General features: G+C 41.3%; 4 protein-coding genes and 2 pseudogenes across 11 annotated transcripts; 3 read left to right on the top strand and 3 right to left on the bottom strand.

The window, feature by feature from the left end:
* Positions 1–13,416: 13,416 nt before the first annotated feature.
* Positions 13,417–108,736, bottom strand: LOC118972704 (uncharacterized). Its single transcript, XM_073221481.1, has 9 exons — positions 108,716–108,736; positions 107,613–108,040; positions 44,992–45,153; positions 42,871–43,021; positions 42,260–42,366; positions 41,704–41,837; positions 40,490–40,671; positions 35,012–35,095; positions 13,417–13,774 (listed from the first exon to the last, which is right to left on the bottom strand). The coding sequence occupies exons 1-9, from the start codon at positions 108,734–108,736 to the stop codon at positions 13,766–13,768; spliced, it is 1,278 nt and encodes a 425-aa protein (XP_073077582.1). The 3' UTR covers positions 13,417–13,765.
* TICAM2 (TIR domain containing adaptor molecule 2) lies at positions 51,059–64,482 on the top strand. Of its 3 annotated transcripts, none has more exons than XM_017677598.3 (3): positions 51,059–51,174; positions 52,018–52,227; positions 61,894–64,482. In XM_017677598.3, exon 3 carries the CDS (start codon positions 61,954–61,956, stop codon positions 62,665–62,667), a length of 714 nt encoding a protein of 237 aa, XP_017533087.1. In that variant the 5' UTR covers positions 51,059–51,174; positions 52,018–52,227; positions 61,894–61,953; the 3' UTR covers positions 62,668–64,482. The 3 variants fall into 3 exon arrangements, with proteins under 3 accessions (XP_017533087.1, XP_017533086.1, XP_017533085.1); XM_017677597.3 differs by lacking the exon at positions 51,059–51,174 and adding an exon at positions 51,682–51,839; XM_017677596.3 differs by lacking the exons at positions 51,059–51,174; positions 52,018–52,227 and adding an exon at positions 51,683–51,839.
* Positions 107,477–211,459, top strand: FEM1C (fem-1 homolog C). 6 transcript variants are annotated; one of them, XR_012125289.1, is made up of 6 exons: positions 107,702–107,853; positions 108,667–109,398; positions 126,189–127,295; positions 155,842–156,087; positions 210,255–210,387; positions 211,232–211,459. XR_012125289.1 is itself a non-coding variant. In XM_073222062.1 (4 exons), exons 2-4 carry the CDS (start codon positions 108,855–108,857, stop codon positions 132,372–132,374), a joined length of 1,704 nt encoding a protein of 567 aa, XP_073078163.1. In that variant the 5' UTR covers positions 107,702–107,853; positions 108,667–108,854; the 3' UTR covers positions 132,375–132,913. The 6 variants fall into 6 exon arrangements, 4 of the variants coding, with proteins under 4 accessions (XP_036875949.1, XP_073078163.1, XP_036875948.1 ...); XR_012125290.1 differs by lacking the exons at positions 210,255–210,387; positions 211,232–211,459 and adding an exon at positions 166,617–167,642; XM_073222062.1 differs by lacking the exons at positions 155,842–156,087; positions 210,255–210,387; positions 211,232–211,459 and adding an exon at positions 132,322–132,913.
* Positions 211,460–223,494: 12,035 nt separating this feature from the next.
* Positions 223,495–226,071, bottom strand: LOC108400889 (GTP:AMP phosphotransferase AK3, mitochondrial pseudogene; annotated as a pseudogene).
* Positions 226,072–230,353: 4,282 nt separating this feature from the next.
* Positions 230,354–236,588, bottom strand: LOC140846214 (protein FAM170A-like). Its single transcript, XM_073221870.1, has 3 exons — positions 236,329–236,588; positions 232,430–232,579; positions 230,354–231,409 (listed from the first exon to the last, which is right to left on the bottom strand). Exons 1-3 carry the CDS (start codon positions 236,396–236,398, stop codon positions 230,697–230,699), a joined length of 933 nt encoding a protein of 310 aa, XP_073077971.1. The 5' UTR covers positions 236,399–236,588; the 3' UTR covers positions 230,354–230,696.
* An 11,825-nt stretch (positions 236,589–248,413) lies between these two features.
* LOC108400888 (probable ribosome biogenesis protein RLP24 pseudogene) lies at positions 248,414–261,234 on the top strand (annotated as a pseudogene).
* The last annotated feature ends 2,192 nt before the right edge of the window (positions 261,235–263,426 follow it).

A 263,426-nucleotide genomic window follows, 5' to 3' on the forward strand; every position in this document is an offset into this window, starting at 1 on the left:
ACTGGAAGTGCTAAATAAATGGTGCAACAAGAGCTTATAAAAGGGGTAAATGAAAGTCAAGAAAGGTTTCCCTGAAAAAATGAAAAGTAAAGTAGAAGTATGAAATGTAATAATGAGAGGAAAAAGCTTCAGGTAAAAGGAACACCATGTGCAAAGGATCTATAGGGTGCTGTGCTAGATGGTGGAGGAAGGCCAGCGCAGCTGAAGCACAGAGACTGAGGAGGATGTGGTATAACAGAAGGGGAGAGACTGGCCTTATTTACACTGCTCTTCACCAAAACCAACAGTTACCAACTAGGTCTCAAGAAAGGGGTGCGGAGGTCACATGATTAGATTTCTGTTTGGAAGACAGCACGCCAGCTGCACTACAGAGATCAGATTAGAGGGAGTGAAGAGCCAAGCAAAATAGCTGGGAGTCTAGTACAGCAGTTCTGGTGGGAGATATAACCTGGACTAGGATAAGGGTGGTGATTAACAGTAATGCAGAGATCTGACAGGTAATAGTGAATTTGAACTCTTTTTCACATATCTTTTCCCCTTGAAATTACTTCTTTTGCCAATTTTCTATGATACATTCTCTTAATTTTCAAGAGCTATTTTATAGTAATGTCATTAGCTGTTTATGTCATATTTGCTGTATTTCTTTTTTATAAGTGGTTGTTCTATTATTTTCCTTTGGCATGGTCTTCAAGTTTTCTGTAGATGTATCCATATTTTTTTCCCTTTCGAGTTTTTCTTTCATTCGTTTTCAATTTCAACACCTTCCCTCCTCTCCACTTTTTTCTGCCTTTTTCCCCCAACCTTCATACTAGAACATGTAAAATTTACGTCAGTGTAGGATGTGTATAGTTCCTAATACATAAGTTCATTCAGACATCCAGCAAACATTTACAGAGCACCCACGTTGTAGGGAAGAGACATACACACAAAACAGAGAAACAGGTACAAGTGTTTCCAAAGTAGAAAGTACTTTGGTTGCACAAAGAACAGACACCTAGCCTGGACTGAGAATTAGTCAGGACTCCCTGAAGGTCAAGGTCAAATTTTAACTATTCTGAAGGCGGGGCCTGGAAACTAAGTGGAAGAAAAAAGAGCCTTAAATGAATAGTAGTAAATGACTAACATTACTACTCTCGGAGTAATTTCAGAATTGAACAGGAAGCTCACTAGTATTTTCCATGAATTCCCAAGGATATCATTCCAGGTAAGGTCTCAGACTACCTCAGAGGTAATCTAATGATAAGAGGCCACCAAATGTTTTCTGGAACTAGTACAAGCTTAATGTATGCTTAGAAATATATACTAAATGCCCTCACAGTTTCCTTTTTCAATATATTTAAAATGAAATCTAGGCTTAAAATCTACCAGCAAGCAATAACATATTTCATGTTTATCTCCTACTTCATCCAACAAGTTCCCATCAATGGGAGGTTATCTATCCCTACACCTTCCAAGAGGCTTCCTACTGCCACCTCTTCCCTGCTTATTGCAGTCCCTCTGCCTGGAATGCCCTCTTCCCCTTCCCTAATCACCAACTGCGATTCCTGTGTAAGATCCTTAAAAACCAAAAACAAGTATCACTCACCTCATTTTGCTCTGGGCATTATTCTATATCATAGGTGGATGTTTCCTACCCTTTCCTAGCTGAGTGTGGCTTGCCTGACTACTGAAACTGTGTCATACACAACTACAGAAAGTATGAACAGTGGCTTACTCACGGGCAGACACTTTCATACCCACTGAATAAAGATAACAAAAAACTTCCTTGGCTGTAGCTGTTAAGATTCTCATTTGATCCTTGCTTTCCCAGATTACTTTAGGTCTTCAGATAACTTATGACTTCCTTGAATAGAAGCGGAAACTGGAAAGACCATAGGCGCAGAAAGGGTAGCCTACTGATATTGACACGTTATGCTGGAGGTGATGAGAGCAAATGCCTGATTTAAGGCTCGATTTACGAGTAAGGGAGAGAACTGGATATAGCATGCATAAGCAGCTTTTTCTTAAAATTTCGCTGTAAATGGAAAGAAGGTATGTGGTAATGAACACACATCGTTAAAAACAATATGGTCTCATTCAAGATCAGCCATGTATTAGGAATAACCTACAGGTCTCAATCCCACCCTTCACTCCCGGCAGTCAATCAAAGGCAGGCAATGCGGAATGAGAGTTTATTAATTGTTCGGCACTGTGCACTTTACATACTCCAGTTAACACTTCTCACAACCTTCGGAGGAAAGTATCACGAGCTTCGTTTACAAACAAGGGAACTGAATATAGAGACTAAATCACCTTCCCAAAGCCCCACACATAAAAAGTCATGGGGCCTCGGGGCCAGAGACACGTCGAATGCTCCAGGGGCCTACAGGGGCCTACAGACCGAGAAGGGGAGGTCCTGCTGCCATCACGTGGGCTCGGGAAACCCGCCCGAGCCCTTCCAGAGGCTCCTGCAGCCGCGCTCCCACCCTCGCTCCGCGCCAGACCACGCGCCCGACGGAGGGACGCAGAGGAGCCGTTCTGAGGCCCGAAAAGGAGCCCCACCGGCTCCCAGACCGCGGCACTTACCTCGTTACTGACATTCGGAGTCCCGGCCGAGCAGCGAGAGGTCTAGAAGGACCGCCACCCCGCCGCCGCTGCCCCCACGTGCGTGAACTGCACCCACCCGACGGCGGTTGCGTGACCACGCCCCCATACGGCAGGCCCTTCCGTCCAAAACTCATCGGCAGTCGGCTTCGGCCCACGCCTGAGGAACAGCGAGACCAGCTCTGACACGAGGAACGGTACTGAGCGTGACAACTTCCGGAGCAGAGCGCTTCGCGCCGGATCTGCGCGCTCCTGGGGAAACTGGGCTCCGGCCGGCGCCCCAGAGGGGCAGTTCCTGCGTTCTGAACGTTTCAGCATGCTCATTTTATCATATTCGTTTGTAGACGTGATCTGGTTTTGTAAGGACATTGGCTTTGTGTCCCAATATGGTTGAAAGATCTTTGATAAAAGGATTGAGTAACCAATTTCTTTTTGTTGTTATCATTAATCTACAATTACATGAAGAACATTATGTTTACTAGGCTCTCCCCTACTGCAAGTCCCCCCACCCCACAAACCCCATTACAGTCACTGTCCATCAGCATAGTGTTGTAGAATCACTACTTGTCTTCTCTGTGTTGCACAGCCCTCCCCATGCACCCCCCACATTATACATGCTAATCATTATACCCCCTTTCTTCTTCCCCGCCCTTATCCCTCCCTACCCTCGCATTCTCCCCAGTCTCTTACCCTTTGGTAACTGTTAGTCCCTTCTTGGGTTCTGTGATTCTGCTGCTGTTTTGTTCCTTCAGTTTTTCCTTTGTTCTTATACTCCACAGATGAGTGAAATCATTTGGTATTTGTCTTTCTACACTTGGCTTATTTCACTGAGCATAATACCCTCTAGCTCCATCCATGTTGTTCCAAATGGTAGGATTTGTTTTCTTCTTATGTCTGAATAATATTCCGTTGTGTATATGCACCACATCTTCTTTATCCTTTCATCTACTGATGGACACTTCCACTTCTTGGCTATTGTAAACAGTGCTGCAATAGACATAGGGGTGCATCTCTCTTTTTCAAACTGGAGTGCTGCATTCTTAGGGTAAATTCCTAGAAGTGGAATTCCTGGGGCAAATGGCATTTCTATTTTGAGCTTTTTGAGGAACCTCCATACTGCTTTCCACAATGCTTGAACTAATTTACGTTCCCACCAGCAGTGTAGGAGGGCTCTCCTTTCTCCACAACCCCTCCAACATTTGTTGTTGTTTGTCTTTTGGATGGTAGCCATCCTTACTGGTGTGAGGTGATACCTCATTGTGGTTTTAATTTGCATTTCTCTGATAATTAGCGATGTGGAGCATCTTTTCATGTGTCTTTTGGCCATCTGAATTTCTTCTTTGGTGAACTGTCTGTTCAGCTCCTCTGCCCATTTTTTAATTGGATTATTTGATTTTAGTTTGTTGAGGTGTGTGAGCTCTTTATATATTTTGGATGTCAAGCCTTTATTGTATCTGTCATTTACGAATATATTCTCCCATACTGTAGGGTACCTTTTTGTTCTATTGATGGTGTCCTTTGCTGTACAGAAGCTTTTCAGCTTGATAAAGTCCCATTTGTTCATTTTTGCTTTTCTTTCCCTTGCCCGGGGAGATATGTTCATGAAGAAGTCACTAATGTTTATGTCCAAGAGATTTTTGCCTATGTTTTTTTCTGGGAGTATTATGGTTTCATGACTTACATTCAGGTCTTTGATCCATTTTGAATTTACTTTTGTGTATGGTAACTGACCAATTTTTGTACAGAGTTTTTATCTAGTGTTTGTGATGATTCCTGCACTTCCAACAACCAGGCCTTATTGTCCAGGCTTACATTATAGTTCAGCCTCGGACATATTCTTCTGCACACTGTAAGATTTAAATTTAGATAGTAAATGCTTAAACCAAAACCGGGATGCACATTTACTGCTGCCTGTGGAAATGTCTGTTTTGAAGTATCACCTGTGGGAGAGGGTGCATAAGGAAGTGAATCTGTATTAGAAAATATATTAATAGTTACCATCTGGTTTAAGTGAGCATTGAAATAGGTTGAGCACAGGGGCAATCACTTTGCATGAATTATCTCCAAAATATTCATGGAAATCCAGTGAGATAGGAACTATTATTATGATTTTACAGATGTGGAAATGGACTTCGTAGGAGCCAAGTATTTTTTTTAGCCAGAGTTGCTCAGCTGGGGCCCATCACTGCTGCAGGAATCCAGGGCTGGTTACATAGTCGGTGAGGCCTAGTGCAAAATGAAAATACAGGAACCCTCATTCAAAAAGTAGGAAAATGTCTTCATTTTTCCGTGGTGTCTTGATGTGCCATGTGTTTTTATTTGGCATTTCATATGGCACTCCTCAAGCACAGGAATACTAATGGGGCCCGTGTAGACCTTCACATGTGCCTGGGACTCCTGCCACAGGACTTAGAGAGGCACGTTTCCTGGAACAAGAGGACAGTAGTTTCTGGGCAAAGACCTGGAAGTGGGAAGCCCAAGAACCCAACTGGGAGGATGTGGGAGACAGGACACCATATGACCTAAAACTAAGACCTTGACACATTTTCCAATTGCCCCCTGGATGTCACCTACAAAACTCAAAATTCAGATAAAATTATTTAAAGTTTCAAGACTGTGGTGAAAGAACATTTACTCCAGTCCCTCTTATGACACTCTAAAGAAGAGAGCCCTGTGCGGAGCCCATGTTCTTCATTTGTGATTCTGTTTTTGAATTATAATAATTCAGACTTTAATTTGGATTGGTATTCTTTTAGTTTAATGTGTGATTTGGATACAAATAGCTTAATGACTTCTTCCTGTTTGACTAGTGTCTCATAAAGGTAGTTTTTGCTATTAATAAATCATGCACTGAATTATAATGGTCTTCTTATTCATCTACTTCCCATCATTAAATCGGAGCTCTTGGAGTTTAGGGGGCTTTGAACCAAGGTGGGTCGTAGGCACAAAGTACAAAGATACATAGGAAAAGACATCTTCAAGACAAATGTAGATCTTTATGGAAAATGCTTCTATTTGAGATAAAAGATGTTAAAAAATTGATTCCATATTGTTTCATGTACTCTTCATTTTTTGTCTACAGATGTCAAAGGCTCTGTAGGGTTTTCTCTTGACCACCCCTCTTGTTCTCCAACACCGCATGCTTCTAGCCGCCACAGTCTCCTCGAGTTCACCACATTTGTTTTCTACCTTTTCACAGCCCAAGCTCTGTCTTTGGCCTGTGATGCCGCCCACCAAATCTGGGTTCTCAAGGGCTACTTTTCAAGACCAGGTCAAATTCCATCCATCTGTTTTAAGAATCTTATTCATAGTCCCAAAACAAGTTAATTTTTCTCATCAGCAGTTCATTCTTATATTATTTACAATAGTCTAATTTGAAATTTCTTTTGTACTATTTTTTTTACATTATAAGCTTTCAACAGCTTTAGATAGTCATTTTTAAAACAACTAATAGTTTTTCACTGTCTCTTGTGTATTATTTCCAGGCCAGTCTATTTCCTCCTTTTGGTGCTACAATCTCAAAAATTATTTTCATTCCTTACAGAGATGATTCTATTAGTCTGCTCTCATTAAGTGATGCACATGTCCTCTCTACTAATAATAATGTATTTATTAATCAGGTTAAGTTTCTCTAGAAAGAGACACATCAAAGCACACCCCTACATTTTATTCCTGATGGATCAGTTAAATGCTGTCAGATATATGATACAATGAAAGTATTGCCATTAAAAGCATCTAGTGTGAGACTGTTTCTCCTCTTTATCACAGTGCTCCAATAAGTGGAAGTAAGGATCCACCAGCACGTTCAATGTGTGTGTGTGTGGGGGGGGGGCTCAAGTTTTTTAATTTCAATTTTCTCAAGAGTTTTTCAAATCTCACTGAATGTGTCTGCTTGGTTGCTGTAACAAAATATCACAGATTGGGTAGCTCAAACAACAGAAATGAATTTTCTTACAGTTCTGGAGGCTAGAAGTCCAAGGCCAAGGTGCTGTCAGGGTGGTTTCTGGTGACAGCTCTCTTCCTGGCTTACGGAGGCCGCCTTCTTGCTTTATCCTCACGTGGCCTTTCCAACGTGAGGGTAGAGACTCTAAGATGGAGCCTGAGGTGCAGACTCCTCTGGGGACTCTTCCCCTTCCTATAAGGATACTCATCCCATTGGATTAGGGCTTCACCTTTCCGAATTCATCCCACTTCCCTACCTCTCTAAAGACTTTGCCTCCAAAAACTATCACAACAAGAGTTAGAGCTTCAATGTGAATTTGGGGGGAACACATTTCAGCCCATAGCACCCACTTTCTTTAGGAAAAGAGAATTACCTCAAAAGTAATCTTTTCCTGACAACTTTTGTTGCACTATCATTGCACTTTCAAAAATTAAAGCCATACATTTTTGGATTGCAGTTAAACTCATGGGTGTTTAGCAATCAGAATGAAATTGAGGAGTAGACCCACACATATAGTGACAACTGATTTTCAACAAAGTTGCAAAGACATTTCGGCGGGTGAAGGTGGTTTTTCAAAAATTGTGATAGAGCAATTGGACATCCACATGAAAAAAATTTGACATTGACTCATATCTCACACAAATACAGAAACAACTTAAAAAGGATCATACCCCTAAATGTAAAAGTTAAACCTATAATACTTTTAGGGGACAACATAGGACAAAAACACTGTGACCTAGGGCTAGGCAAAGATTTATTGGATATCAGAACAAATTTTACAGAATACATGTAAAAATATACTAATAAATTAGACTGAATCAACATTAAACTTCTACTCTTCAAAATACACTCTAAAGAGAGTAAAAAAAGCCACCCATCGAGAGAAAAATTTTGCAAATAAATGTTTTATAAAGGACTCTTATCTACAATATGTAAAGAACTCTCCAATCTCAATAAGTAAACAAACAACTCAATAAAAATTAGGCAAAATATCTGAACAGATGCCTCACCAATAAAGATACGTAGATAGCAAACAAATTCACGGAAATATATTCAACTTCATCATTAGGGAAGTGCAAATTAAAATCACAATATGATATCATTACACACCCAATAGAATAGTTAAAAAGCCTGATCATATCAAGTGCTGGTGAGGATCTGGAGCAACTGAAACTCTCAGGCATTATTTGTGCACATGGAAAATGGAACAATCACTTTAGAAAGAGTTCAGGAGTTTCTTAAAGTATACATTCAACACCCATATGATCTAGGCTTTCTCCTCTGTGAGCAATAAAGAAATGAAACCATAAGTCCATATAAAGACTTCTACATGAATGTTCAGAGGAGCTTCTTTTCTAATATCCAAAATATGGAAAAAACTCTTTTCCATTTAATAGAAAAAGGAATAATCTGTGGTGTACGCACAGACCTACATACACACAACAAACCAACAATCAGAACTAAGAAAGCATAATATACACTACAATATGGATATATTTCAAAATAATTATACCAAGATAATCCAGACAAAAGGAGTACATGCTATATTATTTCATTTATGTACAATTCTAGAAAATGCAAACTAATGTACAGTGACAACAAATAGATCAGTGGTTGCCTGAGGACACGGGGAGGAAGGATAGAATGACTGGAGAAATTACTAAAGTTCATCAGGAATCTTTGGGTGTGATACTATTATCTTGATTTCAAGGATGATATAACATTATATACATATATCAAAATATACCAAGTTGTGTACTTTAATTTTTGCAGTTTATTCTTTCAGTTATACCTCAATCAAGCTATTAAATAAATACACTTAACATTGAACTAGCAATTCTACTTCTAAAAAAATATGTAACAATTATATTGGTTCAAATTAATGATTAATATATATAAGGATATTCATTACATAAATATTTGTAATAACAAAAGATTGGAGGCAACCTGTCCATCAAAACATCATTGATTAGTGGATACATTAAGAATAATAATCAGCTATTTATTTACTGGAATGGAAGGCTCTTCATAATAAATTGTTTAATGAATTCAAGTGGCATTACACTATAATATACTATTTTTTTAGTGTGTTTGGACATAAGATATGTACATACAAATACCATATTTACTTGTTGGTATAGCATCTTATACTCTGGAGGGCAAGTCAGTGGCTGGGAAACATGCATTAAATCTTTCCACTAATGTGCCCTTTTGTATCTTTGAAATTTTGCACCATGTATTAGTATAAACTTTTAAAATAGTTTTTGTTGCAACTGTGAATGGTACATTTTCTCTCATTTCTGCCTATATTAGCTGGCCAGTGTAGATACAAGCTATGATTTTGGGGGGGGGTATTTATTATGCCATTGCTTACACAAATTTTTTTTTGGAGAGAGGATTATTTCCTATGTATACAATCAAATTATCAAAGAACTACATCTATTTTTTCAGTTTTTATGCTAATTATTTCATTTCTTGTTTTAAATGTCCTAGAACTTTTAAAACAATGATAAGTAACAACACTAATAGCATTCATAGCTTGTTTCTGATTTTCTTCTAATTTTCTTAAGAAATAAATGACATACATCACTATATAAGTTTAAGGTATACAGCATGATGCTTTGCTCTACATATATTGTGGAATGATTACTACAATAGGCTCAGCTAACATACATCTTCTCAAGTAGGTAAAATAAAAAGAAAAGAAAAAGGAGGAAGGAATTTTCCTATGGTAAGAACTCTTCGAATTTGCTCTATGTTAACAACTTTCCTTTATATCATACAGCAGTACTAGCTATAGCCATCATCTTGTACATTACATCCCTAGTACATCTCTCAATTCCCCAAATACACTCTCAGGTCAGAAAGAACCACAGCTACCTTCTGCCTTGTCCATAATTTGATACCCTTGTGTGCATAACTCAGGAACCATCCACACCAAGTACTTGCTTTTCACTGGGGGCATTCAGGTCTGCTCACCTGCCTTTCAGCTCAAGCTCCACTGAACTACAGTGTTTCAGGACTTTGTCAACAGCCCTTTTGGTCAGATAGGGCTGGAAGACACACTCCACTGTGGAAGGGACTGTGATTCAGTTACTTGCCTGGGTATGAGTAAGCCAGATGTTAGGGCCAGCAACACTGCTTGAGGATCCACGTCAGGCAGGTCTGTGCCCCACTGAGTTCCATGGTCAGAATACACCCACAACTTGATTCTGCTGATGAGAAAAGCTGCTGGTTGGAATTACTCCCTGAGCCTGCAGGTATCAACTTGGTCTGCCAAGATCCCTTTGCTGATTATTGCAAGTCCCTCCGCTATTTTCCATTGTAGTCAGATTCCAGTAATTTGCCCCACAAAATCCTCTGTAACAAAAATGCCCCAAAAGGCTAGAAGCTTAACAACATGCTCCTAAATAGCCAATGAATCAATGACCAAATAAAAACAGAGATCAAGCAATATATGGAGACAGATGAAAACAACAACACAACACATCAAAAGTGTGGGATGCAGCAATGGCCACTCTAAGAGGATAGTATATTGCACTACAGGCCTACCTCAAGAAAGAAGAACAATCCCATATGAACAGTCTAAACTCACAATTAATGAAACTAGAGAAAGAAGAAAAAATGAGGCCCAAAGTCACTAGGAGGGACACATTAAAGATCAGAGCAGAAATAAATAAATTTGAGAACAAAACAATAGGAAGAATCAATGAAAGCAAGAGCTGGTTCTTCCAGAAAATAAACAAAATAGATAAACTCTTAGCCAGATATATCAAGAAAAAAAGAGAATCTATACACATAAACAGAATCCAAAATGAGAAAGGAAAAATCACTATGGACACCACAGAAATATAAAGAATTAATAGAGAATACTATGAAAAATTATATACTAATGAATTGGATAACCTAGAAGGAATGGACAACTTTCTAAAAAAATACAACCTTCCAAGACTGATCCCAGAAGAAGCATAAACCAGAGCAAATCAATTGCCAGCAGTGAAATTCAATTGCTAATCAAAAAACTACCTAAGAACAAAAATTCTGGACTAAATGGCTTCAAGGCTGAATTTTATCAAACTTTTAAGGAAGAGCTAATACCCATCCTCCTTAAGGTTTTCCAAAAAGTAGGAGAGGAGGAAACACTTCCAAACTCATTCTATGAGGTCAGCATCACTCTAATTCCAAAACCAGACAAAGACACCACAAAAAAAGAAAATTACAGACCAATATCCTGGATGAACATACGTGCAAAAATCCTCAACAAAATATTAGCAATCTGAATGCAAAAATACATTAAAAAAATCATCCATCACGGCTATGTGGGATTTATTCCAGGGATGCAAGGATGGTACAATATTCAAAAATCCATCAATGTCATATATCACATCAACAAAAAGAAGGACAAAAATCACGTGGTCGTCTTGACAGATGCTGAAAAGCATTTGATAAAATTCAACATCCATTCATGATAAAAACTCTCAACAAAATGGGTACAGAGGGCAATTACCTCAATGTAATAAAGGCCATATGCGACAAACCCACAGACAACATCATACTTAAAAGCAAAAATCTGAAATCTGTGTCCGTGTGTTCAGAAGAAGACAAGGATTCCCACTCTCCCCACTTTTTTTGAGCACAGTACTGGAGGTCTTAGCCACGGCAATCAGACAACACTAAGTAGAAGGCATTCTAACTGATAAGGAAGAAGTTAAACTGTCACTGTTTGCAGATGACATGATATTGTACATAGAAAACCCTGAAGAATCCACCCCAAAACTACTAGAACTAATAACTGAATTCAGCAAAGTTGCAGAATACAAAATTAATACACCAAAATTTGTTGCATTCCTACATACTAATAATGAATGAGCAGAAAGAGATGGGGACATATTCTGACCACACCAATATTCTGTCCCTCACCGCACACCTAACCACCAGACTTTACATCAGCTGATGATTCTCATCTGTGTTGACTATCCTTGTGATGGTTTCCAAATGATGATTGTCTGTTGCATCATTTCTTCTATAGTTATGACTTGGTGTTCTACGCTGAGGAAGTGTTTTCCTTCCTTATCTTTTTATCTAAGTATGGAGTGGTGGATTTTTATTTTATTCATGGAATTGTAATCTAATACCCTTATTTTTATTTGATCCTCAAGTTGTTACAGATGGTGAGTAGGAGCCCCTTCAAACTTGCTTCTATGAGTTTTTAACATGTGTCCACTATCCCAGAAACATTTACTTATTTTCTGGCACAATTTACTACATACTAATCTTAAGGTTCATGTTATATGCTCACCTGCCCCAGATCTATAGTCCAAGGAGCTTTGGTTCCTCTTAGTGGAAGTTTGTTTCTAGAAATTGAATCTGAGTGCTTGGTGTGCACATTACTACTGGTCTGTCATTGCACATAGTCCCTTTCAGAAAACAGGGCCAGGATATATATCCATATAGCTATATGTGCATATACTTACTTTATATATAATCCCCTTTCCCTCACCTACTTGGTAATATCCTACATTTATTTAAGCCCCAAGCGCCACCTCATCTGAGCTCCATCTTGGATGAGACAAGAACTCCTCCTGTAGATTTTCACCATTCCCTATTCATACCTCCCCATTTACTGTGTTGTTTTGTGACTGTTCCTTTGAGATTGCCTTAGGAAGAGAACTAATCTTTTACTTCTGTATTCTCGGCTTTGTGCACTACACACAGCACATAGCATGTACACAGTACATTTTTCTTGAATTCATTAATGAAGTGGAATGTGAACCTCGTCTGCTCTATTATATGTGCTTTTTTCTCTTGTTGAGCTGTGCTTAACACATGGTATGGTTATCATTTTTCCTTAAGCACATAGATATTACCTCCTAAACCTAATCAACTATAAATGTACGAAGGAGGGAATTAATTTTTCTACCTCATTGGAAACAAACTACTGGCAAACTGAATATTATTGACTGCTTGGACCTACAAAATTCCACATGAGAGAAAAAGGCTTTGTATAGGGATTCTTACATGAGAACAATGAATATGCACTGGTTTAGGTGTCTTCTAATTATTAAAATATCCTCTATAATAAAAATCCACTAATTAAGAGATTATTTTTAATCCCAAGAAGCAATGACATTGTCATTTCACAGGTGTCTTATTGCATCTTCTTTTCCCCACAATAAGCTTTGAACTTCATTATCAAATTTCCAAAGTTTATTTCCCCAGATTATTTTATATACCCCTTTCCATTAATATATGACAAACTTGTTTTTTTTAATTCCTTAGAATATATAAAAATATGTTTAAGTCCCCCATTCTCATTTTAAGTTGAAACCAGAAGTACCTCAAAGACATTTGAGATCAAGAAGGAGATAGAATTGTCTGTGTTTATGGATATCAAAGCCCTCAGGGTCATCCTGTTTAGCTCACTTTTCTGTCTCCAGGGAAACTAAATTTTTTCCTCCATTTCTAGAAAATGCATCATGGGGAACACTTACTGTGTTTCCTTGGAGTTCTGGAAGCTCATATTAATCCTTTGAGTAATAGCCAAACATGTGAGTTCCCTCTCTTTTAAAAGGTAAGTGAGCATCTGTGAATTTTACAGAAATATCAAATCATTGGGAGCCTAAAAATGAAAAATAATGAACAGATAAGACATTTAAAGATGGGATTGTATACTAGAAAAAGTTCACCCTCAGTGCAATATTAACACACACATACATTCAGCCAAAAATCAGAGTCTACCTAAAAGTCATCTGGTTTAAAAAAACAAACACACAGACCATCAAGCTGATAGGCCTTGAAAAAATAGATGCAGTCACATCACTGATACCCTAGTGTGGGCTAAAATGACTGTGCTGACCAGGGAAGGCAGGCGAGGATCAGGCTCAAGTCCTTTATGATTGGACAAAGCTAACTGTGAATGTTCTACAGGTGTGCCTGCGCTACTGGCAGACTAGTGTCCGAGGGAATCAGAATGAAGGTAATAGGATTCCTCTGCTGCATGCATTCATTGCGTATGTGTTCCAAATTTCCCAACACAGGTCCTGAGATTTTTTTTTTTATTAATTTTATTTTGGTATCATTAATCTACAATTACATGAAGGACATTATGTTTACTAGGCTCTCCTCTTCACCAAGTCCCCCCGACACAGGTCCTGAGATTTTTGACTGGAAAAGCTCAGGGCGTCGTCTAGAAGCATGGCTGAATTGGCCTCTCTGGAATCACATGGACACCTGGTGCAGTCAGGGATGCTGGAAGGTAGGAAAGAAGCAGTGAGTGGATAATGGGAAAATAACCGACTGGCGTCCTCTCCACTCCCAAAGGTAAGCATTCTTCTCTCTAGGTTTCCAAAGCACCCTGTGCTGATGTCTATATTGCGGAAAACAGGTTGTATTGTAATGATTTGCTTACTTCTTCCTCCAGCAAACTGTGAATTCCTTGCTGGGAGCGACTTTTATCTTCGTGTCTGTGGCAGACACAGAGTGAAGGGGGCATACATATGTATTGCTACTGAATCATACATTTTTAGAATTAGAAATATCTTTGGAATTTAGTTAGCTTTTGCTTTTTGTAGGTGTGGGTATGGAGACATTAGATTTAAAATTTTGAACCTGATGCCATAGTCAGTTGCAGAGGGGAATTTAGACACAAATCATATTATTCCTAATTTTGTATTCATTCAACATTACCCCCTTAAATACTTACTAACATTTCTCATTTTCTCAAGTGAATGAATTGTACAAAGTCTGGCCACTGGGATTCACATACATTCCAGCATAATGGTGGCCCGGTGGTCTAGGCAATTTAAAAATGCATTTACATGCAGAGACTTCTGGATGAGAACTCATCCTAAAGAAAGAGAGAATGTGGCCAACTGAACCCAGTCATAAAGTTGACTTACTGAGATGTCCATCACTTGGATTTGCTACTCTCCTGTCCGCTCATGTATGTCTGCCTTAGTTCTAGATGAAGCATTGAGGAAACTTGAGATAACTGTTTTGTTTTTTCACATTTTGGAGAATATTAACATAATAAATTGCACGTATTTACAGTCTACATTACCGAAGTTGTAACACATGAGCAACTGGGATACCATCACTACAACCAAGATAATGAAACTATCCATCATCCCCCAAACTTCTTCTATGTCCTGTTATAATCATCCCTAGTGCCTCCTTCCCATTTGCCCCATGGTAACACTGGTACGCACACTCTATCAACTAGTCAGCATTTTCTAGAATTTTCCTTGTTTGCAGGTTTAGAATTTCATACCAGTGGAGACAAACAGTATTGACATTCTTTTCTGGCTCTTTCCTCTCAACTAAATTATGTTTAGATCCATTCATGTTGTTTCCTGTTTCAATAGCTCCCTCTTTTACTGCTCAGTCATACTCCACACAATGTTTTGTATCCATTCACAAGTTGATGAACAGTTAGGTTATTTCCAAGTTTTGGCAATTCAAATAAAACTGCTCTGGAAATTTGTGTGCAAGCCTTGGTAGAGACTTATGCTATCTGTTCTTTTACTTTAATACCTAAATGGGAAATGACTACATCATATTAGAACTGTACGGTCTTTCAAAGACATTGCAAAACTGTTTTCCAGAGTGATCACAGTATTTTACATTCACACCATCAATGTAAAAGAGTTCCAATTCCTCCACATTCTTGCTAACACTATGATCAGTCTTTTTTATTTTGAGGCATTTTAGTAGATATGAAATGGTATCTCTTTTTTTTTTTTTTTGGTCTGTCTTGAAGCTGATGCTTGGTGCACACATATTTAGAATTGCTACACCTTCTTGGAAAATAGACCACTTTATCATAATATAATGCCCCTCATTATCTCTGATAATGTTCCTCGTTCTGAAAGTTGCATTGTCTAATATAAATGCAGCTCTCCTGGCCTTTTCATGTATGTTTGCATGGTATATCTTTTTTCATCCTTATACTTGTAAATTATATATGTCTCTATATTTACTATAAAGTAGGTTTCCTGGAGACAACATAGAACTGATCCATACTTTTTTAAAATCCAATTTGACAATCTCTCTTTAAATTGATGTGTTTAGATCCTGTGTATTTCATATGAATATTTATATGGTTTGATTAAACTTTGACATCTTCCCAGCTGTTAACTCTATTTTCTCCTTTTTCTCTGCCTTCTTTTGAGTTAACTGAGCATTTTAAAGATTCGATCTTGTTTCCTCTATTGACTTTATTTATACCAAATTAAATTTTTTGTTTGGTCTTCCTCCCAGGATTTACAATATACATCTTTGAGTCTCCTTTCAAATAATATTATTTTGCTTCATATATAGTGTAAAGACTCACCAAAACATATTGCCAATTTCTCCTTCTCACACTTTGTATTATTGTTATATATCTTGTATTTACATATGTAACAGAGAACACACTGCTAATATTTTTCTTCAAAGAGTCAGTAAACTTTTCAACCCGTCAATAAGCATCTCACCTCTTTTCAGATGTGAAAAGAACCCAACATGGCTTTGTATTACTGAGTGTTCATCAGACTGTTAGAGAATTGATCTCCCAATACACAGTAGGCACACAGGTAAATACTTGAGGAATATTTTAGTGTTCTCTTTCCTAAAAAATATTTTTATAGTTTGTACAGAACTAAGTACATCCAGGCAATCATTGATAAGGCTATCTATCCATTACTTCAATTATACAAACATCCACTCTAAAAAGGAAGTATGCTTCCTCAAACTCCAGAAAGGGTGAGGGAGAGAGATGAGATGGAGATGGGCTATTTCGACTATTATCAATGATACACTTTACATCTAAGTAGGAGCTCACTATTCAAATAAGCCTGATTAACAGAAAAGGCTTATTTTCAATTTTATGTGCTTACTGTTTTCCCTGAAAAACTTAATTTTTAATTCTTCTGGAGGAAGGCTACTGAACAAGGAAAAGAAATACAATAATCTTGTTCTCTAGGTCTTTTACTACTCAGGTTGGATTTTAAGATTAATATAACACTAATTATTATTGTATATTGTTATTTCTACCAAATATATTTTAAGTGCTTATAAGGTTTCAGTTAGCACAAAATATTGCTAAATACTTTGTAAATATTACATCATGTGTCTCTTAGTTGACAACACTGCTTCTCATATTGAAAAGCATTTCATATAATTGATAACACTTTTGAAATTCATTGTTTTATTTGATCCTTTCAACAATCCTGTGAAATAAGTATTATCATTTTCATTTTATGGATTTGTATATCTGAGGCTCAGGGATAGATATTACTGGGTAGGTGATACACTTCATCGATGAATGAGAACACCAAGTCCAAGTCTGCTCTCTGCACCCCGCTGTATCCAGGATATATATTATCCAACATTCCTGCTGTCTCATGCTCTGTTGCATTTACCTCGTCCTACTCCAGCATCTCTCTTGTAGCCAACCAAATCCAACTAAGTTTTGACATAAAATGACAGCAGGCTGTCTCCATATATTCACAGATCTCATTTAGGTCTATCTGACCTACTTTATACTGATACCCTCCTTCATCTTTTAATTCACAAGAATTAAAAACTTCCTAGAGAAGTTCATCTGTCATGTTCTGGGTACAATTGCATAGCTATGATTCATTAGTTTTTAGACCACATTATTACCTGCTTAGGGATTCTAAGCAAACTGTGTGCAAATGCAATGAATGTTTCATTTAATGAAGTGATTGCAACATCAAACATTAAACTGAGGACTATTTTGTCACATATTCACTGAGCATATGATCTAAAGCATGAAAATTATTACAGATAACCCATTTCAGTAGCTCAGTAGCATTTCTAATGAAGATACTCTTTCTTTTTAGAAAATAAAGCTTGTGAATGACCTTGAATGACACCCATAGTAGATGATTCAAAAGCATTTGAGTAGCCAGAAATTTTATATTTTGATAGAGGAAAAGAGACTTACAGTTCAAAATTTGTATAATACTGTCCTTAACTACATTTGATTGATAATAAATCATGCCAAGTTTAGAATTGTTTTTCGTGGTGCTGAAATCATTTAGGAGACAGAAGAAACTGTCACTTCTAGAGCAGGATGAACTAGGTTTGCATGACTACATCGAGATTGTTTCTCAAAGACTCTCAAAAGCTCTCCCCATAAACTTCTATTCTACTGATGACCCTTACCAAATTATTTAGTATTTAAAAATAAATATTTGACTTTTCTTCGTTTGTATATTTATAAAGAAAAATGTAAACCAAGTCTCTGATAGGACATCTCAGAATATTAGAGTGCAAATACACTCTTTGTCAGTTCCCAAAAGCTCTCAGTGGCTTTGAAAATGGGATAATGAGAACTTCTTCTACTTCAATGTCTAAACTATCCTGAAACTATTTTCAAAAATGCCAAAGTGAGTCGATATCATTCAGAAAGAAACAGCAACACTCGTGCCCGATGAGTAAAATAGCTCATCCAACAAGAGATCGGTCACAGAAAGCGACTGAGACAAAATGAGTCTTCAGTGGACGTAGGACACTTAAAAACCGGCCATGATACTTACTTTTTTAAAGCTCAAAAGTATTTGCAATGTTTTTATTCTTCATGAGTGACAAAGCCCACACTGCCCATTGTACAAGGCATGGGATTGCTTTGCCTGAAGTGGCTGCGCAAATGAGAATGGGGTGGATAAAACAGAAGAGTACAAGGGAAAGGACAATTCATAAACAGAGGAAGGGAAGGGGGAAAAAGAAAGGTGGAGAAGAGCCAAATGAGGGAAAACCTGAAGAACTTCTTAGGCTCTGGAAGTTATTTGAGATGCCCCGCCTCCACCACAGTATCAAACCTCCAAATGGACTCACACCCTCGCTACCTACTGCTGCTTCTATGCAGCCATCTTAAAGAGGAGTGTATTGCAACCAACCAGATGACATTGCTATGTTTTCTGTATCTTTAATTTAATCCATTTTAAATGTACAATTTTCCTTCCATATTTTGAAGCCAATGTTCAATTGAGTAGGAAGTTCTTCAGGCCTCCAATATTTTAATGGGATCTTGAAAAGCTACTAGGCCCAGGGAATTGTGTCTCTACACGCCAATGGATAAAGCAGCCCTACTAGGGTATAACTTAGCTCTCAGCCACGAAGCCAGCTATCTTTACATTACTCATCTCAAGAAAATGTCCAATATTTTCTACTAGTCATCTTTAAAAGTCTTCAATGGCATGGAACGCACATCTTGGACCATTGATAAGGTAGTAAACATTTCTTAGTATCTGATTTAGGATACCATATGATTTTGATTTTAATTTTGATATTTTATTCAATTATTTATAAGACAATAAAGAGGTCTGCATTAATCATAGCTGCCTAATGAGTCTGTTGTTGGTTGGCCATCTTAATTTCTTCTTTGGAGAATTGTCTCTTCATATCCTCCACCCATTTTTTAATCAGGTTATTTGCTTTTCGGGTGTTGAGGCATGTGAGTTCTTTATATATTTTGGATGTTAACCTCTTGTCGGATATGTCATTTATAAACATATTCTCCCATACTGTAGGATGTCTTTTTGTTCTGTTGATGGTCTTCTCTGCTGTACAGAAGCTTTTTAGTTTGATGTACTCCCATGTGTTCATTTTTGCTTTTGTTTCTCTTGCTGGAGGAGATGTGTTCAGGAAGAAGTTGCTCATGTTTATATTCAGGATATTTTTGCCTATGTTATCTTCTAAGAGTTTTATGGTTTCATGACTTACATTCAGGTCTTTGATTCATACTGAGTTTACTTTTGTGAATGGGGTTATACAATAATCCAGCATCATTCTCTTGCATGTAGCTGTCCAGTTTTGCCAACAGCAGTTGTTGAAGAGGCTGTCATTTCCCTACTGTATGTCCACAGCTTCTTTATCATATACTAATTGAGCATATATGGTTGGGTTTATATATGGGCTTTCTAGTCTGTTCCATTGGTCTACTGTTCTGTTCTTGTGCCAATACCAAATAGTTTTGATTACTGTGGCTTTGCAGTAAAGTAAAGTTTGAAGTTGGGGAATGTAAGAAATATTAGGTTTGGGAGATCAGATTAATTCTGGTGATGCTATTATATTACTTTCATATTGGAACATTAGTATACTTCACTCATTTTCTATTTTTACAATCTTTATTAAGGGTTTTTTCCTTTGAGTTTTTCTTTTTTGTTATTAAGAGTTTTTTTTTCAAGCAGTTTAAGGCTCACAGCAAAATTGAGGGGGAGGTACACAGATTTCCCATATCTCCCCTGCCTCAACATGTGTATAGCCTCCCCCGTTATCAACATCCCCAACATTTGTTGCAATGATGAACCTACAGTGACACATAAAATCACCCAAAACCCATAGTTTACATTACAGTTCACTCTTGGTGGTGCACCTTCTATGAGTTTGGGACAAATGCATAATGATATATATATTCATTGTTATCATATCAGAAAGTTTTTCATTGCCCTAAAAATCTTCTGGGCTCTAGCTAGTCATCTCATACCCACCACCACCCACCAAACTATGGCAACAACTGATCTTTTTACTGTCTCCATAGTTTTTCCTTTTCCAGAATGTCATATAGTTGGAATCATATAGTATGTAGCCTTTGCAGATTGGCTTCTTTCACTTAGTAATATGCATTACAGTTTCTCCATGTCTTTTGATGGGTACATAGCTTATTTCTTTTTAGTTCTCAATCCTATTCCATTGCCAGGATGTATCAGGGTTTATTTATCCATTTGCTACTCCTGAAATCCATCTTACCAAGTTTTGGCAATTATGAATAAAAGTGCTATTAACATCTATGTGCAAGTTTTTGGGTGCATGTGAGTTTTCAACTCCTTTCAGTAAATACCAAGGAACAAGATTGCTGGATCTCATGATGAGTAGTATATTTGGTTTTATAAGAACCTGTCAACTGCTTTCTGAAGTGGCTAGGCCATTATGCATTCCTCCCAGCAATGTCTGAGAGTTCCTCTTTCTCCATGCCCTCACCAACATTTGGTGGTGTCCCTGTTCCAGATTTTAGCCAATCTAAAAGATACATAATGGTATCTCATTATCATTTAATTTGCATTTCTCTGGTGCTGTAGGATGTGGAACATCTTTTGCTTATTTGTCATCTGTATATTTTCTTTGGTGAGATGTCTGTTAAAGTATTTGTCTTATTTTTTAATTGGATATTGGTTTTCTTCTTGTTGAGTTTTAAGAATTCTTTGTATATTTTGATTAACAGTCCTTCATGTGTCTTTTGTAAACCATTTCTAACAGTCTGTATCTTGTCTTCTTGTTCTCTTAAAATTTCTTTACAGAGCAGAAGTTTTTTGTTTTAATTAAGTTCAGCTTATAAATTATTTCATGGATCATGTCTTTCATGATAAATCTAAAAAGGCATCACTACATCTATGGTCAGCTAGGTTTTCTCCTATGTTATCTTCTAGGAGTTAATAGTTTTGCATAAGTTTTTGATATGTTTTGTTTTTGCAAAGGATGTAAGGTCTGTGTCCAGATTCATTTCTTTGTGTTCTAGATTTCTAGGTGTTCCATCAACATCTGTTGAAAAGACCATCTTTGCTCCACTATATTGCCTTTCCTTTGTAAAAGATCAGTTGATCATATATTACGTGGGTCTATTTCTGGGCTCTCTGTTTTGCTTTATTGATCTATTTGTCTGTTCTTTTACCAATACCACACTGTCTTTATTACTGTAGCATTACAATAAGTCTTTAAGTAAGGTAGTGTGTCTTCCGATTTTGTTTTTCTTTAATATTGTATTGACAATTCTAGGCCTTTTGTTTCTCCATATAAACTTTCTAACCAGTTTGTTGATATCCATAAACAACTTGCAGGGATATCAATTGGGATTGCATTAAATCTCTACATCAAGATGGGAAGAAATGACATCATGACAATATTGAGGCTTCCTGCCCAAAAGCATGGAACACTGTTCTATTAATTTAGTTCTTCCTTCATTCTAAATTTCACTCATCAGGGTTCTGTAGTTTTCCCGCATATGGATCTTATACTAATTTTGTTAGATTTATACACATTTCATTTTGGAGGATGCTAATGTAAATGACATTGAATTTTTAATGTCAAATTTCACTTGTTCATTGCTGGTATACAGGAAAGCAATTGGCTATTGTATTTTAACTTTGTATCCTACAACTTGGCTATCATCACTTATTAGTTCCTGGAGTGTTTTGTTGATTCTTTTGGATCTTCTATATAGATGATCATGTCATCTGTGAACAAACATAATTGACTCTGTCTCGCCAATTTGTACACCTTTCATTTCCTTTTCACGTCTTACTGCATTAGAACTCCCATTATGATGTTGAAAAGCAGAGGCAAGAGGGCACATCCTTGCCCTGTACCGATCTTAGTGGGAAAGCTTCAAGCTGCTCACCATTTAGTATACTTTTTAATGTATTCAATTAAATATCTTTAATTTTTATATTCATTTATATTCTTTCAGAAAGTCCCAATTCTGGTTTATAAACTAAAGAAAAAGATGAAGGGCATCAAAAAAATTATTTCAGGCATAAATGATTTTATTATGTGACAGCAAAAAATGCCTTTGGATAATGGAAACCAAGGAAAACACAACTTAGTTCAAAGCTTATGTTGCACTTACTGCTTTTTTTATGCAAGTAGAGCATGGTAAAAATCTTAGTAATGAAGATTCAGGACCACAATATCATAATGACCAAGGGAAACAAACTTTCCAACAGTTTTTACTTGCCTGGACTGTTGGTCTAACTATTCACACAAAAGGGTCCGGTGGTCTGATGACTACCCAGAAAGCTGAAAATAAGGAGCTCAAAGCAGAGAGTGAGGCTTTCTACTCCCACAACAGAGGTTATGCCCCAATAGGCCGAGATACATTTAAAACTCTCAGTGTCGTCATTTCATCTCTTAAACACACACACACAGGCGTCACTTGTAATATCAAAAGGAAGATGAACTATGAGTTATTAGGACTAAAACTGAATGCCTCTTGCAAGCTTTTAAATTACATTATTATTTTCATCCAAATCAGTTACATTTAAGGAACAACAGTACATAGGAGTATATCATCAAAGGAAAATGAACAGGAGAAAAATATTTATTAATACACTAATAATACATACTTCCACTTATGACCATAATTGGGTAACTGGTGTTGAAAAAGTTCTCCTGCCATAAATAACTAAAACTGGGGAAAATATGTGATAAATTGCTTCAAAGACTGTGTAACAGGCAGCACAGAACTAAGATTCTCAAGAGACCCTTGAGCTCCATGACTGCTCTGGCTTTCAGCCTAGGGAATCTTTCTGGATGTGGCACAGGAAGAAAAAGCCTAAGCAGAACACAGCAGTCCTACCACACTGAGGAGACAGAGATTGGGTTTGAGGCTAATGAGATGGCTGACATGAGTGACGCAGGTTGCCTGAAAAAAGGGAATTATGCAGTGCAAGATCTCCATACATCTGCAGAGAGAATCTGCTTGATATTTTGGTTGAATATAAAGCTGCACTTCTGCAGAGCAAGTGTAAATGGCCAAGCAAAGAACAAGTGCTGAAGAACGAATTATTACCAGAGCATGCAAAGCATGAATACAGAGGGCTAGGAGAGACCCTGATTTTAAGAGGACCCTGTAAGCAGCTCACCTTATATAAATCTATTATAGCCCCTAATTTAAGGCTACCTTAGATCCTCCATACAGAAACTTTAAAGCAACCCTTAAAAGGAACAACTGACATGCAGCAAATTAAGTGCTAGCAGAAACAACCCCCAAAATACCTTAATAAGAGAAAATTACAAAACCTAGATGCTCAACAACATTGAGAAAAATGATTTCTTTAATAGAAGATAAATTCATCAATAGAAATAGACCTAGAAATCACAGGCTCATGAACTCTACTGTTAGCACTTCCTTTGAATTAATTTAGTTATTATCTATAGTTTTAGCTGTTATTTATATTTTTAATTCTAATATTTACTGTATATCTTTTTGGTTCTCTGGAAAAATTGTTAACTTATCTTCAATTCCTTATATATTTTAATCATAATTTTAACATTTCATCTGATGATTGTCTAGAATTCCTATGGATCTATTTCTATTGTCACTTTTTCCTCTTGATTTTTGATTATTTCAATTCTCAGCACCTAATTATTTTTGAAATGAGTTTCTGCTAGCTTTCAGCTATCAAAAGGATAGTGCCTATAAATTTTATAGGTTCATTTCTGTACTGGAAGATGTTCTTGACTCCAGAAATTTACATTGTTTTCTGCTATGCAAGATATAGACAGGTAACATTACACCAATCAAGAATTATATTTGCAGTGGGGCTTCAGTTTTGGGCTCCATTGGTATAATTTCTGATTGTGCTTAATCCTCAGGGATAGCGTTACGGAAGCTGTGGCACGGACCAGCAGAAATTTTCCGTGGATCTGTCTAAATTCAAATATTTGTCTTCTAACCTCCCTGGAGCTGCTAAAGCTCCGGTCATCCAGGCCTCTCATCTACTGATAATTACAGAACAGGCCATTTATTGCTTTAAAGCAGGAATCAGCAAACTTTGTCCATAAAGAGCCAGACAGTAAACATTTTAGACTTGGCCGACCAGGAGAAATCCCTAACCTGTCCTGATCTGTGCTCAGGGGAAGGTCAGCACACTTGCGCCCAGTTGCTGTATGGAAGAGATATTCTCTAGATGAAGAGTGACGAGCTCTAGCAGAGAAGCCTGGTGGGTCAGGCAGGCAGGAATAACAGGGAGAAGGGGCCCTACAGTCCATTTTATGATCTGTGTCATTGAAATTATGATCTCTGTGTACCCTTTTTTCCCCTTTGAGAGCCCAGCCATCTCCACCTGAGTAGCTGGCCAGCGTGGAGCCAACTCATCGAGCTACCGATTCCCAGACTGAGATTCTAGGTACCAGCTGTTGCCAAGAACTGAGTCCTTAACTGCTGGGTGCAGATCCACGTGAGCCATGGGCAGCTGGAACCAACCACCATCTTTTGGGGAGGCAGGGCTGAGAGTGGAGGGGAAAAGAGGTGGCAGTGGTTGTCCCAGCTTGGTCTCCACAGCTCACTATGCCAGTCTGCCCAAGGGTGCATGTGGGCCATAAAATCCTGGCAGCAGCTGCATTTGGCCTATGGGCTATAGTCGGCTAATTCTAGCTTTAAAATTAACAGTGACTCCCGATGCTAGGCTATCCACTTTATCTCCCTTTTCAAGAGACTGATCTGACAAACTCTTACTGACTAGATAACTTTTTGTTTTTTTAAAGTCAGTTTTAAAATGTTTGTGCAGTTTTTTTCTCACTGGGAGGTCTAGTCTAAGACAGGTTCTCAAAGTCATCACTGTTGACATTTTGGGCCAAATAATTCTGTTTGGGGGGACTGTCTTATGCACTGTAGGATGTGTGCCACCTTGCCTGATCTTTATCCATTGATGCCAGTATCACTTCCCCAATGTGACAACCAAAAATGTCCCCAGACATTGCCAAATATTCCATGGGGGGCAAAATGGCCCCAGTTGTGAAGTACTGGTAGAAAGTACTATTTCATCTTTACCAGAAGAAACTGAACACATATTAAAATTCCTTGAATTGTGGTTCTTTTTCTGCAAAAATTAATAATATATAGCATCATAAGAATTACATAACATAAAAGTACTCAGCTTAGTGTTTTGTACATCAGAAACTACTTAGAAGAGCTAGACATGTGCCTAAGACTACCTGAAGATATAAAAAACCCTAATAATATATTCAGGGTATGTCCATAAATGATAACGTTATTAAAGTTTGCACATAGATTTTCCATGCTTGCTAATAATTTTAAATTATGATGTTTGTGAGTTACAGGCATTTTTCTAAACTTGTTACTTTTATCACCATATTTCATTCTCAGAATGCCCTGAGGAGATAGGTGAATGATTGTCCTCATCTTAAGTATACAGAAAATGAGGTGCAGAGAGGTTAAGTGGCTTGACTAGTAGTGACAGCAGGTAAGTCATGGAGCCAGGATTCAAAAGGAAGCAGTCCATCTGTGGAATCTGAGCTTCCTGGTTGCAAGGATTTCTAAGTGTGATAGATTTTACTGGATTAGTCAAAATGTGTCTCTTCAGAGTTCTTTTAATGCTTGTTAATATCTCTTTTAGAAAGGATGAAGACAGTGTTCAGTTTAAGATCATTTTGTTCAGTACTTAAATAAGCTGAATAACATTCACAATAATGAGATTTGGGATTATATGTGCATGTACTTAAAATGTCTCAGGAGGAATTTAGCACAGAATTCATAAAATATTTCCTCACAGTAATGGTTCTGAACTACCACTGTTGCCAAAAAGTAGAATTTTCAAAACTGGGAAAATAATGAAAAGAAAAACAATATGTCTGCTATAATTTAGCACCATAACTTCCTAATGGGATTTAGGTCATAAACATAATTTCCAAGTGAAAAGTAACTATTAAAAGTTGTTGAAAAAGGAGGAAAAATTACTAGATGTTATAAAGTAGACACAAATGAAGGAGAAGAGCAGGCTTTTTTAAGTAATAGCATCTGCCCTAACTATCAACTGTGTTATAAGTTGTAAATTAATATATACAGCAGTATAAGGTATATGTTTTTGCATCAAAATTTAGAGTTCAAAATTTCAAATTTTGTACTTGAGTTGTGGCATGAAGTTATAATGCAAAAATTAAAAGCACTTCCCTGGGGGGAGGTCAAGGACATTGGCATAGTTAAATTTGATAAACAGAGTCAGAAATCTGTATTAGTGTTTATACAATTGGAAATATTGAAACACTCAACCCTGCTCAGGTGCATATGCACTCATATTTACATATGTATTCATACCTTTTCTGTCTGCCCTACTTTATCACCTTTGTTTGTTATAAACTACAGATCTATTGATCAGGCTCAGAAAAATTAGTCCTTCTAAATATAGTCATATAGCTATGCTCTTAGCATAATTTAATATACCAAATTACATACTGACACTTTTAGTTTAATAGAGATAGAATTTATCCAGGGCCCAAATGTAGGTCATTCATGCTCAACTTGGAAAGGCCTTATGTCTTATGCAAATAGAACATGAAATGCTGTTAGATGCTTTTCTCATTATCAAATTATTGTTTTGTTTCCTATCTGTAGAACATACAGAGGAAATTAAGGGGAGGAACCTGAATTACAAGAGACAGTTACTTAGTGTTTTCCCAAAGCTTTGTAGTCTATGTGGGATTACTAAAAATATACTGAAAATATAATTTTACATTGGTCCTACACATGGAGATGTGACTAGTATCAGCCTAACCCATCAAAAATAAAATACTAAACTATTGTTTTATAGTTTGATTTTTTGAGGCTACTATTTGTACACACTGGACCAAGGGGACCCAAGAGAGCAATCCTTGAAAGTCTGGGAACACATGAAGTCCCACAACAGCCCTGGCTTTCCTCCTGGAGGCACTTTCTTCAACACAGGAAAGCAGTGGACAAGCAGAGCACAGCAGTCTTGCTAAATTGGGGAAATACAGTTTGTAGATAAGAGCTACTAAACCGGCTGGAGGTTGTGCATTAGGATACCAGTCAGGAGGGAGCTGAATAGTAAGGAGCCCCAGAAATCGACATGGAGATACCCTTACTCTGTTGATCAAATACTAAGTTGTATGTATTGTGATTAAGACTCTCTGAGGCATGGAAGAGAACAGCTAGTGGGAGTTGTGGGCTAAATGGAAATTTCAACATCTGTGCAATGCTAAGAGACATGGAAATCCAGCAAGAATGAAATGTCTTTGCTGAACACTCTTGATACTCAGCTAACACCCAGAAAGTCCCTTACTAGTCCTAGAATGGCAAATAAAGACTCACCCTAACAAAGTTTTTAAAGAGCCTCAAAAAGATCAAGGTTATTCACCAGTAAATCAATGCCTGCAAACATAAAACTCAACACTCCTCAAAGAAAGGCAACAAAAAGTGACCACAAGGAGGCCTAGATGTTGGAATAAGTAGATAACATGAATATGCAGTCATATATACTCAGAGACTTAAATAAATATATGGTCATAAAAAACGAACAGATGGACATAAAAAGGTCAATGAATTCATTAAACATAGCTTGAAAACAAAAGAAGAGAAAGGATTATCCAGTCTACAAAGAACAGAAAAAAAAATCATACATAGACAGAGGCTCAAACTTCTGTTAGACAAAATTTAATGATAAAATGCAACATAAATATAAATGGTGTCTCAGATGTAGAGAAAGAGAGATCTTGGAATAGAAAAGGTATTTGAAGAAATGTTGGCGCAAAATTGCCAAAATTTGGATTCTGGGAAGATGGCGGCGTGAATAGGGCAGCAGAACTCTCTTCCCAAAACCATATCTATTTTTTAAAATACAACAATAAAACTACACCTAAAAGAGAGACCAGAGGATACAGTACAACAGCCAGGCTACAAGTACACCTGTGAGAACCCAGCACCTCATGAAGAGGGTAAGATACAAGCCACGGCCTGGTGGGTCCCGAGTGCTCCCCCTGTCCCAGCCCCCCAGTGGGAGGAGAGGAGTCGGAACCGGGAGGGAGTGGGAGCCCAGGACTGCTAAACACCCAGCCCTAGTGATCCACACCAGGAGCGCAGACACACAGTGCGTGGTGTGCTGGATACTAGGGAAATGGAACAGTAAACCTTGCGAGCAGGTTCCCACAGCCGATGCCCCTGGGACAAAAGAAAAGCGAGGACTTTTAGAAAGTCTTAAAGGGACAGGGGCCTCACAGCTGGATGGAATCATCCTGGCACATTCAGCACAGCAGCTGGGAATACCAAGGAACCTCAGGCACCCTAACCCCCTGGGTGGCAATGCAGCTCTGAAGCCCCTCACGGCAATCAACAGCCTGCCATTCATTCCCCCTCTGGCGTGGCCCTGCCACAGCAGCCGCCCAGAGTCTCCTTCCGGCACGCAGAGGAAGCCGGGACAGGGCGCAGAGGGGTGCAGTTCTTGCAGGAGAGCACACCAGGCATGCCTGTCTCCCCCTGCAGGAATCTGGGCTACCCCGAGGGCTGCTCCCGGTGTGCAGGAATCAACACAGGCAGTGGAGAGGGGCAGGGCTACCAGCAAGCAGGAAGGGACCTTGTTCTCCCAGCTGACACACACACTACCTGTCTACGACTACCTCTATTGCCATCAAAAGGCAGAAGAATTTGGTCCAGACCAGAATCACCCAGACAACCCCTGAAAGGGGGCCTGGGGAGATAGATTTAACCAATGTTCCTGAAAAAGAATTCAAAAAAGAGGTCATAACCATGCTGATGGACCTGAAGAGAAATATGGAAGAGCTAAAGGATCAAGTTGGGAGGGAGAATACAGAAATAAAACAATCTCTGGAAGGACTTAAGAGCAGACTGGATGAGTCACAAGAGGCCGTTAATGGAATAGAAATCAGAGAACAGGAACACAGAGAAGCTGTGGCAGAGAGAGAAAAAAGGATCTCCAGGAATGAAAGAATATTAGCAGAATTGTGTGACCAATCAAAATGGAACAATATTTGCATTATAGGGGTACCAGAAGAAGAACAGAGAAAAAGGGATAGAAAGGGTCTTTGAAGAAATAATTGCTGAAAACTTCCCCAACTGGGGAAGAAAGCAGTCTCTCAGACAATGGAAGCCCGCAGATCTCCCAACACAAGGGACTTAAAGAGGACAACACCAAGACATATAATAATTAAAATGGCAAAGAACAAAGACAAAGACAGAGTATTAAAGGCAGCCAGAGAGAGAAAAAAGGTCACCTACGAAGGAAAAGTCATCAGGCTATCATCAGACTTCTCAACAGAAATCTTACAGGCCAGAAGAGAATGGCATGGTATATTTAATGCAATGGAACAGAAGGGCCTTGAACCAAGAATACTGTATCCAGCATGATTATCATTTAAATATGAAAGAGGGATTAAACAATTCCCAGACAAGCAAAAGTTGAGGGAATTTGCCTCCCACAAACCACCTCCAGAGGATATTTTAGAGGGACTGCTCTAGATGGAAGCACTCCTAAGGCTAAATAGATGTCACCAGAGAAAATAAAATCACACGAAAGAAAGCAGACCAACCAAATACTAACTAAAGGCAAAAAATAAAATCAACTACCCACAAAAAGCAGTTAAAGGAAACATGAAAGAGCACAGAATAAAACAACCAACATATAAAGAATGGAGGAGGAGGAATAAGAAGGGAGAGAAATAAAGAATTGTCAGACTGTGTGCATAATAGCTTAATAAGTGGGTTAAGTTAGATGGTTAGATAATAAAGAAGCTACCCTTGAACCTATGGTAACCATGAATCTAAAGCCTGCAATGACAATCAGTACATATCTTTCAATAATCACCCTAAATGTAAATGGACTGAATGCACCAATCAAAAGACAGAGTAACAGAATGGATAAAAAAGCAAGACCCACCTATATGCTGCTTACAAGAGACTCACCTCAAACCCAAAGACATGCACAGACTAAAAGTCAAGGGATGGAAAAAGATATTTCCTGCAAACAATAGGGAGAACAAAGCAGGTGTTGCAGTACTTGTATCAGACAAAATAGGCTTCAAAACAAAGAAAGTAACAAGAGATAAAGAAGGACATTACATAATGATAAAGGGCTCAGTCCAACAAGAGGATATAACCATTATAAATATATATGTACCAAATACAGGACCACTGACACATGTGAAAGAAATACTAACAGAATGAAAGGAGGAAAGAGAATGCAATGCATTCATTTTAGGAGACTTCAACACACCACTCACTCCAAATGACAGATCCACCAGACAGAAAATAAGAAAAGACACAGAGGCACTGAACAGCACACTAGAACAGATCGACCTAAGAGACATCTATAGAACGCTACACCCAAAAGCAGCAGCATACACATTCTTCTCAAGTGCACATGGAACATTCTCCAGTATAGACCACATACTAGGCCACAAAAAGAGCCTCAGTAAATTCAAAATGATTGAAATCCTACCAACCAACTTTTCAGACCACAAAGGTATAAAACTAGAAATAAATTGTACAAAGAAAGCAAAAAGGCTCACAAACACATGGAGGCTTAACAACATGCTCCTAACTAATCAATGGATCAATGACCAAATTAAAATAGAGATCAAGGAATATATGGAAACAAATGACAACAACACAAAGCCCCAACTTCTGTGGGACACAGCAAAAGCAGTCTTAAGAGGAAAGTATATAGCAGCAATCCAGGCATATTTAAAGAAGGATGAACAATCCCAAATGAATAGTCTAATGTCACAATTATCAAAATTGGAAAAAGAAGAACAAATGAGTCCTAAAGTCAGCAGAAGGAGGGACATACTAAAGATCAGAGAATAAATTAAAAGAATTGAGAGGAATAAAACAATAGAAAAAAATCAATGAAACCAAGAGCTGGTTCTTTGAGAAAATAAACAAAATACATAAGCCTCTAGCCAGACTTATTAAGACAAAAAGAGAATCACATGAACAGAATAAGAAATGAGAAAGGAAACATCATGACGGACCCCATAGAAATACAAAGAATTATTAGAGACTACTATGAAAACCTATATACTAATAAGCTGGAAAACCTAGAAAAAATGGACAACTTCTTAGAAAAATACAACCTTCCAAGACTGACCAAGGAAGAAACACAAAATCTAAACCAATTACCAGCAAAGAAACTGAAGCAGTGATCAAAAAACTACCCAGGAACAAAACCCCTGGACCAGATGGATTTACCACAGAATTTTATCAGACATACAGAGAAGACATAATACCCATTCTCCTTAAAGTTTTCCGAAAAATAGAAGAGGAGGGAATACTCCCAAACTCATTCTATGAAGCCAACATTACCCTAATACCAAAACCAGGCAAAGACCCCACCAAAAAAGAAAACTACAGACCAATATCCCTGATGAACGTAGATGCAGAAATACTCAACAAAATATTAGCAAACCAAATTCAAAAATACATCAAAAGGATCGTACACCATGACCGAGTGGGATTCATCCCAGGGATGCAAGGATGGTACAACATTCGAAAATCCATCAACATCATCCACCACATCAACAAAAAGAAGGACAAAAACCACTGATCATCTCCATAGATGCTGAAAAAGCATTTGACAAAATTCAACATCCATTCATGATAAAAACTCTCAACAAAGTAGGCATAGAGGGCAAGTACCTCAACATAATAAAGGCCATATATGATCAACCCACAGCTAACATCATACTGAACAGCGAGAAGCTGAAAGCTTTTCCTCTGAAATCGGGAACAAGACAGGGATGCCCACTATCCCCACTGTTATTCAACATAGTAGTGGAAGTCCTAGCCACGGCAATTAGACAAAACAAAGAAATACAAGGAATCCAGATTGGTAAAGAAGTCAAACTGTCACTATTTGCAGATGACATGATATTGTATATAAAAAACCCTAAAGACTCCAGTCTAAAACTACTAGAACTAATATCAGAATTCAGCAAAGTTGCAGGATACAAAATTAACACACAGAAATCTGTGGCTTTCCTATACACTAACAATGAACTAATAGAAAGAGAAATCAGGAAAACAATTCCATTCACAATAGCATCAAAAAGAATAAAATATATAGGAATAAAACTAACCAAGAAAGTGAAAGACCTATACCCTGAAAACTACAAGACACTCTCAAGAGAAATTAAAGAGGACACTAACAAATGGAAACTCATCCCATGCTCCTGGCTAGGAAGAATTAATATCGTCAAAGTGGCCATCCTGCCCAAGCAATGTACAGATTCGATGCAATCCCTATCAAATTACCAACAACATTCTTCAATGAACTGGAACAAATAGTTCAAAAATTCATATGGAACCAGCAAAGACCCCGAACAGCCAAAGCAATCCTGAGAAGGAAGAATAAAGTGGGGGGGATCTTGCTCCCCAACTTCAAGCTCTACTACAAAGCCCCAGTAATCAAGACAATTTGGTACTGGCATAAGAACAGAGCCACAGAGCAGTGGAACAGAATAGAGACTCCAAACATTAACCCAAACATATATGGCCAATTAATATTCGATAAAGGAGCCATGGACATACAATGAGGAAATGACAGTCTCTTCAACAGATGGTGCTGGCAGAATTGGACAGCTACATGTAAGAGAATGAAACTGGATCACTGTCTAACCCCATACACAAAAGTAAATTCAAAATGGATCAAAGACCTGAACGTAAGTCATGAAACCATAAAACTCTTAGAAAAAAACATAGGCAAAAATCTCATGGACATAAACATGAGTGACTTCTTCATGAACTTATCTCCCCGGGCAAGGGAAACAAAAGCAAAAATGAACAAGTGGGACTATATCAAGCTAAAAAGCTTCTGAACAGCAAAGGACACCATCAATAGAACAAAAAGGTATCCTACAGTATGGGAGAATATATTCATAAATGACAGATTCGATGAGGGATTGACATCCAAAATATACAAAGAGCTCACACACCTCAACAAACAAAAAGCAAATAATCCAATTAAAAAATGGGCAGAGGAGCTGAATAGACAGTTCTCTAAAGAAGAAATTCAGATGACCAACAGACACATGAAAAGATGCTGCACATCACTAGAGAAATGCAAATTAAAACCACATGAGATATCACCTCACACCAGTAAGGATCACCATCATCGAAAAGATAAACAACAACAAATGTTGGTGAGGTTGTGGAGAAAGGGGAACCTTCCTACACTGCTGGTGGGAATGTAAATTAGTTCAACCATTGTGGAAAGCAGTATGGAGGTTCCTCAGAATGCTCAAAATAGAAATACCATTTGACCCAGGAATTCCACTCCTAGGAATTTACCCTAAGAATGCAGCACTCCAGTTTGAAAAAGACAGATGCTCCCCTATGTTTATTGCTGCACTATTTACAATAGCCAAGATATGGAAGCAACCTAAATGTCTGTCAGTAGATGAATGGATAAAGAAGATGTGGTACATATACACAATGGAATATTACTCAGCCATAAGAAAAAAACAGATCCTACCATTTGGAACAACATGGATGGAGCTAGAGGGTATTATGCTCAGTGAAATAAGCCAGGCAGAGAAAGACAAGTACCAAATGATTTCACTCATATGTGGAGTATAAGAACAAAGGAAAACTGAAGGAACAAAACAGCAGCAGACTCACAGAACCCAAGAATGGACTAATAGTTACTAAAGGGAAAGGGACTGGGGAGTATGGGTGGGAAGGGAGGGATAAGGGCAGGGAAAAAGAAAGGGGACATTACGATTAGCATGTATAGTGTGGGGGGGGGGGTCACGGGGAGGGCTGTGCAACACAGAGAAGACAAGTAGTGATTTTACAGCATCTTACTATGTTGATGAACAGTGACTGTGAAGGGGTATGTGAGGGGGACTTGGTGAAGGGGGGAGCCTAGTAAACATAATGTTCTTCATGTAATTGTAGATTAATGATACCAAAATAAAATAAAATAAAATAAAATAAAACATCAAATCAAATCAAATCAAATATAAAATAAAATAAAATAAAAAAACAAAATAACTCCTGTGGGGTCTCTGTACATGCCTGGAGTTGTGCTGAAATATATGTATCATTTCATTTCCCTTAGAAACAGTACTGTAAAAGTCCCCAGTTTCTGAGCCACCTCACGGAGGAAGTCTCAGTAACAAACATTTCCCACAGCTCCACAGCATATGGGGAGGGTGGGGCAGCAGGGGGATGACATCCCCTCTCTCCTCCCCAACCTTACACAAACACAGAGAATAAGTGCTTCTCTCTCCCATTAATGCACCCACCGCAACTAAAAACATGAATGTTTTTCCACCTGGAAAAGGACTGTAAGTAGACCTTTCCTTTCTTCTGTCCATTATTTTCTTGTTTACAATTATTTTCACAGCTAAAGGAAAATAATTAACATTTGTTGATGGACACATGAAATAACTCACAGATTTATGTTACCTAAAAGCTATGCCTATTTTTTTAAATGCCTCAATCAGTGACAAATTTAAACAAGAATACTTAAATACCCAAAATGCAAATAGCAGGTTGTAAAGGATTCAAAATGTTATATATTCATTTATATAAATGGTTAGGATAAATAAATTATTCACACTATTTTAAAAAATACTTATTATTTAAAACATCTTTTGGCAAAAAGACAAGTTTCAGAGAATTGACAAAATTCGGAAAGATGATGTTTCGTTGCTTTCCAGTAAAGAACAAATTACAGATAGAAAGGCTATTAGTAACAGCAATTCAGAAACCAGCATGAACCAGTCACCAGCCAAGTAAAACTAGAGTTTAAATGGTTTCTTCCCAGGTATCAACTAGAGTTGAAAGATCCTCTTGCTAAACACACCTTGCTTTAAAATTATTCAATAGATGGAGAATTCCTAATATAGCCACATTCTAAGGCCTGGTATCCCAACCACACCCATACAGGAAGCACTGCAGATCATACATATCTCAACCACAACTTATACCTCCATCTCCTCGGACTCTGCCTTATTTTCTGGTGTCTGCTGCTGCTCTTCAGCATGTGGTTCCTCTTGGTCCACTTGCATCTTCTGAAAAACAGGTCACATCAAAACCTGAAACTAGGAAATACTAGTGAAAGACTAAGCAATCTACATGACATGTTGGCAAAAATCACATGGTATGGAATTCCTGCTCAACTACCAGAAATCAAAAGACCTAGACTCAAATCCCAATTATGATGCATATGTCACCACAACACCAAATTTCTCCTCTGGACCGCTGTGTAATGGAGGAACACATGCCCTGTCCTGCTCTTACACAAGCAAGCAGCTGCGGAACTCCTTGGCAGGCCACAGCAGTATTCACAGCACACCATGCGGCCATATTCAACACAGTATAACCTGAAGAGAAAACACATTTCTCCAAACTTCCTCATGAACAAATTTCTCTCCTATGTCTTAAATTTTTCAAGCAGTTTTTAAATCAGCCTTTTCAGGGAACCCTTATACACTGTTCATAGGAATGTAAACTGGTGCAGCCACTATGGAAAGCAGTATTGTAAGTTCTCAAAATACTAAAAATAGGAATGCCATACAACCCAACAATTCCACTTGTGGGAATTTACCTGGAGACAACAAAACCACTAATTTGAGAAAGTATATACACCACTATGTTTATTGCATTATTTACAGTAGGGAAGATATGGAAGCAACCTGGGTCCGCTGACAGATGAATGGTGAAGAAGACGTGGTACAAATACAATGGAATATTACTTAGCCCTGAAAAAGAATGAAATCTTGCCATTTACAACATGGATGCACCTATAGGGTATTATGCTAAGTGAAATAAATCAGATACAGTATGATTTTTACTTATATGTAAAATCTAAACAAAACAAACAGAAATAGACTCAAACACAGAACACACTGTTGGTTACCACAGGGGAGGGATGGATGGGGATGGATGAAACAGGTAAAGGACACAGAGGTAAAACTTCAAATTATAAATAAATTAGTCACAGCAATGCAAGTACAGTATAGGGAATATAGCTAGTATTATAATATCCTTATATGGTAACATGGCAACTACCTTCATTATGGTGAGCATTTAGTAATACATATAATCACTATGTTATACATTATTATATTGGTTTCAGATGTACATCAACTATATTTCAATAAAACAACTCTTTAAATCAGCCCTTTCAACCTCTAAAGTACAACCACTGACTGCATGCATTAGGGGAGATGAGCACGTTGAGAACTCTGTTAAAAGAAAACTGGATTTTGGGAAAAAGAAGGCAAGGCAGAAACCTCTCAAAATCACATAGAACATGAAAATACAGCAAATAAAACTAAACCTGAAAATGACCTGAAGACTGCAGAACGGATTACCTCCATCTGAGGAAGAAGACAAGACCTCACAGAGAAGGGTCACGTGGCAAAGCCATGATCCAGAAGGACCCAAGCCCTCCCCCACCCAGCCCACACGTGGGAGGAAGAGGAATGGAACAGGCAGGGAGTAGTGGCCCAGGACTGCTGAACCCCACCCCTGGAGACCTGCTCCAGGAACGCGAACCCATGTTACATGGTGCTGGACAACAAAGACAGAACACTCAGTGGGGCAGAGATTCCAGCCACTTACAGAGAACAGGTAAACACTACCGGCCACTGAGACAAAAGGAAAGTGGGCAATTTGAAAGACTTCCCAGCAGTGAGAGGGGCACCGGGGGGACAAGAGTTACACACTGCTCTGGTCACAGATAGCCAGGGAACTGCCTACAGAAGGCAGCCCCGGGAACTCCTTCCTCCCAGCAGGCACCTGTCCTGCTCGCCTGCTGCTCCCACCATTGCTGCAAGCCGGGTGCTTCCAGCCACAGCAGCTCCAGTGGCACAGCACTGAGTCTCCTCCCTGTGCACATGGCCCACCTGGCCCAGCAGTGGACACAGGCGTGGCAGCCATAAAGGCACAGGAAGACCCTCCCAGCTTTCTTGGCCCTGTTTCAGCCAAGCAGGGGAAGTACTGCAGGCGCCAGCGTTGGGAGCTCATTCCTCCCAGCAGGCTCCAGTCCTGCTTGCCTTGCTCACCTGCAGTCCCCACCATTGCTGCTGGCTGGGAGGAGGGTGGCTCTGCACACAGCAACTCCAGCAGCAGCCATGAGTATCCTCCCTGTGCAGGCCATCAGCTGACAGCCCACACAGCCAACATGAAATCAAATCACTACAGCCAGACAGAAAGGTGCCCCACCCACTGCACACCAACAGCTGGGGATCCCACCAAGGGAACTGAGCTTCTGGGTCCTAGAGGGCCCATCCTCCATAAACCTGGTGTTCCACAGGAAACACTAGAAAAGAATGAAGAGGCAGAGGAATTGGTTCCAAACAAAACTACAAGACAAAACATGACAAAGAGGGCAGAGGGCTGAGTGAAACTGAAATCACCAACTTTCTTGGTAAAGACTTCAAAAGAAAAGTTATGAACATGCTGACAGATTTACAGAAAAGTATTCAAAATCTCAGGGAGGACCTCAAAACACAGACAACCTCCAAAGGAGTCACTCAGAGCTGAAGAACACAGTAACTGAAATGAAAAATACAATGGAGAGATATAACAGCACGCTTTCACAGGCTGAAGAAGTTGTCAATCATCTGGAAATTAGGGAGCAAGAAAACAATGAAGCCAAAAAACCAAGAGAAAAAGGATCTCTAGGAACAAGAGTAATAGAAGAGCTCTGTGACCAATCCAAACGAAACAATATTTGCATAACAGGGATACCAGAAGAAGAGAGAGAAAAAGGGATAGAAAGCCTTTTTGAGGAAGTAATCATTGAAAACATCCCCAAACTGGGAAAGGAAACAGACACTCAGGTCATGGAAGTTCAGAGTCCCTAACAAAGGAAACCCTAGGAAGACGCCACCAAGACATATAATAATTAAAATGGCAAAGATCAAGGACAAAGAGAGAGTATTCAAAGCAACCAGAGAGAGAAAAAAGATTATTTATAAAGGAAAGCCCATCAGGCTATCAGCAGACTTCTCAGCAGACACCTTAAAGGCCAGAGGGAGTGCCATGATATATTTAATATAATGAAACAGAAGGACCTCTGACCAAGAATCATCTGCCTGGCAAGATTATCATTTAAATTTGAAGCAGTGGTCAAACAATTTTTTATAAAAGTTGAAGGAATTCACCACCGCTAAGTCAGCCCTACAGAATATGTTAAAGGGACCCATCTAGATGGAAATGTTCCTAAGGCTAAATAGCTGTCACCAGAGAAAATAAACTCACAGTAAAAGCAGAAGACCAATTAATTATGAAGCAAGTATGAAATTAAATCATCTACTCACAAAATCAGTCAAGGGATACACCAAAAGTGCCCAATAAGACACCTAATATATAAAGTGTGGAGGAGGAGGAAGAAGGGGGTTAAGAAAAAAAAAGTACCTTTAGATTGTGTTTCAAATAGAATAATCAGAGATTTAAGATAGACTGTTAGATATTAAGCCTTCAACCTTTGGTAACTACAAATCCATAGCTACAATGACAACAAGTACATATCTGTCAATAATGACCTTGAATGTAAATGGACTGAATGCACCAATCAAAACACAGAGTGACAGAATGGATAAAAAAGAAAAAACAAGACACTGCTATATGCTGCCTACAAGAGACTCATCTCAGACCCAAGGACCTACACAGACTAAAAGTGAAGGGATGGAAAAGGATAGTTTGTGTAAGTAATAGGGGGAGAAAGGCAGGAGAAGCAGTACTTGTATCAGATAAAATAGATTTCAAAACAAACTAACAAGAGATAAAGGACATTTCATAATGATAAAGGGGTCAGTCCAACAAAAGGATACAACCATTATAAATACCTATGAACCCAATATAGGAGCACCTAAATATGTAAAACAAAGACTAACAGAATTAAAGGGGGAAATAGACTGCAACACACTCATTGTATGAGACTTTAACACACCACTCACATCAATAGACAGATCAACCAGACAGAAATAATAATAATAAGGAAACAGGGGTACTGAACAATACTTTAGATCAAATGGACCTAACAGACATCTACAGAATATTCCACCCAAAGGCAGCAGGATACACATTCTTCTGAAGTGTACATGGAATGCTTTCCAGAACAGATCACATACTAGGCCACAAAAAGAGCCTCAATCAATTCAAAAGATTAAAATTGTATCAAGCAGCCTCTCTGACCACAATGGTATGAAACGAGAAATGCTACAAACACATGGAGGGTAACAACATGCTTCTAAACAGTTGATGCACCAATGACAAAATTACAACAGATACCAAGCAATATATGGAGACAAATGGAAAAAACAACTCAACAGCCCAAAACCTGTGAGATGTAGCAAAGGACGTTCTAAGAGGAAAGTACATAAGCAAACACAGGCTTGCCTCAAGAAAGAACAATAATCCCAGATAAAGAGTCTAAACTCACAATTAAAGAAACTACAAAAAGAACAAATGAAGCCCAAAGTCAGTAGAAGGAGGAACATAAAAAGACATCAGAGCAGAAATAAATAAAATAGAGTAGAATAAAATAGAAAGAATTAATAAGGAAAAAAATGTTAACATGGATTAAAGATGGTGGCGTGAGAGGTGAGACAGAAGTCACCACCTAAAACCACAAATGATACGAAAATATAATTTAATACAACTAATCCTGAAAGAGCAATAGGAAAGACTGCGCCACACTGCATACACCTAGAGAAAAGAACAGACCTCCCGGAACAGGGTAATGTACCAAAGCCGTGACCTGGTGGGGCCCAAGCCTTTCCCACAATGGGGAGGGTGAGGACTTGGTAACATGGGTTTACATTGAACCACTGTGTTGTGCACTTGAAACCCCGTAAGATTGTGTATAAATGATACTTTAATTAAAAAACAAAGACCAAAGGTAGACAGCAGTGATAGCGACGTCTGTAGAGACCCTGAATCAGTGAGCAGTTTGTGGAGACCTAAATCACTGGTTTTTGATGCCTTCAGCACATCAGAATGACCTTGGAGATTTTTTTAACTACTGATATGTGGACCCTAGCCCAGTCCAACTCAAAACATCTGTGAGATTGAGACTCAAACATCTGTAGTTTCTTAAAGCCTCGATCTTGATGCACAAGGACAAGACTCAGTCAGTGCATGTGTCCCACAAATGAGTGTAAATCTATGAAAATTATCAACTGAGACTCAGGCATTCTTCAGTCATCAGAAAGAATAATAACTCAAGTTGAGAAGTATGTGGTCTGAAGGAGGAAGCCAACTATGTTCCATTTCTATATAAATTCTGTGTCGAGACTTTCTGCTAGTTGGCCCATGCTGGGGACACATGCAAACCCACTCAGCAGCTTTATCATGATATTCCTTCCTTGTTACCCAGTCTGTTTGCTAAAATTTCTAGACAAGTCATCTCAGTCATCACAAATGGTCTAAAAGGTGTCAGGTGTCCAGATTACCTCTTCCTCCTTTGCATTCTTGTCTGTTTCCATCGGCTCCTCATTTTCCTCAAACTTGTGCACTTCCACTAGAGAGGCACTGGACACACTGAAGATGCCGTGGACATTTACTTGGACCTTGACTTTCACTTTTGAACTGGAGCCATCAGACTGAGGAGTGACTTTCTGAACTAAAAACTGAGCTACAGGCGTATGATAGACAAAGAAAAAATGTAACCTCAGAGGATGAATTCTAACAAAAATATATGCCCATACTGGCAGACTATGTCAATTTCCCAGCGACAGGTCAGTAAGATGACAGTTCAAATAAGTGAAGTGAGTACTCTTAGACTCTTACTACATCATCAGGTTTCCCTTTCCTCATTTACCATATAGTCGAATTCTTATGATCTTGTCCCAGTGAAGGACCCAACCATCTCCCAAACCTCCAACCAGTTCCTTCCCTCCAGTCCCTTATTCCAATTCATCTTTATGTGCTTTGCCAGTTAAATTCCTAAAACAGATATGTCACCTCCTCCTTTCCTGAAAACCGCCCCCCCAATGATTCCATACTGCTTCTGTCACTCACCAAGAATTCATCCTTTCTAGATTCAGTTACTATTATCAGGGTTTTCCTTGTTTTTTAATACATAAAATTCTGCAAAGTATTAGTAAGAATTATTATCCTCATTCCTGTTTTACAAATGAGGGAAGCAGAGTAAGCTAACTTTCCACAACTTCTAAGTGCCTTTCAGAATATTCCTAATACTTTACCCATGTACGTATTCCGGTAATTACCATGTAACTCTAGTTTCACTCTCCTCAACGGGCATGATTCCCAGATTATGAGTTTCTCAAAGTCTATGAAGACTCTAGCCAGCACGGCTCCATAACCTATGACACTGACACCACTTTTCCTAATGATTTTCTGTGAACATCTATCTTGTATGTTAGGTTCAGAATTGCATTTTTCTTTAACTCCTTTCAGTATTTAGCACATTGTGCAGAAGGTATACCACACCCACAATGTGCATTAACCAAGAAATACTGACCACACAATAGGATATCTAATTAAATAATGACCATCCTGCTGGTTCTGAACTGGTAACAGGACTGGAAGAAGGGGATTTTTTCTGATCTATAATACCCACATTTTGGGATATTGTACTTGCTCTGCTATTCCAGTTCTCCCAAGTACACATAACTTCCTTTTTGTAATTCCCAACTCTACTTACCTATTGCGGGGTCTGGATAGGGCACATCCTGAGGAGAGCTATAATATGCCTCAAGAGTGAAAGGTTCCTTTCTATAAAATGTGAGTTCTTTAGAGAAAGGAGCAGCATGATTTTTCGAAAAGACTTCACAGTCACTGAGTGGAGGAAAAAGACAACACACACAAATTTAGAATATCCTAATACTTTTCCATATATCCTAGGTTTGTAATTGTTGTATAGCTCTAGTTACTCTTCTCAACCAGCATCATTTCCAGATTATGAGAGTTCTGCAAAGCAGGGGCAATATATACGTATATAAAGTCGGTTTTTTAGAAAGGGAATACAGTTCAATCAGCACATAAAAGACACCAATTCTTTCAGAAGGATCAAGTATAGGATACTATGTAAGAACATAAATTTATTCTGATGACTAATCACTTTGCTTCATGCACTGTAACAAAATGTTATAGATTTCTACAAACTTATATAAAATATACAGGTTGAAATAGAAGAAAATATTTTACTCAAACTTAAAAGAGTTAACTTTAAGTATAAAATGATTAATAAGCATTGCTACCTTGAGCCTTCTTCAGCTGGAGAATTCCATCTCAGAGATATGGGATATGGTAACACATCAGTGATTGAAAATTCTCTGACTTTGAAAGCAGGTGATAAGATTGCACACTAGAATAATAATTTAAAATTCCTTTTGAAAAAAGCACAGACATTATGAATGATATCACAAGACCTACAAATAATGTTTTCATATGACCATCACCAATGGCTTTAAATATTTATATTAAAAATTTAATGCTCTCTGTATAAGCGGTTTCAGCTTCTACCATTTGTCAAATTACCTATATAATCTAGCTCTTCTTTGTCATTTTTCCATTTAACCCCAACATTTATTTAATTATGTACAACACCATATGTAAATAATAGATAATATGCCAAATTCAAGTAGCATTTCAGGCTTACCTATGTTTCTAGTAAATTAATTCATTTTATTGCACATTATAGAGTACATTCCATCTATGAATGCCAACCTCTGATATCTATTTTATAACAAAACTTTCAACTTCATACCTTGAGATCAACTTGAACTAATCTCAGATTATTAGTGGAATACATAAAGTCACTGCGATCTTGTTACAATGACCAGATGGCTACCTGTGAAAAAATACTCACCTGCAATGCACAGCCTCGAGTGACAGCTTCATCAGCATTTAATGTTGTACTAAGTTCTTTACCAAAAATTTGCTGATCTTCTCTTTCACTGCAGGGATTCGTATTGCACCACCAACTATCTCCATTGCATAAATATCTTCTTTCTTTAACTCTTAAATGATTAGAAAAGGCAATTAGGTTAAAAGAATCCTTAAATCAGTATTTTACAATGAAATAAGAGCAATTGAACATCTTATCACAACAAAATAACTCAGATGCTAACAAAACCCTACCATTCCTTTAGCCCCTTCACAACATGCATGTACACGCACACTTGTGCACAGGTATGCCGCATCTGGAAAAATGTGTATCTTGCTGCTCTAAATAATGGGAGCAGCCAAGAATACCCAAGGTCCTGCAGCATATAGGCCCTCCACAAAGAACTGTTAAAACTTCAGTAGTTAAGCCAGCCATAAAGCAAAATAAGAGGGCCTCAAACTCCTGGGTTACCCCAACAGGGTATGAAAGAAAAAGGGATATTCAGAAGCACACCTAGCCACTGCAGCACTCCAACCAGTCCAGATTCGAATGCAGGTTTAGTCTCCTCCTATCGTAAGGAAGAAGGTACACCCAAGGCTCTGCTGTCACTCATAAAGTACTTCTTAATACCACCTGGTTTCCAGGTCGTGTTTTATGCAATAAACCCAACAATCTGTTGAGGGCTGTTTAAAAAATGGGCTCTCCCAGTATGGAAAGAACATGTTCATTCTTTATGCCATAATCACTCTGATTTACAAGCTGAGCCTGAGTTAAGATGACAATAAATCCCAAGACTCTGAAAGAACACCCAACACAACAGTGGTCTCCAAGTAAATGCTAGTTGAAGGTTTTGGGAAAATTAGTAATATATTCCTAAATCAAACTTCTACCCACAAAAAGCTCAATCATACTACAAATTGGTTACTGGGATGGTAGTACACCATGGAGAATATAGCCAATGGTTCTGTAACATCTTTCTAGGTTGACAGATAGTAACTGCACTAATGGGGTAAGGACTTAATAATGTGGATAACTGCTGAACCACTGTGTTGCATACTTGAAACCAATACAATACTGTGAATCAACTATACTTCAAGTAAAAAATTACAAATTAAAAAAACATTCCACCATTTATATAGCCTTAGATAAAATTAAAGCATCCCATTCAACTATGTGGTATCATATCCACCCTCTGCTGTATTTCTCATTCTGCAAAGGATTCACTGACAGAAAAGCCTGCAAGACTACTACACAGCATAACAAAAGACAATTTATAACCACCATGAAATTACATGTTTATATCCATCTCTGAGTCTGAATTAGGTTTCTTGGGAAAATTATTAGATTTCACTGGATTTTATTATCAAAAGATTACTGGGGCAAAGGTAGAGGGAAGATACAGATAAAAAGAAGATTAATATGGCACTGAAGTAGTTCATACAATGAAAATTTGTGTAACTACATAAATAATATTTTCCAAGGAGTCTAATACACAAGTCAATCACAAAAATTCTTACTGGCTTGTTCCAAAACACTACAAAGTGGTGGTTCCACTCTAGCTAAGAGATCATCGCACATCTCCAGAAATGTGCCTCTATGAGAAGAAAATAACTAGTTAAATCACATTTCATTTTTATGTGGAATAAATGGCTATAATCGAAAAGACAAAATAGCAAGTATTGGCAAGGATACAGAAAAATTAAATTCCTCACACATTTCTGGTCAGCATGTAAAACATGGCCACTTTGAAAAGTTCAGGTACTCTTCAAAACGTTAAAAAATGTTTTTATGAGTCAATTCTACTCCAGGTATATATCCAAGAGAACTGAAAACATATAATCACAATAAACTTGCCCATGAATGGTCACAGCAGCATTATTCTTAAGCAAAAGTGTGGAAAAACCCTAATGACCATCAAGTACATTCAGCAACAAAAAGGAATGAATGCAATAAAAGGGACTGACACATGTTAGAACATGGATTAACTCTGATAATAAAGTTATCACAATAAAACATTATGCTAGATTTTAAAAAAGCCAATCCAAAAAGAACACATATTATAGACGTTATCAGAATAGGTAAAATCCAAAGAGACCCGAGTACATTAATGGCTGCCAGGCTTGGGAGGAGGAAGAAGAGATATTGAAAGATAGCTGAATGGCGCCTTGCAGGATTCCTGCCTTCTTGGTAAGCGATGGGGCTGCAGTTCTCAGAACACCTCTGTGAGCAGCATATGAGAGATTCCCAGCGAACGGGCCCAGGTACCTGCAATCACAGGAAAATAAAGAGCCAGTAAATTATTCCATTTAACATTTTCATTATTTAAGAGCTCTCTCCTTTTTTCCAGGGCAGCCTAGGGGTTGAGAAGGTGGGATTTCTCTGTTGACGGAGAGGCCGGCTGTCTCTGAGCAGAGGATGTTTCGGTTCTAGGAACCTCCCTCGGCAGCCCTAACGCAGTCCCTGCAAGCCTTTGCTCTGCCACCACGGGCTGACAATACGCAGCAGGGTCAAGGGTCAGGCCTGACAGAGCAGGAGGGAGGGCTTTGGGTATTCACTTCTGTCCCACCACGACCCCGCCCGGGGAGGATGGGTCCCCCACCCATGACCTTCCCAGGCAGCTCCCAGTTTGTTCCTGCCCCTCCCCAGGACTGAAGCTCGTCTGTCATCTCTCCTCAGCAGCCCCCTACTTGGATGGGCCCTCACAAGGATTCCCTCTGTGTGCTGCAGGTGATCACAGAAGCCAGCACTGGCCAGGGCCATCACCTTATCCACACCCCCTTCACGGGAGTGGACGATTTCTTCATTCCCCCAACCAACCTCATCATCAGCCACGTCAGGTGAGAGGCCACGTACCCTGGGACTCCACTGAGCAGCTCCACCCAGGCTGGGGCCTGGTCCTGTCTCCCCCACTCATCCTGGGCTGGCTTTTGGACATTCATTATTTTTCTGTTGACTTTATTATTAAATCGGACAACTCTTGTAGGGTTTCTTCACCTTTTAAAAACCTCATTTCTCTCTTCTACCGGTATCATTTCTAAGTCCCTGGCTTCCAAATGACTTTTTCTCTTTTCTATCCAATCTGCTCTATGTCCAGTGCTTTCTAATATCCTTCATCTAATCTGTTGAGTTCTTGAGCTCCAGAATTTCCACATTCTTTTTTAGAATTTCAGTATCTTTGGCAAAGTACTTTTGTTCATTGATTTTTATTTCTGAGTTCATTGAACTGCCTTTTTCAGTTTTCTTTCTCAGACACAATGGAGATAAAGCAGAAGGTGAAAGATAAAATGTCAGAGGTTCTGACATATCAACAACCATTCTAACTGTGGCTATTTTGAATTCTTTATCTGTTAGCTTGCAATATTCCGTATCTTTGAGTTCTGTTGCAGGAGAATTGTCATTTTCTTTTTGTGATACTCTATCACCATAAGTTTTTCATAACGTTTGATGGAATGTTCCTGTGCTGCCACATTGGAAGTAGCAAATAGCTTTCTTACTTACGAAAGTCTTGTTTACTTTGATTCTAAGAGCTCAACAGGTGCGCAACTAGAAACCTCTTTTTTGTTTTCCAGAAGGTGGCAGTAAAGCACTTTAAAAAAAATTTCTCTCACCTGAGCTGTCTTGACTTTAAGGCTGGGAATCCACGCATAAAAAAGCTTCTATTGAAAAACGGAGGTGGCAGCAGAGTGGGGGAAGGTGTGCGCTCGGCACATGGGGCTTCGAGTGTGCCAGGGGCCCACTCGGGGTACCTTGGCCTGGGGGAGACCCAGAATCCATGGGCAGACCTCTTGCTAAAATCCCAGGGAAGAGCAGGAAACAGCTTCCTTTGTTCACTCGCTTCATTTCCCTTCTTTTCTGTCCCCTAAGTTCTGGAGGTTGCGCCTCAGAAATCCAGGTGCTGCTAAAGAGCAACGGGACCCTCCAGCTGCAGCCACAGGGCCAGGTGACTGTCACTCACCACTTGCATTTTCTTCCTCCTCTGCTAGGATCCCCTGTGCTGCAGTTATCATGGTTACCGGGGCAGCCACAGAGCCACTGCCATTTCCACTGTGGCTGTCACTGTCCCAAGGTCCAGACCCCCTCCCTACTTTTGGATACACGAATGATCTTGGGTGTCCCGGTCTGCTGTGAAGAGCAACTTTTGCAGAGAAGTCCTATTTCTTCTTAGGATTTCTGTGTCTCTGCTTATATTTCCCATCTGCATGCCATCTGCTAGATCCTTTAGAAAATAATCCATAACTTAAATTCCTGTTAATTCCAACAATCTGGTGTGGTGCTTCCTCTGTCTCTTCAGCTTGCATTTGTGAACTTTCTACTATGCAGTAGATGTTTGACTAAACATCTACTGTGTGCTACACAATGGGAATACAAAAGTACATATGATAGTTTCTGCCCTTAAGGCATGTGGACACAGGCCCCAAACAGAAAATTATATTTACATGAACCTAGTAGTTCTCAATCACTGATGGTATAAGAACCCCCTAGTGTACCTGTAAAACTGATCTTTCTCAGGTTAATTCTCCCGACCCTGAAGCTGATTCAGTAGGTCCAGAGTGAATCTTGGAATCCCCCCAAATAATTCTGATGCAGGTATTATACCACATTTCAAGAAATAATAATAGTAAACACTTTTGCAATACTATGTGCCTGCTGTGTACTGTGTTCTAAATTCATGCTATATAATTGATTTACTCTTTTCAACAATGTTTTTCTCCTATTTTACAGATTTAGGGACTGAAGTACCTAAACATTAAATTAATTTGCCCCAGGTCACACAATTAGTGTTAGCACCAGGATTCAAACACAAGTATCGACAGGGGCAGGCTTGTGTCTCCTTCCTGTAATAGGTAGCCTCCCAGTCAAGCAGAAATGTGTGAAGAGCTTATCTTGACCCTCAATGGCTCATTTCCAGGCTCTCCCTGTTAAATTTTTAGCTAGTCCACTGGTCATCTCACCTCATGTGAGACCACAACTTCAGCCTAACAGAGCTGCGGGCTTTCCCCATTTATTTCCTGCCAAGTTTGTGATTATTGACAACACCACTAGGTATGGACTTTTTGCTGTCCACTCCGCGGCAGGGTGGCCCCTCCAGCAGTGGGGCTCCTGGCTCACACTGTGGCCTCATCTCGGTAGTACTGTTGCACCAGCTGAGATATGTGGGTTTGGAAGATGAGAGCAGCTTCTGGAAAGAATGCCACAGACTCCCTCTACTGCTACCCAAAGTTCAGCAGGGTTTTAAAAATCAGTAAATAATCTCTAAATTTCTTGTTTGTCATTGGTCAGTTTCCAGAGCCCTCAAGTGATTATTTTTGATGATTTTGTCCAGTCTGTATTTGTTCAGGGGGAAGAAAATTTGATGATATCTTCAGTCCACCATCACTAGAAGTCCCACCTATCCATTCAGTGAGGTCTGATATTTGATTTTACCCCACTTATCATCTAATAAATTAGTCTGCCACTGTTAGTCTTGATGGAGGCTGACAGAAGACACAAAACTCCTGGATCAGAAACAAAGGACTTCGCTCTACAAGCAGCACTACCACCAATGTTTTTGCATTGGTTCCTCTTGCTCCCAAGACCCATGGGGGTGACATGAAGAAGCCCAGGTAGGTGCTGCACATGCAGTGAGTTTGTGTCACATCTGAGGAACACTGACCTTGAATCCACCACTTTTATAGCCAGCAATAAGCAAGCCTGTTCTTTGTCCTTGAGGGAGGCATTACCTCTTATCTCAAGGCTGCTCACTAGGAACATTGCCCAGGGAAATGGCTTAGGTGAAGACTAGTAAGGGTCTCGCATTTTTGGCACATTCAGCAAAACATAGGAACACAAGAGAACACATGCACTAGTCTCTCCCAGCTCTCTCATCTAAATAATTTATTGGGATGAAGTTGTTAATAATATCTTTTGTCTCTTAAATGTCTTAGGATCTGTAACAATGTTCGCTTTTTTATTTCTGGTGCTCTTTGTGTCTTCTCTCTATTTTTTTTTTAGTAGTTTCACCAGTAGTTTATTCATTTTATTAATCTTTCCAAAGAGTCATTTTGCTCTTATTGATCCTGTTACTGTTTTCTAGTTCTTTAGTTTCAGGTCTTATTTTTGTTATTTCCATCTTTCTGTTATTGGGATTTCATTTTTTGTTTTTTTTTCCTAATTTTTCAATGTGAATGTATAGGTAGTGGATTCTCTGGCTTTGTTTCCTGATATGTACTTTTAAGACAAAATTCCTGTAAAATTATACATTACCTATGTCCCACAAGTTTTGATATGTAGCATTTTTAGTCACATTCAGTGTTGCAGTCAGGGACCGCAAAAATGAGAAACCGAGTCAGAATGACGTTTTAAGCAGAGGGCTTAGACTTTAAGCAGAGACTAAGCCCCAAGTCAGCATTCCCCTGCGCTTTTATTAAGTTACAGCAAGTAAAAAGACACGCATCGATTAATGATTACAGGATGAGTTTTTTCATCAAGCTAAATTATTGCAAACTAATCACTTCTTAAAGTTTCTCTTACGTCTCATCAAGTCATCCGGCCACGTGAGCCTCACGGTGTGATCCTCATCTGGGATTGCCTCGGAAAGGTTCACGAGAACTGTTTGCAGTACTCATCACACCGCTCATGACTTGCACCAGATTCCAACACGCAGCACCTATTGTTCTTCTCTCTTAGATTAGTTTCAGCTGTATACTAAGCTTAAGCAGGAACTAAATTACAGCAAGGTTAACTGCTGGGGTATCTACACTGGGGTATCTACAATTCAGATCAAAATTTCTTATGATTTCTGTTGTGGTTTAATTTTTACCCATGGTTATTTGAAATGTGACCTTTCATTTCCGAACGTACAGGGACCCTTCTAGTTATCTTTTTGTTTTTGTTTTTCAGATTAATACCCAAATGGTCAGAGAGCATATTCTGTATATCATTCTTTTGATTTGTTTTGATTTTGCTTTTTTGAGACTTACTCTATGGTCAAAATTATGGTCTAATTTTTTGATGTCTGATTTAATGTTCCATGTATACTTTGCAAAATATGTATTCTGAAGCTGCACTGGGTGCCAATCTATATTTGTCTATATGTATCAATCTGTTTATGTTTATAGACAGATATCTATATTATGCACACATACATGTCAGGCCAACTTCATTAGTCATATTCAAATCATTCATATCCTTATTGATTATTTGTGAGTATGCTGGTATATGTAAACTATCCAGAGAGGTAGCAGGGTTAAATAAGAGAATCAAGATCTTGAAAATGGCAGCATTTAATGCCAAGTGTTTTCAGGAAAAACATATTACATGTCAGAGAAGCCATCACTTCTCTGATTTAATTGCCACTGCTCCCCAGTTTACTCTGCTTTCATTCCTTCACTCATTATCAGTGAATGGACCTGAAATTGTCTGGCTGTTTCTATGTCCATGGTCTGTCTCCTGGCCTAGACTGCAGATTCTCCACGGGAACTTGAAACCACGTCTATACCACTGTATCCCTGGTGCCTTGCACATAGAAGACACTAAATGTTTGTGGGACAAGTGTTTGGTGCATTTTCTTGAAACATATACTTGATTATTTGGGAAGACAATTTAATTAAACTCATAAGCAATTTAAAATATTTCCGTAGTACAACACACGAATAATTATGAAGAACTTTGCAAAATCTGGAGCAATTTAAAATATAGAATGGAAAAATTCAAGTAGATTTGTCCTTGACATTTGTGTTTTGATATTCATTTGTGCATCTGAAGTGGGTGGTGTATGGGGAAATAAACGTTTATTGCATTTGTCATTAGTGGTATTTCAGTGACAAAATTTGAAAAGTACCAGGGTTGTCAGAGGAAAAAGGACAGACAGGAGAACTTGAAGAATTTAACAAGTTTGATGAGCATAAAGGCCATGTGGTGGAGTCATTAGTATCAAAGGAACAGAGTGTTTGGAGGAAATAGCAGCCAACTTTGTCACCGGCCAAAGAGAGAGTCCCAGGGGAAATGAAGGCAACAGAAGCATCAGATTTAGTAGGAGGGCCACTGTTCGTGGGAAACTTTGAAATATAATTGTTGGGAGGTGGAGTGGGGAGGAGAAACCAGCCGTCAGTGAATAATGAATTGTGTTGACCTGGTGCTTAACAAGGCATTTCTCCATGTGGTTGTCATGGGTCAATGCCTACCCTCAGTGGCCCGTCCCGTTGCTAGGTGTGGGTCGGCTCTTCCCGCAGGAAGCCTCTGAGGCCCAAGTGTGGACCTGCAGCCCCAATTTACTATATTTACTATCCAGTATCTCCTTTAAATGTGGTAAGCGGGTTACCCTGTTTGGGAAGGAAGTAGGGGATTGCCTGAGAGTGAAAGAGATGGTGGGGGTGCTTCTGAACTGGGTTTTCAGAGTGTAGCTAGGAGTGGAAGCCTGGCCTATGACGCGGAGGGCTGTGTTCGGCTATCAAAAGCTCATGCTTCTTTTACTTGACTCCTTTTTTGTTCTCCCTCAATATTCAGTGAAGTTCCAGTCTGTGGGTGGTTCCCGAATCTTCCTCAGGGTGGCTTATTTTGGGGTGGGGGCGAAAGGGTGTGATGCGTCGCCCGGGCATGTGCCTGGCTGGCTGCAGCAACCAGCAGTGAGACGGCCCCAGAGGCAAAGGAGAGGCCAAGAAGGGCCGGGAGAGCGGCTGGCGCTTGACAGGGCCTAGGGCTGGGGGACGTAATCCTGGCTGCCTCCCTCCTTCAGAGGTTAGGGGCTGGGGGGCGGAGCTCTGTGGTGCGCTGGGTGTTGGGGGCGGGGCCGGGGGCCGAGAGGGGGCGGGGCGACCGCCTACCCGTGGGGCCGCCGCGCCACTCTGCGTCCCTTAAGTTTCGCTTTGCCGGGAAGACCTGTTTCGTGAAAGAACTCGGAACCAGAAGCCGAGAGCCCAGCGTCTCCAGCGGGTTAAAGGCTCAGCCTCCGGCCCACCGAGGCGACGCGGCAGGTTTGGGTTTTGGTTTTCTTAATCGCTTCTTGTCCAAAAGATAATTTGGATAAAAATGCTTGGGCTGGCAGCTGCGGGCTAGTTTTCAGGATTATAGTACGTAGGACTTCTCAGGTGTTTCTTGGCAGAAAACTTAGAAGGTAAAATGTTTCGAACTATGATAATGTTACCGCTTCAGGTGGCGTGTTGGTTTATCAATGGAGCTAAGCAACTGCGTGTTGTACATTTAAACTCGGCGGTAGAGGAGCAGATGGAATAACGCCTGCCTCCTTCTGAAGCAAAGGAACTGGGACTCCTACGTTCTCTGTATGGAGCTTGAAGTACAAACCACGTCTATACCGTCCGGCCATTTGCTTCACTTCATCTGATGAGTCACTTGTTCCTCGTGGTATTTAAAAAAAATTTTAAACAAATATTTGCTGATAAATTTCGTTTTTAAAAATTCTCTCTTTGAACTCTTTGAACGACTTGTCTGCAAGTTTCTATTTCCGCGCCTCCGATTTCCTCCTCCCGCGTCTCCTCTTAGGCTTTTTGTCTCCATCATCACGGTGTCGTTTGCGGGGTGCAGTGTCGGTGCAAGCTCTCTCCTCATAGGACGGTACCTCCTCCGTATTCTGCCCTCATTTGGCTTCCCGGGCACCGCCTTCCGCATTTCCTCCCACCTCACCGGTCACTCCTGTGTCCCTCTCCTCCTTTCCTCAGCCGCCCAGGGTTAGATTGCCCCGGGGCGCAGTTCTCTCTTTCTAGCCATACTTCCTTGCCAAGGCAATTTCTATCCTAAACCATCTTCCACGGCCATAAATAACATCTATAAACGATGACTTCCAGCTTTCTGTCTCTAGCTTTACTTTTGTCCTGTATTCAGCTGTTAACTCAACATCCCCACTTAGAAGTTCCCTGGGCATTTAAATTTACTGTGTCCAACAATTCCCGACTCCACGCCCACTCTCTGCTTCCCCTCAGTTACCTTATTACAGGAAATGTTACTGCCATTCAACTAAGCTGAACCTCTGGGAAGCAATCTTGACACCTCTCTATAGCTCACACTCCACATTCAGGCGTTCAGTGAATTCTGTTGACTCCACCCTGGAAAGATATCTCTAATCTGACCACATGTCACTCCCTCTCTAACAAAAACCACACATCTCCCTTAATGGTTTGACTGGAAAGTTTCAAATTTGGTCTTCCTGCTTCTGCCCCTGCTCCTCTAAAGTCTAGCTCCAAGCAGCTGCCATTTTTAAAAATGTGTAATCATCACTTTCACTTCCCTTCAGAACATTCTGGTGGCTTCTCATCAAAATCATAAAAAACCAAACTCTTAGGATAGCTTCAAAGCCCTACATAATCTAACCCCTAATTCTCTGATCTCATCTCCTCTTTCCCATTTGCTTACTCCACTGTGGTGACACTGATCTTGCTGCTGTTCTCTGCCTGCTTTGGGGCTCTGCCAGACCATCCCAGGTGTACACCTTCCCATCCCTCGCTCCCCTGCAGGTGCTGTCTCAGGGTTTACCACCGTGGTCATGTGGGAACATCCCTGTGCTACTGACCCTCAGGGAGGGCTGCTGTTAGAGACCGAAGGGTATTCTCCAGTATCCCATGAAGCTCATGGCACCTTCCAGTCATTGTTGGTTGCTGAGGTTCTCTAATACTAAAATTGCACAGCTTCCTCCATTTTGATAAGATATACAGTTTGCCCTCATATTTTGTATTTTTATAAATGTTTTTCCTGATTTAAAGAAGATTTGCCCTTTAAGGCCAGTTCTCCTTTCTAAATACAGAAAGTGAAAGAACAATATTTAGTTTACTGAAAAGAATATGCAATGATTTTTTCTTGGCAATCCCTTTGCAACATAAGAAGCAATAGTAACTGATACGGAGACATTTTGAATGGCACCAGTAATAGGTAGTTTTATTGGGAAGAAGAAAATGAAGGAGCTTGGTCAGAGAATATCATATAAGTTTTTAAATTGTGTAGTAGTAATTAAGTTAATACCAGAATATCAAGATTTTATAGGTTTATAAAACCATCTGGAATGTACAGATATGGTACATAAGGAATGTACTATCTGGGCATCAGGTTACATGATCTCTCTTAAAAATACACCTAGAAACTATTGTACTATTTTTTTTTAATTTACTAAAAAGCCATTTTTTTTCAGATAGCATTATCATTGCAGAAAAAAGATGTGTGTGTATGTGTGTGTGTGTGTGTGTATACACACACACACACACACACATACACAGTTGCCCCTTGAACAATGCAGGGGTTCAGGGGCTCCCACACTCTACGCAGTCATAAATCCACATACAACTTTTGACTCCTCAACAACTTAACTGCTATGGCCTCTTGTTGACCAGAAGCCTTACTATTAACATAAATAGTCAACATATATTTTATATGTCATATATATACAATATACTATATTCTTGCAATAAGGTAAGCTAGGGAAAAGAAAATGTTTTTTCAAATTGTCACAAATATCCAAAAATTTTTCTAGCATATTTATTGAAAAAATCTGCATATGAGTGGACACATGCAGTTCAAACCTGTGTTGTTCAAGGGTCAGCTGTATATACATACACGTATAGATGTATGTATATTTACACATCTACCATTCACAGATAATCAATGTTACCTTTTTGGTATACTTCTTTCTAATCTATTTTCTCTACAGCTTGTTTCACAAAACTGAGATCATACTGTATATACTATGTTATTGTCTGCTTTTTTCACTTATTATAACATTTTCTCATGTCACTAAAGTGATTCATAACATAAACATTTTTAATGACTTAATAAAATTTAATCATATGAACAATATGACATAGTTCATGTTGCCATTCCCCAATTTTTAGACATTTTGATTGTTTACCTCTAGCTATAATATTATGTACAAGTTCTTTAATAATAAAACATCTTACCATATAACTCATATTTCAAAATTGCAATAAAATGTTTCCAGAGACAGGAGAAAGCTGAGCAAATTTGAGAAACTGAAAAAAAGATCCATATGTGCGGAGCTGGAGGAATAAAGAGGAGAGAGGCATGAAGTGAGGTCAGGGTGGGAGGAGTCAGATCACACAGGGTGTCATTTGCCACATTAAGAAGTTTTGTGGATGGTGACTAGACTTTGTAGCATATACAGATGTTGAATTATAATGTCATCCACCTGAAACTTACATAATAAAAAAAAAGGAATTTTGATTCTAAGAGAAGTAGGAAACCACTGCAGGGTAATAAGTGGGAATAATTTGATCAGATGTATGCATTTAAAAAGATTGTTGTGGCTGCTGAGTGGAGAATGGGTGAGTAGATTGGCCAAGAGTGGACCTGGGAGATCAGTTAGGAAGCAGTGGAGTCGACTGGGGAGAGATGTTGATTGAGGGTGAAAATGTGGCGGAGAGGGAAAGTAAAAAAGCTTGAGGTGGATTTTGGAGGTTTCCTAGGCAGGACTTGGTGACGGCTTAGATGTGAAAGTGTAAGAGAGAAAGGGAAAGTGTCAGTGAGCCTCAGGTTTCTGGCCATCATAACTGGGCACATGGGGGCAGGGGCATTTACCATGATGCAGTCAAGGAAAGCGAAGTGGCAGCCATCTCCCAGGCTGGCAAGGAAGACCGGAGTGATGTGTGATGCATGTTAGAAAGGAGATGTGAACAGGGTACTCTGGGCGTCCAGAGGAGGAGTTAGAAGGAAATGCTTCCTGCCAAATACGATCCTTGAGCTGTGTCTTGAAACGAATGTACCGTATTTATATTCACATGATTTTTAAAAATATAACATAATTGCTCATTAAAAAAAGTCTTAACAAGATATGTTTGGATTGGCTACTCTCTATTCTGATCGAGTCAACAATAGGTAATATATATGAAATACAATAATGTGTATAGTAGGGATGAGAAAGAGCTGTTTGGCTGTTTGAGTTTCTAGGAACCTCACAGTACCTAACACTATAAACCTAATATTAGTCTTGTATTTAGAATTGTCTCATTCATTCATTCATTCAAAAGGTATTCTTCAATACTAACTATGTGTGAGATTCTGAGGTACAGCAGTGAACAAGATAGAATTTACAGTCTAGTGGGAATGGTGAGAATCTAAGCTGATAATCATACACATACTGAATTAATTAGTTGTGATTAGTGCCATGAAGGAATATACAGGGAGCTAGGCTCCTACAGACCCCATACCCTTAACTTTTTAAATATAAGGTCTGGAGCCTAAAATAGAGGCACTGGTTTACTGGGACTGTAAATAAGAAGCAATGGACAGTGTTTGATAATTAATCCTTTTTACACTGGGCATTTGCTATCCTTATGTATTCTTGGCAACCCCCAAAAGAAGAAGAAAAATAAATGACAGCTGATTCTCAGTAATATCATTTCAGTGTAAGATCAGGTAGATTCAAATTCTGCCCATCCTATTCCTGAAAGTATTGATCACCACAGTTGGGATTTTAAAAATATTTCCAGTGTGAAAAAATCAAAGGAAGTCTACATATTTCCTCATCTGGCTGGCACAGGTCTGTTTGTTGTGTCCTGGCAGCCTGGCAGTGCTTGGCACTCCTGTGCTGTAGTCAGGGATTGGCAACCTTACTTCTGGAAAGGGCCAACAGGGAATATTTTAGGCTTTATGGGCCATATAGTTGCTGCTGCGATTATTCGACTCTTCTCTGTAATATGAAATTAGCCATAGACCCTACATAGATAAATGGGCATGGCTATCTTAAAATAAAACTTGATTTACAAAAATAAATGGCAGGCCATGCTTTGCTGCTGAGCCCCGCTGTGGTTCCCTGCCCTGAATTTGGGTGTATCAGTCACATTGAGTTGCAGACAACAGAATTTGCTCTAGCCAGCTGAAGCAGAGTATTACATGGTGCACAGCATCACTGGGAAGGGTGAAGAGCTACACCCCAGGTTGAGTTTCTAGGAATCTCACAGTATCTCCTAGCAGAACTGGTCTCAGGGAGCTGGGGCATTTGCCACACCTGTGAAACCTGCCAGATCAGCATGCTGACAGCTTGTGACTCACACCAACTCTGCCAGAGTCTTCATCAGCACAATAGTTGCCTCCCTTCATGTTTAACTCAGGTAAATGCACCTGATTGGCAGAATTTAAATTACATCTGGAATCATAGCTGCAAGGGAGTGTAGGAAATACAGCTTTTGGTACCTGGAGTACATAGAAAGCACTAGAAGAAGGTACACTAAGAAGAAGTTGGAATAAATTTTGGATGAGCGTATCTGCAGTGTCTGTTACAGAATGTAACACATGTATCCCTTCCCCCCTTCTTTTCATATCTACACTTCTAGACAACAATAGTGATAACAGTAGGCACTCTCCTGATAAAATGCATCTATCCCTCATAAAAACAAAAGTGCACTCACCTTTTCCCTGGCTGGTAAAACCTGAAGTCCTCAGGTCACTGCATCATCTTTGGCGTTCATCACACTCTCCAGAGACCTGGCACACTAAAGAGCTATGTGGCCTCTCTCTTATCCTAGGCAGTGGGGTGGGGGGTGCTTGGAGGTGGATGGAGCTGCCCAATGACCAAGAGGGTAACAGCTCAGCTCTAAGAAGTTCCCACCCATATTTTCCATCCTTTCTCTCCCTGTTAGCACATCCCCCCTCCATTTCTAAGCATTCTAAGTTTCTCCTGATGAGCCACCCTCCTGACTTTGTGTTCCTTTGTAGCTGTTGGTACTCCTTTCCTTCTTAGCTAAGCGCTCCCCTCTCCTCCCGCCACCACTTCTGGCAGATGCTTGAGTACCATGCACACACCATTCCTCTGTATCTGCTGCAGTGAACTGCAAGGTGCCACAGACATTGGACACTGACCACTCTTGAAGAGCTCTCCTCCCTCAGTTTGCAGATGCCATTCCGTGTCTGATTTTCCTGACGCTCCTTAGCCACTCCTCAGTGTGGCCCTCCTCCTCCGGAATCCCTCGGGCACTGGTTCTGTCTTCAGCTCTCTTTCCTTTCTGCCTATTCTTGGTTACTTACAAATTTGAGCTAGCCTCAAATTTTATCCCCTTTCAAGATGCTCTCCTAAGCCCTGGACCTACACGGCCTACTAGGCAGCTCCTTTTCTCAGTATCAGGTACCCCAAGGTCCCTGTGTCCCAAACTGGGCTAACTGGTCACATACCTGGCCCCCACCACGCTCATCTTCTGGAATGGCAGGACCACCCCCCAAGTCACTCAAGTCACAGACTATGGAGGCATACCAGTTCGGCTTTCTGTCTCCCCTGGTACCCCCTAGCTGTCTTTGTCTCCACTCTCATTTCCTTAGTGCAGGGCCCTGCTTTCTCACCTGGGTTTGTGCACTAGCCCCTTAGCAGATTGTTCCCCTGATTTGGGGCCTACAGTCCTCCAGCCACTTCTCCTTACTACAGCTACTCTGACCTAAAACAGGTCGGATCATGTCACTCCCTGCCTGACACCTACCAGGGGCTCTGTCTGCCAGCATGATCCAATTCAAAGTCCCCAACAGAAAATAGTAGGTCCCTTGAATTCTGTTTCTCCATTCTTACTGCTCACCAGTACCCTCTCCCTTCCCACCCCCACATAGTGGACTTGAGCTATATAAACACCTAGTGTGAAATGTTGCTAACATACTTTGCTCCCTGGTGCCCCAGTGTTTTTGCAACTGCTGCCCCTGCCTGGAAAAGGTGCCCTCTTGGTCTTACTAATTAAGTCTTCCCTGCTGCAGGTGTCCTGCCTGAGTGCTTTTGTGGCACGTGTTGTGCCGAATGAAGCAGCGGTGCAGTGAGTCCTAATTACCTGCTGATCCTGGCTTCATATCCCTGAAACCAAGCGGGTCTTGGTGCAGTTAGTTTTCAACAACTAGTAATAGCAAAACTTACTTACAGAACAAGAAACCATTGATTTTACGTGTACTCGCCACAAGGTAGTGCTGTCCAGATAGGAAAGAAAACTTAAGCTCTCCAAGGCAGAAGGATTCCAGTACTAGATGCCTTTAATTTTAAATGTGTTAAATTTCAGAGGCAGTGATTTAAACACCTCAGCTTTTCTCCGTGGTAAACGCATGGACACACCGAAAACTGTATATGTGTATGTCTTTTATTAACCAAATTATTACGGATCATTATTTTACTACTGCTGGGGAGCCTCTCTTCCCAAGTGGTCATAATGTTTCAAAAATGAAGGCATTAACTCTTAATTCTAGGGCAGAGCACTTAAGAGAGGATTGTATTAGGGCTCTCCAGAGAAATAGGACAGAGAGAGAGAGAGAGAGAGAGAGAGAGGAAAGGAGGGAGATTTGTTTTAAGGAATTGACTCTCACCATTGTGGACTGTCAAGTCTGAAGTCTGCAGTCTGGAACAGATGCAATGGTTGAGGTTGTAGTCTTATTTCCAAAGGCTGGAAACTCAGGCACATTTGTGTGTTGCCCTCCAGAGGCCAAATTACTCCTCCTGGGAACCTCAGTACAAATCCTTCTGAAATTAGGATGGGATTACATCTCCATAAACTCACCATAATCGGAAATATTGTACAATACAATGAATACATCCAACCTATGGAACATCTTCGCTCAGCCTAGCCTATCTTAAATGTTAGCTTTCAGTTGGGTGCAATCATCTAACACAAAGCCCATTTTATAATAAAGTACTGACAGTCTCCTGTAATTTATTGGAAACCATCCTGAAGGTGAAAAACAGGATGGTTGTGTGGGTGCAGAATGATCGTGTGTCAGTCATTACCTGTGTGATCATGGGCCTGACGGTGCTGGGCTTGCTGCTGGTGGCCAGCATCCCAGGAGAGTATTGTGCACATATTGTTAGCCCAATAAGAGATCAAAATTCACAATTCAGAGTACAGTTTCTACTGAATGTGTATTGCTCTCACACCATTGTAAAGTTGTACAATCCTAAGTGGAATCATAAGTCAGATCATCTGTATTGCTCTTAAGGGCTTCACTGAAGGTCCACCCACATTGTGGCGCATTCTCAGCTTTACTCCAGATATACTGCTTTAAATGCTGATCACCTCTAACATATACCTTCTGCTCAAATACGCCTGGACTCGTATTTGAGCAAACATCTGGGTACCACAGCCTTAGCCACACTGACACATTAAATGAACTCTTACAAAGGTCAAGATGGTGAAAGGAAACTTCACACTGAAGAGAAGCCCACATTGAAGCTTCCGTTTTTAGCCAAGGACAGGGAAGAGGGGGCTGTGGGCCCCTGGAGATGTATGCAGGAAGGGAGGCATCCTGGGAGCATCCCCTGAGCCCTCCCCCAACCCAGATGCCCTCTGCCAGGAAGTGAGTCAACACGGGGCTGAGAAAGAGTAATAACCTTGCACACACGGTGATTTTATCCCACGATGCCATCCTGTATTATTTATGATTCAAAATGAGGCTGAGGTTTGGGGTAGTCCTCAGGGGAGGGGGTGTGTTTGCTTCCTGTTTTACCCAGAATACTGAAGCTATCAAAGAGAACTTCCCCAAGTGTTCACTGCCACATCCACCCACCCACCTGCGCCCGTACTCTGTTGTTCTGCCTTCTCTTATTTGTACTACAGAAAGCTGTCCTCTTCCTGCAGAGGCAGACCCCCATCTGCGTTAGATCCCATTCCCTTTTGCCTACGCAGGAAATCAACAAAGTCCCTTCTCCCCCACACTGCTGGATCGTCCATCTCCACCAGCCCTTCCCCATTAACAAGCACACATCTTTACAGTGGGTCCTATCTAGGCCCCACTTGCCCCTCCAGTTCTTAACCCATTTTTCTCCTTTCCTGCATGACAAAACTTCTCAAAATAGCTTTCCACGCTCAGTCTCCAATTTCTTTTTTTCTTTTGAACCCTACCAGTCAGGCTTTTATCAGGTACAGCCCTACCAAGTCTGCTCTTATCTGAGTCAGTCCTGTTCCCCATGTTTACGCATCCATTGGTCCTTTCTCAGCCTTCATCCCACTTGACCAATCATAAGCATTTGACGACACTTTGATGCTCCCTTTCCCTTGAACCACTGTCCTCCCTTTGCATCTGGGCTCCACACTCCTGGTTTCCCTCTGACCTTCCTACTTAGTCATTTTCTGTCTTCTTTGCCGGTTCTTTCTGTTCTTGATCTTATACCGGTGGAGTGCCCTAGGGCTCAGCCCTTGGACCACTTCCTTTTTCTGTCCCTACTCACATCCTTAATGAGCTCCTACAGGTTTTGGGTTTTAAATACAGTCTATACACCAATAAATGCCAAATATACATCTCCTGGGTGGACCTCTTCCCCAAACTCCAGAGTCTTGTTGTGCACCCTGGTCCAAGCCGTCATCATTTTCCTGTGGGGTTTCTGCAGCAGCCTCCTAACTGGTGCTCCTGCTTTTCCATTGCTTTCCTTCTTTCCCTCCCCCAGTGCAACACATAGAGGGACCCTGTGAAAACTCGGGTCCATCATGCCATCCCCCTGCTCAGAACCTTCCGCCAGCTTCCTCTGTCCATTATCTTGTCCTCTACCCCTTGCTTCCTGGGCTTCCTCTACACCCCCCCCCCCTCCTGCTGCTCCTCAGACATCAGGTCCATTCGCATCTCAGGTCCTGTGTGCTTGCTGGGCTTGGCCCTTTTCCTAGATGTGTGCACAATTACCTCTGCCCTAGTCGATAGCTTTATTTCAGTTTCATCCCTTATTCCCTGACAAGCTTATTTAAAAACAAACGAAGCTTCCCTCCAGCGGTCCATATTAACCTTTTCTCCCTTTTTCCCATAACACTTAAACCTTCTTATACACTATAGGTGTGCATGTATATATATTATACACCCTATTATATAATGTATAAGATAGGTATCTCCTTTTTTATTGTCATCTCCCCCTCCCTCGGCTTCCCTTAGCCTTGACTACCTGTGGTAGTCCTTGTAACATTCACAAAAGACATGATTTCTTTTCCCAATGATCTGTATAGCATTTCTTTCTTAGGGCCTAGATGTTAATCATTTTTTTGAGGTCTTTTCAGGTTGTTAAATGAAAGTTGTCATTTTTAATGTTTCAATGAAATTGACAATATTCTTCTGCTTTGTTATTTTTTGTTTCAGAATGGCAAGAAATGGCTGAGAAATAAATAAAGCTTTCCCCTTCTGACCTGAGTATTTATAATGGGTGTCGGGAAGTCTAAAACAGATCCATGCCCTCTTACTCTCTCTTGGGGTAAAAGCCCCAGTGTGGAGACAAGTCAAAGACCTCCTGAGTCAGATGCCAGGAAACCGGAAGAGCTCTCCCTGTGCGGTGTTGCTGAGCATAGCAACCCTGCAGAGCCACCAGCAGGAGAACGGGAGAGAGCCGGGGCCGAGGCAGTCGAGGATTTGCCTGAGGAGGAAGCGGAAGAGGATGTGTTCCTCAAGTTTGTGATACTACACGCGGAAGACGACATCAACGAAGCCCTCCGAGTCCAAGATCTGCTACAAAACGACTTTGGCATCAAACCTGGAATAATCTTTGCAGAGATGCCATGTGGCAGACAGCATCTACAGAACTTAGATGATGCCGTCAATGGGTCTGCCTGGACCATCTTATTATTGACTGAAAACTTTTTAAGAGATACCTGGTGTAAGTTCCAGTTCTATACGTCCCTAATGAACTCCGTCAACAGGCAGCACAAATACAACTCGGTCATACCCATGCGGCCCCTGAACAAGCCTCTGCCCCGGGAGAGGACTCCCTTTGCTCTGCGGACCATCAATGCCCTAGAGGAAGAAAGTCGCGGCTTTCCTACACAAGTAGAACGAATATTCCAGGAGTCTGTTTATAAGATTCAACAGGCTATATGGAAAGAGACAAGAAATATGGTGCAAAGGCAATTTGCTGCCTGAGATGGAAAATGCAACACATGGCTGGCTCTCTCTTTGTAAAACAAATATTGATCTTTACTGGAGAAAGCAAATTTCTAGGGAAAGTTTCAGTAAAAGAGAACCACTCTTACAGAAACCTATGGAGCACAAGAAAGATAAATTTCTGCAGGGCAGTCTACAGAATCAGGTTACTTTTTGATGTTTTGATAAACTGGAGATTGTCAGTTTCAAGAACTTTCATGGTTTTCCTAACTAATGAGTATGACAAAGGATATTCTTAATTCCCGTTCTTTGTATTGAACCTTAACCAAACACTTAGAAGACAGACCTTTTAGAAATGTTGTTAACACTGCTGTTCTCAGAGACCATGCAGAAGAAAATGGCCCCCCGAGAGACGTGCCATCCAACCTCGTGAATGTTGCAATAAAGCCTTCCCGATATATTGTCACCCAAAAACAGGGATAGTCAGATGGAACACTCAGAATATTGAGTGCTGATAAATATGAAATAAAAAATAGATGTGAGAATGGTAGGGCTTTGTAAAAGAATCCGATCGAATGTATCTTCCATTCTGCTGGAATTTGCATATTTGGGGGCAATTCCCACAGTGCTTAGCAGCCTGTTGGTCAGGGTGGTGTTCTGGTTCGGGGCTCCACAGAGTGGTGCTGAGATGTCCCCTCGAGCGCGGGGCTCTCTGTGTTAGTCATCACCTGCAACCAGGTTTGTGTGCAGAGCTTCTGAAGGTATGTCCTGGCCAGATGTTCTCCTTTAAATTCAGTAACCTCTCCTATGGCAGCCTGTACAGTTGCGTCTCACACACATGCTCTATCCAGGAAATATTTCTTAAGTAGGTGGTCTGAGTAGCATGACTGTGTGTGTGTGTGTGTGTGTAGATTATTTTTAGACCTGGGATAAAAGTCGGAGATGTGTTTTATCATGTCTTCTTCTAATGTCCTAAGTCATATAGCAAGCCAGAGAAGCCCTCACTGCCCTTCTGCCCCTGTTGAGGTTGAGGGAGAGCCGTTCAGACAGGGGACAGAGTGGATCGTGGATCATGTCATGCAATGAGAAAAGCACCTGATGCAGGATCAGGAGAGCTGGTTCTGGTCCAGCTGCCATTGAGGATGAATGCCACCATGGGCAAGCTGCTTACCCTTCTTTATCCATGAAACAAGGATTTAGATGGAACTCTAAAGGCCTTTGTCTTCAACCAGAGTGTGAACAACTAGCAACCAGAAAAGGGAATAAGCCAAAAAATAGAATTTTGTAATGTGATGTGTAATATCATAGCTGCAGGAGGGTTTGTGTATGTTTACAATGAAAGGATACTCTTACACGTTTGGTGTAATTGATTTCTAATGCTGTCCATTAGTCACAGAAAGAACTATAATGTTCCTTGAAAATATACTTCTTATAGGGACCTGGAGCAAAGATAGTGTGCCTGATTACACTTTCTCCACATCCCTACTGCCCGTCCCCTCTACTAGCGCTGGGGTCTGCTCATGTCTTTCTGCGGTCTACCGCTTCATAGTCTTGAGCCCAAGTGGGGGGGGGACTTCTGTAATCCTGCAAGTAAATTTGATCTACTGGTACTTACTGAAGAGGAGGATGTTTTCACTGTATGTGACATTTTTTTTTCAAGTCCCTGTCTATCATAGAAGCTTACTACTCATGTTACTTGTCCAGTTTTAGTAATCACTCATTTTTTTCCATACTGTTTCCTGTATCTCAAATTTCATGTGCTCATAAAACTTTAACCGCCCACCCTTCATTCCTTACAAAGTTGGAGCAATCCATACCGAATGGTGTTTCTTAAATAAATGTTTTTTTTCTTAACTCTTGACTGACCTTGATTATTTTGAACTCCAGTGAAGAGCATGGAAACATATTTTGAAGAGGCCTCAATCTGTCCTCCTCCATAGAGCCCCAGGCCCAATGTCTCCCTCGATTGGGAGTTACTTTTTTATGATGAAGAAAAATGTTAACTACTGAATAACCGCATATATTGAAATTAGCAGTTGTGACAAGTAATTATCAAAATAGCTAAATGGAGGATGAAAAGAGGTAAAAGGCCTGACCTTAGTCTAGTGTTTGTGTGTGACTATGTCCATATGCATAGATTTAGGTTTGCACACACATATGGGGAAATTGTGTAAATTTTGCTGCATGCTGGACAGCTTCCTTTCTGAGTGCTCTGTGGGGCTCACTATCCACCCTGGGCCTTCACAGAAGAACCTGAGCATGCCTTGTGTGCCAGTTAGGATCTTTCAGCTGTAAACACAGAAAACCCAATGCAACATGACCCACCCCATAAGGTAAACATCATCTAAAGAGGTCCCCTAAGGTGTGGTGCCTAACAGGTGTGATTAAAACCCCAGGTTTATATATGATGGAATATGGTTCCATTTTAAAAAATAAAATTCTGATGCGTACTACAATGTCGATGAAGCTTGAAAACATTATGCTAAGTGAAAAAAGCCAGACGCAAAAGGACAAATATTAACTGATTCCATTTATGTGAGTTACTGAGGATAGGCAAATTCATAGAGACAGGAGGAGCAGAGGTGATCAGGGGCCTGGGGAGAGGAGTAGAGAGTCACGTTTAACGGGGCAGAGATTCTGTTGGGGATGGTGAAAACGTTCTGGAAATAGGTAGTGGTGATGTTTGTACTGTTGAAAGGACTACTGCCACTGCATCATGGTATGTTTAAAATGGTAACTTTTACATAGATTTTACCAAAATATAATAATCATGAAAAAACCCAGGTTCTTTCCATCTTTTTGCTCTGCCATCCTCAGTGCTCCAGGAGAGCCCCTGTCCAGTGGCCCTGGCTGCCCCAGCGTCGGACACTGTCTACAGACAATGGAGTACCCGCCCAGCCTCCCAAGAGGCCATTTGCCCTCAAATGGGGCAAAATATTTCTTCACTGTGTTATTGAAAATTGCTTCTACACGGTGATACTAAAAACCCATCTGACTTCTCGTTGGTTTCACTTTTTAAAATTCTCTCCACTTGCTCTGGGGGGGAGACATGCCCTGCACCCCCTGAAGCCCCACTGCTGTGGAGTGACTGCCTGGGTTTTGAGTCCCACCCATCCTCTATAAATTGTGATTTTAAGTTAGACCCTACCTAGCCTTTCTGGGTCTCAGTGTCCTCATCCAAAAATGAAGATGATACCATAAATATATATAAGTAATTTATATAATATATAACTATATGATCTATATTATATATTATGTATTGTATGTAATTATGTAAGCATAATTTATTTTATAATTATGTAACTTTATGTACTTTTATATATTATATATAATAATAACCCTGGTAGGGTGATCTTGAGGACTAAATAAAATAATGCATGTGAAGCCCTCCAATAGAACCTCCTAGCTCCATGCTGCTGGAACTACTATTGTTGCCTCCATATACATCTAGGCTGTAACAATGGGATGGAGGAGAGGGCAAATATAATTCCCCACAACCTGATTCTTGGAACCCTTATTGCTTGTAGGGGATCAATTTTAAACAAGGAGAGAGATGCCGGGCCTTGTTTCCATGTCCAGGGCTGTTCCCAAACAGGCCCTGGAAATCATGAACCTGCGAGGGCCCCTGACAGGCAAGGGCTGTGCAAGCTGTTGGGGTAGGTGTGAGAGTGGAGGGAGTGGGGGCAGGGAGGATGTGAGCACAGGGCCCCCTGGCTGAACGAGTTTGGGAAGACGGGCCCTGAACTAGAGAAGCAGGAATGCTGAAGCTGGGAGTGCCGGCTGGGAAGTCGGGTCAGGGGCTGGCCCAGGCAGGGCCACTTTCAGCTGTGTGTCGTTGGTCCTGACACTCAGAAGAGGTAGATTGATTTTGTACATGTTTGAATGCACAGTGGGCCTCTTCTGGAGCGCAGGAACTCCCAGATGATCTGCCCTGGGGGTACAGGCCAGATGGAGCTGAGTTAGACTGTTCTCCTCCCGGGGGTGGCAGGGCCACTGAGAGCAGCACCCAGTTGCTCTGCTCCCTCCTGTCCTGACCAACCAGTTTCCTGAGTTCGAGGTCCTTCATTGGGCCTAATCCCTTCCAGCACCTCAGCACTGTTCTCCAGTGCAGCCCCATGTTCTTCTCTTTTGCAGATCCTCAGTATTAGTTGATCCTCAGCATGGACCCAACACCTCCTGGAAGGGCCTAGACCTGGGTGCGTCAGGACAGACACACTGGTTACAGAAGTAACGTCCTTGGGTCCCTCTTCAGTTTCAGCTCATTGCTCACCCCCAGGCCTGGTTGCTGATTGTGAGCATTGTTCCAAAGCCTGACGGTCCAGTCACCTCATCTCCAAGTAGTAAATACTACATCCACATGTGGGTGAGGTCTTGCCCAGCCATCTCCCTGCAAGAAGAGGTCAAAGTGACTTTCACAGAGGCACTGTGGGGAATTCTGTGTTGCAACCCTCGTGCCAAGGATATAGGGTGGCTCGGCATGAAGATCCAGTTCAAGAGAATCATCTGTGCAGTAAAGAGACCACGTGTCACACGTCACTGTGGAGGCAGGCTATTTCTGACTTCAGGTGAGGTCTGTGGATCTGTGACTGAGGTGGGACCAGCCCAGGGCCTGAGAGAAGCTATTGTCACAGCTGCTGTACTCTTCAGGTGAGATGGCATTTTCTGTGGGCCATCTGAGTGCCTTTCTTCATCACTGTCTTATTACCCGGTCTGGGCTGACCCAGAACAGGACTGTTCCCTCTGTACTTGTGGGAAGGATTGAAGGGCAAGGAGGAAATTTCAGAAAGCTGCCAAGCACTTGATGAAATGTAACCCCTGGCATCTGAAAAGTGACCTCTTTAGCCAATGATTAAAAGGAAAAACCTAATACAAGAGAACAGATTTTGTCCATGAACCTGATGCTACTTAGGAGACAGCAAGTAGAAAATCGTATTAGGTTTCGGACACTTAGTAGCTGGAGAAGAACAATATTCTTATATACATTTTTATTCTAAGTTATATTTGGAAATCTGCATTGTCCCTTAACACATTAAGTTTGAATTGGAGTAAATAGGACTTGGTAGTGCCATTATTCATTAACAAGAACTTGAAAATTATTTGATCAAAGCTCAGCAAGTGAACCTGGGGGGAAAAATAGAAGAGGGTTGCTTTCTCTTCTCCTTTGCCAGTGCACTGGTGCTCACCGCTGTTCACTCCAGCATCTATACCTGTTCACACCTCTCTCCCTTTCTGGCATTAGCTACAAGTGTTCCAGGAAAAATAACTCCTTTATTTGGTATAGCACTCTTCTTGTTATCTTCAAAAGAGTCAGCTCTGAGTCATTCTACTCTGAGGTGGATAAATAGGAAGGCTTTTCTTTAGCAAATAACAGGGACCCGCATTTAAGCAGTTTCATAATCTAATTAGGAATGTTCATCCCAGCTACCTACTCAACAGGTTTAAGACAAGGACATTTCTACAAAGTAGCTCATCCTAGGCAATTTCCGTGGATACCCTGGGCAGGACACATCAGCAGTGCTGCAGATTTCTTTAGCATATTTATTAATAAAAAACACTTACATGAATGTACAATGATGTGATGGTTGCACAATTCTGTAAATACACTAAAAACTGTTGAATGGTACACTTCAGATGGGTACATCTTTCGGTATGTAAAATATTTCTCAATAAAGAATGACCAAGCAAGCCAAAAATGCACAAACTACAATACAATGCTACAGTGACTTGGGACACAATTTGGCCATAGTTAGTAATTGTTGAAAATGGGCCTGTCTTGTGAACCCAACAGTCCTTTCTCTGGATTTGTACACTAGGGACACTGTCCCCCAAGTACCCCAAGAGGCACCTGTAGGGAGGATGTCTATTGTCATATCCTTTGTTACAGTGAAATTGGAAACTAAATGTCTGTCAGGAGGAGAATTTAGAAATGCATTATAGTCAGTTCCTCCAGTGAATACTATAGAGCATTTAAAATAATAAAGCTACATACATCAACATGGGTAAATGTCAAAACATAGTGCTAGAGAGGGTGGACCAAGTTATATTATGAACAATCTGATGTCATTTATATAAAGTTTTAGGATATAAAGGACGGCATTATTTCTTAATGGATACACATAGGTGATGGTATATTATTTTCCATGCTTCCTTGTTTGTTTGAAGTAGTCAGTCATACCTGAACTTAGCACACCCTTCTAATTGTGTTAAGTGCTGTAGAATTTCCTTTTGCATGCGGTGATTTGAGGAATTAAGAAAAAAAGGAGAACTCAATAGACACATACTTTAGAGAAATATGTATATATGCTGGTAATAATTTTTTGTCACCTACTGTGTCAGGCACTGACATTATCTCCAACATTTCCCAGTTTCTAGATGGTTAGTCTGATTATGTCCAATATGGAGTCCCAAGAAACTGAAGCTTGATGCATACATTATAAGCACAGCCCCACAGGCTGCTAGATGATGGAGTCATTAGAATATCAGGTGATCTGGATCCAAAACCAGGCTCTACAATGCTGCTTTCCAATGCATCCCTGTGTTTTCTCATGGTGGGGAATCTTAGGAGAGGTCAGTGGTATAAAGAGGAAACCATAACAATTTCTAAGGAAAAACAAGAATGGCATGATGAGATTGCCCTATTTTAGTCTTCCTTGCCTAGTATGAATAACTCATGACCGGGAGTCTGGAGATATGTGTCCTAACTCCACGATGTTGCTGCCCAGCTAATGTTTCCAGCCTTCAGTTTTCAGGACTGGAATCTTGTCCTGAGTTTTACTTAGTCCTCAGAAAATTTGAAGCCAGACCACTGGATATTCTACTGACCTGACAATCTAGCAGCCAGTGACCTTGGGCATGTAACTTACATATCGAGCTTCAGTCCTGTGTCATTTTTCTTTGGTTTTATTTGCTTTCTTTGCTCACACGAGATGTTATATATATTAAATGAAACACTGCTTTGATTTAGAGGGAGGAAGAAAAATGAGAGGGACAGGATAAATGGGAATCATATTTATTTTAGGAAAATTAGTGTTGCACAGCTCCTGGATACATACAACTGTGGGGTTTTTCGTGCCTTCAGAACAAAAAGGTTGATCAGCAATGTATGAAATATCGACTAGGAAACAAATAGAGACTGTCACATACACTGTGCTCTATGAATTTCAGGAGGGGCTAGTTCTAACAAAAATTATTGTTTTTCATGCTTAGATGACACTAGGTCAAATTACTATGGCATAGAATGCCATCTGTGTTGATGAGCCTGCAGCTATGAAAGTACAGTATTTGGGTTCAATCCTAGTCCTGCCATTTACTCCTCAAGTGACTTTGAGCAAATTAAACTTTCTATGTTTCAGTTGCCTCATTTGTAACTTGGAAATCATAGTAATGACTACCTTTTAGAGTTGTGAAAAGTAAATGAGTTCGCTGGGTAAAGTGCTTATCACAGGGGAATAAGACATTCTGGGCAGTCCCTCTCATCTGACCTTGCCCGTTATTCGTGGCTGGCTGTTAAGCAATTAGATCCAGATCTTGATAGTTGCCCTATTTTTTTCCCTTCCAGACCATATGGGTTCACTTCCCTCTGATAAGTTTTCCTAAAGCCAAGGAACAATCCATCTGCCACTTAAACAAGAACAGATTTGTTGCTTTTAACTTAAAAAAAAAAGATGTCTGTAAAGATGAGCCCCACTTTAAGGGTTCATCCACAGTGCATGCTTTGAGCTGTACCTGGGTGGCTAAAGCCATCCACCATCCGGTCACTGGAGCAGAGCTCAGGAAGGACAGAACTCAAGAGGCTGTGTTCTAAAGGGGAGGTGACGTAAGAATCAGTAGTCCCTGACCCCAGTGACTTCAATACTTTGTTTCATTGGGTTTTACATCACTAAAGAACTGTATGGCTCCCAGCCATTCATCACTGGTCACTGGAAGTATGCTCTAGCAGCTTCCTCATGGCCAGCAAGCAAGAAGGGGAAGATGATAGCTGCTCTGGGCCTGGTTTCAGCTGCTGGGGAAATGCTGGCACTGGTCAGTGCCCTGCCCCGCAGTTGCCATGGGGAATAGAAAACTCCAGACTACCCAGCAATGGAGGCTTAGGGGAATAGGCCCTGATTATTATCCTTTTGTTGAGATAGTTCTTTTATTCTTCTTTGGAGTGCCTCATTAGAACCCAAGCTATTTTCTGTGGTTACAAAAGCCAACTCAACTTAAAAATTTAGTTCTCTCTAATTTTTAAAACATAATACATTCAACTGCCTTAAAATTCAGAGCACAAGGGAATGAGGCCAAGATGGCGGCGTGAGTAGAGCAGTGGAAATCTCCTCCCAAAAACACATAGAGCTATGAAAATATAACAAAGAAAAATCTTCCTAAAATAGAGACCACAGGACACAGGACAACATCCAGACCACATCCACACCTGCAAGAACCCAGCGCCTTGTGAAGGGGGTAAGATACAAGCCCCGGCCCGGCGGGACCCGAGCGCCCCTCCCCCCGGCTCCCGGCGGGTGGAGAGAAACCGGAGCAGTTTTTTTTTTGGCGAGCGCTTTTTGGAAGCCTTAGAGGGACGGGCCCCCGTTGCTGGGGAGGCAGGGTGGCGGGACCGCTGAGGAGGTGCCTGGGAACGGCGCCGGAGGACAAACAATATCCCGCGTTTCTCCCTGCGAGACCTGGGGGCGGGTGCCTGAGACCGGTCCCTGAGGACGGAGGAGGTCGCGCGTTTTTCCCCTTTTTTTTTTTTTTTTCCTCTTTTGGGCGAGCGCTTTTTGGAAGCCTTGAAGGGACGGGGACCCCAGTGCTAGGGAGGCACGGTGGCGGGACTGGTGAGCGGGTGGCTGGGACCGGCGCCTGAGGACAAAGATTATCCCCCGTTTTTCCCTGCGGGACCGGTGGGCGGGTGCCTGAGACCGGCACTTGAGGACAGAGGAAATCGCGCGTTTTTCCCCCTTTTTTTTTTCTCTTTTCTGCGAGTGCTTTTTGGAAGCCTAAAAGGGACAGGGACCCCGGTGCTAGGGAGGCAGGGCGGCGGGACTGGTGAGCGGGTGCCTGGGACCGGCACCTGAGGACAAAGAATATCCCGCATTTTTCCCTGTGGGACCGGTGGGTGGGTGCCTGAGACCAGCACCTGAGGACGGAAGAAATCGCGCGTTTTTCCCCTTTTTTTTCTCTCTTTTTGCCGAGTGCTTTTTGGAAGCCTTGAAGGGACAGGGACCCCAGTGCTAGGGAGGCAGGGCGGCGGGACTGGTGAGCGGGTGCGTGGGACCAGTGCCTGAGGACAAAGAATATTGAGCGTTCCTTCCCTGCCGGACCGGTGGGTGGGTGCTTTTTGGAAGCCTTGAAAGGACAGGGACCCTGGTGCTAGGGAGACAGGGCAGCAGGACCAGTGAGCGGGTGCCTGGGACCGGCACCTGAGGACAAAAAAAAAAAAAAAAAAAAAAAAAAAATCGCTTGTTTGTTCCTTTTTTTTCCTTTTTTTTTTCTCTTTCTTTCTGTTCCCTCTCTCATTGTTGCTGTTGTTGTTTTGGTTTGGAGAGTGCTTTTTGGAAATCTTAAAGGGGCAGGACAGGTCACTTAGACCAGAAGCAGGGAATCTGGGGATCTCTGGGCACTCTAACCCCCTGGGCAGCAGGGAGCACAGAGGCCCCTTACGGAGATAAATAGTCTCCTGGCTGCTCCCCCTCCAACGGGGCTCCACCATTTTGGAGGAACAGCCCCAGCCAGGCCAAGCCCACAGCAACAGCGGAGATAAACCCCAAAGCAACTGGGCAGGAAGCAGAAGCCCTGTCTTCACACAGCTGCCCAGCACAAGCCACTAGAGGTCGCTATTCTCCCAGGAAAAGGCTACAAACCAACAAGAAGGGAAGCTCTTCCAGCGGTCACTTGTACCAGCTCTGCAAACTATCTCTATCACCATGAAAAGGCAAAACTACAGGCAGACAAAGATCACAGAGACAACACCTGAGAAGGAGACAGACCTAACTAGTCCTCCTGAAAAAGAATTCAAAATAAAAATCATGAACATGCTGACAGAGATGCAGAAAAAAATGCAAGAGCAATGGGATGAGATGCAGAGAAAAATGCAAGAGCAGTGGGATGAGATGCAGAGAAAAATGCAAGAGCAGTGGGATGAAGTCCGGAAGGAGATCACAGATGTCAGGAAAGAGATCACAGAAGTGAAACAATCCCTGGAAGGATTTATAAGCAGAATGGATAAGATGCAAGAGGCCATTGAAGGAATAGAAGCCAGAGAACAGGAACGTATAGAAGCTGACAGAGAGAGAGATAAAAGGATCTCCAGGAATGAAACAACACTAAGAGAAATATGTGACCAATACAAAAGGAAAAACATTCGTATTATAGGGATACCAGAAGAGGAAGAAAGAGGAAAAGGGATAGAAAGTGTCTTTGAAGAAATAATTGCTGAAAACTTCCCCAAACTGGGGGAGGAAATAATCGAACAGACCATGGAATTATACAGAACCCCCAACAGAAAGGATCCAAGGAGGACAACACCAAGACACATAATAATTAAAATGGCAAGGATCAAGGACAAGGAAAGAGTTTTAAAGGCAGCTAGAGAGAAAAAGGTCACCTATAAAGGAAAACCAATCAGGCTAACATCAGACTTCTCAACAGAAACCCTACAGGCCAGAAGAGAATGGCATGATATACTTAATGCAATGAAACAGAAGGGCCTTGAACCAAGGATACTGTATCCAGCACGACTATCATTTAAATATGATGGTGGGATCAAACAATTCCCAGACAAGCAAAAGCTGAGGGAATTTGCTTCCCACAAACCACCTCTACAGGGCATCCTACAGGGACTGCTCTAGATGGGAGCACCCCTAAAAAGAGCACAGAACAAAACACACAACATATGAAGAATGGAGGAGGAGGAATAAGAAGGGAGAGAAGAAAAGACTCTCCAGACAGTGTATATAACAGCTCAATAAGTGAGCTAAGTTAGGCAGTAAGATACTAAAGAAGCTAACCTTGAACCTTTGGTAACCACGAATCTAAAGCCTGCAATGGCAATAAATACATATCTTTCAATAGTCACCCTAAATGTAAATGGACTTAATGCACCAATCAAAAGACATAGAGTAATAGAATGGATAAAAAAGCAAGACCCATCTATATGCTGCTTACAAGAAACTCACCTTAAACCCAAAGATAAGCATAGACTAAAAGTCAAGGGATGGAAAAACATATTTCAGGCAAACAACAGTGAGAAGAAAGCAGGGGTTGCAGTACTAATATCAGACAAAATAGACTTCAAAACAAAGAAAGTAACAAGAGATAAAGAAGGCCACTACATAATGATAAAGGGCTTAGTCCAACAAGAGGATATAACCATTCTAAATATATATGCACCCAATACAGGAGCACCAGCATATGTGAAGCAAATACTAACAGAACTAAAGAGGGAAATAGACTGCAATGCATTCATTGTAGGAGACTTCAACACACCACTCACCCCAAAGGATAGATCCACCGGGCAGAAAATAAGTAAAGACACACAGGCACTGAACAACACACTAGAACAGATGGACCTAATAGACATCTATAGAACTTTACATCCAAAAGCAACAGGATATACATTCTTCTCAAGTGCACATGGAACATTCTCCAGAATAGACCACATACTAGCTCACAAAAAGAGCCTCAGTAAATTCCACAATATTGAAATTCTACCAACCAATTTTTCAGACCACAAAGGTATGAAAGTAGAAATAAATTCTACAAAGAAAACAAAAAGGCTCACAAACACATGGAGGCTTAACAACATGCTACTAAATAATCAATGGATCAATGAACAAATCAAAATAGAGATCAAGGAATATATAGAAACAAATGACAACAACAACACTAAGCCCCAACTTCTGTGGGATGCAGCGAAAGCAGTCTTAAGAGGAAAGTATATAGCAATCCAGGCACACTTGAAGAAGGAAGAACAATCCCAAATGAATAGTCTAACATCACAATTATTAAAACTGGAAAAAGAAGAACAAATGAGGCCTAAAGTCAGCAGAAGGAGGGACATAATAAAGATCAGAGAAGAAATAAACAAAATTGAGAAGAATAAAACAATAGCAAAAATCAACGAAACCAAGAGCTGGTTCTTTGAGAAAATAAACAAAATAGATAAGCCTCTAGCCCAACTTATTAAGAGAAAAAGAGAGTCAACACAAATCAACATAATCAGAAATGAGAATGGAAAAATCACGACAGACTCCACAGAAATACAAAGAATTATTAAAGACTACTATGAAAACCTATATGCCAACAAGCTGGAAAACCTAGAAGAAATGGACAACTTCCTAGAAAAATACAACCTCCCAAGACTGACCAAGGAAGAAACACAAAAGTTAAACAAACCAATTACAAGCAAAGAAATTGAAACAGTAATCAAAAAACTACCCAAGAACAAAACCCCGGGGCCGGACGGATTTACCTCGGAATTTTATCAGACACACAGAGAAGACATAATACCCATTCTCCTTAAAGTGTTCCACAAAATAGAAGAAGAGGGAATACTCCCAAACTCATTCTATGAAGCCAACATCACCCTAATACCAAAACCAGGAAAAGACCCCACCAAAAAAGAAAATTACAGACCAATATCCCTGATGAATGTAGATGCAAAAATACTCAATAAAATATTAGCAAACAGAATTCAACAGTATATCAAAAGGATCATACACCATGACCAAGTGGGGTTCATCCCAGGGATGCAAGGATGGTACAACATTCGAAAATCCATCAACATCATCCACCACATCAACAAAAAGAAAGACAAAAACCACATGATCATCTCCATAGATGCTGAAAAAGCATTTGACAAAATTCAACGTCCATTCATGATAAAAACTCTCAGCAAAATGGGAATAGAGGGCAAGTACCTCAACATAATAAAGGCCATCTATGATAAACCCACAGCCAGCATTATACTGAACAGCGAGAAGCTGAAAGCATTTCCACTGAGATCGGGAACCAGACAGGGATGCCCACTCTCCCCACTGTTATTTAACATAGTACTGGAGGTCCTAGCCACGGCAATCAGACAAAACAAAGAAATACAAGGAATCCAGATTGGTAAAGAAGAAGTTAAACTGTCACTATTTGCAGATGATATGATACTGTACATAAAAAACCCTAAAGACTCCACTCCAAAACTACTAGAACTGATATCGGAATACAGCAAAGTTGCAGGATACAAAATCAACACACAGAAATCTGTAGCTTTCCTATACACTAACAACGAATCAATAGAAAGAGAAATCAGGAAAACAATTCCATTCACCATTGCATCAAAAAGAATAAAATACCTAGGAATAAACCTAACCAAGGAAGTGAAAGACTTATACTCTGAAAACTACAAGTCACTCTTAAGAGAAATTAAAGGGGACACTAATAAATGGAAACTCATCCCATGCTCATGGCTAGGAAGAATTAATGTCGTCAAAATGGCCATCCTGCCGAAAGCAATATACAAATTTGATGCAATCCCTCTCAAATTACCAGCAACATTCTTCAATGAATTGGAACAAATAATTCAAAAATTCATATGGAAACACCAAAGACCCCGAATAGCCAAAGCAATCCTGAAAAAGAAGAATAAAGTAGGGGGGATCTCACTCCCCAACTTCAAGCTCTACTACAAAGCCATAGTAATCAAGACAATTTGGTACTGGCACAAGAACAGAGCCACAGACCAGTGGAACAGATTAGAGACCCCAGAAATTAACCCAAACATATATGGTCAATTAATATTTGATAAAGGAGCCATGGACATACAATGGCAAAATGACAGTCTCTTCAACAGATGGTGCTGGCAAAACTGGACAGCTACATGTAGGAGAATGAAACTGGACCATTGTCTAACCCCATATACAAAGGTAAACTCAAAATGGATCAAAGACCTGAATGTAAGTCACGAAACCATTAAACTCTTGGAAAAAAACATAGGCAAAAACCTCTTAGACATAAACATGAGTGATCTCTTCTTGAACATATCTCCCCGGGCAAGGAAAACAACAGCAAAAATGAGCAAGTGGGACTACATTAAGCTGAAAAGCTTCTGTACAGCGAAAGACACCATCAATAGAACAAAAAGGAACCCTACAGTATGGGAGAATATATTTGAAAATGACAGATCTGATAAAGGCTTGACGTCCAGAATATATAAAGAGCTCACACGCCTCAACAAACAAAAAACAAATAACCCAATTAAAAAATGGGCAGAGGAACTGAACAGACAGTTCTCCAAAAAAGAAATACAGATGGCCAAGAGACACATGAAAAGATGCTCCACATCGCTAATTATCAGAGAAATGCAAATTAAAACTACAATGAGGTATCACCTCACACCAGTAAGGATAGCTGCCATCCAAAAGACAAACAACAACAAATGTTGGCGAGGCTGTGGAGAAAGGGGAACCCTCCTACACTGCTGGTGGGAATGTAAATTAGTTCAACCATTGTGGAAAGCAGTATGGAGGTGCATCAAAATGCTCAAAACAGACCTACCATTTGACCCAGGAATTCCACTCCTAGGAATTTACCCTAAGAACGCAGCAATCAAGTTTGAGAAAGACAGATGCACTCCTATGTTTATCGCAGCACTATTTACAATAGCCAAGAATTGGAAGCAACCTAAATGTCCATCTGTAGATGAATGGATAAAGAAGATGTGGTACATATACACAATGGAATACTACTCAGCCATAAGAAGTGGAAAAATCCAACCATTTGCAGCAACATGGATGGAGCTGGAGAGTATTATGCTCAGTGAAATAAGCCAAGCGGAGAAAGAGAAATACCAAATGATTTCACTCATCTGAGGAGTATAGGAACAAAGGAAAAACTGAAGGAACAAAGCAGCAGCAGAATTACAGAACCCAAAAATGGACTAACAGGTACCAAAGGGAAAGGGACTGGGGAGGATGGGTGGGCAGGGAGGGATAAGGGGGGGGAAGAAGAAGGGGGGTATTAAGATTAGCATGCATGGGGGGGAGGGAGAAAGGGGAGGGTGGGCTGCACAACACAGAGAGGACAAGTAGTGACTCTACCACATTTTGCTAAGCTGATGGACAGTAACCGTAATGGGGTTGTTAGGGGGGACCTGATATAGGGGAGAGCATAGTAAACATAGTATTCTTCATGTAAGGGTAGATTAAAAATTAAAAAAAAAAAAAAAAAAAAGAAAGAAAGAAAGAAAAGGGGGATTACTCGTTAACAGGATAAAACTATTGGTAAATCAAAGATCAACGCATGCTTTAAATATCCTTAATGTTGATCACTTAAAGGGTGTCAGATGATCAGCTATGGAGGTACTCTTTTCTGATAATATTCCTTTCTCTTAATTAAAAAAAAAAAAAAAAAAAAAAAAAAGCAGTTACTGTGTGCTGACCTCCAATGAGTTCTGCACAGTGGTATAGAGGGCATGTCAAAGTGTGGGCAAAGGGTCTGTTTGTTTCTACGCAGAAGATCAAGGCCTAGCTTGGATACCCAGAAAATGAACTAAGATACGATATGAGGAGGAGCTTCCGGCATCAGCACTCTCTGGAGGACTCGTGCCGGGGGATGATCATCAAAAAGCCTCCCCAGGGATCCGGACGATGCTGCGGTTGTGGCTGCATCCAGCCCACCGTCTCCTGGACTTGCCATAAGAAGGAGGAGGGAGATGTCTAGGCTGGCATGTGCATACAGTGAGACAACGAATTTGACTGGATCTGTACTGTTGGAACTCAACCAGGAGTTGGGAGGGGTGCAAGTTGTAGCACCCCAAAATCTCATGACTATAGACTATCTATGGTTAAAAGAACATATGGGATGTGAACAGATCCCAGAAATGGGCTGCTTTAATTTGTCTGATGGTTCAAGTACAGTTGGAAAATATCCATCATATTATAGATAAATTTTCACAAATGCCTAGGGTGCCTAAATGGTTTTCTTGGCTTCACTGGAGATGGCTGGTAATTATAGATTTGCTTTGTTTATGTCACCGTATTCCTATTATGTTAATATGTGTGTGCAAATTAGTTAGTAGTTTAAAACCTATACATACTTAAGGTACTATACAAGAAGATATGTCAAAGAAATAATCAATCCTCCCAAGTTTCCTTCATATGCTACATCTATAGCTTTTCTTCTTCCTTCCTTATTACAAACCTTAAATAGAATTCGTGCCTCATATCGAATTTACCGAGTATCATAATTCCTCCAGGTGGTAAAGATACCTCGAGACAAGTGCTGGGCATAGAAGCCACAGGGCATAAATCTGCAAAGAAGTAAAAAGCTAACCTTTGCAAACAATATGGCTTCTCTCTCACTTACCAACTTTACATTTCCCTGTATGGCCCCGGAAGATGACTGGTTAGCCAGAGACGGGTAAGATTCCTCAAGGGAGGAACAACCTAAGACAGGCACAGTCGCAGGGGGGCCATCAGGTGAGAATTTGGGGATCAACAGAGGTGAGGCTCAGAACCTCACCCCCCCTGCTTTGAGAGAAATCTTCTGCATCCGTGGATGTCTTGCTGCCCTTGTCTAGCCTGGATTAATACTTAGTCCATAGGCACACACCTGATCATCTGATCATCTACATTTGCCTTCTTACAGCACTAAACTATGTTTTCTACCTTTATCTTGCATCTACCTACCACTTCAGCATTTTATTAAAAATAAAAATAATAATAATAATAGGAGAAATGTGGGATCAACATATAAATCAAGTACAAAAATCAAATGAATATTCATATTTGACCTGATGGTTTATAGGTCATATTGCATGATCAAAACCGAAAGTTTCTGTGATGAATGCCCTTGTACTGTTCACCATGTAAGAATTTATTCACTCTGTAAGAATTCGTTCACCATGTAAGAACTTGTTCGTTATGCTTCAGAAGATTGGAGACTGACGAGAATTAGGCTTGAGATGGATTAATGATTGTACATTGAGCATTGACCCCCCTATACTGAATTTTATTGTTGTTAACAACCATTTGATCAATAAATATGAGAGATGCCCTCTCAAAAAAAAAAAAAAAAAAAAAAAAATCAAATGAATATTCATATTTGAACTGACTGTTTATAGTTCATAATGCATGAGCAAAACCGAAAGCTTCTGTGATGACTGCCCTTGTACTGTTCACCATGTAACTTATTCACTATGTAAGAATTTGTACTCCATGTAAGAACTTGTTCGTTATGCTTCAGAAGATTGGAGACTGATGAAAATTAGGCCTGGGGTGGATTAAGAATTGTGCATTGAACATTGACTCCCCTATACAGAATTTTATTGTTGTTAACAACCATTTGATCAATAAATATGAGAGATGCCCTCACAAAAAAAAAAAAACATATATATATATATATATATACACACACACTTCCAATTGTAAAATAAATAAGTAACTGGGATGTAATGTATAGCATAAGGAATATAGTCAAAATATTGTAACAACTTGGTATGGTGATAGCTGGTACCTAGAATTATCATGTATATAAATGTTCAATCACTGTGTTGTACACCTGAAACTAATGTAATACTGTGTGTCAACTACCCTTCAATAAAAAATAATTATCTAAAAAAAAAAAAAAAATTCAGAGCACAGTGAAGCAATCCAGTTTCCATTCTCAGAGACAATTAGTATTACCAGCTCCTTATATGTCCTGCCAAAGATGCTCTACACCATCAACAACACATGTACATATGCCATGTTATTCATACAGCTATCCATCCCTATCAATCTCAGAGGTCATCCCTAGCAATACATGAAGAGCTTTTTCATTCTGTTCTTCTTACTGACTGTCTAATATTTCATTGTTTCAACATATCATGACTTGTTTTAACTAGTCCATATTTATGGGCTTTTAGGTTGTTTCCAATCTTTTGCTATTACAGTGCTCCTATAACAGCCTTCTATGTATGAAATTTTGCACATGTGTGAGTATGTCAATGGATTTTCTAGGTTAATAAGCACAGACTAACAGGAATATAAACAGTGCATATAAAATTTTTATAGTTCCTGCCAAAGTGTTCTCCACAAAGGTTGCATCAGTTTATACTCTCACCAACATTATATGAGGGGGCCTGTTTTCCCCAAATTCTTCCAAATCTATGTCAGCAATTTTATTGATCTTTGCCAGTCTAAAAGGTAAAAAGTAGCATTTCAAAAAATAGCATCAAAGTTTTAATTGCCATGTTTTGAAAAAGTAAGGATGAATATCTTTTCTGTTTAAAAGCCTTTGGTAGCCCCTTTTCTAGAGCTGTATACCCTTTCCTAAGTGTCTGTTGGATTATTGGTCTTTCATATGTATTTGTGGGAGTTCTTTTTGTATTTGGTAAATTAGCCCTTGTCTGTGACTTAAGTTATGAATATATTTCTCAGCATACGGTTTGAGCTTCTGATAGTTTTTCCCCATGTAAGTATTTTTTATTTGTAAATAATATAATGTATCAGTTTTTACTTTTTATCCTAGTTTAAAATTTTTTTTAGTTTCTTTTTTTTGTTCTTACGAAGGACTTCCCCATTCAAAGATTATTAAAAATTATCCTCTGGTTTCTTTTATAGTTTTATTATTTACATTTATTTTAGTGTAAGGTGTGTGATGTTGGTGCAATTACATTTTTTCCAGTTGTTCTAATGCCCTTTGTGACAACCTAACTTTCCCCAATAATTTTAAGTGCTACCTTTTCACCTATTAAGTGTTCATATATATTTTGGGGGCCTGTTCTTGGATTCCTTAGTGTTTCCTGTTAGTCTGTCAATCCATGCATCCTTATCACATTGTTTTCATTACCATTACTTTCTAATATGCTCTAATATTGAGAATGCTGATCTACCCTTACTCCTCTTCATTTCCAGAAAGATCTCCTATACTTTCATGTTTACTGTTTCATGTGAATGAAACATTCATTTTAATATAGTAATGTTAAAATATGCTTATAGTGCTACAAAAACCCCTTTATTACTCTTATAATGGCTGCAGTACATTTGTGGCTTAGTTTAAGGAGATTTGGCATGGAGTTTAAAGGGATATTTCATGATGTGCGTCTTCCTATCTAAGGACATCTTATACCAAAGAGCAACGTGGGCGTGCTATCCCAGAAGCTTCTACCAAAAAGGCGAGGCTTTTGCATGCACTGTGTGTACTAAGGGTTTAAGGCAGTCCTTGTACTAGTGCACCATTAATTTTTGCCCCCAGACTTGGATAAAACATTTCAACTCTCTGTGTTGTGGGTATGTCTCTAAAATTAATAATAACCATTTTTTATTTTAAAATATGTATTAAGAATCTTACAAATTCATATTTGAATAATTATGTTCCAAAGCAAGAATATGTAGAAAATGTAGAATGCAAAAATGCTTACTATAGTATTTTTTATAACAAAAATTGGAAATGACTTAAATGCACATTAGTAGAGGTTTGATGAAATTATGGTAAAATCCTCATTTTGAAATACCATCTAGTGATTCAAAACTTTTTTCATAAATACATTTATTAACATAAAAATTGCAGTTACAATCTTAAGTGAAAAAAGCAAGAAACCGAAACTGTATTTAGTATGACTCTAACTTGGCTTCAAGGTTTTTAAAAGTTGAATGTATATTTTGAAAAATAACAAGAAGGCAGTAAACCAGAATGTTAGCATGAGCCATTAATAGAGTTGAATTGTGGGTAATTCAAAAATTTTCTTTGCATTTTGTTGTATTTTTCCAACTTTTCTACAAGAAGCCGTATTATTTTATACATAATCTTAACATCTTAAAAATTAGCTTGTATAACAAAGTTGTGGTAGAATAACAGACACAGGAGTTATATTAGTGGTAGAAAAATATTTTCCAAAATCAGAGCAGCCTACAAGTGCTGAAAGTTCCTCCATTTTATTTATGACACAGATTCCCTTCCTGAGGGAACTCTTATTGGAATAATGAAATAATTGAAATAATGGTTCCATTAATTAATGGTTAATATACAAAACAAATAAAAATACAGCTTTAAATATGGTGGCTTGTAGAAAAATGTTTTTTAAAAAACACAATGGTAAAATTAAATGTGCACTATTAGAACGAAAAGTAACCACTAGAAAATTTTATTTGCCAGTAGCTTGACTTCACACTTCTGGTAAAACAAAACAGAGAAACCAAGATCAACCACTGTTACAACTTTACTGTCAAAAGAAAATTTTAACCATCTGTAAATCAGCAAGAAAAAAAGGAGGCTAAGTATAGGATTGTGACGTGGATCATGAGCAGGTGGGGGTGCCAATATGTCTGCCCTATTTTTACTGCCTGAAATGTCTGTCATGCACAGCAGTTCTGCCTTCATGGTGTGTTGATATGCTCCTTTCTGCTGCTAATCCTGAGTTTAGGAGTTAAGTTTCCTCCCTTCAGACATAGTGAGAACTTGAACGCAACTTAAGAAATGGACATCTCTCTGAAATTTGGTTTTACTTGAAATACTTCTAGAATGCATTTTCCTCTTACTCCAAAAAGTATTTTACTGCTGAGTTTTAAAATGTTATTTCTGACTTTTCTAAGAATTTCAATTTACAACACCCATGGATTTCTCTGGAGAGTTGGATGATTACTTTGAGCTGAAATTTTGTTGACATATTCCTGTAAACTTTAATCAATGAAAATACATCAAAGTTTAAATGAAAGACTACATTTATATAATAGTAGCCCTTCATTTTGGGGATTAGGGAGAGTAAAACTTTTCCTTGAACATACGTAGTTTTATTCAGTGCTGAGCCTGCTCATTTAGACCTTCTGGTATAAGATATTTGTAATCCAACATTTTCCTGGAAGTGGTGATTTTTCTAAGGTTGAGAAATTGGACTCATAGTTTCTGAAAAATTGTTGCAGTATAGAGCTATTCCTTACCTTCACTTACACCTTCATTCAGAATCTTTTACTGAGCATATACTATGCATCATACATTGTGCAAGAAGCTGAATATGTAAGATAAATAAGATTATTTTATTTCAGTGGTCCCTGCACTGAAGGAATGTTCAGATGAGTGGAAGATACGAGCCAAGTAGAAGTCTGACCATAATAATGAAGTGAACCCCACATGCTGGGTATTGTGAAAGATGGGAGAAGAAAACTGGGACTCCAAACAACCACCTAGAAAGCTCACCCCAGGGGGTGGCATCACAGTGGAATGGGGTATAATGTTGCTGCTCATTGATGACAAAGATGACAGAACAACTGGGCCAGGCACTGTGTTCAGCACTTTATATATACAATGTCTATTTCATGTTTACCATGGTCCAATGAAGTAGGTTATGCAATCATAGTAGTTACAAGGTCACCCATGAAATGAGGCAGAGCTGAGATACAAACCTGGGTCCTGATGATATAGAATCCAAGCCCTTATAAAGAGTTTGGGTTTTGAAATTTTACAGAGCTGGATTTGAACCCTAACACAGTACTCCATCTGATTAATTGTTGGTGAATTACTTCACCTTTTAAAACTTGCATTTCCTTCTTTGTAAAATGGGGATGATAATAACACCTGTGAACAATGCTGCCTGCTTCCTGCCTGATCCCTCCTCCCCTGTTTCTCCCTTACTGGTAGAGCCTGCCTCCAAATACTAAGGCTGAAAATTCCAGATACTTGTGCTCTCAGTTGCCCTCACAGCTGGGCCTGGCTAATGAGACCTGGGGGAGAAATCAGTAAGAGGAACGTTTCTCTCTAAAACAAACAAACAAAAATTAACACTGGCATTATTTACAATAGCCAAGATATGGAAACAACCTAAGTGTCCATCAGTAGATGAGTGGATAAAGAAGATGTGGTACATATACACAATGGAATACTATTCAGCCATGAAAAGAAAGAAATCCTGCCATTAGCAACAACATGGGTGGACCTAGAGGGTAAATATGCTCAGTGAAATAAGCCAGGTGGAGAAAGACAAATACCATATGATTTCACTTATTTGTGGGATCTAAAAACAAAACAAAACAAAATGAACAAAATAGCAGTAGAATACTAGACACTGAGAAATGACTGGTGGTTACCATGGGGGAGGGGTTGGGGCGGGTGGGTGAGTGGGGAGGATGAGGGAAGTAAAGGAGCACAAAATTTTGATTATAATGTAAGTTGGTCATAGGGAATGAAGTACATCATGGAGAATATAGTTACTGCTTCTGTAACATCTTGCTGTGTTCCATTTCATTTAATCACATTACTGTTGTCAATATAATGAATTAGAATATCCTTTGGGGATTTAAGGGGAATAGAAATGTATGATTTGAGTTTGAAAGCAGGGATATGTGATCAATAGCTGTTGAAACATAAATAACAGGATGATGAGTAACTGATGATTTAAATAATGATTCACTTCAGTGATACAAAGGCAAACTTACATTGAACATAGTGCATGTTTAGGAATTGTATTAGTTTTCTCTTGCTGCATGATAAATTGCCACAAACTTAGTGTCTTAAAGTAACATCTATTTAGCAGCTTATAGTTCTATCAGAAGTCTGGAAAGCAGAGCTGGGTTCACTGTGGAGGCTGCAGTGAATAGAAATCAGAGTGCCAGCTAGCTGAGTTCTCTTTTGGAGGTGTGTCTAAGGAAGAATCTGCTTCCAGGCTCATTCAGGTCACTGGCAGAAGTCAATTCCTTGTGACTGTAGGACTGAGGTCCTCATTTTCTTGCTGACTGTCAATCAGGATCACTCCCTATTCCCACAGGCCTCTGGCATTCTTTTTATAGGCTCTCTGGCAACCTGGTACAACAGAATTTTCCAAGTGGGAGAATCTTTTTTTATTTTTTTATTTTTTGGTATCATTACTATACACTTACATGAACAACACTGTGGTTGCTAAACTGCCTTCCCCATGCATCCCTCCTACATTATGTGTGCTGATCATAATGCCCCCTTTTCCCCTTATCCCTCCCTTTCCACCCATCCTCCCCAGTGCCTTTCCCTTTGGTAACTTTAGTCCATTCTTGGGTTCTGTGAGTCTGCTGCTGTTTTGTTCCTTCAGCGTTTTCTTTGTTCTTATGCTCCACAGATGAGTGAAATCATTTGATACTTGTCTTTCTTCACCTGGCTTATTTCACTGAGCATGATACCCTCTAGCTCAGTGGGAGAATCTTGCATGAATAATCTCATGCTTTGCACCTCTCTGATTTTAAATCTTTCTGACTTCCACCAACCAGAGAAAACTCTCTGCTTTTTAAGGTCTCATGCAATTAGTTTAGGCCTCACTGGATAATCTCCATTTTGATAGTTAATGTAACATAATCTTGGGAGTGACAGCTCATCCTATTCACAGGTTCCACCCACCTTCAAAGGGCTGTTGATTACACAGGATTGAGGGACATTGGGGTAGAATTCTGACATCAGTCCATCTGTCTGACCTCCGACCATCCATGTCCATCCCACATGCAGAATACATGTACCACCTCCAAAGGTTCCAAAGGGCCTTATCCCTTCACAGCATCAGCTCAAAGTCCAAAATCTCATCTAAAAATGTTACATCAAAAGTCCAAAATATTTTCATCTAAATCAGATGCTGATGCCCTTCCTGGGTGTAACTAATTCTGGGCATACTTCCTGTCTAGTCGTGTACTTGTGAGCCTAAAGAGACAAGATACCTGCCCCACATTCCTAATATACAATGGTGGGACAGGTATGAGATAACAGTTACAGGCATTTCAGCTTTAAAAAGGGGTAAATGGAAGGCACAAAGGAGTTCTCAGTCCAAAGCTGTTTTGGCATCCAGCTAGGCCAATTAGGTTTCAAGGTGTGGGAATAATTCTCCCTGACTCTTTGCTTCACTCTCTAGACTCTCGGTTTTTCCTTCTGTGTTCTTGGTTCTCCCATCTGGGTGAGAGTAATTGGGGGTCAATCTTAGAATAATGCTTCCATAGCAATTTTTTGTGTAGCCTATATTTTAGGTGTCTGAAGGATTCACAGAAGATACACAGGAATGCATGACATGTCGTTAAGCATAATATAGCCCAAATGTTTATAAAGCTAATGAAATGGCACTGCAATTTTTAAGTGCAATGATATTAACCACTGTACACCAGATTATGGGTCATACCCCCAGCAGTGGGTTCATCATAAGATGATGACTTCTAGAAGCAGGTGCATCCACTGGGCACGGTCATCTGGTAGATGATTATCCCATTAATGAAGTATGAGGAAATCAAAGAACTGAGAAAAAAGTTTGCAACACATGCTTTAAACAAAGTCCACTAGCATTTCTTTAAGCTAAGGTTTCTCTAGACTAGTCAAATCTCATCAATTAGAAAAAAACAAAGCAAATCTCATTTGCATTTTGGTAGTCCACCTCTTGATCCAAAAGAACAAATCCCCAAGACCAAGCTCAGTGCTCAGTGGCCAGAACATGGAAGACTCTTTGGGAGCATTTTGGCGGTGGCATGTCAATTACACAACCTCAGAGACCACTTCCATGCCAGCCTGTCCAGAGTGGGACCTTTGGACAAAGTCTAGAGTAGGCTGATATGGGCAAAAGAGAGAGACAAAATCTTTAGTTTAATGATTTGTAGCAGACAGGGCAAAGGGAAGCACCACATAGTAGGTGTAGCCTAGAACATACCTCTGAGTCTGATTCTGACTTGGAGGGAATCTGGGATTTCTCATGAGAAGGAGTAAGAGGGGTTAATGCTGTTGGACAAGCAGGCCAGAGATTATGTTGGCAGTAGAGTAGAAAATAGCCTTGTGCACAGAAGTGAGAAGTTGTAGATGTTACAATGATAATGTGGACATTTCATTCTTAATGTATTAAAACAACAGTCGAGGCCCTGTTAGCATAGAATGTGCTCTGAGGAGTTTTTTGAGTAGTAGTTGTGCATTTGTGTTAATAGAGTCATCATTTCTTGTCCAACAGCTCTTGTGAGCAAGGGCACACATTATAGCATTATAGCGAGTTATGGTTACACTTACTGCAGTGCCTAGAGTTATGTGCAAATTCCATTTGTGATGGGAGAATCACACAAATGTAGCCAGCACAGATAGAACAAGAACTCCAGGTCCTTGGATAATCTAATGAATACCATTTATGGAGTGCTTCCATGTGTAAAACACTGTGTTTATGTGTTTTACCAGTGTTGTCTCATTTAGTTCTCAAAGCAATGCTTTGGCTGCGGGAACTTCTGGCTCCATTTTATAGCTGAGGAAACTGAGCTCTGAGGGTTGCTACTTGCCCAAAGGCACATGATTAGTAAGGGGTGGTGGCCTCTGTGGAACTTTGAATACATTTCTCATAGTTGCCCTTTAAATTGGAATTACCCGTTGAAGTACCTATTACCCACACGCACAGTAAGATCACAAGTAGAGGGACTCTGTCCTGCTTTAAACCTAAAGCAGGCTGTGCATGTGTGTTGAGCTGAACTGTCTGCCTCTAAAGCCTGTGCTGTTATCATCTGGCACAATGTGCTAAGTCTCTAACTTAGTAGCTGTAAAAACGTTATAAAAATGTGACAAGGACAGTTAGGGTGGAGGCAAGGAGAGTACAGTTTCAGCATTAAATGGCTTTCCAGAAATGACCTATGTTATTCTCTTCAGAATTCATTCTCAAAATGCTTCATTTATGCAAATTCTTGTTATGATGAGAAACTGGTCTCTATGAACAACACATGGAAAAGCATTGTAGAAATGCTTTCTCCCTCTATTTCCCTCTCTGTACCCCACCCCCGAGAGCATACAGAATGTTGGACAAATGCCACTGCATGTTACCTCTGTTCCTGCACTACCGCTCTGCACTGGGTAACAGAGGAAGACAGGACCCAGGTCCATGGAGCCCACAGCTTAGCAGATGGAACCCAGGCCTGACAACGGTGAGGAGCAAGGTCTCTGGAATATACGAGGGAGACCCACCTTAGTCTTCAGGCTGAGAGACAGCATGGAGGACATTTCAGTGGAGGCCTGAAGCCTGAGTAGTTAAATAGGCATTAGCTGGGAAAGGATTGTGGGTAAGGCCTGAAGCCAAGTGATGAGCTAGAGTGTGACACAGAGGCAGGGCCACTGTACCCACGCAGCAGATGAGAAGACGGGGAGGAGAGTCAAGGACGTAGAGCATGCGGAGGTCAGACCTGGGAGGGCCTTGTAAACCACATTAGCATTTGCAGACTTCTTCATCAGAGCAGGGAGAAGCTGCTGAATGTAGAGGCATGGCATCATATATGTGCCTATCTCTCTGGGTACCTGAGCAGAAAATTCATTGGAGGACCAAGAACAGTTGTAGGAAGATGGACACCTTAGTCCGGGAGGGTTACTGGGAGCAGTCTTTAAATGACTCCCTCCCCCAGCAGCACCACTACTACATTCATCACTGAGGTACTTATTTCTTTGCCAGGTGAAACCTCCTTTGCATCCATCATGGGCCTGGACCCTCCATGAGAGCAGAGTGCTGAGGTCTGCTTGGTCTGGTCCCTGCCTGCCTCTGTGGCTTGTCCAGTCTGAACATACTCACCCATGTGCTGGTGCTGGCTTTCTTTTTTAATTATTATATTAAAATTTTTTTATTACTGTTCATATACAAACTTATGTTGGTTTCAAATGTATGTACATCACAGTGGTTCAACAGTCCCAGTGATCAATTTATATTGTGATTGTGAATTATTGTGCCCTTTAATCCCCTTCTCCTTCCCCTCCCCATTGGTAACCACTTACTTCTCAGTGTCTTTGAGTCTAATGCTGTTTTGTTCCTTCTGTTTTGCTTTGTTTTTATATTCCACAAATAAGTGAAATCATATGGTATTTGTCTTTCTCTGCCTGGCTTATTTCACTGAGCATAATACCCTCTAGATCTATCCATGTTATTGCAAATGGCAGGGTTTCTTTTTTATGGCTGAATAATATTCCACTGTGTATATGTATCACCTCTTCTTTATCCATTAATCTATTGATGGACACTTAGGTTGCTTCGATATCTTGGCTATTGTGAACACTGCAGTGATAAAAGTAGGGGTGCATATATCGTTTGAATCAGGGATTTTGTTTTCTTTCAGTAAATTTCTAGGAATGGAATTACTGGGTCAGATGGTATTTCTATTTTTAGTTTTCTGAGAAACTTCCATACTGCTTTCCCAGTGGCTGTATCAATTTGCATTCCCATCATATTGTTAATGTGATGTATGATATTGATTGATTTACAAATACTGTACCACCCTAGCATCCCACTTGGTCATGATGGATGATTTTTTATGTGTTTTTGAATTAAGTTTGCTAATATTTTGTTGAGGATTTTTGCATCGATGTTCATCAGGGACCTTGATCTATAATTTTCTTTTTTTGTGGTGTCTTTGTCTGGTTTGGTATTAGAGTGATGCTGGCCTCATAGTATGAGTTTGAAGTTATTCCCTCCTCTTCTGCTTTTTGGAATACTTTAAGGAGGATGGGTATTAGCTGTTCTTTAAGTGTTTGATAAAATTCAGCCAATGATAAAATTGATAAAATTCAGTGAAGCCATGTGGTCCTGGGGTTTTGTTTTTAAGTAGTGTTTTGATTACCAATTCAATTTTGTTGCTGTCAATTGGTCTGTTAAAATTTTGTTTCTTCCTGGGTCAGTCTGGAAGGTTGTATTTTTCTAGAAAGTTGTCTATTTCTTCTAGCTTGTCCAGTTCATTTGCATATAATTTTTCATACTATTTTCTGTATTTCTGTCATGTCCATTGTGATTATTCCTTCTTCATTTCTGATTTTGTTTATGTGTGTACCCTGTTTTTTTCTTGATAAATCTGTCTAGGGATTTATCTATTTTATTTATTTTCTCAAAGAACCAGCTTCTGGTTTTGTTAATTTTTTCTATCATTTTATTCTTCTCTTATTTATTTCTCCTCTGATTTTTATTACTTTCCTCCTTCTACTAACTTTGGGCTTCATTTGTTCTTCTTATTCTAGTTTCTTTAATTGTGAGTTTAGGCTGTTTATTTGGGTTTGTTGTTTTTTGAGGTAAGTCTTTTTTTTTTTTTGAGAGGGCATCTCTCATATTTATTGATCAAATGGTTGTTAACAACAATAAAATTCTGTATAGGGGACTCAGTGCTCAATGCACAATCATTAATCCACCCCAAGCCTAATTCTCATCAGTCTCCAATCTTCTGAAGCATAACGAACAAGTTCTTACATGGTGAACAAGTTCTTACATAGTGAATAAGTTCTTACATGGTGAACAGTACAAGGGCAGTCATCACAGAAACTTTCAGTTTTGATCACACATTATGAACTATAAACAATCAGGTCAAATATGAATATTCGTTTGATTTTTATACTTGATTTATATGTGAATTCCACATTTCTCCCTTTATTATTATTATTATATTATTATTATTATTATTTTTAATAAAATGCTGAAGTGGTAGGTAGATGCAAGATAAAGGTAGAAAACATAGTTTAGTGCTGTAAGAGAGCAAATTTAGATGATCAGGTGTGTGCCTGTAGACTAAGTGTTAATCCAAGCTAGACAAGGGCAATAAAACATCCACGGATGCAGAAGATTTCTCTCAAAACAGGGGGGGTGAGGTTCTAAGCCTCACCTCTGTTGATCCCCAATTTCTCACCTGATGGCCCCCCTGCGACTGTGCCTGTCTTAGGTTGTTCCTCCCTTGAGGAATCTTACCTGTCTCTGGCTAACCAGTCATCTTCCAGGGCCACACAGGGAAATGTAAAGTTGGTAAGTGAGAGAGCAGCCATATTGTTTGAAAAGCTTAGCTTTTTACTTCTTTGCATATTTATGCCCTGTGGCTTCTATGCTCAGCATCTGTCTTGAGATATCTTTACCACTTGGAGGAATTATGATACTTGGTAAATTCGATATGAGGCATGAATTCTATTTAAGGGTTGTAATTAGGAAGGAAGAAGAAAAGCTATAGAAGTAGCAGGCGGAAGAAAACATGGGAAGATTGATTATTTCTTTGACATATCTTCTTGTAGAGTAACTTCAGCATGTATAGGTTTTAAACTACTAATTAAATTGCACACACACATTAACATAATAGGAATACAGTTACATAACCAAAGCAGATCTATAATTACCAGCCATCTCCAGTGAAACCAAGAAAACCAGTTAGGCACCTTAGGCATTTGTGAAAACTTATCTATGCTATGCTATGGTGGATATTGTCCAACTGAACTTGAACAGTCTGAGAGAAATCAGACAAATTAAAACAACCCATTCCTGGAGACTGTTCACATCCCATATGTTCTTTTAACAGTAGATAGTCTATAGTCATAAGATTTTGGAGCGCTACAACTTGCACTTCTCCTAATTCTTGGTTGAGTTCCAACAGTATAGATCCAGCCAAATTTGTTGTTTTACTGCACAGGCCAGCTTAGATATCTCCTTCCTCATTCCAATGGCAAGTCCAGGAACTGGTGGGATGAATGCAGCTACAACTGCAGCATTGCCTGGATCTTTGTTGAGGTTTTTTTTATGATCATCTTCTGGTATGACTCTTCCAGAGAGTGCTGATGTTGGAAGTTCTTCTTCATGTATCTTAGTTCATTTTCTGGGTAGCCAAATTAGGCTTTGATCCTCTGTATAAACACAAACAGACCCTTTGCCCACACTTTGATATGCCCTTTATACCATTGTGTAGAACTCATTGGAGGTCGAGGTAAGTCTTTATGTATTGCTATGTACTTTCCTTTTAGAACTTGCCACATCTCACAGGTTTTGGGCTGTTGAGCTTTTGTTTTCATTTGTCTCCATGTATTGCTTGATTTTTGTTTTAAATTGGTCATTGATCCATTATTTAGAAGCATGTTGTTTAACCTCCATGGGTTTGTAGGTTTTTTTGTTTTCTTTGTGTAATTTGTTTCTAGTGTCATACCATTCTGGTCTGAGAAGCTGATTGATATAATTTCAATCTTTGAATTTATTGAGGCTGTTTTTGTGGCCTAGTACGTAATCTATTCTGGAAAACATTTCATGTACACTTGAGAAGAATGTGTATCCTGCTGTTTTTGGGTGGAATGTTCTGTAGATTTCTTATGTCCATCTGATCTAATGTACTGTTCAGTACCTCTGTTTCCTTACTTATTTTCTGTCTGATTGATTTGTCTGTTGATGTGTGTTAGTCTCCTAAAATGAAGGTGCTGCAATCTATTTCCCCCTTTAATTGTGTTAGTTTTTATTTTACATACTTATGTGCTCCTATGTTCGGTGCATACATATTTATAATGACTTTATTGCCTTGTTAGATTAATCCCTTTATTATTATATAATGTCCTTTGTCTCTTGCTACTTTCTTTGTTTTGAAATCAATTTTGTTTGCTATAAGTACTGCTATCCTGCTTTTTTATCCCTATTACTTGCATGTAATATCTTTTTTCACCTGTTCATCCTTTAGTCTGTGTATGTTTTTGGGTCGGAAATGATTCTTTTGTAGGCAGTATATAGATGAGTCTTGTTTCCTTATGCATTCTGACACTCTATGTATTTTTTTTTTTGAGAGCAAGTGAGAAGCTTTTATTTAGAGATAAAGTGAGAGGACAGAGCTCCTGGCTCAGGGACAAGAGAGTCCCCCACTGTATGTATTTTGATTGGTGCATTCAGACCATTTAAACATCTAAGGTGATTTTGATAGATATATACTTATTGCCATTTTATTAATTGTTTTCTGGCTGTTTTTTATAGCTCCTCTCTGTTTCTTCTCTTATTCTCTTCTTTTGTTATTGATGGTTTTCTTTAACGTTGTAATTGGATTTCTCTGTTTTAATTAATTAATTTATTTGTGTGTGTGTGTGTGTATTTATTGTAGGCTTCAATTTTGTGGTTACCAAAGGCTCAATGATACCTTCTTTACTGTATAATAGTCTATCTTAAATTACTGATTACTCTATTTCAAACACAATCTAAAGGGACTTTTTTTTCCTTCTTCCTCCTCTCCATTTTCCATATTAGATGTCATCATCTGCACTTTCTGTGTGTCTGTTGACTCTTTTTGTGTATAGTTTATTTTGCTTGTTTTGTTTTGTCCTAATTTCATAGTTGCTTGGTAATTAGTTGGTTTACTATCTTTACTGTGGGTTTATTTTCACTGGTGAATTCTATTTAGTCTTAGGGATATTTCCATCTACAGCAGTCCTTTTAATATATCCTGTAGGACTGGCTTAGTGGTGGTGAATTCCTTCAACTTTTGTTGAATTGTTTAATACCTGCTTCAAATTTAAATGATAATCTTGCTGGGTAGAGGATTCTTGGTTGGGAGTCCTTTTTTTTCAGTCCATTAAATAGATCATGCCATTCCCTTCTGGCCTGTAGAGCGTCTATTGCAAAGACTACTGATAGCCTGACAGGATTTCCTTTATAAGTAATATTTTTTTCTCTCTTTGGCTGTTTTCAGCACTCTCTCCTTATCCTCAATCTTTGTGATTTTAAATATTTATGTCTTTGTGTTGTCTTCTCTACACTCCCATGACCTGAGTATCTATTTCCTTTCCCAGATTGGGGATGTTTTCAAAAATAATTTCCTTAAAGAGATTTTCTCTCCCTTTGTCTTTCTCTTCTCCTTCTGATACCCCTATTATGCAAATGTTGTTTCATTTGGATTGGTCACATAGCTCTCTTATCATTCCTAGAGATCCTTTTTTCTCTCTGTTCTCAGCTTGTTTTCCTGTTGTCTAATTTCCATTTCTTTTACTGTCTCCTCTATATGTTCTAGTCTACTCTTAAAACTCTCCATTGTATGCTTCATTTCAGATACTGTATTCTTCAGCTCTGAGTGGCTCTTTTCAGATTTTCTATTTCTTTGTTGAAGTCCTCCCTGAGATCTTAAATATTTTCTGTAAATCCCTGAGCATGTTTATGACTCTTATTTTGAAATCTTTATCAAGAAGATTGGTGATCTCTCTTTCATTTAGCCCTCTTTCTGGGCTTCTGTCTTGTAGTTTTGTTTGGATCTTAGTCCTCTGCCTACTCATTTTGTCAGGGTTTCTGTGTTTCTTCCTTTGTATTAAGTGTCTCTGCTAAGCTTTCTGGCCTATAGAGTAATAGCTTTATGAAGAAGGCATCCTATGGTGCCCAGAAGCTCAAGATTCTTTACTCTCTAGGGTCTGGTTCTATTTTGCGGTGGCCCCAGCTGTTGGCATGCCATAGTCAGGGCCACCTTTCTGTGTGGCTTCTATAGTGGTCTTAGTCTGGGTGGGAGGTTTGCTTTAGCTACACCTTTGTGATCGGCTCAGGAGTCTCACTTGAGATTGCTTGGGTGGGCTACCCTCTGCCTGGCCTGCAGCAATGGTGGGGCTGCAGGGTTAATGAGTCAGGTGGACTTATGTTCAGCTTTGCCCCAGGCAGATGCACAGCACTGTGTTTGGACACCTACAGGGAGGAAGGAGCTTTTGGGCCTGGCTCTTGTATGCACCTCCCTGGTTGGGCTGAAATGGAGCCAGAGAGACTGGGGGAGTCTCCCTCTGCCTGCCAGGCAACAAAATCTGGGGTTACCACTGGACAAAGTGGGTTGGCTCCCACCAGTGTGCACAGAGAGGAGCCTTGGGGCTGAGTGCCAACAAGGAAAATGGAGCATCTGGGGCTCCCATGAGTTCCCAATCTGTTGGGCCAAGGGAGGGCTGGGGAGGTATCCACCTGCCCTTTCTCCTGAGAAGAGTTCTGTCCAACCCTTGCCCCTCTGGTACCCATCTGGCAAGTCTTTCAAACTGCTGCCTCTGCTTTGGGTCTCAGGACCAGCAGAGCCTGCCTGTTCTCCACACTGGCTGGAGTCTCAGCCTCCCAGAGTGTTCCGCCTGCCCCTGGTGTCCAGACCCAACAATCACCAGAACCCAGTGTAATGTGGGCCTGTGATCCCGGGGCAGATCTCCAGGGCCAGGTGTACAGTGCTCCTGGGCTCCTATGCCCTCCCTGTTCCATTCTTCTTTCTCTAGCTGTGAACTGGGGTGGAGGGAGGGTTTGGGTCCCATTTGATCTCAGTTTTGCCAATTTACCCTTTTCTGTGTGGTTTCCCTTTCTTCCTTGGGTATAAGCTGTCTGTTCTACAGTCTTCAGGCCATTTTCAGGTTAGTTGTATTTGCTGAATTTTCTTCTTTTATGTGTTTCTGGGAGGAGGTTTCTGCCTTGCCTTCCTATTCTGTCATCTTTAATCCAATCTCACTCTGGCTTTCTTCTACCTGCCCAGGTGCCTTTGTTCTTTTCCTACCCCACCATGGGCCCTTACAACGGTATTTCCACCTGGACCACTCTTCCTCCCCAGTCTGCTCACTTCCCCCAGCCCATGGCTCCTCCTGAAGCTCCCTCTCAGATGTCATTTGTGCAGAGCAGCCCACCAGCCACCAGGACCCCTAAGAAAGGTCAGGCCCCTGTCACACTCTCTCAAAAGTATCCTGTGTTTCTCCTTCCTAAGGCTTATCTCAGTTTGTATATATTATGTTCATTTGTGATTATTTTTCAGAAATCATTTGATAACAAATGAATGAAACTCTAATCAAGTTGGTTTTAGCAAAAAACAGGAGGGAGGAAGAGGGATATATTGGTTCACATAAACGAGAGGCTGGAACAGTATTAGCATGTTGTGCAACTCTAGGGAGCAGCTTTCAACAGTCCTGGCAGTAAGCAACACAGTGGTACTGGCTGGGGGATATCTGACTTTGGAAATGGGAGGATCCAGGGATTCAGACAATGCTATTACGCTAGCATTGGTGTCTTTACATGTCTTCTTCATGTATGTTGGTTTCAATCTCTGGTAGGTTTTCTCCAGTGGTGGCACCCAGTAGCTTTAGGCTTCTATTCATATCCAGTGGGAAAAGATTCTCTTTATCACCAGATCTACAGGAAGTCTCCAAATTGATTTCCAAAATAAAAGTGTGATATAGAAAAAAGTATATTTCTCTCCCACATAAAAGAAATACAGAATTAAGTAGTCTCTGGCTTGTATGTTCCTCCTCAGAGCCAGGGACTCAAAATCCTATCTCCTCCTCAGTTCATGAGTTCTACTTTATAGCCCAACATGTCTGTTCCAATTCTAGCCACCAGTCTGTATTCTAGCCAGATGTAAGAGGAAGAAGGACATAATCTTTTCCCTTAGGAGCATTTCCCTGAAACTGAAGACAACATTCTGCTTATATACCTTTGACCAAAATTTAATCACATAGCCATACCTAATTTGCAAGGGAAGCTGTGCCCAGCTAAAATTTGGAGTTGGGTTGCTAAGGAAGAAAGTGAATGGATTTTGGAGTACAACTAACATCTCTGCCAGGTAGGCTTTTCCCATAAGTGGGTAGAAAATTAGTGGAAAAGAAAATGAGTGCTATTATCCAAATAAGGAGGATTAACCACTGAGCCTTGAGATTTTAGCTCCACGAATCAGCTAGGTTTCAAGTTTTCAAGCAATGGAAAGCTCAGCTCAAGTTTGCTTAAAACTTAAAGGGAATTTACTGAATGATGTAACTGAAAAGCCCAGAGTTAGACTGCGCTTCAGGAGTATTTTATCTAGGCTCTGCAAGCTATTGACTAGGTTCCATCCTCTCCTGGCTTCCTTCATCATGGCAAAATGGTGGCAGCATTTTAAGGCTCCATGTAAGCACACAACGTCATACCAGAAGGACTCTGCCATGCAACTACCTTTATTGGTATAGACCTACTGGGCCTTTACCATTCCCCACTCCTAAGAGATGGGGGTGGTGTCTATCCCATTGAAATGGTAAGACTAAAACAAAATGAGAGGAGAGGTCTTCTTAGTGAAGTCTGGGTGCAACGAGAGAGTGGGGAGAGGGAGGAACAATTTGTGGATGTCAATGAATGTGCTTTGCCTTCCACATGAGCAGAAACCACATCTCTAATGCCTAGCACTGTGCTTGGCATACAGAAGATGCTCAATAAAGATTTGGTGAATGGGTAACAAAGCACAGAATAGGGCAAGTACTTCTACCATGACCCCTGCCATCTGGCTCCTGGGGCTGATAAATGCTACCCTTAGACCTTTTTGACCTTGTGGGTGAAGTCAGTGCAGCACAGAAACATTCCAGATTTACCAAGGCATGACATCAAGGCTCCACACTATCACAGACACTCTCATAGAAACCTATCACAGGGGGGAAGTTTCAGAGAGTGGAATTTGCTGGGTAAGGTGTTTACTCAAAGAAGCCAGAAACAGCAAAATGAAAGGGTTAACAAACCATAATTGACTGATTCATCCACAGATGTTCCCAGTGGAACATGGCCACATGTTAGATCTGAAGGGCAAATAAGTCTACAAATGGGCAGTGAGTCCAGGGAGCAGGCACCTAGGAGACAGGAATGGTGAGAAGGCAGGTGGGAAGCAATGAAGGGAAACAGCTCAGGATATAAACAAGCAGGACCAAGGTGGAGGGCCTGGCTATTCTGTTTCCCCAGTGGTGGAGGGCAGGCCTGCCAGCTCCAGACTGTGGGACAGGTCCCAGAGAGGCAGGAGTCCTTCAGAAAGCCACCTGTAAGCAGTCCCAGGACCTAGGCTCCTAGTGGGTAGGGAGAGAAGCAACTTGGAAGGCAAGGAACTCTGGGGATGTAGTGCATAAAACAGGGCTAAGAGCTTGGATTCTGGAGCCAGTGTGTACGGATACAAGTTCCACCTGCCATGGACGGACCATTTGATTTTGCTCAAGTTACTTCATCCTCCCAACCACTTGGTTTCCCCATCTGTGTAACAGTACTTACAGCATTTGTTTTGAGAATTCAATAAAGCAACAATCCTAAAGCTTTTCTTCACAGCCCATCACACATACAAACACTATGTAAATGATACTATTATTTTCAGCAGCAGCAACTTAGAGTACTAATTAGCAACAAAGGAAACTGAGGAACAAATTAGAAATCTCTGATCAGCATGAGAGCCCTTAGATGCTAGCTCTGAATTGCTTTGCCCCCTTTCTACCGCAGGATTGCATGAGACATTCCATGTGCCTGGAACATCTCCTTTTTTTCTATCTGCCTACAACTTCCACACCTCCTTCAGGTCTCAGCTCACACATCCTTTCCTTGGAGCAGGGGCTCCAGCTGCTCTGATGAGCAGACTGAGGATATTTGGCTTTTCCTGTCTGTATCTGGTTTGCTTTGGGAACAAGGACAGAGGCTGAGTGTTTCTGTACAATGTCCTGCTTGGTATCTGATATAGAAACAGACTGAGACTCAGAGATGAGTTACATTATTTACATTATTACAACTAAGGGATCCAGCTGATGGTTTGCCAGAAAAACACACCTTGGATACTACTGTTTATTCTGAGATCAAACAAGGCAGAAATTTAACAGGTAGGACTCTTCTGGGAAGGGAAAACGTGGGATTCAAGCACCAGAACCTACAAGACAAACACTATATTAAGGTTTGGGTGCATGCCTGCTGTTTGTTTTTGTTGTTATCTGAGAGGGAGGTTGTTAAGTCTGGGGAGAGGATATCCTGGGGCAAAATATCTCTAAAAACTTAAATCAGTCAAAGGGAGAAATAAAGTTTAAAACCCGTTTATTGCTTACAAACTGCAGTCCAGGGCGGTCTCTCTCCTCTGCTCCTGAAAAAGCAAGCCAATAAGCAAGCCAGCCCCTCCCTTTAAACTCTCAGATTCAGACACACCCTCCGTTGCCCAGGTAATTACCCATTGACATGGAGATGAACTTCTCTCCATCCCTGAGGATATGCAAATGCACTAAAGCCAGGGAGGTACTCTGGAAATGTTATAATTTTACCCACAGAGGTGAAACATAGACAAATTGCTTTTTTACTCACTGATCCAGAAGGCAGACCTTGAGATCTAGGTAAGAGACCTGTACTCAGGACAGCCCTTTGGCTAAGGAACCAGTGACTCAGCCAGACAATTTTCAGCATCATGCCCAGCTTGCTCTCAGTAAGAGCAGAACTTGCTTGTGATTTGGCACCCTTTAGGGGAGCAGAAGCTAGACCTGGCTTCTGTTTGCTCAGGTTTGGATTCGACTTGAGGAAAGTTGTATGACCACGGCATCAAGCTCAAATTGTTTTACATGGCTTCTTAAGATACGTGATGACCTGACTCCTTCAAAACTCTTTTCTTTACTTCTTGCCACTTCCCCATTGCAGGTTGTCTCCTGCACGTACGGAACTTCTCTCAGTTCTCCAGCAGCCAGGCCCTGTCTTGCCTCTGAGTCTTTTGCTCTGCCTGGAACTTCCTTGTTATCTGTGAAAACTCTGACTTAACTCTGCGGAATTCTGCTTAATCATCACTGCCTCTGCCACCCCAACCTGCAGCTTAGAGGAAGCAATTCAGTTGCCCCAGGAGGACAATAGGACATGATCTTGCCCAGGCACACTGTATTCCTGGGCCTCATCACTGGGTACATCACATAACAGAAAATATGTGTTGAAGGAATGAGTAACTGAGTGAATGAATGACTGGACAAAATATGCCTGTTCTCCACAAATGGCCAATCAGAGGGTTACTTTGAATAAAGACTTAGAAGGTGAGGGATGTTTTTGGTGTTCTTGGATTGGGTGCCTATCCAAAAGGCATGGGAAACATGCAAAATAAGAAAATAAAATAGAAAATGGATTTAGCCAAAATAAAATAAATCATGGAAAACTTTACTGAGCCTAAACAGGATGGCTGAACAGCAGTACTCAGCTTTAGGGGCACATCAGTCAGCCTGCTCCTGAGGATTCGATCTATAGTTCTCTAGGGGAGAAACTCACATCTATAACACAGATCTACTGCTAACGTAAGTCTTCAGGAGGTTCCTCAAGCACTCCGCAAAAGCACAGTTACTCATTCCTTCAACACGTATTTTCTGCTATGTGCTGTGCCCAGTGATGAGGCCCAGGAATACAGTGTGCCTGGGCAAGATCATGTCCTGTTGTCCTCCTGGGGCAACCGAATTGCGTCCTCTAGGGCCCTAGCCAGTTCTGACTAGGAATCCATGAGTATAGGGGGCTCCTCTGGCCATATGGGGCAAGGAGAGAGGCTGAGACTTAGGATGAGACCTGCCTGCCAGCATGGGAAGGGCTTTGAAGAACTTGGTGCAGAGAATAATGTCAGCAGAAGAGCCAGACAGGAGTCACTATTATCAAGAAATACAGCAGCCTCTGTCACAGTTGAGGCTACCACAGGAAAGGGGGTTTCCAGTCGGCAGTACTGGGTGTTTGAAGGTGTGTTCATGGGTGGCTTCAGCAAGAAAAAGTCAAGGTGACAGGGTTGAGTTCAGGGCTGGGTAGGCACAAGACATGCTGACACTGCCAGCTGGTGGCAGGAGAAAGAAGCCATAAACGAGTGAGACTGGGGCCAGGGAAAGTGACCCTGGCCTCTTCAGAGAAGGGTCAGCAGTAAAGCAGGCTGGACCTCAAGGAAGGATCTAAAGATGGAGCGGGAGGCACAGAGTCAGTGCACACAGGCAGGAGACCCTCAGGAAGTCAGAGGGATAGGGAATGACGTGGAGCTGATCCTACAGCAGAGTAACCTTACAGGATTCGACACTAGGACAGAGTGGATTCCACTGGCAGGACTGGCAGCATGAGGTTCTCAGAGCTGAGAGCCCAGGAGGTGTGCAGGCAGCTCTGGAATTGGGGTGGCCACCTTAGCAGGGTAAGAATCATTCATGGGGATTCACCCCAGAAGAGGGTCTTAAAGCTGAGCATCCAAGGAGGGGGCGGGGAGCTCCTGTGTGTAGATGTACAGGTGGGTGTGAGGGATCTGAGGGAGGATGTGCAAACCTCAGAGCAGCGGGGACTACAAAAGCCAAGCACGTTTCCTGGACTCTGTCGGAAGATCATTTGGGTGTTTGGAGCCTGGCCATCAGGGGCCTTGGAGAGGAGTCTGAGGCATCGAATCCAGAGCTAGGAGAGGGGCAGGAGTGGCCTAGACCCAGGTGGGGGTGCCAGCAGGGTACCTAGATGGCTACTGCATTAGAAGCAATCTGACTTCCCCCTCTCCAAAAATGGGTGGCTCCCAAGACTTTAGGCAGGGTCCATGTGTTCATAAGTGACAAGAACTTACCCTATCTGACAGTCTGGGTTGTGACAGAGAACTCACCACCAGTGTTTCTTGTGAGGGGTGTAGCTCATAAGGCTGTAAAACAGATTGGCAAATTCCCCAATAAGCAATTTTCACAACTTGGTGGGGTAATCCATCAGCCATAAAGTCACATCTTCAGGCCTGGGCTGAAGAGCTCAGTAGCAGCCTTGGGTTTTCTGCCCAGTAAGCCCTACTGAGCAGACACTAACCTAACTGGAGAAAACATGGCCACGACCCACACCTGTGACTTCACCTCTCTTTAGGAAGTTGGAGAATAAGGACCTATAAGACTACAGTTCTCCAACATAGTGGGCGTGAGTGTCCTCTCTAGGATTTGTTCAGAAGACAGATGCCTGTGTTTCACATCAGAATTAGCAAATCTGAATTTCTGAAAGTGTGTCCCAGGAACCTTCACTTTAAACATGTGTTTTTTATTCTTGAGATTTATGGGCTGTATTCTAGGAAACAACAAGTTAAGGCCCATTCCAGTGCAGCAAAGACAGATGGATTTTTCATCTTAGGGGAAAATGGATGAAATCTGCCCCCGTTCAGCTCATTCATGATGGCCCAGATGTAGTTTTCAGGAGTCTGGGAGAGATGTGGTCATCAGACTGTGTAATAATTGATAAAAATGAGAAAAGATGGATAGATGTCACAGCTGGATTCATCAGGGAGACTGAGGCTGAGGCCAAGGAATTACTGGTGAGGTTGCAGCTATTCCTAGTTGATTGGATAGCCACAAGCACAGGCGTGGGCAGCCAGAGACATGGGCAGAGGTTAGAGCAGGAAGGACTGAGACTGAAGCTGCTTCAAAGGTCACCCGCCTGTAGAGATCATTTCTGGCTGCTCTTGATTGCTGACAGGAACATGATGCTGTCAGTGGCCTCATATCTGGGGTGACCCTGGCCTCCTTTATCTGTCCCATACAAAGGGACTCTTATGCTCTAAAAAGTCCTTAGAACAGATTTCCTCCTCTGAGTTACCAATTATGTCCTCATCTCTCCAACAAACTTGGGCTTCTCTGCTAGAATTGCTGGACAGTATGTGGTGGGCTTGGTTGCAATATGAGCCAGGCTTCCAAAGGGTAGAGGCTGAGAATATCCAGAATCTTTCTCATCCGTTACTCCGAAAGAGCTAGTGTCAGGGCCCTGACAACTCCAGGGAATGAGATAACAAAGGAAAGAAACAGATAGTTTTACGATGACACAAGATTCCTAGTTTGTGATCATGTGATGAGTAAAATGATAATGCCTACCAAAGAGGGAGACTGTGCCAAGAGAAAATGATCAGAACTTAGTGACCCAGTTGCTGCCACCTCAACTTGCATTGTTCAGGGAAGTAAAGAGGCTAGACCAACATACACCAGCAGAACCTGGAAATCTCCCGGCGAGAAGGATCTGTCCTTCTAGGATTTTAAGATTCATTTGAGCTCACGTTTCCTTTCTAAAAGACTAGTGCCCCAAGGATGTATTCTTGCTTTAAGTAGATTACTTTCACAGGCTGCACTCTTAACATCTCTAAGACAGGGGCTGCACTGAGAGAATGTGAATTCTGGGTGAACTGCAAATCAGGAAATGGTGAATTATGATGCACTTTGAGGGAGGGGATGGAGACTAGGTGGCCTAGGGTCCTACCCTGTATTGCGGAAGGGAGTAGGGAAGAAAGAAAGGGCCCCCTCCCTCTCCCACTGCCTCTTGGCTGGCCTACTCCCACTAATTCTTTAAGATTCAGATTAACCAACTTTAAGATTCAGATCACCAACTTCTCAGTCTTGCCCCAGGAGATTTAGGAACTCCATCCTTTGCACTCTCACAGGTGCTTATATACATATTTCACTCTAATATGTTTATAGCTGCATTTCTTCCACACACCATGAATTCCTTGAAAGAGGGATCAGTCATTGAGCCTCTAACATAGTACCCAATAGGATTAAAAAACTATTGACATGATGAATGAGTTTATCACGATTAAAATACTTCACCTTGGCTAAACAAATTACCAGTGTTAATAAAATAGATTTCTTACATAAGAAAGGTATTTCTAAATAGCATGGGGAGCATACATGTTGCTATGCTACTTCAGTGTAACTTTTATATTCATTAAGTAAGTTCCTTTCATATTTTTCTAAATTAAAATGTTGCCCAGTTAGTTTCTAAAAACACGTGGTATTTTTTCATTCATCCTGGCATTTCCCCAAATTAGACCAAGTTAACAAAGTTTATCAAAACTGTGCAAGCAGGCCTTCATTGAGGTTTCTGCTTTTAGCAGAGGCAAGAAGGAACTAAACATTTGAAAATCCCCAGAAGGAAAACTGGAAGGACTTCCCTGCTAATTACAGAAGATTATATGGACCAAAAAATCACAAGGGTGGTCAAGCAAGTTCAGGAAAATTTTGATGTACCATTTGACACATAGCAAGCTAGCAAGAATTTAAAAAATGTAATATCCCATGGGAACCAGGTTTGGTGAATTGAGAACACGCCCTTGCTGCTAGTGCAGCAGATTGGCCTCTTGGGGAAGGTGGTATGACTATATGTATGAGAAGCCAGGAAGATGTTCCATAATCCAACTCCTGGAAATTTATCCCAACACAATATGCAAAAAGATGAAAACAGGTCATACACTTCAAAATGTTTGTTGTTTTAGTAATAAAAATGCCCCATTTCTGCTAGTCTAGTTCTTCCCCATCACCCTTCCAGGTATGTGGCAGAGTCCCTTCTGGGTGTCTCGTGTCCGGGGAACCTTGCAGGGAGGTGCCCTCATGGGCACTTGGAAAGCCTTGGGTCTCAGGCAAGGCCAAGAAGTCAGAGCCGCTCCTGCAGTTAACACAAGGCTCCGCTCACACTTGACTGGGTATTTGCCTTGACTCCTTCAGTGATGCCTCTTTTTATCTGCTGCCCCCTGGGCCGGTACCAGGGTGTGTCATTCGGGAGCTCCCTTTGGCCCCTCCCTTCTTGTCCTGCCCTCTAGTTCCCACCTGTACCATCTGCAGACTCCTCAAACTTGAGTCCGTGGTTCTTCTTTTCGCACCCCCAAAAGCATCCTGAGGCTTTCGGGAAACAGTAATGGGTGATTAAACCAGAGTCGAGATTAAACCTTAGTGACCAGACCAAACCAACTAAGCTAAACAAAAAACTTTTCCTTCCCATCCATAGAAGGTAGGGAAGAGGCAGGTGTTTAGAAACACAGTGTAAGATCTTTCAGCAAAAAAGTAAAAGGAATTTTAATTTTTTTCTATTTAAGAAAACAAAAAATAAAAAAAATAAAAAATTGGGAAACACAGTGCCAAAATCTTTAGAAATGGAGATGACCTCCAATAGGAATTGATGAATAAATCAGTGGTCTTCAAACATTTTTGCTCACATACACGAAATAGTATTTATCCTCTTGCATGTGTCTAGGTTAACATCCAAAATTTTTCATAGTAAGTTCACCAATTGCAAAGGATGCAATTTCCTCCATGCTGCAGACACTGACATTTTAAAATAGGACAGTCACTCGTTAAAAATGAATCCAATGAAATCTAAATACCATAGCAATTAAGCCTACTTTCAACCATTTAAAAAATACATGAACAGATTCTTCTTTACCTACAGTCTATTTTACATAATTTATTTTTCTGTTCATACTTATAACTCCATTCCACATCCCTATCCCTTAGGACAACATCCTAATTTAATGTATTTTTATGTTTGAATATGTTTTGTTGATCACCCAATTATATTTCTCTGCAATGAAAAAATATTTTTACATTTAAAAAGATTTTCAATTTTTTATGAAAGATTGTAAGTGCTGAAACTTTCTTCTAGACTGAAACATAATATTTATTAGTAATAACCAAGTATTCAAAATGACACAAAATATATTACATGTTTTAATGATTAAATATAGGTAATTTTTTACAATTAGTGCATGCATTTGTTGTTAGATAATACTTCTTACAATAGTGAGACATAGTTTAACATCACCATTTTCTCAATTTTTCATTTTTATGAATTCTAAGAAAATGTTTTTACATGACTAAGTAGATGGAGTTTGGTCATACCAACGTCACTCAATTCTTTGAATTCCTCCCGATGTATAAACTCTGTGATCTTAAGGTCATCCTTTGTTGAAAGCAGTTATTTGGAAATCATCTGACTTGCAAAAGAATTTGTTAACCCAGTCTTTAGAACCATACACTTTCTCAATACAGCACAGTATTTTAAATTGATGAAGAGCTGACAAAAGTTGCCTGAGGTTTCTAGATCTGGAACTGTGCACCATTTTAAGATTCTAAAATCTTTCTTTTTGCAATTTGGGAAATACATGGCTATTGTGAAAGAGCTGGGAAATGAAACAGGGAGACACTTTGACTGCATTCTTTCACTAGCAAATCAGTTTTAGGAAATACAGAGATGCAAGTTGAAGACTCAGAAACTGGTGGCTTTAAAACTATCGAAGTGTGCACCTACCCTTGAAAGTCCCCTAGAGGATGCAGATCTTAGTTTGAAGACCACTGATGTAAATGTTTACATCTTACTGAATTTGGTAAGAGAAACAGGTCAGGTCTGGTTAGACCTTGATGGGGACACTGCACACTGGTATCTATACCTTGGGAGCAGAGAACTGTGACCTGTACAGTAGAGAAAAAACAGCCAGTTCTCCAGTGACTGCATTGGGGTATGGGTGGGGACTTGATAATATGGGTAAATGTAGTAACCACATTGTTTTTGCATGTGAAACCTTCATAAGAATGTGTATCAATCATACCTTAATAAAAAAAAAAACAGCCAGTCCTTTTGGTCGGTTTATCTTTATAGATGGCTGCTCTCATCCTTTATATTCTGTTCATCTGTATTTTCTTGTCAGTTGTAGTAACCTTAACTTCAGTTTTGGAGTACTGGTGTAGAGCCTGTATACTGACTACTTAAGGGAACTATTATGTGGCACTTAAAAATGATTACAAGACTATGAAAACATGAGAAATCTTTAGAGTATCATAAAGGAAAAAATTATAATTAAAAAAATTATAATTAAAACTACATAAACTTCTGGACAACACTATAAGTAGATATGCAAAAGTGAAGTTGGTTTTTTTTTTAAATGTCTCTAATAGTGCATAATTTCTAAAATAATGATGATTAAATGTATGATGCTGTGGCAGGGCGGGGCGGGGGCGTTGTTCAGATAATCTGTCTATCTCTATTATTTTCTTTCTCCCATTGGTACCAACGAACTGTGTGTATTATTTAAATTCTCCAAAATAAAGTGTTCAGGAGACGTTAAGATCCGTTTTTCAAAAAGTTTCTTACCGTGATTCACCATGGGTGTTAGTCTCTGAACATACTCCTCCACCTAGTTGAATACATTCCATGTCTTAACGTCAGGAATTCCAGAAGTTTATTTTCTCTGTAGAAGTGGCAATTCTTAACCATATTAATTTTTTTTAGTTTTCTTTCATGTCCTGGTTTTACTGTTCAGAAGTTCGACCTTACTGATCTCTACTGCTTTTACGTTTTACCATTCCTCCTAGCTTCATATTTATTAGAGTCCACATTTGTAAAAAACGTCATGTCTGACAGCCTCCAAAGTGAATCTTTTTGTCAAATGTGTTTTTGTTTTGTTTTGTCGAGATCTAATTAAGTCGGTATATCCAGGGCCCAAAGGAAGGAGAGAGGATCCTAGCCGGAGAGCTCCTAAGTGAGTGACAGAGTAATAATACCCGTTACCACCCATCGGGGGACTCTGGAGGTGCGACGCACGCTGCCAGGAAGCTTGTGCCCCCACCGGCCGGCGGGACCCGCCCGGGACCCGCCCACAGCTCCCCCACCCACCTCCGCCGCCGCGGCCCTGCGCGGCCCCGCCCCCTCGCGGCGCCGGCCCCCAGCGTGCTGCACGCAAGCGCGCCCTCAGCCGGACTCTCGGCCCCGCCCCTGCTAACCGCCACCCCCCTACGCTGTCGGCCTCTCTCGGCCCTGAGGCGCGGCTGCCACGTCAGTAATGGGAAGCCGAACTTAGGTTTGTCCGGACCCCGGCCGCAGCCCAACTCACCATCCGCCGCAGCCGTTGTGGTTCGCGCACTCTGGGAGGGCGGGAGGAAGCTCGGCGTGGCGGGGCGGGGCGAACGGCGCGGCCGGATTCATTCCTGTGGGGCGCGGGGCATGGAGGAGCTGCGCGGCTGCCGGCGGAGCAGGGCGGCTTGGACGGCGGCGGGGGCGACGGTGGCCGTCTGAAGGGGGCGGCCCGAGCCTGAGCGGCCAGCGACGGAGCGGGGAGACTCGTCCCCGGGCAGGTAGTGGCGGCGGCGGCCTGCCGAGCCCCGGGCCGCAGCCCGAGGCGCCCGCGGGGAGGCCCGGGCGGGAAGGGGAAGGAGGGCGCTCCCGGCTGCGGATGGCGGGCGGCGGGTCGAGGCCGCAGGCTGGGCTGCGGGCCGGGAGGGGTCGTCGTCGATCGAGGCGCCGGGGGAGGGCTGCCCGTGTCTGGAGGAGGTGGAGGTGAAGGTTATGTGCGGCGACCGCGGTTGGGGAGCCTGCGGATCCCCCGGGGACGCATCAACCGAGTGCCGGTGAAGTTAGCTCAAAGGCAGCGGATTTCCTGAGAGCGTCGAGTAGTAGTTTTAAAGGAAAGAGCCCTTCGGGTGAGGGTTTTGGCGTTAGCTGCCCGCGGTTTGTGGTGTCCGTCCTTTTTGTTCCTCTTGAAACTCATCCTGGCCACAATGAGGCCTTCAGCCTCGCGCCCTTGGCCCGCTCTTCTCTGCAGATGTGAGAAACATTTCTGAACCCGCGTCTCCTGCCCCTTTCGGTTGTACTTTTCCGTGGCGTGTGCAAAACAAAACTGGAACAAAGCTTGGCTAGTTAGGAGCCCAGAGAACCGGTTGCCTGAAGCGTTTAAATTTACCGTATATAGAGAAAAGTCTGCCTCCCAAAAATCGTTTGGGTCTCAGTGTGTACTTTTTACCACCTTGGTGTTTTTTTGGGGGGTAGTAGGGAGTAGTCCCTAAAGTATGGCTTTCCATAAGGGTGGAAACGTAAGAAAACCTAAATAGCTGTTTTTGCCTTTTCCTACGGAAAATTCAAAACTGCTACTTTTTTTTTTCTTTCCCTAGTTTGGTGGCCTGGTTATCAGACGTTGGAAGGCAGTAGGACAGAACATACTCTCCGTGGTTTTATATCCATTCTGGGGTTCAGAGATTAACATTGAACTTTGGTTCCTGTATCTCTTGCCGGTGTCGATAGAGTTAAGCTGGAGCTTTGCTTCGAAGGATAAAAAGCACAGCCTCTCAACTGGACATAAATGGATCTAAAGACCGCAGTATTTAACGCAGCTCGAGATGGCAAGCTCCGGCTTCTCACCAAATTGTTGGCAAGCAAATCCAAAGAGGAGGTTTCCTCCTTGATCTCTGAAAAAACAAATGGGGCCACGCCACTCCTGATGGCCGCCAGGTATGGGCACCTTGACATGGTGGAATTCCTCCTAGAGCAGTGCAGTGCCTCCATAGAAGTCGGGGGCTCGGTCAATTTTGATGGCGAAACCATTGAGGGGGCGCCCCCGTTGTGGGCCGCTTCTGCAGCGGGACATCTGAAGGTGGTTCAGTCTTTGTTAAATCACGGAGCATCTGTCAACAACACGACTTTAACCAATTCAACTCCTCTTCGAGCTGCTTGTTTCGATGGCCATTTGGAAATAGTCAAGTACCTTGTAGAACACAAAGCTGATTTGGAAGTGTCAAATCGGCATGGGCACACCTGCTTGATGATTTCTTGTTACAAAGGACACAAAGAAATTGCTCAATATTTACTGGAAAAGGGGGCAGATGTTAATAGAAAAAGTGTTAAAGGTGAGTAGTTCAACTTCTTCATTTTTATTTTTTAAGTGTTTACCATTTCTTTTCAGGAAGTGTGATACATAATTATAAGCAGTGGTGTTGAGTAAGCCAACACTGACAGAACTGTTCCCATTAGGCATTCCTTCCAGTATAAGCTGGTTGGCTGTTTCTCTGCTATTTAATAATACACTGAACAAGTGTGATGAAAAGACCTCTGTCGCTGTGTTAAGAAGAATTTTCTCTCTCTTAACTTGGATGACTTCTAATTCCTGGGAAGGGGGTTTCTCAAAGTTACAGAGCATGTAGTGGCAGTTGATCTGAGCCTTCAGGTTTGTTTTTAATCTAGTTGAGAATATACTTGAAAGTGATGATTTTTCTTAGCTCTAATTTTTTTAGAACACCCTTGGAGTAGAAACTACTATATTTAGTCAGTCATTGTCTTGTTTGTCTTACGTAGGCATTTCATTTGTTATTCTGTCAGGGAAGACTGGGCCAAACTGACCTGGAAGGGTTAATATCAATGGAAAAGGAGAAAACCTGTTCCCTTATACCCTGTTTATTTTTTGACCAATGGAAAATCCTTTTAAATAGAGCATGAGTTAAATACAGCGTGAGAAGACATTTTTAAAACTGCTGCTGTACTGAGGCACAGCAAGGACTAGGTCAAACAGATGTGGTTTTGTTGACTAGCAACAGTGTATGTACCTTTGTCCAGAAGAGCTCAGGTTGACAATTGTGTATAATTTCCAGCAATTGTCATAAATTTAAAGCAGCAAATGATACTTTAGAATGTTCTTCAACCATAAAAACAACTTTTTATTAACATAATTTGGGTAGTTGAAAACCTTATATTCCTTAAATATACAACAGCCAAGTAATTCACTGCCCTATCTTAAATCTTAAAAGTAGCATACATATATGGTAGAAAAATTCAGACAATACAAATTGGTTTACAGTGGTCACAATAAAAAAGAAGTCTTAGCACCCCTGACTTCCAGACCTCCAACCCATGGCAACCACTGTTTTACAGATTTGTGTCCTAGAGGTAGTCTATGTAAGTCCGAGTTTACTTGTTTATATATCTCTCCCTCTTTTCCCTCTGTTAGTTGATATCTACTGTTCTTTTTTTTTTAATGTTTTTCCTGGATGTCTGATTCAACTCCCAACACACAGAGCCTCCCCATTCTGTTTGTGGCTACACAATATTTCATTGTACGAATGTACATTATTTAGTCCCTATTGCTGAATAGTTAGGGCACGTCCAGGATGAACAATGCTGCTGTGAATATTCTTGAACAGAAGTGTAGCTTTGCACACTTGTATGGGCATAGCTGTATTATAAATATGTGTAAGCGGAATTGCTGAATCAAAGTGAATGCATTTATCATTGTGGTAGTGCCTGATTGCCTTTCAGACAGGCGAAACCACACAATCACGGGGCACTATCTAGTAACTGGACATACTATTGAAGTTAGTATGGCCTTTAAAAAAAAAAGGTTTGTTATAAAAATAAAACGGGGTCAGTGTTATTTTCTGTAAATTGTTTTTCAGAGGAAAATACAGAAGTCTCACAAAATTCCCCACACTGATAGAATAATCTTTCTAAACATATTTCTGGAATTTTACATATAAATATATGTATATGCAATTTTATTTTATGTTCTGTATTTTTAACTTAAGAAATGTTATGTTTAATGTCATTAATTATAGCTCTCTCATTTCAATACCTGCATACTCTTCTAATGGAATTTTTGTTGCTTCTGGCTTTTCAGTGTGATAAAATGTGTTTCTGTAAACATTATTCCTTACAAGCATTTTCATTTGTTTCCGATTATCTTTTCTGTAGGTTGTTAGTTCAAAGGACAGCATGACTTACTTTTTCTTTTTTTAGCATGGTTTTTTTAAAGAATGCTTGTTTTAAGAGAACAAATTACTGCTGCAGTGACCATGTTAATATTGGCAGGGCTTTGAAATCATTACTGGAAGAGAAAGGATTAAAAGGTGTGGTGGCTTGTTTAGGCTTGTTGGATTTTTTTGTTTGTTTTGCACTTTATATTCATCAGCCTCATTATGTACAGATTGTTGATAAACTCATTTAAGTTAAATTGGAGTATGTTTTAAACTCAGGTCATTGGAGAAGTGAGTACTAGTACTATTTCATTATGTTTCTCAAAGCTGCTTTATATGCTTCTTCTAGAAGTACAATGTGTGAGAGAATTAAACTATAAATAGGTAAATTGTGAGCAGTATTTAACTAGATTACCTTTGCTCTTTCAGAAGAGTCTTCCTTTTAGCACCATCATTGTGTAGCCTTGTGTCTGAGGATGTGTACACTGCCTCTTTTAAGCAGATGGTCTGCCAATTCTAGTGTCATTTTTTCCTCCAAAATCAGTATCTCATAGTCATGCTGATATAAAATATCACTTATGTACTATCACTTGTGGTACTTTTGCCTTTTCTTGGTGTCTACTCATTTCGACTGAGAATCTTAATGAATACTGAAGTACAAATGCTCCCTCCCCCACTCCTACCCTGAAGCTTATATTCTTTGGTAATTACTCCCTCATTGACTCTTCAGATTTTTTTATGGGTTAAGGAGTAATAAAAAAGCAGGAACCTTTTGAAACTGAGGCAGTAACACAGGTGAAGGATCTGGTAGAGCATCAAGGAAGATTTTTCCCCACATTTTTACCCCCATCCAAAAAGTGGAAAATACTGTTAATGACTAGGGGTAAAATGATTTTTTAGGAAATTTTATAAGTCAGCTGTTGAAGGAAGAAAATGGCAATAGATTATACTTGGTCTATTTAAATATAAAATGCATGTGATGTCTATATTCCATTACTTTTTAACAGGCAGTTGGCATTTGAATATATTACTAAGCCTCTTTCCATTACTTTTTAACAGGCTGTTGGCATTTTGAACATGTTTTAACCTAAGGCAGAATTCATTTATTAATTGAGAGAGCATTTATTGAGTTTCTCAGAGTGCCAGGCTCTTAGACTTAGGATATACAGAGATGAGTAAGATAAGATGTCCAGTCCTTGATTCCTTGCTCTTGAGGAGCTCATGGTTTATTGGAGAGACAGGTTCCTTGAGAGCAGCTACTTAAATCACAATATGGTAGGTGCAACAGTAGTGCTTTCTTCTGTTAGTTATTTGGAAATACGGTATCCCCAACTGAATCATTCCTGGGGGGGCCGATGGGTTCTTTCTTTTCCCATGGCGTTCAGAAAGGGGAGAAAAACAGATATTTAGTAATACTTCTCCAGTTGATTTTTGAGACAGGAGAGAGTTGGTTGCTTTTTATACAAATCAAAAGTGATTAGACAGGCCCACCTCAGAGCTATCCCATTGATCTCAGCATTTCACAGCTATAGTTACCTTTGGCAGAAGCTAGGGTGGATGGATTCTTTTGACTCAGAATAGGACTTTTCAGATCTTTGATTAATTTCCTTAAACCCTTCAGTTCTGCTGTTACACCCAAGTTCGACTGGGAATTGAGCAGCTGAAACTGAGTGATTAAGACCTATAGATCAGTGAGCAGCTCTCTGAGTTGGGATTGGGGAGACAGGCCCTAGACAACACACTCTCCTCATGCATGGGTCATTTTAGATACCCAGGGTGGTTAAGTGAATTGGCAAGAGAACTGTGCATTTTCTGTAGGCAGGGGATTGCTTTGGATGTTGTGGAGGCTATGAAAAGATCCAGTATGTCACATTTGTTAACTGCTAAAGGAATATGGTATAAGACCTATGCTGTAGGATTTTAAGAGTGTACTGACTAGAAAGGCTGTGTGGAGAAGTTGAACTGGGCCTTGGAAAGGAATGTTGGGGTTCACATCTGCAGAAGGAATTTGATACGGTTTTTAAGGCTCAGTAAATGGCACCAGGGAGGGCACATTAAGAAATGTGCTTGGAGGGTCCCAGAATTGGGAGGTAGACATCTGTGGACCAAAGGGCTCTCAAGGCTGGATTATAAGGGACATTGATTCCAAGGCAAAGGAATTTGATTTTATTCTTTATGCAGTAGTAAGCCAGTGAAAGTCTTCAGTAGAAGAATAAGGGATTTTTTCTTAGAGAAACCCATGTAACTATATTCTAATACTGTTGTTACACTTTGAGCTCTTTGAGGCTACAGACTGTTGTTTTTATCTGTGCATTAGAGAGTATCTGGCCCATACTGGATGTTTGGTAAATGAGCTTGTTGAATAAATGTTTTGGGTTTGAGAGAACAGGTTATAAGCTTCTTGATGGCAAGATCTGTATTTTGTAGCCATTTCAGTATGGAAGTAAATATACACATAAAGGCTTGAAGTAAGACATTGAGGCAGTACTTGTGAAAAATCAGTGATGCAGATAGAACTATGTAGAGGCTTAGAAAAGGGAGAAATCCATGTAGGCTCATGATTAGCATAACTAGCTTTAAAAGGGTTCGAGAGAGACCTGGTTCATGTAATTTATTTGCCTTTTTAGTATGGAAATATTCTAATTTATATGTTAGTGGTGAGGGAATACCACTATGTATTATTCACTTTGCTTCTTGTTATCCACATTTGCCAGTTTTTAAAAATACATTTCTCCCTCCTTTCCTTTTGTTTTCTGTTGTAGTTTAAAGCAACCCCCAGGCATTATATCATTTCTCTCTCATAATATAGGCATTTTAGGGTATAGATGTATTTCAGTCAAGATGACACCAAGAAAAGAAAGAAATCCTTTTCTTTTTTTACCCACTGCATGCAAAGGAATTTCAAATAAGAAAAATCTCTCTTGTAAATAAACAGTTGTTGGTATTGGACAGAGGTAATGACTTGCTTTTAGATAGGTTCTTCCACTGTACTACAATCCCAGAGGACTGGAGGCTGAAGGTCACCTTTCCTTCTTGACTCAAACTCTTCTCAGCTGTTAACACATGCTTACAGGGAAGAGTAAAAGAGACTTAGATTTCATTCTATTCTGTAACATCTGTATGTATTTTGGTTTAATAATAATGCTTAGATAACTTACTAGTTGAATTCATTGATTTTTTAATCCCAAAGTATCAAGTTGCTCCTGCAAGTTACTCCATGTTCATTCTTTCCCCTCCTGTATGCCGTGGCACACTTCTCTATCCTCAGGGAAACTGGGTATCCTAGTTGAAGCTAAGCTGTAGATAAGGTGTAAGTTTGGTACAGGGGGAAATATCTATTGTGTTTCTCTATCCCTGGAGATTGGATTTGGAACATTGAATTCTCACATAAGTGAACTGAAGTGAAAATGAGTAGATCCTGAATACTACTGTTGTTTCCTGGTCATTGGCTGCAAGAGGAATTTAGGGCAGAGGGTAAGTACATGTGGCTCCCTCAACTGAGTTCATCTTAATCAGATTTCCCTAGAGTGACTAATTAAATTTGTTTTGTTTAAAACAAGATTCAGGAAGTCTTGGCATTCTAGAGATTTATTTTGTTGAGACATCTGGAATGTGAGGTGGAAGATGTGGGAGGGGGGCAGGTAGACATCATGTGGATGCAATTCTGACTTAAAGCATTTATTTCCCTTCCTCTTTTTTCCTTCCCTTTGGGAAGAGCTGTAGTTGAGTAGAGAGTCTGAGCTAGAGTGGCCAGGAAAGGGAATTTTAATAAAGTCTGAATTGTAATGTTGATGTTTTCATCAACTGACATTGTATAATTTTCCTCAAATTACATTAATATTAGTTGGTTTTAGTCCTGATCCCATAGCTCAGGTGCTCTTAGCTTTGACCATTCTGCTCAATATCAAGACCCATTTCAAAGACAATTTCTCATCCGCCTTGAGTCTTTGAGTGCATCTTCCCTCTGGATTCAGTTCTTTACTAGTCTGTTTAACTTTGAGCTCAAGGACCTGCACTGTTAAACTTCTCAGTGCTCCTGGCTCATGTCCTGGATTATCTCTGGTGTGAGAATGTACATGAGGAAGGGAAACATTCTAAGCAGAGAACCTTTTAGCTCTCTTCTGATACCTAAAGTGTTTTTCTCTACCCCTTCTCACCTGTCACCTTCTAGCTTAACATATATCGATTCGTTATTACAGGAATGAGGTACTTGGAATCAGCATTGTTAAGTAGTTGAACCACATACCTCCTCCCTGCCTTTACAAGTAGACCTCTTACAGATTCAGCCTAGTCTCAGCTACAAAGTTGAAGAAGAATTGATGCCAAGCACCAGAGGTGAAGAGGAGAGAATTGATTTTATGCCTTTCCAGACAATAAAAGGCCCTTTAGTTGCTGCTTCTATCTGTCGAAACTTAATGCTTTTATCAAAAACACAAGCACTTAAGCAGCCGTAGACATAAGTCATGTACAATTCACCCATTTAAAATGTACAAATCCATGAGTTTTCATATGTTCATAGAGTTGTGCACTTGCCACCACATTCCCCTTTTCATCACCACCCTCTTCGCCCCCAAACACCATACCCAGTGATTGTCGCTTCCATCACCTCCTGCTCACCCCCACAGTGCACTAGTCTTAGGCAACTGCCAATCTTTCTATGTTTAAGTTTGCCTGTTCTGAACATTTCAGTAAGTGGAACCGTAACATATGGTCTCTTGTGACTTGCTTCTTTCACTTAACATAGAGTTGAATAATTCATTGTATAGATATACCACATTTATCCATTCATTAGTTGATGGGCATTTGGGTTGTTTCTTTTTGGCTGTTAGGAATAATGCTGCTATGAATATTTTTGTACAAGTTCTTCTATGGATGCATGTTTTGATTTCTCCCCACCATCTTACATTCCTGTTAACAACGTAGAAGAGTTTCAGTTTCTCTACACCCTCACCAGCATTTGTTACTACCTTTCTTTTTGAAGACAGCCATATTAATGGGTGTGAAGTGGTATCTCATTGTGGTTTTAATTTTAATTTTGCGGTGGTGCATGATGTTGAGCATCCTTTCTTGTGCTTGTTGGCCATTTGTTTATCTTCTTTGGAGAAGTGTCTTCATATCCTTTGCACGTTTTTAAATTGGGTTATGTATTTTCTTTATTACTGAGTTGTAAGAATAATTTCTATATTTTGAATGCAAGTCCTTTAACAGGTATATGATTTGCCAGTGTTTTCTCCCTTCTGTGGATTGTTTTTTCACTCTCTTGATGGTATTGTTTACAGCAATTTGGATTTTATTTTACAAATCAGTTTTTTAAAAATTTGACTGACTGTTGATCACTTTGATTTAATTTAAACAAGAAAATTGTTAAGAAGAGACTGCAGGGTTTACTGAGATCCTTTACTACCTAAATAGGAGCTTTTCTGTGTATCAGACTGTGTTAATCCAGTTGCAAAACACACCCTGCTCCTGCTGTGGCATACAGTGTTTAAAGAAGAATGGTGAAGTTTCATTTCTGCATGGTGTAAAACAGGACTGAAACTTAATCCTCCCTTTAAATTCATATGACTGACTTGATAGAGTCATTAGCTATGTTAGCTATATGGCAAATACCTATATTTTATACTTACTAAAATGAGTTTCCTCCTCTATTTCCTTGCGGTTTAGAAGACCAGCAATGTAGGTATCACTTGGACCCACCCTAAAGTCAGAATCTGCATTTTACCCTGATCCTTTGGTGGTTTTGAATATTAAAGTGTGAGAAGCACAATTTTATCTGACTATACTAAAAGAAACACATACAAAGGTTGAACTATATGAGGATGTCATAAACAGCAGAATGTGTTCAACTGATATTGCCAGAAAAAGCAATTTAAATTGTGTGTTGGTTAAATATTTTACAGCCTTTATAAGAATATTTTTATTTTTTATTCATTTATTATCATTAATCTACAATTATATGAAGAACATTATGGTTACTAGACTCCCCCCTCACCAAGTCCCCCCCCCCAAACCCCATTACAGTCACTGTCCATCAGCGTAGTAAGATGCTGTAGAATCACTACTTGTCTTCTCTATGTTGCACATCCCTCCCTATGCCCCCCCCCCCACATTATACATGCTTATCGTAAGGCCCCCTTTCTTTTTCCCTGCCCTTATCCCTCCCTTCCCACCCCTCCTGCCCAGTCCCTTTCCCTTTGGTAACCATTAGTCCATTCTTTGGTTCTGTGATTCTGCTGCTGTTTTGTTCCTTCAGTTTTTCTTTGTTCTTATACTCCACATATGAGTGAAATCATTTGGTACTTGTCTTTCTCTGCCTGGCTTATTCCACTGAGCATAATACCCTCTAGCTCCATCCATGTTGTTACAAGTGGTAGGATTTGTTTTCTTTTTATGGCTGAATAATAAGAATATTTTTATTTCACTAAAAAGGCAAATTAATTCTGTTTACTGCTCAGCAGTGGTTTAGTAACTGACTTAATTCTGATCTGGTAAGTCTAAGTAGTCTTACCCAAAGTGAAATATTTGTAAGTTCTGTGTTGAAGTTCTTGTATGATTTAAGTGGTTAATTGGTAACACTCACTTGTAAATAATCAATTATATATCATTTAGTCAATTTGAAAACATCTGGTTTGGAGTTGGGGAACTCTTAGGGCTGAAACTAGCTCTTACTCAAAGCACTAGTATGTTTTTGGACTACTTATTTTAGAAAAATGTTGACCCCATGGGTAGGCACCTACACTTTCAGAGTTGAACATGAATTCCTATCTGTTATGTGTCTGTAATCAAAGGATTACAGGTCTCTTTAAAAATTAAGAGCAACTAAGATTGGCATTTCAGGTATGTCTAATTAAGGAATACTTATAATAAGTGGGTGTGCCCACAATTTCCTTCCCTTAATATCCATGAATATAAATATGGCTACTTTTTATTCTTCCAAATTTTCTTAGCACTATTTCTGTGTTAAATTACATAGTTGAAGATTAATGTCTTTGTGTCATACTGTTTTACCTTTCTGCAGAAGTAAATGTACCACTAGCTTGATTTTTAAGAAATGTCCGTTTAACAAGCATGTCTTTTGAGAAATCCTAAAAAATTTTGATTATGAATTCAGTGCCAGAAATTAGTTTTTTTCCTTAAGTGAACTTTGCCTTGATCAGGCATTGAGAATTATGTGATACAGTGTTCATCTTTTTTTCTTTAGTTAAAGGTAAATTCATTAAATTAAAATGTTTAATAGCTTTAACATCATTTAAGATGCCTGGTAGTTTTTATTTTTGAATGTTGTGTTCTCTTTTTTCATTGCCTTTGTCTCTATGAGGGTACAGTAGTGATATTACAGGCAGAGATTATGGGAACATTTTTAAAGAGGTATGTAACCCAGAGAAAATGACTGTGTTGAATCTTCAATAGTACTTGGCATATATTGTTAGGCACCAAAAGTTTAAATCAGTGAAGTTAACTCACAAAAATTAAGCATACTTTTATTGGTCTCTGGCCTTTAACTTAGCCCAGACTAGTTGTAAGTACATAATAACTTGATTTTTTAATTCAGCTGGTTATATTTTTTCACAAGAACTTGCATTTAATACATTTAATACTTACAGCATAACTTAACACTCTTGATTGACAAGAACTGATGATGCAAAATATATGCAATAAACATAACAGACAACCAGTTATCATTTTATAAAGTACTTATATAAAGTCAGACTAATCCCAGAAACTAGAACATAAATTGACATGTCATAAAAGAAAATAAAGTTTATAAATAGACATGGGGAAATGTTCTGTATACCTAAGTATAGAGGTAATATAAACTAATTCAGAAATAATTCCAGGATTAGAAAAAATACTATGAAAGTGGAACTTTTAAAAGATTTAATAATTATTTTAGAAATGAATTAAAGATGTTTATAAAGCTATCACACATTTGTGATTCTGTTTTAAGGTAGCCATTAATTTTTCTGTCATTTGTTTATTGAAGTGTAGTTTTTAGATTATGACAAACTATAATTTAACCGTCGCTGCGGTAAAGATAGAACAGAAAGTTCCTTCATGCCCTTCTGCCATCAGCCCCTCCTCTCTCATCACCCAGCCCTTGGCAACCACTGGTCTGTTATCTGTGCTTAGAGGTTTTTTTGGGTTTAATTTTATAGTGAAAATTCTGTAGCAGTACAGATGTCCATCAACAGGAAAGTGTTTATATAAATTGTGACATGCCCCCTTAAACTTTCGTCTAAAAGCCATTAGGATTGATTCTGCAGTAACTGTATTGCTCACGTAGACTGTGTAGTGATCTAACATGACAAAATGACAAAGATGTAGGAGTTCTAAAAGCAGGAAACAGTTGTATATGCACTGGTTACAACTTTATCAAAATATAGTATGTAAGGAGCTTGAAGACATGGCACAAGAATTACAGCTCACTTAAAATTATGCTTTTTTTTAAGCCTTCTTTCTGTAAACTTTTAAATAATGCTCTTGGCCGTTGTTCAAAAAGTACTTTTTAGGGATTCCAGAGCATGTTAAGTGTGGTTAACTTGTTAGAGCAATTAAGGAGATTCCCCCCCTTCTAAGATTTTACTTTTTAAATGTATTTTTCCCTCAGAAGCTAAGTTTGGACTACTTTTTGTGATATCAGGTATTAAAAATTTTTAGATCTACCTTAGCATTGACAGTGTGCTAACTGCTATCTGGGATATAAAGAAAATAGAGGGTCTGTGTACTTTAGGAATAGACTTCTTTGTGTTTAGGTAAGAAAACCTAATTCGTGAAGCAGCAGTGTTACACTGTTATAAGGAATTGCATAATATTATAATAGGAGCTCTAATATGCGTACCTGCCAGGATGAGTGATATAATTATTCACCACACATTCTCAAATGGTAAATTGATATGGCATAACCAAGGAGGCCTTCCTGAGCAGTTGAAAGTACTGGTGAATCTTGAAGAACAAGAAGTTAGAAAGGTAAAGATTGAGTGTATTATGGGAAGATTAAGAGCTGAGGCCTGGAGGAGGAAGTGAGCAGAATTGCCGCTGGTGGTGGGAGAGACCAGGGTGGAGTGATGTGAAGCAAAAGCAGTCTCTGCCTTGCATATGGCAGGTATTGATAATGTATTTCAGATTAGAGTAGGTGTTGGTAAACTGTGGCGCACTCATTAAATCCTGCCTACCTCCTGTGTTTGCACTGCCTGAGAGCTAAGACAGATTTAATTATACTTTATAATGGTTGAAAAAAAAAGTCAAGTGAGGAATATTTCATGACACATGAAAATTATATGAAAGTCATATTTCAGTGTCCATAAATAAAGTTTTGAAAACAGCCACATCCATTAACATACTGCCTGTGGTTATTTTTTGCTATATGGCAGATTTGAGTGGTTACAACAGAGAATTTATGGCCTGCAAAGCGTAAAATACTGTCTCTAGCCTTTTACAGAAAAAAATCTGCCAACTCCTGGGCTAGAATCACAGTACAGCATTCATACTGGACTTGATGAGAAATGAAGCTGGAGAGGAGGTAGGGAAATACTTCTGTCTTTTAACTTCTATTTCTATAGTGTATCTTCTTGTGTGTGTTTCCCAGTAACCAGTATCAAGCCTTATTTCACAAAACATGCCTTCTAACACAAAGATTTCCTGCCCCATTGTCCCCCCCACCCTCACAGATAGTGCTTTTGAGAGTCACTGCCACAAAATTTTGAAAGCCAACTTTAAATATTTGCATGAATGCTTTTGAGTTGGAAAGTAAAATGACTGGTGGTAGTTTTACGATGTTTGGTTTACATGAGATATAACTTACTCACTAGAGGAATCTAGTATGATCAGCATGTAAAATGCAACCTCAGAAATGAACAGTACACTGCAATGGCAATTGGAGACTTTGATGTTTTTCATTTTACTACTAATTTCTATTTTCTAGCTGTAGAATAAGTTAATCTTCTCTACTTTGCATAGTTATTAAGATTACAAAGGGGAAACAGTTAAATAAAATTTAGAAAAAAATGCTGTGCAAATATACTGATAACTTTTTTCTTCATTCTTCTGCTTTTCATCATTTACTTCTACTTTGAGTTTAATTTACTGTTTTTCCCCTATAACTTCTTGAGATGGAAACTGATTTTTTTAAAGCCTTTCTTCTTTTGTAATGTATACATTTAAGCACAGGTTTGGCCATTTCCCTCCCGATTTATTACTCGTTTTATTTTGTTCTCCTCCAATTACAAATATTTTCTTAGTGTTTTTGTTATCCTCCAGTTTCTAATATTTTCTGTTTTTCCATTGGGATTTCTTCTTTCACTAACAGGTTGTTTAGAAGTACATATTTTAAATTTCAAGTATGAAGATTTTCATGGTTTTGTTTGTTTTGATATCTCATTTGTTTTGAGGACTTAGAGCGTACTCAGTGATGTCAGTCCCTTGGTACTTGTGTGAAATTCACTTTATGGCCCAGAATATGGTCCATATTTGAATTCCTCCATGTATCCTTTGGGAAAGATGGTATTTTACAGGTGTTGAGTCCAGTATTTGTTTATTTATGTCAGTTTATTTAAATCCAATTTATTGTGTTGAAATATTTTATATCCTTGCCAATCGTTTTGGTCATCTTCACTGAGAAAGGTTTGTTCAAATGTACTGTGATTACGGATTTGTCTGATTTTCCTGTACTGTTGATTTTGCTTTATTGATATAATTCAAGTCTATGTTTTTAAGTGAAAACAAATTATCAAGAATATCTTTAATCATGGATTTTGGTTTAAGTCTACTCAGTCTGATATTTAAATACCAATCAGCTTTTTTACATTTAGTCTTTGCTTAGGGTATACATTTTTGCCCCATCTTTTTACTTCAACATTTTTCTATCCTTATATTCAGGGTGTTTCCCTTGTAAGCAGCATGCCGTTGAGTTTTATGTTTGTATTTCCAGTCTTGACAGTTGTCTTTTAATATAATAGGAACATGTGCTTTGCTTGCATTTAATGTGATCACTGATATATTTGGATGTTAATCTCCCGGGTACTTTTTGATTTTTATTTGTCCTACTTAGTTTGTGTTGTCTCTTCTTTTTGTTTTTGGATTATTTTTCACTTCATTTTTTCCTCTGTATTAGAGAATATGTAGTAATTTTATATGTATGCCCTTTATTTTAGTGTTTACCCCATATAGTACTACTTTGACTTATCAAAGGCTAACATAAATGTCAATTTTACTACTTTCCGAGCAATGCAGAGATCTTAGACTACTTTAACTCCAGTTACTGTTCTTATTCAGTCCTGTTATTGTCAGGCATTTTGCTTCTGTAGATATTTCAAGCCCTACAAGATTTTAGAATTTTAAAGTCATTACTTACTTAGATTTCTTACATCTAACAAAAAGTTACCCTTTTTGTTGATATTTATGCCCATATCTCGATTCCATGTGGCTCATCTTCCTTTTGCTTAAAGAACATCTGATGGTATTTAGGTCTGCTAATAATATCTTAGTTTTTTCTCTTTGTTTTCTTTCTTACCTGAAATAGTTCTTTTTTTCTTGATGTGGGTGTACAATTCTAACTTGGCAGATATTTTCCCTTAGTGACTTTAGGATGTCATCCTCTTGTCTCCTGGCTTCTGTTGTTCCTGATGAGGACTTTGCTGTTAGTCTAATTGTTGCTCTTTTGCAGGTAGTTTCTATTTTCTGGCTTTAAGATTTTTCTCTTTACTCTTAGTTTTCAACAGTTTTGCTGTAGTGTGCCCCAGTGTGGTTTTATTTATCCTTTTTGATGTTTGTAAAACCGAGTAAATTTATAGTTTTATCTATTATCAGCTTCAGAAAATTCTCAGACGTATCTTTTTAAGTATTGCTTTGAGCCCATTTTCTTCCTCTAGAATTCTGGTTTTAGGTCCATTAACCCTTCTGACCTTGTTCCCTCTTGTCCCTTATAGTCCGCTTTTCTGTCCTTTCACCTCCATGTTTCTTCTGTATATTTTATCTGGCTTATTTTCTAGTTCACTAATTATCTATTCAGCTGTGTGTTACTTACTTTTAAAGCCACCCACTGAGTTTTTCAATTCTAGAATGTCCATTTGGTTCTTTTTTGTTGTTTCCAGTTTTCTGTCTAATTCTCAGAATTCTATCTAATCTCTCTCAGTATGGTAAGCATAGTTTTAATGTTAAAGTCTGTGTCTGATCACTGTATTATCTGGGTCCTCTACGGGCCTTTCCTTCACCTCTATTACTGCCTTTGGTTTTTGCAGTATAGTTCCTTATTTTCTCTTCTGTCTGTTATTTTTGATTGAATGCCAAACATCATATATGAAGAATATAAAAAAAATAATTTGAGCCCTAGTATGATAATAACTTCCTCTAAGTAGTAGTATTTGTAGTTGCTTCTGGCTTTTGATTACTTTTACTAGCAGTGTTGAATTCCTTTAATTCAGTATCGAGATGGTCTGAGACTGGCTTTTGATTCCTGTGATAGCTGGCCTATCTGCAGTTTACCTGAACTGCTGGAGTGCAGCCCTTCAGAGGGATAACCCAAAGCGGAGAGTTACTAAGTTCCCTTCTGTGGGCTCTGGACTCCAGTGTTCTCTGGCCCTGCACGGTTGTCAAAAACTCTGCTCAGTTGTTCAGATGCCTCTTTCAGTGTCAGAGTCCACTGAGGGAAGAGTCCTCAAATTCTGGGCTTCTCTAATTTTCTTTCTTTTCCTAGATGTTGTACCCTTGGTAGCATGTAAGAGCTTACATGCCGTCAAACAGATTTTTACAAATACACTCCTCAGTTTCTCTAGTTCTTAGTGGTAGGGTGATCATATCTCCTCTGCCATTACTAGATGTGAAAATTTCCCTTTTTAAAATGAAACCACCATTTTTTCAATATATGGTGTTTTTTGTTTATGTACATAAGTTCATACATATATATATATATATATACACACACACACACACAATGTTTATATATATATATATATTCTATGTTTTTCCAGTAGAGCAATTGAATTAGTTAAAAGCTGGCTTTTACTTCATTCTTATTCTTGATTCTATGTTGCTTTGAATAGAGGCAAATGTCATCTAAGCCTCATGGTTTTCTTAATGTTGCCTATCACTTAGAGAAAAATATTTCTGAAAGAATATTAGGGATTCTTAGTTCAAAAGAGTATTTTAAAATATACTTAGTAATAGTCATGTTTAATTGAAATTATTTTGAACAAATGAATATCAGTAGTGGGAAGTTCTGGGCTCTCTGAGTGCTTGGTTACCATTCCATTGCTAAAACATTCTACCAGACACCATTCCACTATAGACTACTGAAATCCTGGATTGGAGTAAACATACCCAGTTAATTATGTACTCCATGTAGATATATATATATATGATGGTCACTGAACAGGATAAACTTGTGGAGAGATTAAAGTTATAGTGTATAATAACTTTGGCTTTTTCACATTTTAGGTATAGATTGGTTATGTGAAGTATTGAGGCTTAAACTACTCTCTAGTATTACATGCTGTGTCAGCCGCCCCAAGGCCACCCATGTTTGGAGGTGACTCAGCACATGATTGTACTCAAGGTTAACTAAGATTTATTACAGTGAGGTAATGAGGACATGCAGCTGGATCCTAAGGGGAAGGGGGACGCTAGAGGAATCTGTGTGCAGGCTTTTTTACCCTCTTTTCCCTCTCATGAGAGGTCATGTAAAGCACAATCTTCTGGCAACATATATGCATGTGTGTGATGTTCTGCCCAGGGAAATCTATTAGAGACACAGTGCCCAAGGTTTTTATTGGGGTCTAGTCCTGTAGGTACCCTTTGTTGAGCATGTATTCAGAATTATAGACTTCCAAAGGAAAAACAGGTGTTCAGTGTAAAGTGTGTTGTTTATATAAACAGTGAACCTCCCTCATCAGGGAAGATTTTATATCTTGGAACTCTTTACCAGACAAGTCCCCAGATGCCAGCAAGAGCCGTCCTTGCAAGCAGGTCTTTCTACCAATAGCTGTCTCAGCCAGCTTGCTGTATTAACTCCTTTCCGCACATGTGCCTAAAATGACTCAGAAATGACTCAACATTGAAATTTTATGTAAACATTGTATGTAAATATCAAAGGCCTGCATGATAATTTGTTTTGATAATTAGTAAAACGTTTATCATTAAACATAGGTAGCTAAAATACTTGGGTTGTTATAATGCCTTCATAGGTTCCATATAGGCTCTTACCAACGTGGCACTGCCTGTTGTCAGCTTTAATCCATGTGTGGGAAGAACAGGACAGTGTTAGAACAGTTAGTACATCTAAGAAGAATGTTTAAAAAATGAAATTACAATGGGAAACAATCCATTATGAAAGGACACTTCAGATGTCTTCTTTTAAAGTTCATACTGAACCACCCACATATTTTTCAGATTTCAGTGGACTTGTTTTTCTTATGGGAGCTTTTTGAAGAAAGTACTTTGTTACCAAAAATTTTGACTAGAACAGCTGAAGTTCACTTCACAATCAGAAATACTGAAAACATAATTTCTAACTGCTATTAGAATCAAATTGGAGAATCTTAGAGATTACAGACTAGGTTTCCCTTTTAAAATAAAGAATAGTTAAATGATTATCAGCAAAACTGTGAATAGCTGGTTAATTTCATTTCATCAGTGTTCAGTCATGGAATATGCACTTGAAAACATTGCTGAAACATACCAAGAGGCCATGGATTAATTTTGAATTTCATCTAGTGACTTTGGTTATCTTGCCTTATTTTGTCCTTTCATTAATCAACAAGCTGTGATAAATATTTCTCTAATTCCTTCCATGTGTCAGACACCAATTTTAGGTGCCAGGGATCATTTATCCTCATCTCTAGTCAAATTAAAGTATGTCCCATTATGGGCAGCTTGGAGCTGCCTGCTCTTCTTCAGGTGCTGAAGGATGGAATGCATTGTATCCTATCCCTGAGAATGTGCTATCTGCTTGCTCTCCTTAGGTAACACCGCACTGCATGATTGTGCAGAGTCCGGAAGTTTGGACATCATGAAGATGCTGCTTATGTATTGTGCCAAGATGGAAAAGGATGGCTATGGAATGACTCCTCTTCTGTCAGCAAGTGTGACTGGTCACACAAATATTGTGGATTTTCTGACTCACCATGCGCAGACCAGCAAGACAGAACGGATCAATGCTCTAGAGCTTCTGGGAGCTACATTTGTAGACAAAAAAAGAGACCTACTTGGGGCCTTGAAATACTGGAAAAAGGCCATGAACATGAGGTACAGCGACAGGACTAATATAATTAGCAAACCAGTACCGCAGACACTAATAATGGCTTATGATTATGCCAAGGAGGTAAATAGTGCGGAAGAGCTAGAAGGTCTTATTGCTGACCCCGATGAGATGAGAATGCAGGCACTACTAATTAGAGAGCGCATTCTTGGTCCTTCTCATCCTGACACCTCTTACTACATTAGATACAGAGGCGCTGTCTATGCAGACTCAGGAAATTTCAAACGCTGCATTAACCTGTGGAAGTATGCTCTGGATATGCAGCAGAACAATTTGGACCCCTTAAGCCCGATGACTGCTAGCAGCTTATTGTCTTTTGCAGAACTATTCTCTTTTATGCTCCAGGACAGGGCTAAGGGTCTGCTGGGCACCACTGTTACATTTGATGATCTTATGGGCATACTGTGCAAAAGTGTCCTTGAAATTGAGCGAGCTATCAAACAAACTCAGTGTCCAGCTGACCCATTACAGTTAAATAAGGCTCTTTCCATCATTTTGCATTTAATTTGCTTGTTAGAAAAAGTTCCTTGTACTCTAGAACAGGACCATTTCAAAAAGCAGACTATCTACCGGTTTCTTAAGCTGCATCCAAGAGGAAAGAATAACTTCAGCCCTCTCCACCTGGCTGTGGACAAGAATACCACATGTGTAGGTCGGTACCCTGTGTGCAAATTCCCATCTCTGCAAGTCACTGCGATGCTGATAGAATGTGGTGCTGATGCGAATGTCAGAGACTCTGATGACAACAGCCCCCTGCATATCGCTGCTCTGAACAACCATCCAGACATCATGAATCTCCTCATTAAATCAGGTGCACATTTTGATGCCACAAACTTGCATAAACAAACTGCTAGTGACTTGCTGGATGAAAAGGAAATTGCTAAAAATTTGATCCAGCCCATAAATCACACCACATTGCAGTGTCTTGCTGCTCGTGTCATAGTGAATCACAGAATATCTTACAAAGGGCATATCCCAGAAAAGCTAGAGACCTTTGTTTCACTTCATAGATGATAACTTGACTGCATTTTAGCACTGTTAAAGCACGAATTGGGAACAGTTGTTTCATAAATGAACACTGTTGTGAGAACACCAGCATTCATACAGCTTGATATCACCGTGCTCTCATTGGCTAAAGCATTATAAGCATCAAATTTACAGGATTGGTTTCCCAGTATTTAATATAAATACATCATATAATATATTGTTTGTGAATTATTGAGAAATGTAATGTTATATTCAGATTCCTAAAATGGTCTGCCAAAGGCTTTTATCCATTCTGGTTTTGTTTGCTGTTGGGTATTTGGGACAGTTAACCATTTTTCAGTGGTGTCTTTGTACTTTACTGGTTTGTGAATTTTATACAGTTGAAGGTCTTTTTTTCTGCTTCTCCCTTCTCTCTCCAAGCCTCTCTCTTCTCTGTTTCTACTGTATCTTTTTCCTAACCATTTCTACTTTTCCATTTTCCCCCTATGGACCCATGCTAGATTGTACAAACTTTATGGACTTCTTACCATTTTGCAGTTACCATAAGTGCTTTATCTTCTCTATGCACCGGCTTAAACTTGACTGTTGTATGTTAGCATATTTTCTATGCAGCAGTTGGTCAATTTCAACTCAAAACGCTGTTAAGTTTGTTACAAAGTCCATTTAATGAAAGTACTCTTGTAGCATGACAATTTTTAGAATTACAGGTTAGCTACCTGAGCTAAAGCTTTTGGTTAGTTTTTTTTCCTTCACATCTGAGATTTCTTTCTATAATCCACTGAAATTATTGTGTGCTAAATTTGGGAAACAAATCTGTTCTAATTCATTAACCCAGTTGAAATTTAGGTCTGTCATCTTAATATATCATGCAGTAAAAGGAAGAATCTTTATAAAGTGACCCACCTTTCATGCTGCGCCAGCGTTGTCCTGCTTGTGCTGATGATGTGGTTAGGTGTAGAGAATTTGCTTCAATTCAATTTCAGAGTTTATCACACAGCTTACTGAGTCACACTAAAATATTCAGTAATTGAACTGCAAACACTTTCAGTTACAAAAAGAGCTAAAGCATGTCAGTGGCATGATGCTTGCCAAGCCAGATCTAGGCATCTAGGATAATTAAGGCATTTTAGTATGCAATTTACTGCCATAGTATCACAGGTTGGTAACAGTGTTCTTTCTTTCTTTAAGCTTAAGTATACCTTTAAAGATAACTTGCATGAATTACTTTGGTCTCAATTATTTGTCACTATAGTCAAACACAGAAAGTTGCAGTGCTTCCCAATTCCCTTCCTGGAGGTTACCTTTTCTTTTCTTTTCTTTTCTTTTTTTGTTTTCTTAACAGCTTTGCTGCCACAGAAAGGGCTCTTTTAACTTAAGTGAAAAAGTACTAAAAAAGATTCAGGTAATTATCATTCAGCACTTTACTGTTATTCAGACTAAAACTTTTGATGGCATATTTGCCCTGCAAATGTCTTAATGAGATTGTTCTGAATAAAAAGTTCCTTAATGGTTTGAGAAAAACTCAGTTTACCTGTGAGTTTAATGAGCTGGATCACTCAGATCATTCTGTGTTGACATTTTATTCTGAGAGTTGATGTAAAGGTTGATTTAAGGAGTCATTGCAAAGAGTTACATTAGGTTTATTTCACCTTTATGCAGTAAAAAACTTGCAATGAAGGGTAGTAAATAAAAAAGTATTAGTCTTATTTGCTGGTTTAATAATTGATATTTAATTTTTAAAAAGATATCCTTACTCATTTTACTAGGTTTTAAATTTAATTCCACCATTGAAAAAGGTGAATTGGATATAAATGGTCACTCTCCAACCTTTTGATGAAGAGATTTTAGTATCTTATTTACCATGGGCAAATTTAATGAAATATTTGAACTGCTGCATATATTAAGAATAATTTGTAATTTAGACAAATATTCTAGAAATAACAGACATCAATATTCTGAAATCATTTGCCTCTAACCTTGTGGTATAAAGAATTATATATGCATGAGCTTTTTTTTTTTTAAGGAAAAGTTTACAAGTACAGTAAATCTCTATTGATCTCAATAGTTTGTGAGTAAAAGCTAAGAAATTAGATTTTTAAAGTGATATAATATTTCCCCCTCTTTTTTGGGAAGGGTTTTACATGCTGTTACAGTAAGGCATATCTCACACTGTTTTGCAGGTGGACTTGAATTGCACAACTAGTGTAAAATAAGGATTTCTTTACATAGCATTTTCCCACCATTAAATATAAATAACTTAGAACTATTCTTCAGTCTTGGTGACTGAAATGCCTTATTTCATTTAGAACACAATTCTCTGCTGTTTGCCATCTCCCCAGGAGGTCTTGAAAAATCAGTTTGTGTAATAGCTCAGAATTGTCTGTGATGTTATTTTAGAGGGGTTGGCTAGTAAACGTGACCTCAGACACTGTTAAGACCTTTGTCAGAAAGTATTCTCAAAATGCTTCTAAGACTGAATTTAACAAAATACTTAAATTGTGTTATTTTTTTAACCATAGATGAGTAATTTAATACTTAATGAGCTAATTGTACTCATGTGAGTCATACTAAGCTGTACACTGTAGCATGGTGATGTTGGCTGGAGTTAATATGTAAGTTTCAATTACATTTTCATAAAAGTGCCCTGTTAAAGGCCTGTTAAGGCCTGTTGATTTTAGATGGTCCACTGTTGATCATTTCTATAAAAGAAATGGTCCGTTTACTCACATTAGATACCAGTCTACTTTGTAAAGGCAGATTGTAGATTTTAAAAAGTCATTTTCTTAACCATAAATATGACAGGGCATAAGCCCAAATCAGCAAAAGGTAATTTCGTGCCCATTATGATTTTGAAGTTAAGTGATTGCTCACTTGTAAATGACTTCCTTAGAGACCCCCCTCTCCTGTGACTTGGGAAAATTGTCTGGGTTATCTTTGAAAAGGTAGCTCTTTAAAATTCTGTTGCCCAGCAGAAAAGTTAGGTTGTATTTTACAGGTATAGTAATCCTTATAATTAGTTTTCTCAGAGTTGTGGGCCAGATCGGGTAGTGATCGTGCTCCTGTGCACTGGAACGGCAGCAGTACCGCCTGGGACTCTGACCGTCCCAGAGTGGGATACTGAGGGAACGAAAGTCAAGTGCTTGTCATCTTTTTTTTTCACCCTCACGTATCACTAAACAACTAGTTTCTCCCTCTTGTCAGTTCCCATTGTGTATCTTTTGAAAGAAGTACTGTATTCAGATGCCAGCCAATAAATTGTCACCTAATGGAAAATGATATGCCACATTCATTGTAAGGTTTAATAAAATTAAATTTGCACCAAATACAAGTGTATTCTTATTAACTCTTACTGCTTGATTGATGCTATCTTAAAGCATGTGAAAGGGGATACCTGTTTCAAAAAATCACCTACTTGGTAATTGATGGTCAGGTAAAACTTTAAAAATAGCTTTTATTATTAGTGCTTCTATATAAAAAACAAAGGTGATTTATGTACAGCTTTTTCTAAATCTTTTTTTCCAGTAAAGACCTCAGAAACTAAAAATATGAGAAGACTGGTTGTCAGGTACATGAGAGGGGATCTGCTTTTAACCTAGTTCTTGTTTTCTTAACTGATTTGGTATTAAGTGTCAGAAGTATGTCATAAATATATTAGTAGAAGGTGAGTCTTATAACTTTATTTCTATCACTTCTAATTTATACAATCTAAGTAGTCCTTACTTTTTCCTATATGTAAGTTCCCTAATACAAAATGTTTTAATAGGCCCAGAAAATGCACCGGCCATGATTTCCAAATTCCAACTGTAAATAGAAATACCCAGTTGTACATAGACTTTCATGTTTTGGATCATTAGCCTTTGTCATGTTTTTGACAGGACCCCTTTAAACTAGTCTTTACACCTGGTTCTATGGTTGTCCCCGACTACCACCACCAATAAGTTAAAAGGATGTTTTGCCTAATTTATAAGGATAAGTATTTTTTAAGGATTTAAACAAGAGTCTTTTGTCCTCAAGATACTCATATCTTTAAGATACTTATCATTTTTCTGTCATCTCTGTACTATCAGGATATTCTTTCTTGATCAGCTTGGGTCGTGGAAGTCGTGAAATGCTTGGTTCCTGGGTTCTGTGTTACCTCTTATATTTTGGTTATTGTAAAGATGCTTTAAAGATTTTTGTCTCCTAAAATTAACTCAGCTTTATATAATTATCTCAGTTTAGTTCGTTTTCCTAATATTTATGTACAGCTTCAAAAATGAAACTATAGTTCCCTACCTTAAAAAATTGTAAATTTAAACTTAAGGGAATACATTTAAGACACATACATTCACACTAAACAGTTGATGGATAGTAGTTCCAATAAAACACTTTGAGTGCTTACTGACTGCTTTAGACTTTGGAGTAAGTCAAGGGTGGAGTGGTTTAAAGTATCTGACGTTACTGCCAAAAATAAAAATGGGAAAAAAAAGATTCAGTTCAGTATATTATAGAAAGGTTATTTACAAAATTTCCCAATTATAGAAGGATTATTTATAAAATTTTCCAGTGATCAGTCTTGTAAAGTGAGGTCTATTTAGATTATTTTAGACATATTTGAGCCTTATCTATCGATTTTCTTTTTCTCCTCTTACCAGATATAACTGTTAATGGCAGGTGTCCCTCTCCATCGCCTTGTTTACATAGTAGATAAACAGTACTCATTGATCCTAGGATTGATGTTTATTTTTAAATCTTTTCATCCTTATAATTTCATATCCTTGTAGGTTATAAAGCTATAAAGGATACTTCTAAAAGCAGGCATCTTGATTATTTTTTTTAAAACAAAATGTCTTAAAATATATTCACTACAGGAGCTCAACTGGGGACAAAAAACAAAGGAAATAAAAATGACACTGCAGATTAAGATAACAAGAGTCCTGTACGGAAATCAAAAGGACAGACCATCTGAGGAAAAATAAGCACAGTGGTCAGGGTCTGGGCTCTTGGACCTGCTCTGAGTCGGTTTCTTGCAAGTATGTAAAGGATGGATGTCTCCAGAACTTCTTGGCAGCATGTGTGTTCAAAGTGCTGTCCATGTTGGGCCCTACCTGGCCCTGCATAGAAAGCTGGATGGTACTAACAACCTGCCCTTCAGGATGTCCTCGCGGAGATGTCCCTGCTGTCCACGTGATGGTGGCATGAGGAGCTGTGACAGTGCTCGGTGGGGACCCCCGGAGAGCTACAGCTCAGCCTTCACAGACTTCCCAGCTGCTCTGGGACAGTCCCCACCCAGCTGAAAAGGTGGTCTAACTACGAAGGCCGAAGTTCCCTTGCTGCCAGACTTCATGAGGATCCTCAGCTCCCCCAGGGCCTCCACTGGGCCCTGCTTCCTTATGGCCATGGCTGGGACAGTTCTGGGAGTCCATCCCCACCTTGATTCCCTAATAAAGTAATATACCAGTAGAGTATTCAGTACAGAATATTGAATTCCTGCTGTGCCAGGTACTATCCACACTCTGTAGAAAACAGGAAAATAAGCAAAAGAGAGCCACCGATCTCACCTCCCAGTTAAACACAGTTAATGGGGTTTTTTTTGTTCCATTTAAAATCTTTAAGTTCTTTCAGGACAAATTCTTTAGTGGGTAGTAGCTATAATTCAGGAGATTCTGAAAATAGAATTAGGTGAAGACTGAATTGAAGTGAGTGTCACCTGTTTAGAATGGAGTGTTAAAGGAAAATTAGGGTTAGTCCCTGTGCCCTTTGGCTAAGCTTTCATGAAAAAATCAAGTAGCAAAAGTATGCCCATACTAATCTGCCAGCAGGCAACAATTCCTTCCTATTTGTCTCCACAGTAGCCAATATTAGGATAGCTTGCATTCATCTTATGTCACTTTTTAAAGAAATGGTGTAAGCTCTAGTTACACATGAAGAGCTTACACATTTAAACCTTTCTGATTTTTCTGTAATCTTAAAAATAAGCTGGCATATGCCACCTTAACTTTGAAAAAGATATTTGAATTAGGAAAAATATTTTTTACAGATAAATTATGCAAATTAGTGAGAGTGTGGACTATTTTTACTTCTTTGAATACCCCAGAACTTAAAATTTTGGAGTAATTTAAAATTTTCCAGAAAAGTTGGAAGGATAGTACAGAGTTCCTCTACACGGTTCCTCGAGCTTCCCTTAATGCTAACATTTCACATGCATGCTGTTTATGAACACCAAGATCAACATCAGTGCAATACAGTTAACCCAACACACTCTATGGGGATTTCACAGTTTTTCCACCAATGTCCTTGTTCTGTGCCTGGATCCAATCTTAAGATGCCAGTGCATCTAGTCATCATATCTCCTTGTTCTGGAACAGTTTCTCAGTCCTCCCCTATTTTCCTAGACCTTGACATTTTTGAATAATACTGGTTGGGTATTATGTAAAAAGTCCCTCAATTCAGATCTGATACATTCTCATGCTTTTACTGGAATTGTGAGTTTCTGGGGAAGAAGACCACAGAGGTGAGATACCCTTCTCATTCTGGCACGTCAGGGGACACATGATACCCCGTGGCTTAGCACTGGCGATATTAACCTTAATCACTTGGTTAAGATGGTATCTGCCCGGCTTCTTTCTCTATTAGGGAGTTACTATTTTTCCATTCCATATGCTATTCTTTGGAAGTGAGTCACAAAGTCCAACCCTTGGTCAAGGAGGAGAGGAATTAAGCTCCACTTCCTACATTTATTCATTTGGAATTCTTATGTAAGGGAGGTTGACCCTTCTCCCCCATTCAGTCATTTCTCAGTATCAGCTCATGGGTATGTCTTTTGTTTGTGTGTGTGTGTTAGAATCAAATATTGTAGTTACTTGTTTTGTGGCTCAGATTGTTCCAGCTTTGGCCCCTGGGAGTCATGCCCTTGTTTTCTCTCCTTAGCCTTGCTTCCTTCCTGGCACTACAACATACTCCGGTGTCCTCTTGGATTCTCTGCCCCAGCCCTAGAATCAGCTGTGTCTCCAAGGAGTCCTGTTCCTTTGATTGGGGAATGGTATTTAGAATCAACACTAGAATGTTTATGGCTTGTTTAATGTAGATGAACATAGCTATACCACATATTTAAGATTACTTCTGTATCTATCTATATATTTAAAATAAACCTGAGTTCATACTGTTATCTGCACCTTCTGATCCAGCACCACAGGTTATATTCTAGCTTTTTCCGTTTGCTTATTTGTAACTTCTTTCTTTGTCAGTGAGAAACTCAACTCCCATTATCTACAATTTATTGGTTTTCAATCCTAGTGTACATAAAAGTAATTTCACAATTGCTAACCCAGTACTCCTGTGAGAAATTTACCTGCTGACTACAGTTGCTTATGTACATTTCTATTTTTGTCAAGCCTTGCAGCATCCAGTCAGAACACATTTTTTCAACGTTACTTAAGGCGGCACCTTTTGTCCCCAGCCTCACTTTTTTTTAATGACTGTTTTATAATAGGCATCAGAGAGAGTAACGTGTGTGATCTAAGATTCTGACTACAAGCTGTAGCTTACTATAAGTAAGACTCTCTGGTTACTACATGTGTGAGACAATGTATATATTGTTAGAGTAGAAATATATACATTTAACTAACTGTTGCAAACTGAAAATTTTCTGTTTGTCTCAGCTTATTCTTCAACAAATCCAAGGTATCTTTTCACTGCTTAGCTGATTGTCTTTTTATGTTAAATTTAGAAGTTCTGAGTACTGAGAATCAAAAGAGGCAGTTGGTGAAATTTGTCCACCTGTCATTTTGAATAGGCCTTAAAAATGAAATGATGTCTGAGGATTGTTGGAATAGGTGGGGTCAAGGTTAAGGAAGAGTCTTTCCTTTAATTTTCTTTTAAACAGTGTTTATTAAATGGAAATTATTCTCCATGCTTAAATACTGAAACATCTTAACCGATTTGTGCAAAAAGCCAAGTTAAGAAAATCGCTGGTAACCCTCACGACACTTCATCGTGCTCTGTACTGTACAAACTGGCTTTTCTTTACGTCCCAACTGTAAAACCATGTATATACCAGGATGTGAAAGAATGCTGTTGGGTCAGGCGATCAGAACTTAAGCTCCTCTAGCCCACCGATGTACTGAAAGTTTAGGGCAAAGAGTCCTTATGGCTGAAGGGGAATACATTTTGGAGGAATTTATCATGTAAATTCACACATTCAATAAATGTGTTGACCATCAAGCACTCGGCTGTGAGTCAGGGATCTAAAGATTAATAATCCAGTCTTGCCACTGAGGAAGAGTGAGCAATGTTTTTGGGGAGGCAAACAAAGCTAATTTTGTGAAGGGCAGAGGGTTTTCCTGACCTAGGTTTAATAAGAATTGAAATAGTTCTTGAATCAAAATTGTTTATATATTACATTGTAACCTTTTTATTTTTTAAGTCACAATTCACATTGGTAAGACTGTCTGGTTACTTCATCTTTTTATCAATATGAGGCTTAGAGGGAAAATGCATAGTTTGTTGACCAGATTTTTCTTCATCTTTTTGACATTGTGCTAAATTTGTACTTTATATTTAATTTTGAATGTATACTTATAAAAAAATAAAATAGTAGGAGCTATCCTTTGAGTGTGTGTGTGTGTGTGTTTGCAAGTGACATTTTTTATATTCTGTACTCATTAATTCTGGCCCATGCTGTGCATTCTGAATTTGTGCTCACCACAGTTGAAAAATCAGTCACAGTCTGCCACGTTTGGTAATGAGATCTGAGCTCTGTAGTCTGGAATTTCAAAGAATTTTTTTAAATGTGGAATTTGCAGAAGAAGAAAGGTGAGTGTGGGGTTGAAAAATAAACCTCATGGTTTTAACTTCTTGTTAATCTTTTAAGCCATTTAAAATTACTTTCTAAAAATCTTGAAACTGATCTAGGAAAAGAACTCCCTAATACCACTAGAATGGGGGAAATTTGATTTGAAAGCAATTTTTCCCTTTTTTCTACTATGCAACCTATTTATAGTTTGTTTTTGCTGCTGTCACAGGTAAAAATGATTTCATTACATTGATCAAATGAGAATGTATTTCTGCCTTGCTACGTTCAGGCATAGAGAAGGTATTAAAGAGAATGGACCCAAGTCTGTAATATTTTGGTCAGTGTGGATAAAGTGAAGGTTCCTGTGGCCAGGATTCTCACCTGGCCCTAGTCGGCTAGCTCACTACACACGTGTGGGCAATATGTTGCTATTGACTCTATATAAAGAGCTCTGCCCAGTGCTCTGGGCAGCATGGTGGCATGGCTGCAGGAGAGCAGAGACTGGAGTGGTGGTCCCACTGAGGACAGAGAAGAGACGGCTGTGTGGAGCAGGGACGAAGGAGGATTGCAGACCTGCAGACTGTTGGATGCAGACATAATTCTAGTGCTCGACCTATTGCCAGGAGAACAAGCCAGGTAATAAACCCTTTCACCCCAAGAATGTTCCATTGCCCTTCCTCGGTCTCACTGAATGCATAGTGAACCTGCTCCAGGCTGAAACCCATTGGCAACACAGTCAGCGATGATCTATGTGGGTTTTGTTTTGTTTTTAATCTACTCTGAATTTGTCTTTTAACATTGTGTTTTAACTTACTTACATTTAAAGTTTTTTCATAGTCTGGTCTCAATTTGGATTTAGCATCTACCATCTTATTTTACCATGCTTTTACTTAGCTTTTATTTCTCCTTTATCTACCTTCAACGAGATTGTTTCCTGTATTTTTCCCTCTATTTGTTTCAAATTTATACATTCCACTTTTTCAGAAACTTTTTTAGTGACTACCTTGATATTTTTAGCATGTGTACTGGGTTGCATTACAGTCCCAAAAGGTAGACCGACCCAGAACCTCAGAATGTTAACCTCATTTGGAATAGGGGGTCTTTGAGGATGTAAGTGACCTTTGAGGATGTAAGGACCTTGAGATGAGATCATCCTGGGTTAGCATCCAATGAAGAGTGTCCTTATATCAGATGGAAGAGGAGAAGGCCATGCAAACCCAGAACTACAGCAAGGGGAAGGCCATGTGAGGATGGAGGCAGAGGTTGGAGCCATGTAGCTGCAAGTTAAGGAATGCCAGCAGTGTTGGCAGCCACCAGGAGCCGGGGGAGAGGCCAGGAACAGGTCCTTCCTCAGAGCCTCCAGAAGGCGCTCTCCCTGTTGACGCTTTGATTTTAGACTTTGACTTCTGCAACTGTGCAAGAATAAATTACTGTTGTTTTAAGCTAAGTCTGTTGTAAGCTTATACATACTCCTAGAAAACTGACACAGCATGCCCACTGGCTTAAAGCCATACATTCAGCAAGGGCCTTGGTCTCCTATTACCTATCTAACTTCTATTACTGACTAACTTCTATTACTGACTTCTATATCTAACTATCCACACTGACCAAAATATTACAGACTTGGGTCCATTCTCTTTAATACCTTCTCTATTCTCACAAATCTGAGATGACGGTTCACCTTTATTTTAACCCTCCTCCATCCAAACAAATCATTTTGTCCTGTTTTAGTTTGTGCCCAAAGTCCTTACTACCTATTTCGTTAATAGCACTATTCATTGCCTGTAGCCCATTCCTTCTTTTTTGGGAAAACTTTTCTTCTGTGTCTACTTTAAAGATACATGTTATTCATTTTTGTATTGACAGCTTTTTCCTCAGCTTTTTGAAGGCACTATTGCCTTGTCTTTGGGCCTCTAATGTCGCTGAGAAGTCCTGTCCTTTTGTTTCATTTTGGGTAATCATTTTTTTTCTCTCATATACTTGGAGGTTTTTCTCTGTCTTCAGCATTTTACAGTTGCTTTTTGATGTGAGTAGATTGGGATTTATTTATTTATCCTGATTGTAACTCAGTATGATTCTTTAATCTGTGGATTCCTGTCTTTCTTTAGTTCTGGAAAATTATCACCCATTGTATCTTTGTCTACTGACTTTTCCTCATTCTCTTTATTCTTTCCTTCCAGAATTTCTATGAGACATATTCTTAGACTCTTCCCCTCTCTTTGTCTATTAACTTTTATTTTTAATCTCTTTGTACTAAACTTTCATAAATCTTTCTTTCACTCACTCACTGTAGTATCTCTTATCTAATCTGATAACACATCTATTACATTTTAAAATTTCAATGTCTGTACTTTTATTTCCAGAAGTCCTACTTTGATCCAGTTTTTTTGTTGCTTTTTGTTTCTACCTATCATGTTAAACATTCCTAATTTGTGATCCCTTTTAATTATTTTATCTCAGGTTTATCCTCCTTGCTCTCTTCAGGATGGATCACTTCCTTCTGGAGGTTGTGATTTTTATTTTATTTTATTTATCTATTTTTCATTAAAGGATAATTGACATACAACACTACATTGGTTCCAGGTGTTCAGCGTACTGATTTGACAGTTACCTACATTATTAAATGCTTACCCCAATAAGTGTACTTACTATCTATCAACATGCAAAGATATTACAATATTACTGACTATATCTATGCTGGACTTTGATCCCTGTGACTATATGATAATTGGAATTGTATGCTTCTTTATCCCCTTCACCAGTTTCACCCACCCCTCTACTCCCCTTCCCAATGTCAGCTACCAGTCTCTTCTCTGTGTCTTTGACTCTATTTCTGTTCTGTCTTTTAGATTCCATGTATAATGAAATCATATGGTATTTGCCTTTCTTTGCCTGGCTTATGTCACTTAGCATAATACCCTTTTGGTCCATCCATGTTGTTGCAAATGGCAAGATTTCATTATGTCTATGGCTGAATAATATTCCACTGTGTATATGTATCACCTCTTGTTTATCCATTCATCTGTTGATGGACACTTTGGTTGCTCCCATATCTTGGCTATTGTAAACAATGGGGCAATAAACATTGGGTGCACATATCTTTTCAAATCAGTGATTTTGTTTTCTTCAGATAAATATCCAGAAGTGAAATTGCTGGGTCATAGGATATTTCTATTTTTAGTTTATGAGATACTTTCATACTGCTTTTCGTAGTGACCGGACCAGTTTACATTCCCACCAGCAGTTTAGGAGGGTTCCCTTTTCTCCACATCCTCACCAGCATTTGTTATTTCTGTCTTTTGAATAGTGACCATTCTGACTGATGGGAGGTGATATCTCACTGTGGCTTTGATTTGCATTTCCCTGATCATTAGCGATCTGGAGCATCTTCTCGTGTGCTTGTTGGCCATCTGAATTTCTTCTTTGGAAAAATGTTTGTTCAGGTCCTCATCCATTTTTTAATCAGGTTAATATTTATTTATTTATTTTGGTGTTGCGTTGTATAAGTTCTTTATATATTTTGGATATTAGCCCCTTACCAGATATATCATTTGCAAATAGAGTCACCCATATAGTAGGTTGCCTTTACATTTTATTGATGGTGTCCTTTGCTGTACAGAGGTTTTTTAGTATGATATAGTCTCACTTGTTTGTTTTTGCTTTTGTTTCTCTTGCCTGGGAAAACATATCCAGAGAATATTACTAATGTTGATGCTCAAGAGATTCCTGCCTGTATTTTCTTCTAGGAATTTTATGGTTTCATGTTTTACATTTAGGTCTTTAATCCATTTTGAGCTTACTCTTGTGTATGGGGTTAGACAGTGGGCCAGTTTCATTCTCTTGCATGTGGCTGTCTGGTTTTCCGAACACCGTTTATTGAAGAGACTGCCTTTCCCCATTGTATATTCTTGCCTCCTTTGTCATCTATTAATTGACCACATAGGCATACGTTTATTTCTGGGCTTTCTCTTCTGTTGTTCCATTGATCATTGTGATTTTATTTTTATAGCTGTCCTCAGCAGGTGGCACTTCTTCAAGTGGGAAACCTGTGGGTCCAGGACTTTGGGGATATCACTACAGAGCAACCAGGGTCCCAGGGGCTCCAGTTTTTATATTATATTTGCACCTTGAGCATCCTGTATATGAAGAGGGGGAAATTACTTTGGATTCTGTGTACACAGTGTGGGCTGAGAGTTACAGTTTCTGTTGGAAGCATTTTGTTCTAATCTAGAGTAATGGACAGACAGTGAAGGCTCCTTGTTGCCTTACTGGACTAGAAAGCTAAGGTTTTCTTGGCCCCTTTACTTCAAGAGTAGTCTTCCTAGGGTCTAACTAGGCCCCAAGGGGATGCCTTCGGCAGGAACTAAGCCCTCAGTCCCTACATTGGCTCTGCCCCCTTCGGTGTTGGTGTTAGCTTGGGCACTGACGCTCTCACTGTGAGTTCCCCTCTTTATTTCTGAAACTTAAGGATTTTCCTTTCTTTCTAGCTCAGCTATGTATTTTTAAAATTTTGAGGTGGGGTGGGCAGGTGTATTTATCCACCATTTCCATGTGTTTGGAATGAGAAATAGTCAGCATTAAGCTAGTCTGGCAGTCTCATTTTGATCTGTTCTGGGTCACAAATACCAGAGTTACTAAGGGATTTTCAGTCTTATAAATTAGAGTTGAGTCATGGTCATTTTTGTATTGATATTCCCCCTAGAATTCACTCACACTTTTGTTAATAGACCAGAAAAGCATAGAATTTATAATTGCGCTGAGAATTGTGTATGACCTTGGGAACGCCCATGGAATTCATCTCTGAAAGTGAACGTTGTTTTTCCTTGTCCACAATAGAAAACAAAGTTGCTTAGAGAGCAACCTGTAATGAGGCCAAGATTTCAGGCCGAGAATCTTTGGAGCCTCTGATGGTCTTCATTTTGTAGTCACAGACTGTCAGCGTTCCTGCAGTGTCCAGGCAAAGGAGAGGATGAATGTGTACGGTGCATTTCCTCTACCAGAAGAATTCACTCACGGGCTATTGTAGTGTACAAAGTACAAGTTTTATTTTTGTTCTTATTTACAAATATGTGAAGCATTTAGTGTTTAATGGGCCTTTAAAAGAATGTCATCCACCTCTAGCAATGGACTAGTATCTCAAGAGCTAAAAGAGGAAATGTGTATTTAATGTGTCACTTCATCACAAGCATTCTACTTATATGTCATATATTGACCCTGAAGACACTCCATTTAATATGCACATTTATACATAAATATAACTATATAATCACACACATGTTTTGTATAGAGCAACAGAGACAGAAAGACAGAGACAGAGAAATCCCTCCTAAATGGTGCACTTGGTTGGGTTCTGCCAACAGTGTGACAGATGGTATATTTGCTGGATCCTTGTGTTACAGTTAAAAAGTAGCTTATTAAATTATAATGACGAGACTGCTTTTAGTCATAGAAGACGATAGCCATTCAAATGTCAGGAGTCTAAGAAAAAATTAGATCCAGCTGATGGGAACACACTTTAAATAATTGTGACCACATTTGTTTTGCTTGCTGGTCTCCTAGTTACCCACAGGACATGACAGAATTGCAGACACAGAGAAGATGTGGTAAATTACCCTGATTATCAAACAGCTGAAAAAATACTTTGGCTCTAGTGGTGAGAAACTTATCTGTTCAGAAAATAAGTCAAAGCTCGTTGGAGCTTTTCTACTATATCGAATTCATTCAGCATACTTTATTTGTAACATACAATCAAGCATGTTAAAGGATTAAGTATTAATTATGGATATATTCAACTTTCCTTAGGCAACTACTGAATACTACCTTTTCTAGAAAAGTAAAGTTATACATGGGTTTATTTATTCATTCAATTACATTGAACAAACTTAGTCAAAGGCAGTGATGAGCAGAGCAGAAAATAAAAAAGGGAAGTAAAGAATAACATCTTACAGAGTAAAGACTGATATATTAAGCACATGGTTCTTCTAATACTAGGTGTGTGGTGTGACCTTGAGCTAGTTTCTTAACTTTTCTGAGCCTCAGTTCCACAGTTAGTGAGAATTAATCAGACCTATCTCACGGAGTTTTTATGAGGAGTAAATAAAACATTTGAAGTGCTAAGTGGAACACCTGAAACATAATTTTTTAATCATTTGGTGGAAAAGTAGATAATAAAACAAGATAAATACTAGACTTTTTTCATTTTAAACTGTAAATGAACTTTACTTGTGCCATGAATTTTTCTTATACTTGATCAAAAATATAAAATTTCTATTTTCTGAAATCTAGACTATAAAACTGAAGAGTGTAGCTGGTATTCAAAACCAGTAAGTTGTTAACTTTTCTTGAAAGATGAACTTGGAAGGTAGTTGGAGGAAAGAACTCAGAATTTGAAAAGCTTCATTCTTAATTTTGAATCATGAAAAGCAACAATGTGAGATGTAATACATGAAAATTCTGTAATATCTTTGAAGATAAGCCCTGGAATTGAGACCCTTCAAAGGGCCTCAACTCTATTGCCTTTGCAGAGGTGAACTGATTTCCAATTTGGCCACTAAGGCAAAATCAGCCACATTCTGGGTATTTTGAGCAAACTCCTAATGCCCGATGGGAATCATGTTCTGTCTTTTATTGCTGTGGGAAGGGTGTTGCTAAGAAACAGAATTCCTGATACATTCTGAGGAAAGCAGCTTGCTATTTCAGCGATGCACCAAGAATAAAGTGCAACCAAGGCAGTGTGTTCTGAAGATCTAGAGCCGTTACTATCCCAGCAAGATGCATCCCTGGCTGTCAGAGCTCATATGCTTTGGAGGGCTTGGCAAACAAACCTAAAAAGCCTATATACTGATGCTCTGGGAGCATATATACAGGCCAGATGGGTCTTGTCTTTGGAGGACAGCAGGAAAAGAGCCACAGAGCTGGAAGGAAGGAAGGAAGGGAGCATGCCCGCACTGGGCTCTCCCCTCAGCAGCCTGGCCAGGCCACAGCCCTGCTGGCCCACTCTGCCATCTGGGAAGAAGGTGGCATTGCTCCCCCTGTACAGAGAAGGGGGTAAGTCCACCCAACACGTGACCAAAGTCACATGGCAATGACATGCCCATGCTCCGAACGTCCCCCTATGTTCTGACTCCAGGTGCAGAGTTCTGGCCACTTCGTTTACCATCACCAGCTTCCATTTCTAGAGTCTGAAGCAGGGTTGGAGTGTGAGCACAGCTGCAAAGGTGATTGGGTGAATTCTATAGCATCAACACATAGGCCTAGATTTTGTATTTAATGAAGTATAGTTGACGTGCAATATATTGGTTTTGAGTGCACAGCATGGTAATTGAACAATTACATATATTACAAAATGCTCACCACAGTAAGTGTACTTAACAGCTGTCACCCTACAAAGTCATTACAATATTACTGCCTGTGTTACCTGTATTGGACTTTCATCCCCATGACAGGCCTAGATTTCCAATTTCCTTTGTCTGCTGAAGAGCAGGTGCTTCCTAACCATTTTTCCTTCTCTGAAGGATTGTACCCTCCAGTGAATATGCATTGCATTCAGAAGTAGGAGAATTCATTTGTCCAGTAGGTATTGGCAGTGCAGACCAAGTGATAGGCAGTGGTCTTGGAGCTAAAGGATGGTGAGAATGATCCCAAGCTCACAGCTTGGATCACAGCTGATCTTCCAATGGAAGAGAGACAGAGAAAAAACAATTTTAGTTTGTAAGACAAGTTCTGCAGGACAAAAACAAGACCAATGAAGAAGGGTGGGGGGTGAGTCGGAATGGCCAGTTCAGAATGGGTGATCACCACAGGCCTCTGCCCAACTGCAGTTTGCTCTGAGACCCGATGCCCAGGAAGAACAGAGCTGGGCCCGCTTCAGACAACAGAGTGCTTGAGTCCGGGGGCAGCAAGGGGAAGGCCTGCCGGCTCTTGCCTAGTCATTTAAGGACTGGCAAGGACACAGCAGAGAAGTGGGAGGGCTAGACAGGTGCATAGCCTGCCTTGGTGGCTGTGTGGAGGACTTTGGATTTTATTCTTGGTGCAATGGAAGCCAGTGGAAGGTTCTGACCTTAGACTGACATGCTGTGCATTCCTGAAAGATAAGCCTGGCTGCTCTCTTGAGTGGAAGCCAGGAAGCCTTGAGGAGGCGCTGGCGACAGGCCACAGGAAAGGTGGTGGTGGCTGGGCAGGGGTGCCAGTGGTGGAACTAGATAGACGGGGAAACAGAGGCTAATGCTCCGAGGCAGTTCCTGAAGCACGCTGATGGACTGAATGATGAGTGGGAGGGAAAAAGGGGAGTCAGGGATTCTAAACAAATGCTTGGCAACCTGTCACTTTCTTAACAGTTATAAAGCAAAGCCCAGCCTGCTGCTGATCACCTGTCACTCCTCCATACTAGCAGTGGTGGCTGGTATTATCTGTCACACTTGTGAGCGGTGATGGGATTGTAAACACTGAGGCTTTAAAATGTTTTCTTTTTAAATTGTTATTTTAATTTTGTCTCAAAAAGGGGAGAGCAAATATTCCCTTCTCTGTCAGACTTTTTAAAATGAAGAAACATCCAGACACCAGACAACACCCCAAATGATATTTAGTTTACACGGGCTACTGAAAATAGCTGTGAGCATCTTTAAAAAGAAAAAAAAAAAACAAAAAACAAAGGCATAAATAAATGAGCTGTGTAAATGACCAGTTCACCTAGAATGTAAACATAAAATCCACAATGAAAAAGCCAACTTAAAAAGTGTTGGCCTGCCTATGTAGAGACTTTTGGGAGGAAATGTTAAGGCAGCCTAACCAGCCACATTTGGAGTACACATTTCTCCCCCAAATAACAGTAATGCAAAAGTGAAAACAAAGTACCAATATTCAACTTACCGTCTGCCAGGAGTGTGGGATTCAGATACAGTTGAGTCATAAAACAGAAAGAGAGAAACACAAAGTAGACATGTGGCATGTTCCCCATGAGGAGGGAAAGAAAAAAATCTGTGAGCTAACAGGAAAGGGGTTCACACCTTCCGTGGACCCCAGGGTATTCCCTCCCTGACAGATTCAATACAATCACTGTGCAAAGCAGCTGTCCCCGTTGCTAAGCCAATACATTAGAAAGTGATTTTTCTTAATGTATTGAATTCATCACTGTCATCAGATTAACACGTAATAGTACACAAGTCAGTGAAAACCTTTCCATCCTTCGGTGGTCCAGAGTGGAGCTTAGACCCTCCCCATGCAGCTCCCCAACCCCCAGCGTCTCCCATTCTTGTCTTCTGGTAAGAGCTTCATGCTTCTGTTTGGTGGACTAGCCCCTGTCCCAATGGCTACAGTCCTGGTGGGATTATCCTGCTAACACTGACCAAGGGCAATCAGAGGTGCTGTTTCTGTGGATTTGGTAGAAACAAAAAATGATTAGAACTTGTTAAACTCAACAGTGGCATCTTGAAGAGAGTGTTGATATCAACTATGTAGATTCCCAGAGCAGCCCAATTTCTGTCTCTGTTGAGACCTGGGTCTTCAGCATTTCCTTAAGTGAATATCAGCTACCACATCCCCTCAATAAATTTTTTTCTTGCTAAGTTAGCTGGTGTTAGTTTCTACTGCTGCAGTAGTGGAATCCTAGCTGTGGTGCAGTTTAATTAAATCATTTTAGTAACAAATCCTGCTCTTAATAAAACCTGTGCTTGGCTGTTTAGCAAAAGAATCCTAGGAATGACTCTTGGGCTCTTTAAGTACCTAGTTATAGCCAAGACTTTAAAAGGTAAGGGTGTTAAGATTATCTGTGTATTTAGAAATGGCCTTAGAGCCACATCAGTGCCTATGACTGTCTCAGCTACACACTTGATGCAAGAAAAATATTCATTCAAGGGAATCCTGCCTTTATTCTCTAAATTTTCTTTAAAACAACAACTACAGATCCTGTACATTTTTTACAGGTTTGTATTCAGGTCATGTTGCCTTTTCTGCCTTCACAGTTCATTAAAACACTCATCTTTCACTGGTGGTCTGTTGTCAAGAGAAATAGTAGGAGTCCAGACCCAACACAAGGGACAGATCAGGCCTGGAGATGAGACTTACAGTCCTGTAAAAGAGCTGGGAGCATCGGCAGGGGCCTGGGCAGAGCCCGGCCTGGCATCCGACACGGGGGAAATGATGAGGGTGTGTTTGGGGAGATGGGAGGACGGCATGTCTGGCTCTTTCCTTTTCCCTGCTGTTATTTTTCAGCACCTTCAACAGGATGTCAAGCTCCACAATAAGTATGTTGCTTCCATGTTGCTTCCTTGATTGAAATGAAGGTCCTACAATTTAAGCAAGATACTCAGCATGGATTAAAAAAACCACTGCAGAGAAAGGCAACTGAGTTTGTAAATGACATGAAGACAGGAGAAGTAGGAAGATCATTCACTTATGTAACCGAGCTCATGCAGAAGAGGTGTTGGGGTGGGGGTAGGGCCACGTGTGGTTTGACTGGCCGCAGGCGAGGCACCAGTACGGTGTGAGCATGCATCCTACCGAACAGGAAGGTGTGCGGCACCATCCTCGGGTCTGCATTTCCTCCAGCATTGAGTCGTGATGGCAGGAGGGTCTTCCACAGGTGAACTAGGCAACTTACTTGCTTTTGAGCCCATCATCTCAAGGGATATTTTCTAGAAGGGCTCACAGCAGCAGGCCGCCTCTCCCACCCTTCCTCCCAAGAAGAAGTCGTATCTGACTGCAGAGCTTGGTGACTTGGCCTCGGTCTCCCCCTGGCTGGCCTGCCTGCCTCTGAGTCAGGTGCATTCTCCTTTGACCCCCTTTCCCCGTGCAGCAAGGACCTGGGGGGCAGGCCCAGAACCCACCTCGACATGCCTTTCTGGAGACTTTGTCTGTGTGTCCTTGTTCTCAGGGGCTAGTAAGTTATAAGGCAGCAATTTCCTGACTGGGTACATTGTGGGTAGTCTGGAGGCCCAGCTCTTCTGCATGTGGATCCTGAGACCCAGACCCAGCATGCAGGTGGTAGGGATTCTGTCTAGAGGTCAGCCTGGTTTGAGCCAAATGTAAGGGCCATGGAGAAATCAAGGCAACGTTCAGGGATGGAAGGTGGAGGAGAAAAGGAGGTAGGGGAATTAGAGCGGCTGCTCTGAGGAGGTGACATTTAAGCTGAGGCAAGAATGCTACAAAGGAGAAAGTCACTGTGAAGGCTTGGGCACAGAGTGTCAGGCAGAGGAAACAACAGGTGTACAGGCCTGGAAGTGGGAGCCCGCGTGGGTGTGCCAGGAAGAGCAGAAAGGCAGACTGGAGAAGTGGTGGACAAAGTCAGAGAGGGAAGAAAAGGACACGTAGACCTTTGAGGCCTTGAACTTAGTTCCAAGCAAGGTGGGAAACCACGGGAGGGGCTGGGTGGGAAGGGATGTGATCGGGTTCATGCCGCAGCTCTAGAGCGGCGAGGTGGAGGTGAGCAGGAGTAGAAGCAGGGAGTGGTGGCGCAGGGCAGGGGCTTTGGGTTTTATTTGGGGTGGAGCTGATAGGTCTTGCTAAAGGTGTGGATGCTGGATATGAGGAAAAAAGAAATTAAGGACGCCATCTAGGTATGGAGCTTGAGCAGCAAGGTGAATGGTGGTGCCACTCCTGAAGATGGATGAGTGCAGGGAGACGGGGGTCACAGCGTGTAGAGCTCCCGTTGGATATGTTGAGGCTGAGTTCTTACTGGACATCCAAGAAGAAACATGAAGTACAGTCCCATCTGCAGCCCCAGGAAGAGGCTGGGGGTGCATATGAAGCCATCAGTGTAGAGATGATGAGATTTAAAGCCGTGGGACTGGCGGATCTCATCTACCAAGAGATGTGCATGCAGATTATTGAGGACTGACCTTTGGAATGCTTCCAGCATTTAGAGATTGGAAAGGGGAGGCTGAATCAGCACAGGAGATGGAAGAGAGTTGTAGCAGTCAGGGTTCTCCAGAGAAATAGCGCCAATAGGATGTTTATATATGGAGAGAGAGGGAGAGAGAGAAAGAAAAGGATTCATTATAAAGAATTAGCTTGCTTGATCGTGGAGGCTGGTGAATCCATACCTGCAACATGTCCAGCAGGTTCAAGACCCAGGAGAGCCGATGGTGCAGCTGAGTCCATAGGCAGCCTTCTGGACAATTCTCTCACACTTGAGCAAGGGCCCATGTTTTTGTTCTATTGAGGCCTTCAGCTGATTGGATGAGGCCCAACCGCATTATGGAGAGCACTCTGCTTTACTCTGTTGATTACAATATTTATCTCACGTTAAAGTCTACCGATCTCAGTGTTAATCTCATCCCAAATCACCCTCATAGAAACACCCAGAACAATGTTTCACCAAATATCTAAGTTAGTTAACACATGAAATCAACCAACACAGCAGTACCATGAGCTAGGAGAACTGGCCTCTTGGCACACTCTTAACACTTTCTCACGCATATGCATGCGAGTGGAACAAAAGTGGCAGAGGAAAATGGCACAGACCTTCGAGGCGAGCTAGGCCAACTTTCCAACTTTCCATTTTTCAGTCTCTGCTTAAATGCTTCCAGTGCTTGCGAGCTCACTATTTTGTAAGATAAAAGGTTTTGTTAATATGACACTCCATTTATTAAAAAAAAAAAAAAGCTACCTTTACATTAAGCCAAAACTCTCCCTCAGGGAGCCTTAGCATCTCTCTGTGTCCCTAGCATGTAGTAAGCATGCTAACTGCCCCATTGCTCCTGCAGATGGCTGTATGAGGGCTGGAGCTTTGCAGAGCGTGGGGAGAGGCTTATCAGGCCTGCAGGGTACAGATGTGCCACCCAGGTAGTTGGGTCAGGATGGATTCAAGTACTATGTATCTGAAGCCACTTATCTCTGACACTCACGCCTTGTTCCCTGCTGGGTCTGGCAGGCTGCTGCAGCATAGTGAACTTGCTGGTCAAGGCCTCTCTGACTCCACAAGCTGGCATCTGTCAGCACCTAAAGGCTGGCACCCTGTCTGTGTATAGTGAACCCAACTGTAGTCATGCTTCCTGTGTTCCTCAGCCTACATTTAGGTCAGTAGATGCAAATAGACACAAGGGGGGCAGGATGTGGTCTAACTCCAATTACCTGTTGAAATGTTAGCTCCCTTCTGGCCAGAGATCCTTCCACTGGGAGGACCACACGTCAGTTACTGTTTTGTCCCCTCCTGGCACATTCCCTCTTTTTAGCCAGTAAACTCAGCTTTGTCCTAATACTAACTCCATTTTTATGAAAATGTGATTAAGGGGCAACCTAGACACAGATGTACAGGATTATTTCCTTGTGAATGAATTTTCTGAAAGTAAACCACATCCCCAAAGCTGCCACAGAACAGTGCTTCCAATGTTGGTAGAAAAACAGGTATCAGAACACTGGGTAGATGCAGCCCTGCTAAGAATCTTGGATTGGAAATTGACCACAAACCTTGGAGACAATATTCATATGAATCTGAAGAAAGAGGAAGAGTACAGGGTTCAGCCCAGCCTGCTTTAAGTCTTGCTTTTTACTTTAATAAGTGAAACACTGAGTAGAAATAGTAGTTCTGGAGGGGACTGGCTCTGATATCTAGAGCATGGCTTGGCAACCTCCTATCTTTTCAGCCTGCTGTTTGCAAACATTGAGACATAATGCTGTAGACTGAATGTGTCCCCCCAAATTCATGTGTTGAAACCTACCCCCCAGTGAGATGGTATTAGGAGGCAGGGCCTTTGGGAGGTGATTAGATCACAATGGGATTAGTGCCTTTATGCACTGCAGGGAGCTCCCTCGGGCCTTCCAGCAGGGGAGGGCACAGTGAGAGGTGTGCCATCTGGGAACCAGGAAGCCGACCCCCACCAGACTCTGGACCCAGCCTCCCAACTGCAAGAAATAAATTTCTGTTGTTTATAAACCACCCATCATGTGGTGTTCTGTTACAGCATCCCAAAATGACCGAGACACATAATGACTTTGGTCCTGATTTATCTGTTAGAAAATTCAGTGACCATGACTTTTTGACGTGTTTTTAATCCTAATGAGGACTTGTTACACAAATAGGACAAATAATGCTTTTGTGTTTATTAAAAAACAGAGGACACCGCTGAACTGAGATTCTCAGCAAACGTGAACCACTCTGCCCGTCTGTGTGTTTCTTCCCCATGATGGAATGTTCTTCCCTCACCTCATCCCCAGCCTGCCATCCGCTCACAGAGCAACAGCTTTGGGCCTCCAAGAATTACATGTGTGTGGCAGCATTCACATTTCTTTTGCCCCCAAATGAACTGTTTCTTTTAACATGAATATTTCTAAGAACACTTAATGCTTATTGTACTATTTGTAATGACATCATTTGTTACTAAATTTTGTTCATTCAGTTGTGAACTTCTTGAGAAAAGGATAGTATCTCAAACAACTTTTGGGGCTCATATATACCTTAGATGTATATCATCCTGCACTTAATGAACTAGTAAATATTTAATGAAGGGGTAAAAATAATGCATTACAAAGAGATACCTATTTACTGGCATCCTATTTGGGAATAAATTGCTGTATTTTTAAAAAGGACTGTATACACATAGTTTTGAAAATTTGATAGAATGAATGTCATCGCAATCCCACTACCCAGACATAACAGCCACTGACATTTAGGTGCGTTTGCTTTGGTCTCTGACGATTGGAACCATCACATCAAACTACTTTCATTATAAGTCAGACTTCCCTTGTATAATGTGCTGTTTCCAGCTCTTAACTCACAAAAATGATCTATTACCAGGTAAAAAGAAGCCATTGTGATTTCTGTGGTTTATTTTGTTTAAAGAGAATCCTCTCTGTACTCAGGGGCAACTTGCTTCATTGGCTTCACTGTTCAGAGCTGACAGGGGTGCTCACAGAGGCCAGCGCGCACTGCTTAGACGAAGCAACTCCCAACCCCACCCTATTGAACTACAGGGTTTAAAGTTATGGCTGCAAGTACAAAAAATAACTAAAGCAATTATTTGAATTTTGAGAGTTTTTTTTGTTAGTTTGTTTCTTAACCTTTTGGCTTAGTGATTAGGCAGAATTGTTTTGAGGTCTTAATTAGCTGGCTAATTATCCTAATTCTTCACTTTTCTACATATGTGGCTTTTACTAACGGATCAAAAATATTCCTGTGGCCCACTAGGCCACTGACTTTTCTTTCAAAAAAATGTAGTTATGCCACAGATTCTCAGGCTGAAGCTCTGTTGTTCTCTGAAATAGCCTGAATTGATATTGATGTGTGGATAAAGGTAAAGAGCTCTGGGCCTCAGGATCCTTGCAGAAGGAGCTATGAAGTGGTTTACTCAGCACCCATTCCAACCCCCTTTTATCTTGACTCCTGCTCAAAGAGTCCAGGGAGCAAACCATTCATTTCTCCACCTTCCTTGGGGTGCGAGGTCTTCAGGTGACCTTGCTTCAGCTAAGTCTGTGGGTCTTGCCCGATTTGGAGGAGTCTGTGAGGAAGGCAAGGCCGTGGCTAGCAGGGCAGTAGGGTGGGAAGCAGTTCCTTTGATGGGCACCGTGCTAGAAGCCTCTGTTCTTTGGAGACAGCCAAGGTGGAGTTACTAATGTATGTGCAGGCAACAGACCATAGGGGTGTTCATGTTCTGCCAAAGCAGTCAAGTTCTCTGGTCCTCCTAGTGCATAGTTCTCTGGTCCTCCTAGATTCCAGAAACTTCTAAGATCTTTTCAGTGAATCCAGAATAGAAAGGGCTGTCTTGACAGTAAATCAGGACATGTAGACCGAGATGTGTGGGCTAGCCCCACAGAAGTTCTCAGTTGTCTGAGTTTCTTGGATAGGAAAAATTTGCAAAAAATGTTTTCCAAGAAAGGATGTTGGCAGTATGTTAATGTTGCCAAATTTTGTTCTGCAAAAAAGAAGATATTAACAATTTAAAATCAATTTCCTATCACTGTAATTTATCTGAAGAAATATTTTGAAGGACCAAAAAACTAGGAAGGACAAAGAGACAGAAAAAAAAGACAGTTTTTTAAGTTAAAAAAGTTTAGCTCTATGAAAAAAGCCTCACAGTAACATCCTTACGTTTTCCCTTAGTTGCTCTTGGTAAAATGTTTTCTTAGAAAGTCCCTGGGAAACCACTGGTCTAGAAGGGTCATCACACTCCAGTTCACCATTGATGTCTTTGTACACAAAGTCCGGTTGGAACACAGGATGCTCATTCCCGTACGTAGGGTCTGCGGCTGCTCTCATGCTACAATGGCAGACTTGAGTAGTCAGGGCAGAGATCCTATGGCCTGCAAAGCCTGAAATATTTACTATCTGCTCCTTTAACAAAAATTTACCAACTCTGAATGACCTATGAGATTCCTTTTCTCTAGGAGATTCTAAGATCCTGGAGCGCTCTCTTTAGGGATTCACTTATAGATCCATTGTTTGTAGTCCCAAAAGTCATTAGGGAGTTCATCCCTTCAGCAAATGATTATTGAATCTTTTATGTGCCAGGCTCCCTTCTGGGTGGGGTGGACACAAGGATGAACTAAACTCGCAGAATGCCTGTTCTGTACGAAGAGATAAGCAATAAACAAGCAAACAAATAAATGTGCAAGATTATTTCATAGAGTAAATGAATGTTTCCATGGATACAAAAGAGGTCCTGTGACGACTGATCCAAGCAGTGGGTGTCTGTGTAGTCACTTAGGATGGGTTCTCAGGGGTAATTAGGTCTCCGTTACTCCTTATACTGAATGGGTTTGATGATACAGGTACTGGTTAGAAATCATGTGTTATTACTTAGGCCTGGCCAATGTGTAATAGTGAGCTGGACAGGAAAAGGTGTAGAAATGCACAACCCAGAGAGTGAAGGGACAGTTCACCAATAACTGAAAGTCTTCAATGTGGGGGAAATAGATCAAACAACAGAAACCTATACAGCTAAACTCTAGCTCTATGTTTTAGACTTTTTTCCACATCAGAACAAAAAAAACAAGTTAAAAACTAACATGTCTTATCTCACATGGAATGTTGTGATAGTTTTAGAGTCGGGAAGAACTCACACTTTTGTGTATTTTTATATACTTCATATCTTTTTGCAAAGTCACTGTAATGGAAGTAAAGACATACTTTGATTAGGTTGGAAGGCTCTTAAAGAGGAAATTAAAGGTGATACTGAATTGGCAGAGAGAAGTATTATAGAAACTTTGTTTTCAGCAGGACAATGGTAACATATTGTCAGTGATTTTATTTTCTTTTATTTCTCATTTAAATGAGAAAGCATGCTTTTCTCAAACTCTATTTAGCAATTCAATGACACAGAAGAGACCAGTATTACTAGACTCATTTATCTCAGCCTAAATCTCTGGTCAGCAAAGTTTTTAAAACTAAAAACCAAAAACCAAAACAAAATACACTTCATCTGCTTTCCTGAACTTTGACATTAATGCAATTTCTTTTCTTTTCAGGAAGGGAAACAAATTTTCTTGTTTATAGTTTGCTTTGGTCAAACACCTCAATCATTTCCAAGGCTACCATCTAGACAGTCTCACCCAGAACCGTGCTGTAGCATTTGGGAGTGATGCTGAAAAGTGGACTAGAAGTATCTGATCCTTTGCTTGTTTTGAAACAGTAAACCCCATATTGTAAAAATGGCAGAGTTCTTTTGGTCCCTGGCTGAGCATAGCTAATTCCTGATCTGTGGGAGCATGTTTGTATTGCAGTGATCCTAATTTACCCATAAATAAATTATTCTCCTCTGAAGCCCATAATAAATACAGTTTTAATTGCATGCCAACTGTTAGACCCTAAAATTAGACAGCTTCGCTCCTCCTTTGCCAATGGGAGGAGGTGTTCTGGAATATTTGAGCTGAGATTTGCTGTGGCTCCAGAAGCACTTTGGGAGAGAGAAGAGGCAGAGATATTTTTGATGAACATCTGAACAGCTTTCAGTTGTAGAAGCCTTATTTCTGGGTCAGACAGAGGCCACGTTCAAATGTCTCCAAACCAACTGAAGGGTCGTGGTCCAGCTGTGCCTTGTATCATCTCTCTGCTTTGAATCTCCAGGATCCGTTTTCAGAGATGAAGCCAAAGAGGGTGAGTCAGAGACGCTCTCCTGCCTGTGCCAGCGGCCAGCCTTCCATAATTAGCAGAAACAGTACCCACTTAGCAAAGTTGTTTGTGCCCTCCTGACGAAGAGCCTTCAAATAGAGATGCTCTGTAAAGGAAAATGTAGGACAATCTTACAAATTGACTTGAGCGCAAGGGAATACAGGCCATGTGTGAAATTAGGTTGGCCCCAATAAAGCGAGGTAGAGCAGGTGGGAGATTCGGGGCTGCCCCACCTCCCTCAGCCCTCCTCGGCCCCCTGCCCCCTCCCCACCTGCTCTGGGGGATGTGCTGGGGCTGAGCGGCTTTGGGCAAGCGCGGTACTTAAACTCTTGATGCCTGCTTCCTCTGTGGAAAATAGGGATGGTAGCAGCACCTGTCTCCGATGAAATCAGACCATGTTTACCAAGTGCCCACACCCAGGAGTGTCAGTCAAGAAAGTTCCTCCTTCCTTCTTCCCTTTCTTCCGGGAGATGCTCTCTTTATTTAGTAAGTTACCTCCTAGCCCCGCTTTATCCTTGTTTTCTATTCCCACATTTTCCTTCTGGGAATGGGGAAGGGTGGATGCACCAGGTATGTTTCTTTTGAGAGAAGGTGAACACAAAATCCCCTTGTTCTTTTTGCTCCTGACAATTGATAGAAGTGGCCTGTGGTCATTGCAGGACCCTGGGGGAGCCAAGGATCTGGGGGTGATGATGGAAATGGGGTGTTCCTGTCTGGTGCCATTGTAGCGTTCTGTTTCTTTACCCCCTTGATTTACCAGTCATTCTGGAGTACAAGTGTCCTTTCATTCTTCAATTATTCACATTTTAATAGATGAGAGCAAAACTTTAAACAATTATTCAAGCAATGTTAGAGGATTCCTTCAAACAGCCATCATCTTTCTTGCCTTTTTGCTAATTAAAAATGTATTTTCTTAGACATATTCAGAATGTCAAGAACAGACCTGCAAGTCCTTATTTTGCAATTACAGAGTAGTATTTAGTTAATAGAATGATCATTTGAATTTCTCATTTCTTTCCCCTTTGGGAGGAATGTGGGCTTTGAAATCTCTTTCATAATGGTCTTTGTTCACCTCTGCCCTGCCTTCAAATACCCTCTCTCTTTTAGCAGATCTGTTTTTCTTTGTTTCTGAGCCTGTTTAAGAAATTTCCAAGGAGTCGACTAAAGCATTCTGATGCTCCTGTGTCCTTGTGCCTCTGGCTTTCTTAGAATCTCCTTTGCCCAGGTGTCATTGTTTTCTCCAAAGGTTAGAAAAGAATGTTGCCAATTTCATGTTGCTACTACATAAGGAATAAATAAGAAGCAGGAGAAACAAAACAAACAAATTCTTGAAGCAAATTCTGGGTCTCCATTAATCATACATCAATCAAGCAATCCAGGATTCCCCAGTGATTTATTTGCCAAGATGCCATTTGTTCAAGACTTGGCTCCTAGGAGGCTGGTGAAAAGGCTTGGGTCTCTGAAGGGGGCAGGGGCACTGTTGTCAATACCCCAGTGTCGCAGTTACTTTCCTATGGGTTTAAGATGAAATGCATTTCTCGATTTTTCCTTTTACAGGTTTGAATGGATAATGCATGTACATGTTCCATTCTTTTGTGGACCTGTGGGATGACGGCAGAAACCAGAGCATCTGCAGCTATGTCTTCTTCACTTTCACAGTCCTGTCTTCCAGGAGGAGTAGTGCCAGAGAAATTGGAGAAAAGTGTCCCTCCGTTCCCAGTTCCCCTCACTGGACCTGCCGCCACTTTCGTCAGCTTACTCAGATACCCTTCCGAGATATTTCAGACATGTGCAAGTATGAATGTAAGTGCACTTCCTCTTTATTTGTACACAGTCGGCACCATACGCACGACAGCATTTGGCAACTTGCGTCTTCCATGTAACAATATGTCTTGATCATTCTTACAAATCAGTACACATAGGTTTCTGTGTTTCTAAAGGATGATTTTCTTCCCCTCCTTGTATATGTGCATGTGCACAGGAAGCTTTCATTAGATATTTGTATGTGTCCATGCACTTAATGCCCAGATTGCTCTCTCTTAATAAATAGGGGGATGGACATAAAAACTTACGTGACTGACTGCTTAGTGAGGATCCTGTAATGCTCCAAGCTACCCTTCTGCTGTCTCCCTCCCTGCCAGGCGTCCAGAATGGTATTGTTGTCAGGAGGAGGGTGCCAGAGTGGAAGTGTGTGCTTCCCATTCCTTCCAGCATGATCGTGGCCTGGAACTGGGTTTCTCCTTGTTGCCATATGCAAAGGACTGTCATACCCATTGGAAGGACTTTTAAATTGATAATCCAGGATACCTTCTTTAGTACTCTGGCTTATAAAGATAAATTCCAGGGGAGTTGGGGATATGTGGAAAGAAGCAGGCAGGTAGATTGATGTGATACCAGCAATGATTGAATAATGCAAACACCTTTTGTCCTCTGGTCTTACGCATGGGTGTACTAAGACAATGTGGTACTGGCTAGAGATTGGTTTTCTATTGGGTGTGATCAGTCATGCTTCTGGAGCTAGCGGGGAGTGAACAGCTGTTATGAGTGGAAAGCCGTACGTCTCCTGAGATAGCCCTTTTGTCGGTCACTTCAGGGCCACAGCATGCCGATTTTCTTTGTAGATGCCCTCTCCACTTCTGTGTGTGGTCTTGGGAGGAAGCCCAAGGGCCCATGTGGGGCCTCATCCTGCCTGGAATTGCCCTGGGAAGGTGGGGGGCTTGGGCTTGGCCACTGGATGGTGCCATCTGGGCATGGGCTCCCGAGAGGGTGGTGTGGGTAGCCGTGATGTTCAGGTCAGTGACGTGCCGGGCAGCCCAGATGAGTCCTGCTGGGTGGCAGACCTTTGCTTTAAGTGGAATTTCCTTAGACCTGGGGAAGAGGGCCCCACTCCGGCTCCTGTGGCTTTCCCCTGCCTGCCCAGTGCTGATATCCTCCTTCCTAGACCATATTCTGGGTATGCTGCCCAAAGGGCTCCAAGCCTGTGAGGGAAGATGAAGCCACTGACGTTTGCATTCCTAGGTCCTACTGTGGCCAAGAGCATCTGTTTGGGGAGGGAGAGTGGCGTATAGGAGGAGCGAGCGCCCGAGGGCTGGGGTCCTCCCAGTGTGTCTGAGGCAGGAACACTTTCTGAGTCATCTCTGTAGCCCAAAGCAGCACACACAGTAGGACCTCGGCAAATACTTATTGAAATCATGTAGTGTATTTAGCATTTATTATAAGCTCTACTGGGTGCTTAGTTAGCATTTTGGTTATGCTGATTCAATACAAGTTTCTGTGGGATGTGGAAATAGATTAAATTTTAATTAAATAAAAAGCACATGTATATATGTATTTGCCACTGTCCTATGATAAAAAGTCCGAGGCACATTTAAAAGGTTATTAGTGACAACGCATAAAGATTTTGGTGGAAGGGCAAGTGGCGATATTGGAGATATGACGAGTAGTGACAGGGTGTAGGGAAAAGTTCCAGGCAGGGAGCCAGAGGAAAGTGTGGGTGAGAAGAAAAAAGACAAATGTGGAATTGTAGGAAGAGCATATAAATAATGTGACATTATATGTTGAGTTTTGGTCTTCAAAGCTTTTTATTTGGAGCCTTTCATCTCTGGAGAGGTAGGTGGGTTGGTCACATTACTGAAGTACCTGATGCTCAGAGGCCACCAGGCTGCTGGAGGAGGAACAAGAATGGGAGGCCAGGTTCTTCACTGCTGCTCTAGCCAGTGGCAGGTGCGTGATGGGGTCAAGCAATTGCATTAACTTGTTGAAGCCCAATTTAATGAGCTATTGCGCCATTTTGCAGAAGAGAAAACCAAGGCCTGATGCCATTCGATCACACAGGTCCTCAGTGGCAGCAACAGAAGCAGATTTTCGAATCTGGTTTGGTTCCACAACTACAGTCCTGATCTCTTCCCCTCATGCTGAACGTGGTTTTGGAGCCCTGGGGAAGGAAGCGTCTACTGAGGTAGCACGTACAACACAGCTGTATTCACGACTGCAGCGCTTGCTGGCATAGCTCTGGCTTCCGTGGTTGTCACTAGTCCCACTGATTTATGGATGTGGCTGTTTTATTCTCAAGCATCCTTTAGATGCTGACCTTCTGCAGCTGTGGAAACAAAGGCATAGGATATAAATAATTGCACACGTTCACAGAAAGTGGCAGAGCCAAGAATTCAGAGTAGCACTTTGTGGCCCCAAAGACTCCTCTCTTAGGAACTACTCAAAACAGCCAGAGTACCTTCGTCATCTGTCTCCTGGGTCCATCCCTCCTCCCTCTAGGCACTCTCTACCTCGAGCTTTTGTCATCATTATTGAGCTGATTCATGCTGGTTTCCTTGTCAACAGCCATGTCCACATTCTTCCTTGCTAACAGAACCATAATTCTGCTCATCTCTTCAGAGGACCTTGGTGGCTTTAGGGGCAGATATAAGCAATTCTGGCTAATCAGATATGATGGAAAGTCTGCTGGTACAGGGGGGTTTCCAGAAAGAATTTCCTTTCTCTTAAAAAGGAAAGACATGATCTCTTCCATCTTTGGAGATTCTTAAGAGAAGATGTGATATGTGAAGTGAGGCCAGCCATCTTGCTCCTATGAGGGGGCAACCCAGTTAAAAAACTTGGAGCAAAGGCAGGAAAGAGCTTACATCCTTAGACAACATATTTAAGCCAATGAATTTCCCATTCTGGAACCTCTTGACCTCAGGACTTCCTGTCACATGAATAATAACATTTCCTTACTGTTTAAGTCATTTCTGTTTGGGTTTTCTGTCATGTACAGTTGCAAGTATCTGAAGTGATGCAATTAATATCAGCAGCAGCACCTTCATCATCATTAACATATATTGAGTGCTCACTGTTGCCAGACACTGTTGAACTTGTGTGTGTGCTATTTAATCCTCACCATTACCCTACGAGCTTGGCACTTTTAAGTACTTCTATCGTTCCTGTTTTACAGTTGAGGAAATTGAGGCTTAAAGAGGTTAATGTGTCCAGGCACCCACAGTGAAGAAGTGGCAGAACGATGATATGCAACCCCAGATACTTTACTTCCTTCATCTTTATTAATACTTTCAATAAGCAAGTTTTATTATCCTTTTTTTTTTTTTATTGAGGAGCCTGCAGTTTAAAGAGATTAAGTTCTGACTCTCAGCTAGTAAGTGCAAGGTTCAAGGTTCAAACTGAGATCTTTTTTCTTTAGGTTGTACAGCATGATTTTTTAGTGGCATACAATGTGATGATTTATATACATACGCATTGTGACATGATTACCACAGTCCAGTTAATTAATATATCCATCATCACACACAGTTACCACTTTTTGTGGATGTGGTGAGAACATGTTTCAAGTCTGCAATACAGCATCATTAACTCAAGTCACCATGCTGCTCATCAGATCCCCAGAACTTATTCATCTTATAGCTGAAGGTTGTACCCAGTAACCAAATTAAGGTCTTTTTGCCTCCACTCTTGAGTTTTTGCCCTGCGTGCCCAGGCTTTCCACCCAACTGCCTCTCCCAGCTCTGCAGGACCCCCTCTCTCAGCCTTCCTTCGGCTCTGCCCCGCTACCTGCCTATGCTCTGCCGCAGTCCTCCAGGCCCTTGCTGTGTCCTGGCGGACAGTGGATACTAATCTCTGCTTGCAAGTGATCCAAGGTGTGGCATCTCCTAGGAACAGGAGGCCTGATTTCTGTTAACATGCCCGTGTCCCTAGCCACCCCGAAATCCCGACAAAAGGATGGAGAGCACGGGGGTGGCTGGCATGTGATGGGTCAAGCACGCGGGCCTCCAGCTGCCTCAGACCTCTGTAAAGGGCATGTTTGCCTGCACGTGGCTCGTGGGCCGAGCCAGCTCAAACTCCGCCCTTCAGTTGGAGTGGAATACTGAAAAAACCTGTATTTAGACCAAAGTAGACTCAAAATATTGACCGTGTCCAAACAGTAGAAGATGAGTCAGCAAAGGAAGAGGGCAGAATGAAAGTCAACGCCTGCCCTCGGTACAGGGGAGCCCACCTGGACCTCGGACTCCTTTCCGCTCTCGCCCACAGGCCGCCTCCTCTCCTACAGACTGATTTCCCTGGGAAGCTGTGGGCGCTCCTCCCACCGCGGTTCCCACACTGGGGCCAGACCCCGTGCCTGTGCTGGTGCAGGACTGCACTACCCCTGGGCTCTGCCACCTCGACTTTCATCCAAATCCCACCTGTTCTTTGCAACTCCGTGGGAGTCCAGGGTCTGCCTTGAAACACCTTGACTCACGGGAGTCTCTGCCTCTCCCTGATTTCAGGTGGCTGCTCAGGAGCTGCAGCAATTCAACCATAAGTGTGGGTTGCTTCTCAAAGTTGTTTCCCCTCTCTTGAAGGCCTGTGAGCTCCTGCGCCTGGGCATGAACTGATCCTTGGAACAAGGCCTGGAGTGCTCTTACTGACTTCCCTCCTTTCCTTTCCAGTAACATCTCCTGACTTTCCCTTAGTTCCTGTCTCAAGCCCCCTGCTTTGTTCCCACAGAGCGTGTTACTCAGTCAGTCCAGTAGGAATCAGTCCTGGGACTGAGGTGCATCCACTGAGAAGGAGAGGAGCTCTCTGCTTAGTCCAGTTGAAGGAGATTCAACATGAATGTGTGCAGAGAAGGAAGCAACACCGGAAACTAGGTGGATGGTTGACAAAAGAGAGATTGGCTGATTCCTGGCATCATTTGACCTGAAGTCTGTATCCAGCCAGAGGCACCCCTGACGTTTTCATTTCCCTGAGACAATGAATTCCCCTTTGCTTAAGGCTACTTGTCTTGGAAATTTTCTCCATCAAAACTCAAAGAGTCCCAACAGATTCAGCCACCCAACAGGCAGCATCTCCTAATCCTGAGTATTAAACCTGTGTTTTAAGCCCACACTGACCAGATGAAAAGTTATTTTTCATCCCAAAGCATCAACAACAAATGCTATGTTCTTCCCTGTCTTGCTCCCTTTCTCCCTTCGCGTATAAGTAAGCAGGGGCCCAGCAGACATTCCTGGAAGTCTTGGCTTTGGACTTGTCCTCAGAACAGCGATTGGATGCTCAGAAGAAAGAGATCAGGGTTCTCCAGAACTTTATGAAACATAACTCTGAGCCCAGTGTGACGCTGGTGCTGAAGGGCCCTTGTTCTTGGGGAAACCGGGTGTTAGGTCTTCCCGGAACCGCTCGGCACTCCAGGCCGCTCTGGACGCGCGGAGGGGTTGTGGGCCCATCACGTGCCTGGAGGATGTTCAGAGATACAGCAACAAAACGGTGTTTTCAGAGAAAGGACAGGCTGTGGAGAATTTCCAGTACTTTCACAACTGTGGCATGATTTCTGAACACACTTACTCACTCCGGAGGCACTGGGAGTTTCAGGGCTGTCTGCAAAGCCAGATAGCTAGGGAGGTGAGGCTGAGAGCTGACATTACAGGTAATGAAGCAATTGTCAACCGGAAAATGTAGCAACTGCAAGAAAAACCCCAAAACCCACACCCGAAACTTCCTTGGCCACACCTCCTATGTGAGCACTCTTTTATTTTTTGTGGAATGAAGTTTATAAACCGAGTCATCTGATTGTTCTCAGGGTTTCCTGCACAGGAGGAAATGACCTGTCCGTGCACTGATTCCCAGCAGTCCCTCTGCGGTGGACCCATGCCTTACTCACGGGCTGGGGAGCCCTGGCTGTGGGTGCAGGTCCTGAGGACTCCTGGCCCACCCCTCCTCTGGAAGAAGGGAAGGTGCGGTGGTCTCCCACCAGCACTCGGCAGAGTGCCCCAAGCATGGATGTTTCCTCACATTGCTTCGTGCAGATGCCCAGACCTCAAATGGGGGGAAAAAGGAAACGAGGCTAACATTTGGGTTTCTAAGTGAGGCTGGCTGGAGGTCAGCACCACCCAGGCTGGGGAAGCTGGAGGCAGTGATTGTTGAGATTTCCCCCAACCGAACCACTCGCTGGCCAGAAACTAGCCGATTGGCCAGTTGGTTTGGCATCTTGCAGGCTCCACCTCTCCCTTCCGGCGCCTCGCTGTATATAAATATAAGGCTTTGTTCCGGGTCTTTCTAATGTTTCTCAAGCCTCCCAAATTCCTTAAGACATATTTGAGCCATGTTTTCTTTCTTTTTTTCTTTGTTCATTATTTTCTTAAAATTACACAAGGAATTCATGCTTATTATAGAAACAGAAGAAAATTCAGAAAAATAAAATGAATAAACCTGAAGGTTACCTTTGTTAACATTTCATTACATGTTTTTTTTTCTTTTTGTGTTGATTGCTCGGCAATCTTTTTTACTTTATATTCTAGACCTCTTTCCTTATTAACAAATGCACTGCTATGCAATCATTTTAAAGGTTGGTTGCATTGCGTCCTATTGGCCAGGTATCCATAATCTATTTGGCCAGTTACTGTTGTTGAGTGAAAGCGGTTTCTGCTCTTTCTGTATATAACGTCTGTACAGTTACAGGCTTGTGCACATCTCTGAATGTTTCTCGTGACTTCCTTATTTTGGAATTTTGTGTCAAATTGTGCTTGTTTATAAGGTTTTTATGCCCTTGCCAAACTGCATTATAGGAAGGTTGTTCCAGTTTATGAAGTGCCATTAGTTGAGCGCCACTTTTCAGATACTAGGGATAATTCTGTCCGTATTAGATCCAGAGTATAACAAACCATACAGACTCACTTTCTTGTTTAATCTGTTTATTTCTTCTTTGTGGCTTTACTTTTCATTATGCTGGATACATTAAGAACTTTCAGAAAATTGGAGATATATTCCTCCATATATTTGACCAATATTTGCTCAGTGCCAACCATGTGCTCGGGTCGGGTGCCCAGCGGAGCAGTGAACGGGACCCAGACCCTATCCTCAAGGAGCTTGCCGCCTACTGGTGTTAGTTAGGACCAGAATTCTGCATATGCAATAACCAATTTGTGAAGAGTAATTTTGAGACCTCTCTTGGTGCTCATCACCTCATCTAAATTACACAACAACACCGATGTCAGTATTGCTATTGCCATTTCACGGATGAAGACATCAAGACAGAAAGATACCGGCTGAAAGCAGATGCAACTAACAGACGGTACAGCAGCAACTCTCACTCTCATGCTTCTACCACTGTATCCCCAAGAGAGCAAAGGAAAATGAAAATATTATATTAAGGACATTAGAAAGGCCTGCTCACCCAAAGTTCCTTGCCTCGTTCTCACTCTTCTCTGCAAATCCGTCATGCATTCCTTCATGGCAAACGTCACCTCTTGAGAGTTGCCTCTTTTTAAGAGGTAAATAGATATAAAGTCCCAAGAAAATAATAATGGCCGTAGGTTTCCTCTTTCTAGGTGGGGCCAGGGTGGAGGTGGGTTACAGAAATGAGAGGGAGGGTAAATAGATTAGTGCTATTGATTTGTACACTTTAAAATAGTTAGCATGGTAATTTCTATGTTATGTGTATTTCTAAAATATTACCAAACCCCATGTTTTTAAAGTTACCATAAACAAACACTGTTAGGAAAAAGAAAAGAAACGGGAGAGTAAGATCTCCGTGGCTGAGCCCACCCACCCTGTATGTAGCACACAGGGACCCTCCTACCTTAGGAGATCAGGATTCTAATATTGAGATAATTGCTATTTTAAGAGGTGTCCCTTTTTAGAGGTGTTTGACAGTTCAAGTCCAAAACTTCATTTTTATTTTGGAAGTCTATAAACTATAGCTTCATCATATATTCCCTACATAGAGGTGTATTTAAAGTCCAGACACAAGACAGTGGCTTTCTGACCCTCTAATGTTGGTGGCATCAGCTCCAGAAATAATAGGACGTGATTATGATTTAATTGAACTGAAAGAAAAACAAGATGTGGAGGGGTCATCTTGGAGTTTGGAAGCAGAGGAATTTTTGTTTCTGTTAATGAACAGCGTGTTTCTTTTTGTTAGATGAGAGCTTTAAAGTAAATGGTTTTCCCTTTTTTGCTTTGCCTACCAGGAGCACGGAGCTAATTTGGGGGATGATTGCAAAGATTTTCTGTAGCTTAGACTTTATAATTAGGTGCTTTCCTGGCTTTCCAATGCAGACCCTGGTTCTTTTACTTTGGTTGTAATGGGTCAGTTGGGTTTTTGGCTTTTATCATAAACTTTCTCATTTTTTTAAAATAAGTGAGAAATAAAGTTAAATGGAAGGAGATATGAAAAACCACTTGGCTGGCCAGCTGAAAGAGAAGGATGTGGTAAATTCCCTTATCAGTACCTATGGCCATTTAGACCAGCCTGGCTGCATTTTACCTGAGTCTGCTGCTTTTCTGCTATCCACATGCAAGGTCGCGAAGGCCCGCGGCGGGGGTTGATGGGATGTGATTTCTGCCCAGTGCTCTGAATGTCAAAGTGAAGAAATTCAATGAAGCACGGGTAAACAGTGGGAGTAACTATGACTCTCTTAAGGTAGCCAAATGCCTCGTCATCTAATTAGTGACGCGCATGAATGGATGAACGAGATTCCCACTGTCCTACCTACTATCCAGTGAAACCACAGCCAAGGGAACGGGCTTGGCAGAATCAGCGGGGAAAGAAGACCCTGTTGAGCCTGACTCTAGTCTGGCATGGTGAAGAGACATGAGAGGTGTAGAATAAGTGGGAGGCCCCCGGTGCCCCCGCCCGCGGCCATCCCTGTCTACGAGTTGCTTGGGCCTGACCAGCCGAAAGACACCAGCTGGTCACCACTTGGCCTCTGATGTTAATATCCGTAGGCAGTGCTTGGACAGCCTCAGCTGGAGAACTGCTGCATGAGCACATCTGCCCTCACCATACTGTCAGAAGAGCTCCCTGCAGCCTGAGTGGGCAGGTCACCAGAGTATCGCTATTGGAGAGCTAAAGCCCCAGGACTTGAAGAACAGGAGTGCGGATGAGAGGGAGACCTTCAGCCCCAGTGTGAGGTTCGGCCTGAGCTGGCGCAGGCTTCCTCTGAGAAGCCATCTTCCAGTGGCACTGGGTGTCTGCATGTCCCTCTGCAGCCAAGCCCAATGCAAAATTGCTGCTGGTGTCCCAGGTCCCCAGTGTGTGCCTTGTATTTTAGGTGGTTCTTAGGAAGGGTTTTCTGAGTGAGATTTTGGAGTGTGATGCTTGAGAATCTCTGACACTGTTTAAGGAGGAGAAATGAGCTCCTTAGCTGAGGGTTGAGCAAGCGTGGGGTCTTCTGTGCAGAGTGAGTTCAACCCCAACCCTGCCTGGCCCCTCACCTACCTCGCTAGCTTCTGCACTATCCTGGTGCCAAAATTATCACAACATGATCTAGAAGCTCACCCAGGAGTTCTGGGAACGCATGTTTTGATTTTATGGGGGACAGTTAATATTGGGATTAAAGTAGTAAGAAAATCATAATAAAATGATTTCTTAGCTATTTCTCCCTTATCTCATTTTCGAGTCATTCTGGAATATCAAATGTCAGGTTAAGTATAATGAAGGTTCAAAATCTGTTTCTATGATCAATTTTGATATACCCTTAAGAAAAGCCGATTCCTTTTCTTCCCCAAAGTAAATAGCTTTGCTTCCCAGGCACTTCCTTTGTAAATGGGTTTTCTCTATTTTCAGGGACCACACAAAAATGGCAAAAATGTTGGGAACAGAGGTTCATTTTTAACAACAGGAAGAAAGTTTCACAGGATTTAGAAAGATGGAAACTCAGCAGAGAGCAATGAAGCCAACTTTAGTCCAAGTTCAGGGGTCTTTTTCACCCACTACTATTTTTTTTAGAAGATCTATGACCACATATTCTAATTCCTGTTACTCAAAGTGTAGTGTGCAGAACAGCAGATTTGCCATCATTTGTGAACTTTTCAGAACAGTCTTGGATGCACTAGATTGACATTAACATAGAAGAGGTTGCATTAGCTGTTCAGTTAATATCAAGAGAACCCAAATTTCCATTGCTTCACCAGCTTTTGGTCCCAATGAGCTCTCATTATAAGTAAATCAGCTTCACTAGCTCAGATTACCCTGGCAGTGCCTAAGATAGGATCTCAGTTCATGTTCCAAGTGCCCTTAAGCTTTTCTTGAAACCCTTAGAAGGTCTCCCGCATGACCCCCAAGGGGCAGATTCCTCCTCTACTGTTGCCTGTTTCTTACTCTCTGCTGGGGTGTTTCGAGGGAATCCCAAGTCCACTCCCAGGGTCAGACACACGCAAGAGTCATGTTTTTGTCAGTGTTCACCACATCTACACTCCACTAGGTCATGAGCAGAGGCTGGAGAGGACCCTGGCCCATCTTGCATGTGCCCTCTTATCATTCGCAGCCCTGGTCTCTGCAGATCTAAGACATCTCAAAGGCTACTGTTTTGATAGACGCTTGTGTCTTCACTTCCTATTTCCATCTGCAGGCACTCTGGCACCAAGCCCTCCTCACAAGCTGCTTCCTCATGACAATGAGCTCATGCAGAATGATCAATATTTGCGGGCCACCAGTCCCTCAGATACTCTCAGTCTCCCTGTTCAGGCTCAGCTGGAACCACTGCTTGAAGAGTGACACTAGATGGTTTAAACAACAACAGAAACAACTATCTCAACAGCCAATGCTCGCTTTTGTGTCATTACTAATCTAACCAAATACTTGGAGGTTTTTGGGTTCCAAGATCACAGGAGATGTTCTTGAGCTATCTGCTGAGATCACAGATAGGGTATGTGATTTGATTCTGAGAACTATGGTTTAAGATGGATATGGTTAAACTAGAGAGCGCCGGCCCAGGTTAGGAGGCTGGTGAGGAGTGGGCAAAAGTGAGGAAGTGGAGAGGTGCAACTTGGCAAGTGAAGGCAGGGTAATGTCTTTACATTTGAAACAGCTGTCATGGGGCCAGATAAGGTCTCTTGTTCTGGATTATTCTGGCGCACAGACTAAGATCAGTGGAAGGACATTAGAGAGAGGCAAATTCTAGAACCACAGATCGACTTCCAGGAGTGAATGCTTTGGGAAACAGAGCTCTATCACTCGTGGGTCTAAGCTAAGAGGAGTATGTTCCCATGTAGAGCACTTCATGAGAATTACTGAGTCAAAAGGGAGAATTAACCCACATAGCCTAGTTCCTAGAAAAACGAAAGCTAGAAGGAATCTTAGAGATTTTGATCCCAGTTTAGGAAACTAAGGCCCAGTGTGGGAATTTGACTTACCCTGTTCATGCTAATAATTAGCAGAGAGGGGAAAAGGATCCAGACTTCAAATCCCTGGTCTCTGTCTGTTTCTGGCTACATGTCCTTCTTCCCTCTGGGTCCTGTGCGCATCAAAGCTTCTTTGCTGCTGTCTCCACGAAGGGGATGAGGCAAATGGATGGAGAAAAATAGAGAAAAGCCTGATGGGACTTGAATAATTTCTGTAAAGTACTGTGAAGTGAATTAAAGCTGCCAATGATAAACTTTTCTGCCTAGACTATTTCTTCTCACCAACCAGCTGAATCCTTTCACTTCTACAAATAGCTTTATCTTTTTCAGAATATATTAAGAGAGTCACTTCTAAGCTATTCTTCACCTCAGCTTTGACTTTATTTGATGGCCATTTCAATGGACTATTCCTTTGTACACAGGTTAGACATTTATTTGTTCTTTGGATCAAACAGAGTGAAACCATGATTAACCATTGACATATCATATTTAATTAATAAAATGCAGAGTCACTCATGAAAGAAAAAAAAAACTCTTTCAGACATATCCTGAGAACACATGGGAATAAAGGACACACTTTGACCCAGACATTGGCAGGTTTCTGAATAGACTGAAATCTTTGGGACCCTTGGGAGTTAGTCTGATGGTCTGAGGTTGAGCTTGGCTAACCTCCATTCAGGGTCAGCTCCCCCACCTTGAGATAGGGGTGCTCCCATCACTGTCACCCTCTGGGCCTCCAGGTCTGTTGGAAACAGTCATGAGCAAGACCTGCAAGAATTAAAATTTGAAGTATATACCACTAACTTTTAGCAAAAAGTTGAATTACCGAGCAGAAGTAATCAAATGCAATTACGGCTGAGAGAAGAGGGTAGAGAAAAAAAGACCGATGCTATTTTTCATGACTGGGACTTCAGATCCATGTTGTTCAGCATAATATAAGGTCGTAGCCTCATCCCTCACCTCTCCCTCGTTGTCTCTCTTTCCTTCATTCCTTTCCCCGTAGTTCTTCTCCCTTCAGCTGTTCCTCCTATCACCACTTTCCCCTTCCTTCCTTCCTTCCTTCTTCTCTCTCTCTCTCTCTCTCTCTCTCTCTTTCTCTCTTTCTCTCTTTCTCTCTTTCTCTCTTTCTTTCTCTCTTTCTTTCTCTCTTTCTTTCTTTCTCTCTTTCTCTCTTTCTCTCTTTCTTTCTCTCTTTCTTTCTTTCTTTCTTTTCTTTTCTTTTCTTTTCAGTTCAATAAACCCATTTCTCTCCTCTTTTTTCCCCCATTCTACTATCCTTTGCTCATCCAGGAATTTAACAATGTAGACAGAGGCAAAGGTAAGCTGACAACCATCTCTGCTTGTTTTGAATTTTCTTTAAAAAATACTTTAGACCATGTCTAAAATACAAGAGACTGTGCTGCCAAGAGGTGAACAAATATGCCCTATAGGTGTTTAGTCTACCAAGGGCAGGAAAAGTGACCATGACCTGGGAGGAACTGGCCAGCACCTTAAGAGAGGGAGCCTGACTTGAGGGAGGACAGAGCACCCCAGTGTGTCCAGTGGGGCTCGGAGAACTCGGTCCATGGAGCGATGAGTGCACACTAATTCATTTATTCATCATTCATTCAACAAATGTGTATGGTGTGCCCCTGTGTGACAGGCATCAGGTTTGGAACAGAGATGATAATGAACAAAAGCAGTGTGTTTCCAGTCTTCATGGCACTTCTGCTCGAGTGTGGGTATAGACTTCAAACAAATAAGCATGCATATTCACATGAAAGTAATTAATGATAAGAAAGGACAGGGTCCCTGGAGATAGGAGGACATGACAACTCTAATTTAGATGGAGAGGGAGGCATTAACAGAGTGAGGTCATATCCATGACCAGGAGGTGGTGTGGGCAAGAGCAGAGGCAGTTTTCCGGGAAGCAGTAACTGCATGAGTCAAGGTCCTGGGGCAGTTTCCTGGTACCTTGAGAAACTAAAAGTAGGCCTTGGTGGCCTTTGTTTAGCACAAGGACAGAGTGTGATAAGATTGAAGGCTGGGGAGTTGGCAGAGGCTAGATGGTGTGGGGCTTGGTAAGCCATGATAAGGACTTTGGATTTTATTCAAAGTGAACTTGGAAATAGTTGCCACAACATTTTCTTGTGTCAGTCATCCTTGCTCAGAAAAAGAGATGCTGCGGGCACACGGCTTTTCACACCTTGCCTCTGAGGCCCCTCACAGTAGCCATGACCGTGACAAGAAGTCGTGGGGAGTCATGTAGTCAAGGCCTGGCTACCATTTTGATTCCTTTGTGATTCCATTTTGACTCATAGTGATTCCTTTGGAGAATGAAGCGAGCAAAACAAAACAAGCCCCTCTGCCCCCAAATGGAGTCATTTTTTTTGATCATTTTACCAAGACCTGAAATCCCTCAGGGGAATAAGGGAGTGCCAAGGAGGGTTAGGGCACAGTTCCCGCCATCTTCGGGTCCTCTGGAGTTTGGGGGATCCTCACAAATCAAGGGGGGCCCTGGGCTTAAGCACAGAAGGCTCCAGTGAGAAATCAGGCAAATTTCCTGGGAGGGACAACACATAAATGCATCGACCTTTAAAACAACAAATCCTTTGTTAAATTAGGGACTCCCGGGAACTGTGGAGCATTTTCTTGGTGGACCTTGTGGAAGGAGTGTCTTTTGTTTTTCCTAATGAGCTCCTTTCAACCTTGCCTGAGTTTATGCTAATGAGGTGACCTTGGAGGTGTCCTAAACAGTTTCAGAGTTGGGGCTGGTGCCCAGAAAGACCAAACAGGCCATTACAGTATCGGACCATTCAGCCCCCAACCACCCCCAACTCTTGAGAGGAGGTAACGGAGTGGAGATCAAATTCAATCACCAAAGACAAATGATTTAATCAATCAAGCCTACGTTATGAAAACCTCTACAAGACTGGATTTAGAGAGCTCAGGAACTCTGGTAAACCCCTTTCAACAAATGAGATTGATCCACGTTTAACCAGGTTTTTCCAGTAAAACCCAGTTTTGCTGAACTTATTTTTACTAACTAGGTTTTGCTGCCCAGCATTAGCATCTACTCCCCTTTCCTCTGATAAGGTCACATTGGTGTTCCTAGAGGGCACCATTCCTCTCTCCCTGTCAGCAATGGGAGGAGCTGACCCCACCCCAGTTACGGGAACAGTCCCTGACCCATGGTGGCCAGTCAGTAGATTCCATCCTTTTCTAAAAAAACAATTGTTTCAAGAATGGGCACATGAAGCATTTTAGTTCAATAAACTCAGTCCTTGGATTCTTGCCTGACATTGCAAACCCAAGTTCTCTCTTTCTTTTGAGATTACTCACCTGGATGGAGCAGTGGTCATCTTACCTCCGTGAGGACCCTGTTCCTGGGAATGAAGCCAAAACAAGAGGAAATTGGGGTGGGGGAGAGGGACAGACAGACAGAGAGAGGGGCTGATTTCCTGTTACAAGAACCAATAAATTCCCTTTTCTTCTTTGCCAAGTTCAAGTTAGGTTTCTGTCACTTGGAACCAGATATATCCTTCTTAGCATTTCCAAAGTGCCCTTCCTAACTCTAGTCCCCAGGGGCCCAAGAGGAATAGGGACAAAGCTCCTGAAATTGCTCTACTGAAATTATCTGGGGTCATGAGACTGAGTTTAAGCCCTGGCACCACCATCCTTTACTGAGAATGATCAGGGGCAAGCTATATAATCTCCTACAAAGCACTGATGGAAACACTTCCCGTATCCACCTCACAGGGTTATTGCAATACTAGTGAGATGAGGCTGTACATCTGCCATCTCAGCCATGTGAACGTGTTAATGTTCATGCAGAATAGAGCTGCTTGCTGAGGTCTGCTCTGTGCCAGGCACAGTGCCAAGCATTCCACATGCGCAATTGCATGTCATCTTTACGACACCCCTGTGAGGCAGGTCGTGGTCAGAGTTCACATATACAGCGCCGAGTGTATTTCCTGGTTTGGAGAGTTTGCTCAGTGAATGTTAATTTCCTGCCATAACTGTACCACCAGCTTAGGGATCTAGTATAAATAACATTTCCGGTTCTCAGGTTTCTGCTACTATAATATGGGGGCTGGAACTAAATAATATTTTATACGCTATCTAGGCTTGAGTGTTGAACTTGGTGCTTGGGAAGAGGGTTCAATGATCAAAAAGTTTGGGACATGCTGAAACCAAAGCTACGTGATCTTGTCCAAGGTCACATAGCAAATCTGTAGCCAGCCTTGGGGTGGCCAGATGTTCTATATGTTGATGTTTGGGTTAAACAGGTACATGCTTTTGTCAAAACATGGCCCCTGTAGGCAGTATTTGTGCATTTCATAGCATGCAAAATTTACATTGGAAGGGAAAGATCATAAAAAATATTGAGCGCTAGTTAATAATATATATGTTGAAGTATTTAGGTGGAAGTGTACGAAGCCTGTAGGTTACTTTGAAATGCATCAAAATTAACATGGACTAATGGATGGGTTAGGAACAGCTGGATGGATACCTGTGATGAAGAAAGTGTAGTAAAGGATCATGATACACAAACCAGGTCGGGTTGTGCCAGTGTTCACTGGGAAGTGCTTTTAATTGTGCTGTTTGAGATTTTTCATAATAAAACATTAGAAAAAAAGAACCCATAGCCAAGCCCAGACTCCTGCCCAGAGTTCTGCTCTCTGACCAGCCCCTGGCCCCTGCTTCCCTCTGGGCCCCCAGGGCTAAGGGATTGAGCACCCAGTCCCTGTAGGACCTCTAAACCGAAGCAGGGACACAGTTTTCTGTGGTGATGCGGCTCTTAGGCAAAAAAGTTTTACTCTTTTTCTTTACAAGAGACGCATAATGCCCTCTAGCTCAGTCCCCCCCGTGAAATCAAAAGCCAAGGGGCTCTGTGAGCCGTTGTGAGCAGTTCTGAAAAACCCCTCTGTTTCAGCTGTCATCCGCTCCAGCCCCAGCAGCTCCCAAGCCATGGGCGGCTCCCCTCCTCCACCAGCCGCTGGGTCACCAGCGCCCCCTCTCAGCCTCCCCACCGCCTGGTTCTGACTGGGGGCCCCGCAAGCCCTGAGCCATCTGAGATTCCCCCTGCCCTCCATCCCTCCATCCCTCCATCCCAGCTGAGACACGGGCAGGGATGTAAGCAGACACCTCTATTTGTGGTTTCTATTTGTTTGTTTAATCATTTAGGCACATCAGACGGGCTGCTGCTCTGTCTTCAACTCCAACGTCAGTCCATTTTGGGATAATCCTGTCATTTGCACTTGCTTTTCTCAATCCTGAGCACTTTCTGTCTTTTGTCATGGCACATTTAAGTTTTTACGTGATAGACAGGCAAGTGTCATTCAGCTTCCACAGACGGAGAATCTGGGAGATCGTACAGGTTAACATTTATCGAGCTCCTCCTGAATGTCACCTGCTTCTGTGTCTACTGTCACACTTAACACCCGCAACTGCCTCGTGAGACATTCATTGTCTTGGTACCGCTTTTACAAAGGAGGAAACTGAGGCTGTTTTTGAGGTCCAGCAACCAGATGGCACCGGAGGCCAGAAGTGTGGTCCCTGAGAAGGTCACAGCAGGAAGGGACGTTGGTGGGCCGCCAAGCCAACCACCATATTCTCCAGTTGAGGATCCTGAGGCGCAGGCAGGAAATTTGAGCTATTGAGAAGAAAGGCTAGAATTAGAACTCAGGGCTAAATTTTCAGAGCCAATTTAGAAAATGAGAAACTCCATATAGATTTCGACATATGGGCAAAGTTGGAAGGTTTCACGCCCACTGAAATCTGTATGCCACTCTAGGCTGGTGTTGCTGTTTTTAATTCTGGCACAAGCTCAGTGCCGGGTTGTCCTGAAAACTTAGCCACTCACAGCCTGTGAGGCACTCCGGCAACCCAGACTTAAGAGATGCTCCTCGTGCAGCAATTGTCTCTTGTGCCAGGAGGCCTTGAAAACAGGAGCAGAGTCAACAGTTGCAAAGAAACCTGGAAATGAGAAGTGAATGGAGAAAATGTGGTGAATAGACCCCAGACCAGCTGGGTACTGTCCTTGACAGCTCGGCAGCCCATCACACACAGCTACACAAATGGCAGTTTCATATGGTTCAACCTAATGTTTGATGAGCCCCTCCTTAGATGAAAGATTTGATTCCAGGCACTTTCCTCAGGTTATTTCATTTCATGCTTACAACATTTGACCTTCATTCTCTCACATGAGGAAATAGGCTCAGACTAACTAGCTGGAGATCACACAGCAACTGTAAGTGGTAGATCCAGGGATCCCATTCGAAGATGGGTCCCTGGAGAAAATGAAAGTTCCTCTGGCCAGGATGGTCACCTGGCCCTGGTCGGCTTTATTGCTGCACACGTGTGGGCAATACGTTGTTATTGACTCTATATGAAGAGCTCCACCCAGTGCTCTGGGTTGCATGGCTGCAGGAGAGCAGAGGCTGGAGTGGTGGCACTGCCAAGGACAGAGACTGAGACGACTGCTGGGGCAGAGAGGCCCAGAGGCAGAGACCGGCTTGCTGCCTGCAGACTCACTCTGAGGTGGACAGGAATCTAGCACTTTACCTGCCACCATGGGAATAAAGTCGGGTATAAACCCTTTCACCCCAAGAACGTTCCTTTGTCATGTTTTGGTCTCACTGAATCAAGAGTGAACTTGTCGGGGGCTGAAACCCACTAGCAAGACAATCCCTTTCCACTGCACGACATCTGCAGGCTGAACCTAAGAACTGAGAGAAACTGGAGTTCATGGAGGCAAAAAATGAAGGGTCACATTCACCTGGCAGACTCGAGTTATTCTAGCTCTAAAGTGAAGCCTGAGTCAAAAGGGGGGATTGTGGAAAACAGGCAGGTGTGACTCAATTAGCGGCAAAAGTAACTTTGGAAAACTAAATCAGACCTACTCAGTTTTGTTCAGTATTGTCACACCACTGGAGTCCATGAGCTGTCGGGTGTGCTTGCCATGGCTGTAAAGAGAACTTAGGGGTTGAGGGGTGGTTTGCTTATTTGGAGAACCCTGCTGCAGGCATGTAGCAAGGAGAGCCCAGATGGCAGGCCCCCGGACTGCTGAGATTCCAGGTTGAGACAAACACCACCAGAGAACCTAGAGGGAGCTGGGGGAAGAGGCGTGATGGGAGGTCTTTTGCAGTATAACCAGAAAAGAATAAAAATGTGGGGCTCTCCAGAATCTCACCAAGACTGAGCCTTCTATAGCTCAGAAATCCAGTTGAACTACCTGAAAACATTTTGGAATGACTAATCTGCATGTTATTGAACCTGGGATGGGAGGCGAGGAGGGAGTGTTAAATGGGCGTGAACACACTGAGATTTGTTCCAGTTAAGTGGAATACTGCTCAGGGATTGATGCAGAAATAGCTGAAGTGGTTCTTAGGTGTTCATTTTAATTCTTTGGTTTCCCTCTGTGGGAACTACTTTCATCTGGTTCTTTTCAATAAGGATTGAAAAGCTTTATTTGTCACAAGCTTTTATTTGCCATAAGTATTTTAAAGCATTCAACAATTACTGTTTCATTCTCAGGGGGTTGATTGGGACACCCTTGCTGAGCCACTGTCTCGCCAGGCGTAGGAGCTCTAGATGAATGCCCAACCACCGGAACAAAAGCTACCAAAAGAAACTATGAAAGAATGTTGTCATTGATCAACGAATCTTGTTTTAACTCTTTTCTGGGCAATCTTCCAGGTGTTGGGAGTACAAAGGCTTGAAGACGGCCTTCGAAGAGCTTATGATCTATTTGGGGGAAATGTGACATATACACAGAACACAAGACAAAATTTTGTTAATGCCAAATGTATGGTGAATAGGCAATTAAAGTTTTAGGAAGCAAAGAGGCTGACATTTGCAATGGAGGTAATGAGGCAAAGATACTTCAGAGGGCTGATTTGAGCTGATCCTTAAAGAATGAGTATTTGAGGGTACAGGGGAGAGAGGAAGTCTTTGCGGCAGAGGGAACAGAGCACAAGCGTGGAAGTCCAGGGTGGGGTGAGCCTGTATACACCTCTTTGGGCAGGGCGGAGATCTTCTGGGGAAGTGGTATGAATGTCCTGCCCCTTTTCTCCGTGTGCATGCTCCCCTGGGCGATCTCATTCAGTCTTTTGTGTTTAAATAATGTCTATGTGCTGATGATTTAAACTCTGGCACGGACCTCCTGTTTCCAGGACTTGCTGACTGGGTTGGATGACCATCTCCACTTGTCAGTCCCACAGGAATCACAAACTGAATACATCCGCAGCGGAGCTCTTGGTTTTTACCCTGCTGACTTGTCCCTGTCCTCCCACTTCCCATGTCTTTCCCTTCTTGGTAAATGTCTCACGCTTCACCCAGGTGATTAGGCCAAACCCCCGGCATCAGGTTCAACTTCTTCACTTACTGACCCACCTCTGCTGCACCAACAGATGCCAACTCTTCTGTGTAAGAATCTCAAATCTGCCCACATTTCCCCATCGCTCAGTGCTGCCACCCATGTGCCCACATCCAAGGCACCACCCTCTCTTGCCTGTCATTCTGTTACAGCTCCGGTTTCAGTCCTGCCAAGCTTAGATCCCTGCAATCCTTTCTCCACTCAGCAGTTGAAATGACCTTTATGACATGGCACGGATCACATGCCAGCAGATCACTCCCCTGCTTAAAACCCTTCGATGGCTTCTCAGTGCTCTTAGCATAAAGTCCCCAACCCCTTACCATGGTCTACGTCTACATAGTCCTGCTTTGTGCACACCTCCCCCACTGCCCGCCAGTGGCTGCCCATGCCTGCCCAGCATCCACGCACCTCCCGGGATAGCTGCCTCTCCATTTTTCTTTGAGGAATTTCTCACTTCCTGATTCTTATTGCAATTGGTCTGGGTGGGCTGACTCCACTCCACTTACTGTGTTAGGGGGTCAGTATGTAACCGCAGCACGTAATCCCAACAACCAGCATATTCTTTCCCTAGGTCACAGTGATTGGCTCAGAGATGAACACACCTCCTGAGGTGATCGACAAAGACTAAAGCCCAAGCCTTCTGCTGGCACCCTGGGGGTTGCTGGCTGTACAGATGTTGTGTGCCTGGAGCCACAGGAGCCCACCCATAGGAAGAAGCTTCCCAGCTAAAGCCCCTGAGAACCGAGTGATGGAGAAAGGCCAAACCCCGTGGACTCTGTTTAAGCCCTGCTTACTCCCATGCCACACGGCTACTTTTCAGCTGAGCCAACAAATTCCCTTTTCAGTTCAGGTTTTAGTTGGGTTTCCAGGCTAGGTTGTCCTGCAGGATCTGACCCCTACCTAGAGTTGAACCTTATCACAGACTTTTCCCTCTCTACACTGAGCCTTGCCCCAGGACCATTAAGCTCTTTCTCACCTCAGTGTGGCTTAGAATTCTCTTCCCTACATTTTCAAGAGGCTGGCATACCCTCATTTCTCAGGTCCAAGCTCAAATACCACCTCCTCCAAGAGCCCTTCCAAAACTACACACCAAGTGAAAGAGTCAAGGGGCAGGACCATAGACCCCAATTCTCAATGGGGAAAGTATTAAAGAATTTGTGGCCACCATTAGGTGACCCTTTTGTGCCCCATAATGCCTGGGGTCTTTCCCTTTCCACAGGGAGGATATGGCTGTGTCCCTGCAGACCTGGAAGCTCCACGAAGATGGACTGTGTACGCTTGCTTGTCTTTGTATCTTCAGTGCTTAGCACAAGTCTTGGTCGGCTCTGTGTTGGTGCTCAGCAAATTCTTATTAAGGCAATGAATGGACAAAGGCAGGGATGCATGAGCAGCAGCAGGGATGCACGAGGCGGTACACGGTGGTAGTGCGGGGCACGGGCTCCAGAGTCAGCTGAAGTCAGTTTGAGTCCTGGCTCTGCCATTTGCCAGTAGCACAGAGTTGAGAAAGTTACATAATCTACTTGATTTGCCTCTGTGAAACAGATGATGAAATGTCTGCCTCACAGGGTGTTGTAAGAAGGAAAGATCACGTCTACAAATTCCTGAGCATACTGCTTGATACGAGGTAAATGCTCAGCAAATGGTATCTTTCACAAAACAAAGAAGTTTATGATTTCCTGCCTCCTCCCCCTTCACAATCCTTAACCCTCAGTCCCTGCCTTCTGCAAGCAGAGTTGATTAACACAGACAATGTTAGAAAGTCTCCTATTTCCCTTTTCCTTGAAACCGCCTCACTGTTGATGAGAACTTGACTCAGTCCTGGATTCAAACTTGTACAGTTTTCTCAGCATTGTCACCAGGTGCTACCCCACCTTTATGTCTTCTGACTGACTCAGAGAGCAAGGGGCAGGTCATGTGAAGCCTTAAAGAATACCCACACCTTGAGGCTGCAGAGCCTCAGGCTCAGGTGATGAGAGGTCTGCTCTTTATCCTCAGAGACTGAGGGCTGGAGTGGAAACTGGGGAAAGGGGAGGCACACTGTGGGTGGCTGCAGGGTAGCAGGGGCTGCTCATTGCCTGTCCTTCACTTCTGGGCAGCATCACTGTGGATGGCCAGCAATGAGCACAGTGTGTTTCATTTATGAATACTCAATGCAGTCTGCAACAAGGCTTGAACAATAAGGGGATCTATGATCTCATTTAATAAGAAATTTGGTGGAAAAACAGCTACAAGATTGGTTATTTTAGTTATTCACCAGTGTCACCAAAGAGACGGGTTCTTTCTGTCTGCAGTGTGTTGGCTTGCCTGGCTCCCGTGGTCACAAGATGGCTGCCATGGTGCCAGATGTCACACGTAGCTGACAATGTGCAGAGACAGAAACAAAGGCTTTCTTGGTCTCTCTCATCTCCTTTTAAGAGCAGAAAAAAAAAGTTCCCAGAAGCCTCCTGGCAACCTTCCCCTGAGTCTCACTGGCCAGCATTGGTTTGCACGTCCATCCTAAACCAATTCCTAGAGGCTTTGAGCAATCTCTGAAGTGCCTGGATCCTCAGGGGAGAGCGAACAAAGACTGGGTTCTGTTCCTGGGAGGAAGTGGGCAGCCACTGAATGGCTGGCTGTTAGGATTTAACAGTGTCTGCTACATAAGGGTGTCCCATCTCCTTTCTGGGGGGTGGTTTCCAGGTGCCGTAAACATGAAAGGGGCCTGGAACCATGAACCAAAGAAGCAGCTGTTTGTATATAAGGAGCAGGTTGCTTATCAGGGTTTGTGGCTTTCCAATGGACCTCTGACAGTCTGCTGTCTGGTTTTGGTGGGACCCCTTCTGCTTTCTTTGTTTTAGTTTCCCTCTCTGTGGCAGGAATTGAAGGTTCCTCAGAAGATCTGTATGAAGCTCAAGCCAATCACAACTCGTGTGTATGGCCCAGTCCATCTCGGCAAAATAGATTTTACAATCATTAATCCATCTCAAGCCTAATTCTCGTCAGTCTCCAATCTTCTGAAGCATAACGAACAAGTTCTTACATGGTGAACGAATTCTTACATAGTGAATAAATTCTTACATGGTGAACAGTACAAGGGCAGTCATCACAGAAACTTTCGGTTTTGATCATGCAATATGACCTATAAACAATCAGGTCAAATATGAATATTCGTTTGATTTTTGTACTTGATCTATATGTTGATCCCACATTTCTCCTACTATTATTATTATTTTTATTTTTAATAAAATGCTGAAGTGGTAGGTAGATGCAAGATAAAGGTAGAAAACATAGTTTAGTGCTGTAAGAAGGCAAATGTAGATGATCAGATGATCAGGTGTGTGCCTATGGACTAAGTATTAATCCAGGCTAGACAAGGGCATCAAGACATCCACGGATGCAGAAGATTTCTCTCAAAGCAGGGGGGGTGAGGTTCTGAGCCTCACCTCTGTTGATCCCCAAATTCTCACCTGATGGCCCCCCTGCGACTGTGCCTGTCTTAGGTTGTTCCTCCCTTGAGGAATCTTACCCGTCTCTGGCTAACCAGTCATCTTCCAGGGCCATACAGGGAAATGTAAAGTTGGTAAGTGAGAGAGAGGCCATATTGTTTGCAAAGGTTAGCTTTTTACTTCTTTGCAGATTTATGCCCTGTGGCTTCTATGCCCAGCACTTGTCTCGAGGTATCTTTACCACCTGGAGGAATTATGATACTCGGTAAATTCGATATGAGGCACGAATTCTATTTAAGGGTTGTAATTAGGAAGGAAGAAGAAAAGCTATAGATGTAGCATACGAAGGAAGCTTGGGAGGATTGATTATTTCTTTGACATATCTTCTTGTATAGTACCTTAAGTATGTATAGGTTTTAAACTACTAACTAATTTGCACACATATATTAACATAATAGGAATACGGTGACATAAACAAAGCAAATCTATAATTACCATCCATCTCCAGTGAAGCCAAGAAAACCAGTTAGGCACCCTAGGCATTTGTGAAAATTTATCTATGATATGATGGATATTGTCCAACTGTACTTGAACCATCAGACAAATTAAAGCAGCCCATTTCTGGGATCTGTTCACATCCCATATGTTCTTTTAACCATAGATAGTCTATAGTCATGAGATTTTGGAGTGCTACAACTTGCACCCCTCCCAACTCCTGGTTGAGTTCCAACAGTACAGATCCGGTCAAATTCGTTGTCTCACTGTATGCACATGCCAGCCTAGACATCTCCCTCCTCCTTCTCATGGCAAGTCCAGGAGATGGTGGGCTGGATGCAGCCACAACCGCAGCATCGTCCGGATCCCTGTGGAGGCTTTTTGATGATCATCCCCCGGCACAAGTCCTCCAGAGAGTGCTGATGCCGGAAGCTCCTCCTCATATCGTATCTTAGTTCATTTTCTGGGTATCCAAGCTAGTCGGCAAAATAGATTTTAAAAAGGGTTTCTCTCTTCACAAAGCCAGGAGCTTCTTGAGGATTTATTAGTCACTTCACCAGACACTGGCTATGTAGCCTCATGCAAATTAATTGGCCTCTCTGCGCCTCAGTTTCCTCATCTATAAAATGGGGATAACAATAAACCTTCCCTCCAAGCGTTGTTAGAACTAAATGGGATAGTATAGCCCAGAGCTGAAGAAAGGTACTCAGTGGATATCATTACTGTGGCTCTGCTGTGTTATTACATCATCATCATCTTCATTATTTTTCATCATTATCGTTGAATATTCAGCACTTAATCAAGGTACATGTTTTATATATGCTTGTTGAATGAAAATGAGTGTGGGAATGAATACACAGGGAAAGGACATATAGGAAGTTGAGTAACAATAATGAAACTCATCACTAAAGGAGGCCAGCCATGCAGGCAGATGGGACAAGGTGGCACGTGCGTTGGTCAGTCCCCTGAGGGAGGCGCCAGTGAGCAGGTCCTTGCCTGCAGGATGAAGCATCCCTGAGATGGAGCAGTGGGGAAGTCTTCACCAGGAGGCAGCAGGTCTGAGATGATCCGTCTAGGCTGGGTGGGAGCCAGATAAGCAGAGAGGGAAGGAACAGTTTTCCCCAGACTCAGATCTGGCATCTTAGAAAATGTGAGCAGCTAGGATGTTTCCAGAGGGACCTGAAGTGTAGTTGGCCTTGGGATCTGTGGTTTAAGTCCTAAGGGCCCACCCCGGTCCCGGAGCCTGTTTTATCCTCCTTGGAGAGTGGGAGGCGGCACACATGGGCAGAGACATTTCCTTTGCCAACCAGCTCCCTGTGATAACCAGGGCCTGTGCTCCGGGGTAGGGGTCGGCTGACTCGGGAATCAATCAAACCCCTTCACGCCGATTCTCAGTCAGCTTCCAAAGGGTCTGTACGCAGAATACCACTAAATGAGTGTCGAACAATATTCATAGATGCGTTTTCCCGGCCCCAGATCCAGAAGGCTCTCAGAGCCGTTTGCTGTTTCTTGGTAGAGGGGCCTGGCTTTGGCCTCTGTGCTTCTTGAAGAGAAGAGGGAAGTGAGTCAGCCTCTGACACTGAAGAACAGAATGTCCCTCTCCTGTTGTGATTAACTTGTGAAAGGCCAAAATGTTAGGGAAGGAGTCAGAGAGCGGCCCGCCAGAGCGACGCTCTTCCGCAGTGTAGAACCATCTCTCTGGCATGTGGTTGTCCACAGATGACCCAGGTGGTGCCCTAGGGACCCACGTGACTCAGTTTCCCTTAACCTACTGACCCACGGTTCTCTACATCCTGACTGGACACTGCCTCTCAGGAATAGCCCTGGGGTAATGTTTGCAGAGTACTTCCCAGGCTGTGAGGGGCTCCCACCCACCTCACCTGATTCCTGCACTATCCTCAGAGGAATGCGGGGCAAGGAGCATGCAGCCCACAGCACAAGTGAAGACCGAGCTCAGGGAGCTGCTGAAACCACAGGAGGCCCAGGTGGAATGGGAACATGTGAATCCTGACCCCAGGCCAGTGTGCTGTCCCCAGCATGGCCCACTGCCCTCCTGCCCTGAACCAGGGTTTGGGCGACTGACACTGAACATCTCATAAGCTCAAAAACTGGTCTGAAGGGCACCACATCATTTCTGAGCTCCTCATCCGCGGGTCTAAGCTGGGGTTAAGTTCTGTTCTGAATGAAGTCTCCCAGAGGCGGGTGGTGCTGCAGAACACTCTCTAAGCGCCACAAGAACCCAAGGGGCTCTGGCATCTCTGAGTGCCATCCCCGTGCTCTTCAGGGTGCCGCTTAGTGCACAGGGAACAATCCGCTGCCCTTATTGCCTGTCTCCCTTCCTGCGGCCTGTGGCTCAGGAAGCCGACTGCCCTCCCACATCTCCCCTGCCAGCAGGTGCTCTCCTGGTACTCTTGTGGGGGCAAACGGGCCAGCTGCGCTGAGGACAGTTGGGTTGTGTCCCTCAAAAGTACAAATGCATTAACTCTGGGTCTGGCAATCCCACTTCTGGGAATTTACTGACACAGATAGATATTTGCACATATATAATCACAGGATTCATGTGCAAGATTTTCCATTGCTGCCTGTTTTGCAGTAGCAAAGACTGGACACAGTCTAAAGGTCCATCTCTAGAAGATCATTTAAATAAATTGCAGTGGTACCAGATAAATGTGGCACGGCTACAAAAATGAGTAAGGAAGTTCTCAGTCCACCTGATAGAGTAGGATTGCCAGCCAGATGCAAGACAGTGCACCTAGGTTGCAGCACTGTGTGTAAGGGATGGGGGATGAGTATATGTTCATATTTGCTTGTGTTTGCATAAAGAAACACTGGAAGAATGCTTGAGGAGCTAATAAAATGTTTACTTTTGGGGGATGGAGGATGGGAGGGTAACATGATGGTGGGGAGGCGGGGGTTAGACTTTTCAGTGGGCACCTTTTATATTATTTTGAGTTTTGAAGCCTGTTAATGGATTATTTATTCAAATCATTACATTCAACAAATTTGCCTCCTACGGGCCAGCCAAGGTGGCAGCTTCCTAGAGATACATGCATTTGAACAGAATCCAAATCCTTAACCCTTGAGCCATCAGCCCAGCATCTCCTCACGTCATCAGTATATGTCTTCAAGTCATATTGCAACCTAACAGGAAACTGTCCGGGGAGAACGTGTCACTCGATGTAGATAAGGTACAAAATAAGGAGAGTCCTGAGCTGGGTGGGAGAAGACCGACTCCTCGGGGGAGGGAGCAGCTGCCCAAGGCTGGTTGTTTTCCCAACTTTGGGATCTGGGGGAATTCAGGCTCCGGCCTTCGGAGCCCAGGTGAGTTCCCAGGCCCTCCTCCTGCTGCGCTTGGCTTGGCCCTGCGGCCCTGAGACTCGCCACTCTAAGCACCAGTGGATGTTCTGCTGCCGGCTCTGCTGCTGGCCTGGCCTCCCCCGGGGATGAGGCCTGGCTTGACCTGGCTTCCAAGAGCTAGGTCGTGGCCTGGTCTGCTCCATTCCACTGTCAGAGGAATGTGGGAGGCCTAACCCACCCCGAGGGCACAGGGTCTGCCCACTCTGCCTGCCCAGGGGAGATGAAAAGAATTCCTCTTCACCGTGACTTTCTCACTCTTAGCAGGGCCCCTGTCCGTCCCAAATATGTCTCTGTCCTCTTGTGATTGGTGTGGATTCTGTTCAAGAAACCTCCCATGTCTTCATTTCACTAGACAAAATTAGAGTGTGCCCAGCGTGCACCAGCAGAGCTGGCAGGAAGCCCTGGTGGTCCTCGCTGGCTCTCCCACGCACTCCCCACTTCCCTGGGGGGAGGCAGCAGGAGTGGGAGTAACTTTATCATGCTTACAATTTTCCTAGAGCCGTGAAAATAAGGTAGAAAACAGATTTTTCCTGCCAAGTATAATAGGCTTGAATGCCACAGCTTAGAACGTCTCCAATTGGCTCCGTGAGTTAGGAACTTGGAGCCGTGTCAGCAAATTCCTTACCACGCTCTAAGCACCCAGAGCACCCATGCGGCATAGGACAGAGTGAGGCACACAGGAGCCCTGGGCCCTCCCTCCAGGGGAAGGGAAGCTTGCAAAGAAGGGGAGGATTGCTGAGCAACGTGGCCTCACGGGGCCCATCCGCTCCGCTCCTCATTTGCTGCCCCCATGAATGACAGAAAGTTAGGTTCTCACTGACACCTTTGTTCTCTCCCTTTATCCAGAAAGAAGAAATAGTTTGTTTATCTCGCTTCTAGGGAAATATGTAGATATGTCAAAGGAAGACAAGACAACTTAGAAGAAATCTTTTTATTGAAATCTAGTTGCTATACAATATATTGGTTTCAAGTGTACAGCATGGTGATTTGACGATTATATACTTTCCTCAATGACCCTCCACCATACGTGCAGCTACAACATATACAAAGAAGTTACAGACTTAATGACAATATTCCCTGCGCTGCACTTCCACCCCTTGGGGGACAGGGCAGGAGTGCTGAGCAAGTCCCCACCCACCAGTCAGCACTTAGCCCATCTGTCTCGGAAGCTTTCTTCGTCCCTCAGAGGCCTGGAGCTGGACAGGTGCATAGTAATTTTTGTTACTGTTCTTGTTCCCAGGCAACTGCACCTGGGAGCAGGGTCCCTGGGTGAGCTGGAGCCTGCCATGCCCCTTCCCAGTGCTGTTCAGACAGGCAGCCTGAGCGCACTCCGTGCCCTGCGACCACCCCCAGGACAGGCCTGTGCTGCCCTCGGAGGCCGCTGTGAATTAACTCAGGGACCTTCGGCTCCTCCGATGCCTGCTCAGCTGCACGGCTCGAAGTTCCTTTGATAACACACGTCCAGGAAACTGTATTAGGGAGATTTCTGTTCATGTATCAGGCTACGGAGATGGTTGAAACCAGAAAAGCCCTTGCTTCTTTAGAGTTGAGGTACCTGGAAAGGTGACAGCATCTTGCCCCTTCTCTGGATTTTAAAAAAACCTGGAAAATGTACTCCTGAAGCATCTAATTGTGTTTCTCAAAAGCTATGGAAGAACAAAAACATAGTCACATTTTAACCAATGTATGTATAACTATAATATATATGTACATACATACGTGTATCATTTTCTTTCAGAAAAGCCTGGCTGTGGGGAATGAATCAGAATCCAGTAAAACCTGAGGAATTTGATGCTACATTAACTGGACACACACTTCCACTGAAGAATTGTCCTGTTTCACTTGCTCCACCTGGCAATTTACATTTCATATCCATCATTAGTATTTCTGCTACGCGAAGGGGTCAGGGGAGTTCAGCCTATTTACAGACCGAAGTGTCTTGTTCAGTTAGTTGTACAGGCTGAGTCAACAGTAAACAAGGTAACTGGAAAGAAAGGGGTAGATTCTCTTAATCATTTGGAAGATTCCTAGGAGTCCCTGAGTATCTGTTTTATATACAAAATACCCAGAGGGCTTCTGGAACGTTCACATTTTATCTAAAACCACTCTTGTAATCAGTAGTGCTGAATGCTTGCTGCACTGGAGAGACTCCACTCCCTTCCCGGTGTGTTCCCGGGCTCCCTGGGCCGGCTAGACTGCTGCTAGTGTTTGTTCTGGGAATATACTCGCACTTGCGATGGCTTGGCAGTAGTTGCTCTAATTTGTTCTTTAAGGAGAGTGAGGATGAAAGCTTGTTTTTGTTGAGGGTCTTGGCTTGCCTTCTCTTGAAACAGATGAGAAGAAAGGCAGAGGGAAACGGAACAAGGTCACAGGCAGTAACTGGTGCAGGGAAAGGCCCCTCAGACCCCTGTGAAAGGGGCCTCACTTGTCAGCCTGGAGAGGGAAGGCAGTATGAAGTCTGGAATACTCTTTAGCACATTGTCATAGGAAGAACCTGACAGGTGGGTGGGTGCAAAGGTATTTATGTTCCTGAGTGGCTTAGATCAGGGGTTCCAAACCTCTAAGTCTATAGGGACCAGGCAGGCCTTTAAATAGGATGAGAAGGAATTGTGGCAAATGGGAGCATCTAGGCTGTGTCACAGGGGACAACCTGATCAGCTCCAGCCCGTTGTCAGCCAGCGGGAATAGGGGCTCCATGTTGCTAAATGTCATTGTGTTTTTGAGAGAAGGTGGACATCCAGATTTTTGTATGCAATCTTCTGATTTATTAAAGGTTTTATTAAAACAACTAATTAAAAATAAATAAAACCTTAGGAGGATCATCAATGTTTATCATCAGTATGAGCAATCAGCACATAACCACTGGTTTGCTATCTTGGGTTGAGATGTTTTCCTGCCTCAAGACAGGGTTGTTCTTTCCAGGTCTTTTTAAGCCTGTGAGTCTCTCAGGTCACAGAGGTTAGGTGCAGGTGGCAAGCAGGAATCAGTAAGCGCAAACGCTTACTGTCATGGGGTGGGAAAAGAGTGGGCACCCCAGAAACAGCACTGATGAGCACAGAGAGAATGGAGGGGCTGCAGGGGGTGTTCCCAGAGCCTTGAGCATGTGGTTCCTTTCTGCCTTTGTACCCCAGGCCTTTCCCCAACTCAGGCAGCTCAGCAGTGCAGTATGTCTGGTCCCTGGGAGGGTGGCGGCAGTCCAAAGGTTTCTCAGGATGTCATCAACAGCTTTGGAGGAATACAAGCCTCCCCGGTCTTGTGACTAGACACAGTCCCCTGGTTGAGGAAGGTGAAGCGAGGAGTGATTGGCATTGTGTTTCCTGGGAAATCAGCCATGCTCCCTGCAATGCTGTGATGGTTAATCTTATGTGTCAACTTGGCTATGCTATGGTACCCAATTATTTGGTCAAACCCCAGTGTAGGTATTGCTTTGGAGGTATTTTTTAAAAGATGTGACTAATATTTACAATCAGTAGACTTTAAGTAAAGCAATTTACCCTCCGTCATGTGGGTGGGTCTTACTCAATCAGCTGAAGCCCTAAGAGCAAAGACTGAAGTTTCCCAAAGAAGAAGGAATTCTTCCCCAGACTGCAAAATAGAAACCCTGTCTGAGGTTCCACGCTGCAGGCTAAGACTGTAGAATCAACTCTTACCTGGATTTCCAGCCTGCTCTCCAGATTTTAGACTTGACACACACACACACACACACACACACACACACACACACACACACACACACACACACACACACACACACACATATAAAGGATATCTACCAGTACCTTTATCTTATAGGGTACTGTTTCTCCAGAAAACCCTTACTAATACAAGCTCCTTAAATCTCCCTGAGTAGTTCAGAGAAACTGAGTGCGAAAGAGACTTTTGTAGGTTTAAGACCCCAGAGAATGGCAACTGAAATGAGTGAAGAAAGTGTAGCCAAGGCAATAACGAATTATGGACCCAAACCTCTTGTAAAAGGGGTGACTTCTATTCAACCCCAGGGAAGGGTTGCCATGTGGGAAAGGACTCTGGCATTATCAGACAGTGTGATTAAGAGAATCCATAATCCAAATTATCATGGGGAATCACAATAGGAAGGGTTTATAGAGGAGGAAGGTTTTGAGCATTCCTGTAGAAGTACAATCTACACTGAAGTTTAGGAAATACTAGGTTTGAAGTCATATAAACAAGCACAATCTCCCTCTGTATACCCAGGGACCTGCCCACACAAAAAGGAAAGCAGATTGCATGAGTTTGAGCCACTCTGAAGAATACAAATGATGCTAATCGGTTAACAGAGGCATTCATTTTTATTTAATCAGTGTTCCCTCACTTTAGGAAAACAGGAGGAGGGGAGAAGGCTTACCTTTTCATTGACCTCACTTATGTCATGTTTTTCAATCCTGTCAGATATATTTTTATAAGTCTTTAAATGAATGGAGTTTCATGAAGACAAGGTAACTTCCTGAAACTTCAACCCAAGTTATTTCTGTCTTGCTATTTTAAAAGGGCATCAGAGTTCACCAAGCAGAGCAAGAAGGAGCAAACAACAGAGGTGAAAAACAAGCCCTTGCACGTAGGAGGCAGGCTTGCATGGAACATGCCATTATGTGGCAGGAGGTATGGATGTGAAGCATGAAATTGTACAGCAATTTTTTTCCCTAGGAAAAAAGGTTCAAAGAAACAGACCAACCTATCATTGAAAGTGACATAAAAGCTGGTTAGAATTATTAAACCATAGAAAACCCAACTGATTATGATTTTTTTTCTTTTAAAAAGCAGCTAATTGCCGAGGATATATTTCCACCTGCTTTTCAATGCATTCTGATATTAGGGTGAACTTGATGATTCATGTAATTGAACAAAAATATGCATTATTACATAAGGGAAGGGAAATGATTAAACTATCACTTGGGTGCCTTTCATTTCCTAGTTCATTATGCAACATGTAGAGAACCTTGAAGTTTTCTAGTCTCTTAATAGTGGAAAATATCCTTCAGCTGAAATGGTTTCATGTAAAGCATTTGTACTAAGAATTTAATGCCCCAAATAATCATACCCTCATTCTACAAACTTTACCTGGAATATGCTTAGTGCCAGATGGCACTAGGACCATCACAAAAAGACCATAATCTCAATGCAAGTGAAATGCTCATGACAGATGCTACTAGCTGCAGGGCCACAATGGCTGCAGATGAGGTCTCCGGGAGACATGTTTTGCCAGGCTTCATTTTTCACCCTGATCAGCTTGCTCTTCTAGAAGATTGCAGAATGAAATAAGATAGTGGTCCTCAACCTGGGCATCAGAATTGCCTGGGGAGACTTAAAATATACATTGTTGCCTGGATCCTATCACCAGAAATTCTTATTTAATTGGTCTGAATTGAGGTCTAGGCACCAGGGTTATTTTTAAAGCTCTCAAACTATTCTTCTCCTGTGCAGCCCAGGTCAGGAGCTGCTGCTCTGTTACTGAACTCACTAAGTTATGGATTACAGAATAACAGAGCTTGAAGAGAACAATTCCTCACTTTATAGATGAGGCACTGAATGCTCAGAGACACCAAGTGGCTGCTTAAAAGCACACATTTTATTAATAGCAGCATGGTGACTAAAACCCATCCCAATGTCTCTTCTAGAATATTTTACCATACAGGCTTTGGTTAATTGGGTGGGAGAAATTAGTTGTCAAAAGACAGTAAGTATTATGGAGGCTTACCAACACGCTCCTAAATAATCAATGGATCAATTACCAAATAACAACTGAGATCAAGCAATATATGGAGACAAATGAAAACAACAACTCAACTCCCTAAAATCTGTGGGATGCAGCAAAGGCCATTCTAAGAGGTGAGTATATTTCAATACAGGCTTATCTCAAGAAAGAAGAACAATCCCAAATGAACAGTCTAAACTCACAATTAATGAAACTAGAAAAAGAAGAACAGAGGTCCAAAGTCAGTAGAAAGAAGGACATAATAAAGATCAGAGCAGAAATAACTTAAATTGAGAGGAATAAAGCAATAGGAAGAATCAATAAAACCAGGAGTCTTTCTTCAAGAAAATAAACAAAATAGATTAACCCATAGCCATACTTATCAAGAAAAAAAGAGAGTCTACACACATAAACAGAATGAGAAATGAGAAAGGTAAAATCACTATGGATACCACAGAAATATGAAGAATTATTAGAGAATACTATGAAAATTATATACCTACAAACTAGATAACCTAGAAGAAATGGACAACATTCTAGAAAAACATAGCCTTCCAAGACTGACCCAGGAAGAAACAGAAAACCTGAACAGACCAATTACCAGCAATGTAATTGAATTGGTAATCAAAAAACTACCTAAGAATAAAACTCCTGGACAAGATGGCTTCACCGCTGAATTTTATAAAACATTTAGAGAAGACCTAATACCAATCCTCCTTAAAGTTCTACAAAGAGTAGAAGAGGAAGGAATACTTCCAAGCTCATTCTATGAAGCCAGCATCACCCTAATACCAAAACCAGGAAAGACACCACCAAAAAAGGAAATTACAGACCAATATCCCAGATGAACATACATGCAAAAATACTCAACAAAATATCAGCAAACCAAATTCAAAAATACATAAAAAAGATCATCCATCAGGATCAAGTGGGATTTATTCCAGGGATGCAAGGATGGTACAGTATTTGAAAATCCATCAACATCATACACCACAACAACAGAGAAGGACAAAAATCACATAATCATCTCAATAGATGCTGAAAAAGCATTCGACAGAATACAACATCCATTTGTGATAAAAAAAATTCTCAACAAAATGGATATAGACGGCAAGTACCTCAACATAATAAAGGCCATATATGACAAACCCACAGACAACATCATACTTAGTGACAAAAAGCTGAAAGCTTTTTCTCTAAGATCAGGAACAAGACAAGGATGCCCACTCTCCCCACTTTTATTCAACATAGTACTGGAGGTCCTAGCCATGGCAATCAGACAACACAAAGAAATAAAAGGCATGCAGATTGGTAAGGAAGAAGTTAAACTGTCACTGTTTGCAGATGACATGATATTCTATATAAAAATCCCTGAAGAATGCAACCCAAAACTACAAGAACTAAAACTGAATTCGACAAAGTTGCAGGATACAAAATTAATACACAGAAATCTGTGACATTCCTACATACTAACAATTAACTAGTAGAAAGAGAAATCAAGAAAACAATTTCACTTACAATTGCATCAAAAAGAATAAAATACCTACAAATAAACCTAACCAAGGAGGTGAAAGACCTATGTCCTGAAAACTACCAGACACTCATGAAAGAAATTAAAGAAGACACCAATAAATGGAAATACATCCCATGCTCATGCATAGGAAGAATTAACATTGTCAAAATGATCATCCTGCCTAAAGCTATAGATTCAATGCAATCCCTATCAAACTACCAATAGCATTCTTCAACAAACTAAATCAAATAGTTCTAAAATTCATATGGAACCACAAAAGACCCTGGATAGCCAAAGCAATACTGAGAGGGAAGAATAAAGCTGGGGGGATTATGCTCCCCAACTTCAAGCTTTACTACAATCCACAGTAATAAAAAAAACTTGGTATTGGCACAAGAACAGACCCATAGATCGATGGAACAGACTAGAGAGCCCAGATATAACCAAAGCATATATGGTCAGTTAATACATGATGAAGGAGCCATGGACGTACAGTGAGGAAATGACAGCCTCTTCAACAACTGGTGTTGGCAAAACTGGACAGCTTGATGCAAGAGAATGAAACTGGATTATTGTCTATCCCCATACACAAAAGTAAACTTGAAATGGATCAAAGACCTGAATGTAAGTCATGAAAACAAAACTCTTAGAAGAAAACATAGGCAAAAATTTCTTGAATGTAACATGAGCAATTTTTTCTGAACATATCTCCTCAGGCAAGGGAAACAAAAGCAAAAATGAACAAATGGGACTACATCAAACTATAAAACTTCTCTACAACAAAAGACACCATCAGTAGAACAAAAAGGCATCCTACAGTATGGGAGAATATATTCACAAACAAGATATCTGACAAGGGGTTAACATCCAAAACATATAAAGAACTCACATACCTCAACACCCCAAAAAGCAAATAACCTGATTAAAAAATGGGCAGAGGATATGAACAGACACTTCTCCAAAGAAGAAATTCAGGTGGCCAACAGGCACATAAAAGATGCTCCACATCACTAATTATCAGTGAAATGCAAATTAAAACCACAATGAGGCATCACCTCACACCAGTTAGCATAGCCAACTTCCAAAAGACAAGGAACAACAAATGCTGGTGATGATGCAGAGAAAGGGGAACCCTCCTACACTGCTGGTGGGAATGTAAATTAGTTCAACCATTGTAGAAAGAAGTATGGAGGTTCCTCAAAAACTAAAAATAGAAATACCATTTGACCCAGAAATTCCACTCCTAGGAATTTACCCAAAGGAAACAAGATCACAAATTCCAAAAGATATATGCACCCCTATTTTATTACAGCACTATTTACAATAGCCAAGATATGGAGGCAACCTAAGTGTCCATCAGTAGATGAATGGATAAAGAAGATGTGGTACATATATACAATGGAATATTATTCATCCTTCAGAAGAAAACAAATCCTACCATTTGCAACAACATGGATGGAGCTAGAGGGTATTATGCTCAGTGAAATAAGCCAGGCGGAGAAAGACAAGTACCAGATGACTTCTCTCATATGTGGAGTATAACATCAAAGCAAAATGAAGGAACAAAACAGCAGCAGACTCACAGACTCCAAGAAGGGACTAGCGGTTACCAAAGGGAAGGGGCTGGAAAGGATGAATGGGGAGAGAGGGAGAAAGGGATTAAAGGGCATTATGATTAAGACACATAATGTAGAGGGGTCACAGGGAAGTCAGTACAGCACAGAGAAGACAAATAGTGACTCTATAGCATCTTACACTGATGGATAGTGACTGTAATGGGGTGTGGAGGGGGACTTGATAATATGGATGAATGTAGTAACCACAATGTTGCTCATGTGAAACCTTTATAAGATTGTATATCAATGATACCTTCATAAAATAAAATACAAATAACTCCACACACAAAAAAAAGACTGTAAATATTTATCCATTAGTTGGATACCAGACCAGCCACAAGTTCACCACTCACAATGTTGTTCTGGGTTGTTGGGTATCTAGACATAGATAGAGTCAGGGTTCCCTGCCTATCTATCTTTAGCCTTCCTGTTTTAAAATAAAATGCTTTCTAAGATAGTCAAGTGCCTATAAAGACCCAATAATAACCTGGGTGTGTAAGTTCTGCCCTTCGGTGAGGTCCTTTATCCTCACCGACTGTCATGCATAGCCTTTGCTCACAGGGAACCCTCTAGTTTTATATTGTTCTGATCTAATCAATCAATTGATCAACAAGTAGAGATGAGTACACTGGTGATAAGGATGTTACTAGATACTTTGAGCGTGAAAGATGCTTGACACATTGCTACTTTCAATCAACATGTGATAGAAATGTGGGCTAAGGCATCATAGTGGATGTCATTTCTTATTTGCCCAGCATGTCTTGGGCAATCTTCCCTTGTTCCCAGTTCATATGTATGAGGGCAGCTCCACTTCTGTGTTATTGGTGGGCATAAACCCCAGCCTTGGCCAAAAAAGCCTGGGACTGAGGAATGGGCAGTGATACAAGCCCCCCAAAACTGCCTGGCTCTGTGAAGAAGAGGCTCCAGTAAATTCAGTGACTCCAAACAGCTGAGAGAGGAGACAGGAGTATTGCCCTGAAGGCACTGTGGAGCCCCTGGACTTAGCCCTGTCTGAAGCCCCCCTGGACTTTCCTGAAGATCCAGTAATTTACAGGTACATAAACCATAACCTCCCTACCTCCCTTTTTTCTTGAGCTAGTTTGATTTGGGTTTTCGTCCTGGTCACCTAGAAGAGTCCTAAGATGTGGAGCTTTATCTCAAACCACATGAACTGTGTGGACAGTCTGCTCCCATTCATCCTCTGCTTGTCAACGCCAGCTGTTTCTGGCTAACATGAGTGCTGAGTAAATGGGCTGTGCTGCCAGACCTGTCTAGTAGCTATTTTAAGTTCAATTTGTTTTCAGGAGCCTGTAGAGAAACTGCTGGGGCATTTGTTTGGTGACATGTAGATTTGAGTTTGACTGGTAACACCCATTTGATGGGGCTCTGGCATCACAATAGCCATTCTTGAGACTTGCTACTTTCCTGTAAAATAAATTCACCCACTGTCTGAATATTAAACAGGGCCACATTTGGGGCAGCTTTTCATTCTTTGGCTATTAGCATATATCTGGGGTATAGCTGTATATGTGACTTCGGACTGCAGGCAGGGGCTTTTCAGTTCATGATTCTGTGCCATAAACTGATCCATAACCACGATGTGTCACTGTGGGGTTACTAACTCAGCAAATTCAGTCTGTGTTCAGTGTACCAGAAGAGACAAGAAATGTTTTTGAAATATATTTCCTATTTTTAAAAAGCATCAACACAATCATCCCAGGAAATATTAGAACTTTGTTGTCTTTCTTCTACTCACTTTGTGATTAAGAATTGTGTTGAGTTTCATTTATGTATCAGTAGCGGAATGGGAGATGTTACCATAGTCTAACCTCTCAAGATTTTAATCTGTCTCTAAATACCAAGCTGCATAAAAGCCAGTAACTGAAGAAGAAGTAGTGTACTTGCGTGGGGAATGAGGACCAAAGAAAGGGTGGGGTAGGGAAGGGCCATTAATGCTTTAATCACTGGGATACAAAACATTCCTAATAGAGAATGTTCTAGAAAGGCACTAAAGGTTCATATTATTTGATGCAGAAAGAGGGATCTCAAATCTTTTGTAAACAGTTTGAGTTTCAAAGACTCTCCAGCTTTTGAGTTTACTTAAAACATCCATTGCTTCATGAATTGGCCTCCAACATTCCTTGGTGAGTCATTTGTGTGGTCATTGACTGCTGCCACAGGTTTATTTCAAGCCACAGCTGTAAAACAAAGACTATTAACGTATTGGTTGGATTCAGCAGACACTTAGGTCTGTTTAAATCCCCTGGCATTTCAACTTACTATGTCTCCAGATTCCTCACACAATTAAAAATGCATGACACAACCAGTGAAGGTGATAGGGCTGTTTCTCAACAGCCCTAAAGAGAAACAATGAGTGCATTCAAAAGAATGACCACTAACCATTCTATTTACCCTCAAAATAATGGAGAGAATTTCAAAGGGGTGGAAGGGAAGCCAGATGGCTGAGAGACGCAGGAAGTTTTGGGCAGTGTTGCCATTAGTGATGTCAACTCCTGTGTTTTCCCCACATAGTTCACAATTAACTGGCCAGTTGAGAACTGTTGGGTTTCCTTCCTCTATATTCTTTCTTAGAGAAAATTTTAGGTGACTGTTTTTGTTTGGGTTCCTGGTTCCCCCAAACAGACCCAGAGACAGTACTGAGTTTAGCTCGTTATTCAGGAGCAGATCCCAGAAAGCATTCCTGAAGGAGTGAGGAGAGTAATATAGGTGGTGAGGAAAGCCAATAATAACTCAATTATCAGTGTGAAATCTATGAGTAACTGGGTAGAATGAGCTTCAGAACTTTCCCAGAGAGGGTCGTGGACATTGGGATGTTTATCCACCAACTCTCCTCTCATAGCTTGAGGACTGCCCCTGGGGGCTTTGAATCCTGGAGGAAACCCCCAGACAGAGAAAGAAAACAGCTTGTGCTTTAGCTGAGGAGCTGTCAGGGGCCAGGGAAAGGGTCTGCCATTGCTGCAGGTGAATAGGCAAAGGGGCAAACGAGGTACGGCATCCACAGGGTCGGCCACACTGGCCATCTTTATGCAGTTGAAAAACATAGGCTTGTCATGGGAAATTATGTTTCTTTCCTACGCAAGAAGAGGATCTATTTGACCATGTCCTAAAAAGACCTCAGAGGAATGATTGGGGCAGGTTTCCCAGTTACATCCTCCAGTAATATCAACATGATGTGTGAACAATAGAGTAATGGAGGTGTGGTTAAATTATCAGAGTACCTCTGTGATAGAAAATAGTATAAAACATTAAATTATACTTTTGGAATTTTTAGAACATGAGAAATACTAAGTGAAATGCTACTGTTAAATCAAAACAAATAAGGTTAAAAAACTACAATTTCAAGTATGGGAGAAAAGTAGTTTACAGAGAAAAAAAGACTAGAAACAAATATACCAACATGTTAATGTTGTTCATCTATGGTTATGGTGAAACGATGGCTGATTTTGTAAGTTTTCGTACTTCATTTCGCAAATGTTCTACATGAAGCATTTTTACCTTCTTTTTAGGGTAATCACGTTTGGGTTTTCTCAGACTAAAGGGAAGCGTATGGATGGTCAGGTGGACATCCTCTTGAACTTGTTGGTTTGAATGCAGGAGGCAGGCTGATGCTCAGCTCTGCTTTTCCTGCCCAGCTGCCCAGGGCAATCCGACAATCTGTGGGTGCTTGTTGCACGGTTAGCTCATGAGCCTGTTTCTGCATGAACTTGCAGAGCCAAGAGGGCAGTTCACAGGCGGCATCTGCCCAGGAAGTCCCCTGTCAGGACTGCAGGGGCGCTGTGACTGTCACTTGCTTGGGTCGAAGGAGATGACTGGGGAGGCAGTACCTGGAAGGGGTTATCCTTCTGTCCTTTTTTGGAGTCAAACTGAGGGGCAATCCTGGTTCACTTTACTATCAGTGTTTTGTCCCCAGTCAGCAGTCACTCAAGACAGCGGTGGTCACGGGGCGATACATTCTCAGGCCCATCTGAGAGAAAGCTCCATGCTAGGAGCAGTCAAGGTACATCAATGAGCATCCTTAAGGACTAATATTCCAGAGGGAAGGGAATGTAATCCACTGGCAATGACTGATCTTATAAAGAGGATGTGATTAAAGACCAATATAACACGGGAATAAAGTGTGTGTTAGGAGATTGGGGGTGGCTGGGGAGGGATGCTCTAGGATAGAGTTAGTGTGGGCCAGAGTGGTTGAGAAAGGACTTTGCAGAGAAGGCAGTGCTGTGAACACAATGAATGACAAAAATCCACTTAGCTCAGTAATGTTTGTTGTGTCGAGTCATGCATAGCCCTGAGTTTCTAGAATTCTGATCATGATTCTGCCTCAGGTGCCCTGTGTGTCATCAGGAGTATGTTTCCTGGACCATAAAATGCCAGTGCTAACAGCCACCTGCCCTACAGGTGTGTCATGATGAGTAAACATCTTGGGTGGACTTGGTGGTGCTGTTGCTAAAGGCTTAAAAATGTCAGACAATTAAATAAAGAGACAGGCACCAGTGGGTTCCTGAGATGTAAAACAACAGTGGTAGTAGAAGGCTCAAGCATGCTTGAAACAATATCCAGAATCAGCAAGTTGTTTCCCAAGGAATTTCTTTTTGGGTGTGCTAGTTATAAGCTGAAGATAGAAAGTTGGAATCAATTGAAGGCTATTTGTTCAATTCCCCATGTGTGCTTAGCATTAAACTGGGTAATATTATGGGAATTTACAACAGCATTAGCAAGAGTGTTGTTTTGGCAAGTTTATGGCACACAACCCGAATGGGGAGCTAAACATCTTCAGGTGCACAGGCTCAACTACATTTGCATCGCAGAGCTTACATGCCTGCGGGAAGAACCCTGAGAGAGGCTCACTCTTCCCCAAAGATCTGATTCATCATTCAATCTAACTCATCACGTTTTTTAGTAAAAGGTCCCCTTTTGCACTTGTTTGTTCCATTAACGCCAACTGGAGTCCAGTGAAACGGGAAGCTGTGCACCAAATACAAGCACACAAAAATAACCCAGTCTGACTCTGAGTCATACAGAGAGCACACCTTTCTTTGTGCTGGACTATTTGCAGTATGGCTAGACCACCCCTGCTTAGCAGGCTGGGTGAACACCCAGTGCCAGCTCTCCTGCCCTTTGGGACCAGGACAGTTCAAAGAAACGAGACCAAAGAAACGAGAACAGGTCAGGGTTTGCACGGTCACTTCCGTGCATCAGGAAGGGCTGTGTGGCTGGTTTTGTACAGTAAGCAAAAACATGTTTTTTTTTAATACCAGGCTGAAAATAGTCTGATAAGAGACCTTAGAATGAATCTGGAGTAGAAGAACAATAAGCAAACAATAAAAAAATTTTTGTTTTTTGTGCCAAGGGCACAGGAGCACAATACTAATGTTTTCTTTCGGTGATATGTGCAGCGCTTTTACAAGTACTGGCTCACTAAGTGTGAAGCTGAAAACAAATGGGCTTATAGCTGGGACAACCGTGTAAAGCGGGTACTCCCTTAGGGAGTTCTTTGCCGGCCCTGGGACCCAACCCAGAAATGAGTGCGCCTCCCCCTTTTTTGCCTGTACAGGAAGGACCTGAGGCAGAGACCCCTTTCTTCTTGGGGTAGTTTGCTGATCAGGGCCTTGGGCCACGTGGAAAGACAAACTAACATTTGGTTTGTTAATCATCACACCATGCGTAGAGGAGGCCCAAGAAATTATGGTAGAAGAACAGGAAAGAGAAGAGGTCAATGTGTTGGAGGAAGCTGCTTAATGAAGAGATTCTCTTGTCGTGGAAGAAGGAAGAGGTTGGTGGCCTCTGGAGAGGAGAAGGTGCCCATCCTCTGGGTCAGGGTCCCAAGGAAGTGGCCAGGCCTCCAGGGAGATGGTTGTGTGATGCCCTAAGGTGATGGGGACACATGCTGTGTGGGTCCCAGGCCTGACAGTGACAGCTGTGTCTCTAGCATGGACAGGGAAGCCATCCTCAGGGTACGTGTGTGTGCGCGCCAGCAGGGGGAGACTTCCAAGTGGAAATCAGGTTGAGTCACAGAAAATGGGCACGTGATCCTTCTTAGACATTCAAATAAAATCCACCATATGCATTTCCATCCGTGACCCACTCAGACTGGCCTACACTCAGAACTCTGTACCTCAGAATCTCTACTTGGCACTTTCAGGGAGCTACTCCAGATTTTGTGGGACTGAAACTTACTTAATATGAAGAACCTTCTTCAAGAAAAGGAAAACAAACTTTTAAACATAAAATTAGCTACAGAGCCTTGGAAAAAGCCTATGCAACTGAGGAAACCTGAACTTGACCTTCATTATTATGTGATAAATCCTCCTTTGCCAGCATTATGACACTTTGTCCTGGTTAAACTGGTAGAAAAAGAGGCTCTTCCCCCAGCATCCATGGACATCCTTCCTTCTCTCAGAGGTATTTCACACTTCCTGATTTCTCAAGATGTCCACACCATCCAAACAAGGGAAGCTCTGAAATGGGTCATTTATACAATGTGTTTGTTTGAAAGCTTACTCTCAACCCTAACTAGGTTACTCAACTGGGTGGTTACCTTGAATTTTCAGAAAAACTTTCATTGTAAAATAAAAGGCTTCATGACTCGGGCCATCTCTCTCGCTGCCCTCCGTTCTACGTGCAACCTTTTTAAGAGAAAATGTTGACACCAGAGCACCGTCCAGAAGAGCGGGAGTAGGAAGGAAGGGGCTTCCCACCAAACCTCACCGGAACTCTCTGTCTATCTGGCCTTGAAGGGAGACTGATTAGCTCTCTTGAAGGTGAGAGCAAGCACAGCCCCGAGCCTCTCTCCGCCTGAGCACAGCAGGTTTTCCAGGACCGACCGACTTCCTCGGGGCTGGAAGGATGTGCGGGCTCACGCCATTCTCTGCATCACCACCCTGGGAACTTGAGGAAGGGCAGTGGAGTCTTTTTTGTGTCTTTGCTAGAGAAGGCGAGAAGAGTCCCGCTTCAGCAAGAGAGAAGACCATCTCACGGAAGACATGCAGAAGAATGGGCCATCAATTCTAAAGAAAATTCCAGAAGAATTCCGAACACTATGAGCATGGTGTTCATGCTGCTCATTCAGACACGTGGTCTCCTTTGGAAAAGGACATCTCCTTGTTAGGAAGTAGACCTCTCACCATGGAAAGAAAAAAGCACTGAATGCTTAAAGGTGTCATGCTTTATGTATAAAACATAGTTTAGTTTAGTCCATGCTTTCTAATCTTTTTTGCATTGGGTATACTAAATAAAGAAACGGCAGGATCTTGTAATGGAAAAGGAAGAGGTTGTGTTTGTTTTCTGCATCTGGGTTTATGACCTTGTACACAGGAGCCCTGGGGCCTGGGTCCCCTTCAGCCGCTGGCCAACCAGTCCACGGCCTTGGTCCACATCCCTCAAACTCTCTGCCTTGATTTACCTCTTAGCACAGTGAGATGCTGGGCTGGGTCATCTCTCAGGTCCTTGCTGCTCTAGTGCCTGTTTGATGATTTTCCTCTGAGAATTCTGGAGCCTTTAAATAGCCCACAGGGCTGAGTCCATTTAGGGGAAGAAAAAAGGGTCTCTGTCCTTATCACAAAACTAGTCAAGTCAGAAGGATATTTTGGCCACAGGGAGCAGTATGTTCAGACGCAGTCCAGGGAGAGCTAGCAGAATTCCTTATCCCAGTGATGCAGGCGTTGGCTGGGGCTGCTGTCCAACACGGGGCTTGTCAGGAAAATTGGCTCTTGGTCGGAATCCTAGTGTAATGAACATAGATACTGAAGGGAGACCTAAAACCAAGGGGTGGGAGGCAGCCCTGACCCTTGGCTAAGTCGCTCACCTCTCTGGGACACTTTCTGGAGTGAAGTGAGGGTCATAGGACCATCCTGCATGGTTCAATAGTTTATGATATGGTCAAACCCAAATGGAAGAAAAAGGATTGGAGAACTATACAATGAACATAAATAGAAGGATCGGTATCAGCTTTGAAAGGTGCTTTTGCCCCTGTGCCTGGCCTAAAGGAGGAAGCAAGGGCTGGGGACTTCAGCACAGGGACGAAGGCGGAAGAGTCTGGGCCCTGGGAGGATAGCTGAGGACCGGACAACACAGGGGAAGGTCCCACCTTCATGCTGGGGTGTTTGGAAGCTCTGCGCCTGCTGTGTCCACTTCCCAAGGCCCTCTGCTTAGGCCGGGGTGACTTTACTGCTGAAGTTCCTGTTATATTGCTTCTTCTAACCAGGAAATGCCTCACTATGGGACTGCTGGGCTGATACCCTGACGTCCCACTGGGCACTCTCTTGCCTTGTGAGGTAGATGAGAGCCCTCTTGGCTCCTGGTATACTTCCCCAGAAGCAGATGCCCTGATCAGGTCACAGGGAGGCCCCATGTTCTAGGGAGGTGGTGGATGCTCAGACAGAAACCAGGCCAAGTAATAGCACTAGCAATGATCATATTTTCTATTCATGGAGGGCCATGTGCCAGATGCTGAGATAAATATTTACACAAACTTGCTTATTTAACCTCACAACTACCCAAAGAGCTTTTTATACTATGATTTTTACTCTAATTTAGAGAGGATAGCAGAGGTCATAGAAGCTAGTCATGGAACCCTAAATCTCCTAGCTTATCTTCATGATAGAACTGACTTTGAACCCAGGTTGTTTGGACTCTGAATCCTATCCTCTGCCTTTCTGCTGTTGTGCTTCTCTTGAGTCCACAGATTCTAAGCAAGTCATCCCAGCATTGTCTGGACTTTAACAGAATCCCAAAGAAAGAGTTGAGTCAGTCCTGAGCAGTGAAAAGATGAAGACACACACAACAGTGATCCAAAAAAGGTCTGATTTGCTCCTTTCCTTCAGAAAGGAAAATAAAATAATTTAAAAATAAAACAATAAAATTAATAATGAAATTTCAACAAGAAAAGAAAATGTTAGTTCTACTCTGGTTAGGAAAAGTAGGATGCCCTGGAAGGGATAGGAAGTGTCTTGTTCTTGGTTGGCCCTGCTAGCAGTGTGCTGATGCTGGCACGCACTCCCCACATCTGCCTTCAGGAGCCAATTGTGTGCATCTCTTCCCAACTCCACACTCAATGAAGCTCAGTTGGTAGCTTGAACTTAGCCGAGGTGGGAGTATTAATACCATGGAAGTGGCAAACACTACCGATTAGAGCTTTATTTCCCTGGAGAGCCAGTGGTTCAACATGTACCTGCACCGATTTCAGCCCCATTTGTTATTTTTGATTTGCAATGAACTGAAGGCCATTAGAAATGTTGTTTCTGAAGTGTACTGTCTGAAAAGAGGTCTTAGTTCTACACACATAGATAGTAACATGAGTTAAAGGAGCCATTCTGGAAGACACTCACTGAAAGCAGCTCAGTACCCAAACATGCTCGTGACAAGTGAACAGGTGACTGTCGGTTCCAGGAGAGCACTATGCTTCAGTGCAGCCATCTGTGCCCACGGGGGAAAGGATCTGTGCTCATTTTCCTTTGGCAACATCTGGTGGCCTGGACTGTGACAGTGAGACCCCATGTCTGCATGAAAGACCTTATCCTTTTTGACATTTTAAAATCACCTACCAAAGATAACATGGATAAATATTTGAGTCAAAGAACAGAGCTGAATGGATTCATTTGAGAACATTTTGACAGATCACTTAACTTTTCAAGGACTTCCACATGCCCTGGATATGGCCCTTGTAATGCTGTCTGTAGTATCCTCCGCCATCCCATTAGTTTTCCATGGAAAACTCAGTTTTGCTGTCACTTCCAGGTGTTGTCTGGCTTCCTTGGTCCATGTAAGAGCTCCTGCAGAAGTGGAAATGTCTCTTAGACACTTGCTCCAACAGCCTTTAATTCACCTTAAGAAATTAGCACTAAGGATTAAACAAGATGGCAGCGTGAGAATGAGGCAGAAACCTCCTCTCAAAACAACGTATAACACAAAAATGCAGTAAATACAACTAATCCTGGAAGACTGACTGGAAATAAGGCTGCAACAGATGGCCTACAACTGGAGAAAAGAGAAGACCTCAGAGAAAAGGGTAAAGTACCAAAGCCACAATCCAGCAGGACATAAGCCCTCCCCCTACCCAAGCTCACTGGCAGGAGGAAGAGAAATGGAGCAGGGAGGGAGTAGAAGCCCAGGACTGCTAAATACCCAGCCCTGGAGATTGACCCTGGGAGCACAAACCCACATTATGTGGTGCTCTGGAGATGAGAAGGGTTGGAAAGAAAAGACAGGAAGAATACTTGGAGAGATTGAGACTCCCGCTGCTTATGGAGAACATGTACCCATAACAGGCCACTCCAGGACAAAATAAAGGTGGGCATTTTGGAAAAATTCACAACAGAGAGAGGGCTGCTAAAGGGGCAAGGATTACACAGAGCCTGCTGCTCAGGAGAAAGGACAGGTGGAAAAAATCATCCCAGCACACATAGCCCAGCAGGTTGGGAACTATCAGAAGCTTTATGCAGTCCATCCCCCTGGCTGGCAAAGCTACACTGAGGCCCCCAATGTGATATGCTGCTTGCCACTCCTTCCTCCTGGTGCTGGTTCACAAACCAGCCCCTGCCATTGTGCCAGGCCAGCCAGAGGGCAGCCCCACCTGGGAAACTATAGGGGCATAGCACAGAGGCTCCTGCCTGTGTGCTCAGCCCACTGACCCTGGCAGAGGAGGCAGGCACTGCAGCAGGGAAGGAGGAAAGACCTCTTTCCTCCCAGCAGGCACTGGGACCAATCGTCTGTGACCTCTGCCATCACTTCAGGTGCTGCACAGCTCCAGGGAGTAGTTTCTGGGCACTAGAGGGCACAAACTACACAAAGTTATTATTCCATATTATTCATAGAAATATGAAGGAAAGAACCTTATGCAACCCAAAATTCCTCAAACACCAGAAAGACAACTTAGTGAAACTGAAATCACCAATCTTCTTGATAAAGATTTCAAAATTAAAAACATACTCATGAAACTACAGAAAAATATTCATGATCTCAGAGACAACATCAAGAAAGAGATAGAAACATTGAAAAAGACAGTATCTGAAATGAAACATACAATGGAGGGTTTAAAAGCAGATTAGAAGAGGTAGAGGAAACAGTAAATGGAATAGAAAGAAACTGAGGCACAGAGAGAAAAAAGGATCTCTGAGAATAAGAGAATAAACAACTTTGCAGCCAATCCCAACAGAACAATATTTGTATTATAAGGGTACCAGAAGAAGAAGAGAGAAAAAAAGAGACAGAAAGTCTCTTTGAGGGAATAATCACTGAAAACTTACCCAATCTGGAGAAGGAAATTGTCTCTCAGGCCATGGAAGTCCACAGATCTCCCAACACAAGGGACCCAAGGAAGACATATAATTACTAGAATCAAGGATAAGGAGAGAGTATTAAAAGTAGCCCAAGAAAGAAAAAAGATCACATACAAAGGGAAACCGATCAGACTATCATCACACTTGTCAGTAGAAATCTTACAGGCCAGAGGGAGTACGTAATATATTCAATGCAATGAAACAGAAGGGCCTTGAGCCAAGAATACTGTACCTAGTAAGATTATCATTTAAATTTGAAGCAGGGATTAAACAATTTCCAGATAAGTAAAAGTTGAGGAAATTTACCCCCCACAAACCATCTCTACAGTATATTTTGGAGGGACTGCTCTAGTTGGAAGTATGCCTAAGGCTAAATAGCTGTCACCAGAGAAGATAAAACCACAGTAAAGGAGGTAGACAAATTAATTACTAAGCAAATGCAAAATTAAACCAACTAGCCACAATGTCAGTCAAGGGACACGCAAAGAGTACTGAATATGACACCTAATATATAAAGAGTGGAGGAGGAAGAAAAAGAAGGGAGGGGAAAAAAAGAACCTTTAGACTGTTTGAAATAGCATACTAAGTGAGTTAAGTTAGAAGGTGAGATAGTAAAGAAGCTTCCCTTGAACCTTTGGTAACCACAAATCTAAAGACAACAATGGAAATAAGTACATATCTATCAATAATCACCATAAATGTAAATGGACTGAATGCATCAATCAAAAGACATAGAGTTACAGAATGGATAAAAACACAAGACCCATTTATATGCAGCCTACAAGAGACTCTGCAAACCCAAAGACATAAACAGATTAAAAGGGAAGGGATAGAAAAAGATATTTCATGCAAATAATAGGGAAGAAAAAGCAGGAGTTGCAGTAGTTGTATCAGATAAAATAGACTTCAAAACAAAGTAACAAGGGATAAAGAAGGTCAGTCCAACAAGAGGATATAGTCATTATAAATATCTATGTACCTAACATTGGAGCACCCAAATATGTGAAATAAATACTAATAGAATTAAAGGGGGAAACAGAATGCAATGCTTTCATTTTAGGATATTTCAACACAATACTCACTCCAAAGGACAAATCAATGAGACAGGAAATAAATAAAGAGACAGAGGCACTAAACAACACATTAGAACATATGGACCTAATAGACATCTATAGAACACTCCATCCAAAAGCAGCAGGATACAGATTATTCTCAAGTGCACATGAATAGAATAGATTTTCTATCTATTCATTTTCCAGAATAGATCATATACTAGGCCACAAAAAGAGCCTCAGTAAATTCAGAAGGATTGAAATTGTACCAACCAACTTCTCAGACCACAAAAGCATGAAAGTTTATTTAGAAATAAACTGTGCCAAAAAAACAAAAAAGCCCGCAAACACATGGAGGCTTAACAACATGTTACTAAATAAAAAATGGATCAATGACCAAATAAAAACAGATCAAGCAATATATGGAGACAAATGAAAATAGCAGCTCATCACCCCAATTCTGTGGGAAGCAGTGAAGGCAGTTCTAAGAGGAAAGTATATAGCAATACAGGCTTACCCCAGGAAAGAAGAACAATCCCAAATGAACAGTCTAAACTCACAATTAATGAACTAGAAAAAGAAGAACAAATAATGCCCAAAGTCAGTAGAAGGAGAGATATAATAAAGATCAAAGAAGAAATAAATAAAATTGAGAAAACTATAACAATAGAGAGAATTAATGAAACCAGAAGCTGGTTCTTTGAGAAATAAACAAAATAGATAAACCTCTAGCCAGACTTATCAATAAAAAAAGAGAGTCTACACACATAAACAGAATCAGAAATGAGAAAGGAAAAATCACTATGGACACCACATAAATACAAAGAATTATTAGAAAATACTATGAGAAATTATATGCTAACAAATCAGATAACCTAGAAGAAATGGACAACTTTCTAGAAAAATACAACCTTCTAAGACTGACCCAGGAAGAAACAGAATTCAGAGCAAACCAATTATCAGCAATGACATTGAATTGGTAATCAAAAAACTACCTAAGAACCAATCCCTGGACCAGATGGCTTCACCACTGAATTTTGTAAAACATTTAGAGAAGACCTAATAATACCCACCATCCTTAAAGTTTTCCAAAAAGTAGAAGAGGAGGGAATACTTCCAAGCTCATTCTATGAGGCCAGCATCACTCTAATACCAAAAGCAGGCAAACAACCACAAAGAAAAAGAAAATTACAGACCAATACCCCTAATGAATATAGATGCAAAAATACTCAACAAAATATTAGCAAACTGAATTCAAAAATACATGAAAAAGATCATCCATCAGGATCAAGTGGGATTTATTCCAGGAATGCAAAGATGGTACAATATTCAAAAGTCCACCAACATCATCCACCACAGCAACAAAAGAAGGACAAAAATCACATGATCAATTCCATAGATGCTGAAAAAGAATTTGACAAAATACAATATCCATTCATGATTTAAAAAAACTCTCAACAAAATGGGTATACATGGAAAGTACCTCAACATAATAAAGGCCATATATGACAAACCCACAGCCAACATCATACTTAACAGCAAAAAGCTAAAAGCTTTTCCTCTAAGACTGGGAACAAGACAAGGATGCCCACTTTCCCCACTTTTATTCAACATAGCACTGGAGGTCCCAGCCACGGCAATCAGACAACACAAAGAAATAAAAGGCATGCAGACTGGTAAGGGAGAAGTTAAACTGTCACTGTTTGCAGATGACATGATATTCTACATAAAAGCCCTATAGAATCCACTCCGAAACTACAAAAACTAAAACTGAATTCAGCAAAGTTTCAGGATACAAAATTAATACACAGAAATCTGTGGCATTCCTGTATACTAACAATGAACTAGTAGAAAGAGAAATCAAGAAAACAATTTCACTTATGATTGCATCAAAAAGAGTAAAATATCTACAAATAAACCTAACCAAGGAGGTGAAAGACCTATGCCCTGAAAACTACCAGACACTCATGAAAGAAATTAAAGAAGACACCAATAAATGGATATACATCCCATGATCATGCATAGGAAGAATTAACATTGTCAAAATGACCATCCTGTCTAAAGTAATCTACAGATTCAATGCAATCCCTATCAAACTACCAACAGCATTCTTCAACAAACTGGAACAAATAGTTCTACAATTCATATGGAACCACAAAAAATCCCGAATACCCAAAGCAATCCTGAGATCAAGCTGGGGGAATTACACTCCCCAACTTCAAGCTCTGCTACAAAACCACAATGATCAAAACAACTTGGTACTGGCATAAGAACAGACCCATAGATCAGTTGAACAGAATAGAGAGTCCTGATGTATACCCAAACATGTACGGCCAATTAATATATGATAAAGGAGCCATGGACATTCAATGGGGAAATGACAGCCTCTACAACAACTGGTGTTGGCAAAACTGGACAGCTACATGCAAGAGAATGAAACTGGATTATTGTCTAACTCCATACACAAGAATAAACTCAAAATGGATCAAAGACCTGGATGTAAGTCATGCAACCATAAAACTCGTAGAAGAAAAGCATAGGCAAAAATCTCTTAAATATAAGAATGAGCAACATTTTCCTGGATGCATTTCCTTGGGCTAGGAAAACAAAATAAAAATGAACAAGTGGGACTACATCAAACTAAAAAGCTTCTGTACAGCAAAGGACATCATCAGTAGAACAAAAAGGCATCCTACAGTATGGGAGAATATATTTGCAAACGATGTGTCCAATAAGGAGGTAACATCCAATATATATAAAGAACTCACACACTCAACACCCAAAAAGCAAATAACCCAGTTAGAATATGGGTGGAGGATCTGAACAGACAATTCTCTAAAGAAGAAATTCAGATGGCCAACAGGCACATGAAAAGATGTTCCACATCACTAATTATCAGGGAAACACAAATTTAAAACCACAATGAGATATTGTCTCACAGCAGTTAGGATGGCTAACATCCAAAAGACAAGGAACAACAAATGCTGGAGAGAATGTGGAGAAAGGGGAACCCTCTTATACTGTTGGTGGGAATATAAATTAGTTCAACCATTGTGGAAAGCAGTATGGAGGTTCCTCAAAAAACTGAAAATAAAAATACCATTTGACCCAGAAATTCCACTCCTAGGAATTTGCCCAAAGGAAACAAGATCCCAAATTCCAAAAGACATATGCACCCATGTGTTTATCGCAGCACTATTTACAACAGCCAAGATATGGAAACAACCTAAGTATCCATCAGTAGATGAATGGATAAAGCAGAGGTGATACATATACACAATGGAATATTATTCATCCTTCAGAAGAAAACAAATTCTACCATTTGCAACAACATGGATGGAGCTAGAGAGTATTATGCTCAGTGAAATAAGCCAGGTGGAGAAAGACAAGTGCCAAATGATATCACTCATTTGTGGAGTATAAGAACAAAGGAAAACTGAAAGAACAAAACAGCAGCAGACTCACAGACTCCAAGAAGGGACTAGCGGTTACCAAAGAGGAGGGGCTGGGGAAGGAGGGAGAAGGGGATTAAGAGGCCTTATGATCAGCACACCTAATGTAGGGGGGTCACATGGAAGGCAGTACAGCCCAGAGAAGACAAGTAGTGACTCTATAGCATCTTACTACACTGATGGACAGTGACTGCAGTGGGGTACAGTGGGGGACTTGATAATATGGGTGAATGTAGTAACCACAATGTTGCTCATGTGAAATCTTTATAAGATTGTATATCAATGATACCTTAATTTAAAAAAAGGAAAAATAAAAAGAAATTAGCACTAGACAATCTCTCCTCCTGCGGTCCCTCTTGTTCAAAGATTTTGTGCTAAATAACTGCCATCTGCAGGGCCCGTACAGTCAACTCTGTAAGCACACTGTTCTTAATGGTTTGGGGAGGACTGGGTTTCCATTCTAGTTCCCTGGCCGGTTCAAGACCAGACGTACCTGTTCTTTCAAAGAGTGCTTGCTTTCCTGACATGCACTTAGCAGGTGGAAGGGTACCTTCCTTCAGATTCCCTAGTAAAATAGCAGCCAGAGATGTAGTAAAAACAAGATGAAATGACCCGCTCTGAGCACCAATATCTCATATGGTGGGGATGGGAGATCCCTGAGGCAGCCATGAGGGTCTGCCAGCAGCACACCTGCTTCTGCTGGGCACTGGTCCTCACAGGGTGAAGCTCATGTAAGACTCGGTCATAGCAGCTGGTACAGTTCACAGGACACAGGATTAGCCCAACCAATTTCTGGAAAATCAGTGCCCATCTCTATTTCTGGAAATCAGAAAGTTCAGCTGAAGGGTAGCCACCAGGAAAATAATCATTTTCTCCATTGAAGGGAACAGAGATAGAGACTCCTCAGCAGAACATTATTTGGGGAGACCATTTTGTACAGAGAAGCCAAGGGCATTGGTGGTCAGAGCAGGGGAAGCAAGCAGAGAGACTGAACAAACTTGGAAGCAGCTCTCTTCCTCCCCGCCTCATGCCTCCCTTTGGCTGTTGCACAGATTCAGCCCCAGGATTTTAAAAGAATAATTTGTCCAGTAAGCCTGGTGAAGCAACACTGTGATTTTGTCTTTTCCATCAACCTACACTTCCATTTGGATATGCTGTATATAGATAAGCACAGTAGATTCTAATTATTCAACATTCTGGGAATCTCTGTTAGCCCAAATCCCAGATCCCCATGCCAGGCTAGACATTTATCAATTTATCCTTGCATTCATGTTACAGGAAGTGTTATAGTTCATGTACTTACCTGTTTCACTAAGCAGTTGATTCCTTCAGGGCAGAAGGAAGTAATCATTTAATGTGGCTAATTAAGGAAAAATTACCTGAATGCACATGTCTTGGGTGATGGTAATGGTAGTGTGTGTGTGTGTGTGTGTGTGTGTGTGTAATAGGTGCATGGAGTCAATTAAAAATGACAGTTTTGAAAGAGGATAGGTCCAAAACTAGGAAGAGTAAAGCCAAGCTGGGATCTAGGAATAGAAGGTTAAAACTAGCAAACAAGGCAGGATGGAAGCAGGGACACTGAGGCACATGACTGAGACAAATCCAGAAGCTGGAAACAAATCAGGGGAGGGCTACCCTACAAGTAGGGATATAGAATGTGAACCAGGAAATGGGGCTTTAGTAAAACTCAGCCCCGAGGTTAGCAAAGAGAGGCCAGGCAGTTTCCATCTGTGCTGTAGGCTAGGATTCTGTCACCCAAATACTTCATATCTTGATATCTGATATTATGTATTCAGGTGAGTACCCCACATTTGTGGAAGACACATTTGGAGACTGCTTTCAGAGGCAAGTTTTTGAGCAACACAAGAAAACATATACCATGAGCTCTTGATCAGTGTTTTGTTATTTTATCCTTTCTATTTAAGCAGAGGGGTGCAAGACCAAATTTGTGCCTGGTGGATGATGAGTGGGTTCCTGGGATGCACACTGGGAGGCCATCACAGTGGTCCAGGAAGAGGTGAGGGTGGCCCAGACCAGGGGGTGTGGCTGGAGGTGAGGCACATGGAGATGCAGAAGGGGAGCAGATTTGAGTACTGGTTGGACCACTGGTAGCAAATGGAAATGCCTACAAATTTTATATGCACTTAAAATTTTCCATAATAAATTCCTTTTAATTGTAAGAAAAGGAGATCGAGAACTCCAGTAACTCTGCTAGAGAACTACAAGTTAAAAGAGACTTACACATGTCTACGGACTGCAATGCAGGGGTCTTATTTAAATTCTTTATTCAAGCAAATTCTAATAATTTTGAGACTTAGAAAGTTGAACACTGACATGTTTGCATTAAGGAATTGCTATTTTTACACATGGTAATAGCATTGTGGTATTTTTTAAGAGTTATCTTTTAGAGACATACACTGAGATAATTATAGTTGAAATCATATGACCGGAGTTTTCTCCAGAAAACACGGGAGAGTGGGAAGGAGTGTGCCGAACAGGAGCGGCTCTGAGTTGGTATTTGTTGAAGCTGGATGATGAGCTCGTGGGGGCTCCCTGTACACGGTGCCAACCAAGACTTTCCTTGTGATGACAGCTGCTAGTGCCATGTCCCAGAAACTCTTCAGAGCCACCTGTCTGCTCCGCTCATGGACACAAACATTCCTCTGGCTCTAGGATGGAGGTGTCCAAATGCCCACATTAATAGAGATGCCACAGAGCCACAGAAGGTAGGAGATTCACAGGATGTTTTGTTTGTTTTAAGTGTATATGTCCAGCTCTTTCTGCTAAAAACTGAAAAGAAGCAGCATTTTGGAATGTATCAGGATAAGTACAGGCAGACCTCGTTTTATTGTGCTTTGCTTTATTGCACTTTGGAGATACTCTGTTTTTTACAAATTGAAGGGGTGGCAACCCTGGGTCGAGCAAGTCTTTCGGGGCCATTTTTCCAAAAGCATTTGCTCCCTTTGTGTCTCTGGGTCACATTTTGGTAATTCTTGCAACACTTCAAACTGTTTCCTTATTATGATATTGATCATGTTGGTCTGCAATCAGTGATTACAACTCACTGAAGGCTCAGGTGATGGTAAGCATTTTTTAGCAATGAAGTATTTTTTACTTAAGTTGTACACATATTTTTTTTTTAGTCATATGTTATTGCACACCTAGTGGACTACAGTAGAGTGTGAACATAGTTTTTATATGTACTGGGAAACCAAAATATTCATTTGACTCACTTTATTGCATTATTTGCTTTATGCAGTGGTCTTGAAACAAACCCTCAAAATCTCCAAAGCATACTGGTAATGATGTGTGGGAGTAGCTTGTTGCCCCCCTTCTCTTTTCCTTTCCTAGAAGATGCACCCTCCTTGTTTGGCAGGCGTCACTGCTGCACAAATCCTCTCCAGCCTCCTAGTCACTAGGTGTGGCCATGTAATTTAGCTCCAGCCAATGAGATGTAAGCAGAAGTGTTCTGTGGGACTTCCTGGAAGGCTCCACAGAGGAGCTAACCCATCTAGGAAGTGTGTCCACCTTCTCTTTTCCCTTCTCTTTTTTCTGCTGCCTGGAATGCAGATGTGAAGTGGAGAGCTCCAGTAACTGTGCAGGACCACGAGGTCACCTTGAAGATGGAAGCCACATATCTTGCATGACAGGGCAAGAATGAAGGAGCCTAGGTCATTGATGGCTCTGAACTGCCTGTCTCTGGACTTATTTCACAAAGTGAGGATAGGCCTTCATGTGGTTAAGCCGAAACCACTTTAGGTTTTTAATTATATGCAAAGTCTTGATAATTGATACAGGTACCTGATTGTTTATTGTTAATAAATAAAGCACTATGTGGTATTATCCATTAAAAATTAAAGTGTACAGTCACTGATTCAGCATTTCCACTCAGAACTTCACCTGGTAGCTATACACCAAGAATAGTATTGTTTGCAGGAGCAAACACCAGACAACCTAAGCATGTGTGCAGGGGGGCTTGGTAAGTAACAGGGCCTTCAGGGGGCTGTCAGGCAGCCATTCAAACAGTGAGTAGATCTGTTCATGTTGCTGTGAAAAAGCCTCTGGTCTTATTATGAGATGAAAACAGGTTAGGTATAAAAAAGCATGTGTAGTTTGATCTCTTCTGTTCGAATTTTTTAAAACACACACACATATATACTACATATATGTGTGTGTGTATGTATTTTTCTAGAAAGAAAACACCTGCTAACCAAGGAGAGGAAGGGCCACAGTTGGGTATAGAGGCTTTACTGGTCACTGTATATTTCATACAGATAGATTTTTCCCTCCACTGTCTTTCTCCATATTAATGAAAAAAATTACTTCCAGTAGCACATACTCACTCAAAATCTTTCTAAATTGATGGCACAAAGAACCTGCACTCCCTAAGTTTTCCTCAGTCTCACTGTCTTACTGTTTACCACCCCACTTCCTAGTCTGTACTAATGGCTGCAGTGAAGCTGTTGTCCCCGCCTCCTCCCTGGTCCCGTTCTCCCCTCCCTCTTTCTCCACCACCCTCTCTCTTCCATAAATGTGCCATGCTACTGACTCCCCAAGGGCATGGTCCTCCCAGGGCTCCTGCAGAGGGGCAGGGGAGACCAGAATCCAGGAGGAATGGCTGAGCTGGCTAGGAACTCTGTCTGCCGCCCCTGGGTGGATGGACAGATGCTCTGCTTGAATCAGGGTATCAGAGGCCTCCGAGTGGTTTTTCCTGGCGGCTTTGTGCCTTGTAGGTGAATGGGGACACATGCACTCACACAGGAGTTGGCGTGTGTCCGGGAGTCCGTGTGCTCAGGCTTCAAGGGAAGCCAAAGGTTTGTTTGGACTCGTTCCTGCAGCACGAGAGCTCTGCTGATGAGAGCAGGATGGGAACGCGGTGGGAAGAGAGCAGCAGGACAGCCACGTGCCACCAGGCAGATGGCAGAAGAGGTGACATTTGTTTCCAAGGATCGCAAGGCCCTGGGAAGCTCACAAGAGCAGCTCACATGGCTCCTGAATTTTAGGACAGTTATTTCTAGGGGAAGTAAACTTAGTTGCTGACAACATATTTTAATGATAAAATCTGAACTTTTGGAACATATTTTAATGATAAAATCTGAACTTTTGGAAACTGTGGTCCAGAAAGGATTCCTGTAGGGTGATCAAGAAAACTCATGTCTAAGGATTGGCGAGTTCCAGGGTTGATGCAGGATGGATTCTAACGAGATGAATATGAATTGATAAAGAGGTCAGAGAAATGAAGAGGAATAGGTGGGAGATACAGGGTTCTGGTTATAAAATACATGCCTGACTAAAACTGACTGAAAGACAAATGTGGCTCATTGATCCATATAACTGGACAGTTCCGGGGGTGGGTTCAGCCACAGTCAGATCCAGGGCTTGCAGCTGTGCACGAAGGGCCTGGCGTGGCCAGTCTCTCAGCCTTGCTTTTCTCTGCCTACCACGGGTTCCATGTACCAGCTTAGTGACCCCAGGCCCAGACACTCCCTCTGCGGTCTCAGCACTGTGTGTGCTGATTTTCACTGGCCTAGTTTGGGACACAAGCCTGTCTCTAAACCAGTCCCCCACCCCTGTGATCTTCCAGGCCCAGCTTGGTACCCAAGCCTGGAGCCAGAGTTATGCCCATACAGGGGTGGGGGTGCCAGGGGACCTTCAGAGGAAAATCAGTGTGTTGTTAAAGGGGCCAGGAGGAGATAGTCAACTGACAATTAAATGTCTACTACACCAGTATAGATTTATGAGCTTCAAGTTTTCTCCAGTGGCAAATGAAAGGGAGAAGGGGAACTACCAATACATGCCCAGTTTACGGTCCTTCTTTGCAATGTTGGAGATTAGAAGAGCCAGACCACATCCCAGGCTTTGGCGTTCACTCTGGAGTCTTTGGTTTTCTTGTGCTTATCCCAAATATTGGAGTTAAAAATAGTTTGGGACTAGAAAACAGACACCAGCTCTTAGTGGTATTCTCCAGGCCTCCATGGATTCCCAATCTAGGATTCCCCTCAGAAAGGTAAAATAATTCCAAAGTTTTCCTAGGGACTTTATAATTCTTCCCCCAAACTTAAGGGAGCCAGCCTTCTCCATTTTTTATTCCATTATTGCCTCTGTTTCTATATACTTTTGGAGCAGTCAATAACTGGAGAGCTGGACCCACACTCAGGTGTCTGGGCCCCCAAATCAGCAGAGCTCTGCTGTGTGTGAGTAGAAAGAGCCCCACAGGACACTGATGCCACCTCCTAGAAATGGGATGTTTGGGAGGAAATCTTGGTAAGACGAGATTTGCTGTCCCTCATTACACACAGATTGAATGGAGTATACAGAGACTTGGAGAACACCGTGGAGAATGCTGGATCAGAAGGCAAATTCTGTGATCGGGCCAAGCAAGCAGAGAGGTAGGCAGCATTACCAGCCCTTTTCATCATCGCTGAAAATAAGAACTATGTGAAGACAAGGAGCTCACCTCAAAAACTGACAATTGCCAATTCTCTTTTTTGTTTACTAGATAGAGCATATTCTTGAACTCTTCCTACAGGAAAGGCCTTCGGGCATAAGCCTATTTCCCAAAAAACCTCAGTAAGGTAGAGTGGTATACTTTGGAAATGTGAAGAAAAAAAGAGCAAAGAGTCAATTGTGGCTACAGAAAATGCTCAGAAGTAATTGGTGGAGAAAATGCCAGACACAGTCCCTCTTGCAGTTGGATTGCCACCTCTAAGCATGCTAGAAAATTTTTTATTTTGAGCAGAAAAATGGTCTCTAATCATTGCTGATTCCTTTTACCTTAGAAAGGTTCAGAAAATTTAGGCAAGACAAATCCTCTGCTCCCTTCTCAGTTCAAAAACATGATCCAAAAGGGAAGCAAAATCTGGAAATGTCAACAGTGGTCACTCGGTTTGTATCTGCTACAACCACTTCATCACCTTCCTCATGGGCCATACTGCCCACCATGCATCTGGACCAGGAATGGCCCTTAACCAAGCCAGAAGTCAATAAGTTATTCCTCAGAGGTTCTGCACTTGGAGATAAGATAGAATTTGCCAGTGTGGCCGAGGGACATAAGGAAGCAGATTCGTGAAGCATAAGCTCTGGCATAAGGGCACCAGCTACTGCAAACAGCCGCCCACAGGACGGAGCTGACACACAACGTGTTTTACTTGGCCTGCAGGGTTTTAAATTGCAAATGATTGCCAACACTTAAAAACTGAAGAATTTCACATTTTACAGTGGGTGGGCTTCCAGAGCAAACTGCATGGATATTATGCCTGTCTAAGAACAAGCTTGTTGATCAGAGAAATCAGACTCGAGGTGCACTTAGGACTTTTCGGACTTTTAGGACATGCAGTCAAAGATCACTGGAGCTCACAGCACACGTGTTCCTGTGAGGGGCCACCCAGGAGCACCAACAGGCATGTTCCAGATTCACCTGCTACCTGTGGGGTTCCAGGAAGAATAACTGGACAGCTTTTAGCAAACTTGTAAGAGACAAGGTGAATGAAGAATTCTGATTATGTAAGTGGTCCAGAGTCCCCATCACTCCCCTTTGCTCCCAGGCCCTGAGCCTGAATGACACAAGCAATCTTCCATTTGGGACTGACTGTTTTGTGTGTGTGAGCCCCACAAGTCCTGAAGCCCGGGAGCCTTGCACTAAATGAAGGAGGGCTTCTGAGGGGTGTTCCCCGCCCTACTGAGGTCTGCCTTATTAGCAATTCCTGAATCCCCAAGACGTTTTCATACCTAGAGGGAGCACTCCCCCTTCTCTCTGCTACCCCCACACAATACGCAATGTATTTGAGCAAATTTGAGTGGTTTCAGACCTGGCTGCCAAAAAGAGCTCTCGATAGAACAGCTTCTGAGCATTAACCTCACAAAGGAAAGATGCCATCGGGATGGGAACTTGACTGTGCACTTCATTTCCATGACCTCACCTGGAGCCACTGGACCCTTTAAACAGGCCGCCTCTCTTGGTAGCCTTAGAGCCCCATTGTGGACTCCATCAGGCCTCTTCCCTCCCCCAGCATCTGGGCGCAGCTAACTCTACCAGAGAAGACATCAAGCTATAAATGGCTTTGTGTGTGTGTGCCCCCACATTCTCATTCAAGTTGTCAACTTGTGGGTTTGGGAGATATTTTTAAATATTTGCATGTTTTTTGTTGAGTTGTGGTGACCTCACTCACTGGGTCTATTCATAGATGCCAGGAGAGGAGAGGGTCCACGCTGTCAGCACTCAGACCCGAGCATTTTGGCTGGGAAACTCCTACCAAGGGAGTGGGTGTGCAGCCTGGTTTAAAGCTGTCTTTGCTCGTTTCTGTGAGTCAGAGTCATGGGCTATCTAAAATAGATGGTGAGTATGGGCAGGGCAGTCCAAACACAATAGAAATTCGTCGAGTTTATTCCCAGGGAGAGTGGGACCCCTCAGGGAGGCTCCACTTGGCTGTTGTAAAGGTTGGGTTGAGCAAGCAAACCTGCCGAGTTGACTGCTTTTACTCAGCCCTGATGGCCTACATATGCAGCTGCATGCTTAGGAGGTGGGGGTAAGTGGATTTTACCACATGTCTGGATATTGAACACTATTTGCACTTCCCTGATAAACTGTACAGAATGTGAGGTTACTTAAGAATGCTCACGCTTACTTACACTGCTCAAGACTGAGACTTATTCTTCAGGAGTTTTGCATGTTTGGAGCGTGACTTTGGAGATAAGGCCACCTCCTCTCCATGCACTTGTTCTCACAATGTTCATGTGAGCATTTGCCCGACAGCTCATGATGATTGTAGGACCAAAGGCCAAGTTCTAAGTGCACCTGTGGCTCATAGCACTCAGCAGGCTGTTCAGCTGTAGATCGCAAAAGGGCAATCACATGACTGTTAGCAAATGCTCCTGAGACACAAGGAAGGAAGCCTTCTGACTTGAAAGGGGCACACGGTGCTGAACAGATCCAGGCAGCCCACAGTCGTCATGCATCCCAGTGTGGAATGGACACCCTTTCCTGGAATAGGAGCTACAGGGCAAAGAAGAAGAAAAGTAGTTATTTAGAAGTATTGCAAAATACCGGTCCCACAAAGGCCTGACAATTTCCATGGATTTTGGGTGGCGTGTGCCTGTCATGGCAGAGAAAAGTTTTAGATTGCTCTGTAGGCGAGAGGAGAGCTGACAAAAATATTTGATTACCACCCAGCCTGGATGTAGGCAGACACGGCTGAAGCTTCTTCAACCTTCCTTTCTGTCCCATTTTCATGACTCTCTATGGGCTTTCACATATCCCACGTCACCAGCATCCATGCTTTGGGCAGCCATCCCTCTCTTTATCCTCTGAAACTCATCATTTCTATCCTAGATTATTACTCACTGCGTTGTCTTCCAAGAGGATTCCAAGCCTCACTGTTAACTGCGCAATAGAATGGGTCCCCCTTCTAGGGACTACCTTCCTAAGAGGAAGGGCCTGACAGCAACAGGAAGGCCTGTTCACCTTCCTGAAACCACACAGCATGGTTTAAGGCAAGGAAAACCACAAACACCATGTCCACCAGGAAGCCAGGTGCACAGAGCCATCCAAACAGAAGGACAGTGCCCCTGAACGGGACTCGACTTATTCTTCCAGGTTGTTGTGCTTTTTTTGGTGTCGAGGCTTTTTGTTTGTTTGGGTGGTTTTTAGTTTCGTTGTTTGAGGACTCAAAACATTTCCCCTCCCCTGGTGCACAGAAACGTGGAAGCAGAGTGGCCTGTCTCAGCATTGCTCTGGGAGCCACCATGGCTTCCGGTAAGGCTTCAGGTCCTGAGGGTCCCTGCCTGCTGCATTTTACAAGGACTTCTTAAGTGACAAGAGAGCTCCTGACAAAACTGCAATGCAGCAGAAACCTTTGTTGTCAGGCTGTAGTTGTTACAGCCTGAATCGTCCCAGTCATCCCTGTGAAGGCTAACTTGGAGCCCAAGCTTCCATACATATGGAAATGTCATCTGATTGCTTTCTTGCTTACATCTGTCACCTTTTGAGAGCAAGGTCATGGAGACTAAGAAAAGGAAGGTTCTAGGGCTGTTAAACTTGCTAAAGATTTTCACAAGTTCTCAAATGATCTGAAAAAAAAAAAAAAAGAAAGTCAGTGCATGCAATGTTTCCACTGGTTAGAGCCCCACGAATTGGCGATGCCAAAGGGTAAGGACTCCAGGAAGTGAGCCCTAGTCCTGCTTGATGAAAACCCCACTAAGACTTCCTTTACTTCATAGGAATTTCCCTGGATCTCTTTACTTACCCCAGTTAACGGTGCTTATCATGTCCCAGTGCTCAAGGGATATAAGAGGAATTATTTTTCTTTTTTTACAAGAAGAAATAAAAACACTGAGAAGGCAGACCTAGCGCTCATTCCCTCTGAGTATGAATCTGTTCCTTTTCCCTCTACCTCAATTCCATCACTTCTCTTGCCAATATTTTCTAATTTATTTTCTAGTCCTAAAGATGTTCTTCTAATTTATTCTACTCTCATAATACATTCTACTCCAGGCTCTCTCCTAAGAGTCAGCACCTAACATTCCTTCCTCCCTGCTTCTTCCCCTGCCGACCTTCTTCACTTAACCCCAGACTCATAACTGGGTGGGCGTTTGCCATCCATGCAGCGCTGGCTCTGTGGGATAGCTGGTAAGTCCCCAAAGCTGCACAGCTCGACAATAGCTGAATTCCTTATCCATGCAGCCTCATGTTCTCTTCATTAGACACCCATTCGATGACCTACAAATAACCCTGACCCCTTTGGGGTCCTCCACCACCACCACCAATTTTGAATACTTTATCCAATCCTTGATATTATGAACATTTTCTTAGCTTGCTGAATAGAGGGTGGTGTCACTCTTACACACATCCCTAGACTTCTCTTCTTCCTACAAGTACTCTCCATCTCCAACTCCATGTTGATTCTGCATACCCAGTGTTTTCATATCCCTTGCTGGGGAAGCACCTGCTGTAAGGGTGCCTGCATGGTCAAACACCACAAGTGTGCAAGGACCTCACAGAACCATGGGCCTAGACGGAGACCATAGGCCTAACTGGAGGATAAGGCACCCCATGTAAGTTTATGTCAGGTGCTAACATATAAAAATTCAGTTGTTTTTAGAGAAATGCATTGTGTTGGAGTTACTTCAATTTCAGAATCCATTTCATCAGCTTTTTTCAGATTTTTAGTTACAACTAAACAAGAGCCACTGAAAACCAGCAAATATCAAACAAATATTTCATGATTCCATGGCAAGTTGGTTTCACGGACCACACCCTTGAAAATGAGCATCCTTAGCTGAGTTCAGATACAGTGGGGATATCAGAGAACTTGACCAACTGGCCACACAGGAGAAGGTGTTCAGTTAAGCAAGCTTCCAAAAATCAGTAACTGGAGTGACATTTGATGTGGCATTTGATAAGCAACACAGGTTAGGTGAAATATGTTAGTTATCCATAGCAATGACTAATGATAAAATATTCTTTCCTTAAATATCCACGTGTAGGAGAAAAAGAAGTGATGAGGAGGGCAGAGCCCAGATGGAGTGACTGCCCAGTGGTTCTGAGTCTCTACTGAACAGTTTTGAAGGCTGGCCCTCTCAGAGGTAGTCAGCTCAGTTACTGCAGGACAGTGGTGTGCAAAAATTAGGGAGCTTTTGAAATACAAAGGGCACAGCAATGACCATGGCCCCCATCCCTGAGAACTAAATCAAAATGTCTGGGGTGTCAGGATTCCATCTTAACCCCCCAGGTGACTGTAATGTGCAGCCAGAGTGGGAAGCTGCAGCATTCGGTTTGGTGACATATGAATTCTGGGAAGGGACAAGGACATCTGCTTCCACTTCAGGATGGTAGACCAAGTATATCCTACCTCTTCTTCATTCCTGCAGCAAGGGCCTTAAATGATAGCCCTGAATGAGAAGTGAAACTTTCAGTGAACCAGAAACCAGGACAGATCCTCAAGTATGGGGTCATGCCAAGACAGAAAGCCCAATCGCAATGGTGCACAGAAGTCTATTGCCAAAAACGCGAAGGGAGTGCCAAGGCTGCTCCATCCCCAAAGGTGACAGGCACGAGAAGCAGAAGAGGACAGCCAGCACATAGGTCCCTGGGGCAGTGCTGTGGGAGGGGCCAGAGATCCATCCTCCACAGATGGCCTTCTTCTGCCCTTGAGCCAAACAGCAGTGACAAAGCATCAGCCTCCAGGTAGGAGTCATGGCCAGGTAACCCAAATCAGAAAGGCATGGCCATGTGTCATGAGATGGGCCATTGCCAAGGGAACCGGGTAGCAGGCCTGAACACCTCCGAGGAATCTCACCCCGTGGCTTATCCTTCTCTGCAGTCCCTGAGAAAAGTCCAGAGGATAATTTGCCAGCCATCTCCCCAAGTAAATGATACCCAGTGACTGAGAATGCAGCCTAATGCAGAATCTCAATTGTGTAGAAGAGTGCAGAGTCAAGATTACCACACATTCAGTGAACACCAACATTGCAAGAGAGAACAAACTCAACCAAATGATGAACTAACACCCAAGCAGATAAGTAATGGAGCAAGCAAAGCAGGAATTAAGAATAAGCACAAGCAAATTTTTCCAATAAGTGTATGAGGATGTAGGAGTCACAAATGAATCAGCTAGAGGTCATGGAGATTAAAATTTGATCCTTAGAGTGAAAAACCGAGTAAGTGGATGAAACTAATTTTTTTTCCTGAAATTAATTTTATTATAATAAAGACTTATGGAGTCTTATAACCTAGTGACTAGTGATCGCTCATAAGTTTAAGACTTTATTTTTCCTTGAACAACATTGAACCCCACACACACAGTTGGAAATCTGCATACAACTTTCGATTCCCCCAAAATCTTAACTACTAGGAGCCTGTTGCTGATGAGAAGCCTCACCAATAACAGAAACTGTTGATTAACATATAGTCTGTGTATGTATTATATACCGTATTCTTATAGTAAAGGAAGCTAGATAAAAGAAAATGTCTTTACAAATGGTTGCACATCTCCGAAACATTTTCCAGTGTGTTTATTGGAAAACATCCATATATAAGTGGCCCAGTGCAATTCAAACCCAAGTTGTTCAAGCATCAACCATAGCTCATGCTCTTAGAAAGCACATAATAATCTTTAAATAAGACATTGTAGGAAGTATTTTGAAGAATGAAGTTTTCTGTACTCCTTTTAAAAAGACTTGGGCCATTTTGAAAAATTGACAATGAATGACAAATAACATCCAAATAAAGAAAAATAAGTTTTTCCCCCAAATACATAAGAAACTCTTGATAATATTTGTACATTAAGTACCTGGAGTAAAATGGGCCACATGTTCAAAGGCAGTTAGTAATAGTCTGTCCAAGGACTTGTTTCATTTGATTTAGCACCAACTAAAATAAGGGTATATTCAACCTCAAGACAAATGCTGGGCATAGAAGCCACAGGGCATAAATCTGCAAAGAAGTAAAAAGCTAACCTTTTCAGCCAATATTGCTTCTCTCTCACTTATCAACTTTACATTTCCCTGTATGGCCCCGGAAGATGACTGGTTAGCCAGAGACGGGTAAGATTCCTCAAGGGAGGAACAACCTAAGACAGGCACATCGCAGGGGGCCATCAGGTAAGAAATTGGGGATCAACAGAGCTGAGGCTTAGAACCCCACACCCCCTATTTTGAGAGAAATCTTCTGCATCTGTGGATGTTTTATTGCCCTTGTCTAGCTTGGATTAACACTTAGTCTACAGGCACACACCTGATAATCTACATTTGCTCTCTTACAACACTAAACTATGTTTTCTACCTTTATCTTGCATCTACCTACCACTTTAGCATTTTATTAAAAATAATAATAATAATAATAATAAGGGAGAAATGTGGGATTCACATATAAATCAAGTATAAAAATCAAATGAATATTCATATTTGACCTGATTGTTTATAGTTCATAATGAGTGATCAAAACCAAAGGTTTCTGTGATGACTGCCCTTGTACTGTTCACCATCTAAGAACTTACTCACTATGTAAGAATTTGTCTCCATGTAAGAACTTGTTCGTTATGCTTCAGAAGATTGGAGACTGACGAGGATTAGGCTGGGGGTGGATTAATGATTGTGCATTGAGCATTGACCCCCCTATACAGAATTTTATTGCTGTTAACAACCATTTGATCAATAAATATGAGAGGTGCCCTCTCAAAAATAAAAAATAAAAAAAAATAAAATAAGGGTATATTCAGCATTTAAGATACAGTCAAGTTTCTCTTCCACCTCTTAGCAGGCCACAGTACATAAGCATGCATCCTCCTAAACCCACTAAGGAATCTAAAATAATGATTTTTAAGTGGCTGCTCAGATTACTCCCACAGGCAGGATTAGGATTTTTCCCCATTCAGATGGGCTGTGCAGGCTAGCAGGTACCAACTTCCTAGATCAGAAATAAAGAACTCCACCTTCAGCAAACTTTTACTTTCCTGGTTCTTGTTAACCTGTCATACAAAGCCTTTTTATTGCTATGCCTGTTTACTAATTATGACTGCTATTTTTGTCAAGGAATTTCCCACCAGGCATGCCCAATCTATTCCTATTTCCTAATGACAAAGTATGCATATTTTATGTAGTGTCACACGTTTTCTTTCATTTATTTTTGTATACTTATCTGCTGCTCATCAGGGCATATAAATCAAAAAGAATTGACAAGTAGATCCTAAAGCCCACATTCCTTTTTTCTTAAATTGAAGTATCATTGATATACAATTTTATGATGGTTTCACATAAATAACACAGTGGTTTCAACATTCACCCATATTATCAAGTCCTCACCCATGCTATTGCAGTCACTGTCCATCAGCGTGGTAAGATGCTACAGAGTCATTGTCTTCTCCGTGTGGTACTGTCTCCCCTGTGACCCACCTATATTGTGATCGCGAGTTATAGGGGCCCTTAATCCCCTTCTCCAGTCCCACCCACTCTTCCCCACCCCTCCCCTTGGGTAACCACTAGTCCCTTCTGTGTCTATTGTTATTTTGTTCCCTTAGTTTTGTAAAGCCCACATTTTTTGACCTGAGTAAAGTGGGAAAACATGTCAATTACATTTTCCATTAAAGAAAAATCATTCAACTTTGGTTCTTATCCAAGAGCTTATATCAGAATAATATTAACTTGGAACATATGTTATATCCCTCAGTGCACATGTATTTTTGGAAGAAAACAAGTCATATCAAAGCAATCTTTTCTTAAATGTTTTTGATGCATTTTTATATCAAATTTTTATAGCAAATTAAAAATTCTGAGTAAACTGAAGTTATGTTTAACAACAAAATAAATAAAGCGGATACAGCAACCTTAAAGGTGTCTTAGTTTAAAGGCAGGAGTGAATTTGCATTCTTAAAGGGCTCCATAAATCCAGTTATTTTTATCTGGAATTTTATAGACGTAGCATCTCACAAAACCATGTCCCATGTGCGAGACATGTGTCTGGCATCTGGCTACACAAAAACTTCTGGTAAGATACTTTCTCCAAAGTAGAAAAATGTAATTTTTTACTCTTCCCGAAAAATATGAAACCTTACCAATCACTTATTCTTGCTGAACAAGTTAGATCACTACCATTGCTCTTTTAATTTTGCTCTAAAATAATTCTTTAAAGTTTAGACATCTTTGATATTTGTTAACTGCCCACCTATAGAAGATAGCTGGATGAAACACACTGGGCAATTTCAAAAATCTTAGTTATCAGATCCATTTAGCACACCCTTGGTATCCAGAAAAAAAGCCAAGGAAATGAAACGGATGTAACTTTCAAAGTCTCAGAACATGGAACTTCTAAATGAAAGAAGGGATTCTGTCCCTTTTGCTAATTACAAGGATTTTTCCTCCACAGTAAGTAACACTTTCCAGTGTATTTGTGGAACTTTGGTTTGCAGGAAGGCACGCATATGGAGCCAGATCCTGTGAGTTTCTGTTCCGGAGAATGTTTCCAGCACCCCTTTTCTCTGGTAGTATTCCAGGATCGGTTTTGTTCGGTCTTCATAAGCCTTGGGTCTCTTAGTAAGTGTCTCTGGTCTATCACCCTCACGCTGAAGGAGAGGCTCTCCCGTCAAGTCACCCACGCCCACGGCTTTGGGAGTGTTACAGTCGAGGTTGTGGACGCGGTGGATGAGCAGTGAGGCACTGCTGAATGAATGACCTCAAAGGGCACATTCAGGTTCTTTACCAGGTGTATCAAATGAACTCTGTCCAGGGCTTCGACTTGTGCAAGAGTCCTGGGGAAACCACCCAGCAGCCAGCTCTCCTGGGCGTGGTTTCTCAGCTCATGCAGGGTCAGCCAAGTCATGATGTCGCTGGGATGGGTTTCCCCTGTCTATGAAAATCTTGGCCAGCACACCAACTTCCATGTCCCTCGGCATTGCTGTCTCGGAGCAGGTTCCCGCTCAAGTATTTGATGATGCGCAAGGACCGTGTCCCTGCCGGAGCCCACGGTGCCCAGGAGCGCCGCCCGCAGGAGCTGCCCCGACGCCCCCCTGGTTGCTGAGCGGCCGTCCTGGCAGGGGCGCGAGCGCTAGGGACTCCGCCTGGCCTGCGCACTCCCGCGCTCTCCGGCAGCCACGAGGACGCGCGAGGGCAGCACCCGTGGTGGAGACTAACACACAGAAATGGACTCTGCAGAAGAGCAAATCCTTGAGTTGAAGATGAGCCACGGGCGCTCCCATGATGCAGTTCTAAAGAAGAGATTGTAGGTATGAAGGAAAAATTAAGAAACAAAGAGAAGATTTAAAAGTTCCACCTTTCACAAGTAGAAAGTGGAGAGGGTGGAGAGATGCAATATTTAAATAAAGAATACACAAGAATTTTCCAGAATTAAAGAATGATATGAGTCACAGGAATAAACAATGGAATGGTCCAGAACATCTAGTAGCAAATATTGGGAAAGGTTTGAATAACTAGGTCTCTCACACTCCTCTGGTGAGGTGTCCCCACAGCTAATTTGGAAGGCAACTTGGCAGCAGCTGTGAATATTTTTTTAAAATTACTTCTCCTTAACTTCCTTAGAAAAACACTCTCACTTAACAACAAGAAGGCACATAGAGGATGTTCAGCCTTATTTATAACAGCAGAAAATTAACAATCTAAATGTTGACTAATAAGAGCTAAAGGAACCTTAACCACACTATGGAATATAGTACAGCTGCTAAAGAGACAGAGACAGATTACTACATGCTCATGTGAAAAGATCCCTATGACATTAAAATATAAAAAGTTGCAGAATGATATCATTTATCCTAAGTTTATTTTAAAGTATGATAATGATTTATGTTTAAATACCTATTAAGTGAACTGAAAGGCAGATTGCAAGCAGTGGAAAGACATGACTAGACTTCTGATTTTAAAAGATTGTTCCATCTGTAAGAATGGAAGCAAAGGGAGATGTCAGGGAGCTGTTTCAACAAACCAGCTATTTTAACTTGAATCCCTTCAATATGAGTGTGATGGTGCATCTTTCCATTTGGTTATGGACCATTTGCACATTGTTTTCATGTAGAATTTTTAAACTTACAGTTACCTTCTGATCACATCCTTGAGAAGATGCTTTAGGTTTTATTTACTGCACAAGTCATGGAGGACATCCTCAGCTTTGGGCTGGGTGGTCCAAATGCACTGGTTTCATACAGCCTCAGACCGGGCATCATGCAGGTGGTGTTGCTATGCGAGGCTGCTGGACCACCAGCCCTGCACCCACTGCATTCACTATCCCTGCCCGAGCCACTCCATCTCTAAAAAGATTCATAAACTTGATTTGATGGTTGTTCTCATTCTATAAGCAAGAGAGAGATCTATTTCCAGAACAAAGAGTTTGGGACTAGAAACCTAATTTCTATATTTGTATTTTGTGGCAGCAGAGCAAAACTGCTGCTCTAATTTCTCTGACTCTTTTTTTATTGTTTCTACTATTTTAGGTCTTTATGAAGTTAGCCATATAATCTCTTATTGCTACTATATTCAAGAGTTACAGTGAATATGTAAGAAGATTCAAAAGGCATATGGATATTTAATAGAAATTTGACCCATATCCTCTGGCAAAGGAAAAAAATGATGTTATATTTTGTAACGGTATTTAGTATAACACTATATAACACTACTTGATTTGCATAATAAAACAGCACACTGTTACTGTCTTTAGGATACCTAATTATGCAAAGAGCTATCGCACCAAGGCCTTTGCACTCTCCTGGATAGATTTAGACTTCTGGTATATTCTGCCTTTAACTGAGGTATCTAATTTGGTACCAGACTCTGATCCCAGAATATCCCAGAGAGAGCAGGTCGCATCCACTTGGCTGCAGGTGCGAGAGGGAGAGGAGGGGCTCTGAATGGCTCAGGCGCTTGTTCACGTTGGTCTGCGAGTACACATCACACTCTTGAGCACTCTGATTCATTTCTGGCTCACGAGACCACCTCTCCCCTTCCTCCTTTTCCGGACTGAAGTCACAGAAGCCATTTGAGGTAAAACTTGGTCTTCATAGCATCTGATAGATCTTCAACCAAATACATAAAGAGAGCAGCCGAGTAATCTCATGGAATACATTTAACCCCCTTTGGCAAAGAACATCTAATGCCAGGCAAATATGATTGTGGAAGTTGATTTAAACTTTCTGGACACTTTTCATAATAACAGAAGTCAAATGGCAGGGCAGTAAAAGAAAAACAGCAGGGCCTGCTCAGATTAAGCCTGGCTTTGCAGTACTAATCATTTTGAGGTGAAAACGACTGAGTTAATGTATTGTCCATTCCCTGGGGACAGGGAGTTAAAAGCAGTTCAGGGCATCTGGAGACAGAGCTAAAAGCCACAAGGAGGATAAAGGGCTTGATTATCGTTTATTCATTGATTCAGCAAACTTTAAGTGGGCATTTATCTACATGTGACAAGTTGTTCTAAGTATAGGACATGCAGCCTATGAGAAAGAACAAAACCTGAGTGTCTGTCCTCATGACACTGACCATGCAGGGACCATTATAAGCCAGTGTTTCCAAAGTGTGACAACTGCTCCCCTGGGTATGTGATATGATTTTAGGTCTCTGCAAAAGAACATTCCCCTTCCCCACACTTCAAAAAGTATGTTTGATTGTATTTTCTAAACGATTTTATTATGAAAATGCCAAGAGTATATAAGAGAGGGAACGATACAGCCCCACACACTCATCATCTAGTTTCAACAGTGATCAACATTTTGCCAATCTTGTTCTAGCTTTAATTTTTTTTCTGGAGTATCTTAAATAATAACACCTTTTAATTTTAATGATGAATGTGCCTGTTTTAAGGTGCATAAGAAAAAAACACAACTAGCACATCAAACCTAATGCTTCACAGTATTCTTGCTTAGAACAAGACTAAACAATAAATTTCAGTTTTAAAAGTGCTACACAGATATGGCAAAATTCAAGCACAGAACACACAGTTGGCTCAAGTTTATCAGGCAACAAGAGATTAAGAGGAGGCGATAGACATTCTCCTTCATCCCCCCTCCCTGAGCGAGATTAGAATAGTCAGAGGAAACCACTTCTGTAGAAAAGGCTTAGCACCATGCCTGCCACTTAACAAAGAGAAGCTGGTACTGTTTTTGGAAGGCATCGTGGATTCCAGAGAACTGACACCGCCTGGTATTTATTAAGCACTTACTGTATACAGATACTGTGGGTGGGAGATGTACATATATTTTCCCACTTCCTCTTCAAAGCCACACTATGAGTAAATGTTATGATCCCCATTTTTGGACTTAATGTTTTGTTGTATGATGAAATAGATTCTCCACAGAATTTCTAGTCAGGTTTTCTGACAGATCAGGAATGGGTAACAGTGATATGAAGGAGAAATATGAAGCCTCCATTTTCATTTAAATTCAGATTCATTTCTTGCAATTTCACCATGTTCTACCTTTTATTACAAATTTTATCTTGGATGTAGGTGGCTCCTTATAGACCTTCCATTGATATAAATCGGCTTCTCTAGCTTTCATCATAGCAACTTTTATTGAGAATATTTAATGTGAAAAACACCTTAAAAGCATCATCTTCCTCTGTTATTCCAGTCCTCTGAGATAGGAACTATCATTATCCCTATTTTGCATATTAGAAGATCAGGCCTTAAGAGGTTAAGCAATGAGCCCATGGTGATACTGCTCCTCAGAAGCAGAGACGGAACACAAGACAGCATTTCAGAACATTTAGAGAAAAATAAAAAGGGAGTTACAATACAGCTCTCTCATTGTTGGTTTCTTTTCAGAAGTAAGATCTATAACTTTGGATTAGAATATTCATGTTGTCTCGAGGTTATTTTTCCTTCAACTCACAACTATTCCCCGTCAGTAATAATCACTGAAATATTTAGATGTGAGTTTCAGCAGTACAGTTCATAGGGTCAGTCATAATATTTTACCCTGTTCAGTCATCAAAGATACAATCTCATGGATGAAGTCATCCTTCCAGGATTGGAGGGAAAAAATTTGTGTCTTTGATATTTTGTGTTTCTTCCCTTGAAATTGGTCTTCAGCAATAAATTGTAAATGGACAACACACATCTGAAAGAATGTTCAACCTAAGATAAATGCAATGAAACTTTGAAGAATAAAGTATTTTTTTCACCTTTGAGTTTAGTAAATTAAAGACTGATAATCCATGTTGGTAAGAAAATGGGCAAACACTCCTTGATGGTGAGTGTAAAAAAGGAAATAATAATGTAGAGGGCAATTTGCCAATAACTCTGTAAACTTTGGACACAGCTATTCTACTTCTAAGAAAATTTCCTGTATCTCAATTGTGCAAATAAATGAGAAAGGCTACTACTGAAACCACATACAAACTGTGTGACTTGGGATGGTTAAACTATCGTACTCTCTCTTAACTCCCTTATAAATTGGAGCTTTTAGTACAATCTACCTTGTTAAGTGTTGTATGCAGTAATCGTTAAGCAATAAATTTGATCTAGTGTCCATAATTTTGCTATAATCTTTTAAAAAATAAAATGTTTATTACCTTTAACTAACTTTATTTTTAAGTTGCAAAAGTTGTATATATATTTGTTAGAACATGTAAAAGAGTATGAGATGCATAAATTTCCTCCCCTCACCCCAAGTTGTGGAGCTCAATACATATATATAATATCTAGAACATATAAAGGACTCTCTCAATAATAAGAACCCAACTAAAAGATGGGCAAAAAGCTTACACAGACAACTCACAAAAGAAATATGCAAATGATAAGTACAGGAAAAGATGTTTAGCAACCCTTATCATTAGGGAAATGCAAGTTAAAACCACAAGATGCTACTGTGTGTCTGTTAAAAATGGCTTAAAAATACTTCACACTATCAAATACTGGTGAGGATGCAGGGAAACAGAATTACTCATAGATCAGTGGGAATACAAAAATGGTAAGGCCACTATGGAAACTGGTGAGCAGTTTTTAAAGAAGGTATACTCTTACCATATGACCAAACACTAACATTCTTAGGCATTTATATGAGAAAGATGAAAACAATTTATCACAAAAACCTCAACACTAACATCATAGAAGCTTAACCTGTAATCACCAGTAATGTGAAATGGCAAAATGCCCTTGTGAATATGTGATACCCTGAACTGTTCTACATCACGAAATGGAATACTCAGCAATAAAAGTAATTGACTATTAATATATGCAATTACTTGGCTGGGTTTTAAGGGAATTATGTTTGAAATAAAAAATGTAAAAATCTCAAAAGTTTATATACTAAATGATTCCACTTATATAAAGTTCTTGATGTGAAAAGAAAATAGAGAGAGATGGAGAGCGGTCACCAGGAGTTAGGGAAAGGAAGGAGAGATGGGACTGTCAAGAGCCACGTGAGGGGTTTGCTTTGAGGAAACAGAACATCTCTGTATCTTGATTGGAGTGATGGGCATATAAATCTACACAAAGGAGAAAATGCCATAGAATTATACTTGAAAAAATAAGAATGACACCTGCTAACGTAGTGAAATCTGAGGAAGGTCTGTAGTCTGGCTTATGGTATTGTTCCAATCAACTTCCTTGTTTGGATAACGTACTGTGATCATGTTGGGGGCGGCGCATGATGGGTAGATGGGACCACCCTGGACTGCTTTTGCAACCTCTTGTGAGTTTATATCAACATTTAAAAGAGTTTGCTTTTTTTTTAAAGCTCAGAAAATCTTAATAGAAACTAAAAAAAGTAAAAACCCTACCCAGACAATTCATAATCAAACTGCTCATTATCGAAGGTAAGGAAAACAAATCTCAAAAACGAATGAGAAATTATTTTGAGCCTCCATTTATGCCAGACAGTGTACTAGGTGCTTTAACCTGTGTCTGTTACCTTCACAATCCCTGTTATTTTAAGCACAAACAATGTGTGCAAAGCTGCTAAGAGTTGGTAAAGAATTTAAGCCTGGGTCTACTCTACTGAAGTCCAATTATTTGTATACATATGTAAACCTTCTCAACACAGCTTCCTAATTAATCAAGAACATAGTATACATACTGAGTATAAGTATATGCCCCTTACTGCTTCAGTATAAACTCAGAGGAATATTGTGCTACTCCTTCCTAGGCTATACCATTTCAGTGATCAAAAAGGAAGAAATTATGTTAAAGCTAATTTGCATATCCATTAAGATATGTTATATGACGAACAAAAGTAAATGACTCAGGCTAATTGAGACAGAACAAAGATTTATTGAAGGGCTAGTAAGGATGCTTAGTTAGTTAAAGTAACAGCTGAAAGAGCCAAGTCCTTCAAAAGAGAGGAGCTGAAAATAAGTCCAGTTGTAGTGGCTCATGGACCTTAATTTGAGTTGCAGACAAAAGATAAGCTATTAGCGCAGATTGGCCCAACACAGGTATGTATGTAGGGAAGGTGGTGGATACATTTAAACAAAGTGGGTATCATGGCTGCTAAGAGATGAAGGCCCTCAGTAGAGTCTGGGCTACTTCACTTCCACTTTCCTAGGGCCGGAAGAAGTCTACGTACTCGCAGGAGGATGTCTTCCTGCCAAAGTGTTCTTCAGTCTACCATCTACATAATCGTGCATGATTCTCCTCCTCCTCCTCTTTTTCCTTACTGTTGTCATTCAGCCAAGCCAGGATGCGATGGAAAACCTGGCAGCTGAAGCCCTCACGGACCGCATTGTCCACGTGGTCCTGCAGGACCTCCACGCTGGGGAAAACCCGGCAGCAGCCCAGGCACCTGAAGCCGCTGTCCAGGGCCACCAGCCACTCAGGCGTCTCGGCCCTGGGGATCTCCTCCTGGGCTGGAGGCTCCCCCGCACTGCCAGCCTGCTCCCTCTCCTGGGCTGGAGGCTCCCCCGCACTGCCAGCCTGCTCCCTCTCCTGGGCTGGAGGCTCCCCCACACTGCCAGCCTGCTCCCTCTCCTCTGAAGCTTCGCTATAGTCGCTGACATCTATGAGTTCCCGTGTAGACAAGCGACTCCATATGTCTGAGGCCTGTTCAGCCTCTTCAGAAAAAACAGATTCTCTTTTGGTCTTCTTAGAGGCGGGCTCATAGACTTCCACGTCATCCCATGACTCAGCCACGCCTCTTTTCATCTGGACCCGCCTGTAGTAAATCTTGACGCCTGCCATTCCCAGGTATGGTGGAAAGGAGTCTTCAGTAGAGACGGAGGGAGCTTCCTGTTCCTCCAAGACCTGGGGTTGAGTCACCTCAAGATGCTCAGTATGAGGAACAACCTGATGCACCTGAGGGATTCCTCCTCCTCCTCCTCCTGGGAAAGGAAATTTCAGACATGAGAAAACTAGAAAAAGTGTGTGAAGTCTGCAGGAGTTGAGATGGTCATGAGAATAATCCTAGGTGGGCACATGGCCTGGAAGTGCACACATATGTGAAATCACAGAATGCCGTGTGACATACATTTTATCTGAGGTATGTGTGTGGTGTAATTATGTGGGATTGAGGGTGTGGAGGTCTGTGTATGTTCTGGAACATACATGGTGAGTGTTTCTGACATTGGTAAGGGGGTGGTGAATGATGGTGTACATGTGTGTGTGGTGCGACAATAAACGTGAACAGGGGTGGTACATGTTTTTATTGTGAAACAGCTAAAGACAGAGCGTGTTGGAGGAATTGTGCTTGAGCTTCCCAGAAGTGCAGCTCCCTGAGGGGCTGAAGGCTTTGGGCTGAAGGTTTTGTGGGTGCAGGGTATGTGGAATAGAAAGCCTGTATATGACAATGCATTCATTTCAGGGCCTGTGAGTGTTTCCGTGCTTAGGCCGGCTCTAATGAGGGAACTAGAACAAGTTATCTGGTGAGAGGGTGTACATTCTTTATGGGTTAGTGTGTAGACAGCAGAGTCTGAGAATGATTGTGTGAGCAGGGAAGGTGGCAGTGTGTATCTGTGTAACGCTCGTAGAGGATGGGAAGGACGCATCTGGAATGAAGGGATGTGTATATGAGAGAAAAAGTGAAAGGAATAGTGGGGCTCTATCTGGTGTGAAGGAATATAGGGTGTGTGAGTGTGTGAGTTTGTGTTCATCTGAGGGAAGAGGTCATTGAATTCCCACCCTGTTACCAGCACAGCCCACCATCTCACAGCTGTCCCAGTGTTCACATGGGGATCTGCCCTATCCTTGAAAGCACACCCCCAATTTGTCCCTCTGCAGAGGCTTCAGTCTTAGTTCCTCTGCCCTGAAGCCCTTTCCTGTTTTTGAAGGGAAAGTGAAGTAAGTAGGGATTGGGCTGAGCCACGCCAGCTATTCATCCCGTCCAGCCTTTGTGTCTCCCTTACCATCCTCAGCAGCAGCACGACACTTTCCTGGAGAGGACGCTCGGGAGAAACACTCCAAGACAGGGGGCTGTTCTCCTGGTGTCTGATTGTTCTCTCCGACCACCACATGTGCCTCAGGCTCAGGAGGATTCCCTTGAGTCTTCTCAAATTCTGAGGAATGAATAAAAGAAAACCAATGTAGCGTTTTCTGGTATCTGTATCCATTCAAAAAAGACATGTTGAGTGGATAATCACATTAGGCACTGAAACCCCTCCCATGAAATTAAGCATTTGAAACTCACTTGCTCCAAAATATAAGGACACAGCAATTATGAAAATTGTGTGTAGTAGATGTCAGTGATACTGGGTATCTTGTATGTGATATTTCTAAAGATATATACAGAATATCAAAAACTAGTGACTAAAATTGGATACTAGCTCCTTTTTCCTCATGAGAAATTATGTAATTAGAGGACATGGGTACAAGTTTTAAAAGAATTCTGCATGTCTGCCTGCCTGCCTGCCTGTCTAGATTGGTATCTGTATTGATGTAAGGAAAGAGGGATGTCAGTATAAATACACAGAGGGGTAGAGATACAGCATTTTTGCAGGGAGTTCCTGGGCAGCAGCCATGGTGCTGGAGATGCTCTAATGAAGACTTTACACACTCGCCCCAGACTCCTCTTCTGGGAGTGGATTTCTGCATTTCTCCAAGACTCTCAGCCTCCCTATTCAGATCTTTTGAAAACCACTTTCAAAGGAGGCAGACACACCCACATGATACATTTCTGCCCGGGGATTGGAAACGGACACCCCGGGCAGTTCTTGGGCAAGGGGTCATTTATGGCCCTGCTGAGGGGAGGGACTCAGTTCTGAGCCTAGGCCATCGCGTTGCCCCGTCTCCCTGCCTGGCTCCTCCTCAGCCCCTTCTCGCTCTCAGCCCACACCACGGTGACTCAGACTGTCTCCAGCAGAGGTGTGGCAGTGGAGTGTGTGCCAGGCTGGGGAGCATGAGCTGCCAGTGACTGCAAGGAAGAAAAGCCTTTCTCCCAACCTGCCCTCTTCCTGGACTTGTCTTGGTTTCACCAGTTCCAGAGGGGGCCTTGGCCCTGGGCCTGGAACGCCCTTCCTCCGGAGCTACAGTCATTCTGACCATGTGAGTAAGTTTTCTGCAGTTGGAAATGAGTGGTAAGGACAAGTGGCCCAACCAGGCATAGGCATGAAGTCCTCCTCTGTGCCCCGCCGTGCTCTTCCCTTTTCTAGCTAAGTGGGATGTTGATAACCTGGGTTCTATTTGAAAGCTGAGTGTTCAGGATAAAAAGTTTCTATCAGCAGGGAGACTTGCCCTATTCCTTGACATACACTGATTGTTGCATAAGAAATAAATAGGTTCCTTTGTGCATTAGTTATTCAGGCCTAATCTACTCCAACTAATGAATCTTGAGTTGAGTTTTGAGAAGCAAATAATTGGATGTGGTACATATTAAGCAAGCCAGTATATTAGAAACAGCTCTGTGTCTTCCCTTGGCTTACTTATGCTGTATAAGCCAAGGGAAGACACACGGTCACCTCACAGTCACTACAACTATTTCAGTTTCCCATTTTTCCAGAAAGAGCTGAACTTTCTCAATTCAGCTATCGTGCTTTAAATGGTATTTGTGTGTGTGTGTGTGTGTATCCTGCTGGTTTTTCTCTTTCATAAAGGAGCCTTGCATTTACATGTCTGTACTCTAAGACAATGAAAGAAAGGTCTCAATATCTGAGACAATCTAAGAAATCAAATAATTTCTGTATGACTTTACACTCATCCCTGCACCTCCAATTTTAGGCACTCAGACTTTTTTCCTAATTTTTCACTTACCTCTTTGAGCCACACTTTCATCATTAACTGGAAAAAGTATTATTGGAAAACTTGTAACATTGTAAAAAATGAAAGAAAGGGAAATACATTATATAAGAAAAATCATACTAATCAATCACTACATCTGTGATACAGAAACCCAGAGCGGCCTGATGTAGGGAACACAGGTCCTACGCTGCAGAGACAAGGACCTAGTCACAGGAACCTTCTCTTGACCCCCAGATTATCTGATCCCTTAGAAAGACCGGTGCACCCACACCTTTTCCTCCCTCTCGCCTTCCTGCCCTTTCTCTCCCATAGGTAGGAATCTTCATTCCTTTTTTCTGTATAAGACAGTTTCTAGATCCCCAATGCTCATAGAATATCACTGACACACACCTCCTGACATCCTGGCAACTTTGGAGGAACGTGTGGTTTCAAGTTGTTTCTTTTTTCGTTTGTGCTTCATGGCTCAGCACTTCAGAGAGTGACTTAAAATCAGTCGCCTTCCTCCCTGGAACTCTGCTGCCAGAGGTTCAAGTGATGACAGCCACAAATCAAGTCAACAATTCAAGAACAACTAGTGATTGAAGAGGCTCTCTCCTCACTCACTCACTCACTCCCTCACTCACTCCCTCACTCACTCACTCACTGGCCTGGCCAGTGCTTAAGTACAGCAGGAGGGCCATTATGATGTAAGTGAGAGAGGGTTCCATAGCATTCTGACACGTTCATCAGAGCAGACCACTGAGGTGGGAGGATGGGGGGGATCCCTTTTACCCAGTACAAATTCTACCATCAACTTGAATGTTTATCTTGCACCTCATGTCAAAACTTGAGAACCAGTGATATGGATTAAACAAAAGACATGTATCTTGAGTAACCACATCACTAAATCTCCCCAAGGGTGAGGATAAGGCATTACCTGAGAGAAACACTTCAACTAATGAATCTACTCCATTAGTGATATAATGAGTTTTGAGAGGCAAATAATTGGACCTAGTACATATTAAGAAGCCATTATATTAGAATTACTCTGTGGCTTCCCGTTGGCTTATTTATGCTGTATATGTATGTGTGAATTGGTGTGAATGTGTTTGGCATGTCTCGTAGTTCACACTAAAAATCTCTGAACAGGCACTGTTTGTATTGAAGCTGGATTGCAGACAGACTCACTTCCCAAGCCTCTCCCCAAGGCCCCCCTGGGGTGTGCTGAAATCCAGATGTCACGTTCTCCTCATGAGCCACCACTGGGACCCTCGGTTTTGGTCCTGATCTGTCCCCTCCCGTTCCTGAGCATTGGCTCTTCCTCATAGGACCTGTTTACTTTTTAAACATAAGTCACTGGAAATTTCAGGTCCCCGTTTTTCCAGAAAGAGCCAAACTTTCTCAATTCAACCATTGCAGGTAAATGGCAGTGTGCGTACATGTGCGTGCATGCGTGTGTGTGTGTGTGTGTGTGTGTGTGTGTGTGTCTGTATCCTGTTGGTTTTTCCCTTAAATTTCATCAAGGAGCCTCACATTTACACCTCTGTGCTCTGAGACAGTGAACAAAAGGTCTTTATGTCAGACACAATCTAAAAAATCAGTCCATTTTCTGTGTGATTTCACACTCTCATCCCTGCACCTCCAATTTTAGGTACTCAAACTTTTTCCTATTTTTCACTTACCTCTTTGAGCCACACTTTCTTGATTAACTGGAAAAAATATTATTGGAAAACTTATAACAATATCCATTTACTTAACAAATGGCCTCAGTTTTGTAAAAAAGAAAAATAAAGGGAAATACATTATGTAAGAAAAATTATACTTATCAATCACTACATCTGTGATACAGTAGCCCAGAGCGGCCTGATGTAGGGAACACAGGTCCTACGCCACAGAGACAAGGACCTGGTCACAGGAACCTTCTCTTGACCCCCAGATTATCTGATCCCTTAGAAAGACCGGTGCACCCACACCTTTTCCTCCCTCCCGCCTTCCTGCCCTTTCTCTCCCATAGGTAGGAATCTTCATTCCTTTTTTCTGTATAAGACAGTTTCTAGATCCCCAATGCTCATAGAATATCACTGACACACACCTCCTGACATCCTGGCAACTTTGGGGGAACGTGTGGTTTCAAGATGTTTCTTCTTTCGTTTGTGCTTCATGGCTCAGCACTTCAGAGAATGACTTAAAATCAGTCGCCTTCCTCCCTGGAACTCTGCTGCCAGAGGTTCAAGTGATGACAGTCACAAATCAAGTCAACAATTCAAGAACAACAAGCAACTGGAGAGGCTCTCTCCTCACTCCCTCACTCAACTCCCTCACTCACTCACTGGCCTGGCCGGTGCTTAAGTACAGCAGGAGGGCCATTATGATGTAAGTGAGACAGTGTTCCATAGCATTGTGACACATGCATCAGAGCAGACCACTGATGGGGGGGATCCCTTTTACCCAACACAAACTCTACCATCAACTTGAATTTTTATCTTGCATTTCATATCAAAACTTCTTTCTTTCTCCTCCAATGATGTGGAGAGGGAGAGGGAGAGGAAAGAGGAGAGGGGGAGGGGGGAGAGGGGGAGGGGAGAGGATGAGGGGAAGGGGAAAGGGGAGGGGGAGAGGGTGAGGGGGAGGGGAAGGGGGAGGGGGAGAGGGTGAGGGTGAGGGGATGAGGGTGAGGGTGAAGGTAAGGGTGAGAGGGAGTGGGGGAGGGGGGAGGGTGAGGGTGAGGGGGAATGGGGGAGGGGGGAGGGGGAGGGGAGAGGGAGGAGAAAGAAAGGAAGGAAAAAGAAGAAGGAGGAGAAGGAGAAGAAGAGGAGACGGAGGGAGTGCGAGGAGGAAAGAAACAGGGCGAGGGAAGGGAGAAAGGAAAAGGAAGCTAGAAAAATAAGGCACTACCTTCAGAACAATAAGACTGACAAGTTAGTTCTTAAGAGTTATGGTGGATGTCAGAGGCAATGTAATGGTATCACTAAAGTGCCAAAAGAAAATGATTGTCAACCTAGAAACCTATACCTAGTAAACATAGTCTTCAAAGATGAAGAAAAACCAGTAATTCTCAGACATACGGATTATGAGAGAATCTGTCACTAACAGACCTGCACAAAGAAATACTAAATGAAGTTTTTCAGGCCAAGGGAAAATTATTTCAGAGAGACACATAGAAATGTATGTGATGACCTTCCTCTGACGCTCTCAACATGGAAACCAGCACCTCCCAAGTGTCCGGCCCACACTGACATCCTGACTCCCTCTGCAGGCCCCCACAATGCTCTCCTGCAGCCTGCAGGGCTCCCACCATAGCCCTGCTTCCTCTGTACATCTGTGTCCCCAGGAGCTGGCCCCTCACCTGTGTTCCAAAGGGTTGCTTCTTGCTTACCCGGTGACTAAAGACCAGTTCCAGCTGGGAAAACCAGTGAACTTCTCTACCATCCAATGGACTGAACTACACCTTCTCCATTGAGATCTGAACTCTTTCCATGATTGTGCCTTCTTGGTACTCTGTCAGCTGTAGGATACTATATGGAGTTTCATTAGACTCTATAGTCACTCTTATCAGGGTATAATCTTCATTAAGTCTTTTAACTTTATTAAACTTCTACTGTTTAACCCACTGATTGAACTCAGGCTACTACAGAGGACTATGTCAAACTGATAAAAGATCATTTCACCAGGGACATACAATTCTAAATTTGAATTCAGTTAATAATACAACTAATCATACAAAGCAAAAATGGACAGAACCAAAAAGAGAGGTGGACTAATCTGTAATCATAGTGGGAAACTTAATATACCTCTCAGTAACTGGTAGAACAGGCACATAGCGGTATCAACAAAGATACAGAAGATCCTAACAGCACAACTAACACACCTGACCTAACTGACAGGTATAGAATACTCTACCTAAAAACAACAGAATACACATTCTTTTTAAGGGCACATGGAACATTTACCAAAACTGACTATATGATTGGTCATAAAAGACACCTCAACCAATTTTAAGGTATTGAAGTCATTTAGCATATGTTCTCTGACCACAGTGGAATTAAGTTATAAATAAGTCATGAAATGGTACTGAGAAAATCTCCAAATATTTTGAAAATCAGCAATACCTTTCCAAATTAGGTGTAACTTATGAGGTGTTGGACTTACTCTAAATAATGATGTCTTTGTTTAAAAAGTGTAGTTTAAAAACTTTTTCTTTATGTTATTTTTGGATCAACCACACCAAAAATCACAGGCTCATTTACCCATATTTTACAATGTCAAATATTATTCAACTTGATCTATGTCCCCCTGCCTATCCCTTAATCACAAAACTGACAATAAGTGACTTGCATAATTCCAAAAAACAAATAAAACACATTTAAAAGACAGTGGCTTGATCAGATGAAGGATTTTTTTAGTGGCCCACCTTCCACCACTTGGCCTCTGAACACCACAGTGTTCTTACATATAAAACAAGAAGGTTTACATTGGAGGTCTCTAAGGGCTTTCCAAGCCTCTGCACTTTATGACTAGGTGAGCTCTGAATAAGTACAAATATTCTATTTTAAGAAGTGTACATTATCAGATTACTAGTAAACATTGTCAAAGACTTTGATCAAACCAGAAGGGAATGTATAGTCTTCATTTACCTTGATTCTTGGTTGAGCAAAGCCATATGAAGAGTGCAAGTCAATATTTCTTCTGGAACCATGTTAATTCTTGAACTTCAGAGTGATCCTGAGATGAAAAAAAAAAACAAATTCTACCTATACAGGTATCTGGGAGTTGTTATGGTATTATGAACATACTGATAACAGTGGTGATGAGATGGATGGAGCAGTTCCAGGTGGCACACCTGCACATCATATACAAGTATCTGGGAGTTGTTATGATAATACAAACATACAGATGACAATGTTCAAAATATTCCTGGAATGAATCCAGAACTTGCTTGTGTTTGCTCGCAAGGCAGTGTTAATGTGGGAGGCCTTTCTGGTCATCAGCTGTCAGATTTACCACCTGTCATCTCTCAGAAAATAATGAACATCAGATATATTTCATTACAGTTTTCTTTCTCTATGTTAACATAATTATTATTAGGCTAGATGGGTATATTTTTAGTAGGAGTGGGGAGAGCTCTCAATGACATACAGGAAGGTAAAACTGGCCCCTTTGTGTGTTTCTTGGAGTTCTTAGTCTCAGTAACTAAAATTTGAATACAGCCTTTACAGTTTTCAAATAACTTCTTCATATTTATTTGATACTTGAGAGGACCATGGTGCATCAGAAAAAGCAGGGACATTTTTAAGCCAGAGAGACCTGACTTTAGATTCTAGTGTGGCTATTTACTTGCTCTGGGCCCTTGGAGTAGTTACTAATGCTTCAGTGGATGCTTTTGGCCACGGGTAGTTGAAATCCAGACCCAAAGTAGCTCAAAGGAAGAGGGAATTTGTAGGCTGTTAATTTAAAAAGTCTAGAGAGAGGGCAGCTGTGAGGGTCATTGCAGTCTGACGGCTCTCTTGCCATGTCCTGTGAGGGCTTTGGCTGCGCTCTCCGCTGTGTGTGAGCATCTTCCTCTCGCTGGTGGTGAGATGGACGGAGCAGTTCCAGGTGGCACACCTGCACATCCTTCCACAGCCATGCCGGTTACTAACATAGTTAATGTATTAACATACTTTGGTACCAGTTGATAAGTAGCCATTGCTCTGAGCCTGCCAAGCACCTCCCATATGCAGCGCCTAATGGGCTGATTTGTGGCTCCACAGGGTCGCGAGACCCTGCTTCAGTATTATGTCTGCATTCATTCTGGTAAGTATGTGTCAATTAAATATTTTTTCTGTCACACCACTGATACATATCAATGTTTAGAGGAGAAGAGACTATCTTTCCCTATGGCTTCACTTAAGAGCAAAAACCTTTCTTCCCAGAGTGCCCTGTTCTCTGTCCTCCAATTCCTTTTGCCCAAATGGATAATATGCACATTTCCTGGCCAGTTTCAATGGTCAAGAGAATGTCATACCTTTATTGGCTTAGAGTAAAGTTACAACACTGATCATCTGCAAAGGAAATAGGCTCACCCCTAAAGTTGGAGGAAGGAATGACTTCCTGCTAGGGGAGAGAGGACTGGGTATTGGAACAAAAGTCAGAATGCAGTGGAGAAGGGGGAGTGGATTCCAGAAAGCTAACCAACGATACCTGGTCTGTTCATCCTGGTATCATTATGTATAAAATGGTGTTCACGCCATCCACCCCACAACAGAGTGGTAAGGGTTAAATGCTTAGAACAGACTTAGGTTCATTGATTCCCATGAGGTGATCCATCAGTGGTGGTCACCAACAAGAAGAACACTAATAACAATATTGCTGTTGTTAGGAGCTGTGCAGGGTTGGAGATTCTATCTAATCATTGTCCATGTCCACACTGAAAACTGGGGCAGTTTTTGCTGGAATGTCTTAAATATGACACAGGTTAGTACAAATTCCAGTGTATACATGTGAAACCCAGAACTCTCATCTGTGACAAGATAATATCTCCTTTCCTTAAGTTAAGTGGACATTTATGGGCTTGGATGGATATGGTAAAAGGAGGACTAGGGCTGTCTGGAAAAAGACAGAAAGACAAAGAAGGCACAACAGGAGGAAGGCCGCAGCTCTGCAGTTTGATTATTTAACAATAGACAAAGAGATGGAAGTTTTTTCTAACTGTGCAACAGCACCTGATCTCTGCTCAAAGGTTGTGGCTGAAGCTAAACTTTGCTTTATCAATTCCAGTGTGTAGGGTTCCAGTGGACTTTGGAATCAAACAGATGTTCCAGCCTCTGCTGTTTGCTGGCTGTGTGAGGCACGCACATGTTTCACGCTAACAAACATAATTGTTCCTTAACTAGAAAACAGAGATAATAATAGCACCTGCCATATAGGGTCACATGAAGAGTCAATTCTGAAAAGTGCTTGGCATAGTACAACCTAGTACATTGTCGGTAAACGGTAGCTGTCATACTTGTTTAAAAACCTTAAGTGATGATAGTCTTAATGATTTTGGGGGAAAAAAATATGTCTTATCCTTCATCCACAGTGCCTATAAACACTGCAGAGTCTTAAGGGAGAAATGGGAATCTTGTCATGTTAATGAAAGACTTTTAGACCCTCCCCTCTCTCTACCAAAGGTAGGGGCTGGAGGCTGAATCAGCCAGTGACCAATAATTTACTTCATTATGACTATGCAGTGAAGCCCTCACAGTGAGAGGAGCTTATCACCCTGCTCTCTGGGATCCTGCTTCTCAGTTGGGGAGAGCTTCTATGCTTATTTTTTTTTAAATTATTATTATTTTTTTACCCATATTGCACAATAAAAATTTTCTTTTCAAAATGAGATCTAAAGCCCTGGCAATCAACCAGAGTCAGAAAAAGCAGCTCTTCTATTTCCACTCCGGCATCCTTGTTTATACTCAGGGCCTGGAGTTGTGCCGCCGATAAGAAGTAAATTTTCCCATTATTAGGAGATGGTCTTGAGAGAAGTATAACGGAGGCATGTGAACTTTAAGGGCACAGAAACACATGAAAGAACTAAGTTGTCAAAGAACAATGAAAAGCAAACAGTAATGTGGTCAGGGAAGATTCAGGTTATTATACAGATAGATTCAGAGGTGGTGTTTATGTTTGCGAGAATGAAAACAGACCCTCAGATTCTAACAATCCCTGTAATTTAGTATCTCTTGTACTTGTGAAGAGAAACATCATAAGCCTATGAAACTGATAATAAATGGTCCCACTTCCTCCATGTCAAACAGTGCACATGGAGGTGCCTGATGGGACGTGGCTTTCCCTTCTTCCCTATAGGACAGGCCTCAGGACAAATGGGGTATTGTGGCCTATTCCCAGCTGCCTTTTTCTACGAAATGAAGTATTTCTGTGACAGAGACTCTGTGTCCCTAAAGGAAGTTCCCTATTGATTACTCAAATCCATACACATCCCTGGAACAGGTTCACCAGCTGAAGTTTCCTTTGCTCTAGAATGGGGAGGTTTAAGTAGTTTTGTGAGATTGAATACCCAGGTCATCTCATACTATTGAGAACATTGGAATGTAGCTGTGAATCAAGTTTCAAGCTGTTGTACCATTTCTTGGGAAAAAAAGAAAAAAGAAAAAACTTCTTTAGCTAATTCATCCCTCAAAGGCCTAATGAACTTAATTGCTCCTATTTTGAGCCTGGCATCACACACTACACCCAATTCATGTGGTTATATTTAAAGGAGGGGAAAAAAACATCGAGTCAAAGAAGGAAACACTCAGAAACATAAAACTGAAAAATGTTACTCTTTATTGAGTTAGCTTTTGAGAGAAGTGAGTAACGTGGAGGCCTGAGGAGTGAATGCGGGCAAGGTGGCATGGAACAAATGACTTCCTTCACCTGGAGGAGGGCAGAGGAGTCTTTGTGTTGGGCCTCTGAGCAAACAGCATCATGTCCCTACACCTTCCAAGGAGAGAAAAGCCTTCCCCCCACAGCCTTCCCAGATTCCATCACAGAGGGTGGTTGGTGCAAGATGCTAATCCTGAGATATTTTTAATGAAACAGAACATGATTTGCCAATCATTTTCAATCCATGAAACAACTGCGACCTTCTATATGTACCCACTTTCTATTACCCTTACTTAGGCAGATATAGCTGTCTGGCCTTCTGTCCATTTCTTCCCTCCCGCTCAGCCTTGTTAGTCAAAGATCACTCTCCCAACCCTTTCCACCTGGTCACTTATGTCTGACTTCCTATCCCTCCCTCTAAAACATACCAAAGAAGGGAGAGGGGACCCACAAAGCTGGGAATGAATGTAGCTTCAGGATGCACCATGATTTCTCTGTCTGCTTGTGGGTTGGGATAACCAGATAATAACCAGCTGAGAATTTACGAGGGCTTATCATGGGCCTGGCCTTGTTCTTATGCAGGCCTAAGTTTATTAGATCCATTTTATGAAGAAGTAAATCAAGGAGGAGGTAAGGTAAGCAGCTTGTCCAGCATCACAGTTTGCAAGGCGTGGAGCCGGGACTGGAACCCAGGTAGTATGGTTGAGAGTCCCTGCCGTTAGCTGCCATTCAAACAAGATTCACCAGTGGCATACACTCAACCCCATTCTCTTGACCAGACCTTAAGTGGCCACCTGACTTGAATAAAAGCCGGGAAGAAGACAACGTTGCTGCTGCCACTCAGAGTCAAGAGGCGTGGCCTGGCTCCCACTGGAGAACCCTCAGAAGCAGCTGACGATGTGTGAGTGCCATCAGATCTGGGATCCAGAAATTATTTTGCTGAGCAAGAACTGCCTCTAAGAAGAAGTTCCATTTCCTGCTAGAGTGTCAAGACCCCTGTCCCATGTGGTCACTCTTCTGTCCTGGCTCTGTGGCCTTGCACCTGCTCAGGTTCATCTCCCAAAGCAGATACACCAGAACCCCAGCTCCAGCAGCCCTCTGGCTGGGCAGTAGTGCCAGGGGTGGAGGGGAGTTGGGGCAAATGGAGGGAGTTTCCTCAAGGGCCCAGATGTGGTGGGGGGAGGGGCTCCCCAAGAGAAGAGGGATGCTTCTGCGAGGGCCTGGTCTGTGTGGATCTTGGACTCTCACACAGTGACCCTCATGGTCACCTTTCCTGCAGCCCACTCCCCAGGCACCTGCTGGCCCACCGGTTCCCTTCTTTATTCTATCCCAGGATCAGATTCCAAGTGCAGAGGAATGTGATAGACTCTGAGTTACAGCTGTTTCAATGACTTCATACGCACATAAACTCCCAGAAAAATCATTAATTCTTGCTGCTTTCCTTTCTCGTTTTCCTTTCCCATCTCTGCCTTTTTCTCTCCCACACAGTGGAAGCTCAGGCTGTCTTCTGCTATTTGCTTGTCTCCCCTGTATGGTGTGTTCATAACAGTGCTTCCAATACTTTCTAAACCAAAATGATGCAAAGCTTGCTTATCTTTGACAAGCAGAAAGCCATTTTTTGCAAGACAAAACCAAACAAAAAAGGCCTATTTGTTTTAGTATGTTGGCATTAACATGGAAAAAATAGGTGACAAGAATACACACCCCAGGTTGTAAACATTGGTAATCTCAGAAGGGTGGATGGTAACAGGGAGGTGGCAGAGGTGGAATCTATAGTATAAAAGTTTTCTTTTTGCATCTTTTTATTGTTTCATTCTTTGGGGTAAACATACACTATTTTGTATACCGATCAAAATGAGAACATTTTAAAAGTAAGAAGTGGACTTCCACTTCTAGGAAGATGGAGCAGATACACTTGTCCCTATTCTTCTTGCTAAGCACAATGAAAAACCCTAGACAGTACATATAAAACAACAATAAAAGACTCTGAAAGGTGGAGAGAGAAGGCTGACCTTCAGGACAGCAGGAAACCACGGAGCAACTTGGCATTTTATTCCCTGGCTCCTATATCTACCTAAAATGTCTGCCTCCTATGCCCCAGCTGTGCCATCCAGGCTAGTTACAGGACCTCTCTGTGCCATAGATCACTCATCTGTAAATTATGGGGAACCATAACAATCAAGGTATTTTAAGGATTAAATGAGTTAATACACGTAAGTCATGTAGATCGGGAGTCATCAAGCTATGCCCTGTGGGTCACATCCAGCCTGCTGCCTGTTTGGGGAAATAAAGTTTTACTGAAACACAGCCACGCTTATTCCTGATGTATTATCTATAGCTGTTTCCTAAATACAACAGCAAAACTGAGCACTTATGACAGAGATCAGATGGCCCACAAAGCGCAAAACATTTACTAACTGGTCCTTTACAGAAAAACGGTGCCAACACCTGATGCGGATGAGTGCTTGGCAAAAACTTAAGTGTTCAGTGTTGGTACAGCTGATACTTCAAATGGCTTATCTTTCAATTATAATTCTCAAGTCTCTCACTTTGAAAGCCCATACAACTGGCCATGTGTCATGAGGGCAGTAACCTAGCAGAACAGGTTTCTACCTTCAGAGAAAACCACAGAGTCACTTCAATTCATCAAATACAGCTGACCAGTCAAAACAATCTTGGCTTTTGGTATAGCTGCAACGTGGCTTTCCCAGGTCAGACAAAAAAATGCTTTTGGCCAGGAAAGTGTGAGATGATGGACTGATTTTCTCCCTATACTAGGCCATTATGGTCATGTTCTCTGGGGTTAGAAAAGGTTAATACCTAAAAGGCCCTGCTATTTCTGGGGGTCAAGACAAAAGCTGAGGGAGAATAAGGGGAGGGATCATAAACTAATCTGGATTAGCAAAAAATAGAAACAAAATGAAAATAATGACCCTCTCCCTGGCCCGGGTAGACCTCCTGCAGCAGTTGGGGGCAGCCCAAATAGGCTAAAATAGATCCATTCTTCACATGGCCTGCAGAGTGATCTTTGAAAACATAGCTCAGATTATGTTCCTCCTTTGACTGAAATCTTCCACCAACTTCTCATTTTAGCATAAAATCTGAATTCCACAATCCTGCTCTGCCAACTTCTCTGAGCTTAGTTGGCCGCCATGTGCCCTTGCACACATGGGCCAGCCACGTGAGCCTTCGTCCTTCCCAGGGCTCCCCCAGCCACTCCTGCCCTCCGTGTTTGCACCTGCTGTCCCCCCACTTCTCTGCCTGGGACTCTGTTTCCCCACAACTTCACAGGCCTGGTTCCGGCTCTTGTGTCGGGTCTCAGCTTAAATGGCACATCCCCAACCGACTTTCACTAAAGATCACCGCTCACATCTTCCAGCACGTTTTCCTACTTTGTATCATTTATCGTCCTCATCACTAGCTGAAATCATTTTATTTGTTTGCTTCCTTGATACCTGTCTGTCTTCTTCCACTAATGCACAAGCTCAGTGAGAGTCTGGAAGCCCTTCTACACGATAGGTAGTTAATGAGGAATTGTTCAGTGACAGAATGAAGCAGCAAGATTTTTACCCCATAACTTAAAAAAAAAAATCCGAGGCAGAAAATTAATTTAGGTCAAGGAGCAGTGAGTAGTTGAAGTGCAATAAGGTGACAGAAAAACCATGCCACACAGAATTATTCAGAATGTGCCTTCAAAATGAATTCTTCTGGTACCTGCGTCTTGTCTCCTGCAATTTATAGGCAACTGACAAAGCTACAGCGATGTGTTTTAACTGGCAGTGCCATTCCTCCTGTTCATCTTCACCAAACTTGTCTGTAAGATCAGCAAACAAATGCGATTCCCAAGCACTGCTTTCACCTAAATGCCTGCAGGTAATTTTCCCCTTCAGTCTCTGGGATCATGGTGAAAAGATCAATTTATCTGATCCTCAAAAGGCCCCTCTTTCAGAAGAGAACAACATCACTTATACACACTCTTTGAACTTTTTGTGTATAGTTTCCTTTCTATTTTTCCTAAAAACATATAAAACTCTACTAAAGAAAATAACTTGCCCCTAAGAGTACTTCTCCAATATTTTCACCAAAAGGTAAACTAGACTTGTCATATGGAAGAAATGATGTTGTTAGCCTTTGGGAAGATCTCTAACAGAGGTCTTTTTGTACTAGTACTAAAATTAGACAACACTGCACATAGACTGAGCAATCTAAACAGCCCCTTCAATTCCCTACACCGTCCCTACACCTTCCAAGGAGAGAAAAGCCTTCCCCCCAAAGCCTTCCCAGATTCCATCACAGAGGGTGGTTGGTGCAAGATGCTAATCCAAAAGCTTTCCTGAGATATTTTTAATGAAACAGAACATGATTTGCCAAACATTTTCAATCCATGAAACAACTGCGACCTTCTATATGTACCCACTTTCTATTACCCTTACTTAGGCAGATATAGCTGTCTGACCTTCTGTTCATTTCTTCCCTCCCGCTCAGCCTTGTTAGTCAAAGATCACTCTCCCAACCCTTTCCACCTGGTCACTATGTCTGACTTCCTATCCCTCCCTCTAAAACTTAACCAAAGAAGGGAGAGGGGACCCACAAAGCTGGGAGTGAGTGTAGCTTCAAGATGCACCCTGATTTCTCTGTCTGCTTGTGGGTTGGGATAACCAGATAATAACCAGCTGAGAATTTACGAGTGCTTATCATGGGCCTGGCTTGCATGCATCAGGCTGTTCAGGGTTCTCTGCGAGAACCATGTGCATCTAGTTCATTATATTGAAATTATACATGTTATATTGAAAATGTAGATATTATATTGAAAATGTATTTAAATTTGCATACAACATAAATGTACAGTTCATATATGTGAAAGGTCCTAGACTAATTTTAGAAAGGAAAAAGAGAATTAAACATAATTAATTGAATTTAGGAAAGAACTCATTGCTTTTCAATAAAAGAAGCACCGCTGAAGTACAAACCTTAATTTCTAGCTCAGCCATTATTTTTTTAGTTTTGGTGATAAAAACTTTGCTGGCTTGTTCATTCATTCATTCAACAAAGACTTATTACCTACCTATCCTGTAGGTGCCAGGTGAAATCCCAGAACTTAAGTACTAGTAAAGGAAGACAGTAATCAGATAAGCAAATAAATTTAACTCCAGATTGAAGTCTGGAAATTCTGAATCTCCAGCAAAATATCTGAAGACTTAGTCTCGACCAATCTTTAATATTCTTCATACGATTATGTGACATCAATCCAGACAGACCCAGGGGATATTAACTCTAGCAAGAATTGAAAATTTCACATAGGCACATGGATGGGAGGGAGGATTTCGAAGTGGGGCAGACGAGAAGCATGTCTTCCAGTAGGATTATATCCTTATTGAACTGAAAGAGGATTGAGCCCAGATTATATGGAAGCAAATTAAATATGGAACATTTGTTCTAATCTTGTAATAAAATGCATTTTCAAAATGGAGCTTGTAAGATAAAATAGGTGGTTAAAAAAGTTAGCCTATTATGGAGTGACTTGCTTCTTTACTCTTTCCAGAGAGCACACCATGACGTGGATCAGGGCTGTGTTTACTGACTGCTTGGTCTCCACAGTATTTCTGGATATGAATAAACTAAAGTTGTTCTTTCCCATTTTTCCCCAGGGTGAACAGCGCTGCAGTTGGTATTCATGCATACGTTCCCATGTGTAAGAGTTTTCTATGGTAGGTTTAAGAGCTAAACCCTGAAATCTCAATAACTTAGCATAATGACAGTTTATTTCTTACTTATGTAAAATTCAAGTAGGTGGGGGTGAGGAAGAGGGGAGACAGTTCTGGTTTCACAGAACCATGCAGAGACCCAGGCTGAAGGTGGTTCTGCCTCCTTTCAAGGCCAGCCTGCTTGCCAACGTCCAGCAGGAAGACGGGGAACAGGAAAGAGGGGAGAAGGTACACTAATTTCCTAACCTCTTTGCCCCAGAGAGTACACACATTGCTTCCGCTCCAGTGCCTCTGGTGAGAACCAGTGCACCTAAATGCCAGCTAGCTAGAAAATATCCACCCACTGCCCCCTGAGAATTGTGTTTCAAATTAAGGATTAAAATCTAGGCAAAGTAAACTTAGTTATTGTCATTTGAAATGAAGGGAAAGGGAAGCAGGATATTACAAAGACTGCCCTCTTTTTATTCTGAGCTAATGCTTCTGTGGGTAAAATTGTAACATTTCCAGAATATCTGGCCTGGCTTTAGTACATCTGCATATCAATAGCTGTTGAGAGGTGGGAAGAAGTATGGCTTTAGCGCATTTGCATCATTCCTCAGGGGTGGAGAGAAGTTCATCTCCATATCAGTGGGTAATTACCTGGGAAAGGAGGGCTTATCTGTACCGGGGAGGTGAGGGGAGGGCTGATTTTGCTTCTGCTGGAGCAGGAAAAAGAGACAGCTGGGGACTGCAGCTTGTGAGCAATAACAGATTTTAAACTTTATTTCTCCCTTTGACTGATTTCTGTTTTTAGAGGTATTCTGCTCTGGGATTTCCTCTCCCTGGACTTACAGCTTCTCACTCTGGTTTTGGCCCAGCACAGTGAGGACAGGACCCAGCCACTAAAAAACAGCTCTCCTCCTGAAAGTGATTCTCATTTGGGACCCATTTGGGATACCATGTAGGATCAGGACAAGTAGCCTTAAACTTGGGCCATGGGCAGACAGAAATGGGGGAGAATATGACCAGAAAGGTGATCACAGAATGGTTTACTTTAGACACACACATCCTTGTAAAACAATTAAACATGCTATTGCAAGAATGATTGGTTTGTGTCCCCTTTTGGGACCAGTTACTTTTTTCTCCCCAAAATATTTCTGTGTGTTCTGTTTGGGGCAGACTTCTCTGGACTGTGTAGGATCATTTTGCCAGACAATGCATTTTGTCTGAAAATATTTCTGAGCAGCCTGACCTACCTCTAGTACAGAGCTCTTTCTTTGCTGCCCTAACCTACTGGGCAGTGTACGAGAACCATGGGGGAGCAGAGCAGTGACAGCCTCTTTTAGTTATTCCAATACCCACCCCAACCCACACTTATTCACTCCCTCAGCCACATCTTGGGGAATAAAAAAGTCTAAATCAAAGATCACACTGTTGGCCAGTGGCCACAGTAACCTCCCACTCAAGAGGGAAACTGAACCAAATCAAGTGAGAGTTTCACCAGATGCATCTTCAAGTGCTGAAAAGAAGAAAATTGCCAAAAACAGTCCTAATGATTTGTGATCCTTGTACATTACATCTGTGACATCCATGGGACAAAAGTGGTCCCTTATAGAGGAACATTTCCCAGAGATTTCCTGTGGATTTTGCCTTAAATTTTTGGTTTTCTGACAATTTATTAATCAACCTTATCAAAAGGAAATTCGTGACATAGCTCAATGCTATGAGACCAGGGGAAAAAGCTAGGGCTGGAAATCATGACCTGGTTTCACTAGATATTGCAGGAAAATTACTGGTTTATAGGTCACTTTTTTTTTTTCCTACCAGAAGTGTCTGACTAAATTAGATTACAGCCTGCAAGGCTTTACCTGTCTCTCACATAAATAGAATTTCCCTAGTGCCCTCCTGCCCTCCTCAGTTGGATGACTGACACAAAGACATTTCAGCCAGTATAATTACCTTGTTTGTTTGTTTGTTTGTTTGTTTCAGGAGAAACTCAGTTCCCTCAAATGACTGTGGCATGAAAATTTGCTCAAAGCCAAAGGTAAGTGATAACAAAAAATAGTCTCTAAAAGGATCCTTCTATCGCTAAGATTCCAGAATCCCATGACAGTGGCATAGGGAAGAGGAATGCTTGCGCTTTGCTGCACAAAAACAAGCACATCTAGGATTAGGGTACGTCAGAACTTGAAGACGACCCAAAATTTATTTTTAGGCTATATGAATCTTTCAAGACTCTTGGTTTCAGAAACAAAACCCACTCTAGTTAGTTTAAGCAGAAAAAGAGTTTTAGGAAAGATTTAAAGTAGTTCTCAGACTCTCACGAGGGCCAGAAAAGCCGCCGTGGGAGCTCGGAGGGCAGGAGCCACCCACGAGGCATACAGCAGTAGGTGCCCGGGCCCCCTGCTGCCCCCAGGGCAGCCCAGCTCTCTCTGCAGGGGCGCGCACGGGAGGCGATGCGGGCACCTCTGGCACTGGCCTCGGGAAGATGCTGCCTCTCCTGTCACCTGCCACTTCCACATGAGTGTTTCACTCACTTCCACACGGGTGTCTCAGCCAGGCGGGTCTCACTGGCAGAACCTGGACCCCCTATCCGCAAATCTAACACGTCAAGAGAGTTTCTGACTTCCCTGGAGACCAAACCCTTCGCAATTAGGACACTCTTCAAATATAACGGGGGCCCAGAGGAAATGGGTGGCCAACATCATGACCAGCACCCACTTTGGGGAAGTACTGTTGTGACCTCAGCTTCCTCCTAGGTGCCCGGAGAGGATGCCACACCTTTCCAGGGGAATTAATCACGCATGGACAGACTCCTGACCAGCGGGAGATGGGGAATGGGAAAGAGCTGGCAGCGTGTTCGCATCCCTTCCCTTCTCCTGTGCTGCCTTGAGATGCGGTCGTCTATTTGGTCTTAACGAACACTCCCCAGGCGGTGGAGCATCAGCTATCTGTGCTACCGATGAGCAGGCCGCAGCCTCCCTCCCACCTGCCCCTGCTTCTCTCCATTCCCTCCCTCATGCCTCGTGGGATTGCACCTCCCTAAAGAATGGCAGCTCATAAGCTTTTCCCTAGGGCTCCAATCTCTAAGGAAACCCACGTTACAAGAGCAGCTTATTGCAGATGAAACATTCTCACTGGCGTCTTTCCCTGGACTTGAATAGCTTCAGTTACTGTGTCTAGAAAACTAGCAATAGGAGCTCATACTGATTTGTAAGCCTACATTTGCTATAACTGTCACTCATGCTGAAAACTACTTTTCTACCACCTCCAACTTATCTTTGCCCTATGTGCAAAAAAAGAACTATTCACTGGGGGGTTTGGGCTGTGAGCAGGGATGGAGGAATTACCTTGCTGACTCTCTCGGATTCACTGTGAGCCCCTAGCTTCTAGGAGCTTCTTGCCTTCTTAGAGACATGATGACTTTGTTTAGGTCCCTAAGCAAGGCATGGGGCCTCCTGCTCTGTGCCACCCCCCCCCCCCCGGGGTTATTTTCTCTTCAAAGGAACTGTTTGCCCTTCCCTTATCACTACAGATAAATGCTTCTTGTCCTTGGAAACTAATCTTGGGTGTCTCCTCCTTAAGGAAGCTCTTCTGAGGGACCCTGCCACCACTCGAATTTATGTGGAGCTGTGCATTCCCATAATACCCTCTGTATCATATTTCTGTAGGCTGCACTGGACTGTGGCTATTTGTCTATTGTTCTGTCTTACCTAAAAGATGGTAAGCTTCTTGAAGCAAGGAGCACATCATTTGGCTTGGGGCCCTAGCCTCCAGCAGTGTAACAGACACATAATGAGTACTCAGTCTAAAGCTGTCAAATGAATGATTAATGTTTGTGGAAGTTCCTGTCAGGGTCCCTGTGCCACAGTGCAGCAGTACCTGGAAATTCACCTGTCCCTGCCTTCCTCTGGGTGGGAGAGCTGCTCGCCACCCATGAGACAGTCACACTACACTGCACCGTCCTGGTTGAAAAATCCCTGTAGTGTCCCTAGGAAGGAAGAAAACCCTTTGAAGAGGTTTGGTGTCATGCCTGGTTGGTTCCTGAGGGAGTGAATGAGGATGATCCGAAACTAAATTTCAACTAAAAAAAAAAAATTAAGTAAAGTATAATTTCACCTAGATAACCAGACGTCACCTAGATGCCTCGTAGGTGGCTGGTATTTTGTCATCCACATACCATTTCACCAATGGACAAAAATAGTTGTTAAGAAAGGACATTTAACTGTGTGCATATTTGGTAACCCTCTGTCCCATGTGTTTACAGTTCATCCTAATGTCAAATACCCAAATGTTTCCTAATTTTTGGTTTAGAAAATACATATTCATTGATTCATGAGTCAATTTAACAAATATTTATTGATGTCTACAGCGTTTCAGGCATAGACATGCAGCAATGAACAGAACAAAATTCATCCTTCATGGGGCGTGCATTCCAGTAGGGGAGGTGTGCAAACATTGTGACCTATATTCAGTAATTCTTTCTTTCAACAAATATTTACCATGCACTATTTATTAAGCACCACTATGGACTAGATGGCAGAGGTACAGGAGTGCCCCTTGAAGGTTACTCAGTAGATCACATAATCACACAAACAGATAATAATAAATGGCTGTAAAACCATTATGAACGAAAAAACAGATCAGAAGAGAATGAAATCTAGATGGGCTGGAGGTGGCTGGGGAAGGCTTCCTGGGAAACTGACATTCAAACTGTCTGGAAGGACCATGACTAATAAAATACAGGAAGGGTTAGAGAGCTCATTCCAGACTGAGCCACTGACATATGCAAAGGGATACTGGCACATTCAGGTATCTGAAAAAGTCCAGGAGAGCTGGAACCAGCAGAGGAAAGAGAGGCCAGCAGGAAAGGGGTTCAGAGCCAGATCATGCAGGGTTTTGTAGGTCATTCAAGACGTCTGGTCTCACGCATTAGAGAATAATAGATTACAGAAGACTGAATGAGGTCGTTGGCAACAAGTAAACTTCAAGGTTACTCGTTTCTAGTCTTTTGGTTACATTATGATACAAGAAATGGAGTTTTGTTTTTGTTTTTTTATCACTTGTTTGTATCATAAAGAACTTGACAGTATTGAAAACTCTTCTAACAACTTCCACTAAATAGTTTATACTAAACTATTAGATTTAGTATAAAATTTGGTCAGTCTATTTAAGGGACTAAATGTCAATTGACTTATATTTGAGAACCTGCTGTAAGAGTAAATGTTTTTATTTATCTGCCTGGATTTCAATGGTATGCATCATCCTGCCCCTGCTGCTGATTTATCCTAACAAGAATATTCTAATGTTCATGTATCAAAGATAGAAATATTTTTCTTTTGCAAAGAATCAAGTATGTTTACTGTTTCTCGGGTGACATCTGGTGGTTGAAAACTGAAATGCAGTTTTATTAGTTAAAGAAAGGTGAGGGTCTCAAATTCAATTGGTAGAAAATGATTGGAGAATTTTTGCTGAATTGGTTAAAGATTAATTTTGCTTATTTTCTGGTATCATATTATCCACAGCAAGTAGGCATTATGGTATGTGATGTGACAGAGAGGACACTTACTCTCCTGGATTTGGCAGGCTTTCAGTTCTGCTCAGACCTCTGACAGCAAATAGCCAATAATTTGATTTTGGCTCGGCTTTTCGAAGAGCTTCCAAATTAAAGAAACAGACTGGCTACAAATGGACAAAAATCAGGCTGATATTGGGCTTCTCAGTGGCAATAGTAGGTAAGAGAGATGACAGAACACTATCTCCATCATTCTGAGGGAAAATTTCTATCTAGAGTTTTCTACTGAGCCAAACTCTCCTTCAAGTTTGAGCAAAATAAAAGCATTTTCAGACATGCATGAGCATGAAAGTTAACCTTCTGAGAGTCATCTGTGAAAGAGTCACTAATTTTAAATGTCTTTATCAAACATTTTGTTTCAGTTTATTTTTAGGTGTTTTCTTTTTTGCTATTGCAATTGGGTCTTTATTGACATTACTTTTTTTCTCTTTTTTTTATTTGAGTATAATTATCATAGCTATTGTGTTTTCTAACTGGTTCTTGTTTGTGTAGATGAAGTCAATTGACTTTTACACACTAATTTTGTACCCATCCATCTAAATTCCCATATTATTTACAATAGATGTATAATTGAGTTTATTGGGTTTTCTAGGGAGACAATCATCTGTAAATAGTAATAAATGCACCTCTCTTCCAGTGTCTGTACCTTGTATCTTTCTCCTGCCTAATTGCATTAGTTAAACCTCCAGAACTATACTAATAGTGGTGACAGTAGACATAATCATCTTGTTGATTTTAATAGGAATGCTCCTAATGGTTCTCATTAAACATAATGCTGGCTTTTAAGAAATATCTGTCTTTCCTATTTTATGAGGAGTTTTAAAAGTAATTAAATATGGACGTTGAAATTTATCAATACCTTTCCAGCATATTTGGAGAAAATCATACAATATTTTTCTCTTTAAATCTATTTGTCAGCCAGAGCTTGGTTGCAGAAAACAGAAAGGGACTTAAAACAGGGAATCAGGGTGTTCTAAATGAGTGGAGAGCTGAATGAACAGGCTCTGGGACCACACTGCGGAGCTGGCGCGCCAAGAGACCTGCTCCCTCTGCCACTGTCAGGAAGTGGAGCTCCCCCCCATTAGCTCCAGGAGCACACCCCCCACTGTGCACTGGGAAGTGCAGGCTGCCACCAGATTCTAACCTCCAGATCACAAAACTGGTGCTGGGCCTGTCAGCTCCAGTTTCACCCTGTCTGCTGCAACCTCCCCCAACAAAATAGAGGCCTCTGTCACCAGCTCTTTCTCCACTGAATTGAGTTCTGAAGTCAAGTTTCACACAAGTGCATCTGGTTGGCTTTTGCTTAATTTACACTGAGGACCTAGCTGCAAGGGAGCCTAGGAAAGGACGATTTTGAGGTTTCCAGCCTCCGCAGTATAGGATGGCACTTTAAAAAGAGATTAGAATAGATGCTGAGTGAGCCAACCAATTGGACCCGACAACTTCCTAACATAGTGAATAATGCTGAATCATTCTTACAAATGGGGAAAAGTTCCTTTTAATTCTTCCAAGGTACTGCTGGATTCAATTTGCTAAAACTTTCACGAACATTTTTTGCATCAGTGTTTTCATAACCGGTTTTTTCCAGTTTTCTGTTTTGTGTTCTTGTTGCCAGTCTGGGTAATAAACCTGTGCTACTTTTACTGTTAGAATTTGGAAGCTTTCCTCTTTTGTCTCTGCTCTGCAACAATTTAAAAAGCAATGAGTCTATTTTTTCCATACGATTTGGTATGATTAGCCTATAAAGTCCTCTGAGCCTGGTGTTCTTTGGGGTCCTACCATTTTGACAATTTTTTCCTTTTTTCTTAGTTTTAATAATGTTTGTATTTTTAATTATGAATATTAGTAAATTGTATTTTCTTAGAAAAATGATTCATTTTATCTGGATTTTCAAATCTATCTACAGACACTTGAACAAATTAGTATCCTGTGATTCTTTTATTTTCCTTTGTATTTTTTATTATGAGTACTTGTGCTTTATTAATTTTAATTTTTGATCAGGTTAGCTAATGATTTATCTTAATTTGTTGAATTTATTCATTGGGATCATTATTTTCTTTTTTTGATTTCATTTTTTCTGCTTTCACGTATCTTAATTCATTTTTCCTTCTTTTATTTTTTGGTTGCTTTTCCCTTGTCTACTTGTATTAGGTGGTTAATTCATTTCTCTTTATTCTTCCTTATATATTGAAACTGCTATTTCTTTTGATGATTGCTTTAGCTGTGTTCCATGTATAATGGTGTGTAATGTTACCTCTGTTTTCCAATTAAACTGCAATTTTAGTTTTGATATCCTCTTAGGCTCTAGAGTTTTAAGAGAGTTTTACATTGTCAGGTAATGGAGTCTTTTTGTTTAGCTTTGTTATTAGAGAATACTATCTGCATTATTTCTGCCTTTTTGCATTCATTGAGGTTTCTGTGGCCTAAATATATGGGGTTGATTTTTGTGAATGTTTCATAGGTGTTTAAGAAAAAGAAGGTATAGTCCCTGTCCTCAGCGAATAGAGTTCAATATATCCCAGTTATATCTACCTTGTGAAATACATCATTTAGCCCACTCTTTATTGAAAGCCCCCGCTCTGTGTCCCTCTCCAAGTGGCCTCCCCATGGCTTGGCAGCCGCAAATGAGAAAAGCACTTCTGTTATAGGTGTCTGACAGCTACAATTCCAAGTTCTGCCTTGGAAGTGAACATCTCTGCCTCCCAAACTAAGACCAGTCCTGGCAGGAATGTTGATTAGGCAGAGAAAGCAACACAAGAGGCCGTCATCATCTCTCGTTCATTTCCAATGACCAGCAGCTAGTCAGGCACACGCTTGGATTTACATTATTTATACAAAACTGAAACCTATCCTTTTTAGTTTCTTTCTTTTCCTTTTGACTCCACCAAGGCTTCTACCAGGTTCTTCCTGCCCTGATCGGAAACCCTCTCGGGGAGCCTCTCCGTACGTACTGCCTGCTTCCAGGCCCCAGTCGGGATGAGTGTCCACTGCCTTGTATTTCCCCATCCTTGGTACCATGATTTGGTATCCACAGTCATTCCTTGATGATGGCCCTGACACTTGTTCATTTTCCTTCCAGTGTGAACAAGCCATAAAATGTTTCTGTTTTCCAGAGGTGAGGCTTAGAACCTCAGCCCCCCTGTTTCGAGAGAAATCTTCTGCATCCGTGGATGTATTATTGCCCTTGTCTAGCTTGGATTAATACTTAGTCTATAGGCACACACCTGATCATCTACATTTGCTCTCTTAAAACACTAAACTATGTTTTCTACCTTTATCTTGCATCTACCTACCACTTCAGCATTTTATTTTAAAAAAATAATAATAATAATAATAAAGGGAGAAATGTGGGATTCACATATAAATCAAGTATAAAAATCAAACAAATATTCATATTTGACCTGATTGTTTATAGTTCATAATGAGTGATCAAAACCGAAAGTTTTTGTGATGACTGCCCTTGTACTGTTCACCATGTAAGAACTTATTCACTATGTGAGAATTTGTTCACCATGTAAGAACTTATTCATTATACTTCAGAAGATTGGAGACTGACGAGAATTAGGCTGGGGGTGGATTAATGATTGTACATTGAGCATTGACTCCCCTATACAGAATTTTATTGTTGTTAACAACCATTTGATCAATAAATATGAGAGATGCCCTCTCAAAAAAAAATCAATTCCTTTTAATGATAATGCAGTATGATTTTAACTTTAAAAAAATTTATTTCAAGAGGAACCTTGTTTGTAGTCAAGGCTACTCTCTCCTCTGGCCTAGGATCCTAGTTCTATTCCCTCTTGTTTATCTAGGATCTGGTTCCGACCATCATCTACTTAGTGCCATCTCAAACTCCTCTACTGATTCACTAAATAAATAAAAAGATTCCTGAATGCCCTCTTACAGCACAAAACTATGTTTTCCACCTTTATCTTGCATCTACCTACCACTTCAGTATTTTATTTAAAAATAATAATAATAATAATAATAAGGGAGAAATGTGGGATTCACATATAAATCAAGTATAAAAATCAAACGAATATTCATATTGGACCTGATTGTTTATAGTTCATAATGCGTGATCAAAACCGAAAGTTTCTGTGATGACTGCCCTTGCACTGTTCACCATGTAAGAACTTATTCACTATGTAAGAATTTGGTCACCATGTGAGAACTTGTTCGTTATGCTTCAGAAGATTGGAGACTGTTGAGAATTAGGCTTGGGGTTGATTAATGATTGTGCATTGAGTCCCCTATACAGAATTTTATTGTTGTTAACAATCATTTGATCAATAAATATGAGAGATTCCCTCTCAAAAAAAAATGTTTGTTTTCCAAACTATGCCCATCACTAGATGTTGACTCTTTGTTATATTTTATAGGCACCAGTTAATGTTAAACTGACAATATCATTTAGGATAATCACAGCCTATGTGTAAGAGGAATCCAAAAAGCAGTAGTTTTAAAAATAGTTATTGTTTTTCTCACATAAAAAGAAGCCTAGAGGTAGCTAGTATAGCTGCTAAAATTAATACATGACCATTGTAAAAAAATTTCCAACATTACCTAAGTCCCAAACATTAGTTGATGTTTTATCATTTTCTTGATGTAAAATTTCTTAATTTTCACATTAATGAATAGGGATCTGTTTTTGGTTTAAAATTCTCAAGCAAGAGTAAATATTTCATTGAAAAGTCACTTTGTTCTATGAGGTACAAGTTTCTGAAAATTTTCTTATAAATCCAAGGGAATATATCTATATGATAGGTGAGTTTAATTTTCTATCTAACTGTAGAAGAATGATAGCAAAAATTTTCTTGAAACGATTTTTTTCTGAAATGACAGGTTCCTGTTCATCAAATGGGTTGGAATTATCAGGGAAAAGGGCTCTATCAGGATAAGTGGTGTGGTCATAAGCCTTTCAGCCACGTTGGAGATTTTTCACTTCCCCAAGGTTGACACAAAAGGAATATAAACCTGGGACTACCTGCAAAAGAACAATCAACATCTATCCAAACACAATTGAACATCTCTTTTATTTTCTACTGGCCTCCAGGAAAAGTAATTTTTCAGAAGAAGAATAATAGTCTTGGAGGGTTTTATGGTTTCGGGAAAACATTAACTATAATGTCAGATCCAGGCTTGATGCTTGGCTCTGCCATATTCTAGCTATATTCTCTTTAAAAGTTTATTAGCTAAGGTTCTCCAACTTAATTTATTTATGCCAAAGGATAGTTGTGCATGTTAATAAGAGTGTTTGGCACACAACAGGCAAAAAGAAGGGGTTGTTAATTTACAAATAAATATTTGCATTTTCTTCCTTTCATCTAGAACTGCCCTCACACTGCCTTAGTGGCTACATTTGAAGTAGAAGTTCAGTGTTGTTTTGTAGCTGCTGTTGTTATTGTTCAATAATAAACTTTTTGGCACGTCTCACAGAACTGACAGTTCATTAGAGAGTGTCTAGTTAAGGAATTCTGCCGTACCAAGGAACTGTAAAATAAATGCTGAAAGTCTAGGAAACGCTTTAACCACATTCTCATTTTAGTTTCCAGAAAAAGTTACGTTTAAACAATTGGACATTATGTATGGAAATAGTCATTTTAAGATTGATAAAAGGAGTTCAACTGTTTTTATTTGAAAATGAAAATTGTGGAAGAAGTTATCACCCTATTTACCAGTAATATTGATTAGCTCCTATTCTGATCTCAGAAGTCAATATGAAACAACTTTATTCCAGCACCATCAATTTGTAGATAAATTGTATAGAGCACCATACTATTATCCATTTGTTAGTGTATTTGAGAGTAATATAAATGTTTTATTAATAATTAAGCCTTATTTACACCCTACAGTATGGGAGAATATATTCATAAACAATTTATCCAATAAGGGGTTAACATCCAAAATATATAAAGAACTCATGCCTCAACACCCACAAAACAAATAACACAATTAAAAAATTGGCAGAGGATCAGAATAGACACTTCTCCAAAGAAGGAGTATGGATAGCCAACAAGCACATGAAAAGATGCTCCACATCCCTAGTTATCAGGGAAACATAAATTAAAACCACAGTGAGAAATCACCTCAAACCAGTTAGGATGGCCAATATCCAGAAGACAAGATCAGATGCTGGCAAGGATGCAGTGAAATGGGAACCCTCTTACACTATTGGTGGGAACGTCAATTGGTGTAACCACTGTGGAAAGCAGTGTGGAGTTTCCTCAAAAAAAACCTGAAAATAGAAATACCATTTGACCCAGGAATTCCACTCCTAGGAATTTACCCAAAGAAAACAAGATCTCTGATTTGAAAAGACAAATACCAAATGATTTCACTCATTTGTGAAGTGTAAAAACAAAGCAAAACTGAAGGAATGAAATAGCAGACTCATAGACGCCGAGAAGGGACTAGTGGTTACCAAAGGGGAAGGTTTGGGGAAGGTGGTTGGGGAGGAAAAAGGGGATTAAGGGGCACTATAATTTGCAATCGCAATAAAGGTAGGTCATGCAGAAGGCAGTACAGCAAGAAGACCATTAATGGCTCTATAACATCTTACTGCACTGATAGACAGTGACTGCAATAGAGGGGCTGAGGACTTGGTAATATGGGTGACTGTTGAAACCACTGTGTTGTTTATGTGAAACCATCATAAGATTGTATATCAATGAGACTTTAATTTAAAAAATAAAAATATAATAAATTTAAGAGACTAAATTATTTGAGAGAATAAATCCAGTACCCAGCCATAAGAATACTTGATTTTGCTTAACTCCCTGGAACCATTCCACCCATTGTCAGCATATTTATATCACAAAATTATATTACAATCACCTAATTGATAAAGAGCTCTTAAAAACTGGCTCTAAAGCTCAGTGTTTGGCCAGTGAGTACACAAGAGATTTCAGCTTGCTTATAGAGAAGTGTTATTTCTGATCTGGGCCCATCTACCCCAGCCAAGGCATGATGTTTCTGCAGCGATTGCAAGGTGCGCAGATTCTGTAAATCCAAATATCATAAAACTTAACAAAGAAGCACAAGCGTCATGAAGTCATGTGTACTAAAGCATTCCGTAAAGCAGCTGGTAAAGAGCTTACAGTGGACGGTTCATTGAATTTGAAAAACAGAAACAAACCTGTCAAATACCAGTGAGAACTTGGAATAAAACTGTTGATGCAATGAAGAGAGTGGAAGAGATCAGACAGAAACACCAAGCTAAATTTATAATGAACAGATTGAAAAAAATAAAGAACTACAAAAAGTTCAGGACATCAAAGAAGTCAAGCAAAACATTCACCTCATCCAGGCTCATCCTGCAGGCAAAGGAAAGCAGATGGAAGAAAAAATGGTACGGAAATTACAACAGGATGTGGACATGGAAGACATTTCTTAAAAAATCTCACTTTCTGTAACCATTTATATAAGAGTATTATAATATCTCCTTTGGGGGCTTAGAACTTCTAAATTATAAACTTATGTTTTACATAAGGTCATTCAAATGAAAGATAATTAGAAGTATTTATTAGAAAATAAAATAAACTGGAAAGAGAGAGACTGAATACCAATGGAGAAAAAATGGGAACGAAGTTCAAAGAATAAGAAAGCAGAAGTCATTCAACTTATGAAGAAAAGGCTGACTGACCTTCACTCATACTAAGAAAAAGGCATATTAAAATTACTGGGATATACCATTTTTTCATCCATTCAGATTGTGGAAAATATCCAAAACTTGGAGAAATATTGATGGCAAGTAATAAAAAAATAGTCATCCCTTACTCATTGCTAGTGCAACTGCAAAATGAATGGTTCAGTTCCTTGGGAGAGGAATGTAGCAATATCTAACTATGTAGTGTTTGCATTTATCCCTTGACTCAACAGTTCCACTGAAGATACACTTCCCCATATATGAAATACTAATGATTCATTACTTGTAACAGCAAAAGATTGGAAATAACCCAAACATCTATCAGTAGATGACTGGTGGAATGTAACAATGGATTATTATACAACAATTTTTTTTAAATGAGGAAGATTTTTATTCATTTCTGACTTGTCTTTTCTGTTTATTTTTCTAAAAGTGAATGTGTGTGTGTATATATATGCTACATGCTTTTGTAAGAAAGAAGGAAAAATAAGAATACATATATATAGACATATATATATACTTACACATATCATATATATAAGAATGCATTTGTATGTGTGTGTATAAACATATATATATACACACACATATATATACACACACATTCACTTCTACAAAAATAAACAGAAAAGACAAGCCAGAAATGAATAAAAATGATTACACATAGAGAATCAATTGAAATGGCATAGAGAGGATGTGTTAGGAGCAAGATTTCTTTAAATATACTTTGTCATATCATTTGACTTTATATATGTTAACACATTCCACATATTTTTTTAAAGAGTAAACCAAGAAAATGAAACATTGCAGTTGAACACAAATGCCATCAAAAGAACCCAACTATATCCAAACTGATTCCATAACCACAGAGAGAAAAAGCAGATTTCAGAACTTTTGAACACAATACTCTGACTGGCTATCCTGTGCAGGACATATTCTAAGGACAAAAAGAACTGTGAAATGATCTTGAACATCACTGAGTCAGTTTACTGTTAGTGGTACTATTAGGGAATTGTGATTTGAAAGCACATGAATGTCAAGGAAGAGCAAATAAGTAACATGTTGATATTCTAAGGAACCAAAATTTTCAGTGTAAGAGAAAAAGACATGCAAACATAGTAGAAGTTAAGAAAAGACAAACCTCTGAAGTTAAATTGGAATTGGTACAAAACGTAAGAAATGAAACTATATATAAAAACATATTCTGTTGCTCTGACCAGTAAAAGGACCTAGAAGTAAGGACCCACACAGCTGCCTAATCCACACTTTGCAAATGCCTGCTCTGTGTTCTGTTTATGAGTTTCTTGATCCCTTTTTGGAGTTTTCATCCTAGTAAATCATTAGAAATCTGAAACATAGCACACAACTTACTTGTGCCTATATTCCTTTTTTAGTATCCAGTCCGGTGTTGCCACTTGCAGAGACCACTCAGTTCAAGTTGTTGACTGACTGCTTTTCCGAGGCGGCAGGATTATTCTAGAGCAACAGATACAGGAGCTCAGACAGTGCTGTAGTAACGGACCTCATCTGGGATGAAAGAAGTACATAAACTAGAGAGGTTTTGCCTTCTCAAAGCACCCCAAGCTACCTACTCCCTCTGACTTCCTGAGGAAAGGTGAGCCGCCATCCTCTCTGCAAACCTACCGTCCACCTCGTGCTGCAGCCCCCCAGGCGGGAAGAGCCCGTGCCCCCACCAGAGACAGAAGTTTTTCCCCTTGTGTCCTGAGACCCAGGGCTCGCCCTCCACTAGTCTCCACCTTGAAACAAAACAACAAGAAAGAAAACATGTCTTCTTTTATCCACCATGTAATTTCTCTGATAACCTGCATTACAAAATCATCTCAATAATGGTCTGAAGGCGCCACTCTACTCCTCACCATCATCATCTCATCAGGCCTCTCAGCCAGACTTTGGTACTCACCACCCCACCGACTCTGCCC

This window comes from Manis javanica, chromosome 14 (genome assembly GCF_040802235.1).
Source record: "Manis javanica isolate MJ-LG chromosome 14, MJ_LKY, whole genome shotgun sequence".
NCBI classification, from domain to species: domain Eukaryota; kingdom Metazoa; phylum Chordata; class Mammalia; order Pholidota; family Manidae; genus Manis; species Manis javanica.

Coding starts and splice junctions, on each gene's coding strand:
- LOC140846214 (XM_073221870.1), bottom strand. CDS start 236,398: ATGAAGCACAAACGAAAGAAGAAACATCTTGAAACCACACGTTCCCCC. Junction 232,580..236,328: donor AGTTGCCAGGATGTCAGGAG/GTGTGTGTCAGT, acceptor TTCATTCCTCAG/AATTTGAGAAGACTCAAGGG. Junction 231,410..232,429: donor TCGTGCTGCTGCTGAGGATG/GTAAGGGAGACA, acceptor TTCCTTTCCCAG/GAGGAGGAGGAGGAGGAATC.
- FEM1C (XM_037020054.2), top strand. CDS start 108,855: ATGGATCTAAAGACCGCAGTATTTAACGCAGCTCGAGATGGCAAGCTC. Junction 109,399..126,188: donor TAATAGAAAAAGTGTTAAAG/GTGAGTAGTTCA, acceptor TGCTCTCCTTAG/GTAACACCGCACTGCATGAT.
- LOC118972704 (XM_073221481.1), bottom strand. CDS start 108,736: ATGGATATAAAACCACGGAGA. Junction 45,154..107,612: donor CACAACGGCTGCGGCGGATG/GTGAGTTGGGCT, acceptor CTGTGATTGCAG/GTACCTGGGCCCGTTCGCTG. Junction 40,672..41,703: donor CTATCCAGACCCCGCAATAG/GTAAGTAGAGTT, acceptor ATACGCCTGTAG/CTCAGTTTTTAGTTCAGAAA.
- TICAM2 (XM_017677598.3), top strand. CDS start 61,954: ATGGGTGTCGGGAAGTCTAAAACAGATCCATGCCCTCTTACTCTCTCT.